This window comes from Triturus cristatus, chromosome 6, assembly GCF_964204655.1.
Source record: "Triturus cristatus chromosome 6, aTriCri1.1, whole genome shotgun sequence".
In the NCBI taxonomy this organism is placed as follows: Eukaryota; Metazoa; Chordata; class Amphibia; order Caudata; family Salamandridae; genus Triturus; species Triturus cristatus.
In genome coordinates, this window is record NC_140589.1 from 184,291,640 (window position 1) to 184,579,997 (window position 288,358).

Below are 288,358 nucleotides of genomic sequence, written 5' to 3' on the forward strand. Positions count from 1 at the left end.
GTCTGGAGCCAGGGTCAAGAAGACAGGACTCCTGTGCACTTCAAAAGCATGCATCTAGTTGTTTCTCCCCACTTCAAACGCACAACTGGGTACAAATATTGGACCTCAGACACCACCTCTTCAGTACACTTCTGCACTTGTGGATACTCTACCAGGAAGAAGGACTATTGTGCTGATGAAAGGACTGCCACACTGCTGGACTGCTGCTCTGAAGGACTGCTGCCCTGAAGGACTGCTGTCTTGCTGTGCTGACCTGCTCTCCTCTTGCCTGTGTGACAAGGACTGGACCAGGACCCCAGGATGACTCCAAGGGTTATTTGGCTGGCGTCCTGATCAGAAACCTCAGAGACATAACAGGCTTCCAGGAACCTTGTACTCAGCATCTGGAGTCTACCCTCTGTGAGTCCTGCCCTTCCAAGTGGTGGCACCCCAGTCCTGCACCCTTGGAAGTGGGCCTGAATGTGCTCTGCCAAGCCCAGCTGTGGTCCCCATCGGAAACAACACAAAGTGGCACTAAGCCTCACAAAGCCCTGCTGCACAGCTGCCAGCCTCATCACACTTAACGCCCAACTATACTAAGCCCCGCAAAATCTAGCCTCACAGCTTCCAGATTCAGCAGAACTGATGCAAACTGATGAAAGGCCTGCCAAGCTTCGCCACCCATCTCCCCAGAACTGACCCAAAGTGACGCAAAGTTCCGCAAACCCTCACTTCACAGCTTCATCGGACCCAACGATGGACATGAAGTATTGAAAAGCAATGCCACACAGACTGCAAACCAGGATTTAAGGTACTTTGTTCACGGACCTAACTTGGTCCCTGTACCCAGGCTGCACTCCATCATAACTGACTTGTAACTTGTGACTTTGTTCCGGATCGGCGGGACGAGATAACCACTGTATATTTTAAATTGCATATCTCCTGTCCTACTGATTGGATGTTTGTCATTTTGGCCTTGTTTTATTCATTAAAAATTACTCTACATTTCTGATCTTGTTTGGGACCCTATTGTGGTGTGTTTTTACTGTGTTATTGTTTGAAGTGTGCCCAAATGCTTACACATTGCCTCTAAGTTAAGCCTGACTTCTCTGTGCCAAGGTACCAGACGGTAGAGCAGAAGTGACTTGTGCCTTACACGAGAAGGATTGTCATTGCTGCTTGACCAGAATTCACACCCAAATCAACCAACAACCCAATTTATTTCATGGACCTTAGCATAAGTAAGCACTTGTTAAATGTGATAAGGCAACCCAATGTTAGTCAATGGTACAGGTAGACCTCACTGTAGTGAAAAACGAATTTAGGTGTTATTCAATACCAGGACATGTAAAAACATAAAAGTATGTCTTCCCTTTTAATTACAATGCACCCTGTCCTGTGGGCTACCTAGGGCCTATGTTAGGGGTGACATATATGGAAGAAAGGGGATTTTAAGACTTAGCACGTGGGTTATATTGGCAAGTCGATCTGGCGGTATAAAACTGCAGTCAGGATGCAATGGCAGGACATGTTTTAAGGTGCTACTTAAGTAGGTAGCAGAATAAGTTCTGCAGGCACACCAGTAGCACTTAATTTAAAGGCCCTGAGTATATTGTATACCACTTTACAAGGGACTTATAAGTGTATTAAATATGCCAATCAGGTTTAACAGAGTGGGCACAAGCATTTTAGCACTGGTCAGCAGCAGTAAAGTGCACAGAGTCCTAAGGCTAAAAAAACAAAGTCAGTAAAAAGGGGAGGGAAAAGGCAATACATTTGGGGGTGACCTTACAGAGAGAGCCAGACCCAACAATAATCCAATTTCTTACAAAGTCCCTCCCAAACACCTCCTTGATATTTACTCATACTAACCCCCTATGGTCTCTCCCACATTTTCTACAAAATAGCATACTTACATGCACAGAAGAGATTGTGAGAGGGGTTGAGTTTGAGAACTCCACCCGCAGGTTTGTGAATTGCAATTGTATTAAGCAAGTAGTACTACTGAAGTAGCATTTTGAGTACTTCAATATGCAGTTTGTGAACCAGATCTGTACTGTCTAAAATATATTTGATGGTAAATTTAGTTTGATATGTGATGAAAGAAATAGAGTAGATACCTTTGTTTTGCTCACTCTATAATTCAGTTCTACACTCAACTCCACCCAAATGGATTATTTCATATTCTTTTTTTATGAAATATGATTTACGGAGTCTCTCAGTAATTAAATTCACTGTTGATCTCCCTGCCAGAGTGAAGATTATCACTGTGTCTTCAGCTGGCAGATCAAATTCCCTGTGAGGAATAGGCCCCAATTCCGGAAGTAACTAAGAGCCTGATTTAAGTTTTGACCAACAGCACTCCGTCCATCAGGCTGGCAGAGGGTATTATATCCTTCATCCAGACGGACTAACGTGGGTCAATTTTAGAGATGACCGCCGGCCCAGATGTCACCTATATGATAAGTGATTTATAATGTGCACAGCTACTCCCAAGAGTGTCCTGGCGCAGACATAGAGAGGTGGGGTAGATGAAAGTTAAGTTTACTCAAAGAGGAGGTTTTTAGTTTCTTCATGAACAGCAATGAGTTACCAACTGAGCGAGGCTCAACCAGGAACAGGTTCCATGCTGAGGCACCAAAAAGGTTAGTGGTCTGCCTCCTAAACTTTGACGCGGGTAGTTGTACATAGAATGTGAAGGAACTACCATCACAGAACTTCATTTTATTGAACAAAATGTTTGGTGGACAGCTGTCATCTATTCTGGAGCCACTCAAAAATGTATTCAAAGATTTTATTTTTCATGGAATTTGCTTGTGAAGAGAAAGATCTCTCCTAAGGTGCGTGGTTATTATTTTTTTTCTGTCCCTCACTGGCAGGTTTTTCTTGGTGGTGACAGACAGAAGAAAAAAGGCATTTTACCATCCACCCTACATTGAGCGAGCAGTGTAATGTCCTTACTCCAATGGCTGCTACACTGTTGGGCCATTGGAGGAAGATTTCCATTAACAAAACTTATGGGAGCTTTGTCAAAGGAATACATAAGGTGTGCCCATCTATGAATAAGGTGTGCAGAATGAAGGTTTGGCAGATAAAGTACTCTGCTGCATTTGGAATATAGTGCCCTGTCCACTAAACTCTAAATAATGCCCTAAATCTGTTTCTGAGGGAATGAGGTGTGGTTTGAATATCCAAGGTTGATGGCAGCATTTCTCTGTTAATTATAACAGCTGATATTACCAGCCTTAATAATGGAGAGAGGGCAGTCTCAGTTCTCTTGCGCGCTTCAGGAGGACTTTTGTAAACAGATAAACAGCCCTCTTTGTATATTTTGTGAAAATTTGATACATCTGAATGAATTAATTCTGATTAATACAAAGTTATACACAAACATTGCTACTCTGATTCTTCCAGATACCGTTAACTGTTGGTCAGGTTTGTTTTCCATGTGTGTTCCACAAAAGAATTTGTGTTTTCTTGTGACTTTGTATGCACAAAGATAAATCATAAACCCGACAGAACCATTTCTTGTTTATATACGTTATACCCAGGTTCTGAGGGACACCGGGTCGCCCCACTTTTGTTTCTGATTCAGGAGCACTTTTGGACATTTGAGAGGGATGGCAACATCATGAGGCTGTGGGGAAATACACCACTGAGCAGATGTGACAATATGTTGAAAGGGTGTGTATGTTCACGGCAGTCATTGGGCTAACCCACACAAGTTGAACCTATACCTGGAGGGATCATATGGCAAGATTTGATTGAATGGGGCTCCCAGCAATAACAGAATTCTCTACCACACTTTTAGCCACCTGTACACATAGAACCAAATCAATTCTAGCAAAAAATGGGACTTGATGACTGCTTTAGACATCAAGGGGGTTGCCTTTACATCCTCTGCCATTTTATTGAAAAGTTGCGTAAGGTGTGGGATGATCTCAGCTGCTAAGGTTTTATAGAAAAGACGTGGTAGACCATCGGGACCTGGTGCTTTGTTAGGTTTGAGCAATTCAATTGCCTTACACACCTCGTCATAAGTTATGGGGGCAGTAAGAGTGTCATTATGGCTCTGAGTAACCTTTGGGAAAGTCAGTGCCTAAAGATAGTTATGTTGTGTTGCGGTGTCCTGGTGTTCCACTGTATATAAGTGCTCATAGAACTTTCTAAATATGTCGGCCTTTTGTGCATCAGTAGACACCAACCCGCCCTCGCTATCTTGTATATTACCAATAAACTCCCTTTCCTGTTTTTCCCTTAATTGCCTCGCCAGGTGTTTGCCTATTTTGTTTCCTTGTGTGTAAGATATCTGACGTAGCCGTAAAAGGGTGTATTCTGCTCTGTTGTTGTAGATCACTTTGAATTTCTCTCTCAGGGTGGTGAGTTTGCATTGTGTTTCTCTAGTAGGCTTTCTCCGTCAAATCCAATTCTGCCTCCAAGCTTACTCTCTCCTTAGTTCTCTGTTTATTGAGGGCATTTACCTCGTTGGACTGTTTTGAATGCATCCCAATTATTGAAGAGTGACGTGTCCTGGGGGGAGTTAAGGGTAAAAGATTCTGCAATCAAACTTCTCAGTTCATCCCGCATCAGCTTATCTCTTGTAAGGGAGGCCGGAAAGTACCATCTAGAGGACTTGGGTGCTGCGTTACTCCAGCTAAGAAAGATCGAAACTGGGCAGTGAACCGAGATAGAGAGCAGAAAGATTTTCACCTGCTGTAGAGATCCCAGCAGACTTTGACTAATAAAAACATAATCTAGCCTGGAGTAAGTGCAGTGGACATGGGAGAAAAAAGTGTAATCTCTAGTTGTGGGGTAGAGTGTGCGCCAAGCATCCCTGAGACCCTGGTCATGTACTGCTTCACTGCTGCGGTAAAGGAGCTCGTCAAGGATCTGTGGGTGGGAGTACTGTCTAGGTCAGCCTGCCATGTGAGGTGAAGACACCCAGGAGAACTGTCGGACCTTCTGCAAATTTTCCAATCCAATTTAAGTGTGTAGTCAGAAATGCTGGTTGGCCTACATTGGGGGCATACGCTGCGACAAAGGTGTATAGTTTCCCCTTCAATTTGCCCTTTACTATGATTAGACGTCCCTCCTTGTCGGAATGGACCGCCTCTGGTTGGAATTTGGTCATTATATGAAAAAGGAGGGCCACCACCCGTTGTTTTGTCCCTGCGGAGGATCTATAGATAAGGGGGTATTGTTCGTGTTGCAGCCTCATCTCCTCATCCCTTTTTAGATAAGTCTCTGGAAGGGCCACAATGTCAAAGTGATGGTCAAGAATATATTTCTAGACCTTTTGACGCTTAAGTGGTGAATTCAACCCCTTAACGTTCCAGGAGGCTACTGTGATCATCATGACCACGTGTCTATCCTCCCCCCGCGCTTAGGCTCTTTCAGTGTCGGAACATCCCTACGGTTCTGGTTGCTAGTGTATACTTTGCCCTGTCCTACTAGTCTCAGTGAAGTCTCACATTTGACAAGTAGATGTATCATGTTATCCACCGCCAAGCGATATCCGAAGGTCTCTGGAAAATGTATTATCATGCTTGTTTTTATTACTGTGCAACAAAAAAAATATTCAATAAACACAAGTTTGAAAAAAAATGGGACTTGAAGCAGAAGCAATGATAATAGACTGAAGAACTGTGAATTCCAAAAAACACAAGATATTTGCTGGTGACTGAGGGTTATTCTGTGATGAGCTTTTCTTACAGAAGCCTCATACAAGGAGGGGACACATATCCCTGAATGGTAACCTAAAGGACATGAGGTTTTGTGTAGCCATTCACAGACACTTAAAAGAACTATGACAGAGGTGAAAGTTTAGACCAGTCTTCCACAGTCACTGAGTGAATTTATTTTCAACAACTTCCTTCCAAACAAAAAAAGGACTTTCAAAATAAGATTATGCTGCGTTCAAATAATTTATGATTTCCTTAAAATAGAGAGGTGTGGTAGAAGTCAAATTTTGAGTTTAATATCCATGGGTCCATTGTGGAAATTTCTGTAGGTTTGGAACAGTGAGAAAACTCAGGGCAAGTGGGGTATCAACTTGAGTTCAGATTTAAGGGCAGCAATATTCCCCTCTGAAAGAACTGCTAAAGCGAGAAAGGCATCTCCTGGCTGTCGCAATTCCCACATGTTAAAATGTAGAAAGATAAGGGAATGTAGCACTGGCTTTGGCTCTGTCCTCCGGAATAATTATGTCTTTGTAACACGTTAAGAAGGAAGTCCTGTGGCTTGTCAGCACCTGACCTCCTGATGCCAGAGCCTTTTCAGAAATATACTCAGAGATAAATGTAGTGTTGGGCTGTTGAAAGTGTTCCCTAGTACAGATAGTTTTCCACACAATGCGCTAAATAAACAATATGTAATCATGATTCATGCAAATTGTGTAAACATTACACAGATAATTACCATAACTACTTATACTATCACTCAACACTGCAGTATAAAGGCTGTTGACAAGCCCTATATTGTACCAGAGATCATGCAACGGAGTCAGAAGTCAGAAGATGGTTGCGCCCGGGTAAACCTCCGGGAGTTGACACGGGATGTGAGCACTTTTACGGCTATCCCTGCGACTTCTGTTAGTCCAGCGTGAGTTACGGCGATGCGGTGAGACCCACCATCGTTTTTTTCATATAGCGACATTTCCTTCTACCGCAAAGCTTTAGTTTTAGATGACGGATCAGCTTACCTCGCGGTGCCAGTCACCATTTTGTCTGCTCAGCTGCTGTTTGAGGGAATGCTCTCCCTCCGAGATGAAGTGAACTATTTCAGATGCCAACAATTATTTTCTCTATATTTTCCCTCACAAACCTGATGGTATTGAAGGTACTTTGCCTTGCTCTGCTCCTGGTTTTTAGTTTATATTTTGTGTACTGTTTCACGTCTTCAAAGATTTGCTTCGCATTTTCATCATGAGAGTGTTTTTTTCTCATAATTTTCGTCTGTATGGGCAGTTCTCTTATATTCTCCTCAAACATAACGCCAAGCTAAGGTGCTGGATTTTGGTGATATCAGAGATTTTGATAGCCATCATCCCATGTTCCAGTACGTATATGGGATGTTTGAAAGTGGCAAACTCCTTACTCCCACCTTCGGCTCATAAGTTCATTAAGTACTCATCATTTTCTCCAAGTTTTCAAATATGGAGGAATCTTTGGTTTCTTTGCATGAAAGTAGCTCTTCATCTGACTCCAAAGGAACCCCTATGTTATCCACTGCCGGGAAGGCTACTACCAAGTGACTGAAAAAGTATCTATGCTGCTCTACAAAATCACCTCCAGTTGTATCCATGGAGCTCTTGTTGGAAGAGATACGTGCCTTATGGCCATTTATGGAGAAAACCAACTCTAAGTTGCAGCATCTTACTGATGAATGCTCTCAAATGGAGGAAAAGCTTAATACGGCAGAGCAGCACTTTGGTTCCACTACCATCAAAACACATTCTCTTTAAACCCAGGTCTTCTCTCTTCAACAACAGGTCAAAAACCTGGAAAACAGGAGCAACAGAAATAATCTCCACCTTGATGGTTTACCTGAGGGATCAAAAGACTCTGATACTATCACTTTCTAAAGTCCTTCCTTCCTAAGCTTTTGAATATGCCTGAGGATACCCATCTTAATATTCAAAGGGCCCATAGGTTAGGTCATCAGTCAACAACTGTTTTCGATGCACGTAATCCAAGAGGAGTTATTATGTACTTTCTTGAATATACTGACCTCCTTAATGTCCTTGCTTCTGTCAAGTCACTGAAATGTATTTCTTGGGTATGGAAATCCTTTATTTTCCTCTCCGGACTACGCTAAAACTACTGCTGACAGGCGTGAAGAATTCCTTAATCTGAGATCTGATCTTCGTTTACTTGTAGCTCGTTTTGGCTTATTTTACCCTTGTCAATTTAAAGTTACATACAAAACCCGACTTCTACATGTGAAGATCCTTTTAAACTGAAGAGCTTCATCAATGCTTGCAAGACTGAACATATGGCCACCTCAGGACCATCTGCTTCTTAAGTGGTGTTCACTTATGTAGCCCAGTTTTTTCTTAGGAATATTTGATTCAGAGTTATGATGGTTATATTAAATCTATGTTATATCTTGATCAATTCTCTGTTGCTTCATGTTGAGCGTTCAGGAGTCTTCTCCTTTAACACTGCTACAGTTAGTATTGAATATTAATATTTATTTACTTAATTTGCAAGTATCTCATTTGTGTCTTCCCCATACTATGTAATATGTGCTGTGCTCCACTTGTGCTCTCCCCATGGACTTTCAACGTACCGTCTGTTCCATGTGGCCTTGTCCCCCCCATCCTTCCTTGGAATACTACTCTTCATAGGTATGTTTTGCTCGTCATCTTTCCTGTCATTACTGTACCCCTTCTTGTTTTATAGATTCTTCTTCCCCTTTCATTATTTCTTTCTCTTACAGCATTATTGCTTCTTTTTTCTCTGTCTTTCATTTCTATTCTTTATAATCTATACTTTATGGTTGTTCAGTATATACGTGTCATTTTACAGTCTACATTTTTTCTTTTCCTTGTTTGGTATGAATTGTTGAATTATTTAATTTTTAAAATGTGTTTATGTCCTTAAAAATCATTCCTTGGAATGTCAGAGGTTTAAAATTCAAACGACAACGTGTCTTGTCCCATTTGTCTCATCTGGGTGCCAATATAGCTTTAATCCAGGAGCCGTACCTTACAGAGCAGGAGTCCATAAAATTGAAGAGGGGATGGGTAAGTGATGTATATTTCTCCACAGGAAATGGTAAAACGAACAGGTTTATTACTTTATGTCATAAATCCTTGTGTGCTAAGCTTATTTCCCAGGAATCTGATGATGTAGGTAGATGGCTCTATACTAACTTACTGATTGGGAAGGTTCCAATCTCTTTGTTAAATATCTGTGCCCCTATTGTCAATGACTCCCATTTTTGGTCTGGCCTGAATCACATTCTTGTAAAGTATCCTGAAGAGAACTTTATTTTGGCTGGTGCCTGTAACCAGATAGTGGATCCCATTACTGATCATAACTCTACAGTTACCTTTAGACCAAATAATACTCACAAATCTTTTGTCCATACTATTAAGGAGCGGAAATTAATAGATGCCTTGTGACTCTGCAACACCACTTTGAGAGAATACACTTACTTCTCTCCTGTTCAACTCAATCTCGTATTGACTACTTTTTTGTATCACACAATATCTCATAATCTCTATGTTCTGCAGATATTGGAGCAATTCTAATATCCGATCATGCCCCTAATTCCTTTCAATTGGATTTACCGTTTTGCTCTCGCACTCCTTGCAGATAGCGTTTTAATAACTCACTCCTTTTAGATCCCAAGTTTGCCTCTTTCTTTGAGTTGTTTTTTCAAAATTATTTCCAACTTTACCAATCTGATAACATGCCTTTTCATGTTATTAGGGATGCTTTTAAAGCAACAGCACGCGATTTTACTATCACATATGTTTCTAAAAAACGGAAGACATCACATATTTATATAAGTGACCTTTTGGCACAGATAAAGGGACTGAAACATTACTTTTATACATCCAAATCAAAAGAATGTTTATCAGAACTTATTTGCACTAAACTCCAATTTAACAAGGAATATACAGATAATGCATCTTTATTTTTGCTAAAGTCTAGGGCAAAGTTCTATGGTGGTTAGAATAAGTCAGGTAAATTATTGACAAATTACCTGAAGGTTAAGAATAATAAATGTAATATTGAATTATATATGGATGCAACTCAGACATCAAGATATATGGATTCTGACATTTTGGATGAATTTGTTCGGTACTACGAATCTTTATATACACCTGACAATGTAACTTCTGACGTAAACATTTCTCAATATATTTCATCTATTTATAGACCTGCAGATAATTCTATTGACCTTTCACGGCTGGAAACGGATGTCTCACAAACTGAATTACACACTGCATTAAATACACTCAAAAAAGACAAAGCCCCTGGCCCTGATGGATTTACTGCAGAATTTTATTCACATTTTGCCAAGTTAACCCTCCCCAAATTGCAAAGTCTCATAAACTCTTTCTCACTCTCTGGTTCTTTCTCTAGTTCCTTTTTGGATGCTTTAATTTGCCTTATCCCTAAGGAAGGTAAAGATCCTAATTTTTGCAAAAATTACAGGCCAATCTCGCTACTCAATGTTGACTATAAAATATTTTCCAAAGCTTTAGCCCTGAGACTTGATTCCTATCTTCCTGATTTACTGGGTAAGGAGCAATCTAGATTTGTCAAAGGCCGCTATCTCTCCAATAATACTCGTTTATTCTTTGAAATTCTTTCTAAATCTTCTCTTAAATCTGAGTCTATTGCGACATTTGCTTTACGTGTGGAGAAAGCTTTCGACTGAGTTTGTTGGCCATTTCTCTTTCACACTGTCCATTAGTTTGGCTTTGGTCCAAAAGGTATTTCCCTAATTTCCCTCCTGTACTCTGCCCCAAAAGCGGCTATTTGTGCCAACGGCCTTAACTCTTCTTATTTCTGTTTTACCCTTTTCTTTTTAATCCAGCACTATAGCCCTTTCTTTACCGGTTGCGAAAGGCTCAAAATATTTGTGGATTTCCCTTTAATGGTTTGCAGATTACATTTGCAGCATTTGCTGATCATGTCTTAATGTTCCTTTCCCAACCCCTTTTGTCACTGCTGGCTTTTTTGCAAGACGTTTCCTCATATAGTAATGTCTCTGGATATAAAGGGGCATATTAGCAAGACAGGCGCTAAAATTATCGCCGTTTTAGCGGCAGGAAACTGCCGCTAAAACGTGATAATGGGCTTGCTAATATGCGTTATGGAATTCCAATAGAAGCCCAGGTTAGATGTCCTGCACATCTAACCTGGGCTTCTATTGGAATTCTATAACGCATATTAGCAAGCCCATTATCGCCGTTTTAGCGGCAGTTTCCTGCTGCTAAAACGGCGATAATTTGATCGCCGGTCTTGCTAATATGCCCCAAATTGAATAATGAGAAATGTGAAACACTACCCTCGACTAAATTTGCTTTAAAGAAAATTTCGCTATGTCCACTTTTGCGTGGAATCATCAGCACATTAAATATCTTGGTTTGGGGATTGCGCCCTCTATTTCCTCTTCAGGTTCCTATATGTAGAAAAATGCATACATAAATTAACTGCCATAACTACTAGATGGCATCCTCAGCTGTTGGGATCATTTAGATACTATTAAAATGATGCTGAGCCCCATTATATTGTTTACTATACCAAATCTCCAGCTGTCCATAGCCCTTAAATGTTTTCAGTAGATTAGCTCTATCCTTATTTCATTCCTTTGGAATCTTAAAAAAATCTTGCATGTCTCTACTTAAATAAACTCGTTGAAAGTCGGAGGGTGGGGTGAAATTCGCAGACTTTCCTAAATATCAAAAGGCATTTTTATTACATTAATCTTCTAGGTGGCTCTCTAATTCCTCATTGTTATGCCCATTATGGGTTGAAGTAGAAAATACTTTCCTCTTCCCCTTCTCTTTTAAGGAATATTTATCCTTCATTCGTAAGCCACAATCTCTCTCTACACCTATTCTTAAGCATTCCTGTAAATTATTAGACTCAATCCTTTAGAATACTTCCACAGACATTGATACCTTTCTTAGTTCTACCATTTGGCATAATAAATCTGTATTAGTTCATAATAAACCCATTTGCTGGAAATCCTGGAGAAATAAAGGTTTCATTTGGGTACGCCAACTTTTTGAGCATAATGCTTTTTTATCCTATTCTAAAGTTTGTCATCAATTTGATCTTCCCTTGGCATTTGAGAGCAAATACAGAATATTGCATAACATCCTTTGTAGCGCTTATGAACAGTGTCAATTATCTCTGTCTTCAACAACTTCACCTACTAATCACTAGTCCACTCTGTTGCATGCTTCTCCCAGAGCGTCTACCATGTATTCCTACTTACTCTCTTCTGAATCTAATAGGGCCAAATCAAAGGTTGAATTATCTTGGGAGTCTGGTTTGGAGGTTAACTCGTCAATCCCTCTCTGGACAAAAATTTGGACCAAAATCAGGAAATCATCTAGAGCGGCAAACACCACGCAGTCCCTTTTCTTTATATATAATAGACTTTTATTGACTCCTGCACTTTTAAATACAATGAATCCGGCTACGTCTGACTCATGATGGACGTGTTCTTTGGCACAGGCGGATTTAAAACATCTACTTTTTTCATGCCCCTTCGTATTACGCTTCTGGAAACAGGTTTGGGTTCAGGTTAACTTAATTTTTCATACTATAGTTCCCTTTTCTTTCGTTAATGTCTTTCTAGGCGGTCTATCTGAAGCTCGGCGCTCATTCTCTCGTGACACACGTATTTTGGATCTGTTGTTGGCGGCTGCTTTTCAACAGATCACCAAGAATTGGAAGGACTTCTCTACATTGTCTTTTCAAGATTGGTGGTATACGAATTGCTATAATCATAGATTGGACACGAGTTACATTTCTCCCATGTCTTTAACCCTGAAGCGCCAGATCTTGTGATCTACTGTTACACAGTTCTTAGATGATAGTGCACAGCGTTCCTTTGCACGTACACTTGCCCAACAATAAGTCCCTCGACCTCCCTGACTTTCCTTTAATTTTCCTTTAATATAATTAGGTACACTGCTTGTTAATATAGTTATGTATGAATATTCATATGTAATACACTTGTTTTCTTCTGCTTGTACAACCAACATTTTCTGATTCCAGACAGTGTATAGTTTTTCTTTTCACAGATGAACTGACCTGTTTAGTTATGTCTTATTTGTTGCATAATTATTTGTACCATTTTGTTTCATATTCATATGCTTTATTATGTCTCAGTAAACTTACTTTATAAACTGAAAAAGAACTGTTCATTTTACTTTCGCTGCAAGCAATATCTCAAAGTAATGATTTAATAATACTCGGTGTGGTTATTACTCGTGTTAAGCAACAGGATGGGACTGTTGCAAAAATACACTTTTAAGTATATGTATAGTGTATTTCTTTACTGCAATGCTTGAGTACGCTATTCTAAAGAACAAAACCAAGTTTGAATTATCGTTGCTTCCCTGAACCCTTAGGGGACTGTTAGTAATCATGAACACCACACCAGCAGGTATGCTCAGTGGGTTGTGTGGGGCTACTATAGTGCATGGACTCTTCCTTGAATCTTGAAACTAGGCTTCCATTGCTACAGACTTATTTTTACACATAGCTTTAAGCAAGGTGGATTTCTTCTCTTTCTGCCAGAAGCATCAGAAGTTGAGTCAAGTGGAGAACATTTTCTACTTCTAATCTCATTTTCTGAGCAGGCTGGAGGGAAGAATTTGTAGATAAGGAGGTAACTGTTGCAGATCATACCTGGCTGTTGTACTGTGTCCTGTGGTCGTGCAAGTTCCTGTGGCGTCATGGTTCAGGTGGGCTTATCTGCACTTGCCTTCGGCATGCTACTCTAATAAGAAGGGGAAGAACAAACCCTTGGCCATGTGGGGTAGAAACTCCAAATTGGAGATCTCTAATGCTGGATTCTGACTAGAAAGCAGAAAAATCACTTACCTTATTGCATTTTATGAGTCCCACAACACAGTTTCCAACACGGGGGCCTTTAACGCTCCAACATAACTAATGCTTTTTCTTGAGTGAACACACTCCTTTTAAAGACAAAGACACAAATAAAAGGAGAAATGTTTTTAAAAAAAGGGCATATCCAAATGGGAGCCAGAGCCTGTACCTACAAATCAGTAGATGAGCTCATGGTACTGCCAATTAAATAAACCACATCTCTTTATATTGACTTTTCCACCTTGTCATTTTGTTTTTGATATGCATCCTTCCTGTCTCCTTAGTTACAGCCTGTTCTGTGCGGGGTATTTGTTTACTGGACCGGTACTGATCGGTCTGGTTTCCATCACCTACCGAGCCCACTGGCCTGTAATTAAAGCAGAAAATGATGGTAAAGAGATACAATAAATAAATGTCTTCCAACTTAAAAACAGCATTCATATTCTAAAAAAAAAAAAACTCTAAACGGGGCATAGCAAAGCCGTGTCTTCAGACGAAACAAACTAAAATCACAATATGGGGGCATATTATCAAGGTCCGACGTTAAAATTATCGCCGCTGTATCGGCAGAAAAGTGCCGCTAAAGCGACGATAATGGGCTTGATAATATGCCGTAGAGAATTCTCATAGAAGCCTGTGTTAACACCAGAACTTGGGCTTCTATGAGAATTCTCTACGGCATATTATCAAGCCCATTATCGCCGCTTTAGCTGCAGTTTTCTGCCGATAAAGCGGCGATAATTTTAACGCCGGACCTTGATAATATGCCCCATAGTTCGGCGGAAGTTGTGCCAAAAGTAAGGCTGTAGTGTAGTGTAGCGTTCTAGTCTTCATGTGTGTGCGATGACGTAGGACGCGGCGGCCATCTTTGAAGATTGGCAGTTAGTGAGGGGCCGCGGAGTGGATCGGACATCTCCCGGCGCTCTCCCATAATTATAGTAATTAATATAATAAATACCTTACATTAAGCAACGACGGTGTGCCTGTGTCATTACCACCTGGTGGGGCAATAACAACGTTACAAATGGCGACGAGACTGGGACCCGGGGAACAGACTAGTACCCAGGCTGAGCCCAGAACCCACGTGAGCAGCTCAACCACGAACCAAGGAAGCATAGATCCACCAAGCAGGCACAAACAGTAAGGAGAGCGCGGCAGAGGGGAAGTGCAAAGACTAAAGGCAGAAAGCACAGTGCACACTTGATAATAATAACTGCAGCTGGTGCACCGGCACGGGCGGAAGGACAGAGATCCACACAGCCACACCCCAAGGCAAGGGTTAGCGGGTAGAGCAACCTCACAGGAAGAACACGGCCCACCAGAAGGGAAACCCAGAAGCCAAGACAGCGACCGGGGAAGCGCGTAGGCCAGCGCTCCTGTTCAAGGAAGACAAACGGACCGCCAAAGGCCCTGGCGGAGCAAGCAGGACACAGACTAGGGTGTGGAGCAGAGGGGCAACAGAGTCCCCCACGCATACCAAGGCAAAGCGCACCAGGTAGCCCAAGGGTTGAAGAAGAGTCACCGGGAAGAAGAGCAGACATGTGCGCCCAACCGTCCTCACTCACGACTCCCATCCCATTCCTGCCGAAACCAGGAGACCCGTCGATGAAGTGGGAAGACTGGAGAGAATACTTTGTGAACTATCTGGAAGCCCTAGAAGATGAAAACGGAGAAGCATTTCCACGTAAGCGAAGGAAGAGAATATTACTTCACAACCTAGGCCCAGAAGGCATCAGAGTGTTCCAGAACATAGTTCCGACGCCATGACAAGCGGCAGATGATGACGTATTCCAACATGCCATTGACGACCTGAACAAGCATTATAGTCTGGCAGTGTGCACGTCCATAGACCGATACAACTTCCAACAAAGGAAACAGGCAGTGGGAGAGTCGGTAGACGAGTATGTGGCCGCGCTGAGGAAGTTAGCGGCCACGTGTAAATTTGGAGCGCTGCACGACGAATTCATAAAGGACCAGATCGTAATGCACACGACGAACGCGACGATCCAAGACAAGCTGTGGGTAAATGGAGAGGCGACCTTGAAGGAAGTTATAGCCATGGTGAAGAAGGTGGAGCTGTCAAAGAGATGCGCGGAGGCGGCAAAGAGAGAGATAACAGTCAGGCCCATGGTGAACAAAGTCACCGAAGTGGAACCACCGGAAAGAAGCAAGGCATCGACGGGGGACGTGAGAGGGCAGGCAAAATGGACGCCCAGGTCAGCACCGGCAAAGAAGCCGAGTAATGAAGGCAAGAACACGTGCTACCGGTGCGGCAGTCTGTCCCATCCAGCCTACGACAAACGTTGTCCTGCATTCCGAGCGAAATGCATGTTTTGCGGTACAGTAGGACATTACGAGAAAGTATGTCACAGAAAACAAAAGAGAACAGCAATAAAGTACATTGCACAGGAAACTGAGGGGGAAGGTGAAGAGGAAGAGGACGACGATGGAGTGTTGTGCATAGAAGAACACATACTGGGAATCGACTGCAAACGTCCCAAGAAACCCCAGTGTGACCTGGTGATAGGAGGGATACCGATAAAGATGGTAGCGGATTCAGGATCTCCGTACACCATAATACAAAAGACGGTATGGGAGGAACTCTTCAAAGGGCAACTAGGGAAGCACCTGGAGCCCCCAGACATTCGCCCAGTCACATTCACGGGAGATCCTATCCCCATGGCGGGGTACAGAAGATTGAAATTCGAATTCAAAGAACGGAACGCGACATGCAAACTGTACGTGGAAGAGAAAGGCCCTTCGGTGCTAGGGTGGATTGACCAAGGAGACCTAGGAATACAATTGAACCCGGGAGGCACAACGCAAGTCTTGATGACTGGTGAAGAACAACGACCAGTTACAGGGAAACTGAAAGAGGAATTCCCCACAGTGTTTGATGGCAAGGTTGGAAAATTAACTAAATTCACACACAAGATAGAACTCAGAGCGGATGCGAAACCGGTGTGTCACAAAGTAAGGAACATTCCGATGGCAATCAGAGAGAAAGTACAACTGGAATTATGCAGATTAGAGGACAATGGCATCATAGAACCGATCACCAGCGCAGAATGGTTAGCTCCATTGGTGGTAGCAATGAAACCGAATGGCAAGGTGCGTCTATGTGTGGACTTGAGAGAATTGAACAAGAACATAATAGTAGAGAAATTCCCACTACCGAGGATAGACGAAATGCTGGCAATGACCAAAGGGGTGAAATGGTTCTCTACCATCGACCTCACATCAGCCTACCACCAGATAGCCCTACACCACACATGCAGAAAACTGACATTGTTCATAACCCCGTTCGGATGCTACCAGTTTCGCAGGATGCCATTCGGGCTAGCCTCGGCTGCGGCGGTATTCCAGAAACTCATGCACAGACTATTTAAAGAAGTAGAGGGAGTTCAGTATTTCCAAGATGACATCTTGGTAATGGGGAAGTGCAAAGCAGACCATGATGCCAAGCTGTCCAAGGTCCTACATGTCTTGGAACGCAATGGACTCACAGCAGAGTGGGACAAATGCCGGTTTGGGATGACAGCAGTTACATACCTAGGGCATGAGATCAGTGACCAAGGTATCACACCTAAACAATCCAATATCAAGGCTGTATGTGATGCGCCATCCCTTAGGACCAAGGAAGAAGTCAGATCATTCCTAGGCATGGCTGAATTCTACAGCAAATTTGTGCCTCACTTTGCTACCAAGACGCACCACCTACGTCAACTCCTACGGGATAAAACAACCTTCAAGTGGACTGAAGAGACTCAGGGAGAGTTCCAGAAGATCAAGACAGACATCAGCACAGCAGTCCCCTTGAGCGGTTATTATCAACAAGCTAGGTCGGTGTTGATGACAGATGCAAGTGAAAGGGGCCTGGGTGCGGTCTTGATGCAAGAGACGAAGGAAGGGGAACTAAACACCCTCAGCTTCACATCCAGATCCTTGTCGCCCACGGAACAAAAGTACAGCGTGATAGAAAAGGAAATGTTGGCAGCAGTATGGGCTATGGAGAAGATCCACCAATTCTTATGGGGCACAAGATTCAGGATCAGAACCGACCACAAACCCCTGGTCAAAGTCCTCACATCATCGGGACATGCCCATGCGACCCCCCGCATAGCAAAAATGACTTTGAAACTACTGGATTACAGGTACGATGTAGAACACATTCCAGGAACCCGGAGCAAAGTAGCAGACTACCTCAGTCGTGCCACAGCCATGGAGGAAGCTCAGAGAGACTCCGAGGAAGAAGACCTTAGAGTGGCATTCACGGAAGATCATGAACGGGTGATAGGCGAACAGGAGTGGAAGGAAGCGTACAAGGCTGACATGGACATCGAGGAGGTCAAAAAGTACACCCTTGAGGGTTGGCCCGAAAAGAGACACATGGGGACATCACTCAGAAAATTCTTCGAAGTGAGAGAGGAGTTATCAGTGGGTGACTGAGGCATCTTCCTGCGGAGAGGTGAAAAAGTAGTTCCACCCCACGCGTTGGTGCCACGTCTACTAGCCATCATACATGAAGGACACCTAGGCATTGTGAAAATGAAGCTTAGGGCGAAGCAGATGTATTGGTGGTCAGCGATGGACAACCAGATAGAGAGGCACGTGCGGGAGTGTGAACAATGCCAAAGAGCAGACAAGTCTCAAAGCTGGATGCGTCCTCCCTTAGGAAAAATTTACAACCCCTCTAACCCTTGGGAAGATTTGTCGATAGACATTTTAGGGCCGATATTGGACAACCAAGGAGTCCAGAAATATGTGGCAGTGATGGTGGACCGGTACTCAAAGTGGCCTGAAGTGGACATACAGGAAGACATGGACACAGACAAAATATTAAAATTTCTAACCACCGTTTTCCTCAGAGAGGGGATTCCACGCTCTCTCCTAAGTGACAATGGGCCTCAGTTCACCTCAGACAAATGGAATGCATACATGGGGAGGAATGGGATAAAAGTCAAACATACCTCCATATACCATCCAGCGGGGAACGGACTAGACGAGAGGTTTAACAGAGTCATCAGCAATAGGATCAGGGAAGGATTGGGAGAAAGAACTCATGTGCATGTTGTCGGCGAATAGGATTACCCAGACAAGCACAGGATACAGTCATTACAGTCCTTTCCAAATTCTCAGAGGCCGAGACCCGTTCACAAGAGACAATGTTGTCTGGAAGGAGCGCACGATTACAAGCAAGTGGTCTCCCGCGGTGGTACAACATAATCTGGAAAAGGCCCAGAGAATATATACCGAACATTATAACAGGAGGAGGAATGTCAAGGAGACCGAGTTGGAGAGAGGTGAATGGGTGCGAGTAAAACTAGCCCAGTTTAGGAGAAAGGGCGACAGCAAGTTCAGCGCGCCCATGCAAGTAGAGGAAGTCTACATCCGAGCAGCTTTATTAAGCGACGGGAAGGTCTGGTCCCAAGATAGGATGTCCAAATGCAACAAGATCTTGGGATGGAGTGAGAAAGAGAGTGGAAAAACAGGAACCCCCCAGATACCAGGATTGGAGAACAATCTGGAGAGAGTTGTATCGGGTGTAAGCCGAGAAAGAGGAGGAGAAGAAGCAGTAGAGGAAAGGAGTGGTCCGAGAGTGGAGGAACAGTCGGGAAGCACTCTCAGCTCGCCGTGCGGAGGAGTTCCCTGGAGTGGAGAAGGAAGGGGAACCAGGAACACCCAAGAAATAGCTGAGCACACTTCCATGACTCCGGTGAGGCAAACCCGCATGGGGAGAGCTGTGGTAAGGCCGTTGAAGTACAAAGACTTTGAGATGGGAGAAGGGAACACGGCGAACAGCAAGTAACCTAGATACATTCGCTTATTGGTAATTGTTGTAACTGTAAAGGGAGGAGATATGTAGTGTAGCGTTCTAGTCTTCGCGTGTGCGCGATGACGTAAGACGCGGCAGCCATCTTAGAAGATTGGCAGTTAGCGCGGGCCGCGGATCAGACGTCTCCCGGCGCTCTCCCATAATTATAGTAATTAATATAATAAATACCTTACATTAAGCAACGACCGTGTGCCTGTGTCATTACCACCTGGTGGGGCAATAACAACGTTACATGTAGCAGATGTGTTTTTTCTTTTTTGAAAGAGTGGGGGCAAGTAATTTGCCTGCATCTTGGACGATGACTACACTAACAACACGAGACTACGAGGAGGAAGGCAGGCGAGGTGTTAATGTATAATAAACAAATACAACATCATTAATCTTTGCTGCATGGCAGCTGTATTTCATTGATATATTCATTTTAGACTTCATTGCTTCTTTGCAGTTTGTAAATCGACCGATCTTCACTTGCTGAAGAGAGCATATTTAAGAAAATGTAATTATGGTTCTATAATCTCCTCAGGTTTCGTCACCCCTATTACTGAAACAATAAGTCAAAACAGACAGCAATTTGGAAATCCTGTGAACGAATTTACGAAGAATAAAAATATGTATACCTTGGCACGCTTCACTTAGTAAACTTGAAATGACAGGTCGAAAATGGAAAACTTTAGAACATGAGCATATATAGAGTGGTCCTGGCAGCGCACACGTCTGTTTATTAATATCTCCATATTCGCCGTCCTCTCTGCGGCTCTCTACTCGTGATGAATACAAGTAAGCAATTTAATCTTATATCTAAGTCATTTAATCTTATTCAATCTTAAATGTGCGTGTCCTCGTTAATTTTCTCTGCCGTCATAATACGAAATAAGAATAAATGACGTGGATATATTTAAAAACAATATTAGAGTAAAACGTATGAGAGTGTGCAGTAGGTTTCAGAAACTATTTAAATAGATGCAAAATGGAAATTTGTTTGACAGGAACAGATGTACAAATCATATCACAAATCAGACTTTTTTCTCACAATTTCTGTAGTGGTATATGAAAATTAATGTTTTGTTCATTTGATATTTACGGTCACTTGTGCTCTTTTTTTGATTTATGTTGTTCATATAATCACATTTTCTTTATTTATCTCTCTCTATATTTTTCTACTTCTTTTTGTGCTTCGTTCTTCCTTTCTTTCTTTCTTTCTTTTTTCTTGATTTCTTTCTTTCTCTTTCTCTTTCTTTTGCTTTCTGATTTTCTTTCATTCAATATAATAAAATTATCTTTTATGGATTCATCCATTTCCCTTTTTTCTTTTTTCATCAATCCCTCATTATTTTTTCCTCATTTTTTTTCCCCAACCTTCACAATAGTAAATAATTATTTCCCAGAAATGCGGTAGGTAGGGTGTATACACAAAAACAATATAGATCACTCATGATCCAACCAATATGAGCTTCTCGCACATTACATTTTGTATATTGGAACACTTTAGAAGCCTACATTTGAACTAGAGTTCCTTAGCTCTTAATTTAATTAATGGAATGTTGTCAAGTAGATATAACATTCCTAGCAGGAGAAACTAACACATTTTTTATTGAAATTTAAAAAACATGACTTTAATCTTTTCTTTTTCTTTCTTTTTGTTTTTTCATTCTTTTAATGTCCTCATTAAACGTGGTAGGTGGTGTCATGAGCTGCTACAAGACCAACCTACTTCTAAATCATAATCTTAGAGCAATAAGAATGTATAGTACATAAGATTCTGCACATTATAACATTGCAAATAGCCATTGTCAGTATGCCTGACTTTGTAATGAGGTAGTGTTTACATCTATTGGAAAGTGGGTTATTAGTAGTGTTAAATATGCATCTACCACTACCATTAAGGCCACTAACACAGTCTAGGGCTCAGTACAGGTTTCAGTAAATTATTCACATGTTCAGCAGGCAGGCTTAACAGAGGAGACAGGTATGGAAGGCATTTAACAATGTCAATTCAGTAAATAATTAAGACACAGCACACGATAAAGATACTGCAGCAATCTAAAACATGGGAAATATTTTTATCTTTAAAGTGACACCAAAACAACAAAAATCCAATGAAGGGAACTTGAGATATGAATTTTTAAAGATTTAACACTATAAAGCACTTAGAAACATATAGAGCCAATATGGGACATCTGGTCCCCCGATGGAGCCCTACTTGGATACCCCTCAGAGTAGGCCTTGGTTGATATTTTTCCTTCAAACTACTGTGGAGCTTTTTATTGCCGGGGTCCCTCAATGCTCTTCACCAATCCGGATTCGGTGGTGGTTAGCCTGCTTGCTTTTCATGGAGCTCCCTGTCAAACTCTGGAACTTTTCAGCAGGACTAACCAGCAGGTCAGGCCTGTTAGCATTTGAAGGCGGCCGGATTGTCTCTCACGGTTGAGTCGGTCCCCTTATGTAGCTTTTTTCCAAAGTTGCTCCAAACTTCTCTAAAATTCTGGAACTTCTACCAAAGTGTCCAAAACGCAATCCAAGGTATATTGTCACATCCTAAAATGAATTGCATTAGACCCTTTGTATGATGGATCTGAGTCGATCTAAAGGTCATTAGCAACAATGTTCTTCTACTAGCGGCAAAATAAAAGCAAGTTATAGGTAAATGCAAGAAGATCATTGGTCCCCTTCGGCAGAAAGGACACTTATCTGTATCTAAACCAGCTTGCCGAACCAGCTTCCATCATATAAAAGCTGGTACCAGCCCCAATCTAACCTTAATTGCACAACTCCTAATATAGGTTCCCCTTTCTATCCCGCAGGTAAGGTTTAATATGCCCCCTACACCGTGCATCCTTTAGATAAAATAGATTGTCTCTTTTACACACATCTTCTAAGTCAATCGTCCTCGAGCCCTCCTTTACTAAATGCTTTGCAGTTGGCCTCTGCTGTGTAACAGACAACCCACAGAGTTCCTCCCCTACTGCAACATCAAGGTATATCTTAATATCCATTAGATTAACCACCCAACTGTAGGCAACCTTATCTTGCAAACAGTTTTTTAAATAATTTGCCTTAAGGAACCCAAATCCGCTCTAAGAAGACAGAGCCAATACATAAAGAGCCATTGCTTGTACTTAAATAATACGTTAGTGAGGCCCAAATTGAGTCTCAGGGCACTATTTACTGTCCCTCTAGCTAGGCCCAGCCATTTCTTCCAAACATTCATTTCTATGGATTGTTTCCTTCTTATGTATTTTATGGGTAGCATCTCACACCCATACAGCAATAGACTTGTAATTCTAGCATTATATGTCTATCTGAGTACTTCTGTGGATTTATGTCACAATTCAGAATCCATCCTACATAATGCACCTACAATGGCATTAACCCCCCCCCCCACTCCTGAATATCAACATGTGGCGTAAAATTACAATTGTATCTAAAAAGAAGGCCAAGATAATGAAATTCGTTTACCTCTTCTAGCCACCACTTAGACCTTCTCTTCTGACTTCTCCCTTTCGTAAAGACCATTACATTAGCCTTCGCCGTATTTTAAAACATTCAAGCATATTTTAACTCTTGAAAGAAAGAGCTTCACTTGGTAAATTTATATTAGAGGATTGGATGTATGTGAATGCAATGACTGACTCTGATCCTTATGAAGAACAGGATTACATGATTTGGAAACTGCAATTTGTCTAGAAAACAAATGTAAGTCATGCAAGTTACAAGAACTAATTTGCCTTACTGTAAAAAGGTTACCTACGAATAGAGGGTGTCATTTTACTTCCCCGCCACGCTTTAGGTAACATGTTCAAATGCGGGCAACTCTGAGACATCTGAATGCAAAGAGCCTTGTGTGTTTTTTAGCAAAACTATTTAATATAAATGCAAAAAGCCTTATGTGTGGTTTAACACTACTATTTAACTACCAAGAGGATGAAATGTTGTATGTTATAGTATTGCATTGTAGTGTATTGTTTCAAACAGAATGCCCAAGGAAAATTCATTTAAGAGAGAATTCTTACACTGCTGTAGAAATAATTTGTAAGAGTGGAAAAGATATGATTGGTCTTTCTATATGTTTCTGAAAACTATGGTATAGAACACAACACTATGCATAATCGTGCAGGTACTAGTAGTTGTTCTTTTCAAAATATGGTATGGATATGTGCAGCCATTCTCAAACCAATGTGGCAAATCCTCTAAATGTAGCAGGCAGTAGCAGTGCATTTCAAAGCTGTTGGTGGCATTAACAACTCTGCGTTTGCCCACTACTGTTAATCCATCTGCCTCCCCAACCTCCTGTTTTGTATCTGTATGTCTATTCAAAGTGACACACATACCTAGATAGGTAAAATGGAAAGGTGTGCGTTTGGTCATTAAAGGTTATTTTCCTTGATCATTTGAGCAGAAAACGGAGAATAAGGGACGTATTTGATTCAACATGTAAGTGCTGACCTAAGACTAGCATTTTTTCCAGGTTCAGAAGGTACCAGGTAATTCGAGAGCGGATGACAGGAGGACTGAGATCCACTGGTAGAACTGAAATAGATGGTGAGATCTAGAAATCTGTCTATGTGGGCTGATGTTTCACAAAACTAGCCCTTTTAAAGAGGAGCGGACCAGGCATAGTGAATTTGCAACCCCCCTCTCAGTTCCCAAGCATCTACTTTGTACTGTTTCCAGTTGAAACCTACAAGGTTTTTCAGAAAGAAAAGGATGCGCCATGAGATTGGCGTATAAGCAGAGCCAATTGGGGATGCCATGTTTGACATTCCTAGGTTTACGTGATAGAACAGTCACACTCTCAAACCATTATTACCACCATTACTATGAGTTCCCTGGTAACTCTAGTGGAGCTGGTAACTAAAGTTACCAACCCAATGTATTTATGATATCCCTTGTAACTCTGGGGATAGGTAGTTTTAGGTGCGAAGACGTCACCTTTTGAAAAAATGAGGGAAATGAAAGAGTTACGAGCTACTGAGGAAATTGTGTGCTGAATTTCTGTTTTCTATGGCACTTCCTAATTTCTGAGTGCCTCCTAATCCTCTGGCCTCCCCTCTTCGTTACTGATTAGCGGATTTAGCTCAGTGGGAGGAAGTACTGAAACAAAAACCTTGGCGTTCGTAATGAGAGTCAGGGACATGTCAATTTACAGTTTCCTGCCGATGCAGTTTGTGGTGCAGCTGTTATTTTACAGGACTGCACCTTGTTCTGCTACTTTTCGCATTTATATGTTCCGTTTGAGAGGGAGTGTGTTGATTGCTCTTGCTGTACATTTTTTGTGTTGCAGGGGTGCTTGCAGTTCCACTGCTTCAGCGCAGCTTGAGAACCATTCACTCTAGAGCAGCCTTGGTCCGTGCAGCCAATAGCAGTGGGCGGTGGGGCCGGATGAGGGGGGACTTTGAGGGATGATGCAAAGGGAAAATTAAATACATAATTCATTTTCCCTCTGCATCATCCCTCGAAATCTCCTTCCCCCCCCCCCCCCCCCACATATCCCACCGCTGTTACCTGCACGGACCGTGGCTGCTCTTGAGAAGCATTCACTCCACATGTCAAATGGTGCTTTTCTGTGCATGTGTGTGTGTGTTAGGTAAGCATGCACTGAATGCCTGTGCAGAGCTGGACCTTCCCATGCTGCAGTGTCATGGTTGCTCTCTAGCTTTTTGAGTATTTAAACAGTGTTTCCTCGTCATGTACTTTTCCTGTATGGTTGAGGCATGTGCTGCACTGTATGTTGTGAAGAGTGCACTGCTGATGCCTGTGCTGCACTGTATGTTGTTAAGAGTGCACTGCTGATGCCTGTGCTGCACTGTATGTTGTTAAGAGTGCACTGCTGATGCCTGTGCTGCACTGTATGTTGTTAAGAGTGCACTGCTGATGCCTGTGCTGCACTGTATGTTGTTAAGAGTGCACTGCTGATGCCTGTGCTGCACTGTATGTTGTTAAGAGTGCACTGCTGATGCCTGTGCTGCACTGTATGTTGTTAAGAGTGCACTGCTGATGCCTGTGCTGCACTGTATGTTGTTAAGAGTGCACTGCTGATGCCTGTGCTGCACTGTATGTTGTTAAGAGTGCACTGCTGATGCCTGTGCTGTACTGTATGTTGTGAAGAGTGCACTGCTGATGCCTGTGCTGCACTGTATGTTGTTAAGAGTGCACTGCTGATGCCTGTGCTGCACTGTATGTTGTTAAGAGTGCACTGCTGATGCCTGCGCTGCACTGTATGTTGTTAAGAGTGCACTGCTGATGCCTGCGCTGCACTGTATGTTGTGAAGATTGCACTGCTGATGCCTGCGCTGCACTGTATGTTGTGAAGATTGCACTGCTGATGCCTGTGCTGCACTGTATGTTGTGAAGAGTGCACTGCTGATGCCTGCGCTGCACTGTATGTTGTGAAGAGTGCACTGCTGATGCCTGTGCTGCACTGTATGTTGTGAAGAGTGCACTGCTGATGCCTGTGCTGCACTGTATGTTGTGAAGAGTGCACTGCTGATGCCTGCGCTGCACTGTATGTTGTGAAGATTGCACTGCTGATGCCTGTGCTGCACTGTATGTTGTTAAGAGTGCACTGCTGATGCCTGCGCTGCACTGTATGTTGTTAAGAGTGCACTGCTGATGCCTGCGCTGCACTGTATGTTGTTAAGAGTGCACTGCTGATGCCTGTGCTGCACTGTATGTTGTTAAGAGTGCACTGCTGATGCCTGTGCTGCACTGTATGTTGTTAAGAGTGCACTGCTGATGCCTGTGCTGCACTGTATGTTGTTAAGAGTGCACTGCTGATGCCTGTGCTGCACTGTATGTTGTTAAGAGTGCACTGCTGATGCCTGTGCTGCACTGTATGTTGTTAAGAGTGCACTGCTGATGCCTGTGCTGCACTGTATGTTGTTAAGAGTGCACTGCTGATGCCTGTGCTGCACTGTATGTTGTTAAGAGTGCACTGCTGATGCCTGTGCTGTACTGTATGTTGTGAAGAGTGCACTGCTGATGCCTGTGCTGCACTGTATGTTGTTAAGAGTGCACTGCTGATGCCTGTGCTGCACTGTATGTTGTTAAGAGTGCACTGCTGATGCCTGCGCTGCACTGTATGTTGTTAAGAGTGCACTGCTGATGCCTGCGCTGCACTGTATGTTGTGAAGATTGCACTGCTGATGCCTGCGCTGCACTGTATGTTGTGAAGATTGCACTGCTGATGCCTGTGCTGCACTGTATGTTGTGAAGAGTGCACTGCTGATGCCTGCGCTGCACTGTATGTTGTGAAGAGTGCACTGCTGATGCCTGTGCTGCACTGTATGTTGTGAAGAGTGCACTGCTGATGCCTGTGCTGCACTGTATGTTGTGAAGAGTGCACTGCTGATGCCTGCGCTGCACTGTATGTTGTGAAGATTGCACTGCTGATGCCTGTGCTGCACTGTATGTTGTTAAGAGTGCACTGCTGATGCCTGCGCTGCACTGTATGTTGTTAAGAGTGCACTGCTGATGCCTGCGCTGCACTGTATGTTGTGAAGATTGCACTGCTGATGCCTGCGCTGCACTGTATGTTGTGAAGATTGCACTGCTGATGCCTGTGCTGCACTGTATGTTGTGAAGAGTGCACTGCTGATGCCTGCGCTGCACTGTATGTTGTGAAGAGTGCACTGCTGATGCCTGTGCTGTACTGTATGTTGTTAAGAGTGCACTGCTGCTGCCTGCGCTGCATTGTTGTCTGTTGTTAGCTCAGTGAAGCTTACAACTGCTCATTCTGTGCATTCTGTGTGTCTGTGTGTTTGAAGGATGCTTGAATGCCCGCCAGGGGAAGCTGATTAGTGATATCAAGCAAACAATCATGAATCATAAAATGTATGACACAAGGCTGAATAAATTGGATAGATTTAATATCAACATTATGTAGATGACAACAGACCGCTATCAATGAATGACTTTTGCCATAACACCTCTATGTTATGTTAAGTTTCACAATCAGAACTGTTACTCAAGTATACCAAAGCAAACAACACAGGAAATTGACACTACTCATCTTTCAACACATATTCAAGTGCAAAATATTGATATATAAGTCCTTAAACATTTGTGTGTGACAAAAGACAAAAAATAATGTTAAGCATTCAACACCACATATTGCAGCCCTACACATTTGAGTGAGATGGGATGGAACACACAGTAAGTTCAAAACAAAATAGAAATATGAATACGAAGAAGGAGAATACGAAGAAGACGAATATGAAGAAGACGAATATGAAGAATAACAAGAATAAGGAGAATATGAATAATAACAATAATAATAAGAAGAAGAACAACAACAATATGAAGAAGAACAATACTAAGTAGAAGAATACAAAGAAGAATACGAAGAAGAATGCAAAGAAGAATACGAAGATGAGTATGCAGAATACAAAGAAAAATACAAAGAAGAAGAAATGTACTGCATGTTTTCCCCTGTTAAGCACTGCAAATACCTTGTGTTACTGTTATCCTTTCTAATACTACTCCGTTTAATGATTTTAGATACTTAACACGCTGATTCAGCCATACCTAGTTTAATAATACTGGTCTGTAGGTATTGGTAACACACACATAGATATCAGTAAAAAGCACTTACCTAAATGATCTTGCTGACATAACTAAGGCACATCCATTTATTTTAAAGTAAGAATGGGATACTCAAAATGAACATTGTACATCAAAATATGCAGATGAATATGGATTGCCTGCAAATGTTGGCCCTCGCAAATACCACAGTTTGGGGATTTGTAGGATGTCACATGGAAAAACTCTGCACCAGAAAACATTAATGACATCTAAGAAAAAAACACAAACTTTGTGTGCCTAGACAGGTGCCCAAACAAGTAATTCAACATAAATGAGTACAAACACACAGGCACCCAGAATAGTGTCCAAAATCATACAGGCACAGAATAGTGGACCCCAGTACTGAGGAGAACAGTTTCCAAAAGCACATCACATTGGTAGTTTTTTAATGTGTTTTTGTAGTGCTCAGCTATCCAATGTTCTATTGCTGCTGACACTGTGATAGATTATCCTGCACAAATGACAACAACAGGTAAAAATATGATTTTAGTTTTCATTCTTATGACAGAAGACTAGTATTTTTCTCAAATCAGCAGGAGCTTCTCCCTCATCTCAGTGTTGCCAGCAGAAAAAGCACTTTCCCCATATTGCAATGAAATAATCACTGTATTCATATGACAACTGACTGTTAACTTTAGCACAGAAAATGGGTTGTGTTTGCCAATAGCTGGGCTACCTGTGTGTTTTTGTGTGTTTCTCCCAATTGTCTTAGTAAGAGCATTCCATAATGGAGCAACACCTGTACTCAAAAAGTAACCTCCGGGAGAAAACATTGCTGCCCTGGGAAACCTTCCTGAGCTAGCTGGATCACAAGCTGAAGGAGAACTATCCCAAGCACAGTTCTGTAAAGCGCAGATGGAGTGCCCCACTCTTGAGTGCCTAAGGTGACAAGCTAAGGCTCAGGCAAATGGCAACCCCTCTGGTGATTACATTATACAATGGGAGAACGATCTCCAGTATAGGGAGCCCAAATTCCCAGCGCCTGGGTCAATCTGTATTTTGATGCTCCCACAGTGCTACAGGGCTTGCTACTGGAACTAAGTCATGGCATTTCCCTGGCAGAACATCTGGACCTGGCGAAAACATTTGAACAGCTTGTCACTTCCATTGCCCCTAAATGAGGAGCCTTGCAGATGAATTCTGCAGGTCCCATAATGCCTGACTCCCTAGTGGCAATTCAGGAGTAAAGCATAAGGCTAGGGTAGGTATTGAAATTGTTAGGCCTCTGGACTCTGGACCTCATGATTCCCCTAGGTAAAAGGTTTATCCTGGTCTTACTGGACCATGATACAAAGTACCCTGAGGAACATATCCCTGAGGTCGGTGACTGCCCCTGTGATGGCCAGGGCACTGGCGGAGATATTTACCCATATGGGTTTCCTCAAGAAGGCTGTGTCTGATAGGGATACAAACTTCATGTCTGCCTACTTGAAGTCCATGTTGGATAAGTGTGTCGGTTAACCTACAAGTTATCTGTCCCACACCACCCTCAGACCAATGGCTTCTTGAGAGATTCAATAAGACCCTAAAAGGCATGATTAGGAGCCTGTCAAAGCCTTTGAGGTGCAAGTGGGACATCATCTTACCATGCATGTTGTTTGATTAAAACAATATACCTCGGAATGGAGTGGGGTTCAGTCCCTTTCAACTTCTGTTTGGTCATCTTGTCAGAGGACCCCTCAGTCTTGTAAAGGAAAGATGAAAGCAAGCTCAGGAAGTCCCCTAAGATGTAGTGAGCTACATTGTGGCTCTCAGATCTCACAAGGAGCACTTCTGGAGATAGGCCAGGGGGAATTGGGAAGCAAGCCAGGTAATAAAGAAACACTTGTATGACCAGAAGGACACTCTGGAGGAGTTTGAACCTGGCCAAAAGGTGTGGGTGTTTGAGTCTGTAAAGGCCCATGCTTTGAAGGACTAGTGAACCGGGTCCTATGAGGAAAAACCCTGAGGGACCTCTGGACTTTTAGGATTACCTGAAGGGTCCTGCATTTAAACTGTCCCCAGACCCATTTTAAAGTCACTACGGTCTAGGGGCTCGATTCACAGAACTAACTTAAGACAAAATCCTAAACTTACTACCATTTTTGTATTCCTAGAAGGCACTTACTCATTTTGCTATTCACAGAAGGCACTTACTCATTTTGGTATTCACAGAAGGCACTTACTTACTCATTTTGAGTAACTTACTCATTTTGAGTAACTTACTCAGGGGCATATTATCAAGCACCGCGTTAAAATTATCGCCGCTTTAGTGGCAGAAAACTGCAGCTAAAGAGGAGATAATAGGCTTGTTAATATGCCCGTGAGAATTCCAATAGAAGCCCATGTTGACACCAGAACACGGCCGTTTCTTGATAATATGCCCCTCATTTTGGTATCCATAGACGGCACTTACTTACTCATTTTGAGTAACTTACTCATTTTGGAATTCACAGAAGGCACTTACTTACTCATTTTGAGTAATTTACTCATTTTGAGTAACTTACTCTTTTTTGTATACACAGAAGGCACTTACTAATTGATGGGTACATGCCTTCTGTGAATACCAAAATGAGTAAGTTACTCAAAATGAGTAAGTTACTCATTTTGGTATTCACAGAAGGCACTTACTCATCAATGAGTAAGTGCCTTCTGGGAATACAAAAAAGAGTAAGTTACTAAAAATTAGTAAGTTACTCAAAATGAGTAAGTAAGTGCCTTCTGTGAATACCAAAATGAGTAAGTGCCTTCTGTGAATACCAAAATGGTAGTAAGTTTAGGATTTTGTCTTAAGTTAGTTCTGTGAATCGGGCCCTAGGTGACTGATGGAGGTGAGGTGGGGGGTATCCTGACATCCTGTCTTCCAATGAGCAAGACTGATCAGTGTAGGGTGTCATCCTCTCCCCAACACACACTGGCTCCAGAATAGGAGAGAGAATGTTTCAAGTTGCCGGGAGGGTTCGCTTAGCTTTTGTCACTAGCCCCAGATCTCACTGACAGCATGCCTTTCAGGAATTAGACCTACAGGCTGTATGAGTAGAAACAAGCATCAAGAATGAGGCTTCCAAAATGTTGTATTTGGGGGTGATTGAGCCCTCATGTGGTCCCAGGTCCAGTCTAGTCATTGTTCTGGTACCCAAGGCTGACTCACCAGGCACCACACGAGAACTGAGGTTCTGTGTGGATTACAGGGGTCTCAATTCAGTCACCATGAGTGATTCTCATCCTATCCCCAGAGCTGATGAGCTCAATAATTAGTTGGGGGTTGTCATGGTCATTAATATATTTGATCTGACATTAGGATACATGCATATTGCCCTAGCTGAAGGGGCCAGGAAGAGGCCAGCATTCTCCATCCCAGAGGGCCATTACCTGTTCCGAGTGATGCCCTTTGGCTCACAGAATATTCAAGCCACTTTCCAGAGACTGATCAACCAGGTCCTCGCTAGGCAAGAAGGCTTCAGTGCAGCCTGTTTGGATGACATTTCTGTTTTCAGATCCAGATGGGATGACCAACTGAACCCTCTCTAAGAGGTACTTAAGGCCCTGCATTGGGAAGGCATGACTATCAAGGCAGGTAAGTGTCAGATCTGTTGCATACGTGGGCCACTAAGTTTGTGGAGGCAGACCCAGGTGAAAGCTTTCTTATGTCTCACTGGGAATTACAGGTGATTTGTTAGGGGCTATGGCACAATTGTTGCCCCCTTAATGCAGGGTCTGATGGCTTAGTGTACTAATGCATCCACTGTAGGAAACTGTGTTTGACCTCGTGGTCACAGATTCAATAAAATGGGTATCATTGAGTTGCATCACAATAAACATCTGTTAATCAGCACCAAGATATCCTTGGGTGAACATGCGCTTTACAAATACACATGTTATAATATTTTATGTAAACTGAGCAGACTTTCAAGAGGTAGCCTAAAAGGTGATCTAGGCAGAGGTGTGCCAGACATTATGTGATACCCTGAAGGAAGCCATTGGGAGCGCACTGGTGCTCAGGGCCCTTGACTTCTTTACAGGATTCCGAGTTCAGATGGATGCTTCAGAGCATGACATTGGGGCTGTGTAGTCCTAGCTAAATAATGAGGACTTGGACCTGTGGTCTTCTTCAGCAGAAAGCGACTTCCCGGGAACGGAAGTGCAGTGCCACTGAAAGGGAAGCCTTTGCTGTGGTCTGGAAACTTAAGAAACTGAGCCATACCAGTTTGGGATTCACTCATGGGTTCAGAAAGACCACACACTCCTCAGATGGCTGATGGAAATGTGGGGTGAGAATCCAAAACTGTTGGGGTGGTTCTCATGCACAGTTTTCTCATCAATAATTTCACTGTAAATGCTGCAGTGATTTGATCAATTATGTCATGGAAGATGTGGTCTAATTAGCAGTGCATGGAGAGGGTGCGAGTTATAGTTACCTTAGGGCACAAAATATAGCTACTTGAGATAACTATAACTGCTGATTTTCTATAGTTGTGTGTGTGTAAAATCTGAATCTCACTATAACATCCCTGGAACCTTTATTTTTTTTGAGAATTTCTGAGGTTTTTTAAAATTCAAATTCCTATCTATAACGATCTTGTAACCATTTTTTCTGTGAAATTCGACTTTTTGTATGGTACTTCCAAACTATAAGGTCCCTGTAACCTTTGTTTTTTAACAGTGAATTTTGTACTCTTTTTTTTTATGCTGTTTCCTAACTATAATGTCTCTGTAACCTAGATGTATGAGTGTTTGGGTATGTGTTTGTGGGGGTGTGTAAGTGTGTGGTGGGTTGTCAGAGCATGTATGACTGGATGTGTTCCTCTGTAGTTAAATCATTAGGTACCTCCTGCTCTGTCTCCATACGCCTTCAGTGGAGCAGAGAAGGTGGCCATGTGGCAGGTGTTGACAAATTGTCAAGGCACTGGTGTTGACTTGCACCAAAAGAGACCTCACTAAAAAGCGTCAGGACAAGAGGAAGGATGTCAAAGAGAAGTTCTCCTGGATACACACTGCAAATGCCCTTTCTAGAGGCAAACCTAGATCCTAGTTGACCTAAAACTCATCTCCATCTCACCTCCCTTGAGAAAGGTTTCCTCTCCACCATGCAACCTGACCTGCTGTGTGGTCCACAATAGAGGGGAATGGAGAGGAAATGTTTAATACGATGCATCACAGAACCTCTCCGGACTGATAAATCACACAAAGAATTAGTGTGCCATTCTGCTCTACAACCAAGGGGTTAACCTAACCTTTGTTATACTAACATCCATAGATCTCAAGGGATCCTTATTTCAAGGGTGCAGTAGCCCTCATCCACCTAGGTGGCATGCTTCATCATCTGGCTAGCTCCTTGCTGGGTGACCGCTGCAATACCTAGAAGGCTCCCAGAAACTGGGACTCTTTGTCGTAGATCATTTTTTCCTCTTACCCTGGGCCGGTTTTTGCCAGACCTCAGGTTGCTGCTTTAATTTGGGTTTTGTTAAGAGTCGGTTGTGGTTTGGGTGAGTGAGTAGTTAGAATTGGCTACAGGCACTCTCTTAGCAGTGTTTATTCCTGGCAAGTGCCCATGTCAAGATTAAAAACAAGACTGAACCAAGCAAGCTTAATCATAAGCCCTTTGTTATGCTCAGTTGGGTCAACATGCATCATGTTGAAAAGTGCAAGAGGGGTCTAAGTTTTTCATCAGGGCTGTAAAAAGACCCTAATTTACCCAGTGATTTTCTCAATAAGAAAGTTCAAAAGGAATAGTCGAGGTTTCATGGTGCCCCTTGACCTGCCAAAAAGAAGGAGACAATAAGACAATAGTAATATAAAGAAGAGTATCAAATTGTAGCGCAGTGTTTCTACACACAAAGGTCATGAACCTGCTAATAAACATACTCATGCAGCACATGTGCCAGGAATCCCCAGCAGGGTCATGCTAAATGTAATTGCATGTAGTCAGAAAAACTCAGGAAAACATACTAATTTAGTCATCTAATGAGGGCCCCTTAGGGAAATCTCGAAGCAGCAGCTCCTCACCAAAACTGTATGACCAAAATGAAAGCTGTTCACTTACATCAGGAGGTATTTCAATGGTTTGACTTTGCAGGAAAATAGTCTGGCATGCACTATGGAGGAGGTGCGGTGGGAATCCTACCCTCCTTTCTGAGGCCCTGATAAGTAGCTGTGGGAAAGAAAAGATCTGTATTTCCAGGTATCTGGTGAATCTCTGCTTGCATATAAATAAAAAGGTATCCCATCTCCGCGTGCGTCAGCATGTTGTGTGCATGCTAGAGTGGGTGGCCACCATCTTGGAATAGTGACTGCGAGTGCTGCTGGTGAATTTTTAAACTGGCGAACTCCTTACTATGAGTTTTGCAACATGGCCCCAAAAAACGTTTTGGGACAACCAAGCATGGATTTCCATTGAAACAAGGCTATGTATCAGATAAAAATAACCTTACCTGGCTAGCAATTTCAAACAGTTACAGGATTTACAGGATAAATGATGAGTAGCTAGGGTATAGCTCTATATAAAGATGTAAAAAAACGGTATTCCGAAAAATCAAGAGAAAATAAAAGAGGAAACTTTGCTTCCTCTCAAACATGTGACATGGAAAGAAATCTAGAGCTTTAATTTTTCTAGGAACATGAGAACAATGTAAATAAGGAGACCATGGTGTCCAGTAAAAATAATTGACCCAAGGTTTGAGATGCCCAAAACAGGTTAGAAAAAGGTTAAGGAAAAAAAAGTATCAATAGGGTGGAAAATAAGCAATGATGGTAAATAGCCCAACCAGTGAGAAAAAAAAGAAGGTGGGAAAGGCAGTGGTTAAAAAAAAAAAAATCAAAAGGGGGGGGGTCCATCATTGTTTCGCCAATCATGTTCCTGTACAATGATACCCTATTTTGCTTTCGATGTACTTTGAGCCTTTCTTTTTCTGGGTGTGTTGTCATTCCTACATATTGCAAGAAACATGGACATTGGCTCAGGTATACACAATCCTTATTTTCACATAGAATATTACTTCCATTGCCATTTCTTAGGAAGACCAAGGTCAATTTCTATTGGTTTGGTTGTGAGGTGACAGACTTTACACACATCACAGAGGAATTGACCCCTTACCCGAGGAAGATTCCAAATGGTGTCAATGTTAATAGTGGGAGAATCAGATTTAATACCATACCTAGTGTGTACTAAAGATTCTCTTAGGATTCTCAATCTCTTGAAGGCAAAGAGTGGTTTCCCAATTGCATTTTGCCAGCATTCAAAATATATCTATCTTCTTCACATCATTTCATAAGGGAGTGTATTTCATTACACACATTAACTTTTCTTCAATGTTCCTTTGACGTGTTTGCAACGGGGTCTCTCTGTTTTTGTTCCTAGCCAATTTGCAAGTGAATAACTTTTGTTTTTTACCTTGGGGTCCTGAGTAACACCATAGACAACTCAAGCTTTGCTCTTATTTTCAATTTGATACCACTTAGAGCACCTTGGTAAAAACCTCCCAGTTAATCACAGGTCCTCATCTATGACTCGATATGTCACATACATGTTCTATATTCAATCACTATCCTCAACTGGAGTTTCAATATACTGTAGCTCATTGCCCTTATGTCACTGAAGTGGGAAACAAAGCATATTTTCCACTGCTGTGAAGTAGCTATGCTCGACATTGGAACTGGTCTAGGTGGAATTATAAACAACTTGAGGTCGATTTTTATTGTCTGTTTGAAGTCCTCCAGAATCCCTGGGTGAAAAACATCCCTGTTCTTCACATTCATCCATCTATATTAACAATTTCTGATGAAAATATTTTTGTATGGTTTAATTGGTAAAGATTTGGCCTTTGTTGTGTATGCTTTATTGTCAATATGTTTAAACTCATTGGGGCATATTTACAACAGAATGGAGAAGCGTGGTGTAATGCCATAATTGGTAATGCTGCGCTCCGTTATTCTGAGAACACAGGGATGCGCCATATTTACAATAATACGGTGCACCCCTGCCTTTCCCTTAGAGCTGGAGCTAAATTTAGCTGCCCAGCGCCAACTCAGGCACCCTTGAACAATAGTGTAACTGTGGCTGCGTTGCAGGGATTGATTGTTCATGTGCACATGAACAATCACTAATGGCAAATTGTAACTTCTATGTGTGCTGCAGGATAGAAGTAGCAACTCATCATTATCTAATGATTGTTCATGTGCAGGAAGGGACAACTTCCTGCACGCGCGAACAATCACTGATGACGATTTGCTCTTTCTATGAGTGCTTCAGAATGCAGAACACATCGAAACATCAAAAACTAGGAGAAATTAATAATTTCTCTTCATTGTGCAAGTTTAAGACCAGGTTTTCCTTGGTCTTATTTTTGGCGCTCCCCCATATTTACGCCAGCCATGTAAATAGAGGACTACGTCAAAAAGCCATGGGTGTTGCAGCGGAACACCCACTGCAACTCCCACTGCCCGCCCCTTTCACGCTAAATGCTACATGAATAGGGGCATTATTTACAAGGAGGCGTTGAGGCACGTTAAGCCGAAGGGGCTATCGCCACAAGAACCAAAAAAAGTGACGTTCTTGTGGTGATAACCCCCTGGAATTATGCCCCATTGTTTCTTAAATGTAATGTTTACTGGAGAAGTATATGTATTTTCATTACACACATGTAAAGAAATCAGGCAATAACGCTGATTTATTTTTCAGGACTTACAATGCTCACACTACTCCTCGCTTCTTTTGCATTTGTACATCTTACTCTGAAGGTATGTATGGATATTATTAACAAACACTACACATGAATAAACCCTGAATACCTTTCTCTTTGCACACACATAATATAACCAAACTTATGTTCCTATTCAAAATGAGCATGCTCATGTATAACATTAATGGGTGATTTCAGGTAAATCTTTGTTTGCTTTTGCTTTGCAGGGAGACCCATTGGAACTTATGTTTCCCCTATCAGGAATCAATAAAGTATTAAACCCTCTTTATCAGTGATATAGTGTTTCCACACCTAAAATTCCTAGGGGCAAGACTCTCGGGCACAACTTTACAAGGTGCAGAAACACATTTGGTAAAACCAGTGGGCAGAGCAGAGTCCTGAGACCAAAGAAGCCTAATATGGCTGCCAACCAAAGCCCTCCATCAGCATGGGTGAACAAGCAACACTCCTCCAAGCAGAATAACCTGCACCTCCTACCTATCACTAACCACAGCAACCAGCTGTAGCCCTCTGCTCACATTTACCAACTACTAATCTAGCTAAAAAGGTTGCAGAAAACTGGGAATAATTTGGACAAGCATTGAAAATGCAATAGGTCTCGCTTTTGGTTAAGTTAAAGCCATTTGCTTTGCTAATGGTATTGTATAGCAAAGCAAATGGCTTTAACTTAATACAAGGCGAGACCTATTGTATTTTTAATGCTTGTTTTATTTAAAGCAAATCTTATTGCAGTAGGGCCCCCGCGGTAGGGAGAACAAAGTTGCAGAAGGGGGTGGTAAGGAAGGACACCAGCTTGCTCCGTCACCATGGAAGGGGATTGGTGTTGAGCAAGACGGTCACGGAGGCCTAAGCGGAGGCAGTGGCTCCTGGAGAGAAGCTAAGGAGAAGGGGACTATCGAGGTACAGGAGGTGCTGAGAACGGAGCCGAGTAACCCACCAATCATGAAGATCCAGGAATGACATCTCGGGAGCTCCCTACCATCTAGGGTATCAGATCCAGTCCTAGAAGTACCCTGAGGCGGAAGAGAACACACTTTGATTCTGGGCAAATGTAACATTATGTGCTTGGATTTTCTTAGCTGCCAAAATAGAAAGTACTACCAAACAGGCAATAGGGCTCCAATACTAACTAGCAATATTAAAAAGTAAGCATTTTACTTCAAAGTACCATGATGCACCAACAACCAATCGACAGCCAAAATCACACGAACGAACAAGAAACAATCCCTCCCCAATGCACAACCACAAGCCTCAGTACTACCACCCCCCCACCTTCAAATATGCGACTATCACATGCGCGCGCCCACCAGCACTGAAATAAAACACCCAAACATACACTCCAGATGCCTTTTGAACCCCACGACACATACTCCACCAGCAAAACAACACATCAGATCAGTTGAGCCTCCCCGAAAACCCAGAAGGGTCCCCAGTACGTGTTTGCGTACTCTGCTCAATCCAAGCCCCCTCAACAGGAGAGCCTCCCTGTGCTCCTAAGCACTGTTCCCCACGGGTTGCACTCACCCAATGCTTTGCTTGCAGTCCGCCCGATGCCGGCTAAGCTGGTCCCAGTACGGGACTCCGGTGCGAGAGGGGCGTGAGCTGGAGCGTAGGCTCATACTCCTGCACGGGGTTGCAGCTCCCTGCCTCCTCTGCCATTCCTGCTCTCAACGCCTCCGGCACATCGGCGAGGCTCCGAGACGGCCACGGGCGTGCGCATGCGCAACTCACAACATGGAGGAGAAGAGGCCGCATGAACAAGGAGGAAGGACTACACCGGGGCTTCATGGATTAGAGCCGAGGGACTTAACACAAGCGACCAAGTGCACTGGGAAAGAGGATGAGCAACAGCACGAAGGGCTTAGAGGAAGGACTAACGGAGCACCCGCAGAAAGGATAAACAGGCAAATTTACTCTGAATCAGAGAAAGGATAAATAAGCGACTCAACTGAACAAGCGCTCGCAATAACGTTGTTTTTCCTCTTTCCTCTTTTAGAGCCGACCCAGTTGGACTGGCTCGCGAGCCGTCCCAGTTTGACTGACTCGCATGACTGATTTCTTATCTTTATGGGGCCATGTGTTTGGCCCCATAAAGATAAGAAAACCTTTTACGCCAGCAGTAAGTCGGGGCAGCCAGTCCAACTGGGACGGCTCTAAAAGCGAAAAGTGTACGTCACGAAACGCTCCTTTCCAATGGCTGGCCACCGTTTAACATAAACGGTGACGCCAGCCAATGGAAAGGAGGGGCGGGGCTTAAAGTCCACTACAGAAATCTAACCTAAAACGTTAAATCTCGCCAGCGAGACTGCGCATGTCTGCGCAGCCTACGCTAGCCGATACCTAATAAAGGACTTCTGATTCCCAGTTCCTACAGTCTACTCCCAATTCTAGACCTGTAATCTCTTAAACTTGTCAGTGCTTGATTTAGGTAGTGGAATACAAGCCTGGATAACTAATTCTAGCACCAGTATCATCCTCGTAAAGTCTGGTTAGCTCATAATGGGGACCAGTGCATAATGCTCCAGCTTTCATTCAATGAGCACGTTGTCCTGACTGTAGCTTACTATATTGCAAATTGAGAGTGAAAGGGCAAAACATTGAACTAATTATATATATAAATACTATTAGGCAGCATCCAAATCATGCAAGGGCTGTGTTTTGCATCCATCTTGCAAAGGTAGCCAGGTGATTCCAGAATCCTTGTTTGCCAAAAGCATTCACTTTTGAAACGTAATAGTGGTACAAATAATGGTAGGATCAAGTATTTAATGTTACAGTGTTGATCGTTCCATTAAACTGGGGCAGGGGGCGTTTTTCTGGGGCAGGGGGGCTCTGAGAACTGGAAAATCTGTATAATACACAGGATTTTAAAACTATTCAATACTATATATTTCGTAGTAATGTTAGGTTATGTCTGAAATTGGAGCCCGTCTCCATAGTCCCTTATCGGTTGGGAAGTAGTGGTGCCGGAACATTTTTAGAGTGGAGGTGATGACCCCTACAATCATCACACTGACAAAATTAAAATGCTGCCTGAATAGTGAGGATATCAAATGAGTCGACCCCATTCAATAGGAGAGTGGGAGGCCTGTAGTGAGTAGGGTGTGATCAAATAAATACATTCTCACAAGAATATAATAAAGCTAGGTTGGGAGGCGAGTTTTGTAGATATTCCTAATAGAAATGCCATCTTTGTAAAGTTAAATCAGCAGAACCCAGAAACACGTGTCTAGAGATAACATCAGTACCTGCACTAACTTTGGTGAAAAACTACACCAACTTTGAAGTAAGCGTACTGCATTTACCAGAATGCAATGGGTGAACTTTGCTGAGATGAGAGGCAATGTTCTCCATCTCCCCATGTGTTTAAAAGGCTCCCTTGAGCCAATGAGGATGTGGTCTGACGGCTAGATTGCCGACTTTGGTGCTGGAAACCAAGGTTTGAGCCTCGGGGTCCCGTCCTCATTTTGTGATTCATAGCAAATCACTTAACCGGTGAGCAGCGCTCCGATACTTTCGGGTCGAGTTCGAGCTATATAAATCAGCATAAAAAAGAAAAAAAAATGAAACCCGAAATTATCCTATGTGCTTGCGGAGTGGTACTATGACCTGTGAATACTTGGGCAACATTTCCGAAACCCCAGATGAACTTTCTCTGATCTTTACTACTTCTACTCTCTACTGCTGAAGGGCTAAACCTAGAAACATGTGTCTAGAGATAACAGCGCTACCTGCACCAACTCAAATTACATCAACTTGGAAGTAAGCAGACTGCATTTACCAGAATGCAATGGAGTGCTGGGACGAGAGGCAGTGTGCTTTATCTCCCCTTGTGTTTAAAATGTGGAGTGGTACTGTGACCTGTGAATACTTGGCCAACACATGAGAAACCCCAGCTGACTTATTCTGATCTTTATTACTTCTACTCTCTACTGAGGAAGGGCTAAACCCAGAAACACAGGCCTAGAGATAACAGCACTACTTGCACCAACGATGGTGAAAAACTACAGCAATTTTTAAGTAAGCATACTGCATTTTTCAGAATGAAATGGGGTGAACTGTGATGTAATGTATGTTTTTTTTCAGTGAATGCTAAGGTTTTTTTAAAATGTAAAGTAAGATATTTGTTGTAGTAGAAAGAGTCCAGGTAGTGGTTCCAGGTTGTAGTCTATTAGATGGTTCAGTTACAGAGGTGATAAAGTAGGTAGCCAAAGGTGGTAGGTAGGCCAGTAAGTAAGTTGGTAAGAAGGCCCCACCAGGAGCAGCTTCCTCCTACTCAGCCTGACATCATAAAACATTCTAAATATACTCAGGATAGACAAAGAGGGAAGACAGGGTGAAAACGGAGGCAGACAAGAAATGACATTACAACAATATTATTACCCTTTCTAACTATAATGTCACTTTGACCTTTGGTTTTTTCAGTGAATTTCTATTTTTTCTTAAACATGAACTACATTTTTATTCACATACTTTATTTTACCTATCCTTCTGCATAGCATGTTGTTGGATGCAGACCCTGCATCCAGTCCCTTGTGGTTGGCCAAACCCATGCCTCACCATTGCCCATGTGCAGAGTAGAGTCAGGGGCAGGGCTTGGCCTCTGGTCAGGCTCTGCTCCCAACCTCACTGTGGGAAGCCAACCCTGCTCTGAGCATGGCCTTGACTGAGAGCTGTATGGGGTTGGGATCAGGGCCTCTGCCCAACTGCATCATGTCCTCCCAACCCTCACACCGATTGCTGAACAATCCAATTGTTGTGCAATACCGCAAGGCCCCCACTATTTGTTTCACCTTGCCATAATACTTCAGTGAATTTTCAAAGGAGGCCACGCTGAGCATCATTATAGTGCCAGAGTACTGTGGCATTGTGAAAAAAATACTACTAATTTGACCCACGGGGCCTAGAAGGTCCGGGTAACTCTACCTTGCCAGTTTATTCTTTATTTTCTGTTTTTGCGATGACACTGGGACCAAGTCCTCAAGTCATTTTTGTCAGATTGCAGCCAGCCACCAGTTCCTGTCCAATGCCTGTCAGACATATTATCCTTGATCTTGGTGGGGATTTCTATTTCAGTTTTGTTTTTGGTAATCACAATGCTTATCGACATAAACAAAGTGCTCTCTGCTAGAGTGCTTCTTGGAAAACGACTTTACACCCTGGATATTCCTTGATTTCACTTTCGTCCCTTGTAGCTACATGTCACTTGTCATTTCAATCTTAATTATTGCACCAGTAGTTGTTTAACTGTTTAATAGATTTTAGCACATTCCAAATCAAAACCACATTGATACCAAAATAGCTTAGGAACTCACTCTTGCACTCACGCCTTTATTGAAAATGTTGGCTACCTGGTAATGTCCATCTTTCTTCTGTATCATCCTGAAATTGTTCAGTATTCTTTTTTCCAGCTAGTGAGTAGTAGTTCTTACATACCTAAGGCTGCAAGGACTTGTTAACACATAGACTACATTTTCAGTGCTACAAGTGATTTTTTTATTCTATATGTGTTGCTACTGAAAAGAAGTTCATATTCTGTTACATTCTGGCTATACGTACAAGCTTTGCATCAATTGCAGTTAAGACAACCTCCCAAGTTTCTTTGTATTTACTATCTTGTGAAGTTTGCGCTCCTCTTCAAATTCTTTTTCTCTGATCTGTTTCTCCTATAAGTTATTTTCCTATTATGCCATCACTCTTGATGACAGCCCAATTCTTTTATATCAGTTATCTGATCTTCCTCTCTTGTTGACTGTAAATTATCTAAAACCTCAAATCATCTTTCATGCTTTTCAATCTCTGTTCTCTTGGAGAAGATTGCCCATTGCCTACCCCAGCTACTTTCTTTTAAGGTTTAATCAAGCGTCCTCTGGCTACCACATTTCCCTACATATTTTAGCATAATGCTCTGCTCCCTGAGAAAAAGGGTCTGTAATGACACAAATCCATTTCTCATAGGAGCGCCACAATATGGATGCTTAGCTTCATCTTTTTGGGATGCCTACTATCGGATCATCTTTTTTCTTTCCTCGATGAAGAATACACAATCCATCAGTAGTTGTTTCACTGAATATTTCCTACCTCTCTTACATGGGCACTGACCATTATTTTTAGCAACTTCTGTTGTTAATCCCTTGATACACTACCCAGGGTCAGTTCCACTTTCAAATGCAAGACTTCATTACGTAATTATATATTTATTATATATATATCTTATATAGGTATGGAAACTGAGCAGTGTCTCCTGTGAGGTTAAGAAAGTAATACCTGAACACTTAATTTTAAGGTAGTGCAAATCCTCTCTCCAACTAGTTTCTAAAGCACTTTGCCTAAGTGTACTCTTTATCTGGCTGATTACAATACTTCCCCTCCTTTGGTGCACATCTGTGGAACATTCAAATGCTTTAACATCATTTTCACTGGGTTCCTTTTACCAGAGAAAATATACGTTATTTCCGGTAAGATTTTCACCAACAATTTGTCACCAGGAACCCCATCTTTCAGAGAAAAATTGAAGCACAGTGCTCTGGCATCCGCCAGGGCACTCTAAGCTGCAATTCTCAGCACCCTCCTTACAGCTTGGATATAGCGTTTTTGGGCAGATCAAGAAGCAATTTTAGGGAATTACCTTCCAGACCTTCCCATTAGACCCGCCTGTCCAAAGACAACACTTCTGCTCCGTAGCAGGCCTGTGGAATTAACTTACCCTGTATAAATTTACTTATCGACTCAAAGGTATAGCTACCAAAATTACAGTCAAACCTTTTCACTCTATTCACTACAGTAGATAGAACAAGTCTCCGGGAAGCCATTTGTTTGTCCCGCCTCAAATCATCTGAAAAGGGAAGGACCAGATACTTGTACTCTGTAACATGCTCAAATCGCATGTTACATAGGAACCACGCACATTTCTTTTCCCTCCTAGCAACAAAGATTTTTTTAGGTCTCGACCTTGCTATCGCGTAAGCGATCGCGAAGCGAGACTATAGAAAGCGGGTTTGAAAAGTGCTCCCAAAAAGCAGATTGCATGGCTAGCACGCGCACAATCACGTGCATCGTGCCGCCATGCAATACGCCTTTTGGGAGCACTTCAAAGGGTCCACTCCCCCGCCTGGAATGCTTTCCCCCGCCCCCAAGCGCGCGCACGCGCCACGCTCCGCCGGGCTTGTCTTGTTTACCATCTGGTTGTTGTCGACACAGTGAGCTTCATCTTTTAACATGGCGGGCGCCAATTCTTTTTAATTCACCCCCTCACTTAGCGCTCCGGTACCAAGGACCAGAGAAAGTTCTGTGTGCTACTGCAATCAGACACACGCCCACAAAAAAGTATTAAAGCTAGCACGTGGACTGTTTTACCTTACAGATGTTAGTTTGTTGTGTTTGGCAGTCAGTGGGTTGCACTGGACTGACAAGTGGAGTTGGCGTCCAACCCTCATAATACGTGCGAGGCACCCTAGATGTTCGAGGTGTTTGCGACGATCGAGACTGTGCAGAGAAGTATGCCCCTTCTTTACTCCAGTCTGTTAAATGTGTGTGATACTATTAGGCGCATGTAAACATTTGTGCTCTTTGCTTTAAATCCTGTAACCACAAAACAACGCATTGCAAATGCTTGTTATTTAAAAGCATATGCGCACTTGGGGTGAAATCACTTTGCACATTGTGTGTGTCTGCATGCACAGATTTCCTGTATAGGCTGGTTCCGGTTTGGTGAGTGCATATGTAGTTACGCTCGCTACAATTAATGTTGCAATGCCTTTAACTTATATGTTTTGTGTAGCTTCTTATTTTGTTTTGAGACCGTGCATCCTGAGGCACAAATGAATGCTAGAGCCACGTATAATTCTATTTGAACACTTAAACACTCACCAAAAGTTAGATGGACTATGGAATGGGATTTACCACACGTGGAAAATACCATTATCACATATCTCTTAATTCCAATCCCTTTTTTTGCCCAGGGACAGGAATTTAACTTTACACTTTAAAGGCGGGTGCAAGTGTAAGACTTGATAGCAATCAACTGTATTGGGCGTCTGGAAATGTATCTCTGTTGAGCTTGGCATGGGATGTTATATCACAGTTACCTTAACTGCCATACTGTGTCTTCCATGATTATGAGTATGTATCACCGAGCAATATAAATAACGCCCTTGCTGCAAAATAATTTGCTCCGATAAAATTAAGTTAAAAAAACTCTCCATTCTGCCCCTAATATTGGTCTAAATCTTGAGAAAACTGTTTATTTTTGCTGTGTATTGTACACCAGGAGATAATTGATTTGAATTGATTTTAAATCCAGTCTATGTTAATGTCTATTTGTCTGGTTTTACCGACCACATCAGAGTTTGTTTCTACACTCCTGTTGCTCTGTCACAGCTTGGCTGGTATCAGAAGGCAGAGAACTGTATTGTTTTTAATTGTTTTCTTTTAGGCCTCTCTCAACCACAACTTTATTGTCTTGCAAGTCTGATGTAATATATGTATTAAAAAATACATACTGCTCCTCCATTGCTTCCTTTAGGCTGTTCTCTGGTCTGCAGGATCAGTCCCCAACATCAGGATATTACTGTGGTTGCTCCCAAGGACCTGGGCGGATGTGGTCATAACTTCCTTGTTGTTTCCATCTAACCTTTTGTAGACTCAGGTTAGCAGGAGTAAGTCCTGGATATAATGCACGCTTCATCAGCAGAAAGATGTAACAGTGCTTGCTCCTAAGGACCTGTGCGAATGTGGTTGTAACTCCTTTGTTGTTTTCAGTTATCTTTTTGTAGACCGAGGTTAGCAGGAGTAAGTCATGAGTATAATGCATGCATCACCAACAGCAAGATGTGATAGTGCTTGCTTCCAAGGACCTGGGCAGATGTGGTCATAACTCTAGTGCGGTTTTCGTTTACCCTTTTCCTTCCAAGAGCTGGAAATATCGACTCACAAGTAGATGGGGGCCTGAGCCGTTCTGCTCTAATCTTTTCCTCACAAACTCACAACCCCCCCTGATTCCCTTTCCGTCTCATATTCCTTCTCCCCTGCCCCATTCTTCTCTAGCCATTCCTTTCTCCCTGTCACTCATGCACACTTGCTCTAAACCCTCTTTCACTCTCTCTGTCTCTCACACACATATCCTGCTCCAATATCACGCTTTCTCCTGTCATTTATGTTATTTTACAGCTCCTCTCCCTCGTAACCTATCGCTATTGTCCTGTTTCTACAGCCCCACAAGAGTATACGAATGGCAACAGTGCTATGAAAATGTGATCACTACACTGCAAACAGAAAAACAAAAGTAAACAAGCATTTGCAATGTAATAGGTCTCGCATTTACGCGAGTTTAAGCTATTGGCATTGTAAATGACGATGCCTTTTATTTATGTTTGAAAAACGAAAACGCAAATAAAAGCCATTGTTATTTGCAATGTGAATAGCTCAAACTCGCGTAAATGCGAGACCTATTGCATTGTAAATGCTTGTTTTTTCTTGTCAACATTTCTTGTTAATTTGTTTTCAAGACAATAAGCATTTAGGGCTTTAAGTTTCCGATGCAGCACTATTGGCATGAGATCCATCACCACCAGATTGTCCGCATACATAAGGCTACTAATATGCCTACCTCTAACCTTCGGAGAATAGCTATGCATATCGCGTAATGTCTGGGGGAGGTCTGCAAGGAACAAACTAAACAGCAGAGGTGCGTTTTAGCATCCCAGTCACAAGCTACTCTCAACCAGAATTTTCCAAGTCAGGCTTCCAAGCCCATCAATGTCAATCTGGACCCAGGTACCATTATGGAGCTTCCTCACCAGGCCCAAAAGGGTGCCAGACATCTTCCACTGCTATAGTTTATGCAAAAGCGCATCTCTGTCCACCCTGTCGAAAGCCACTCTGAAGTGAACAAAACAGCAGCAAAGGCCACCTACTGACATCATTGACTTCCTTGTGACTCCCCAAAGTGTGAAACAGTGGTTTATCATAGAATGTTTCGGCCTAAAGCCTTCTTGTTTCCCTGGGTCAATCCGGTATCAAAACCCCAGGCCGCTAGATATTTTAACAATGTTTGGACATAGAGTTTAAACCGGATTTCAAATAGAGAAATAAGACGATAATTAGCAGGCTGGTGCATTTTGCCCTTTTTAGGTCTCGCCTACGCAGCGCGCATGCGCTGATTAGGCAAAAAGACCTTTTGCAATTGCTTTGGCTTTTCAGCCAAAAAACGTGCACGCGTTCCATTGCCTTCAATGGCAACGCGTGCACTTGTGGGAACGCGCGGCGCCATATGGTAGCAATTATCGCTCCTGGTGCTGCTCGCTCTCGCAAGTGAAATGCTTCCACTCTCCCCCTCCTCTCGGCCCTCCCCCTGCTGCCTCCTTTTAGCGTGAGGAACGCACTTGTTACAAATGAACAAAGTTAGAACACACTGCTCATGGATCATAAAATACGGAAAGGCCCATCGAAAATATAGACCTACCTGGTCCCATAGCATGTTGATAGAACTTCAATTGCTGTCTAGTCATGCAACTCTTTGCTCATTATATAAAACCCTCGCCCTGGATTAAAAAATTATTTTGAAAGTTACAAAACTGTACCATAAAAAGTCACTGACCTCCGGTTTACTCCCCACTCAGCCAAAGCCAAAAAACTAAAGCAAGTGGTTGTGAAAAAAATATTGCATCAAATATTACCCGAGTTAGTTGGTTGCATTTATTTTCATCTTCCTAACCATACCCGTCGCCAATAAGTACCACTTATCAGAGAAATGTTCGGGTAACAAATACTGAAAATGAGCTTTTTCACATCCTGAATGAATTTCACAATCCACCTAAGCCTAGTGATTAGGGGCCCTGTAGTCCACAGACTGTTACCAGAGTAGCATGTTATTTAAAAATAGAATCGACTCGTTCCAAAAGAAGATCAATGGCAAACCTGACTCCCCAATCAAGGAGCTCCAAACTAAGTTAATCTAGCAGGGACAGCCACACACTGACCCATGTGACACAAACACCATCAATAGTCCTCTTTAAGGAGTGCCAAAAAAATACAGCTATCTCGAAGAGCAGTTGATGGCGGAATACAAATCTACTTTAGCCCTACCACAAGTTTCTAATGCTGTGTGTGCTATTCAGACCTCTTTAACACAAAACTTTATTGTAACTCCTCCTTTGCATTAGACAGTAGAAGCTTCTTTACTGTATAAAACTTTCCAGGACCTGTAGACACTTATAATTTTGGGTCTGCACTTCCCATCTGTGTTACAAAAGGGCCAAGTGGTTGGGAAAATTCAGATGAGCATTTAGTCAAACATCATTCTTGATGCTTTCCAAGCTGGTTGTATGCCAGATAAAAGAAGAAAATTAACACTCCACAAAATTCTTGACAACCTATGAAAATTTGTAGAGATAGACCGTGTATTTTCTGATGGAGCTTCGTCAGCACGCAACACTGTTTACCACAACACTATCCTCAACATGTAAAAGTTTGAGAGATTACTTTAGGTACTGATGTTGATCAATACGTTTTTCTCATTCCATCCCAATCTATCTCCCAGCCACTTTTCTTGTTAGACTCTGTTCAAGTCAGTTGTGAGGTTACATGGAAATCTCCCCTTCACCCCTTTTCTTCAGTGTTCACAGTGCTGATGCGCGATTTTGATTTTCAAATCCATTAATTATGCAGATTAAATTCAAATTAACATGGACCATAATAGTCTTAGCACATCTGCTAATTATTCACACTTTATGGATCGTCTGACTGCTTTAGATAATTGGAAGAGTCACAGCTTTTGAAAAATTAAACCCATAAAGAGAACTTTTCATTGTCAGAAAGAACCAGAATATTGAGTGCTTGCAGCTGCTTGGTTAGGGTGCCAGCCCTGCTCCTGTTGCACGAAACCTTATTGTTGACCATGATGCTGGCTTTGCATTGGCTCCCACTGTAACAAGCATTGGCATAGCCAACAGGTCTCGTCCTTATAATTATTTAGTTATGCAGCACAATATCCCTGGTGCAACAACATCAACTGTTGCATGGCTAAACACTTATATGGTCCCAAAGGCGAGACCTATTGGCTATGCCAATGCTTGTTGTGAATAGCCTTCACTATAGCTCCTTTCCAAGACTCTGGGAAGGAACCAGTCAATGTTACCCATTGAAAGAACCCTCTCAAAATGATTCCCCATTTCCTTGGGTCTTTTTTTATAATATCACAGATGGGAGGCAATCTGTGCCATCTGCCCTAGATTCTTCGATGTTGCAAATTATTTCTGACAGGATTACTGCTGTCTGCTTATTCGAAATCGTTTCAGTAACTGCTTCATAAGTGGCAAGCACCACTGAGATATTTTCAGGGCTTCCACCCCAATATAAAAAGAATATAAAAACAAACCATTCTGCCTCAGTTATTTGGGCTCAAGAGAAGATGATGACTCAGTATCATACATCCATTAAGGCGTACCACTAGTTGATTCGGAAGTCCAGGGCTGATTACGTGGCCTCCAAAATTAAAGAGAGCAGTAATCCTTCAAAAATGATCTTATCTTCTCCCTTCTCAATGATATGAAGAACCCGAATTCGGTAGCCGAACCTCCCATCACTTCTTCCAATCCGTGTGATGAGTTGGCCAGCTACTTCATGAGCAAGGTGGAGAATATCTATAAACATTTCTCAATTGTGAATGACAATATGGGTTGTATGGAAGGGACAAGGGATAACATGAACAGTGAAGGAGGGACATTACTCTCCTTCTCTCTATTATCTCTCACATAGGTTGAGTCCCTCATCAATAAAGTAAAATCAGGCTCCCAGCAGACCCTATGAAACTGGACCAATTCCGTAAATTTCAAAAACATCTACTACCAGTCTGTGGTAAGCTGATCAACCTATCCCTGACTTCGGTACCTCTTGCATGGAAGCATGCCAAATTGGCCCTATTATTAAAAAAAACCCTCTTTGGACACATCCAAATCTGAAAATTATTGCCCCATATCCCGGCTCCCATTTTGGGCCAAAGCCACTGAATCCTATGTGTATTCAATCCTCACAAAGTTCGGAGAGTCCAATAGAATATTGGACCCCTCACAAAACGGTTTCAGATCACGCCACAGCATCAAATCTGCCATGTTCACAGTGACGGAGCAACTACGAAGCACTTTAGATGAAAGATACTCCGCGGCTTTGATTTGCTTCTTTCGCTTTTTTCGATACGGTATCTCACAAGATCCTACTGCGCCTCCTGCAGGAGATAGGTATCGGGCGCGGCCATAGCCTGGTTCAGATCTTTTCTGGATGGCAGAACATTCCAGGTCACTGTACCACCTCATTGTTCTCAGGAATACACTGTCCTCTACGGAGTCCCTTGCATTGGTGTAAAAAAATAATGGACTATCATTAGTGTCTTACGCTGATGATACACAACTGGTTATCTCCTTCTCCAAAAACTGCAAGCCTAACCTCACTAAATTTCAGGAAGAGATGCTGACAATTGCAGACTGGATAACAGAAAATTGTCTGCAGTTAAACGCCAGTAAGTCTGAAATTTTGCTGCCAGGCAGAGACAGCCATTTGTGGCCAGAACAATGGTGGGCAGGCGCATTGGGGCCCACACTACTGCCTAAGGAGGCTGTGAAAAATGTAGGCGTATGGGTGGACAGTGGTCGCTCCTTCAAAGCCCAAACTAAAGCGGTTGCGGGGGTATATTTCGGGCTTTTGCATGGACTCAAGCCTCTCTTAGGGTTAATGACCCACAAACTCACCAGACAAATATCCAATCACCGATCTTATCTAGATTGGATTATTGTAACTCTCTTTATTTAGGCGCAAATAAATCTGGGATTCAGCGCTTACAGAGGGTACAAAACACGGCAGCATGCACTCTTTTTGCTCTCCCTAAATTTTGCTCAGCATCAAAGCTCATGCCTAAGTTACCCGGGCTGCCAATTGATAAAATAATTCAGTTAAAGACCTTATACTTTGCCCATAAAATTCTCACCCAACAAGTGCCTCTTATTTTATCTGATCTGCTAGCGCCGTATTCATCACAAGGCTATAAAAACTTGGTTTTTCCTGACCTAATCCACACCTCCAATGTTTCCATCCTGCTATGTTTGATCTGGCTAGTAATGCAACGCCCCGTCGCTGGGGCAGCCATACGCTGTAAACATTTCTTTAACTTAACTTAACTCTGGTAATCCTAGATTCAGGGAGATAGTCCTCTCTCTTTCAAGCTGCAAGACAGGCCTCAAGCAGCACAGCAGTCCTCTTGTATCAGCAGGGCAGTTTTCTGGAGAACCAGGCAGGCCTCAAGAAGCAGAACAGTGCTCTGGAGTACCAGGCAGTACTTTTGAAGTCTTTCACAGGTCAAGGAGTGTACTGAAGAGATGGTTCAGGAGGTCCAATATTTATATCTGGTTCCAGCCTTTGAAGTGGGGGTTACATCCAAGCTACTGCCACATCTGGTTCTAGAAAGTTCTACCCTTCCCTTGCCAAGGCTCCAAGTATCCTGAGGTGCCAGGTTCCTTTGTGTAGGTGTAGGCGGCAGCCCTTTGAAATGTAAATGAGGCTGGGAACAGTTCTGTCCCAACCATCCTGGCAGGATGATCCGTCGTCCTACCAACTCCTAGCTCCCCTTTGTCCCACTGTTTGGGAGGAATACACAAATTTCCTTATTAGTGGCATGGTGGCGTTTTTGTACTGAACGCGTCATCCTCTGGAGGTGGTGGTCGTTGGATATAGCGGGATGCAGTTTCATGAGAAAGAAGATTTTGACTAAGGAGAAGTAGCGCTGTGGGGTATATGACAGTTATGAACGTTTTCTCATGAGTTTCTTCTGCACTCATCGTTTCGTCTCCAGTAGTTTGTGCTGTTCTAGTGGGTCAGCTTGACTCTTTATGTTGAATATCATGACAAGTTACACATCAAGTGAAACTGACATAAGCAGTTACGAGAGGGACCGCAACCTTTTCGTGCGGAGTCCCTGACGGTGGTGTGCAGGTACGAAGGACTACAGCAGCCACTTGGCATGAATGATCAACAAGCAAGGTGTTGCATGGTCCCAAACTAGCCCTGATGATGTTGCCGAAATAATAGTAGACAACAAAACATGTTGGCCTATACTGTTGTGAATGGCCAAGTAGATGCCGTTTTTATGTGAGGACACTTACTGCATTAAATAAATCTCCTACACAAGTAAGCGGTACCTCTTTTTAATTGAGGATTGCATCTCTTCTTTTTGTGTTGTTTGTGGGACCTGGTAGGCACTCAGTAACTCCTGCACTGACAGTGCTGTATTTTTCACTCATTTTTTCATTGATTTCTCAGTCTGGAGGAATCTCTTTACTTTCACCTTTTTTTTCCAATTGGAAAGCTACCGGCGATGATAGTTTGGGCATACTGGTAAACATATGCCAGCAGCCCCGCTTGGTGTTACTAACGTGAGGTGCTTTCCATTCTTTCACACATTTTCTCACAAGGTTGTATATTTTTCTAAATTCTAAAAAGCTTGTTTAAAACTGTGGTACATGATAATGTTTAACATTAATTGTGAACAGTGGGACACACATACAAGTAATAATTGTACTGTCCTGTAAGGGTAATTGCATCCCTGGTTCTTTGAATTATAAAATACTGTAGGTCAGGTCTTTTTGAGATATATTGTTGTTGAGTGAGGGGCGACCTGACTACTTATCCCCTAGGGCTCCTTTTTGTTATTGAGGAATACACAAAGGCCAACAGCTAAGCTCTTGACAGGCATGTGACCCAGAACACAGGCAACAGGCACCAAATGATTAGGACAAAAATTGTCAACTTTCTTAAAGTGGCGTTTTCAGAACTGTGACTTAATATCCGACTTTACCATTAAAGAGAATTTTAAATTACAATTCATTTGAGTCCAAACTTGATTTTCCTATCTGTTTCCAATCAAAAGTTAACACTTATTAAATGTAATAAGATAACACAATGCTATCCAATGGAAGAGATAGTCTTTATACTAGTGAAAAAGAAATTTAGGAGTTTCTCACTTCCGCAACGTGTAAAAATAATAAACACATGTCCTACTTTTTAAATACAATGCACTCGGCCCTAAGGGCTGCTTTAGGTCTCCCTTTGGGGTAACCTATATCTATTAAAAAGGAAGGTTCAGGCCTGGTAAAACCTTTATTTAGCAGGTCAAATTGGCAGTTTAAAACTACACTATTGGTTGTAAAGGCGGGCCTGAGACATGTTTTCAAGTCCTAATTAAGTGGGTGGCAGAATGTGTGCTGTAGCCCTCCGCTATCATTCATAATAGAGGCCCTGGGTGCATGTAATACCATATACTAGAGACAGATAATTCTATTAAATATGTCAATCAGGTGCAAGCCAACTGTACCATGTTTGAGAGAGAGAGAACAAGCTCCTTAGTCATTTGTTAGCAGTGATAACGTGCACAGAGTCCTAATGCCAACACAAATGAATTCAGAAAACAGGAAAGGTGACGGCAAATATTGGGGGGAAGACCACACCAAGAATGTCAGGTCTAACAGGCATAGTCAGGTGATCTCTTGTCTCCCTAATTGCTCTGTACACAACTGATTATCTGTGTAATACCCTCTTTCATCCATGTGTAAAACCTCTAGGCGAGCTGTTATCTAATTTGGCTATTACATTTTGTCCTACAGCCATCTAAGGCTGGATCAAGACTGTGAGTTCAAGATTCTGAAAAACTCTATAAGTTCCCAGGCAGTCTGAGGCCATTTATGACTGAATGCTTGCTAACTTTCTAAATATGAATGGAGGCAGAAAAGAGGTGCTTACCATTAATGATGAGGCCTCTAGCATGTGTCCGGGTTTAAGGACTAAGGCATAAAGTGCAAAGGCTACCTGCGCAGGATGGTTGGAGGAGAGGATTAGTGCTTGGCCTTCAACACAATAAAATGTCGGCATACAATAGTGAATGCTAGAGCATCAGTGAAGGCTCTGTGTATAAAGGGCTGGAGAAGGAGGGCAGAGTTAATGAGAAGGAGGAATTGGTGAGGGGTATCTGGTGGCAGAGGGTAAAATCTAAGCTACATTTGAATGTGTAAAGCACGTGCAATATAGGAGCCTAGTTTGATAGGATCTGTACCTCTTTTTATGAAAAAGGAAATCCCATTATCTTCGATGTGAATATTAAAGTGTACATCACCTACTATACAGGTCGAATCTACTTGGTTTGAGAGATGCAAAGTGGCGCCAATTGTGGATTTTTATGTCAGTTCAGTTGCTTTGTGGGTTGGAGTGCTAACAAACAATGATCAATGTTTGAAAAGCATCCTCAGTCCAATATAATGACTCTGAACATAATACTTTTGAAACCTTTTTCACCCTCACTTAAGGACCCCAGAAGGAGATTCAAGACATGGCTTTTGACTAACCCCAGCCACCCAGCACCTGGATATCCTCATGGGGGTTCAGTCATGCTTTACAAGAACTGATTGATTGATTGAAACAGTTACAACTTTTAAACTTTTCAGCACAGTCATGGTGTCTAGGATTCTACAGTTGCAAACAGGGGACTTTCAAAAGCTCTTAATATCAACAAATCTGCGGAAAATGTTATGAGACGAGTCAGACACTGGAGTGTAACAGAAGTCAAGTACAGAGGTGCAGGTGTAGCCTGATTTGACTGCCGCATTAGAGATTGGTATGAGCAAAAGGAACAGAGATTGAGGTTGCATGCTCTAGGGAGTCTTCACCTATTAAACAGTCCCACATTCCCAAATCCAGACACATGGCTGGGGTTATCTCAATAGGGCAAAGCAGTGTTGGCTGTTGTATTACATGGTTTTTAAAAAAATAAGTCCTATGACACTGTCAACTCTGGCTGCGTCATAGAACTTTTTTGATTGACTTTGTCAATCTGCACAGCAGCACGCGCTGCTATGCAACATGTTTTAAAAACTTTGAGAAGGCTGACATATCTTGTGTAGGTGAGACGTACTAGTTTTACCAATGCTTGCTACTGCAGTAGTTTACAGAGTTAAATAGAAAATTAGCCCCACCTGCAGGTGTCTAAGGAAAAAGCAGCCATTCTTCCAAGCTGCATAGCCAAGACTTCTTTTGTCATATTTTGCAATGACATCACAGCTTGTGTGCCTAAGAATAATTGTTCTATACCAACCTATAGCTTCATGTGGCCTCTTACATTGAACTATACCATACACTTCCATAAATCCAATATAATTGGTATACTCTGCAAGGACTCCATTTAACAGCAGAGACATTAAGTTGTAGATATCTATAGCGTGGCTTATCACATGTAGGGCTATCAACGCGCTGTCCATGGGCACAGGGAGATTAAGTGATTTGCCCAGAATCACAGGATGCTCTGCCGATGCCAAGACTTAAAACCTGGATCCTCAGTTCCAAAGTCGACATCTCTGGCCAGTGTGCCACATCCTCTCCTCAAGGAACCTAAAAGTGATACTCCAACCCTATTCTGCTTGATTTTTTTCTATCGATTAGATTTCTTCAATGCGTTGGAATAGAAAATCGAGGTTTGTCCTGCAGTAGATTGAGATGTCGGCTTTATCGTAGCTCCGAAAGTTTGGCATTCATAAATCAGTCTCTAATGAGCTTGCACTAAGAAAGATACAGAAATTAAAGTAGTAAATAAAGGTAGGCAGTAGTTATCATGAGAATGTAGGAGAAGAGAGTGTATAGAAGAGACCAAGTAGTCATTGCTAGATGATAGTATATAGATGGAGGCAGAAGAAAAAAAATGGATAGCAAAAGAATTTAGTAAGAAACAATACAACTATACCAGTGGAAGTATCAATATTTTTAAACATTACATTCATTTTTTCTCTGGTATCTCAATATGGTGATGATTTTTCTGAGACTACCAATAAAATCATGTTTTACTCACATTGAGGATACTGCAGATTGTTTGAGGCAATTACAGCAAACTGATTTTGCCTCCAACAAATGTATTCTGTTCTCACTAAATATAAAATCTTTATACAACTTGATATCTTACAAGAAGGAGATGGAAATAATGGAGGGAATCTAACTACAACAATCAGATTCAAATGGCAACAAAACATCCTTGGTTAATATATATAATATTATGGCATAGCTCCTTTACATTTGAAAGGAAGTTCCATGACCAGCCAAGGGTTTGAAAATGGCCTCAAATTTTGCAAATATCTGTACATGTCATTTTGAAACAACATAGATTCCAATGAATCTAATACAGTGGATACATTTTCTTCAAATTTGAAAGAAAGTCACAAATTCTATTTTAATTAACATTGTCCATTAATTTGGCCTATATCCTTTGTGTCACCTGACAGGATGCTCATGGCCCTATGTTTGGCATTCATGGTTGATCACACTTCTGCGTTAATTAAAAAGCAGAAATGTAATCATTCAGATCAAGATGTGTTTTTTCAGTGCCTATGTGTTATCTCACAAATTGTTTGTCAACTGTGGCCCCTCTCAAGCTTTGATCCATTGCATAAATGATCTGCCTATAAGAAATGATTTATGTAGACTGCATCCTGTAATCTCAATTGCTCAGTATTAGGGATAATGCAATAAAACGGAAACTTAAAGAGCAAAATACCCTGGGAATGGTGGGAGCGAATGTCCATGAGTAAAATGTTAAACAACCATATGTGATGGGTTAGTTGCACTTTATGGGAAACAATGTTAAGCTATTTTGAACTATTAGAGATTGCACTAGAGAGGTAGAAATATATGCTATTGGAAGCCCATTGCACAATGGTAAAACGAATGTTCCCAACATTAATAGGTTGCTTAAGTAAATGGAGTCAGATTCCAAGTTCATCTTTAAAATAATATTAGAACAGCTTCAGGAGTGGATTGAGAAATGTAAGCTTCATCAGAAAAACAGCAATTTGTGTTTCACAAAAAATCATTTACACTTGTAAAAGTAATCTCTCATATTTCTTAGCCTTGCAGATGTTCAACTGGCATTACTCAAATATTCTGAATAGTTGTTTGTCATTTGAAAATCATGATTAGGAAAAGTTTATAGGAGCACCCCATGGAGGAAGCTAGCAAGGTGGGATATCACTAATCCTCTACTCTAAATCTTGATAGCGCTACATACTGACTCCATACTAACTGTTGATCTATCAATCAATCAAAGCACTACTCACCCGTGAGGGTCTCATGGCACTTGAAAAAAAGGGGGGGGGGGGAGAGTGCTGCTACTGATCGAACAGCCAGGTCTTGAGAAGTCTTCTGAAGGTCAGAAGGTCTTGGGTCTGTCGCAGGTGGGTGAGGAGGGTGTTCCATGTCTTGGAGGCGAGGTGGGAGAATGACCTGCCGCCAGTGGTCTTTCGGTGGATGCATGGGATGGTGGCGAGAGCGAGGTCAGATGAGCAAAGCTGGCGGTTCGGGGTGTAGAAGGTGAGTCATTTGTTGAGGTATGCTGATCCGGTGTTGTGGAGTTCTTTGTGAGCATGGGTGAGGAGCTTGAAGGTGATTCTCATGTTGATGGGGAGTCAGTGCAGGTCTCTCAGGTGGGCAGTGATGTGGCTGTGGCGGGGATGTTGAGGATGAGGGGTGCGGAGGCGTTCTGTATGCGTTGAAGTCTTTTCTGGAGTTTGCCCGTGGTTCCCGTGTAGAGTGCGTTGCCATAGTCCAGCCTGCTGACGACGAGGGCCTGGGTGACCGTCCTTCTGGTTCCGGTGGGGATCCATCTGTAGATCTTGCGAAACATTCAGAGGGTGTTAAAGCAGGAGGAGGAGACAGTGTTGACTAGCTGGGTCATAGAAAGTGTTGAGTCCAGGATCAACCCCAGGTTGCGTGCGTGATTGGTCGGAGTTGGTGCAGCTCCCAGCGCAGCCGGCCACCAGGAGTCGTCCCAGGCAGAGGGGGTGGGGCCGAGGATGAGGAGCTTCGTCTTGTCAGAGTTCAGTTTCAGCCGGCTGGTCTTCATCCATTCTGCGACGGCCTTCATTTCTTCGTGGAGTTTGGTTTCGGCGGTGGTCATGTACTTGGTGAGGGAGAGGATCAGCTGGGTGTCGTCGGCATACGAGACGATGTTGAGGTTGTGCGATCGGACGATGCTGGAGAGCGGTGCCATGTAGGCATTAAAAAGGGTCGGGCTGAGGGATGATCCTTGGGGTACGCCGCAGGTGATCCTGGTGGTTTCGGATCGGGAGGCGGACTCTCTAGGTTCTGCCGGTGAGGAAGGAGGTGACCCAGTCCAGGGTTTTGTTGGGGATCCCTGCGTCGCAGAGGCGTATGCGTAGGGTGTGGTGGTAGACGGTGTTGAAGGTGGCCGAGAGGTCCAGGAGGATGAGGGCTGCGGATTCGCCGTTGTTCAGCAGGGTCCTTATGTCATCGGTGGCGGCAATGAGGACGGTCTCGGTGCTGTGGTTGCTGCAGAAACCGGATTGGGATGAGTTCAGGATGTTGTTCTCCTCTAGGAAGTGTGTCAGTTGTCTGTTGACAGTCTTCTCGATTACTTTTGCCGGGAAAGGGAGCAGGGAGATGGGTCGAAAGTTCTTGAGGTCCTTTGGGCCCGCCTTGGGTTTCTGTAGTAGGGCGTTGATCTCGGAGTTTTTCCAGCTCTCCAGGAAGGTGGCAGTCTCGAAGGAGCAGCTGATGATCTTCCGGAGTTGGGGTGCGATGATGGAGCTCCCTTTGTTGAAGATGTCGTGGGGGCAGGGGTCAGATGGTGAGTCAGAGTGGATGATGTTCATGATTTTGATGGTGTCATTGTCGTTGATGTGGTGCCAGGAGAGAAGGAGGCCGGTGTGCTTGGGGGGCGGTGAGTCTGAAGTTTCGGCGTCTGTCCAGGGGGTCTGGGTGTTGGAGCTGGCGTGGATGTCTGCGATCTTGCAGTAGAAGAAGGTGGCTAGGGAGTCGCAGAGGTCTTGTGACGGTGGGATGTCGTTGGAGCTGGAGCTGGGGTTGGTTAGTTCTTTCACGATGTTGAAGACCTTTTTGATGTTGTGCGTGTTGTTGTTGATGCGTTCCTTGAAGTACTTTGGCGGTTCGGATGAGTTGGTGGTGCTTGCTGCTGGCGTTCTTGAGGGCTGCGTGGTTGTCTGGTGTCTGTTCGTGGTGCCACTTCTTCTCATGTCTTCAGCAAGTCTGCTTGGAAGCCTGTAGCTCGGTGGTGAACCAGATGGCCCTCCTGTTTGAGGGTTTCCTGATCAGGACGAGAGTGTTGGCGCAGTCATCGATCCATTGCCTGAAGTTGCGGGCGGCTGTGTCGGTGTTGGTGGGGTCAGTTGGTGGGTCACGGGCAAGGGTAGTGATTAGCTGCTCTTCGGTGACCTTGTTCCAGCTGAAGTGCAGGATTCGTGGTAGGTGGTTGTGCGTGGTGTGTTTCTTGAAGGAGAAGTGGATGCAGCGGTGGTCAGTCCAATGGAGTTCAGTGGTGTGACTGAAGGTGACCTGGTTGCTGGTGGAGAAGATGGGGTCGAGCGTGTGTCCGGCGGAGTGGGGGGGTGTCGTGACGGGCTGTTTGAGTCTGAGGTTGGTGAGGTTGTCGATCAGGGTGGTGGAGTTGCTGTTGTTGGCGTTCTCGAGGTGGAAGTTCATGTCTCCAAGGAGGATGTAGTCTGTCGAGGCAAGGGAGTGTGTGCTGACGACGTCGGTGAAGAAGTCTCTGAATTGTGGTTGGGGTCTGCGGGGTCTGTAGACGAGGGTTCCTCTGAGGGCGGTGTTGTGATCAATCTGGAAGTGCAGGTGTTCGACTGTGCTGAGGGTGTCTTCGGTGCTGGTTGAGATTCTGAGGGTATTCCTGTGGAGGATGGTGATTCCTCCTCCAGGTTTGTTGGTGCGGTCCCTGCGGGTGATTTTATAGCTGTCCGGGATGGTTATGGCAATGTCGGGCAATGAGGAGAGGTTCATCCAGGTCTCCGTCAAGAAGGCGACGTCCGGGGAGGATGAGTACAGAAGGTCCCAGAGTTCGATGTTGTGCTTGTGGACTGAGCGGGTGTTGAGTAGTATGCATCTGAGATGGTTGTGACCTGCCCTGGTAGGAGGGGCAGGATGTGCGGGTGTTCGTTGGCTGGTGAAGCTGCAGTTTCGGCAGGTGAAGGGTCCGTGGGTGAGCTTCGGGGAGGCCTGGAAGCAGGTGGCTGGTTGGCCGGCGTTGAGTGCGTGGAGGAGGTTTGCGCCGTAGCGGCGCCAGGTGTCGTGGCGTTAGTGGGGGCTAGGGGGTCTGGCACTGGGCATGGTCCAGGCGCTGACGGGCACAGACCGGCTTGCCTTAGGCGCGCCAGCGGCGCGGCGGCACAGCGGCCGCCATTAAGAAGGGGAGGTGGGAGGGAGGAGCAGCTGGGAGGTGGGTATGTGGGCGAATGGGTGAGCGAGGGTGCGGGGCGCAGGGGATGCAGCAACAGGAAGGCGAGCATGAGGAAGAGGTGGGAAAGGCAAGAGGGCGGGAATGAGCTGGGAAAGAAAGGCATAGAAAGGAATGAGAACAGTTGAAAAGTGGCAGTAAAATAATTGACAGAGAACAACAGAGAAGAATAGCAGAACAGTTGAAAAGAAGGCAGAAAAATAATTAACAGAGGACGAGAGGGGAGATGTCCAGAGAGAAGTCCTGGCGGCTCAAACTCGCAGCAGCAGCGGGGCGGGATGCATGGCACAGTTAGGTCGAGCGACCTGCCTGAGAACAGGGTCAAGGGTCGCTCCCTTGAACAAACCTAGTAAAGAGAGTAGTTTACCAGTCAAATGCCATTCAGCAACAGTTCAAAATAGGATTGTCTTGAAGCCTTGATCCTATCATGCTTGTATTTTGCAAACATTTTTCCATATTAGGAGTTTTTTATTTGCATGCCTTCAGAATGTAAAGGCAGCTGTCAAGTGCCTAACCTATGCAGATGATTTGGTACTATTTAACAAAACATCTATTGCCTCACAGGGACTAATAATTAGGGCTGATGTATCTAATCTGTGACATTTTCTACATATTTCTAACAAAACCAAAAAAGGATGGCAAATGTAGGCAACATTCGACATATTAGATGGTTCTCAGGAAGACTTACATTAAGAAAATAGATATATTTGCATAGGTGTCAAATTTGGTAGTATAATGAATTAAGCAGATATATGCACAGTTCATACAAATCTTACACATTTTTAATGCTAGTTTTGAAAGGCAAGTATTGAAACGTGTGCATGCTAACAAAGTGTGGAAAATAAATACCTACTTTTAAGGTGACAGTACAGAATGTGAAACTATTGTTTAATCAACATGGATGTCACAGAATATAATCTGACTTGCAAGTTTGTTATGCGGGGAATGATTCTATGAACAGTAGAAGTAAAGTTGTAAAATAGCAAGTTGTTCAAAGTGGATTTAAACTGACCTCTAGAGAAGTAGTTAAAGAAATACAGACAAGGACAATATTTAGTTATATGATTGTTGGATTTAAAGTGACTCTATTAATAGAGATGTTTTCATAGATTGGCATTATAAAGAGTTTTACCTTTGAGGAGAATTGACAACATGATATCAATGACAACTGTACCTTACAACTCCATTTCAACTATCAAATATTTGTTTTATTCTCTAATTTAAGGCTAAAGAACTGAAGCAGACCCAGATTGTAAGTGTTGTATGTGGGTTTTCCTATTTGATTTTAAGTGTTTGACATTTTGGATTCTGATGCACTCATCTGTGATTTTTAATAACTATTTTCATACTTCTTGAAAGAGAAAATGTAGCCTGGTGCATATAGTAAAATACATTTATAAAATTGAAGAACACACATTTTAACATAAATGTAACACTTCTCTGTTAATTTATACTTAGGCCTATGAAATAAAAAACTGTTCCACAATCAGAACAAATCAACCAGTGAACCAGCAAGAAATTGTTACAGCTCACAATTGCTTCAGGAAGCTGACTGTTCCACCTGCAGCCAACATACTAAAAATGGTAAGCTGATCATTTGGTGTCAAGTAGTTGTATACTAGGGTTCAGTTAGTCAATTTTAATCTAGGTGATTCATTGTAATCAATTACTGCTCACTAAAAATGCCAGTTTCTTTTATTGAAAAGTATTTTCACATACACTTGCAAGTGATAATACTCAACCGAGTGCAAATTTGTTTAAAGTAATCTTAACCAAGTTGACTGTGTTTATACCTGAACGACACATTTTAAGAATAAAAAGCAGTGCTTCAATTGTGACTGTACAGGACCCATTAACTTCTAGTTCCCCAATGATTTATCCAAATAGCTGACAAAAGATCTTTGAACCAACAAAGTGCAGATTGATCAGGGTGGATTTTGCAGCTCCATCAGTTTTCCAGTAATGCATGCAGATGTGCCTACCTGTGGCAATTGCTGCCCCTCTTGTGGCCGCTGAAACACAAAGGTTTTCTAAGACTGGTTGTTCCATCATTGAAAAGGTTGAGGAATAGTCTATAGCCTCCTGCATCTAATCCACAAGAGTTTGAAAGTATTTTAGAGGAGACTGAAAATATAGGTGTCATAGCATTAGCCTTAATTGAAAAAGTATCTGTTGCATAGGCTCTCTTAACAGTCCCTTCTACTCCCTTATCCACTGAGCCAGTAGGCAGGGCATCCTCTGAACAGACTGTGCCTTGTGAAGACATCCCTGCAAGTAGATTGTCAACTTTAACAGACGCCAGGAATTCTATGAAATGTTCCAGAGGATACATTTCCAGAACGTTTGTTTAACGACTTCTCTCCCCTCATGTGTCATGATGCAGTGGACAGCACCGTGCAGAGACAGACCCCGGCTCCAACTGCTGGTATTGGGAGAATCCTCCTTTTGAGCAGCAAACTGGGCAAAACCCAATTTATCTTTCAAGTGCTCTCAGAGTTCAGAAAGCTCAGAGTCCTGCACAAAGAACCCTTTTACTTCCTCATCATCAGGGCCTCCCATAGTCTCAATATTTGCTTCCAGTCTCAGGGTTTGGGCTGGAGGTGGCCCCTCACAAGCCCAAAAAGCAGCATAAATATCTGCTTCGCTCACTTGCTGTGGTGTTTCCAGCGTGGGAACTCCTTTGGAGAGGCCTGTAGTTCTTCTGGCATCCCCTAGCAAGCTGCTCACTCCAGGCTATGTGTCTTCCATCTTGCTAGCTACAGCAAGCAGTAGAGACTTCCACTTTACCCTGGTTGCTACAGCAGCAAGATACTGCGGATCACACAATCTCATGAGAACTGCATCTTTAAACACTGCGTAGCACAAGTAAATATAATACACAATCTTAATTTTAAGTGAGAAAAATGTATCCCTGTGGACTTGTGGGTAGGGCGGACCGGAATAACAGGCAGGGAGGCCGAATATAGTGAGCAATGTCTCTGCTTTAATCAACAGCTGCACAGATATACAACGTCAGAATGGGGGAAGGGACGGTTGACTTGGCTGGTGACCCGGGTCGGCGTGGTGGAGCCGAGGTTGATTCTTGCTTCTCCTTTTTCTCCTACGGTCTCCTCGGAATGGTACTGGAGCTCCACGGAGGCTTGAAAAAGGGAGAGAAGCGAAAGGGCTTTTAATCCGAGCGACACCGTCAGAATCCTTCCACCGACACCTGTGAGTGAGGGTTTACGAAGGAGGGTAGTGAGGGCGGGACGGAAAGGGGCGATGGAAGAGGTAAGTAAGAGAGGGGAGGGGATAGAGGTGCAAGGTGTTGGGTAGTGATCGGAATTTATACAGTGCTCGTGAAAAGGGGAATAAGTATACAGTGTCTTAGTGCGCGTGTCTCCTATGCTATGTACAGTTCTATATTTACAAGAGGGCCACGGAGAAAGGTGACGTGTACTCACGTGCCCCGCCGCAACTCTCATCCGAGTTGCGGCCGCTCTCCAGCCTCCTCCTGAGGATGCCACCAGTCTTCCGTCCAGACGTCCTCGTCCTCTTCCTTGCTTCGGACCAGCCGGGTTATGCCGCTCTCAGTCGGGGGTTCGTCGCTCTCCGTTGTCTCCTGCCACGAGTCGGTTGCTCCGAACGCCTCTCCATCGTTCTCGGGGCCTTTTCTACCTTCCGGGTTGTTGTCTGGCGGGTCCCTTCCGGGGTCAGGGCCGGGTGCTTCCGGGTCGATCGAGGTCGTCCAGTTTCTGCGTCCGGGATGACGGGCGAGTGTTTCCGGTTCACCCAGTCCAGGAGGCGGTACCTGCAGGGAACGAGAAAGAGAGGGTGTCCTGTGTGACCGGGACGTTAATCGACCGGGCGCGGGGGACAGGATCCCCGCGCCCGGACATCGCGGTAACGGGGTACTTGTAGCCTCCTTTTCACATCCCCTTTCCCTAGCTGTCTTTCTAGTAGGGGGGCTGGGGAATGGATACCGGGACAGATAATCAGCGTTGCCCTGTTGTAGTCCTTTCCTGTGTACGGTTTTAAATCTAAAGGGCTGTAGGGATAGAAACCACCGAAGGACTCGGTCATTGTGACCCCTATTACGGGCCATCCATTCTAGAGGGGCATGATCGGTGTATAATATAAATTCACGCCCCTCCAGATAGTACCTAAGGCTTTCCACTGCCCATTTAATGGCTAGGGCCTCTTTCTCTATCACTGCATAATTGACTTCTCGAGGAAAAAGTTTCCTGCTAAGGTATAGTATTGGTCGTTTGATCCCTGTCGAGTCCTTTTGGGAAAGAACAGCCCCTAAACCCTGATCAGAGGCATCAGTCTGCAGGATGAAGGTCTGGGTATAGTCCGGGCTGACTAACACCGGTTCCGAGAGTAGGGACTGTTTCAGTCGTTCAAAGGCGTGGACCACCAGGTTTGAGGGATGTCTGAGTAGGTCTTCAGTTTTCGTGGATTTCTTCAACAAGTCAGTTAAAGGGGCCGTGGTTTGGGAGAAATTCGGGATAAACCTCCTATAGTACCCTAATAAACCCAGAAAGGCACGAAGGTCCTTCCGGGTTTGGGGAAAGGGGATGGCCTGAATGGCTTTGATCTTATTGTTCTGGGGCCGTATGAGCCCTTCCCCCAACAGGTATCCAAGGTATTTCACGCTCTGGGCAGCTAGGGTGGTCTTGGAGGGGTTGATGGTAAAGCCACTGTTTCCCAGAGAGGCTACCACAGAACGTAAGTGGTGTAAGTGCTGCTCCCAACTGTCGCTATAAATGACGATGTCATCTAGGTACGCCCCGGCATACCTTAGGTGGGGTTGGAGTACCAAGTTCATGGCTCTTTGAAAGGTAGCCGGGGCACCGTGAAGCCCAAAAGGCATCACCCTAAACTGAAACAACCCCTCAGGGGTGGAAAAGGCGGTCTTGGGTTTATCCGTTTCTTTGAGGGGGATTTGCCAGTAACCCTTACAAAGGTCCAGGGTGCTTATATACTTGGCTTTACCTATGCGTTCCACCATTTCGTCTACGCGGGGTAAGGGATAGGTGTCGAAGGCCGATATTTTGTTCACTTCTCTAAAATCTATACAGAATCTGGTGGAGCCATCCGGCTTGGGTACTAGCACTATGGGGGAATTCCAGCTGCTATTGGAGGGTTCTATGATGCCCATTTTCAGCATTTGATTTGTCTCCTCTTTGATGATGGCTCTTCGAGCTTCCGGGATGCGGTAGGGCCGTTGTCTCACGGTTTTTCCTGGTTCCGTGTGGATGGCATGTTCGACCACGGTGGAGTGTCCTGGAAGGGAGGAAAAGACCGTTTGCACCGAGGACAGGGTCCGCCTGAGATCCTGTTTGTTAGATTCGGGGAGGTCAGGGTCAATGCACACTTCAAAGGGAGGGGGTATTGTATTAGACAGGACAGGACGGGGTCCCTCCCACTTCTTCAAGAGGTTCACGTGATATATCTGCGTGACACCTCGGGTGGGTTCCGTTTCCACTTCATAGGTAACAGGAGTCACGGCTCTTAGTACAGAAAAGGGACCCTGCCACTGTCCTAGTAACTTGTGGTCGGAAGAAGGCAATAGTAACAGCACTAGATCGCCAGGGCTAAACTTCCGGACTTTGGTTCCTTTGTCGTACTGGTGTTTTTGGGTGTCTTGAGCGGCTACCAGGTTTTGCCTCACAATGACCCTTATCTGTTCCAAGTGTGTCTTTAGGTTGTCGACGTACTCAGGTAAGGGTCGGGTTCTGTCGGGCTCGGCTTCCCACGCTTCCTTAGCCATATCTAAGAGTGTCCGTGGGGCTCTTCCATACAATAATTCGTAGGGGGAGTATCCTGTGCTGCTTTGAGGCTTACACCTAATGGCAAACAGTGCCAGGGGAAGCATCTCCTCCCATCTTTTACTTTCGAGGCCCAAAAGCTTTTTAAGGGTTGTCTTAAGGGTGGCATTGTATCGCTCTACTAGCCCATCAGTCTGAGGGTGGTAGGCAGCTGTTCGTATTTGTTTGATGCCTAGCTGGGAGCAGACTTGGCGCATCAGGGAAGACACAAAGGGGGTCCCCTGGTCAGTCAATATCTTGCGTGGAAAACCAACCCTCGAAAAAATGGATAGGAGAGCTTTGGCAATGTTTTGAGTGGTGGGGTGGCGTAAGGGTACCGCTTCCGGGAAGCGGGTGGCATAGTCCACCAGTACGAGAGCATATCTACATCCGGACCTCGAGGGAAGCAATGGGCCTATAATGTCCATGCCCACTCTTGTGAAAGGGACATCAATGATGGGGAGGGGTTGGAGAGGAACCTTGGGGGGCCGATACCGACTATTCCGTTGGCAGACCGGGCACTCCCGGCAATACTGTTTGATCTGTCCGTGTACCCCTGGCCAGTAAAACTTATCTAGGATGGTATGACCGGTTTTTTCATCACTGAAATGCCCTCCCAGCAAATGGCTGTGTGCTAGGAACAGTACTTTCTCACGAAATAACCCAGGGATAACCAGCTGGGGAGGCTGTTGGGGTCCTCCCTTTCTGTAGAGGAGTCCGTTTTTCCGGAAGAAATAAGGACCTACATGTAGGGGATCTTCAGCATCCAGCGCACGCGCCCATGCTTCTTGCAACACCGGGTCTTCTTGTTGCGTGGCGCGGAATTCCCTGTCGGTTTCCCATGGGTGGATATCAACTTGGGCAGGAAAGGCCATAGCGAAGTCCTTCCTTTCGTTCCTCTTCTGTCTTTTGGTCTTGGATAGTTTGACCGCTGGACGCCCCGGAGGGGAGTCACGGGAGAACGGAGCTTCGGCCCACCATTTCCTCAGAGATTCGGTGGTGTCTTGAAGGAGAGGGGGTAGACCACTATAATCACTTCCCAATATCGCTTGTTCTGGGAGGTTAGGTATAAGGCCCACCGTCAACAGACTACCCATGTCTGTGGGGTTTTGGACATGGACCTGTGTGGTCGGATAGTGCTTGGTGTCGCCATGGACACATTTAATAGCCACGGTACCGGTCACTGGACCGACCGGGTGAGGTAGTTCTTGGGGTCTTAGAACGCTTTGTCTGCAGCCGGTGTCGGCCAGGGCCATCATTCTGTGTCCTTCAATCCGCACTGGGCATCGGAACGGAGGAGGGGTGGTGTCGGCGGTGAGACATACATAGTTTTTAGCCATCCCTATGTCCATGGGCTCCTCCTTTTGAGGACAAACGCGAGCAATATGTCCGTACCCACCACAATGAAAACATTGGGGTCCAGGTGGATGGGGGCGAGGCAAGACAGGATAAGGCATGAGGGCAACAGGGTCGGGTTTCCTGACCACCTGAGGGGGTCGTGTGATCCGGGGTTGGCTCCCCGGAGGGTTGCGGGAATGGTGTTCCTCCTTGGGTCGCTGGGACTCCTGGGCTCTGCTGTAGGCGCTTGCTATTTCCACCGCACTGTCGAGCGTTAGCCGTGAATGTTGGCGTACCCACTTCTGGGTGGCAGGATATAAGGAAGCCAGGAATTGCTCCAAGTATATTTTGGCTAGAATGTCTTCCTTAGTGGCTGTAGCCGACTTCAACCACCGATTGGCCAGATCTTGAATACGGAAAGCCAGAGCCCTAGGAGTTTCTTGGGGTCCTTCCTTTGCTTGACGGAGCCGGACCCTATATGTCTCGTCGTCTATCCCTAATCGTTCCAGGATGCAGGTCTTGATGTCGGCGTATGGTGTTTGTCCCTGGATATTAGCCTGCTGGTAGGCGGCCTGTAGTTCTCCGGTCAATAGGGGACCTAAGTAGTGGCCCCACCGGTTTTCGGGCCAGGCAGCTGCCTGGGCTAGGCGCTCAAAGTTCGTGAAGAAGTAGTCGGGATCCTCTCCAGGTACATACTTCTGTACCACGACTGAGGGCAGGGAGGTGACGGGTCTTTGTTGCCCCATGACAGTGGTGAGTTTCTCGAGGGCTTGGTCCTGCGCGGTACCCTGGCCTTTCAGCACGTCATGCAGCTGCCCCCTATCGTCTTCCGCTGTCTTGAGGAATCTCTCCATCATCTTCCCCAGTTGCTCCTGGCATTCTGCCAATTGTTTGACTGCGGCCTCCATGCCTCCGGACGATCCCACTTCTGACACCACTTGTGGACTTGTGGGTAGGGCGGACCGGAATAACAGGCAGGGAGGCCGAATATAGTGAGCAATGTCTCTGCTTTAATCAACAGCTGCACAGATATACAACGTCAGAATGGGGGAAGGGACGGTTGACTTGGCTGGTGACCCGGGTCGGCGTGGTGGAGCCGAGGTTGATTCTTGCTTCTCCTTTTTCTCCTACGGTCTCCTCGGAATGGTACTGGAGCTCCACGGAGGCTTGAAAAAGGGAGAGAAGCGAAAGGGCTTTTAATCCGAGCGACACCGTCAGAATCCTTCCACCGACACCTGTGAGTGAGGGTTTACGAAGGAGGGTAGTGAGGGCGGGACGGAAAGGGGCGATGGAAGAGGTAAGTAAGAGAGGGGAGGGGATAGAGGTGCAAGGTGTTGGGTAGTGATCGGAATTTATACAGTGCTCGTGAAAAGGGGAATAAGTATACAGTGTCTTAGTGCGCGTGTCTCCTATGCTATGTACAGTTCTATATTTACAAGAGGGCCACGGAGAAAGGTGACGTGTACTCCCGTGCCCCGCCGCAACTCTCATCCGAGTTGCGGCCGCTCTCCAGCCTCCTCCTGAGGATGCCACCAGTCTTCCGTCCAGACGTCCTCGTCCTCTTCCTTGCTTCGGACCAGCCGGGTTATGCCGCTCTCAGTCGGGGGTTCGTCGCTCTCCGTTGTCTCCTGCCACGAGTCGGTTGCTCCGAACGCCTCTCCATCGTTCTCGGGGCCTTTTCTACCTTCCGGGTTGTTGTCTGGCGGGTCCCTTCCGGGGTCAGGGCCGGGTGCTTCCGGGTCGATCGAGGTCGTCCAGTTTCTGCGTCCGGGATGACGGGCGAGTGTTTCCGGTTCACCCAGTCCAGGAGGCGGTACCTGCAGGGAACGAGAAAGAGAGGGTGTCCTGTGTGACCGGGACGTTAATCGACCGGGCGCGGGGGACAGGATCCCCGCGCCCGGACATCGCGGTAACGGGGTACTTGTAGCCTCCTTTTCACAATCCCCTTGTAATGGGCTTTGCTAAGTTAACGTTGCAGGTAACCCATATATATATAATATGATTTAATGGGTGAGACATTATTTTATTTTATTTTTTTCTTTTTTGGTCAATGTTCCTGAACATGACTTTGATGTGTACAAACCTAAACAAATCATTCAGGCAGAGTTTTGCTCAGCAAGATGGAAGAAGACCGAACACTAGAGGAATAGACGCTGCTATAGATGGTCTCAGAAGGAGATTAAAAATATTAAAAAGAAACAAAATAACAATACAAATAAATAAACCTCACCTGAATGCCTGGAAGGTAAACTTACTGTTTATTCAGACATAAAAGAACAGGAATCACATACAGGAAGTTCCTTATTTTAGTGCTTCTGGGTAATAAGAGCCATTAATTTGGGCTAAGTAAAAAATGTCTGTGGCGATGTCTTGTGCCCCTAGCCTTAGACTCCAAGGACTACATCTTCCTTGGCAACCCAAAGTTTCACATCGACAACCCAAATGACAAAAATACTGCACACCTCCTCGACAGTATGATCAGCCTCGGGTTGACCCAGATTACTCACGACCCTACACACACCGCATGACAGACTCTGGACCCAATTTTCACCTTCAGCAACTGCATCAAATTCAGCCATGTCACAGAACTCACATGGACCGATCACTCCATCATCCACTTCAGCATCTGCAGCCCCTGCACTACAACCCCCAAAATGACCAACACCTCCCACCGGAGGTGGAGCAAAATCTCAGGGTGAACACCTCTAACCCTGCTACTGCCACCAACCTTCAACAGGGAGTGAGACTGTAGCTGATCCTCCCCTACGGTGAACGAGCGTTGCCCCACTGCTTTTAAGCAATGCCAAGTAGAAACATAAAATTATAATAACTTAGAGTTATTATTGTTTTATGCTTCATATCCTGCTGCTTTGTGGGTGGGTGGGCGGAGCTGATCTGCTCTCGCAGCAGGGGAGGAGTGGTTTGACCACTCTTAAGTGTGCAATGATTGTTTGGTCAGCCCTCTCGGACTTTCCAAACCAGTCATGCGTACTTTCCTCATTCTCCATGCAGGCTGCATTACAACCTGCATGGAGAACATGCCCACCCCTCCTGCCCCTGGCTAAGCGCTGTGTTAGAGGCACTCAGAGCAATCACAACGCTGCATTGCAGCATTGTATTTGGCTTAGGGGAGGGAGCCTGGCTGCCTGCTTCCTGTTCCTGGAGTTGGAGGCAGGAGAGCAGGAGCAGAGACGTGGGACCCGGCCTCAAGTAAATTATATTCTTTTTATTCCCCCTGCAAGACCTTCCTTTACACCTTTCCCGTGACCCCACACCCGCCCTGACACCCGTGAGCCATGCCGGCTGCCATTAGAGTGAAAATATTCAATGCCTGGGTCACCAATTGGTGGATGTCCGCCCAGAATTTCTGAACCTATGTACATTCCCACAGTACATGTATAAATGTGCCTCCCTGGCCACATCGCCTCCTACACTCCCAATTGTCTGTTCTACCCATCTTAGCCAGGGTTGACCTCGTAACATACACTCTATGAAGGATCTTAATGTGCACCAATAGCAATCGAGCAGAGATCGCCACCTCTTTCGGAGAGGCCAATGCCTCCTGTCTCTCATCCTCGTCCAACTCCGAAATGTCCACCTCCCAGCCCCGCCGAAGCGTCATGAGGGAGTCTGGGGCATTATTGACCAGTTTTTTATACGTTAGAGACACCGCTTTTGTTTACAAGTATCTGTCGAGGAGTCTATCCTCCAAAGGAGAAGCCTCTGGGAGAGATTCCCCCTTTGGTATCTGCGACGTCAGTGCGTGTCTCATCTGTAGATTTCGAACTTGTTCTGTGTCCGCCATTTCATTTTCCTGTTGGAGAGTATCAAATGGTATGACTCGCCCCCCTTTCCATAGGTCGCCTATTTTAGAGATCCCTATCATATCCCATTTATCGAATCCCTTTGTGTTCTTCAGGGTGCCCAGCTGTTTGATGTCCCACAAGGTAGTGGCCTGTGTGAGTTTTGTCCCCCAACCCATGCTGCAAGTGGCAGCATGCCACACTTTCACTGAGTGTCCAGTCGGTCCTGCTAGGCAAAATTTGGTGGGTTTTGAATAAAGGCCCATATTAAAATTGCCACCAGGTAGTAGCCATTTATCCATCCTATATCCCAGGTCATCCCAATGGCGGTATATACAATGATTGGTCGCCACTAAGTGGGCCGCCAAGTAGTATTTTTTATGTCAGGGAGCCCGATTCCCCTGTCATACCAACGTCTCACTCGTTTTGAGAAGGAAATGCGGGGGTGTCCATCCCAAAGCAGTTCTCTCTGAATTTTTTCCACTTCTTTACTGCATCAGGACCGGGTTTGGAAAGTTTTGGAGGGAATATAAAAAGCGTGGTAGTGACAACATTTTATACAATGCTACTCAACCCAACAATGACAGTGGAAGACTCTTCTAGTGTGCCACGTCATTCTTCAGTCATTGTAGTGGGGGGAGTAGATTATACTTGTAACTAGCACTGGGATCTGCAGTGATGTTGACCCCAAGGTATCGAAAACCGTCTTTCGCTTCCTGAATGGGGCAGTCTCTGGGTAGGGATGGAGACCCACCATGAAGGACATATAATAGGGATTTGTTCCAATTAATAGTGTATCCAGAATATTTGCAGAAATTCGTGAATATATTGAGAACTCTGTGGATTGATGCTTTAGGAGCTGCAAGGTATAGCAGAAAATAATCCACGTAAAGAGAGATACGATCCTCCCAACCTTCTGTCCATTTCAGCCCCCAAGTGATGGGATCTCTACGGATCCATGGCACCAGAGGTTCCAGAGACAACGCAAAGAGCAAGGGGGGCAGTGGGCACCCCTGTCTAGTCCCATGTCTGAGTTTAAAGACTGTCGATTTTTTATTATTAACTACCACCTGTGCCAGTGGTTCTGAGTATAATAGACTTACCCATTTAATAAACTCTGAATCATCATTGACAACAAGCTCAATATGAAATTACAGATCAAACCCATCTCTGCTGTCTACTTCCACACTCTGCGCATGCTACATAAGATTTTTCAAGTGACTACTCCTACACACAAGATGCACTGTGACACAGGCCCTCATTACCAGCCGACTGGACTACAGCAATGCCTTCTATGTAGGAATCAGTGCACACCTCCTACAGGGACTTCAGACCACACAGTACACCGAAATCAGACTCATCCTTGGCCTTCCCTGATGAAAACACATCACAGCACACCTTAGGCAATTCCACTGTCTCCCCATATAGAAGGGATGCCAATTCAAGCTGCTGACCCACGCACACAATGCTCTACACAACTAAGGACCTGCATACAATAACCACCACCTGAACTCCCACCAACTGTCGAGAAGACTACGCTCCACCTCCCTTTCACTTGCCCATACTCTTCGCATCTACTGAAGCAAAAGTGGAGGACGCTCCTTCTCCAACAGTGCAGCAAAGACCTGGAACAGCCTCCCCATGCACCTCCGGACCATCACCTCATTTCCAGAATTCCAAATGGCTCTCAAGACCTGGCTGTTCACATAAGCTTCTGGGACCTGCAAGCGTCTGGATACCATATTGGGTGATTAGATGCGCTCTATGAATCCTGATTGATTGATTGAAGGGAATTCTAAGTCAAATTGTTTTGTAAATCAGGACTCATGGCTCCTCCTGATGCTATCCTTTTATTTAATGTCTTTTTGGTAAAATCTGTCTTCTTATGTTCACAAACATCAAATTCATGTTCAGGAATATCGAATAAAAAAGGTAAAATCAAATAGTATTTCATCTACTTTTAATTATGTAGTAAACCAAGAGAAAAGACCTTAGAAAGGGTGATGGGAAATGGACAAAATACAGTGCATGGCAACACCAAAGAGAATCGTATTACTGTATAAGTATCAGTACGATTATGAAACACCATTCTTTGCTGCACCGCAGATGAGTAGGTGAATGTCCACTGCAATTCCAAAACAGACAGCAAGAGTACCAATGACTCTTGCTCCCCCTTGGTACTGTTATTAAATATTAAGAAGTGAGGGTTCTGGTACTGTATATGCATTACATCCAACCATAGACACTGTAGGATCAGGTATGGGGAAATTATCTTACTTTTTAGAGTCAATGCTAAAAAGACATCAACTCTGGTAATAAATATTACTAAGTTCTCTTGAGCAAAACCTCACCCAACTACTTCACCTTTGACCTCGCTCTTCATGTAAACTCAGATGAATTTAACTGTGCTGGTCTCCTTACAGATGCAGAACTCTTTAGAGCTTCTTTTGTTTGATCCGAACACTACAATGGCACAGATAGTCTTACCTGCAGATTGAGTAGGTGTTTCAAATGCACCAACCTTATACCTCAAAGGCTGAAAAGGAGGTTTGCGGGAGACACTAAGGAAATATTGTCTCAAGGTGGACTAACCCTATGTTATTGTGTAACAAGGTTAAAACCAGGAAGGTTGACTTAAGGAGTTACATGAACATGCTGTAAACAGGTCCCTGGCATGTTTTTGCATAATCTGAGGCCGTGGCTTCATCAGGACAATAGTCCCCAATGCCTACCCACTGGATATCTGCCTAGGAGTCTGTGTGTGCATTTACTGCATGTGCCTGTGAAGGGTGTGCACAGATTATTTCACCCATCATGGTACAGCTGATAGTCAATCAATTTTGCATAGCACAGCTACTCACCCGGGAGGGTCTCAAGGCCCTACTGTCTTGGGATTCACGAGTGTATTGGACCCTTGTAAGGGTTTTGCTTCCTACCGGAAGGGACCTTACCCAGCCCTGCTCCGCAAAACTCACTAAGAGGTTATAGGATGTGAAAAGCGAATGGCGTACCTACTCTACATACATTATACTCTAGCTTCTTTGACCTATTAAAAAATACAAGGAATTGTACTTACTCCAGCAGGCAATGTTGGGTGCTTTCTGTACTCCTCTGTAGATATGTAAATTGACACGGCCCTGAAATTGTGTTGACAAGACCTTCAGGTATTTAATCCTGGTTACTAATAATGATTTACCCTTTAATTACTCATCAAGCAATGGGATGATGGTCTTGCAGCTCGTTCACAAGAATTTGCAGATAATTGTAGCTGCAGCCACAGCCTTCCATCATTTCGAGTATCAAATGGTAAGTGTGTGTGTTTTTATTACTATTTGTCTTGACAAATTGCACCTGCAATTGCAATTGATTTACCACCTTACACTTAGTGGGGCTTATTTATGAGAGGCTTGTGCTGCCGTAGAGTCACATCTATGAGGTGACGCAAAAGCCACTTTACATGGCCTCATAGATATGGAGTAAGATAAAGTAGCTCAAGTCACTGCCTTGCCCTGCTCTGCATCATTGAGCCGTTCCACCATATTTCATAAATACAGTGCATTCCTGCCTTTTCACATTGGCTTAGGAGAGCGCATTAAGAAGACATGCAGCACCGCCCTATGCCAATCCCTCATAAATGAGGCCCATAGTAATTACAGTGCTTTGCAGGAAAATTATGCATCCCCCCTCTGGAGAGAGCTGTGAATATTATCTAATAATTATATTCATTCCTCCATGGGTTTATAGTTAACCCCTAGGTCCCTGCAAAAATCTAGGCACAAATCTAGTTTTAAATGCGAACAGGAGTGCACCCACTGAAAGACAATGTGATGAATTTGCTCACCAGGGCCTAGATTTATGGGCTTTTGGTGCAGGGCAGTACAGCAAGACACCTTGCTGTGCTGTGATGCCCTGCGTCAAGAGGAAAAGGCAGGAATGCACTGTATCTATGCAATACGGTGCATTCCTGTCCTTTCCCACTGCGTTGGTGCCAGTTTGGCTGCATAGCACCAACATAGGCACCCTTGCACCATGGCGCAAGAGTGTCTGAGTTGTAGGCACAATTGTATTTGTGCAGGAAGTGGCACCTTCCTGCACAAAAACAATCCTGGGAAGCTTTTACTTCTTTCTATGTGTGCTGCCGAAAGCAGCACACACAGAAAGAGGAAAAACGAGGAGAAATACAAATATTTCTCCTCGTTGCACCTACCCTGGGAGGCATACGGTTTAGGGCGCTTCCCCAGGTTTACAGGTTCTTGTAAGTCTTGGGATGCATCAAAATCTGTGGGTGTTGTGTGGAAACACCCACCGCAACATCCTTGGACTGCTCCAGAGTAAGGCAATGCATCAATTTGCGCTGCCTTGGCTTACTCCTTTTTATGAGGCCATTCAAAGCCATGCAAAGTCTGTAAATATGTCCTCAAGTCTTTGCCAAGTAAAACATGTCAAATATCCAGTGCCCTTACAGCGTAAAAAGCACGTTTTTGGACCACAATAGGGAAGGTAATTTGCAAGTCATACCCCCCTTGTACATTTTGAAATTCAGAACCTCGTGAAAATTACCTTACTCAGGAAATACGCATGTGTTTACAAGATGAGAAATCTGGACCCTTGAATGCACCCATATTGGAAACGGAGCCTTTGCCTGCTAAGGTTTTTATACCCAGAATATGAAAAAACCCACATAGCGTCAGACAGAATATTTACTTTGTCGCGTCCACAAAACACAATGGGGCATATTTACAAGCCCCTTGCGTCATTTTTGCGCCGCAGTTGCGTCACTTTTTGTGACGCAGCAGCAGCGTAAAAATGCGGCCCATTTACAATGTGACGCATGTAGGGAGATGCGTCACGTTGTATAGCCCTGCGTCACATTATACCTGTGTCAGGTATAATGCATGCAGGGTGGGTGTTCCCACGCAAAAAAGCCTTGTAGAAGTGACGCAGTGAAATCTACAATCTACACTTCTAGGATGTCACTGCGTCAAATTCTTACGCCTGCTTAAAGCAGGTGTAAGCAGTGATGCAGCACAATAAGGATAGGCCTCCCCCTGCATTGCTGGAGTTGCATCGTGCTTGCGACACGACTCCAGCAATGCGTGCCTTTTGCGTCAACAGATACGTCAGAATTTGACGCATCTGTCAATTCTTGTGCCATGGTGCGCCGTATTGTAAATACGGCGCATCCATAGTGGCGCAAGGGTTTCTCATGGTGGCGCAGGGAAAGTGACGCATCTTTACAGATGCGTCACTTTCTTGTAAATCTGCCCCAATGTGCATCCCACACTTGTTAGTTCCAGGTGGGGGTAAATGCCCATACCCAGGGGACAAGAGATGTGGCAGAAGGAGTGCCATGTAATAAGACACATCCTGCGGAAAATCGAAGTAGGTGCAACCCGGTGACAGACCTTTGATTGTATGATTCACCGACCACAGGTAAGGTCCTGCAGCTAGCACCTGAAGGGCACAGCCACTGCAGGAATTAAATGACGCAGGGGAAGGTCACAGGGTCTGATCATAGAAAAGGCCGTGTGACAAACCCCTATTCCACAAAGCTGAGGTCGTGAACAGCAGGGGGTGGTGGCTGATGGCTGATGGCAGAGGGCTGGGCAGAGGGCTTGGCCACAGCCCTGACCCTGCGACCAGCACATGCTGTCCATGGCCAGTGTGAGTGGAGCAGGCTGGCCACTCTGTGTAGGTTGGATGTAGGGCTTGGCTGCAAGTCAGGCCATGCACAGCCAGGGTTTGAAATGAAGTAGTTTGTTAAATTTACTGAAAAAAACTGTGAATAGCTGAGTTAAGGTGCCGACTCAAACGAGCCAAATCAAAGAAAGGTGCTAGTTACTGTCACTAATATACACGCCAAGCACTATGACTTGCGGCGAGGGCCTTGCTAAAATACCAATTTGCAAACAGCCCGGAAACAAAGGGAAAAACAGGAAAGAGAAGATGGCAAGTGAAACAAGTAATGTCCTCTTGTGTAGGTTTGCCAGAAATGTGCTTATGCCTAAAGATGGGAAATGCAAATTTGGCATTTTGCGCTATATTTAAGCACAAAATTAATCTTCGCCTCAGTTTTTGGAATGAGGATGCATTAGAGCAAATGGACCTCAAATGCCAGCTGCTCAGGTTCTGTTTTAAAAAAAAAATATTTTTATTAAGTAGTTATCCAGCACCTGGCTGTACATTGAACACATATAATACCATACTTTTACAATATTGCCATCTCTACACCCCATCCCTTGTTGCGTACAGTATAATTCATATCATACCGAGCTGTCTTGGCGCAATACATTTGTAACCAAATATTTCCATCTCATAGTCCCCTTGACTCGTGGCTCCCCCCCACTAATTCACAGGGCTCTATATTGCGCCCATTTCCCCCAGATTTTGTCCCTTTTTTTGGGCATCCCCTTCCTTGGAACACCACCTTCTCAGCACTGCAGCACAAGTCCATATCTTCTTTCCATTTTGCGACACTTGGCGGCTGGACAGCCCCCCCCTTCCCTTGTTTAGACACAATGTCCACTGTCATGAGCTATGTCTTCTCATGTCTTCTCATGTTTTGGTCATTTCTCTTCCCCCGACACACAGGTAGTATGCCATTTGGCTTTGCTAGGCACCTCCCCCCCCATTACTTCCGACATAATTCGAACTACTTTCTTCCAGAAGTGTTGTATCCTTGGACATGCCCACGGAATATGGAAGAAGGTGCCTATTTTTCCACAACCACGTGTACATTGGTCAGTGTCGCTACATCCTATCCGGTGTAGGAATACTCTGGAAGCATACGATCTGGGGAGCGCGCGTAGCTGTAACAATCTGAACGGCGCCCTAATCGCCACCTCCCTTGGGCTCTGTATCTCCTCTGTCCAGTCAGGGTCGGGAGAATTGTAATTTTTTTTTTTTATTTACCAATGAAACACATTTTTTGGGCATGGGGTCTATGAGTAATCTGTCTCCCAGTGGAGTATATTCTGGTATTTGCTCCCTCTCTGGGACCTGTCTAAGCTGTAAGTATCAGAGGAATTCTTTGTTGGACATTTGATATTCCTCTTTCAGGTCCGCAACGCTCATCATTTTACGCTCCCTTCATATATCGCCCAAATAATCAATCCCAAATACTTGCCATTGTAGAAGCCATTTAGGTGCCCCACCTCCCTCAGATGTTCGGAGTGCCAGAGTGGCGTTCACCCTGTCGCTTTATCTTTCCACCCCAAGAATGTGTTGGCTTCCCTCCACACCTGTAGTGTCGTTTGAGTAGATGTAGGTAGTTCAGCGCTCAATATCCGGTGATACAGCACCGAGAGGTGTCCTCCCTCCCCCATATAGTGATGGTCGGCTCTGTACGCTGATTTCTCTCTCCCCGCAAATACCCACTCATTAATGGTCATGAGTTGCGCTGGCCAGTAATATTTTTTAATATCTGAAATTGCCAGTCCTCCCTCATAGATGCTGCACTGTAGCTTTGGTAAGGCTATCCTAGCCTGTCCGCTGTCCCACAATAGCAGCCTGAGCTCAGGGTCAATCTGTTTAAAGAAACTAGGGGATATCTTACATGGAGTATTTTGCAGCGCATACAGGAATCTGGGCAGTGACATCATTTTTAATAGGGCTGCGTGTCCCATCCATGTCAGTGGCAGCTTTCTCCAGTGTTGCACGTCCCTGCGCAGTCTCTCCAATTGGGGGTGCAGGTTATCCTCAATGAATTTATTTTCTCCCTTTGATATTATAATGCTCAGACTTTTAAATGTGTATCGAATTGCTAGGGAGCTTGCACTACTCTGCAAGTGTCCTGCCGCTCACCTCTATTCAGGCTTCAGGCCCGATGCTAATTGGCCTCGCCGTTGATCAATTGTGCCGATTTTACTCTGAGGTCAGAGGGCCTTCCGCCTTATCAGCCCTGGTCGCGTCCCACGAGGGAAACAGTCATTAAGTCACATGCGTTACAACGCATGCGATTACAACGTGGTCGTTACAACGATCGCGTTGTTACAGCGCAGTACATTACAACGCAAGTTGTTACATCGACTTGCTGTAGGGGGAGCGCTAACCTAAGGAATAGTATAATTTCCTATTCCAACACCTTTCCTACTGTTGCGCACACTGGAGTTTGAATAGTAAATTATACTATTCCTGAGTCCATTGCGCCCCCTACAGCAAGTCGATGTAACGACTTGCGCTGTAATGTACTGTGATGTAACAACCCGGTCGGTGCTATATTCGGCCCACATAGTCCGATCAACCACTCTCGGAGCCAACAAGCCCACAGCAATTATTCTCAGCCCAGTCCTCTTGGCAGTGTGCTGCTCACTTTGGCATTCCAGGGCTCGCGCGAGGGGAGAGGTGCTCTGTCTATCTGCATCCCCGTCTGCCGAGTCCCATGCTCCCTCACTGCTACTCAAGCCGGGGGTCAGCAGACTCCTGCAGGCCCAACTCCGCACTGCCTCCACGGCAGGTCTGATGCTGTCTTCCTGGGCAGGACTTGCCCTTCAAGCACTGCGGCGGTCGTGGAGGTTTCTTTCACGTCATTTTCTCGGATCTGTGTAGGGATTAATGGGGAGAATAGGGTCGGTTCGATGGAGCCGCTCGATCAAGCAGCCACTCCTCTCCGTGGCAAGCTTCCCCCCAGGTTCTGTTGTTCTTGTGTGTTTGCAGTACAGTTTTACAGTGAAATATGCGATCCCCCCAATTTTCTTTCATGCAAATGCCACACAGTTATGCAAAGTGGCATAATTGCATAATTTCATGCAATATGTGTAGTGCGAAAATCCTGAAATCATGTTGGCATAATTTAAATTTTGCTTAATCATAGTGTTGTGTGCATTGATTACCATCACTGATGAAGTTCAGTGGTTTGACGTGTTATAGCCAGAACCTGTACTCAATTTTTAACTGTTTCGGTGAGTATAGGATATATTTCCGATCACACTTGGTAGGTACAGTTAGGTCAGCATTTCCACAGAAAATACATTGTTTGGTTTACTGATAACCTTGGCCCTGTTCGACGAACCCCCATGAAACTTTTCAAAAAGGAGCTACTTTTTAACTAGTTTGTGATAAGAAAGTTTTGGGGTGATGTGTCAAGTTAGGGGAGAAAAGGGAAGATCCCAAAATGCAGCATCCCCTGCATTTTCCATAGGTTTGTTTAGGAGCACTACCGCAAAAACTGCTCAACGGAATTACACAAAAATGTCAGGAAGCTAGATCTTGGTCCACAGATGGTGCTTTTTGTGATTTGGTGTAAATCCATTCAGTAGTTTTGAGAAATTAAGTTTAAAAAATATTTGAATGGTTGGGTCCGCGAGAGTCTCTTGAGAGTCTTGCGTGAACAGCAATTTGAAAATAGAGCATTCTGAGTGGCCCAGGGGGCTTATTTTCCTTTAGGGCAATTTACTCCTACAGGAGTCAGACTCCCGTGGGAGCAAGTGCTCTAACTGGCTGCCAGCAACATCAGAAAAACTTTGCTGGCAGTCATTACAGGGCTCAGGAATTTAGTCCCCTGTCCTGAACATTAAAAAAAAAAAGATATAAGGTAGCAGTGTAGGGACAGCCTGTCCCTCTAGGCCCAGACCCAGAAGGACCGCCCCACCCTCCCGATACCAAAATTGAAAAAAACCCAGCAGTTTTTGCCATGATCCCACATTATCAAAACAAAAGATAGCAGCCTGGGGCTCATACCCCGGGCCATTTTTGGTCTCATCCCCCAGGGGTCCAATTTATTATTTTAGAGGAGGGGGCATGTGGTCCCTCTCCCCGAGCCGCATTTGTCCATTGCGACCCCATCCCCAGTGGCCCTCAGAATATAGTAAGGGGAGGGGGCCAGCTGCCCTCCCTGGATCCTTTAATGGCCCCAGGAAGCCCATCCCCCAGGGCTGACTCACCTACTCTGTCCCATGGAGCCCACCCCTGGGACACAGTGGGTTCCCTGCCTGCACCTGCACAGGCAGGTGTTTGCTCCCACCTGGCGGGAGCATTTTTTAATCTCCTGCCAAACGGGAGCAAACACAAAGTCTAATTCTAGCAGACAGAAGCTTTAAAAATGCTCCCACCAGCAGGGAGCAGATTTAGGACTTATTTCCCTGCCCGCACTGATGGGAGAGACAGATCGATACATTGCTCCCACCGGAGGGAACAGCATTAATATCTGCTAGCTGTGGTTGGGTGCAATGCGGGCTCCTGCACCATGTAGGAAGCCTGTTGGGGCCACAGGGCCCTGGGGCTCCCCAGCGCCCTCCAACATATGTTTGGTGGGTGCTCTGGGTGGGCACCAGGGCGACCACCTTTAATTGATGCAGGACCTAGGGGATAGGGTCCTTGGGGCCGAGAACAGCTCAGGAACGGGGACTGTGCATCCCCTCCACTCCCCTTTGAAATAAGGTGCAGAGCTGGGAGATGGGGTCTGCAGGGTTGTATAAGCTCGGGAGATGGGGGACATGCGACCGCCTTCCATTTTAATATATACATATATCGAGCCCTGGAGATCAGGTCTGAGAAGGCTTGAGGAGGAGAGCCACAAGTCCCCCGTTCCCTTTAAAGAAAACCCAGGGCTCAGCTGGATTTGGTCCCCGGGGTATAATAAGGCTTTAGGGGAGGGGCTACTCATCCTCCTCCCTTTATTTATTACTCTGCCATAGGGGATAAGGTCCCCCTGGCCTAGTAAGGCTCGTGGAAGGGGCGGAAGCCACCTCCCCCTTTTTATTAAATTTGGCCCTGGAGATTGAGGTCCCCTGGGCCCTAAAAAGGCTGAGGGAGAGGGGCTGCACGCCCCCTCCCATTTTAATTGGCTTTGCCCCCAGGGAATGGAGTCCCCTAGATCTAGTAAGGCTCTGGGAGGAGTGCTGTTCCCTCTCCCCTTTTAAACAAAAAATGGAACTGGTGTATAGGATTCCAGGGGTCTATGAAGGCTCAGGAGTGGGTCCCCTCCCCTTTTTAATATGTTTGCCACCAGAGGATAGTGTCCCCGGGGCCAATTAAGGCTCAGGGAGGGATTCCCTCCGGGCCCGCTCCTTAAATTTGGGCCCAAGGGGTGGGGCCGGAAGAGGCTTGGGGAGGTGGGCAGGCTGCCCCCCTCCTATTTTCTATTGTATTTGGCCCCAGGAGGATGGGGTCATGCCACACCGTGAATGAGCAAACGCCATGTTTGGAGTCGGGTGGGCTGTCTCTGGGTAGCTGCCTGTAGGGAGTTGGACGCAGGTCCTGGCTGCAAGCCAGGCCCTGCTGCGAATCCCACGCTGCATGAGATGGAAGGCCGTGCACAGTGTGCGGTTGGTTGCCTGTGGGGGTTTGCTGCAGGCTAGACCACATGGCCAGCCTCCCTGTGACACACAACCAAAGGCTGTGTAATGCAGGGGGTGGTCTTTACGTATGGCAAATAAATATTACTTTATGTGAAAAAAAACTAGAAATTCACTGAAAATACCAAAGGTTAAAGTAACATTATACTTATGTGTTACACCAAAAACTTAGAAATTCACTAAAAAAAACAAGTTCAAACTAACATTATAGTTAGGTGAGTATGTCAAGCAACATTAACATTCTGAACAAAAAAACACAGAAATGTATCAGTTATAGCTAGGAGAGCTTACTATAATGTGCGCCACCGCAATGCACAGCTTATGACCCCACATATTACATCACTCATGACATGTTCTATGACATTATTTACATCACTGATGACATTGCAAAATTATGATTTGTTTTATGAAACCCTAACGCCCAGGGTGGGCCAGGGCTCAGGGGTGTGACCCATGGTTTTCTTTTTGAGGAGGCAGAGTAAAATATTATGGGAGGGTGTGCACTACCCCCTTCCTGAGCCTAGTGAAGCCCCAGAGACGAAATGTAAATATATGGTGATACGTTTATATATATTTATATTTATCACTGACAAAACCAAAGGTTAAATTAGCATAATCAATCAATCAGCATTTGTATAATGCAGCACTCTTACCCCTAGCGGTATCTTGACACTGAGGTGGCTATGTATACATTGAAAAGCCAGGTCTAGAGTTTCTTTCTGAAGTGCACCAGGGAGGGTGCTGTTCGGGGGAGGAGTGGTAGGTCTTGGCGGCGATGTAGGAGATGGAGTGCCCCCACTGCGGCTGCAACGTATGCAGGGGGAGTGTGCGTGGGCAAGTGAGGGGAGAGCAGGTGTCTTGTGAGAAGATGGAAGCTCAGTCGACGGTTGATGTAGGACGGTCATTGATCATCTAGGGCTTTGTAGATGTGCACGAGGATCTTGAACTACCATCTCTTCTGAATAGGGATCCAGTGGAGGTTTCTGAGGTGGGGGTGATGTGGGTCCATTTGTTGAGCTCCAGGATGAGTCTGACTGCAGCGTTCTCTATGGTCTGAAGAGCTGGGGGGAGATGCCGGCATAGAGAGCATTTTGGTTAGGTAGAAATGACTGTTGAAAAAAACACTGAAATTCACCACTTCTAGTTAGACTTTATAGTTCAGCACTGTAAATAGTACAAAATAAAGCAAAAGGACAGAAATCCAAGTAACTATTTCGAAATAACGTATCCCATCTTTTTTATACTTCTCTCCAACGATGGCATGCTAGAATAAGAGATGGTTCACAACTTAGTTTACGGTAAGTCCTTTGTTTGTAATTCCATTTATTAAACAAGCTCGCTTGTGGTCAAAACAGTCAACAATGACAAAAGCTGACATGTTTTGTTCCTTTCACTACTTCAGGGCTGCGATTGAATACACCCAATTAATATATTTAAAACCAAGTTATATGCAGATTAGAACCATCACAAGAGATTTTAGCAATAAACCTCGTAAAAGCATAAATATGTGCTTAACCTTTTTCCATTGATCTGGTATCTTGCATTAAACATTTCCACACCGGGCCATCATAACAAACAACCGAACAACCTAAGTATATCTGACCACTGGTTGCCCATCATGTGCCATGTAGTGACAAGATTTTCATGAATAATACCTTTTAATTCACAGACATGCCTCTTTACCCCTATGTACAAAGTAGTGAGCGCATCCTTCTCATGCTTCTAAAATCAAATTTTGCCTTTTTCAGACAAAACCATATATTTATGTGACAGACTGGAATCCGAGTTACTTCGTTGTTAAAAACAAATGAGCTATACATATCAGGCGTTGCGTTTGCACTCTTATATGTACTAAGGGCAGCATACTTATAATAAAGCATCCTTATAACCCATCAATTATTTGAATACAATCCTTCAATACCACAATAAGTCTCATAAAAGCATCCAAGGCATCTGCTCTTTACATTCTTCACAGTGCCCCCAATGGTAAGGAGAAAACCAAGACATTATAAAGTGAAATTAGCATTTTATCCTAATGGCATCACAATATAAGATCCATGTATTAATTAAAAAAAAGGGAACAACGACAATCTGAACAAAAATAGAAATTCAGGATTGGTGAAAACCAATGTCACATATGCAAACCAACAAATGTGACGGTCTCAAACAAGCCAATTGGGACTCCTAATAAATAGATGAATTAAATATATCAAATATCCTGTTCTCCGCATTAGCCAAAAGCGCTACTTTGAAATCCCATCTTTTGTTAGCTTTTGGCCAATATACATTGGAGAGCAGTTGGCCTAATGGCTAGGGTGGTCGACCTCGAATCTGGGGAATTGGGTTCGAGTCTTGGCAATGACGCTGAACATCCTGTGATTCTAGGCAAATCACTTAATCTCCCTGTGCCTACCAAAAATGAATGTGTACTTATGTAATGCAACTGGTGCTATGTAAAGCGCTCTTATATCCGATTCAGGTCAAGTTCGCACTTCATAAAACTCTTTAAAAAAATACATTGATCAATAGATGTGGTCACCGCTCACACATTTAGATGAGTAGGAGATCTGATTGTAACTGGTGAGGTAACAACGGCGTTAACCCCAAGTGCCATCTTGCTTTTTGTTATATTCTATTCAACAGATCAAGATAGACATCATTGAGATCTTTTACTTATAAAGTGCCATATTGGCCATTAAAACATGCAAAGTCCCACAATTGTATTCCTAAAGAGTGGGGGTGGGGGGGGTACAGATTTTAAATTCTAATCCGAGGAGGCATAAAACTCCCTACAGAAAACACTTCCAGTGCATTTCTGCAATAAAGTTAGTTGCAAGCGGATCACATTGGCATGGGCTGCCAGTGCATCATTTTGTGTATAGCACACATACCACTCGACGTGCATGATATAATGTGATACAAAAGAAATCACTGAGCTGCATAGTTCAGAATTATTTTACACAGGCCTGCAATCCTTACCTATCATGTCTGTCCAGGTGGTCATATCAAATGGCGTACACTCTGGGGTATATTCACAAGAATGTGTGCTAAACATCACCAAAAACTGTTAACACAACTTTACACATTGCAGCCTCATGCGGGAAAATAACCCCGTGGCAACGTGGAATTCACAACAAGGCGGTACCATGCGATAGTCTGCCGAAACCTCAGACAATGTCCGCGATACAACCACCTCGATGGAGATTAAAACACAAACCACACCACCAAAAAACATGCGATGGGCCAAAGCGCAATGAGGAAATCAGCGATAAGCAGCGCCAGACCTGCAACACACACCTGGCCGGCAAAAAAATCACCATAAAAGTAGAAAACACACCCAAACACAAACTGACCAACACCCAAGCACCATGGAGGCATCTGGAGCAGGCGCAGAGGACGAGCGCAACCCCACAAGCACCCCGGATGACCAGCCCGGGACCTCAGAGACAGTGAAGGGCAAGGACAAGAAGTAGAGGAAGACGAAGTTCAGTCCACAGGCGCACAGGCTCATAGTCACGGAGGTGATGGAACACCATCAACAACTGTTCATCACCTCCAACGTGTCATTGGGCACCAATAATGGAATATGGCGGGACATCGTAGACAAGGCGAATGCCGTCGGAGAGCAGAAGAGGACAATGGACGAAGTCAAGAAGCGATGGAATGACATCAAGCGGAAGACCAAGGAGAAACTCGCAGCTAACCAGAAGGCAGCAATGCAGATTGGAGGTGAGGGCCCAGTACCACAGCTCGAGCTGGATGACATGGAGGAGCTGGTGTCGACAGTCATCAGTGTGGATACTGTGGCCGGAGTCGGGTGACCGGACACTGCTTGACAGGACACAACACAACCGCAGCAGGGTGAGTGACCACCAGGTACTGGGGGGACGGGTGGAGATGGCCACAATGGCACACATGCACAATCAAGCAGAGCACAGTGCACACCCTCAATGACTCTGGGTCATCACCCAGATCCATAGACTGTCACAATGTACAATGCCATGCTGTCTGAATGTCAACATGTCCCACGCGGCTACATACATGTGGACACATTGCAATACACCATCCCCTCTTCACATTGCATGTCCAGTGTCAACACCCCCTGCAGAGCAGTCCCAGCCACTCTTCATTGATGAGGAGGAGGACAACCCCAGCATCGACACCCAAGCCCTCCTAGACATCATTGACATCATCCGTGACTCACCTCCAGGATCAGGGCTGGACAGCTGCATCGAGGAGACCCCACCCACCACCCAAACCACCCAGCATGAGGCACTCATGGCCCCTCCAGTCTCCCAAGACCCCCAGGAACAAAACATGGCCTTCCAACGCCGTGCGCTGGAGGCCCAGAGGGAGACGGCTGAGCAGGTGCGGGTGGGGTTCGACCTCATGGCTACCAAACTGGACGCCATCCATGGGTGTCTAGACCCGCTCAATGTCCTCCAATGAGCCCTGACTGACATCGCGGAGAGAAGAACACCTGTTCACTAAGAGGGGCTCCAGCGATAGCAGCCGTGAGCTGGCACACATGAGGAGGCTTCTGGAGGACATGGTGCATATGAAGACAGAAAGGATGGCAGCCACCGCTGCACACCAGCAAAATGTAGTTGGGATCTACCATGCCCTGCAAATCATCATCATGGCATTGCTGCCACAAGGCTTGGCGCAGATGAATGCTGCTGACCCCACACCATCCACATCTCTGCCCCCTGGTGTGTCAGTGCCCCACAGTGCAGCAGGCGTACCTACTCTTGCACCTGATGTGTCACTATCACACAGTGCGGCCGACAACCCTCCTCCGGTCTCTGATGTGTCAGTGGCACACAGTGCCCCAGCCAGTACTGCAACACCCACAGGTGGGGCAGAGCACACATCAGAGGACGAGGACGTGGATGGGTTTGTGATCAGGAGGAACTAGCATTCATTTCCGCCACCTGGCCTGTTTCTGCTTGGTGCCGCACATGGCCTCATGACCTTCCACTGACCCCTGATACACTCTGATGCACTCACCTTGGACAGCGACATAGACTGCCATATCCTGTTTGATGACCAATGATACGGCGAAAAGACTGCGGACTTAACCCTTTCTCTTCCGCAGTACTTGCAATCCCCGGATGGACTCTGGCTGACCCTTCACAGGCCCATATTGTGTAGTGTGCTCGGCATTGCCCTGTACTGCTCCAGCTGCAGGACTGCACTTGATGTGCAATAAACATCCAGTGACGCACTGCTGTGTTATGTCTTCCATCATTCATGTATGAATATGTGGGTGAATGTAGGGACAATGATATCCCTTGAGTCAATGATGCTCATCCTGTGGGATGCCAGTCAGAGGGTGCTACATTGCATATTGTGTACCGGATCCCGTGAACACTATAACAGGGACACACTCATCAGTCACTTCCATGTCCGGACATGGACTGAACAACGCCCAGATCCCACGAGTCATTGTTGCAAGCCCTCCGCTGGTCTGGCGTATGGCAGGCAAGACCACTCCTCTTACGCTCCGAGGGGGACCCTCATTGCAACCCATCGCAGGCGTGCTCGCTCGTGGTGTGCAGGTCACTGGTCTAGTTGTCAGCATGTCACAGCCACTCCCTAAGGGCAGGTTTGCACGCACACCACACCCATCCGGCACAGGCGTCACAGGCCATGAGACATCGCCAACATAAGGGGCCAACGACATCACATTCCCCTCTTCCAGTGGTGACTGGATGACGGACGCTCCACGGTTCTCAATCATAAAGGGCCCATGAGTTGTTGCGCACAGGGTTAGTGGCACCCAATGCCTTGCAGCCATCACGGGCCTACCACCACGTGGCAGGCTGACTGGAGTTGCACAGGGTTAGTGGCACCTGGAGCATTGCAGCCAGCACAGGCGCCCCACCACGGGACGGTGACTTTGGGTGCACTGAGTTAGGGGCACCTTGAGCTGTGAGCGGGTGTGCAGCCTGCGATGATGCCCATCCCAGCGGTCCGGACAGCTCAGGTTTTGTGTGCCCTGCTGGACCGCAGTGTAGGCCAGAGCCAGCGGGCAGCACGGGCCTACCGCCACGTGGCGTCGCTTCCGGGATCACAGAGTTGGTGGCACCTATTGGGCTGAGCGGGTGTGCAGCCTGCAATGAGGCCGGGTGCACTGGTATGTCCTCTGCCATGGAGTAATCAAGACTCAGCACCAAACGTGGGACCGGGTGGCCTGTGGAGCTGGGCGACATGGTGTGAAGTGTGCCATGTCTGCGGGCCCCGGGCTTGTGGCTTGCAGCGGCACGTGATGGGACCTTCTGTCTGCATGTCGGTGGCGGAAGGTGAGCAGTGCGGCCTGGCAGTGCATGGGCAGGCATGCTCCGATGGGTGGTGGGAGGGGCTAGGGTGCCTCTGTCGGGGTGTGCATGGGCGGGCAGGCAATGTTGTCTTGTGCAATTGTGTGTACTGTGCCAATCATGTATCTGGACTCTGTTTCAGATGATGGGTCTGTCTCAGATGTGTGACCTAATGAACTGCACTACATGCCGGCAAGTGGTTGGAGACACACCGGTGGCAGCAGGAGAGCAGTGTGGCCTGGGCGCGCAGGGGTGGCGCTCTCTCTCTATCTCTCTCCCTCTCATTTACACTCTCTCTCTCTCTCCCCCTCTCTTCTTCTCTCCCTCTCTCTCTCTCTTTCCCCCACTCTTCTTCTTACTCTCTCTCTCCCCCTCTCTTCTCTCTCTCTCTCTCTCTCTCTCTCTCTCTCTCTCTCTCTCCCCCTCTCTTCTTCTCACACTCTCTCTTCCCCTCTCTTCTACTCTCTCTCTCTCCCTCTCTTCCTCTCTCTCCCCTTTGCTCTCTCTCTGTCATTTGATGTGCGCAGGACACACCTTCTCATCATGATTTTTGTCTTGCAGGCTGCGACCTACGGATTGGCCAGAGGGGAGCCGCAATGTGGCTTCATTTCATTTCAGTGTTCATTTTAACAAAGTTTGATTTGTTGCTTCGGAAATGAATGTGGGTTGCTCATTGTACATGATTGGGTGGAGCTGATGTGGCATGTCTTTGGTCGGGGGTGCTGGGGAGATGGGGTCCTGGGGTGGTTGCGGTGGGTTTTGTTTCCCTTTCGGCCCTCCGGGCTGCATGTTCAGTTGGCCGGGAGCATCTGTTGTTCTTCAGATGTGGCTCTGGGCTGGTCTCCCTTTTGTGGTCCAGGCTGTGGTCCGACTTAGCACCAGGTCGGAGCAGGTGTTATTTTACTGGTGCTAATGCGCCTTATCGTCTGTTTCGTGTCCTTATCGCAGTTCTGGCTGTTCGTTGTGAATGTTGTGGAGTGATGTTGTCACAGCTTTTGGCATGGGAACGCCTACTCTGCATCTCATTAGCGATAGTTGCGGGGGTCACCCGCTGCGATGTTTTTTGCGGCTGCTATTGCGGGTACCTGGTGCTCTGGGCTGTTAACACCAGCTTGTGATTGGGGCGATAAGTTTATAAGATAAAGTGCTGCAGGCTCGGCGACAGATCCTTGTGAATATGGCCCTCTGTGTTTTCACTTGTGCGTCATCCTGAAGTCCTTTTTAGGTCTAGCTTAGTCAGCACATGTGCTGTCTCTTCCAGACACTTTATTTACAGTTAGGGGGCTACAGCTTGCCCATAATCTTACCATTGGCTTGTTTCACCGTCGTTTGTGTTTGCTTCTTTTCTCTTTGGCACTGCATGTTTGCATCATATTGTCTCTCCTCCCCTGGAGCAAGGACTTGGGGGCATATCAGCAACAACCGGCGATAATTATCGCTAAGCGCTAGGATAATTATCGCCGGCTAGCGTGGATTTTTATCGCTGAGATAGCGTGCTATTAGCAACGCTTACCTCAAAAGAGATAAAAATGCTAGCGCTAACTGTCTAACGTGAGATTATCGCTGGAAACCCAGCGATAATCTCACGAAATGTCACGTTAGCTTGTTGATAGGGACTCACAAACTAGTAGTAGTGATAACAGGGGTTATCGCTACTTTTCTTGCCGCTATGCTTCATAGCGTGGGGCTTGATGAAAGGAGAAATGTCGCTTAGCGACATTTCTCCTGTCATGTCAGGTCAGGAACGCCCACGTTAAGAATTTGGGCGTTAGGAATTTGTGCGCTAATGCAAGGTTTTATGCGTTAGTGTGACCTTGCTAATTAGGCGATAAAATTATCGCCGCTTTTCGGCCGAAAACGGCCGCAAAAGTGGCGATAATTTTCTATTGCCGCTTTGTAGATATGCCCCTAAATACTTGTGGCCTTCCTCTGCTCACAATTTTGGAGCTAATTTTTTCTTTCTTTTAAAGCACTCCACACGAGTGCTTGCGTTTTCAGGCACTCCGGTTTCCCCGTTCTTCCTGCTTATTTTTCCTCCCAACCCTCTTGCCTTGTCATTACTTCTCTCAACTTACCCTGTTTCATCTTAACTCTCACCTGCCCCATCCAAAATCCATCCATCCACCCTTGTGTCTTTTTCATCTCCCGAATCTGCATGTCCCTGCTTCTTTTCGCTTATTACCTTTCCCTGCCTTTTGCTTTGCTTGTGTGTTCTTGTCCCAGGATCTCAGTCTGGGGTTTTTGATGTGTGAACAGGTCTGACAAGTCCCAACAGGCAGCCGTTTTGGGTGCCTCCGTTTTCAGATCTCTTCCAAGCAGTACCGCCCGCAGGACGGGGGCAGTGGTCCCTGGCAAGAGAGAGAGAAAGTTCATCTGCACCACACAGACCTTTTCTTTGTTTCCATATTTAGCATATTTAGTCAGCCTCCATGGTACATCCCCATCTGTTGCATCACCACACAGTCACTCTATGCGCACCCACCACCTTATGGTCTGTGTCTCCTTCATTGTCTTGAGCAGAAAAGCACATATTTAACAATACGCTCCACCCCCTCTCACAGATCCTTTCCTTGGGAAAAATTCATATTTAGCATTTACATGAAATATAGGTGTTGTTTATTTGGCACAGCTGCTGTTACATCTATTTATGTGTGTCTAATGGTACCCAAGTGGTCAATTGGAAGGCTGACCAGGGCTCTCTGCTGATTGTTTCCCTTTTTTGTTTCTTGCATTCCATATCATGCAATATTTCAGAGCCCCCCCCAAAAATGACATTTTGTTTTTCAGGTGCTCCCTTTCCCCTTGCAAAAAAGCATTTCTGGCATTCTCTTTTGTCCATTTGTGGCTGCTCCAGAAATCCCCCTGGCAATAAAGCCTTTCTGATGTTCTCATTTGTCCATTTGAGGCTTCTCCAGAAACCAGTCACTTTCAGTGGCTTTATACGGTCTGGGCAAAAATGTCCCCTCATTAGTACCAGATTCACAACGAAACACAGTAATAAGCTACTTGCAGATAACAGTCAAGCTTTGCAAATGGACAAACAGGAACTTCCAATCCCACGTTTTTAGTAGTGTTTGATCCATTTTGGCTAGAAAATGTAGCCGAGTTGAACCTACATTTGTTCTCACCACAAAATATAAACATGATACCCCAAGCACAGTCTTGACACATTATTATTAATGTTGCCAATTATTTAAACTTGCATTTTGAGCAATCCCCACAGTAATGGGAGGTGATTTCTCGTTGTGACCTGGAAAGTTAAAACAAATACACATATCCTTGACTCACTCTGGAAAAAAGGCATCGCTCTTTCAATCTGTCTGGTTTTGTTTTGGTCTTTGTTTCTCAAGATTTCTGATTGAAATTATACAAAAAATGGTGACGTGGTTGGCCCTAATCATAATCAACCTCTTCACCACCACCGTTTTTCTCTGGGTTTTTTGGTATTAGGACTTAGTGCTTGTGCTCACTCCCTTAAACATGGTATAAATGTCTTACCCCAGATTGTCATATTTAATTAATTTACAGGGCCTTAGTATATGGTACTACATTTAATCAGGTCATGTAAATTAAATGCTACTAGTGGGCATGTATCACTCATTGTGCCACCCACTTAAATAACACTTTAAAACATGCCATTGCAGCCCATAATGCAGTTTTACAATTGCCAATTCGACCTGGAAAAATAATACATTTGCCAGGCCTAAACCTTACTTTTAATGCATATACGTTACTCTAAAGCAGGCCATAAAAAGCCCATAGGGCAGGTTGCATTGTGTTTGAGGACAAGTGTTTTCAACTTTAACATGTCCTGGCAGTGAAAATATCCTACATTAATTTTCCATTTCTGTAAGGCCTATCTCTGGCATTGGATACCATTGGGTTACCTTAGTACATTTTAAAAGTGCTATATTTTGATTAGGAGCAGGTAAAAATGTCATGTCATATTTGGACTCAAACTATGATTTAAAATACTCTATAATGGTAAAATTGGATTTTAAGTTATAATTAAGGGTGGGCGTAATGTGCGTAAGGGACCTATACGGAGAGGCACGGAGATTAAACCAATCTCCGCACTCTACGCATAGTTCCCTTATGCACATCCTGAAGTTCCCAGAAGAAGATGTGCTGGAGAAGGATCAGAGCCCGGGGACGCCTCCGATAAGGTAAGGTTACTCTTAACAATTGTTATTCTAATGTTTTTAAGGCGGGCGGGAGGCGGGCGGACAACTTCCGTTATGCCCCGAGTGTGCGGAGATTTGCCCTGGTTCTCCGCCTATTATCGTGGAAGGCGGAAGGGCAAATCTCCGCACATTCCGTGGGCAGAACGGAGTTGTCCGCCCACCCTTAGTTATAATTTAGAAGCTGTCACTTTGAGAGAGTGTTACAACAAACAAATGATGGACGGAATGCTGACAATGCATACATTCTCCCCCAGTCAAGAGATCTGGGTTAAATCCATCGTTCTTTTGCCCACTACACCACCCCAGTTTAGACATGGCCATATGCAAATCAGTCTTGACCCTGTGCCTCATGGGAACAGTCCAGCCCGAACTGCCAAGCCATGTCTTCCCTGGACCGGAATCTAGCATCCTAGGACCGGTTTCTGGCTATCAGCCGTCATCAGCCAGGATAGCTTGACTCCAGTGGCGTAGTGAGCACGGGTTGACTTTGAGAGAGTGGACATTTTCTTGCCCTAACCATTAGGTGTCTACTGCCAGTGATCTGGGTCACATGACTAAAAGTAGCTTAGCTGTTGGGTCTTGTGTATTCCTCGCAGACTGCGAGACAAAGGGGGGCTAAGTGTTAGCAAGATGAGCTATCCTGCCCGGATGCTTGGGAGCAGAAAATGTTCCTGCCCTGCTTATATTTCAAAGGGCTCACCTCTAGAACACACACAGGAACTTGGCACCAGCCTTTTTTAAACCTAGACTTCTTGTAGACTTGGCATTATGACAGGATGCCTCGATTGTAGTATACTTTAAGGTAAGTTGCGTGTCAGCAGTGTATCAAAACATTTTGATTGAATTCTACTGCTCATATCACAGTAAGGTATATTTAAAAAACTCTGGGATTTGCTGACAAAAATCAAACTTAAAATACAGTTAGGATTACGAAATAAAACAAAAAAATAACTGAAATTGGCAAATGCATTCTACAACCAATTAAATTGAGACCACAAAATTAGAAACACTTACTAAATAACAAAGCCCAACATTAAGGGAGATATTTATCATAGGATTTGCGTTGCCCTTGTTAGACCTGACATCTTTAGGGTTGTCTTCCACAGGGCTTTTTGCCTTTTCCCTCAACATTTTGCTGATTGTTTTTTGTTGGCCTTATGACTCTGAGCACTTTACCACTGCTAACCAATTCTAAAGTGCATGGGCTTTTCCTGTAAACGTGATGCCATTGGTGTATACCTGATTGGCATATTTGTTGTACTGGTAAGTTTCTTGTAAAGTGGCATAGCATATGCCCAGGGCCTGTACTTCAAATGCTTCAAAAGCTGCAACACTGATTGTATCACTCACAGAAGTAGCTTTTCAAACCTGACTCAGGCCTGCCACTGCAGTGCCTATGTGTGTACTGCGGCTTGGCATTGAAAACTATGTGCTAAACCTCAAACTCCCCTTTATTTACATATGTCACCCCAAAGGTAGTCCCTAAATAACCGTAACGGCAGAGAGCTATGTGAGCAAAAGGTAGGAAATGTACTTTTATGTTTTGCATGTCCAAGTAGTGACCAACAGCCTACTTCATTTTTCACTGCTGTGAGGCCTACCCCTCTCATAGACTAGCACTGGGAATTCCTTAATACACATTTAAACTGTAATTCCTGATCAGAGAGGAGTTGCGTTTTCATAATTCATATGTTTGGAATGGTAATGATAAAACCTCCTTACTGGTGAGGTTTGTTATAGTAACTGTTTCAGAAATGCCACTTGTTGTAGGTAAGCATTTTTAGAAAGTGGGTATTTCTCTGCACTCATTGTTCTATGTGCCTGACAACCTGTTTGCAATACATGTTTGGGGTGGGTGACAGCTACACTTTGTGCATTCCCTCTAGACAGCCACAAACACAAGAAGGTGAGGCTCATCTGCATTATGAGGAATCATCTGCATTCATCTGTATTCTGATGGATCTTCCTGGGCAGGGAGGAATGGGAGGGACTCAGCGGCGGCTGGCAAAGATCAGGGGTGGGGGCATATGGTAGGGGAGCTGGGAGTAAAAAATAGCAAAGCTTACCTCCTTGCCTCCTTGCTGTGTCTTGCTGCTCTCCCCATCATCGTCTCTGAACAGAGCACCCAGGAAGCACCCAGCATTGTGATTGGTGAACACCCAGGCTCCCCTGAGCCAATGAAAGTGCTGCAATGCAGCATTGTGATTGGTCTGAGCGCCGTAGTTGGGCGCTGAGTCAGGAAATCGGGGCCTGGGCATGTTCTCCATCCAGGCTGTAATGCAGCCTGAGTGGAGAACATGCAAAGTGCACATGAATGTTTGGCTGGCCCTAGAGGGCGGGCTAAACATTCTTGCGCACTTTAGGAAGTGCAAACCACTCCTTCCCTCCCCTGCTCTGTCATCAGAGCAGCCCTACCCATCCCACCCACAAAGCTTCTGCAAAAAGGGAAAATAAAATGATAAAAACTTAGAGGTATTATCATTTTATTTTTTCTTTAGTGACACTGCTTAAAAGCAGTAGGGCACTTCAATAGGTAGCATCCTGTCCACACACAAAGCATTGATTTACCCACCACAGATAGTCTGGCAGACAGGACTGGGTTGAAAGGGGTTGCTGTGCACTTCAGAGAACTGCTTTCAAGTCACCCCCTATATCAAAGGGACTTTTGAGTATAAGTCCTGGGTCTCTGACCCCCTGCAGTCAGACACTTATGGGTCTTGAACTGTACCTGCTGTGCTGCTTAAAGGACTCAACTAGACTGCTTTTATGGAAGGACTGCTTTTCTGTTTGTTGCCCTGCTGTCTAGTGCTTCCTCACTCTGCTGAAAGATAGCTGGACTCTGCCTTCCCTCCAAGTGATCTCTAAGGGCTTTCTGGCTTGCCTCCTGTTGTCTGAAGTCTCAGGGAGACAACATACTTCCTACAATTCTGCTTGTGATGCTGAACTTTGCTTTCAGTGAGTCCTACTCTTGCCTGGGGTGACCTCTCCAAGTTCTGGACCTCAGAAGTGGGCACTGTGACAGTCAGATCAGATGCAGCACCCTTCGACTCAGAGGTTGTTCGACAACAGTGGTTCTACAGCCTGCATGGCCCGATGAGGACATTTCACGTGATTCAACGCTGGCGCTTTGTTTTCACTCCAGTGAAGCTCAATGATGATGCAGGGACCCAACTGCGAGGAATAGATCACACATCGTGCCCTCAGTGTCGACTCTTTGTTCCATCCAATGTTCTTTCTCAGTGGGCCCTGTGTGGGTCTTGTAACCAGCCTGCCCTCAATCACGCTCGGCCTGAACTTTAGATTCGCACTTGTCCCTTGCGACCTCAAGTAACCTTTCAACCACTAGTGACTTCAAAGCACTATTTTTGCATTTAAACTTTAAAAATTCATACCTCGACTTTCTACTGATTGGATTTTGGTGGTTTTGGTTTTATTTTGCTCAGATAAATATTCACTATTTTTCTAAACCTGTGTTGAGTCTTGTTGAAGTGTATTCATTGTGTTACTGTGTGTGTGTGTTGCAGAAATACTTTACACATTGCCTCTTTAGATAAGCTTGACTGGTCTGAGCTAACCTACAAGCGGGTGATGTTTTAGTGTGTATCTAGCTTACCCTGACTAGAGTCGTGGTTCCCGCCCAGACTGGGTGCATACCTCAGCCAACCAGGAATCCCAATTCTAATACCCTGCACACGCAAGGCCTACAATGAGATTTATCAAACCATGCAAGGTCACCCTGCATGGCTTAGTAAATCTAGTGTAAAGCAAGGCACCAAGTCTCTGCCTTGTGTTACACTGCAAGGGTGGAGTGTGGGAATTCATTTGAATTGTATGTCTTCCCACCAGAGGCTTAACAAAAAGAAATATCTTTATTTCTCCTCATTGTTTCTTCTTTCTAAGTGTGTTGCATTCTGCAACACACATAGAAAGAGAAAAATGCCTCCGAGCATATTTTATGTGTAGGAAGGTGCTCCTTCCTGCTCAACAACAATCCTGCCTACTACGCAGGCTCCCTTGCAACATCATGTAAGTGTGCATGTGTTGGTGCTAGTCAGTACATTGTGTGCCAGTGCTAGGAAATGATAGGAAAGTGCAGTACAATGTTAAGTAGGATACAGAACAGCTCAGCAAGGTGAATTGTTGCATTGCGCTATGTCATTTGTTAATAAATTTACCCCGGAGTGTCAATCAGGTAATGTTGGGCTGCATGAAAAGTTATTTACTGTGTTGTGTGAAGAACAGGAAAAAGTGCATCATTTGATTTACTAGGAGTCATCTTGTTATGATGTTAATTAGGGGAGATTGCACTAAATCTATCTGATCCACTTGACGTTCATCCTCGCACTGTGGTTTAAAGGCAAGACAGTGGTTTTAAGTAAGAACTTTTACAACTCTCAATACAAATTCCAATATATAGATAATTCCACAGGGATAAGACACATAAAATATGTGTTTTACTGAAAGCATAAGTTACACATTAGCGTATAAGGTGATATACTACTTGATTGTTCTTGAATACTCTAAGGTTTAGCACAAAACCATATAACGCTACTTTCTACGTTCTGCCTTTGTGCCTAAACCTTTGCTTTTTGCTCTCGCCCACCAAAGATATGCATGCTTGTATAAATTAACAGCGGGTTGGTGCAAAGACAGTGTCAATTGTCAGCACAAAATAGCTTCTGCATGTCAAAGTTGATCCTTTGCTGCTGGTTGCTCTTCTTTGGATCACTTTTGGATGTTTTTTATTGTGCAAGAGTCAATGCAAATCTTAAGTAAGTTTGAGCCAGAAAATGTACTTTCTTTGCTTCTATTCTAATTGGAAACCCGCTTCTTTGTGAGCTCAAGTAGAGAGTACATAATGCCATTCATGTATTTACTTCCTTTTATTTATTTTCTTGCAATTCATCATGGAATTTTATGAGTAGTATCTTTACGACTTCAGAGTCTCTGCACATGTGGCAGAGAATCTGCACATGAAGAGATATGTGGCCTGATTCATCAAGGTAAATGTACACATTGTTGTAATTTTACGTTTCTTTTGGTATTCACAATCTACGAGTTAATAGTAAGTTTAAGGCTGAAGAGACTCCGCAGTCAGGGGGAGAACTCTGACATAAAAATGTAGGACAGCTCTATCTTGTTATGTGTAGAGTTCTCTGTCCCGACTGCGAAGTCTCTGCAGCTGTAAACGTACTCTTAACTGGTAGTTTGTGAGTAGTAAAAAGAATAAAAGGTGTAAGTTCACTTTTGTGTATCAGGACCAGGCAGTCATAAGCATAGTACTCTTATAATTGCTTCTTGAATTGCAGAAAAACATAAACTTACACAAATGTGTGAGATTATCTTTGTGAATCAAGCACAAGGTGTACTGTATCCAACTTGGATTGTCAGCTCAGTAATGTGTAGCTCATTTCATTTCAGGTTATCCCTCTGGTGAAAATATATTATTGTCCCCATATTGCGTGTCATGGACGAATGCAGTTAAAGTATGGGAAAATGAGTCTCAAGTTTTTACATTTGGTCACGGTCCAAAGGCTCGAGGACTTGTAGTCGGGCATTACACTCAGGTAAAAACAATTAGATAAGACCATATTCATTGTCTTATTTTGTTTGCAAATGAGGTATTTTGTCCATGATCAGTGATATTATTGTTTGAATTCTCATCAACTTCCCTGAAGACTCGCTATTGTGCCCTCTACTCTTCTCATTGTACACTTCCATCCTCCACCTGTATGTTAATTACATATTATTTGCATTCCTCTCTTTTCAAGCTCATTGGCACACTTACATCTCAAAGGCCTCTTTCATACAAGATATGGATGCCTTTAGTTCCATTAAAAAATAAATCATATCTTGATCTACCTCCTTTAACCCATCAATCCTGAATCTTTCCCTCTTCCCTTCTCTCACCTGTCATGAGTACTGTTTCACACAAAAACACACCAGCATCACTTCTTTGCTTAGCTACTTCACTTAGGGGCCCATTAGCATGGCGGGCGGATCGCCACCGCCGGACTGGTGGTTGCGATCTGCCCGCCAAAACACCCTGCCAGATGGCCTTTTACCCCCACCACATTAGCATGGCGGGGGGTACCGCAGCGGACGGAAAGACGGTCTGCTGCTTTTCCACCGGTAGGCAATCGTCAAGATTGCCTACTGGGCGTAAAAGGCCTGCAATATGGTGGCGGCACCTTGCAGGCACCGCCATCCATACTATGATGTTGGCGGATTAATGCCTTTCCATGGCAGAGACTCCGCCATGGAAATGCATGCGGGAATCACTTTGGGGGCTCGTTGTGGCCCCCCGTGGGTGTGGGGGGGTGGGGGATGCACTTGGGGGGTACCCATGGTACCCCCCTACATTGGCAAACACAAGGTGGCAGGCACCACGCGGTGCCTGTCGCGTTGTGCATGTCAATGCACAACATGCATTTAATACATTGTGGCGGGTGCTGCTCACAGCACCGCCCGCCACAATGTTGTATATGTGGGATAATTAGGATGCGACCGCCACGGTGGCGGTCGCATCCTAATTGGCGGTGCCGGACTGCCGAACCACTGGCGGCCGGTCTCCGCACCGCTAGGGTGGTGGGTGGACTGTAGTCCGCCCACCATCCTAATGGACCCCTTAGACTTTGGATAGTGAAAATCAGAACAATATTCTTCTACCTCCAATTCCATAACTCCAGGTTATTTTAAGAAATCTAATGAGCATACTTGGCTGCTAAGATTTCCTATTTGTGAGTCTCCCAAAGTATGCCCTCACCACTCGACAACGGGATCAATATTTCTTCCATATTTCTGGCCACCAGACCTCCTCATTCCACTGACAAGAGAACATTCAGCTTTCCTCCAGCAGCAATGCTTATAACATGATATTTTTCATAGTTTTGAAGGTGATTCATGGACACTACTTCACTACCTTGTTTGAACTCTCTCTGACATTCCTGTCTAATGCTGTCTGTACCTAGTGTTTGTGTGGAAAAGCTAGCAGAGATTTGTGAGATTAAGTTATCATGTGAAATTCCAGAATACCTTTGGTGAGCAGTGCAGTAGCTAGACACTTTGCTCCCTGTGGCAGTCCCTGCCTTTGCCACCCGGCTTCCACATGGAAGAGTGGGGAGGCAGGGTGCTGGGGTGTCAATTATTGTGTTTGTTGCCCTGCTGCAAATGCATGTAAGAGTGGGGAAGGCTGCAGCCCCAAAAACTCGTACGCCACTGTTGGTGAGACGTGAAGAACATTCAACATGGGGTGTCGGATGAGGCTCCAGGATGCAGGCTGCTGGATGGTAATATCCCCTACATGGTAAACTGAGATGCACCCCTGCACTGGGGGCTGGTGTCTACACGACAGCTGGTCTTCTGGAGGTGATGAATATTAGCTGAAGCATGCATTTCTTGGTGGAGAATCTGACGGTCTGCTGAGCACGTAGACACCTGTCTGCCTCTCAGAGAGGTTAGGAAACCTTGCAATGCAAGAGAGACTCTCCGTTTGGAGTAGCTCCCTATGTTTCTGGCATGAGCAGCACCCAAACTGCCAGAGGGAGTGATGCAAGAAGCGCATGTCATTTTCCCAGTGTACTACTCATTGTAAACAACAGCATTGTGTCATCTACATTCATACCATGGGCTGAAAGACTGGTGCTGCTGCCAGATGCTGGGAAAACAGAAACTGACATTGCCACCAATGCGAAAACACTGACCCAGGCTGGGTGGCTACTATTGCTGAAGACACACACCCACTGGAAAACCGGTCAGTAACTGTAAATGCAAAGTCCGAGGAACCTTCTGCATCTTGCATGGAAGAATGTAACTACTGAAGATGACCAGCTGCCATTCCGGCCTGCAAGTTGAGCCCCTACCGGTAGCACCTCTGTTCATTGAGGTGGCAGCTAAAGTCCTGAATCAGCACAGCTGCTGCTGCAAGAGTAGGTTCATAGAATGCACCTGCCAGCAAAACAGGAGCCACACCTTCATTAAGCAGATAAAACTTGACTAGCCAATAAAAGTCTGAAAGTCTGGTTAATTAGAGATTACAATAAAGGAGACCCGGTTTCCCAGACCTGTGAGATGCACTGCCCTTGTCCTGTGTGGTTTCAACAATTTAAATGATTTTTATCTGAATCTATATTCTAAATTAATCGGACTTTATAAAAAACACTTAACATGCAGTTTCTGAATATGGTTATATTTTCATGTTTTGTAGAAGTAAATCAAATACATTCAAAAAATTGCCTCTGTGTAGCTTCCACAGTAAGTAAATCAAATAACAAATATTGTATATTACAATTATTGATCTAAAACAATTTGATTATTGTGTCTCATGGAAACAACAATACGATGCAATTCCCAATGCATTTCGGGTTCACCGGCCCTTCTTCAGGGAAACATCATAATAGATGGTAAACTGATCACAAGGTTTCCGCGTATCGCTACAACAAAAACACAGGACAAAACAATCTTTGTTACATTTGCCCTTCTCAAGGAATAATACATGAACATGTCGAGATAGGATTTGCATATATCATGCATAGTATGAAGAGTCGATGAGAAGAAGACAAAAAGAAGAGAAACCACCCGTGCAGGGTATTGCTATGATTACTTACCGGTAATCCCCATTACTCTTAGTCCTACTCGTCCTCAACCCAGTCATTACTAATGAGGTATTCCACAAGACAAGAAACAAAACAGGAAACGCTTTTTAGGCTCCACCCACCCTCCCGTCAGGGGCTATAAGAACCCAGCCAACCAAAAGCACATCCTGACATACCAAGCAACAAAGGCCTGATCAGGGAGGGCGGGCGGGAAGTATGACTGGGTCGAGGACGAGTAGGACTAAGAGTAATGGGGATTACCGGTAAGTAATCATAGCATTACCTCTACGTCCCTCGTCCTCGACCCAGTCATCACTAATGAGGCATACCAAAGCACCCCCAACAACAGGCCTTTGGCAAACCACACAGAAAACAGAGACCGAACACAAAGAGGCGTGCAGCAAAAAATAGTTTAATGAAAAAAACACAGAATCAGGGAGGCGGAACAACCTCCACAGCACGCAACACACCACTACCGAAATTGGGTCGGTCAGACAGAGCACAATTCAAGCGATAGTGCCTCACAAAAGTAGACTCAGAGGCCCACGTCCCAGCCCGACAGATTTCATCAAGGGAAACCCCATGAAAAGCAGCCCAGGAAGCAGAAACACCCCTAGTGGAACGGGCCTGAACACCAGAAGGGCAAGGCAAACCAGATCCCTGATTAGCCAAAGAAATAACAGACTTGATCCAGCGACCAAGAGTAAGCCGAGACGCAGCTTTACCCTGACCAGCCAAACCAAAAGTCACAAAAAGGGAGTCCGAGGAACGGAACCCCGCAGACCGTGCAACATAAAGGGATAAAGCACGCCGCACATCCAAAGAGTGAAGCAACAACTCAGCAGGGGAAGCAGGAGAAGGACAGAAAGAAGGAAGAATCAACTCCTGAGAGCAATGAAACCTAGAACGAATCTTGGGAACAAAACCAGGATCCAAAGAAAGGACCACCGCGTCATCCAAGAAACGCAAAAAGGGAGGAGAACAACGCAAAGCAGTGAGTTCACCCAACCGCCTGGCAGAAGTCACAGCAACCAAAAACGCCACCTTAAAAGAGAGAAACTTAAGGTCCACCGACTCCAACGGCTCAAAAGGAGCAGACTGCAGAGCACCCAAGACCAAAGAGAGATCCCAAGGAGGAACCGGAGAGCGTGAAGAAGGAGATGACAGAGAGAAACTCCAGAACAAACGGGAAACCAACAAACCATCCGCAGGAGGAAGAGAAGCCGGATCCCGGAAAGCCCGAAGAGCAGCCCACTGGCCCCTCAGAGTAGACAAGGCATATTTCTTCTGAAACCCATCCAAGAAAAACTGCAGAATGGAAGCGATAGGACAAGAGACAGGAGAGAGACCAAGCCCCGCACACCAAGAGGAGAAAGAAGCCCAATGTTTAGAGTAGGAGGACAAAGTGGAACCCCTACGAGACCCTTGCATCACAGTGATGAGGTGATCAGGCAAACCCCGGACCCCAAGCGACAACCGTTCAACCTCCAAACCGCCAAGGTGAGAGGGACCAGGAGGGAAGGGGAGGGGGACCTCAGGGGAGACGGATAACGTGGCAGAATCCAAGGAGGGCCCACCGCCAGGCTCAACAACAAAGGGAACCAGGACCTCCGCGGCCAGTGAGGTAAGACCGCTACCACCTGGGCACCCAACCTCTGGACCTTCAGCAAGAAGGCAGGAATCAGGGGGAAGGGGGGGAAGGTGTACAGCAACCAAGGGGGCCACCGAAGAGACAACGCCTCCACCCCCCAAGCACCCAACTCCGGGGCCCGAGAACAAAACAGGGGGAGTTGAGCATCCGCCCGGGAGGCAAACAAGTCCAGCAGGGGAGTCCCGAACCTCCGACAGATCAACCGGAACACCCTGGGGGAGAGACACAGGGAGAGGAAAGATGGAAACCTGCGACTCAAGGCGTCCGCCACCACATTGTCTACCCCCCGGATATGCTGAGCCGAGAGAGCCAGAAGATGACGCTCCGCCCAACCTGCAATCGCACAAGCCACCAAATTCAAGGAAGGGCTGCGAGTACTGCCCTGGTGGTTGATGTAAGCCACAGTCACGGTGTTGTCCGACCTCACCAGGACATTGCACCCCAGCAGACGGGAATGGAAGAAACGAAGAGCCCTGGCCACAGCAGACAGTTCCCTCCAATTGGACGAGCGACGGGACTCCATCCGGAGCCAGCGAGCCTGAACAGACCACTGTCCCAACGTGGCCCCCCAACCGGCCGCACTGGCATCCGTCGTCAACACCAAAGGGGGCGGCAGGTGAATCCACATCCCCTTCGAGAGATTCGTGGAATCCAGCCACCACTGGAGATCCGACACCACCCCCAAGGACACAGGCACAGACAGAGCATAGTCCCGAACTGGAAACGGCACCCAACGCTGAACATGCCACAGCAGAGGCCGCAGATGAACCCTGGCCCAGGGCACCGTGAAGACAGTAGCGGCCATATGACCCTGAAGCTCGAGCCACTGAAGAAGGGGGGCCGCAGCCTGGGACAACAAGATCCGCAACAGGGACTGAAGACGCCGAATCCGAGAATCCGGCAGGAACACCTTGCCCAGGACGGAGTCGAAGATGGCCCCAATGAAAGTCCGTCGAGTGGCAGGAAGAAGCTGGCACTTTGGAAAGTTCACCAGAAAACCATGACTTTCTAGCATAAGGATGGTCAAAGAAAGGTGCTGAGTCATGACTTCCGGGGAAGGAGCCTGGAGCAGCCAATCGTCCAGGTAGGGGAACACCGACACCCCCTGGAGGTGAAGAAGGGCCACCAACGGAGCAACCACCTTGGTGAACACCCGGGGAGCGGACCGGAGACCAAACGGAAGGACACAGAACTGCCAATGATGACCCTCCAGGCAGAAACGCAGGTACATCTGATCCTCCCGGGCCACCGGCACATGAAGGTAGGCGTCCTGGAGATCCAGAGTAGCAAACACCCAACCTGCTTGAATCAGGGGAACCACCCGCTGCAAAGTCTCCATCTTGAACGGGATCTTCCTCACAAACAGGTTCAGGCCCCGGAGATTGATGACAATCCGGAACCCCCCGGTGACCTTCGGAACCAGGAAGACAATCGAATAGGTCCCCAGACCCCACTCCAACCGGGGAACGGGAACAATAGCGTTCTTGAAAAACAGGGCCTGAACACCGTCCCGCAAGGATTGGCGACGGGAGCGGCACAAGGGAGTCGGAGTCCGCACCACACCCGAGGGAGGCGGAGGGGACAGGAACTCGATCCGATACCCCCGGTCCAGGACATCCAGCACCCACTGATCCGAGGTTGACAGACGCCAGGCTGGAAGGAACAACCTCAATCTCCCACCAACCATGGGCGTCACTCCAGCGGGACCCACGAACGGAGGGGCATAGTCAGGAACGCTGCGGCCCAGGACCAGCATCACGAGGAGGCTTCTTCTGGAACTTCCGAGGGAAACCACGACCAGCTCCACGAGAACCTGTAAAGGAGGACTGCTGAAACCGGGAAGGTTGACGAAAAGACTTGGCCTGCGAAGAGGAAAAATCCTTACGTGAAGGTTGCCTCCGGAAGGAAAAGGAATGTTTACGCTCCTTAAACACTTTATGCAGTCTGTCTTCCAAGGCATCCCCAAAGAGACGAGGGCCGGTAAAGGGCAAATGCAAGGCCATGGACCTCTGGGCGGCATCAGTATTCCAACCTTTCAGCAACAGATTCCTACGAGCTGCGATAGAGGAACCACAAGACAGAGCAGAAGCACGCACAGAATCAAAGGCAATATCCGAAAGGAACTCAGCCTGTCTCTCCATCGACTCCAGCAAGTCCGGACAGCAACCACCCTCCTGCATAGACAAAAACAAAGACTTAAAGTCAGTCAAGAGTGATTGAGCCACATAAGCACCGTAGATACCAGAACGGATGGCGAGGTGAGAACCAGCATAGGATTTGCGCAAAGCAGTGTCAATCTTCCTATCCACACCATCGCGAAGAATGTTATCATCAGCCATGGAAGGACGATCAACCAAACTAGCGACAATGGAGTCCACACGCACAGACTCAGGAAAGGACTCCTCCATGTCCTGCAAAGGGTAGAGCTTCGACATGAAGCGCGGCAACATAATATGATCAGGGTCCTTCCACTCATTCAAGAGTACATCCATCACAAACGGATGAATAGGAAACGAAGACGTAACAGGCTTCCTAAATTGCGGTAGAACTGCATCCGAAGAAGTACTGGCCACAGCGTCATCCGGGAACCCCATGTTCTCACGCACATGAGAAAGTAAGTCCGGCAACAGTTCCCTGGAGACATACTTTCCCTTCAGATCCACCGCACCCAAAGAAGCATCATCAGAGGATCCCGAAGAGGAAATGTCAGCGTAAAGGGCCGCGTTCCCACCAGAACGACCCCCAGCAGTCTTCTTGGAGGACTTCAGGTCAGACAAGGTCTCCAAAATAAGACGTTTCAAACGGTCATCATCCAGCTTGGGACGCTTCCCAGGGGGAACAGGATCCGCACTGTCCAGAGGAGAAGAGGAAGAAGACACAGGAGACACATGCCTCCTCTTCCTATGATGCTTCCCCATCAAAGCAGCAGCCAAAAGTAACTAGAAGAGCAAAACAGCAAGACCAACACGGAGCAGCGAAGACAGAGAACAGACAACCAACCTCCTTTTCAAGAAAAGGAACCTAGAAAAACCCCGCCCCCAACAACCCGGCAGAAATCAGAAACCAAGGCAAAAGAAGGCGTGGCCAAAATTGGAACCAGAAAACAAGGCAGCGCGCGGGCGCCGAAGGCAGACAATCCACGAACTGAAGCAGCGCAACCGGAGCCCACCCGGGCGCTGCAAAGCCAGGAAAAAACAGCGAAACCGGAGCCCACCCGGGCGCTGTCAAAACTGCCGGAAAACGAAGGAGCACTCGGCCCCCAACCCGAGTGCTCCCAGGACCAAGGTGAGCAGCGCAACAGGAGCCCACCCGGGCGTAGCCAGCACCGCCACAGAAAATCGGAGCACTCGGCACCCCAACCCGAGTGCTCCAGAAATGCAGCGGAGAATGGAGCGCCCGGACCCCACCCCGGGCGCTCCACACAGAAGGCAGGGAAGGAAAGCAGAAGGAGCGCCCGGCCCCACAAACCCGGGTGCTCCAAACCAACCGCCACAACTGACAGAACAGAGCAGAGGACAGAGCTCCAAACCTGGGAAGAAAAAACAGAACACACAGAGACACCCAGGCGCTCCTCAAAGGCAAGGAGAAACTCACGTGACCAGCGGAACAGGCACCCAGGAAGCCAGCACAGCCCAGCAGGACCAGCAACCAGGAACCTGCAGAGTCCAGGAAGCCCCGCAGCCCGACTCAACGAAGTCCCACGGAGGTCCAGCAGCGCCGCTAAAAGCCCAGCAGAGAAGGACACCACAAGACACCACGAAGCAGGTAAGTGCCCGGCACCTACCCCAGCGTCCCCGTCAGGTCCACCGACAGGAAACAAAACAGGATGTGCTTTTGGTTGGCTGGGTTCTTATAGCCCCTGACGGGAGGGTGGGTGGAGCCTACAAAGCGTTTCCTGTTTTGTTTCCTGTCTTGTGGAATACCTCATTAGTGATGACTGGGTCGAGGACGAGGGACGTAGAGGTAATAGTGGTTTAAGCTATCTGGAATTGTGAAACAAAGCGATTATGAACTTTTAAACCCCATGCTGGGTTAGAGTGTGCACGCGTTCGGGTGACGTGAATGTGTTCAAACATGCGGCAATGTGTGTGCTTCCAAGTGTGTAATCAAATACTATCCGTGACATTAAAAAGTTGCTCACCTATCTCCTAAAAAGCTGAAATACCAGCATGTCACGGGGCGCGTCTAGGAGGTTACGTATGCCGCAGCAACCTTTCATGAGGACACGTACGGTCGCCTGTCACAAGTCTGAGGGTACAAACCCAAGCTGTTACAAAGGATGTGGGTCTATGTAAACCGCCCAAAAAATATTTAGTTAAGTAGCCCACAAACCCAGTGGCTTACCGCTTGTTTCCGGGGAAGAGCTTGTAACTGTAGTAAGATAAATGTAATCAAATATCAAGCTGAGTCATCGTACGGACTCTAACGTTGTTCTGAAAAGTTAATCAAGCATGCTTCCATGAAGTTCAATGTGGCAATCTTACCGGGTGTAACTTGAAGTAAACTGATTCAGTACCGAAGCCGCGAGGTGCTTGCTGCTACGGGTATGAGGCGTCTGACGTAAAAGCGTCAACACGTGTGAAAGAAGAGACCTGTCGATATTTAAAGCGCCCGCATTTAAGCGGTTTCCCGTGTGTGATAAAACAATATTGAGTGCTCGTATATGAACAGAAGCCAATTAGAGATTACATCAGTCATAAGAACAGTAGACTTTGGAATGGAACTTTAATGCCATGAACTAATAAAGTGATCTATACTTTAGACAGTGTGGTTAGCTAGAGTGAACTTCATCAGTGTCTGATCAATACATATGTCTATAGTGCCTATGAAGGACAATACATATTAGAACTTCTAGAGAAAGAAGAGTGTATGTAGAGGTGCAGCACTCCACTGAGATTGGTAGATGAGATTATCACCCTGTAACTGCTTCCAAATTGCAACTGTGTAGCATTTCATTTTGCTGTAAGATTAAGGTACTTTCTTTGCTACTGATATAAGCACTAGTATGTTGATTGTCTGGAGAATTTTGAGTTCTTGCTCCCCACACTTCCCACCTCAGAAGTCTTTGACTTTTCCTCTCTACCCTGAGAGACAGGTTCAGTAGCATGTCTATGGGACAGCTTGCAGAGCCATAGCAGGACGGACACATGAACACCAATGGTAAACAACCGATACCCCTATGATTGTCGTCCAGTGGCCCATGTGCACCCTGTGGCCCAATAGAACGGGATCTGACACAGGCCAAAAGAGTTTTTCCAACAGCAAGGTGAAATCAGCCGAGCACTGGATAACTGTTCTTAAGTTTGTGGAGCAGGATCAATTGATCCTAGTTTGTCTTCTGTATTATGTCAAGTCAAGTTAAGATTGGTTTTGACGTCGAATCCTAAAGATGTAATGCTTTTTGCAAGTAATGGTCTAAAAAAACCCATGTTCATTTCATCTAGCTGTTCACAACCTGATGTTGCCAACTGTTGTTAGTGATTAGGACCATTGTTAATAACCAGAACATGGTCAGATCTAGCTTGGTATTGGTCTCTTTTCAATCATGAATTGTTGCTAAGGTGTAGTGGGCAGAAGAGAGCCAATTTTGATTGACATCGAAATGTCCAAAACATTACTCCCTCCAAGGCAGGACAAACTCCACTTTCAGGATGGGAATGTAGAGCATTCATGCCAGCAGAAGTGATTCAGGTGGGAGACTTTTGATATTTAAAGTCAAAAATAGCTTTATTTTAGTGGTCTTCATCCTAAAATGGCCTCTGTTTCAATATGATTTAATGACGAAAATACATTCCCTCAATTTTTTTTCCGAAATCTCCCACATGCGTGCTCTATGCTGGATGTAACACACCCACATTTTTGGGGCAAAGTAGAGGGATTTCTCGATGAGTTTAATGTTTTCCCTGAGGAGATAAAAATGTAAAGCATGTTTGCACAGCTGGCTTTATTTCCCAATAGAAGAATTTTACACTAGTTGATTCACATAAACTGTGTACTGTCAGCACCTATTTAATGCTCAGTATCGGCCACTATATAGGGTTGACAGATGTCCTAAATAGTGAAAGAGCAGGCTCAGTGCAATTTATATATTTTGACAGTGGTAAATTGTTGCCTCTCATGGCGGGTGTGAAGGCATGTGCCGATTTTACCTGGAACTATAGAAGCATTTATTGACATATCTAAGGTAAACTTCATGACATAACGCAATAATGTAGACAATCGATGCAGGACAATAGGCAGAGTACAACACAGCAACATGACGTTGCAATACTGCAGGAAAAAAGTGCAGCCCAAAAAACAACAGAGCAGATCACCACCACAACAAAATGGTTTGCAACAAATATGCATTAACATTCTTGTCCCATATTTCCTTTTCCAGAAATCTACTGTCATAATAGGATAGAAAAGGCTGTGTGCACCAAAAACTGCCTTAACTTACTATGAAGAACATGAAACAGAGACGCCAGTCAACATTTTTTTGTTTTCCAACCCTTACTATCGAATGCGTTAATTGTAACATGCATCACCACATTTGTCGCTATTCACCTTTTCTAGGTGTAGATTTATTTTAAGTCCAGACTTGTAAGTCTCCACCTCCTCAGTTCATGGGGTTGAGACATCCAAGACTGACTTGACAAATTATGTACTGTCATTACAAGTAGCTTTTCAAAATATAGGCTCAGATATCAGCCACTGGGGAGGTTGTCTTGATATTGTAAGGTACAGGGGAAACAAATAAAGATCATAAATCTTAAAGAATTACACATATATCAATTATAAATGGAAATTAATTAACAATATTTTAATAAACTGGAATCAATAAAATACAATATTACATCACATTAACGAGTCACATTAGGTGTTCAATAAATACATATTTTAAGTTCATTTTAAAAATACTAGTTTAATAGAAAAAACTCACAAGTATTTTAATATTTAATTATTGTTTATTAAATGCAAATAATAGATAAGCCCCTTCCAATTAGGAGTAAGTATTTCCCTTTTTCCAGCCACTACCACTGTCCCTCTCAAATTTATTACCAAGATGTATACATATGTGTGCTAATATCTCCTCACACATGGGGAAACTCTCTGTGCATATAAGTTTGTGAATTGCATTTTTTGGTAGGTGAGTCTTACTACTGTAGTACTACTCAACATACCACAAAATGCAGTTTGTGAATCAGTCCCTTTTTCTGTGGGTCAATAATAAATGTAAAATGTTTATTGTTGTCACTGCTCAATGCTTGTGCTCAGAGAACCCTTGCATGTTAATTTCTGATAGAGAGTTCTAGAAGCAGATCCCTCAACTTTTGAATACTCCCCAGAAGTCAGACTGGCTTAACACCAACATCTTTACACCACTGAAATGATGTGTGGTTCATATATTGGTGCCGCCCCTGTGCACTGTCATCAGTTCCTTTTGTTCCACACTACCAGATGTTGATCCGGAGCTCCTCATATCTCTGAGACTTACCTCGATTTTATCAAATTTTCTCAGTGAGCATGGGATGTCACCCCTAAAAACGATCAGGTTGTAAGCCCTATAGAGACTTGCAAACAAATGTGTGTGGCAAATCCCCATCAGGTGTGCCTGTGGTACTTGGGGTCGAGCCACAACTCCAAGGACTATGGAGACTGCTCTGCGATGAATCCAAAGGTTATCAGGGAACACAAGGGAGGAACTCTATGTTGTCAAGCACAAGCAAACTCCTAGTCAGGACCGCTTCAAGTTGCAGTCCATATCCAAGGTTCATTCTCGATCCCTCTCTTGTTCCCGCAGTCCATGGAGCCGCTCCAGAGGATGTTCTTCGACTTTCCATTAAATCATTCAATCGATGAATCAATCTGAATTTGTATCGCATAGTTTATCTCCCATGAAGGTATTCAGGTGCTAGAGGAGCTGCTGCTGGGCAGAGGAGTCTACTGAGAGAGAGAGGATGAGATGAGTATCATCAGCATAGGATATAATGACCAGTCCGTACGATCTGATAATGTTGGCCAGGGGGTCATGTAGGTGTTGAACAGGGTAGGGCTGAGGGTTGGTCCTTGAAGGACACTGCAGATGGTGTTCTTGGGTTCTGAGGTGAAGGTAAGAAAGCATATTCTCTGAGTTCTTCCGATGAGGAAGGAGGTGATCCACTTGAGGGCATCTTCATGGATTCCAATCGTGTGAAGCCTTCTGATCAGGGTGTGAGGTGATAATGTGTTGAAGCTGGAGAGAGGTCAAGGAGGATCAGTGCTGCTGTTTTTCCTTAGTCAAGGAGGGATCTGATGTCATCTGTGGCTGCAATAAGGGCAGGTTTGGTGCTGTGGTTGGTGCGGAATCCAACCGCATGGAGGACGCTCTTTCTCTCACCTTGCCGCCAAAGCCTGGAACACCCTCCCTCTCCACCTCCGCACCTCACCCTCCCATCCACTTCAGAAAGGGACTCGAGAGCTGGCTCTTTGAATGAGACCTGAAGCACAACACCCGGATACCCCGGGAGATAAGTTGCACTATAGAAATACTATTTTTGATAGGGATTTGATTGGGAGTACTCTAGCAGATTGTTGTTCTCCAGGTGTTCTGTGAGTTGGCAGTTGATAGCCTTCTCAAGACTTTGGCGGGAAAGAGTAGCAGTGAGTTGGGGTAGTAGTTCTTGGGTGTTTTGGGGTCAGCAGATGGTTTCTTGAGTAGGGGCTTGACTTCTGGGTGTTTCCATTCTTTAGGAAGGTGGCTGTGTTGATGGATGCATTGAGGATGGCAGTGAGCTTGCTACTGATTGTATTGCTTCAGAGGGTGAAGAAATGGTAGTGGAATGTGTCCATGGGTGCTCCTGAGTGGACGGAGTTCATGATGTCTCTTGTGTCTTGTGTGGTGAGTTTTTCCCAGGTGGTGAGCAGTTGGTTGTATTTCTTGTTACTAGGGGGGAGTGGGTTGCGGTCAAAGATTCTGTAGATGGCATAGATCTTGTCATTAAAGAAGTCTGCCATAGAGTTGCATGGTTCCTGTGGAGGGGTGATGGCCAATTTGATGGCTGCGAGGCTGGAAAACTCTGATAATGTAGGGGAGTTCCTCACTGTGGTTCGAGCTTGCTTTGATGCTGTCAGCCCGGATGCTTCTTTTTGTCTTTTTCAAGAGTTGGTGGTATAGGTTTAGAGCTGTTTTGAATGTTGTTCGGTCCATGGGCTTCCTGCTGGGGCGGCATTTCTTTTCGAATTGTTTGACGGTGGGCTTCATGGTTCTTAGTTCCGCAGTGTACCAGTTGGTTTCCTTTGCAGACCTCTTGGGTTTGGTGGGTTTTCTGTGATGCATGCAGAGAAGTTATTGACTGCCTGTTCTAAGTTGGTTGTGGTGAGAGGGCGGAAGGTGTTGAGGGCTTCAGTCATTTAGCTTCCTGAGATGTTTGTCCAACTATGGTGTAAGGTGCTGGGTGGCTTGGTGGCAGTGCTGGGAGTGCTGTGATGGTGAAGTGGATGATGGTTTGGTCAGTCCAGGTGATCTCGGTGACATGGCTGCACTTGTTTCTGTCACTGGCCATGAAGATGGGATGAAGTGTGTGTCCTGAGATGTACGTGGGGTTGGTGACCAGTTGGGTGAGGCTAATTTTGCCCTTGTTCAATAGGGGATTTGAATATTTAGTGTTGTTGGGGTTGTTGAGGTGAAAATTGAGGTAGCAGAGGAAGATATAGTTTTCAGAGTAGATTGTGAGTGGAATGATGAAGTGAGGAATGGCGTTGCAGAAACTTGCACGCAGTCCTGGAGGTCTCTAGGCAAGAGTGCCTCTGATGGTGGTTTTGCTGTTGGTTTGGAGTTGGAAATTGAAGTGTTCCATGATCAGGGTGATGTTGTCTGTGGTGCTGGTGCTGTCGATGATGATGATTCCCCTCCATGCTTGTTAATGTGCTCTCAGTGTACAAATTGTTGCTGTCAGGTGTGGCTGTGGCGATGTCAAGTGCAGATGGGGGTTTAGCCAGATCTCTGTGAGGAAGATGACATTGAGAGTGAAGGAGGTAATGGTGTCCCAGATTTTGGTTGCGTGCTTGCAGAGGGATCGTGCATTGAGTGGGAGGCATTGGAGCTGGTCTGGCATGGGGTGGGGTGGGGTGGTTTCCTTGCATGCTGAAGCATTGTTGTTGCAGGAGAAGGGGCAGCGCTGACAGGAAAAATGTCTTACCATGGAGAGTGAAGAGGTGCAGCATCAGTTTTTGTGTCCTGGGTCCAGAGCTTGGAGCTCGGAAGGCAGAGTATCTTCGGTGGTGGCAGGACCAGAGTTCCGGGCACTGGGCGTGGTCCAGGCACAGACGGGTGCAGATGGGCTTGCCTTTAGCCACTGCGGCCTCCATTAGTAGTCCTGGGACTAATTTTGGAAGGGTTTTTGGGGAGGAAAGGAGTGGGAAAAATGGTGAGGATTGGTGCAGAAAATAACAGTTGTGGATGAAACCAACTGGAAATGAACAGAAGTTTGCCAGCAATTAGGCAGACCATGTCGTTGAGGGCAGCTTAATGGAGCCACCCGCGGCCTCCATAAGTGGTGCTGGGAGATGGGAGGGGCTGTTGGAAGGCAGAAGGGAAAGGAGCGAGAAAACCAGCAGTGATCATCACAGAAAACAGAAAACAACAGCAATGGCTGAAACCAGCTGCAAATGAAGCAGAAGGTTACAAGAAATTAGGCAGACTGAAGCAAATCTTGAAGAACGACCACCTCTGCACAGGGGAGCTCCTGCGCTGATGGTAATGAGACAGAATATCGAGGGTAAAAAATTTGACTTATCATAATATCGAGTTAAAGATATCGTGGAATGGAAATATCAAGTGCAAGAATATCGTTGTCAAGAATATCGATTTAAAATATATAGAAATTATTATTATCATTTGCAAAAATATAATTATACAGCCTAAGTCCCGTGCACGAGCTTCACTGTGATTGTCTGTCAACACTCCAAACCAGGGAGTGTTGGAGGCCATCTTGTGGCGAGTCTCTAGAAAACAAAGGTAGAAAAGAAGAGAAGGGGGCAGGGTAGAAACACCCTGACCCCCTAGGCCTGCTCAGGGAGTCCCAGAAGGACCCCCCAGGGAACAAAAAACATTTAAAAAAAAATAAATTGGCGCAACTCGCGCTGGGGTCACGGGTGCCCGTGTTTTATTTTATTGAGACCCCGGGGTGGGCTAGGTCCCGGGGGCATTTCTTAAAAAATACTAGCGGAGGCTCACTGGAGCTGCGGGGGCCTGCTGGGGTCCCCACAGCGAGGTCCAGGATGGGGGTTGCGCGGCTCCACTCCTGGAGCCCTCCATCTGCTTATAACTTTGGTGTCGTTTGACGATTCTTTACGAAATTTTTCAAAAAGTTTCTCTTTTTTGATCAGCTCCTATCTTGAAATTTTCGGGGTGATTGGCCAAGGAGGGGCTGAGAAAAAAGGGGGGGTCAAAATGTGTTTTTCTCAAAGCATTTTCTATAGGAAACTTTAGACAAGGCTACAGGTCAAACTGCTGAATGGAATTACGCCAAATTTGGCGAGAGAAAGGTCTTGGTCCAGAAAGCACGGTTTTGTAGAAATGGTGTAAATCCGTTCAGTAGTTTTTGAGAGATTAAAGGAAAAAAATATATATATATCTGGTCGGTGCCTAACTCCTGAGCATGAGCTTGCCTCTGATTGGCTGCTAACACATCAAAGCAGGAAGTGTCCTCTGATTGGCTGCTAACACTTCAACCCAGTAACTGTTAGCAGCCATCTTGTGCCTCGTATCGAGTGAAAATATAAAAGAAAGGTTCCGGGGGCAATTTAATATAGCGGAGCTCTGTGTAATGATGATTTGGATGCAGTGAAGGTTTAAGATTTATTAACAATAAAGGAGAAACAGGTGAGCGCCAGGCAGCACGACTTCCACTCCATGACACCAGTAGGAAGATAACCCTTTCATGCGCACTGTGCCCAACATCACCACTTCGCAGCTATGTCTTTAGAAGCCAGTCCGTCAGCTCGCAGCTGTCTACCTTTGCGAGCTAGTAAGCTGCTGTGCCTCTACCTCTGCGGGCTACTACGCTGCTGTTTCTTTGGGCATTAAGAGTAATGGGGTAACCCAGTGACCCTCAGAACCTGGGTGTGTATATAAAGCAAAAATATTGGTTCTGTTGGGAATACGCTCAGTTTAAATGACATTAAATGTTTTAAATAAATATTGAATTTTTCACTTTCCTACACACACATATAGAGATGATTAATTTGAAAAAACTGAGAAATCAATTTCCTTTTTAAACTGTATTTAAATCCACATATATATTAATACTGTACAGGACTGACCAAAAAACATATAAATCACAACGTATATAATGACCAACAGTGCATAATGACATAACAATTGACATACATTACATTAAACTGAATAAACATAAAGTTCAACAAATATATGTTTTGAATGAAGTTGATCCAAAATGAATTGCATATGACACCACAGTATATATCTTCTGTTTTTGAAATGATGAAATTGCATGGACCAATCTGTTTCTTTGGGAGCGGACGGCTCGTAGTTCGGCTTCTGTGAGTCGAGTGGACGGGTCGCGGTTGTCTCTCTGCGAGCCTGGGTACGAACTGTTTATAAGTCACACTATATGAGCATTGAAAAGCCATTTTGTGATTCACTCCCTCAGCTGGCATCTATCCGAGGCATTTCTGAAAACATATCGGAGCTCTTTCTGTGAGAGATACCCCTTTCGCGCTGCGTCTCCCCACATTAGCAGGTAAAGCACCCTCTTCCCACATCACCAGCATACCCCCAACAACCTTCTTGGGCCCGGAAGTGTCCCTCTACGAACTATGACGCTTGACGCTGTCCCTGCACCTTCTTCCATAAAGTAGCAATATTGGGTTACTTTGGGCTACTTTTTGGTTGTCTTTGGGCTATAGAAAGCTTTAAAAATCTGACAACACTGGATGCGGGTGTCCGTGTTGGAGTGCCACCGTCACCCGGGTTGCAAAAGCCAAAGTGTCAATGTGCGAGCCAAGTCCAACAATATGGCCAACATGGAAGGTACGGGTAATTACTGACCCTATATTCATCCATAGTTCCACACATGAAAGATGGTGGGCATGAGACATCTGTGTGGATATGAATGTTTATTGCACATTCAGTGGAGTGTTAAAGCTGTAGCAATACAGGGACATGGAAAGTTAAAGTTTTTGGTGCATGGAGGGCAGTCAATTAGAGACAAGCTCGTTGTCGGAGTTAGGCTGCACCAACATGTGTACTTATACAATCACTGCGATAATCCTCACTCACTTATAAATTCACTATACACTCTGCTTGCAGTACTCTAATGATGCAGTCTCTACGTACGTACTTGTACAGTGACCGAGACAACGTTACATAACTAAAGTTTTCCCCCACTGTCAAAGGTAAGATGGTTGCATACGCTGTCCAGAGCACTATGTAATGTGGTAGGGCCTAGGGGCAGCATGTTGCATTCATAATGAACACACAGACACAGGTAGATAGTGTAACTGGGTACGGGTACGTGCGCTAGACTCCTTTTTATTACCAGGGTCACGTGTCCAGTGACGTCTGTGGTGGATGCATGTGGGGTGATTTTAAGCCAACCCTCCAGGAATGGTTGGTGCTGGCAACAAGTACAACAGTAATCATTGGATTAGACACAGAGATTCAATCATAAAGGGTCAATAATTTGTGCTGCACTAAGGTACGGGTACCAGATATGAAATCATACAGAAAAGATTCAATCATAAAGGGTTCATGACTTGTGATACACTGAGGTAGGACAGCAGATGTGAAATTATACACAAAATATTGTATCAGAAAGGGTGCATGAGTTGTGCTGCACTGAGATAGGGGTATCAGAAGCATTTAGCGTCTGCGCAACCAGCGATGATGCGTGGTGCGGGCGAGTCACAGAATCGCAACTTGATGTGAATTGTGAGCCCTGCTATCGTTAGTGTACATCGAAGGCAGTAGTCAGCACAGACATCGAGGAATGTTTTTAGTCACTTCCTCTTGACAAAGTTTGAGGACAGAGAGTACAATTCTCTCTGATAACTAAATCAGGTTTCAATTTAAATTGTGAGCTCTGCTGACCGCAGTGTAGATGTATGGAACAAAAGATGAAACATTTATGGAATACACTGAGGAAATCCTGGTTGTTTTGAGTACAGTTGTAAAGTATGGTATTCTGAAGCTAGAATTTGAACTGGTCGTTCATCATATCGTCTACCTTTTTCAGTAGGGAAGAGCTGTGGAAAACAACGAGCTTCCAAATTTGTTTCCCACACACTCATGGGAGTTCGTTTTGCTTTTTTCAATTAGAACAATTCAATAGTATATCCTATCAGTTCTTTTGAATGTAGAGGATGAATAGTATAATGATCATACATTTCTTCTTTTCTTGAATTGTCCACTTGAAATATGTGTTTCATCTTCTTTTTTTTTTTTTTTAATTTTTTTTTATTAATTTTCGCTTGACTTAACAAAGAAAGAACAGAAGGACACAAAGCTTAGGCAATCATGGTTCACAGTACCGAATATAAAATCACTGTCCGGAACATTACAACAAGCAGTCTCAACAAAAAAAAGGGGAGAGAGAAAAAATATAACACTTGGCCCAACCAATTTACTTGCTATACCAAATCGAAAAAGGGGCCCAAATCTTTAGGCCCTTATCCCGCCTTCTTCTCCCGCTTTTTAAAATGACTGCTGATTCCAAATTATAGAGGGCCAGCATTCTCGCTCTCCAATTCAAAAAAGACGGGGCTAAGTGGCTGATCCATTCAGAAGTTATGCATAAGCGAACTACAGACATTGCAATACAGAGAAAGGCAGATTCAAAAAATGGTCTCTCCATGCTAGGATCTGTCATGTAGCCCATAATTAATTTGTTTCCCACACACTCATGGGAGTTCGTTTTGCTTTTTTCAATTAGAACAATTCAATAGTATATCCTATCAGTTCTTTTGAATGTAGAGGATGAATAGTATAATGATCATACATTTCTTCTTTTCTTGAATTGTCCACTTGAAATATGTGTTTCATCTTCTAAAGTCATTTCTTCTCCTTCTACATTTACAATTTATAGTAAATATTGTTTTGCACCAGATATATGTAGCATTTTGGACTTTCGTGACATGTATTAACTCTTGCCATATTTTCTGACTCTTTGTGGGTACACCATTAACAAGAATGACTACAGGTTCAGTATCGTCTCCTTCTACACTAACAGTTTCAACATTTTTCTTAAAATCTAAAGGTAAATACACAACTTTTCCTTTTAAACCTCTTTATAGATCTGTTGAAGGCAGCTTACCTGTTTTAGGCTGCATACGAATTATAGCCTGAAAAGGGTGCACAGATTGTATAAGGATGGCCTTATATGTATTTAAATCTGTAAGTTTAGGAGGTAAAGCAAGTAATTCTAAGTCATTATGGACAGCTCTAGCTGGCATTTTATTTTCTTCTAATTCATTGTAATAATATTTACAAATACATTGTACAGTACCTAACTCAAAACGAACTTCCACAAACAGATAAGCAGCAAATTCTTTCCATTTGTGAACTTTCTCTAGCAATTTCAACTGTAATAGGTTTTTCTTGATTAATCTCTTCATTCAACATTTGGAGATAATTTGGAAAAATTGAACATTCAATGCTATCTTTACATGCATTGAATGAATCTTCATAGCAGTCAAAATCTCCAAGTAATTCCATTTCAGTCCCCCAAGGTTTGAAGAGTTGAAGAAGAGCTAAATAGAAAAACTCTCTCTTATCTGGAGTATCAAAACTTAATTTCATGTGATTAATCAAATTTCCTTTGGCATGCTTTACCAGACATCCATCAGATCCAATTACAGCATATTTTCCTTCATTTATTTTTTCTGTAACATTTTTTTAAAAACTATAATTTTGCAGTATTTCATATAGACATATGTTTTCCAGGTATGAACTTCTATTTGGATAGTATGCGAGGAACAGCAATTGAGTTATCTGCAACATATTGTATGTCCATATTTGCATTCCACATCTTCAAAATCACTGGATTGTAATCATTAATGTACTTCGATTCTTCTGTTCTTTTTCTATTATCAGTATTTTTGGGTGATTTTGGAGGGATAGTATGCCTCACTGTTGACATAAAACTGTTCACTCTTCCTTGCGATGACTTATGGTGCACTGAGTTAGTAGTACCTTTGGTGCTCAGCGTGTACGTAACCTGCGATTATGCGTGGTCCGGGAGGGCCACACTCGGACCAATGTCTTTTGTCTATTGAATTCTGCCTCAATAAGGCCACGTGGCGATGACTTATGGTGCACTGAGTTAGTAGTACCTTTGGCACCGAGGGTGTACGTACCCTGTAATGATGCATGGTCCGGGGGGCTGCACTCGGAGCAATGTCGTTTGTCTATTGAATTCTGCCTCAGAAAGGTCACGTGGCGATGACTCATGGTGCACTGAGTTAGTAGTACTTTTGGCACTGAGCGTGTATGTACCCCGCGATGATGCATGATCCGGGGGGGCCGCACTCGGAGCAATGTCTTTTGTCTATTGAATTCTGCCTCAATAAGGCCACGTGGCAATGACTTGTGGTGCACTGAGTTAGTGGCACCTGAAGCAGTCAGCGTGTGCGCGCCCTGCAAAGATGCGTGGTCCGAGAGGGCCGCACTGGGAGCAATGTATCTTGCGTACTAGACTGCGTCATCTGCAATCGCTACTCCATCTGAATTGTGATGCCTGCTGTCTGCAGTGTAGATCGAAGGCAATAGTCTGTACAGACATCGAGGAATGTTTTTAGTCACTTCCTCTTGACAAAGTTCGAGGACATAGAGTACAATTCTCTCTAATAAATAAATCAGGTTTCAATTTAAATTGTGAGCTCTGCTGACCGCAGTGTAGGTGTATGGAACAAAAGATGAAACATTTATGGAATAGACTGAGGAAATCCTGGTTGTTTTGAGTACAGTTGTAAAGTATGGTATTCTGAAGCCTGAATCTAAACTGGTCGTTCATCATATCGTCTACCTTTTTCAGTAGGGAAGAGCTGTGGAAAACAACAAGCTTCCAAATTTGTTTCCCACACACTCATGGGAGTTCGTTTTGCTTTTTTCATTTAGAAAAATTCAATAGTATATCCTATCAGTTCTTTTGAATGTAGAGGAATGTATAGTATAATAATCATACATTTCTTCTTTTCTTGAATTGTCCACTTGAAATATGTGTTTCATCTTCTAAAGTCATTTCTTTTAGTTCTACATTTACAATTTATAGTAAATATTGTTTTGCACCAGATATAATGTAGCCTTTTGGACTTTCGTGACATGTACTAACTCTTGCCATATTTTCCGACTCTTTGTGGGTACACTATTAACAAGAATGACTACAGGTTCAGTATCGTCTCCTTCTACACTAACAGTTTCAACATTTTTCTTAAAATCTAAAGGTAAATACACAACTTTTCCTTTTAAACCTCTTTATAGATCTGTTGAAGGCAGCTTACCTGTTTTAGGCTGCATACGAATTATAGCTTGAAAAGGGTGCACAGATTGTATAAGGATGGCCTTATATGTATTTAAATCTGTGCGTTTAGGAGGTATAGCAACTAATTCTAAGTCATTATGGACAGCTCTAGCTGCCATTTTATTTTCTTCTAATTCATTGTAATAATATTTACAAATACATTCTACAGTACCTAACTCAAAACGAACTTCCACAAACAGATAAGCAGCAAATTCTTTCCATTTGTGAACTTTCTCTAGCAATTTCAACTGTAATAGGTTTTTCTTGATTAATCTCTTCATTCAACATTTGGAGATAATTTGGAAAAATTGAACATTCAATGCTATCTTTACATGCATTGAAAGAATCTTCATAGCAGTCAAAATCTCCAAGTAATTCCATTTCAGTCCCCCAAGGTTTGAAGAGTTGAAGAAGAGCTAAATAGAAAAACTCTCTCTTATCTGGAGTATCAAAACTTAATTTCATGTGATTAATCAAATTTCCTTTGGCATGCTTTACCAGACATCCATCAGATCCAATTACAGCATATTTTCCTTCATTTATTTTTTCTGTAACATTTTTTTAAAAACTATAATTTTGCAGTATTTCATATAGACATATGTTTTCCAGGTATGAACTTCTATTTGGATAGTATGCGAGGAACAGCAATTGAGTTATCTGCAACATATTGTATGTCCATATTTGCATTCCACATCTTCAAAATCACTGGATTGTAATCATTAATGTACTTCGATTCTTCTGTTCTTTTTCTATTATCAGTATTTTTGGGTGATTTTGGAGGGATAGTATGCCTCACTGTTGACATAAAACTGTTCACTCTTCCTTGCGATGACTTATGGTGCACTGAGTTAGTAGTACCTTTGGTGCTCAGCGTGTACGTAACCTGCGATTATGCGTGGTCCGGGAGGGCCACACTCGGACCAATGTCTTTTGTCTATTGAATTCTGCCTCAATAAGGCCACGTGGCGATGACTTATGGTGCACTGAGTTAGTAGTACCTTTGGCACTGAGCGTGTATGTACCCTGTTATGATGCGTGGTCCAGGGGGCTGCACTCGGAGCAATGTCGTTTGTCTATTGAATTCTGCCTCATTAAGGTCACGTAGCGATGACTTATGGTGCATTGAGTTAGTAGTACCTTTGGCACTGAGCGTGTACGTACCCTGCGATGATGCGTGATCCGGGGGGCCGCACTCGGAGCAATGTCTTTTGTCTAGTGAATTCTGCCTCAGTAAGGCCACGTGGCGATGATTTATGGTGCACTGAATTAGTAGTACCTTTGGCACTGAGCGTGTACATACCCTGCGATGATGGGTGGTCCGGGGGGCGCACTCGGAGCAATGTCTTTTGAATTCTACCTAATAAGGCCACGTGGCGATGAATTGTGGTGCACTGAGTTAGTGGCACCTGAAGCACTCAGTGTGTGCGAACCCTGCAATGATGCGTGGTCCGAGAGGGCCGCACTGGGAGCAATGTATCTTGCGTACTGGACTGCGTCATCTGCAATCGCTACTCCACTGAATTGTGATGCCTGCTGTCTGCAGTGTAGATCGAAGGCAGTAGTCTGTACAGACATAAGTCTGGGGTGCTGTGCCGCTGGGTTCACAGGGGGGCTGTGCCGCGGTCATGGTGGCAGCCACGTCGCAGGGTGAGGCCCGCCACTTCGGCAGACTCGTTGGTCTTCACAGTTCACAAGTGAACCGCACCCAGAGCCCTGGCTTATTTATTCCTACTCCTACGCTGGAGTGGCGTACGTTGGACCAGCCCACTGCGCTTCCGCTTCCAGGGGAGGACAATACAGCTACATGTCCGTAATCTTCCCCACTACCTGAGGTAACATGGTTGCGTCTATTGTGCACAACACTACATGCATCAGCAGTATATATACAGATCGAGAGGTTTATGATCTGTATAGTGAGGTCTGTCCAGCACATTACCGCTACACTTGGTATTGTGTGCAATATTATTATTGATGGATGAGTTGCGTCCTTCACACATATTTGCTTGCCATATCTGCCAACATTCAAGTATTGTGTGGCTGAGGGAGCATGCCATTTTTGGAAGGTCCTCTGACCTGTTCTGCGCTGCCTCGGTGGTAGTAGGGAGGGGGGTGATCCAGGGGGGACATCCTGAGGCTGGTGGCAGTGAGTGTTGTGGCCTTCATGGGTGTTTGAGCTGCGTGATCAGTAACTCTATGACATATGTTGCGCTTCAGATGTGATTCTGGGCTGCATTCCCTTTCACATTGTAGGTAGTCGTCCTGGTTTACACCAGTAAAATGCAGAGGTTAGATACCTACTGCAAACATGGCTTATTCCCTGTTTTTGGATTGCACCCCAGATTTGGCTGCTCGTTGAAAATATCGGGAACTGGTGCTTTTGTGTTAATGTTTGCACGGGTACGTCTACTCTGTATATTATTACCGTTAGTTGTTGTTCTCATTTGTGACCAATTTTTTTTTGTGGAAGCTATTGCTAGGAAAACTGGGGATATTGGCTGTTTTCACTAGGTTGACAATGAAGTGATAATTTAAAATCACTCAAAAAAACTATAGGTTTAAAGAAGAAAATAATTAGAAATTAGCAATTAAAAAACCTTTGAAATTCACTGAAAAAAACATAACTTTCAGTTACGTTATAGTTACAAATTAGCATTTAAAAAACCTTTGAAATTCACTGAAAAAAACATAGGTTTCAGGGACGTTATAGTTACAAATCAGCATTTAAAAAACCTTTGAAATTCACTGAAAAAACCATAGGTTTCAGGGATGCTATAGTTAGTTGGAAATTTCACTCATACAACACCATAGAAATTCCACTGTTATAGTTAGTGAATAACCCTGCACTAATCCAGACAACCCTTATGGTGATTTTAGTGGTCTTAAACAACCATAGAAAGCTCTCTAAGTGGTAGCTGAGGAGAGCAGCCTTCAGGCTTAGTCCAGAAGGAGTATAAAGCAGTACTAATCATATAGTGTAGGTTAAGTGAAATAGAACCGCACAGTGTATTTATAAAAATATGTATTTCTTATAAACACTCACTAACAGATTGCAATATCTCCTACCCGGAGATATAATCACTATACACACAAAACTTCAACAATAGAACAGATAAGTAGCACAAATATACAGTGGTCTCCAGGGGGAGGCCAAACCATATACTAACAGTGGAATGCGAACCGCAACCGAAGACTAGACAAGGAAGACTTAGAAGAGCCGGGGAACCAAAGAACCACCCAAGGTAAGTACTCAGGAACCCCACAGAGGCCGTGCAGAGTGGAAACACATCACCGTGCTCAATACAAGTCAATGGGGAAGTCGCTGTTGTAGTTTTGAAGAAGAAGGACCCTTCCCAGAGGACCCTGAAGAAACCAAGTGAAAGATGGAAGGTTTGAGAGTCACCTCACCCGTGGATACTTCACAAACCAGGATACCGACACAAGGGAAGCCGGGTGCATAGGTGTGAATTGACGTTGGAAACCGCTGTAGACCACAATGGAGGACTTCAGTGAAGATGCCGCTGGCAAAGAAGGTGAAAGTGTCCGGTGGTATTCAAGGGTGGATTCTTGATGAGGCATACCTGCAAACAGATGGGCGAGAGTCTATGCTACTCGGAAGTGACCAGGAAGCATGGAAGACCAATGACCACCGATGACGGAAGATGCAGGAGAGTTTACTCAAGCAACAGGCGAGCTGCTGCATTTTGGAGGACCTGCATTTTATTGAGGAAGTGTGCTTGTATGTCAAGGAACAGCCCACTGCAATAATCTATTCTAGACAGAATAAGAGCTGTTACCACAGCTTTCTGGAGTTCTAGCGGGATGAAAGCAAGCACCTCGGTTTTCCCTGTGTTTAGCTTCAGGCAGTTTTGGGACATCCAATGTCCAATTTCGTGCAAGCAATCATGGAATCTCAGTGCAGTGTCTATTGAGTCCCCTGAAAAGGACGCCATGATTTGCGTGTCGTCGGCATATGAAACTCTCTTGAAGGCTAAGGGTGTTATGAGAGAGCAGAGGGGGGTGACACAAAGGTTGAAAGGTGTCGGGCTCAACAAGGAGCCTTGTGGCACCCCGCAGGGAAAGGTGAACCAGGACGACGTGTGACCACCAAGCTCCACCAGTTGCCTTCTGTCACAAAGAAAGGACTTCAGAAGAGCCAGAGCTTTGCTCCTGATCCCTACAGAAAAGAGTCGGCTTATGAGAAGATCGGGTTCGACCGTGTTGACAGCACCGAGAGGTCCAGAAGGATCAGGGCTGTCTATCCACCTTTGTCCAGAACCGCTCTTCCAACAAATTGATCAGGGCCAGCTTAGTGCTGTGTTGACTTCTAAAGCCATATTGAGCACAGTCTAATAGCTTGCTATCGTTCATAAACTGGGTAAGTTCTATATTCATGGCCTTCTCTACGATCTTGGCTGGAAGAGGCAGATGGGGATGGGCCTGTAGCTGTTCGGATCTGTATTATCCAGGTTTGTTTTTTTCAGCACCCGTAAAATAGATGTCCTCTTCCAAGGTATCGGAAAATAGCCATTGGAGAACATCCGGTTCAAAATATCTGGAAGGTAGTTTGCCGTAGCCTCCGGGCCATGTGGAGAAACTTAGGGGGACAGGGGTCCCAGGGTGAGCCTGATCTCATCTGACTGAGAATCGTCATGACCTGGGTTACCGAGATGGTGTTAAAGTTATAGTAGCAGGGCATAGTGTCTGCTGGAATGCCTTCACCACTTGAGACCTCTATCATAGTGGGAGAGGGTCATTTAGGTTGCCCTCCAGCCACCCAACAGATGGAGAGAAATGAGTCCGAGACTGCTTTGACTTTTGCCTGGAAGGAGTCTGCTAGCTGATTGCAGAAGTCTTGATTTACACCTGCATTTTTCTGAGCGGGGAGTTTACTCAGTTTCTGAACTGTGGAAAAGAGTTCTTTGGTGGAATTAAGGGAAGCGCTTATTTTGGCAGAGTAATTTTGTTATTTAGTGGTTAAGATTTTGTTTTATAATCCGCTGTGGCTTTTTTTGCACACAATCTTGTTGTCAGTGTCATTGTGCGAGCGCCACTTCCTTTCCAGCCTTTGACAAGCTTGCTTCTGTTGTCTCAGGCTATTGTCAAACCATGGCTCGGAGGGGGAAAGCATTTTAATGGTTGTGGTTTTTAGGGGCGCTATGGAGTCAAGATTATCGGTGATCCAGTTATGGCAAGCGTTTGTGGCTTCGTCCAAGTCCACAGGGAGACCCGGTTTGGAGTGGTCCATGTGGGGCGTGAAAATTCCTGGGGTGACTTTGTGAAAAGGGCTTTTTGCTAGTTTGGTCGGGACGGGGGTCCCAGCTCAATTGCTGCTTCTGGGCAAATGCTGAACATCCCGGCTGAGTGTTCAGACCATGTTAAAGGGATGATAGAGGAGAATTTAGGATAGGGATTGTCCGAGAAAATGCAATCCAAAGCATGGCCAGCCATATGGGTAGTGCTGTCCACTAGCTGCCCAAGACCCACACTTCCCATAAGGTCAGTGAAGGCGACCTAGTCTTTGGAGGCTACATTTTCGAAGTGAAGGTTAAGGTCCCCTAAGATGGTGACATCATAAAAAAGGACTTTAATGTCCTGCAGCTGACTGCTGTTGTGTAGAAAGGTTGCACTAGGACCTGGGGGTCTGAAGGGTAGCACTCCAATAAAGGAATACCGGCTGGTCAAGGTAATCTTGAAGACCAGTGCTTCTCAGTTAGGGGCGGCTTGTAGGGGCTTGAAGGAGACTTTCAGATGTTCCTGGGTGATAATTGCTAAATCCCCGCCCTTTTTTTGGGTACGGTCTAGTCTAGAGATGGCAAAGCCCAGGGGTGTGTCCATGATGAGATTTGGGTCCGACCCGGCGTCTGCCCAGGTTTCTGTGACAAACGGCAGGTTCAGATCGTGAGATTCTATAAATTCAGCGAAGGACAATGAGTTTATTATCAGTGACCTTACGTTGACAAGTCCTGCTTTAATTCGTCTTGCGCCTATGATCCCGATCTTTCAGCGTGGGACCTGGATTTCAATATGGTCAAGTCTTAAGCTGCTGGGACTGAAAGTCTTCTGCAACCTGTTGGTCGCGCATGCCTCATGGCATCTGTGGGCTCTGCAGTGGGATCTAAAGTCTCAGTGTGCCCAACATCAAGGGGACTTCTCGGGGCACATTAAGATTTCGGAGCAGACTGCAAGAGACTCTCAGTGGTGACTGACTGGACTATGATTGAGTCAGCAGCAGACCCCTCTCCTTTCCTCACACAAAGCTGACAGTGGGAACTGATGCACAGCTTCTGGGTTGGGGCGGCCATCTAGGAGAGGTGGAGATCAGAGGCCTCTGGGCTCCCGTGGAGTTCCTGCTCCACATCAACTTTCTGGAGGTTCAGACCATCTGCATGATGTTGAAAGCCTTCCTTCTACCCATTAATGGGAGGCTGGTACAGGTGCTCATGGACAATACCATTGCCAAGTGGTACTACAAAAAACAGGGTGCGGTGAGGTCAGGGACTCTGGGCCAAGAGGTCTTGCAACTCTAGATGTGGCTGTTCAGTCTCATTTTGGGAAAAGTTAAAGGTTATATTTTGACCCTTTTTGCCTTCTTAAGGTTGCCAGATCAGTTTTTGTTGTTTGAGTATCCAGTTGAGATGCAATTTTTTAATGGGCTGAAGCACATGTTTTCTCTTTCTTTTATAATGACCCAAAGGGGCCTTAATCAGATCCTGACTTATCTGATGTGCACATCATTCGAGCTGCTCCACAGCTGTCCTTTGCAGCTCCTTTCTATCAAGACTGTGTCACCATCACCTAGGCATGACATGTGAGTGAGCTTCAGGCTTTTTGTGTTAATCTACTATACACCTCCTTCTTCCCAGACAAGCTGGTTCTGCAGACTCGGGCCTCCTTTCTGCTGACAATCATGACACCATTCTAGGTTGGTCAAATCATCACTCTGCTGGGTTTGATGCTTCTCCTCACCCCTTTAAGGTGAAGGAGAGGCTCCATCGCTGGGATCCCAAGGGAATGCTCAGTATTTACATTGATACTACCAAAGACCATAAGGTAGATGATCGGCCCTTTGTGGGGTTCACAGAAGAGAAAAAGGTAAGGCAATGCATAAGAGAACCATCTACCACCAGATCTAGTTCTGCATTTAGATCTACTATGTGTTAGCCAAGAAGGAGAATGCAGAGTTCCTGTCCTTGATATCTGCCATGCAGCTATGTGGGCATCACTCACATTCACAAAGCACAATTGTCTGGATGGTCAGCTTTGCCATTAGGGGCACTTTGCCCTCTCTGTCCTGCAGGGGTTTCTGGTTCAAGCCCACTCACAGATCCACCTTCAAATATGTACTTCTTTTGTATCTATTAAAAAGGTAAGTAATCTGAGACTAGAAGTCACGTCACTTCCTGTGCAGATGGATGATGGGAAATGCAGTGATATCGCATTCTGTGTGGATGAATGATAGGGAATGCAGGCCTTTTGCCTGGCTTCTACTTTTAAAGATTGACTTTGAGGGAAACCAGAGATGTCTCATCCTGTTCAAATGGGTGAGGAGAAATGAAGACCTCTTCCCTAGCTTCTTCTTATAAAATATGGTTTTGGCAGGATGCTAGTGATGTCACATCCTGGGCCGATGGACAATGGGAAATTGATAGAAATGGGATTTCTGGTTGGCTGAGGCTTGCGCCAAAGTCAGGCAGAAACCACCACTCTAGTCAGGGTAAGGGGGAAACACACTGTAGATAACCCCTGCTCACCCCCTTGGTAGCTTGGCACTAGCAGACAGGCTTATCCCCAAGGCAATGTGTAAAGTATTTGCACTAACATGCACAGTAACACAGTGAAACACCACTCAGGTTGTTTATAAAAATATCAATATCTTTATATATATAGTTTAGATCAGATCAAAAACGTGGGCAAAATGCACATACATATAAATAAATGTTTCTTTGTCTTTGAAAATTGTTCCTTGTTATGTTTCTAGCCAAAAGCTCACATCATGAATGTTTCTGGTGCTCACACTGTTCCCCCTTGCAATACAGTCCACCTTTGTAACCTTTGGGCTCACACAGTTCACGCCTCAATGAGGAAGAAAGATGTCTCACACCCAGCAATGCCCCCGTCCCTGTTAAGCGATGCGGTGTTCTCAAGGATGTCCCCACTGCTGTCTACTTTCCCCTCCTAGAGCATGAGCAGGCTCCAGTTATCACCAAGTGTATGAATGTATCCAATGTCCCCGCCGTAGCACGGGACGTGCTGACTTCAGAAATTACCCCCTACTAAGAAATGTGGTCGGCAGCAGCTTTAAATTATCCCCGTGGCGCCACTGCACATGTTACCTTTGTTGCGGCGGAAGAGAGAGGGTTTGGCAGTCCATGTGGCTGCAGAGGCAGCTTCCTTCTTGCGCGGCTCCCCTGGCTTCCGAGGCCGTCCTGCCGATGCCAGAGGAGCGGGGAAGCCTCGTTGCTAGGAGATGCCCCGCGCCTCTTCCAGTGCCTTCGCAGCTCTTCCCAGTTGAGCTACTTGGTTGCTAGGGGACGCCCAACGCTGCGGCCAATCCCAGCGCGGCGATCTCCTGGCGTAGGAAACGGGGGGGGGGGAGGGGCACTCACGAAGCTCCCGGGCCGCTGGCAGTGATACCTGATGCGGCGATCTTGTGCCTCCCGGGCGGCGGCAGTGAATGTAGCCCCCACAATGCAGCAACGCCAGTGGGCGGGGGCCGCTTCAGAGCTCCCGGCCCCACGGCAAACTAGGTCACGACACCTCAGACCAGACGGGGGCCGGCGAGGACAAAGTGCAGGTCCTCCGATAATCACACTGGCCAAAATAATTACCGTGCACGTCAGGCAGTGGTACGAATAACCTCAGCAGCATTCCGGGGGCACACAGGTCAGCCCAGAGTCAGCAGGGATAGTGGAACACAATGTAGGGCGAGCTTGACGGAAGTCCTTAGGGTAACTTTTATGTTCCTGAGTTGAAACAGGAGGCCAGCTCTCTTCTGGCCCTTGGAGACTCTCAGGACACAGCACACAGCAAAGTCCTTGGTTTTAAAAGCAGGGGTGAGACACAGCACACAGTAAAGTCCCTTGTCCTCACCCTTAGTAGATTCAGCAAACTGCAGGTCAGCCCCAGAACACACAGCAAGGGCAGTCTTCCTTTCCAGTCTCTTCAGTTGATTTCCTTGGGCAGAGGTTCCTCTTGTTTGTAGAAGTCTAATTTTACTGGGGTTTCAGTTCTTACTTTTATACCCCAAAAGTCTTTGTTCTTGTGAGGGGTCCAGGATCCAGTCCAAACCAGTTCTAGGTGCCCTCTGCCAGGGCATGTCGTCTTCCTTTGTGAGTGTGGGCCAGGGCTATCAGACACACCGCAGGAGGTGGAGCCAGCATTGTGGGAGGCAGGCAGGCACAGCCCTATTCAGATCCGGGTGCTACTCCTCCCCACCACTCTACATGTAGATGGGTCTATTCAGCCTAGTGCTGACTCACCCACCCTCCTGGAGCCACCCCTAGCCCCTGTCACTCACAAACCAGACAGTCAATACACAAACAGGCAGAGGCACACAGAAATGTTGAACAGGAAAATAGCCACTTTCTAAAAGTGCTATTTTCAAACACGGAATTTAAAAACCATCTTTCCTAAAAGATGTGTTATCAAATTCTGATTTCAGGGATACCAGACTTCAGCTTCCCATCTTGCTCCTATAGGGGGCAGGTACACATGGGACACAGCATTCCCCATTCTATCCTATGGGCAAGATGGCCGTTCAATAGTGAAAAACTAAATTGGTAGTATTTCACTATCAGGACATGTCACCCACGCTAGTACATGTCCTACCTTTCACATACACTGCACCCTGCCCAGGGGGGTACCTTGAGCCTACCCTGGGGTGTCTAATGTGCAAGAAAAGGGAAGGGCCAGGCCTGGTCAGTGTGTGCACTGGCCAGGACAACATGGCAGTTCACAGACTGAGCACAGTCACTACGGTGGCAGGCCTGAGACACCATTTTAGGTCTACTCGTGTGGGTGGCACAACCAGTGCTGCAGGTCCTCTAGTAGCATTCGAATTACCAGCCCGAGCACACTCAGTACACTTTACTAGGGACCTACTGGCAAAACAAATATGCCAATCATGGATAATCAATCACAAAAACAATTTACAGAGAGAGCATATGCACTTTAGCACTGATCAGCAGTGGTAAAGTGCCCAGAGTCCTATTGCCAACCACAGGTCAGGAAAAACAAGGGAGGAAGAAGCAAAACGTTTGGGAATAACCCTGCAAAAAGGGCCATTTCCAACAGAAATGCAAACACATCTTTACTTCAGGCAATTCCTCAGGGCATCCCTTCTCCCAGGCATTCTTAGAAAAGTGTGGGCTCAGACGAGTGCAGTGTCTGTTTGTTAGACTACCTATTACTCTGCAGGGATCTCTGGGCTTCAATTCTGCGCTTTATAACTCACCATGTACTCTAACGGGGATAAAAAGTAATTTCTGAAAGAAGAGAGGTGGGTAATGGCAATAGGGAATATACACACGTTACTGCATAGTTGCCATTTTTGGACCTGGTATGGTTTTATCTCAAGCACTGAAGCCCTGAACAGAGTATGAAGTCTCCTGAAATGAACTATCCAATTTGCTGTGTATAATATATCTTTTAGAGTTGGGTAATGCAGCTACATGTGCTTGTGAATACAAATGGCTCAGTTGCAACAAATAATGTAAAATGTTGGTCTAAAGTTTAACTACTAACACCCTTATGCATCAAGCCAAAATCCAGTCGGTAAAATACCGATTCCTTATTAGCTCCCGGTATTAAGTAAAAAATACCCAATCCCAATGCATCAACCCAAAAGCAGAAATCGGTATTTAAGGAATCCTTAAATAGCGATTCTTTAAATAGGGATTCCTTAAATACCGATTCCTTAAATAGCGCTTGCATTTAAGGAATCCCAAAGTGAGATTCCTTGAATGCAATGCATCAAAGTTAAAAAATTAGCGATTTCGCTAATAAGGGGAGCAAATTACCATGAAGATGAACTGCATGGTAATTTGCAAAAACTTTGAAAAATGCACTTTTGTGCATTTTTCAAAGTGTCATGTTGCGCACACACATGCCCTTAGAGCATGTGTGTGTGCAACATATGTGCACATATCATTTTCAGGGGTGCAACAGGGTGTCCTTTTGACACCCTGGCACCCTTGAAAGTGCTCCAGCTATTAGCGATTCGGTAATACCGAATCGCTAATACAGAATGGCTTTACATTCATTCCTATGGGCCTCCAAGCCCATAGGAATGAATGGGTAGGTATTCCTTATTACCGATTCGGTATTACCGATTCGGTAATAAGGAATGTTAAGGAATCGCTATTTGAATAGCGATTCCTACATGCATAGCCTTTTGCTATTCCTTATTAGCGATTCCTTATTTTTCGCTAATAAGGAATCGCAAATGCTAATGTTGATGCATATGCCCCTATGTGGTGCAATGATATATGCATACTAAAACTATTCTTTCAACTACCTTGAATATTATTGAATGCAGTTTACAATATGTTCAACAAGGCAAATCGAATACATATTTCAATGTCTTAGGAAGGAATAGAAGATTGTCAGTTCAGAGACTTGAATTCAATAGAAACAGTGATAAAAGTCACTCCACAGACTTAAGATAAGTAGAATCAGTAATGGAAAAAATCCATCTTTAAAGAAAATGTCCAAGTTCATATAAACTCTGATAGCAGCCCTGCTGTTCATACAACAGTGGCATTTCTAATGATGATCATAGCATAATTCAGTTTTCATACTGAGCCAGATGTGAGCAGAGACAAACCATCCAATTGGAAGAAAGGCTCTTCAGTACACTCAGTTTATAGATGGCCACCATGTTTAGTTTCACATTTGTCCTGGTTTGGAATGAGGGCTTCACTATGTCATCTTGATTTGGGCAAAACACATTGCACTATTCAGCATCCATCTTGGAGGTATAGAATGCTACTTAAATCAGCATTTAATATCAAATACTTGAATTCAATATTCAAGAGATAATAATCCGAATGACTGAATGTAAGATACCATAAATTTACCTAATGACTATGTCCATGTACCTTGATTGGCCCCCATAACAAATCTGCTCCTACTCTGACCGCAAATAATGCATACCAAACCATATTGATGTCTCTGACCCTGTTTGGGTCTTTTAGTGTAAGGAAGGGCTTTGATTAAGAATCCTTGCCCCACTGAAACGAACAAGGTAATATATAATTGTGGTATCATCGGTAGGAAAACTGGGGTATGTAACCTTGTAGCATTCTCTTAGGTGGTGATGTATAGTTAGTGAAGTGTTACAAGGGCAGTTGATGTTGGGACTGTTGGAGGTCTAGCTGTGGTTATTGTTTTAATATAGAGTAAGCTACTACCAACAAGACAACCTCCACTACTTCTCTTTTATTGGAATAACACCAAATTTTGGTGATGAGGAAAGTTTCTTCTGAATTACTCTTTACTGTTCAACACCGCTTATTCTCATTTACCCTCCTTGCTACCTTCAGCGAGCATGTACTACAAGGAGAATACATGACAGAGCAGGTGAGACTGGAGTGAGGGTCTGATGACTGGTACCTGCTGTTTTATCAGATTTGGGGATTTATTTACACCCCGGGATACTCCATCAGGTGAGAGCCATTGGTGTCAATGTTCCACCCCAAGATACCACAATAATCATGCTGCCAATCCCCCAATCATACTCAGACAAAGACGACACAAACACTCATATAGCATCCGCACAACAGAGATCCAACCTCGTAAATATCCCACACACCCTCAAACTACAGAAGGTATATTCCATTCATGCTCATTTCGGCTCACTCTGAAGTACTCTATGCACCAGACATGGCAGACCTCATCACCTATTACAAGCTTGGCACCCTCTTCATGACAGAAACTTGGCTCAACCCCGCATCTTCACACATCCTAGTCTACCTTCTTCCCATAACCTACAACATGACATTATTATTTAAAAAAGATGTATATTTGCATTGGCAAAGAGTGCACATAATTTGTTATTAATGCAAAACACAAGAGATAAAACAATGAATTATTTCTGCACATAAATAATACTGAGACGCTAACTGAGGCGGAGTTTGCCTTACAAAGTTACAATATCAGAACATCCCGTCCTAAAGAAGCTAATGTAACATTATTTTGTGAAAATAAAGATCACAGTTTGCAGCTAAACTTAAAATGGCTTTCTGAAACAGAATAAAAACACGAACATGCAGGGCTTGTGCACAGAAATAAACAAGCACTCCATTAAATGCGACTGCCTAATCTGCGCTAATCATGTTAAGCAAAGCCAACCTACAGTAAAAACTATATTTTTAATATGTAAATTATCTTTCAAACTGATGATTCACAACTCTGCCTGAAAGTCTCCTGTTTTCCAGACATCCAAAGACACAAACACTGCTTTTACCTTATCCCTGGATGGCCAGTGACTACCTGAAGTTCAGCCAAATGAAAACAGAATTCCTCTTTTATTTTCAAGAACAGCAAGCAAGAAATAGTACATATTTGGCTCAATCCCATAAACCTTGATGGCTTCAAACCCCAACATTTACCAAATGCCAAGTCACTTTACTTCACCTTGGAAAACAACCTCATCATCAAGGAACATTGCTTTAAAAAAAAGCCTGGTAACAGGTTTCTCTAAACAAAGTCATTTTGTTTCTTCTAGGAAGCAACTTCAGAACTACTGCTCAAGCACGCAAGGGCTTCCACCAACCCGAAGTATAAATAATTCGGAACCGGAAAAAATATAATCACATCATCACTCTCCTAATGGAACTCCATTGGCTCCCCTCTTCAAAACCAGCTGCACCTTTACAAAGCCAACATGACTGGCACTGCTGCCATCTCTGGTGCCTATCTACACACCAGCAGCTAAGCTGCCATCAGATTGTAGACTAAGAAATGTAAAATAGAAAACACCAATAACATCCCTTTATCCAAAAGGACAATCACACCACTGCTCCTATTTAGAAAAGAGCTGAGGAGACTCTTCTTTAAAGAACATCACGTGACAGTCACATTCGAATAACCTGCAACTTCTAGGATCACTTGTTGATAGTATGTCAGATCACAAAAGTCACTCTGCAGCTCTTAAAGACTTATGTGACTTAATATTGCTGCATATTACCATGTGCCTCCTGAATTTTCAGTTGCAGATAATGTGACCACTCAGGGTTCTCCCTTTTCATTAGTATGAGACCCAAGAGCTGGTCCCTGAGTCCCAGGGGGCATTCAAAAAGCACCTATTTTTAGGTCGAGCATTCGAGACTTCTTGTATATACTTTAGTATATACTGATGTACTTTAGTATATACTTATATGTGTATGTACTTTGTGGGCTCTGGAGATCAGCCCCAGGACTTGTCTGCTTCCGCTTAGGGACTTTGTTTTCTGTTCAACTGCCTCTATTTAACTGTCTTGATAGAAAACGACCAGCAGAGGTCAGCAAAATACCAGAATTGATTTCTGCTGAGGGACTTTCTTTTTTCTATTTTTCTGGCAACTACCTGTATTTAACTTTATTGATGGAAAACGACCAGCAAAGGTCAGTAAAATACCAGAATCACTTTAACATTCTAGATTCCAGTCCATAGAAATTGTCTTCGCCGAGCATGCGTAGACAATAATATTTTTTTCAAATCTTGTATTTTCAGTGATATGACCACCGAAGGCCCTGATTTTATGTTAAAAACAGAGCTTTGGACTATACCATTTCCCGCTGAAAGGCAATATTTCTCTCCATGTGTTCCCTTTACCAAATGGCGTGTCACACAGTTTGGTGCTTACTTTCCCTCCATGTTCAAGAACAGTAGATGTTTCAGCACCCAGGCTAATGTGCTGCATAGCTAAATACATATAAGGTCCCAAAAGCGAAACCGATTGCATTGCAAATGCTTGTTTTAGAGAATGACTACTGCCTTGTGTGCGCTGCCCCTGAAAGCCTGGCAGTAGTGGCAGCTTAAATATGGCTAACAAACATGCTGTTTTACCTGTGATGATCCCACCATTCCTGCCTCAATCTGCATGTCTTTTTCAGGTGAAGCTACAGCATCTCCAGCGGTCATGTTCTGTCCCCTTATAATTGTAGCAGCACCCCAGGATTCGAAATTTTAACTTGATTGGACCTACAAGGGCTGACCACAGGTACTCGCTTTCTTGGGCAGTACAATGTTATAGTACAATGTTATATGGTTTCTCTATGTGTGCGGGGCAGCTACAAATCTGTGTAAAAAGATTGTGAGCTATCAATAGGGTCTTGCTGGTTGGTATGGCCACCAAGTATATGAGAGAGGATGTAGATTAACTGCTAGAGTGGCCAACCTTGAAGGTGGGGAACCAGGCGGGAGGCTCAAGCATCCTGCGATTCTAGGCAAATCACATAATCTGTTTCTGTTGGCCATGTACTGGTGGGGCTCCCTGCTACTGTAATTTGTGGTTGTGACAGGTGAGGTCATATAAGAATGTGATGCGCTGGAACCTCTATGCCATCTGAGTGAGTACTATGGTGTATAAAATCTGGACTCAGATACTCAGACAACTGAAGTAGTCCAATGCCTAGTGTTCAGTTACCGGTTTTGGAACATTGTATCACGTTCTGAAGCGGGGTAAGATGGCAGAGGGAAGGGAGTTCTGTACTGAGCTCTGATCAAAAACCATCCAGTAGCCCATCCGCTCCCTGCTGTGCCGCAAATATAGCACCAAGTGCTGTTTTTCAATATGACCTATGTAAGCGTAATTTATTACGCAAAAGCAAATTGCACTAATCTAGCACACTACTGCTCTCCATCAACCTCACACATGCCCAGCACATATACCACTCAATGTTCAACCTCTTTGTCCATCTTGCTACTGATCAGCAATTCCCTTGAGAGCATCAGCTGAAGTTCAATATGCAATGCCTCACTGGACAATAAGTCTGCTGTCTCAGGATTTACCCGTCTGGATGCCTCAGCAACACCTAGTACAGTTTGTGCATGTGGTAACATCTCTAGTGATGTGCTGCACAATTCTTTCTTTATTACCTTTCTTTACTCTCCTCGATGCTTGGCTACTTTGAAAAAATATCACTTATTTATTTTATTTATTTATTTTATTTGAAAACTTTTATATAGTGCCGGCTAGACCCGGAGGTATCAGAGCGCTTTACATGAGGACGAGCATTGTTTCAGAGCATAGTTACAAGTTACATAGTTACAAGTTACACAGTTACAGAGCATAGTTACAAGTTGCTGGAGCGTAGTTACATGCGTTAAAAACATACGTAAGGGAAAAGCAGGTAAGGGGAGAGATTCAGGGGAGAGGGGATAAGAGCAGGGGAGGTAGACAAAGAATGGGAGAGGGAAAGAGGTGGGGGAGGGTGAAAGAAACACAACTGGGACACGAGGAACAACAGTGTCCAACGTCCGTTGTGCTGTGATCGCAGAGGAAATGGTGTCATTCCCACACATCCGCTGTGTGTGGCTCCATTTACACTGTGGACTCTCTCAGAGGGGTCTCTGAGAATCCAGGGCATACAAACTAGATCCCTCCCCAACAAGGGGAGAGGAAGTGCTTTGGCAAGGGGTGCCATTCCCACACCTCCGCTGTGTGTGGCTCCCTTGACGCTGTGGACTCTCTCAGAGGGGTCTCTGAGACTCCAGGGTTTAAATGCTGGATCTCTCCCCAACAAGGGGAGAAGGAGTGCTTTGGTAAAGGGCACATGGTTACAACAGTTAGAGTTACAAAAGTACTATGCAGAAGAAACAAGTCCCCAGGAGAGGAAAGATGGAAGGGTGGGCAGAGGGCTGGGAAGCGGGTCAGATCTGGCAGATCAGCAGTGGTAGTTGCGTAGTCAAACACAGAAGAACAAGTCCCCAAAAGAGGAATAGAGGGAATGGGGGAGGGGAGTGGGAAGCAGATCAGTTCTGGCAGACCGGCAGTGGGAGAAAAGTACCTTATGGGGCCCAAGAGGTAAGAGTAAGCGGGCCCATAACCCAGATGGTGTCACATAGTCACTAAGTCCAAAATTCAATCACCTTGTTAGGTCATCAGCACTGACTACTGTATGCCCTCCTATGAACTGCCATGGGGCAGAAGTCCACTGTAAGGGAATAAAAGTCTGCTGTAGGGAACAAAGTGCCCCTTACTCCTTAGGGCCGTTTTCTTAAGCCCCACAGACGCAGGACTGGTCCTGCAGGCCTCGGTTATTTCCATAGGCTCCATTGTCTAGAGCCTCCAGTCGGGTTGTAGCAATCCCTGGAGCTCAAGGATACTCAAGCGATCACCGCACTGCCGCCTTCCCTTCACTTATACTACCGTGTCCAATTATTGTGACTCTACAAGCCCTTCAACGGATCATTTTACATCACATGTATGCCAGTACTGAAGAACTGGCAACATTTCCTCAAATGTAGCTGCCTGAAATCTCCTCCCAGCCATATTATGTCACCCCTGTTTTCTCCTGGTGCACTCACTGAGTAAAGAGCTTAAAAGGATTAGGATATTGATCATCCATAGAGTCCAGTGTCGCTGTGGCCACAAGACAGCAATAGTAAATACATGTATTGTCTCAGCGCCCAGTAACCCCTGACTGCCCAGGGCTCGTAGAACCATGTCTTCCAGCTTGTAATTCAGATTCTGGCACAAACTGGAGTTTTCGCATGAGTAAGGATCACCAGTAGTGTGAAGATATTACATTGCAGAATGTCTGCATGGAAGAAATCTTAATATTCCACAGTTCCAGGATGAGAATGGGGGAAAATGTGCAAGATTAGCCTATTTTTCTCAGTTTGCGGTGGAGCATTCAAAATGAGGAGGTAGTGATAGAGGGCGGGTCACCAGCTCGGGTTAAACATACACATACCTAAATACTCACCTGGGTCCAAACCATTCACACAAATGAGCTAGCAAACCCCGCTGATATCAATTTTTGAGTTTTACCTGAAATTTTAATTCACCTTTACCAAGTATTACCAATTTTATCTCCTTAATGATTCCTTTCTCGATGAATCAGGTTTCTGAGATAGTTTAAGGTAAAAAATGACATTTATCTTAGACTTGAAATAACCACAACCTCAGAAAGTTTGGAAAACCTTTATCTAAATTAATAATTTTGTGAGTCAAACACATTATTACAAGAGGCAAAATTAAGTCAAACAAAACATAGTCATAATAATGATCAATGAAGACGGTACCTGAAAAGGAAAAGAGAGAGAGCAGGTACAATGACAGTCTTCACTGATTTATATTTACCTAAGGTGGCAGATGAACCCAACTCTTTGAAGATAAGCCAGATAAATTCTGTCAGGACAGGATGCACACAGGGAATTGGACAGATTTGGATCTGAGAAGGTGACCTCTTCTAAGTGCAACGCCCGCGTCGCACCCCTCTCTGATACTACTCTCCTCGGGTGTCCCTCCTCTGAAATCCCCTTCTAGATGATTAGATTAGCGATCAGTATCTCAATATCTCAAGCAGAGTTTCTGGCAGCAGCAGAGTCTGAGACAGCGTCTCAGACAGAGTCGCAGCATACACGTTGGGTCGGTGACGAGTCGAAATGGCGGATCTGACAAGTCTGACAAAGTCTCTAGCTAACTTACCTCAATTATACTATTCTATATCCATGCACCTCCGCGCAGAATTGCAATTTTTGTGTTTTTCCTTATTCTGATTGGTCAGGGCGAGGAGGTGAGTTCATCATACCGTATTCAAAGTAATAATTTTACTGTGGACCATTGTTCTATGTTTCCGCCCCTTAATTTACTTTCCCATAGCTTTATTCCCACCCGCATTTCACATTATGATCAATACATTTTTGCAACAATATTTTCTTTTCTTCCTGTGTTCATGTCAACAGTTCCCTTTCCCAGGCGTCTCAGTTCAATGTGTCCTTGGCTGGGTCTCAAGTGGTGCTGTCACAGGGTTTTCAGTAGGTTCTTGTGCACCTGCGTGAACATCAAGTGGGTAGGAAATTTCAGTTACCCGCCGAGGCCCAATCGTGAACTAATAATAAAGTCAGGAAAAGACACGTTAGAATGTGACAATAAAGGATGTCACTGTATACCACTTATCTCTCCTCTATCCCCATTTACTTATTTAACTCTTTTGCATTAGTGTTTAGTAGAACTTACGAGTTTTAGTTCAAGCAGTAGCATATGCATTAATATGTGAGTTTCAAGCGGCCATATTTATAGCTATTGCGCAGCTGCAAAGTATTCCCACCAAGCGACAGAATACGTCATACTACGTAGATGCAGTAGACGCATGCGCAATGAACTTCCCGTGTTTTTTGGCAGCCATATTAAGACACTCGAGTTACTTGTTAGTAACACACATAGGAAAGCTTCCTCTGGATACTGTATGTCGTGTTTAATGCAATGTTAGTATTTACAAAACGTTTTGGTTACGTGGTTACATGTTATTTGAGAGGATTGCATACAAGCAAGTTTCTTTATGTACGAAACCTTGCTCCATCAATCCCCTCTCTGATGGCATTTAATACCATCACTAATTTCTACTAAATCAGATGCCAACTTTAGCACATCTCAATTTCTTCTTCAACATTTTCATTCCTTTCTTTTTCCCCCTTACACTGTAATCCTCTCATTCTTTTGTAAAAATCTCCTTTTAATTCTTCTAGTTATATTTCCTCAAATTTTCTTTTCTTACCTCTTTCATTCAATTCATATTTCTTTCTCCCTTTGCAACATTTATGCCAGAACATTATTGCTAATTCTAAGAGTGTTATTCCCATTATGGGCTGTATTATAAGGCCTAGAATACCATTACCTATGTTAGAAAACCAACTACCTAAACCAGTAAAGCTATTTGTCAACTTCGTCCAAACATTTTTAACTTTCATTGGTTTCAACTCTTCTTCTAATTTCGTAATATTTTTAATCTATTTCCCAATTCCAACGCTTTTGTCTGGAATATACGTGCAACAATGTTGTGCTTTCAATAATTTACAGACTCCACCCTCTTTTGCCAATAGTATGTCAAGAGCAAGTCGATTTTGCATAACCATAGATCTGACTGCAACTAATTCAGTGTTGATCATTAAGAATCGGCCAGCAGTGTCAGTAGATAACCGATCAACTACTGTAGATAACTGACAAATTTTCTGTGAATTCAGAAGAACTCCCATTGAAGGTATCAATGCTCCAAAAATATCACCTACTATTTCTGAAAAACTAGCTCTTTTTACACATGTTAGTTCATTATTGCCTTCGTTGCTTCCAGTGATTCTTTTTACATGATAAACTTTAGGGAATGCTATTCCAAAATAGCAACTCCCATACCAGTGTCAGGCGGCCTAAAATAGGCTTTATTGCCACACGCATAATAGATTCCAGAAAATACTGGATCCATCCCTCCTTTTAGTCCCCATCCCCCAATTACTAAGAAATTATGTTCACATTCACTAGAACCAATAAACATATGGTTATATTCAGTCTTTAACCCATGGAGACAGATTTTCCCTTCTTTTACAGATCCAAAGACATTGCAGCATGAGTCTTTCCATTTTCATAATGCTCTTCCTCCTCAGTCCATTTAGGTATCTGAGGTTTAGGTTCAGAAGCTTTTCTTTTGAAAATCCTGTCTCCTTCCCTCAACTAAATTCAAAAATATTTTTTCTTCTGCATGCAATTTACAAGTTAAATTGTGCTTGTGTGCTTCGGCTATATCTATTGCTTTCATTGTTAGAAAATATTCACCCATAAATTGTGAGTCTCTTGTACTAAGGACAGGGTTCATGCTTTTTCGCATAGGAACCTCAGAAAAAATCACATCTACATTGGAATAATAATACTGCAATGTTCCTGTTCTATAAAATAAACTAGCTAAACGCTACACGAAATACCATATGTCAATGGTAAATGATGATATGTTACTCCTTTTGCAACAGATGCGGGTAATTTCATACATACATAACAATCACTAACCTCCATGGTTTCTACATATTGTACTAACAAGTTGGTAAAAACATTCAAATCTGTATCATTTTTATTAACAGTGTGACGTAAATCTAACTCATCTGGTGCGTCTAATTCTACTTTGTCTCATTTGATGGTATCTACCTTTCCATGTGTATTAGTACTATTTTGGACATTAGTAACCATCAAATAAGGAATGGCCACTGTTAGTACTAACCATATTATGAGTACTGAAAATATACCTATATATATTCTACAACATTTCTTTACACAATTCGGTTTTCCAGCAGCTCTATTGTCAGCCATTTATCAATTGGGATAAGAAGATTTCTCTTCTTTACTTTGGTATTTAATTTTGTGACAGAATATAAAGGGAACTTCTTTTCAGGTTGGTCTCACTTCTTCATCAATTGGTTCAGCGTTTAAGCTTTCATCATCTTCTCCAATTATCTCCAAATTTTCGAAATCTTCAATAATAACATATGTCCATTCAGGACCCTTGAATTTGTTATTTATTATTTTGAATCTTGGACTTCTTCGTTTTGGCACTTCAGTTGATAGTCCAGATTGACTAGATACTTCGTCTACTTGTTCTGGTTCCTCTGTTACGGGTTTAAGATGGTACTTCACTCTCTTGATGACACTATGCCAATTATCGCCTCTCCTGATTCTTTTAGCTTGCACTGCGCTTTCACTTTCTTCAAGTGTTCTTTTATTTTCACTAAGTTGTGGCACAACTTTGGTATTTTTGTTTTCCGAATTCCTCTCTACCTGACCTTGTCCATGGCTTCTTAATTTGATGTATTCTGCCTGGATGCGTTCTTCTTCCCTAATCTGACCCTGTTCAGGTTCAGTTTTAGTTGGCTTTTCTTCTTTCTTTATCTGAACTTGTTTGACTTCGCCTGTCTGGTCCTGCTCAGGTCTTTCTGTTTCTTATTTTTCTTCTGCATGCCAAGACCGATCTGTCCCTCCTCAGACACGGGTGCTGTAACTTCAATTTCCTCTGTCTGAGTAGATTGCTCTTTCCTTATCTGATCCTGCTCAGGTTCCCTAGCAGGCGTGGTTTCACTTACCTGAGCGCGTTCTTCTCTTCCTACCTGGTCCTCACTCTTTTCCTGACTAGCTAATCTAGTTTGGCTCCTTGTCCTTTTAATTTCTTCAGGTATCACAACTATTGGGATCCAATCATCTTGACTGGTGCTTGGTTGTTCCTTCTCAGCTACTTCAGGATTTATTATTCGTGATCCTTCAGCTGTACAACCTTCCACCCCTTTTCCTGCTTGAGTCTGTTGAGATTCTTCTTTGTCTGGTGCTGGTTCTCTTTTAGTATGGCTTGCATGAATCCAATTAGGCAAACCTGCACGTTTTACTGCTGTTGTTGTAATAAATATAACCTGATGTGGTTTTTCCCACCTTGGTGCTAGGCACGATTCTCGAGTATGATTCTTCACTGCAACCCAGTCACCGGGATTCAGATCATGCGCTTGGTTCGACTGCCTGGGGACTGCGACTTCTCCAACCTGGTGAGATTAGAACACACTTGGTCAGCCAACTCTTTGCAATACTCTAGTACCAAATCATCAGTTATATTTAGCAGCTTGTGTCCTGGTATACATACCTGCCTCATTGTTCTTCCCATGATTATTTCATGAGGACTCAATCCGGTATTCTTGTCTGGAATACTTCTAAGTCCCATCAGAACAAGAGGTAAAGCATCAGGCCAATCCAGTGGAGTGAATGCACACACCTTTCCCAGTCTTGACTTAATTGTGACATTCAATTGTTCTACCACTCCAGATGCCTCTGGGCGGTAAGCACAGTGCAGCTTTTGTTCAATTTTGAAGGCTTCGCAAATTAATCGAATTATTTCATTATTAAAATGAGACCCTCGATCTGAATCAATAGTTACTGGAAAACCAAAACACGGTATGAACTCTCTTAATTAGAGTTTGGCCACTGTCAAGCTGTCATTTCTCCTGGTGGGGTATGCCTCCACCCACTTTGAAAATCGGCAAACGATGACAAGTACATATTTTAATCCTCAACAAACAGGCAACTGAATGAAATCAAGTTGAAGTCTTATAAAGGGACCTTCAGCTTTTCCAATTTTCCCTGTATAGACTATTGTTCTCTTGCCAGGATTCATTTGCTGACATGTCAAGCATCTTTGGCAAAGGCTCTCTGCAATGTTCCTGATCCTTGGATTAAACCAATCCCGTCTAAAGTGTCTAATCATTGCATCTCTACCTATTTGGGTGTCTCCATGTTACATTCTAGCCATGGGTGCAAGCATACAGTCTGGCAATACAGGTCTGTCATCTAAGTAAACCCATACACCATCTTCTGCCCTTCTCTGACAACCAATTTTCTCCCACTCTTCACTTTCTTTTGTCTCTGCTTTATCTTGGAGTTCTCTTATCTCTCTCCATGTTTGTAATCCTGACAATAGCATAAGTTGGCAGCTGATTCCACAATTTTCAACTTTCCTGTTTACTGCCATTTGAAACTTAGCACAGTGTTGGGCAACCTGGTCAGCATATCGATTGCCTGCAGTCACTCGGTCATTTCCTGATTTGTGTGCGGCACATTTTACGACTGCCACCTCTTTTGGTAATTGTATTCCTTCAAGCAACTCTTTAACAAAATTTCTGTTTTTAATGGGAGACCCTGAAGAAGTCAGGAAGTCCCGCTGCATCCAGAGCTGGCCAAAGTCATGGACAACCCCGTAACCATACTGATTATCAGTGTAAATGGTTACTCTCCAATATTTCCCTTTTTTGCAGGCTTTAATTAAAGGTATCAATTCGACTACTTGTGCAGACTTGACTCCTGGTAAATAGGATGCTTCGACTATTCCAGCCAATGCACATACAGCATAAGCAGCACTTAACCCTCCTTCCTCATGGCGCATGCATGAGCCATCTATAAAATGTTCGTGCTCAGCATCTTTCAAAGGTTCATCCTGTATGTCTGGTCGGGGTTTGGTACTGAGTTCTGTTACATCAAGACATTTGTGTTCAGCTTCATCTTTCACTTCCTCATTGTATGGGTCTGGCAACAATGTAGCTGGGTTAAGAATTGTACATCTGATTATGGTCACATTTTCTGCTTCCAAAATGATCCTTTCATATTTGGTTAATCTGCTCGGGGTGAGATACTGAGTTTGTGTTCTTGTTCGCAGAATTTAAACTGCATGAGGGACATATACCTTAACAGGATGCCCCATTACAATTGACTCACTTTGTTCTATACTTACACACGTTGCAGCCACAGCTTTTAAGCATCCTGGCAATGCAGATGCTACAGGATCTAGGGTAGCAGAAAATATGCCACTGGACGTCGCATCAGACCATGTCTCTGTGTTAAAACTGAGAGGGCACAGTTTTCTCTCTCACAACAGAACAATGCGAATTCTTTTGAATAATCTGGCATACCTAGAGCAGGTGCTTCACGTAAACAATTTCGCAATTTTATGAAAGATTACATGTTCAGATCATTCCACTCTACGGGGTCTTTTGCTCGTTTCTTAGTCATTTTATCAAGGGTTTTGCCAGTAGAGAAAACCCTACAATCCATTGCCTGCAGTATCCCACAACACCAAGAAACATTCTTATTTCCTTTTGTGTCTGTGGTAGTTTCATTTGCTTTATATTATCTTTATTCTCTCAGTGGTCACTCTTCTTGATCCTCGTTCTATTTGGTGTCCTAAATACTTTACTTCGCTTCGGCAGAATTGCAATTTTTCAGGGGACACTTTATGTTCACCCTTTGCTAGATGGTTCAATAGGGCAATGGAATCAGTTACACAATCACTTCTTGTTTAAGACGCGACCAATAGGTTATCAATATACTGCACCAAAACTGATTCCTGAGGCAGCACCAACGTCGCAAGGTATTTTTTCAAAATTTGGTTAAAATTTGAAGGACTCTCTGTGTACCCTTCAGGAACGCGATTCCAAACATAGATACAATCTTCAAATTTAAAGGAAAATAAAAACTGACTATCAGGATGTAATGATATGGATAAAAAAGCATGGCATAAATCAATTACAGTGAACCATCTTGCGTTCCAAGGTATTTGGTACAAAATCACTGCAGGGTTGGGTACTATGGGGCAACATGGCACAACAACCTTGTTTATCTTTCTTTAATCTTGGTTTCTTAATGGCAATTATAGGTGAATAACAGGGACTACTCATGATTTCCTTTAAAATGCCCTGTTCAACCATTCGATCAATTTCTGCAGCAACACCTGCCTTTACTTCGGGACTCATCTTGTATTGTTGAGTATTTGGATAGACTGCACCTTCCTTCACAGTCCCTTTAACAGGGTCTACGTCTGTCATTAACCCTACTTCTTTTCTTGAAAAATCCCATACTTCAGAATTCACTGTTGTTTTGACTTCATCGGGTAAGTTGTCTTTGGTCATCACTGAATATAATTCATCTACCCCTGTTCCTTGCTTGGCTAACATAATTTTATATAGTTTATCTTCATCAGGGGTCTGAATGGCAACACTGTCCAGTGTGCAAAATATGGTGCAATTCATTTTGCACAACAAGTCCCTTCCCAATAAATTTACAGGACTAGAATCGCACACTACACATTTGTGCATTTCTTTAAAGTTTCCAATACACACTTTCATTGGTTTTGTAATAGGGGTCCTAATCTGATTATTATAAACGCCCACTACTTGGATCGTTTCTCCCGAGAGGGGTAGGTTTGGGATGTCTGCTGTTCTCACAGTAGAACGGGTTGCACCAGTGTCCAACAAAATGGTAATGTCATTTCCTTCTACCTTTCCGTCAATGTACGGACCTGACTGATCTACCGGTAAGGATGCGCCAAGTACGCACTCCTCTCCCCCCCCCCTCTCAGGCGCCGTCATTGATCTTGAACTCCAAAATATGTATCCTGCAAAAGAAACTGCGATGTCACATAGTTTTTCTTACCACTTCTGTCTTGGAATCCTGTGTCCGCACTGTACTTGGCTTGACTCCCAAAATTTGGCAAAGGGCAGGTGGCAATTGCCTCTGTAGGTTTACAACCTGCTGGGGTTGATTCGTTAGCACCTCATTCTGCGTCTGTGGATTTAAATTTTGATTTGGGCCATTATTATTTTGTATGCTTTTACACTCGTTCTTCCAATGCTCCAATTTTCCGCACCCATGACAGGGAAACCTCTTTTTGGCCTCTTCCCTACTTAACCGCCCTTTCGGTTTAACCCCATTATTTTCCCCCTGACTTTTCCCCCTTTCAGGATTTCCTGCCTGATTCTGTAACTGGAGTTCTTGCTGTTCTGCCAATTTCACTTGAGCCCACATCACTTTTTCTTCTAAATTCTTTTGTCTATTGTCAATTTCATCTCCACAATATTTTGCATATTTAAAAATCTCGTCTATTGGCTTTGCTTGCCAGCACAAATTATGCTGCTTAATCATTTCAGATATTTCTTTTCTTAACCCAGACACAAATCAATACACAAAATGTATCACATCCTTGTCCCCAATACTCTCAAATTCACAATACTGCTTAAACACCTGTAGGAGGCGCTCATAATACGCATGTACAGACTCATCTTTTCCTGAGTTGTTCTATCTATTTTTATCCAATCTGTTTCTTTTGGGGGAATTTTACCTTTTAAGAAAGTTATTACTTGGTTATATTTCTTCATGACCTCCTCTGAGGGAGATCCTGTTTTCTCATTTCTCAGGTACTCATCATTAGGCCAATCAACTGTGATTTTACATTCAGTCCACAAATCAGCAGGCACCACTATATCAAAGAGACCATCTAAATCTTTCAACAAAACTTTTGATACTTTCACAAACCTTTCAACTTGCCTCTACCATTCCACTGGTTTTTCTCTCAACTTTGGAAAATCATTTGTAAATGATAATATATCCTGTCGGGTCCATAGGACAAGTACATATCCCCCTCCTGGAACCTCTCTCATTGGGTGCAACTTTTCTGTTTCTTTATCTAAATATTCAGATGTGACCCGATTTACCTGGGCTTCCTCTTTCTTCTTTGACCACCGAACTCTCCACCTGTCCAAATCTACCCATTTCTGGAATATCGTCATTAATTCTTTAACCTGTAATTTTCTTCCTGACACATTCATATTTTCTAAATTTGTATCAGAAAATTCTGCTCAGTAAGGTTTTTGCAATACTTTGGATCGCCCTATTTCTTTTACCATTTCAGAGGTCAAATTTACCAATTTTTCATGAAATGTTTTTGTATTTTGGGTTATGCTTCTGCAAATGAATAGCAATTCTTCCTCGTTATAGGTATTTAACCTATCTAATCCTACATTCCCAGCTATCATTTTTTCTTATTCAACTTTCAGTTTGAATATGTCTAATATTTTCGGTGGTGAATTTGGTTTCTCTATTTCTTGTGCCCATCTTTCTATTTCTTCTGGGGTTACAATTGTAGCATTTTTCGATCCGGTGGCTATCTCGAATCGTACCTCATTTGAGCACCTTGGGGTGACTCTTCTGGGGGTGTCATTTATTTGCCCTCTTATCGGTAAGTCCATTAATGTACTCGCAATCACTAGCTTGGGGGCATATCAACAAGCAGGCGATATAAAATTATCGCCGCTTTTGCGGCCGTTTTCAGCCGATAAGCGGCGATAATTTTATCGCCTAATCAGCAAGGTCACGCTAACGCGTGAAACATTGCGCTAGCGTCAGGATTCCTAACGCCCAGGTTTGCATCTCTAATGAGATGCAAAGTGGGCGTTCCTGACCTGGCATGACAGGAGAAATGTCGCTAAGCGACATTTGTCCTATCAGCAAGCCTAACGCTATGAAGCATAGCGTCAGGAAAAGTAGCGATAACCCCTGTTATCACTACTTTCCTTACGCCTGCTTCAGGACTGACTTAGCCACGATATCCTATGAAAGGTGGATATCATGGCTAAGTTTGTGAGTCCCTATCAACAAGCAAACGTGAGATTATCGCTGGTTTTCCAGCGATAATCTCACGTTAGCCAGTTAGCGCTAGGATTTTTATCGCTGATGAGATAAGCGTTGCTAATAGCACGCTATCTCAGCAATAAAAATCGGCGCTAGCCGGCGATAATTATCCGAGCGCTAAGTGCGCTCAGCGATAATTATCGCCGGTTGTTGTTGATATGCCCCCATGTCATTAATTACTAACTTCTCTTTTCTTGGCTCAATAATAGGTGTTGTCATGACAGGTGTTTTAGGACAATTCGATTTATCCCTGTACAGTGGAACTACAGGACCTATGGTCACTCGTATAGTCAGAGCTGCAGGATGTGCGTTTAACTGTGTTATTTTCTGTATTAATTTCTCTCTTTTTTTATTTATCGCTTCTCTTTCCTTTTCCTGAAGCGCCCTTTCCATTGTTCTTTCATGTACTATTTGTGGCACTAAGGGTGTGTCTAGAATTGGAGCACTCGGGGTAGTTCTATTAGGTCCTTCTTGATAAGGTGGAGGATTTTTCATTAAAATATCTTCTAAATAATCATTTTCTGATTCCCCGCAACCAGGTAACGTCAATGCTTTTTCTTTTCTGTGCACTTGCCTCCTGTTGGTTCTTCTGTCACCAATACAGGATATAACCCTTCAGTTAACATGGCCTGTCTCCATTATATCATCTGCTTATCTTGAGTTTCACGTGGAAAGTTTGGATAATATCTGCTCAAATTTCTGTCACTCCTAAGTCTATCTCGCTCAAATGCCTCAGTTTCCCATTATTCTAGGGCTTCATACTGAGTTAATCTGGGTCTTGGTTCTAACTCATTCATTCTTGTGCATAAATTATGCAAAATTCTTACATTAAATGTTCCGTTCTCTGGGAACGCCAATATTCCATCATCTTTTGTATATTCTATCCCGTGTTCTATCCATACACAAGTATGATAACCTCTTTCTACCATCATATAGGATGCAGGAGTTTTCGAAGGAGGAGTAAGAATTCCCTCTAAAGTCTTAATGGGTTTATCCTTTTTAAAATAATTCTTAATTCTCTGCATAAATGACATTTCTCTTTTCTCTCCGTACATTTTACGTGATCATACTTTTATATACTGTTCGTAGGCAAAACCTAAATACTTTCTGTCTGGGCGATTCCCTATTAATGTAGGATCGTGTCTCCACATGCAAGACCCACTATCAATTATTTTTATGGTTTTTATTTTCAACTAATTAAATGATCGCTTTTATTTTAAAAACTGACCAATACCAGCACGGCTTTTTTTTTCTTCTTACCAATCAGATTCTGTTTTGCTATGCGTTTAGCCAATACTAGCGCGGCTCTCAGTGATGTCAGTATCACTCCTCACCACTGACCCCTCCTTTACAATTCTTCACGACAGACACACGCCTGCTGTTTCAACCAATCCTGCGCATGCTACGTAAGATCTTCTGGTGGATCCCCACCGAGACCAGGAAGACGGTCACCCAGGCCCTCGTCACCAGCCGTCTGGACTACGGCAACTCCCTCTACGCCGGAACCACCGCCAAACTCCAGAAGAGACTCCAGCGAATCCAGAACGCCTCAGCACGACTCATCCTGGACATCCCCCGCTGCAGCCACATCTCCGGACACCTGAGAGACCTGCACTGGCTCCCGGTCAACAAGAGAATCACCTTCCGACTCCTCACCCACGCACACAAAGCCCTACACAACCAAGGCCCAGGATACCTCAACAGCCGCCTCAACTTCTACGCTCCCAAACGCCAGCTTCGATCGAACGGCCACGCCCTTGCCGCCGTCCCCCGCATCCAAAGAGCCACCACAGGGGGACGGTCCTTCTCCTACCTCGCCGCCAAGACATGGAACTCCCTCCCGACCCACCTCCGCCTGACCCAGGACCACCTCGCCTTCAGGAAGCAACTCAAGACCGGGCTGTTCGAGCAGTAGCGGACCCCCCTCCCCCAGCGCCTTGAGACCCTCTGGGTGAGTAGTGCGCTATATAAATGCTTTGATTGATTGATTGATTGATCCCAGCGCGGCCCTCTGTGACGTCAGTGCAGAGCCCACAACTGACCCCTCCTTTGCAAGGTAATACGATTTTCATATAATTTTCATTAATCAACAACATAGAAACATTCGCGACTGTGTCTGATCTTCTAAATTCAAAGAATAGTCAACTTTTTACTACGAGCTTTTCTGCTTACTGCTTACTGTTCACACACTACGAGTACAGCCCTTCCGCTTACTCTTCATACACTACAAGTTAAACTGTCCGCTTACTCTTCACGCAAGTATCAGAGAACCTGCTACTCCTTCAGTATTACCCTTTCTAGGTGATATAAGACCAAAATGTCACCAGCGTACTCCTTTGCTACCAATTACTCTCACTTTTATACGAAAGAAAATTATCCATAAATCAGTGCTTCTAGTCCAGCGTAACTTTCAGCACTTTCCTGATCCGGACAAGCAATCTCACTGCGGTATGGTTTACATTCGCCACCCACTATTCAATATTCCCATGAATTTCTAGACAACATGAAATAATACATAACATTTAATGAATAGTGGTTGTTAATGTATAAATCAAAATAATTCAATCCACAATATTTTCTACCTAACTAACTAGAACCTAACCATGCCTCTGCTACCAAAGAAAAACTGATAGAGCGCGGGTCACCAGCTCGGGTTAAACACACACATACCTAAATACTCACCTGGGCCCAAACCATTCACACAAATGAGATAGCAAACCCCAATGATATCACTTTTTGAGTTCTACCTGAAATTTTAATTTCAACTTTACCAAGTCTAACCAATTTTATCTCCTTAATGATTCCTTTCTCGATGAATCAGGTTTCTGAGATAGTTTAAGGTAGAAAATGACATTTATCTTATACTTGAAATAACCACAACCTCAGAAAGTTTGGAAAACCTTTATCTAAATTAATAATTTTGTGAGTCAAAATCAATCACAGCTTAAACACATTAATACAAGAGGCAAACTTAAGTCAAACAAAACATAGTCATAATAATGATCAATGAAGACGGTACCTGAAAAGGAAAAGAGAGAGAGCAGGTACAATGACAGTCTTCACAGATTTATATTTACCTAAGGTGATAGATGAACCCAACTCTTTGAAGATGAGAAAGATAGAATCTGCCAGGACAGGATGCAGACAGGAAATTGGACAGATTCGGATCTGAGATGGTGACCTCTTCTAAATGCAATGCCAGCATCGCACCCCTCTCTGATACTACTCCCCTCGGGGGTCCCTCTTCCGAAATCCCCTTCTAGATGATTAGATTAGCGATCAGTATCTCAATTTCTCAAGCAGAGTTTCTGGCAGCAGCAGGGTCTGAGACAGCGTCTCAGACAGAGTAGCAGCATACACGTTGGGTCAGTGACGAGTCGAAATGGCGTATCTGACAAGTCTGACAAAGTCTCTAGCTAACTTACCTCAATTATACTATTCTATATTCATGTACCTCCCCCCAGAATTGCAATTTTTGTGTTTTCCCTTATTCTGATTGGTCAGGGCGAGGAGGTGAGTTCATCATACCGTATTCAAAGTAATAATTTTACTGTGGACCATTGTTCTATGTTTCCGCCCCTTAATTTCCCATAGCTTTATTTCCACCCACATTTCACATTATGATCAATACATTTTTGCAACAATATTTAATTTTCTTCCTGTGTTCGTCAACAGTTCCCTTTCCCAGGCATCTCAGTTTAATGTGGCCTTGGCTGGGTTTCAAGTGGTGCTGTCACAGGGCTTTCAGTAGGTTCTTGTGCACCTGTGTGAACATCAAGTGGGTAGGGATTTTCAGTTACCCTCCGAGGCCCAATCGTGAACTAATAATAAAGTCAGGAAAAGGCACGTTAGAATGTGACAATAAATGATTTCACTGTATACCACTTATCTCTACTTTATCCCCATTCACTTATTTAAATCTTTTGCATTAGTGTTTGGTAGAACTTACGAGTTTTAGTTCAAGCAGTAGCATATGCGTTAATATGTGAGTTTCAAGCGGCCATATCTAAAGCTACTGCGCAGCTGCAAAGTTTTTCCACCAAGCGACAGAATACGTCATACTCCGTAGATGCAGTACACGCATGTGCAATGAAGTTCCCGTGTTTTTTGGCGGCCATATTAAGACACTCGGGTTACTTGTTAGTAATACACATAGGAAAGCTTCCCCTGGATACTCTATCTCGTGTTTAATGCAATGTTAGTATTTACAAAACGTTTTGGTTATGTGGTTACATGTTATTTGAGAGGATTGCATATAAGCAAGTTTCTTTAATTTCGAAACCTTGCTCCATCAGTAGCACAGCATCTGGTAAATTTAGCATCTTGTTGGTTTTGGTATCTAGGAGGTGCTGTATTATCTCCCATCAAAATGAGCCTCTCATAACAAAGTCCGTAGTATTTAAATTTGTATGGCATGCCTTGACAGCACAGCTGTTACCAGACAATTATGTGAGCATCACTAGAAAGGGGCTTTGGCTCTGTCCATGTGTTGGGAGCCTGGAATCCCTGTTTTGATTGGACAGGAGATGTGCACTTCCACAAAAAACGTGCTTGCCCTCCACTCAGCTATGATCATTTTGTTAATTTTCCAGCTGCCTGAGCCTAATCTTTTAGGGGCACACACATGACATTGTAAAGCTATTAAAGTGTCTTTGATAACTAGATACTTTATGGTGTTTTTCTGTGTCAACAGCGGGTCATTAACCTACAGAGATGTTTAGATCTGACTTACCAGTTCATCGTTTACCTGACCTTTCAACCTACACCAATATTACTCTACAGTTATGTGCATTCACACAAATACATCTCCATCCTCATACTATTTACCGATAATGCTACAAATTACCATAAAACATACCTTTAAAGCCAGACCTATTGGCATTGCCTATGCTTGTTATCATATTAAGAACTATCCTGTCTTGATGCTCACAAGACCTCTTGCAAGGCAACGACAACTGTCTAATAAGATAATCTGAACTTTAGTTCGGAGTCACCCAGTCTTCCGTGCCCAGGACCACCCCAGTTCTCCACAAGTCCCCCCAAATCTTTAATATTATTGTTGAACAAAGCCGGGGACCGGGTCGACTCTCGGACATCTCACATCACGTGGAAGGTGGCTGGGGAAAAGAAGCAACACACCTCTTAATGGTTAGCATGGCAACACTCTTTGAAAAGTCAGAAGATTGGGAAATTGTGCAATTGTGCATCTGTGTGTATGTGTGGCCTGTCTCTCCCTACACGCACACACTGATATGTGCACACCAACGGGTTTCTAACGACAGTCATTTGCAACAGTCTAGTTCCCTTTGACCATTTTGTGGGTAAAGGTGCCCACTTGGTCCTGCACAACAAAGAATAGGGCTTGCCTTGAATAAAATGTTAAAATTTGACAAATAATGTTCGTTTAAAGAAACTACAGAGGAAATAATGCAATCCCGTAAGCGCACTCGCCATACATACTAACAGTTTTTTGCAGGTCGAAAAATGCCATTTAAAGACGTTTGCATGCATAATTAATCGTAATCACAATTTTTTGTGTTCTCAGGTTGTTTCATTCAACAGTCACAAAGTTGGATGTGGAATGGCGCTATGTCCTAGAAGCAAGTGTAAGGTGTTTTACGTTTGTCAATACTCCTTTGCGTAAGTATTGACTAATTTCTCACCTCTTTTAGTTTCCCCTGCCCTGCGTTCTCGCCTTCAGTCCTTCCCAGGTGGCCACACAGAGATGCCTGTCTCCTTAAATCTCGGGTGTTACAGTGGGCAAGCTCTGGTATAGAAGCATGGGCCCCGATTAGTGGAAGAGAGGGAGTGCAACTAGTGTGGGGCGAAGGGTCTTAGTACTTGAGAGATGAGTTCAAGTTCTTCAGAAAATATCTGAAGATTTTTTTGGTATCTAGATCTATGCGGCTAGAATCTGGAACTCGCTTCCTCCAAGCCTGCAAACCACCACCTCTATCCGCACTATCAAAACAGGTCTTAAATCTCTTCTCTTCCAAAGACTCTTCCAGGATTAATTCACCCCTTTTCATGACCCTCAAGCCGCTTGGCATTTACTTGAGCTTAAGGTTGTAAATATGTATTCTATACCTTAATTAACCTAATTTTGCCACCTCTTACTTTGTTTTTACTTTTTTAATTATCCTGATTGTATTTGTAAGTTGTTAGTTTTAAATCTCCTTATGTAACGTACTTGGTTCTATTGTATAGTGTTCTGACACCTTTTGGGTATAGTCCGCACTATATAAAATTTCATTAAATAAAATAAATAGATATAAAGAGGGAGGGCCAAGAGATCTTTTTGGGGAGATATATTGCGCTGAAGTAGCATCCTTATAAATAGGAAAATAAATAGTTCTGAAATTCAAGATGTCACCGGGAAAACAGTAAAAAAAAATCTCAGCGAAATCTAGTTGTACTATGTACACTTAAAAAGGAGTAGCAGTTTCCCCGAAGGTGCTTAGTTCAAGTTTTCCCGGGGTTTCATTAGTGGCTGGTCAATCCGGAAAACACTTCAAATGTGCTCCTTGGATTATTGTCTGCCCTATTTCTGGGGCTCAGATTGAATTTGCAAGATTGCTGCAATATTGAAGTGTATTATAGGAGCTATACCACTGAGTCCTGTTTGTGGACTGGCAAGAGGAGATCTCATTCGGGAGTGATCATGCACTTTATGTGGTGGACCGACACTGGGCAGTTTGAGGTGAAGCACATCAGAAAAGAGAACACAAATGTTAAGAGTGCTTCATCTAAAGGTTCTAAACCACTGGCAAGCCAGAGGTTGACTCACAGTGCTAGAATTGAGAGGACTGGGTATGTGGGTCAAACATGCACCGCTCTAGCAAGGCTGCTCAAATGTTCGTAGGTTCTATTCTTGAGACTGCAGCTTGGACTACAGTACTTCATTTGCGAATAAATATTAAGGGGAGGGACCCAAAGCGTTTTTGTAGGAGAGTGTTGTTGCATTCCAGAATGCTGTGTTGCTGAATACCAGGCTCCCTATTGTTGAATCCATCGAATTGACCTTATCATACGAAGTAAGAACTTAAAATTGTCCAATTAAAGACTAGCTCCTGCTACTTATTTGGGGACTGGTTTGTGTTTTAGATAGCTGAACAGCTGGAGCAGTGCTATTGTTAACACCGTAACAACAAACAATTGATGGACGGAATGCTGACAATGCAAACATTCTCCCCCAGTCAAGAGATCTGGGTTAAATCCATCGTTCTTTTGCCCACTACACCACCCCAGTTTAGACATGGCCATATGCAAATCAGTCTTGACCCTGTGCCTCATGGGAACAGTCCAGCCCGAACTGCCAAGCCATGTCTTCCCTGGACCGGAATCAAGCATCCTAGGACCGGTTTCTGGCTATCAGCCGTCATCAGCCAGGATAGCTTGACTCCAGTGGCGTAGTGAGCACGGGTCCCACGTCTGGGAATACCCATCCCACTTAGGGCGAAAAGCGTTACAACAAACAATTGATGGACGGAATGCTGACAATGCAAACATTCTCCCCCAGTCAAGAGATCTGGGTTAAATCCATCCAAAATTGTTAACACCGTAGGCAACAGCACATGGCTGCTTATCAATGGAGCTTTAAAAGCACCTGCTGCAATTGGCTGAAAACATGGCTGTACTATTTTGATATGTCTACATTAAAAATAGAACCAAGCAATAACATACACAAAGTAGTATAGCAACACAAACCATAAAGGGGAACAATGCAATAACCCAGTGAAAACACAAGGCAACATAACTATAGTGCAACACATCAAAACATTCTAATATTGGAGCACAGAAAAAGCAGCACAAAGAGCCAAAGAATGCATCAGCACTCCACCACATTCTTGTCACACATCACCACCTCCTGAAACTTGTTTTAATACTGTAGTGTGAAGGTGTCCTACGTCTAGCACCAGCTTATCTAACCACAAAGGACATGAAATAGGACTGGATCAAAATGGACAAAAATGTTTTGCGATTTAACCACAAGCCTTTATCTACCACCATTCTACACTTTGTGTCTCTTACCTCGCTCTTGCAGGTTAGTTTTCATCCATTGTTTTGCTGTGTCACTGTTTTTCTTTCTTTCTCTTCCAGGTTCCAAGTTCTACTTGGAACCTGTCCTATGCTCTCCTGTGGAGGCCATAATCAATCAATAAATCGATAAATCAGCATTTGCAGAGCACAGCAACTGTCACTCCTGGGGGTATCTGGGTGCTGGGATGCAAGGTCTCCATCGAAAAGCCAGGTCTTAAGGAAATGGCAGGAAGAGGGAAGAAATGAGCAGAAAAGGCAAAAATGAGGGCAGAAAAACGAGCAGAAAAACAAAACAGATGGTAGAAAAATGAGCAAAAAAGGCAAAACAGAGCAGAGGAGGGCAAAACAAAGGGCAGAAATATGAGTAGAAAAGGCAAAACGGAGGGCAGAAAAATGAGCAGATAAGGCAAAATAGAGGACAGAACAATGAGCAGAAAAGGCAAAACAGAGGGCAGAAAAACAAGCAGAAAAGGCAAAACAGATCAAGCAACGAGGAGAGGAGGCACAAACAGTCGGCAGCAGGTAGACAGCAGAGGGTAACAGACTGCGGGCAAGCTGGACAGGAGAACTGTCACAAGGCGAGCTGGCACAATAAACTGATGCATGAAATACCTTGAGAAAATGATTTGTTCAAATATCTGAGTGCTATTGCAACTCCACAAACCATTGCAATCGTGTACACATACATACACGGTTTTATATCTGAATATACAGTACAAAAGTGCTAGAAATTGTTTTCCCAGTTGACTAGTGTATGAGACCTTGTCAAGCAGTAACCACATCCTAGTAAAAGTAAGGCACAAGTACACCCTAATTAACCTGTGCTCAGCCTCTGGTAGCTTTGACCAGAGCAGTCAGGCTTAACCTTAGAGGTAATATGTGGAGTATTTGTGCAACACTTTAAACAAGAAATCAGTAAAAACACCACACAAAAACATTCCACACCAAGTTCTAAAAATAGCTCTTAATTTAATAAATAAATCAAGACCACAAGACAAAAATCCAATAAGTAGATTTCAGATTTTGAATTTGAAAGTTTATAGTGAATAGTAGAGCTCAGAAGCAAAAAGAGCTATTCAGGATATCTGGTCACGCCAGACTTGGACAAAGTCAAACGTTCAGGGCGACTGTGATGGAGTGCAGGTTGCTACAGGGACCCAACTAGGCCTTTTGAACCAAAGTATCTTAATCCTTGTAGCGGAGCGCTTATGTGGATCCATGACGAAGAAGCGGCGCGCAGCAGAGGCAATGCTTCAGATATGAACTGCAATGAGGCTGTGGTATGAGGTCCTGATGGGTTGAGAATCCTGTCAACGGGGCTTGCGATACAAAGGCTGGTGGCAAGGATGTGAGGTGCAGTTTCAACAAGCGGTGAAGCTACAATGCGAAGGTTCGGTTTTGTTGTCGAGACTGCCTTTGACGAGAGATGTGAGGAGCTTGCGCTAGAAGAAGCTTCATGCCGTATCGGTTCCAAAGGTGATGTGGCGGTCCCAGATGTGGAATGTGGCAGCGATGCAAGTCTTTTGCGATGGTTCCAATACAAGCAACAGTGCTATGCATCAGTTCTGCTACTAGATGCGCCACTCAGCCAAGGAGATGCATCAGTACTGCTCTCGTATGCGTCGCTCAGCAGAGGATGTGCCCGTTTTGCTGGAGAAACACCTAACGTCCACTTTCAAGGGTCCCGGACCAGGATGGCACCACTTGGCAAGGTAGACTCACAGATGGCAGTGTATTAAGTGCAGAAGGAGGGATGTTGGAAGTCTTTTATGCCCCTGAGACTTCAGATCAGGAGGCCAGCCAGCTAGCCCTTGGAATCGCTCTGGGTTCAAGTGATGCAGGCCCAGTCCCCTCACCCAGGCAATAAAGCAGCAGGCAGCAAAGCAAGGCAAGAGTACAGCAAAACAGCAGTCCAGGAGAGTGGCAGTCCTTTCAGCAGCACAGCAGTCCTTCTTCCTGGCAGAGTCTTCACAGGTTCAGAAGAGTACTGAAGTGGTGGTGTCAGAGGTCCAGAACTTATACCCAGTTGTATCTTTTAAGAAAGACGTGCATTTGAAGTGCAAAGATGTCCTCTCTTCCTGCTCTGGCTCCAGACTGACTACAGGGGGTATGCAGCCCTTTGTGTGGGGACAGGGCACAGCCTATTCAGGTGTAAGTGAGCCTTGGTCCAGCGCCTCAATTTCATCCTGACAGGATGAACTATCAAGTCAAACCTAAGCTCCCATTGTGTGTGGCTGTCTAGGGTGAATACAGAAATCCCAACTGTCACCCAACCCAGACATGTGATCAGAGACAGGCAGCAGGCAATAAATAGCTAAAGTAAGACAATGCTAACTTTCTAAAAGTCACAAAGCTTGCAATTGTCCCTAGCTGAAATTATTAAATCCTCACTTTTTCATAAAATAAAATGATATTGTTTTCTTACACTAACAAAGTGCAATATATAACCCCTGTTTTTGGACTTGAAAAAGAGGGCACATAGGAGATTAACAATAGAGATCTCACTATCGATAAAATCAATTGGCCTGCTATAAATGTAATATGGATAGGTGAAACTATGCTCATGTTGGATAAATATTTTAAGTTCTTGTATGTTTTGACCCAGAGTTTTGGGCATAAATTACTTATTATTCGTTCTAAGAGAGTTGTTTTGGAAATGTAATGTGCAGCCAGAGAGTGCTGCTGAAATGGGCCTCACACAAAAATGAGGTCTAATTAATATGAAGATGTTTTTCTTTAATGTATTACAAAAATATAAAGTGACAAGAAAAATCATAAAAATATTAAGAAAATGTAATTACTTGATCTTATGAAAAAGTGTTGATTGAATAATCCCAGCTAGGGAGCATTGCAAGTTTTTTGATTGTATAGTGGCTCACCCAAGTGGATTCAAAGGCACAACTATTATCTATGAACTTTATAAAAGTGGCATTTACAGAATTGTAATTTAAATCCAAGCTCACCATAAATTAGCATTTTGAATTAGAATTCCAGAGACACTGACTCTAAAAGTACTCAGCACTCTGTTAATCTGGCCCAGGGCCAGTGCTCTGTCCTCTAAAGGCTTGTGGCGCTTTTTATAATTATCATTGGCAATGATAAACTACCTGTAACTCGTACATGAAATGAAATACCAGCAATTTTAAAGCACACAGCTACGTCTGGAGAGGTGTTGTGCTGGGGGCTGTCGGGAAGATTAAGCGAGTTATTGCCCACAGGGTGCTGAGCTAACCTGGCGCCGTGGATTGAACCATGAACCTGGTGGTCCAGAGTCAGGCACCCTGGCTGTTGCGCCACACCTCTTCCACAAGGGCCTATTCCTAAAGGGCATGTAGGTTTAGAGACCCCAGTGGACTTAATGTATATACGTGTGCACTGCTGTGGTGTCTTGTGTCATTTTAAAGCCAGGCCTGCTCTGATGCCTGTTTTAAAATACAAGTGTGTCCAAATTCAACATTGGAATTAAAAGCACTTACAAAGTCCAAATTGTTTTTTTCAGTAGTTATAAGTCACCATTGAGATCTGCCCTAGGTGCTCCAAGGGTAGGGTGAATTGCTATAAAACGCAGGGACAATATAATAGATGTTTTATATGCCCTGGTAAGGAAAAACAGCCAAAGTCGAGTTCCTTTGTTGTAGAGCCGCTAGCCCCATAGGCTAACATAGGAATTTTAATTAAGTCTAATTTAGGATTGGAGCTAGCTTTACATCTCTTTCAAAGTCTCAAAAGAATGGTTAAAATAAATCCAACAACTTAACAAGATTGGATTTATTCTAACTATTATAACTATTACAGGAAAATTGTTTTAGAATTTACTATCATGAAGTTATCAAAAGCAGGGCTGTAGCAGGCCTTTACAGACTCAGCCAAGCTACTAACCGAGTAGGTGTGAAGAGGCTTGGGGCTGCTACAATACAGCTATTTGGTCAGAGGTGATTTGTATCCAGGAGAAGCCAGGGAGATGAAGGGTGCTTGGGGAACAAGCTGGACTTCAAAGGCAGGGGAACAGATGTCAAAGTGCCCAGGCCGGCCCCCACTTCCTGAATCCCCAGCCAGATGGGGAGATAGAAAATGCATTCTAGTTAAAAATATTACACACTACAAAAGAAGTGGTCATATCAGAGGGAGGTAGCTTTACCCCTATTGGCCCCCCTGTCACCCCAGAATGGAGAGTAAATATGGGAGAGCTGCAGGAATGCCTCTGATCACTGATTTCAAAATCAGAAGAAGATGTACTGCCCTGCTGATCCTTTACACTGCACTACAGTAGGCTTCTTTCTCTCAGAAGGACTGCACCTGCTGCATTCAGAAGTCTCCATAAAGGAAGAACTGTGCCTGACGGAAAGGAAATGGAGCTGACTCCCAGATCAGCAACAGGTACAACAGAGCTGGAAGAAGTCCCTTGCCAAGCCAAAGAGAGGATCACCCCAGCTGACTTGCAATTGGAATTTTCCTTGACTTAGAAGGCGCATTGTGGGAAATCGAATCCCAGCCCCCAAGAGGCAATCCAGAGTCGCTGAACCCTTGGCAGGTGCTTCTGGGTCATTGTTTCCCCCAAAGAAACCATGAAACTTCAAGAACTTAAAGTTGGAAACTTTCTGCAAAGTTTTGCATTAAAGCTCTAGGAGGAAACTGGCTCAATGTACAGAGTCAAGCCACTGCCGTCGACTCACAAATCAGCCAGGCCCCTCTGGTTTGTCCCACTGAAAGCTCCAGGACTCCGAAAACATTGACATTGAGGACAAAGACATCCAGAGTCTCACTGAGTCATCATTCTGCAGCAGGCCGCTGTCGTCGAATCAGAAACGAAATCCGAGGAACCCGAGGACTCGTCGTCGAGAGAACAGCGCTAATAAAAAGGGTAAGTCCGAAAGTAAACTTTTGACCTGGACTTAGCCCTTAGTCTGTCCGACCCACACTCCATTGTGGTCGACCTAAAACTTTGGCTTTGTTCCAGGCCAGGTTGACCAGATAGCCGCAAGTGGCGCCCTATGCTTTTTGGCGCTAGAATGCAATTTGTGTTATTTCATCTATAAAAATACATAACTCTGGTTCCCAACATTGGATTGTTGTCATTTTGAAGTTACAAATATTTGGTATTTTTATAAATTGGTGATGGATTTTTATTCTATGTGTCTTTTACTTATTTGCTGTTTTGGTGATATTAAATGCTTTACACATACCTTTCTCATAAGTTTAGCCTGACTGCTCATTTGCTAAGCTGCCAAGAGTTGACCAAGGATTAATTCACGGAGACTTGAGTAGACCTATTAGTGAGTGTGGTATTATTACCAGCTGAAGGTGAAACCCCCCCACTAATAACACACTTTCCTACACTGACATGATTGTTTTGTCTTAAATTTCGTTTACAAAGATATATTGGCTCATTCCATGTTGATTATCTAATATTAACCTATAAAGCAGATACTTATAGAAACAATATTCATGTCAGAAGACATTCTGACCAAGATATTCCTCTATCATGCAATACAGACACACTCAGACATGTTGTTGTAGGTTGCAAGAGCTCACAAATGACTGCTGACATGAGTAAGTTGCCTCCTAAGCACCCATGCCACACAGTGGAGTTCATTGTTATGTTATGTGAAGGCGATTTGTAGCACACAAACTCACCCAAAAAGGGCATCTTATCATGGCAATAGGAACCAACTGTTGACTGGAGTCAAGAAGCGAACAAATCAGAATAACTGGGTTTTCATATTATACTAAATATCAATAGGGAGTTGATCATAGGAAGAAACAAGCATTTGCAATGCAATAGGTCTTGCATTGAAGCGAGTTTGAGCTATTGGCATTGTAAATGACAATGCCTTTTATTTATGTTTTGGGTTTTAAAACGTAAATAAAAGGCATTGTCATTTACAATATTAATAGCTTAAACTCTCGCAAATGTGATACCAATTGCGTTGCAATAAAGGGCCTTCACCACCACTTGTTAGACTGTAAATATCAGTGCAAGAAAATGACCGGTGACGTCTTCGAAGTAGTGACAAATAGTGCAGTGAAGAAGATGTGTAAGTGTTGTAAATTACACAGACACAAAGTGTGAAGTGAGAGCTACATATGATCGGAGCTATAAACACTAACAAAGCACTCCAACACCTTTCGCTCTGTGATTACACTGTTCCTGCTCAGGAGGAAGAGTGGGGGGTGTCTATTTCCTGGCCTCTCCGTGATTTCAGTGTGCAGTGTGGCATTGTGTAATGTCATTGCTATCTTTGGCCTAATAAAAATCACTCCAGCTGTAGTAGGGCCTGGGCTTCACCTCCTGGTGCAGGGTGGGCTGTGCTTTATGGCATGCATGGAGGGAGGGAGGGATGACCTTGGCTGCAGCTCCGGACTCGTACAGTGCCCCTGCTATTATTAGTGAGTGAGAGGCAGTGTGCTGGTGGTATTGGTATTGGTGGTGTTGGTATTGGTATTGGTGGTCTAAGCCTAAACTACGCACATACTATTACAATTTAGTATTCGTTAAAAGATCAGTACAATATCCACAAATATATCTTGAGCTCTTTCAAACAAATATAATTGTTGTTCTGTAATGTTCTTTGATCCTTTAATTATGGATAATGCCAGTCATTGCCCAGCCAACACTTGTTTCGTTGTGGGGAGTAGCCCCACTTGACTTATTCAGGGCTACAAAAGAACAATCAAATAGAAGGAATCAGTCCTTCCCCTCTTGCTCTCCAATCATTGACATTTAAACAAGAATTCTTTTTTTTCAAATAAATAATCCAACATAATGTGATTGGTCATATACAGATAAAGAAGCCCAAGACCCTATTACCAGCTAAGTAGTATCCTGAATTAAAGAATAAAAGTCGATCACCTCATAGCGTGATTATAACAATGGGATAGAATCTACATGTAATCTCATGTAATAATTTGAACATATCGTTTGAGTATCCCACTTAAATGCATATCCTCGACTTGGAATATAATTAGACATCTCATAAGTCAAAGTAGAAAAAACCAGAAGGTGCATGTTTATTTGTATTATGTCACCCGTATTTGCCCATAATAGCCCAATTGTGGTAAGGATTCATGATTATATTTATAATCCAGTATGTCAAAGTGACATACATTAGATCAAAAGACCATGTGTTACCTGTCCGCAAAGCCATGAGTCTTGTGTGCTCTGATCAAGCAATTATTTGGAGTGTACACTCAATCCAGAAAACCAGAGACGACGGTCTAGTGAGTAAAACACTAACCTCCCTGTCGGTTCACTTCCGTCTTGGCTACTGTATATTAATTTCTTCTCACATTAAACTTCAAAGAATTTTCTTGTTATGACGAATCTGCATTAAATAGAAAGCATCATATTCCATATCAGTCCTAACAGATTACGCTGTTGAAAGCTGAGAAAAAAACTTATCATGCGCAGAGGCAAGCTCTTACCTCTATTGGATATTCTATGTGTCGAACAAAGCGTTTCCTAAGTCTGTACTTCTTTGAATAATCGATATCTATGTGAATTAAGAAATACGAATCCTGTCACAAACAATGAAAGATATTGTGCGAATTTAATCTTATGCCCCTTTATAACTCCGTCCTCAATTCCATATGCTAAAACCCTCAATGTATAATGGGAGTTCTTACTGAAGCGAGTACGCTTCCAACATAGTGCCGTCTTCTCAAACACCGTTCTGACCCGGAAGTAGCTCGCTAAGACCTTCCGGTGTATAAAAACAAATTTCAATCTCAAGACTAGACCGCCAACTCACCACGCATGTGGGTTAGTGAAACACCACCATTAAGCACCATATTAAAACACCTTCGACTTTCTCCCTTATCGATCAGAAAACTCAATATTATAGTAAGCTGGTGTGCTTATCTCGCGGTTACCTACTAATTATTTAGCGACTATCATCATAATTGCTATTACTATGAAACTGCAATGTCACCTTAGACAATAGACTCAAACAAACCATTATAGAAATAATTTGAATTCTCTCCACCTATTAATTTATCGATTCCAACATTGAATTAGGAAGATAAAGACCATTACTCTGGATATAATCATGAATACCACCAGTGGGCTATATGGGGGAGTCTTAATCCGTGTGCTATAAATTGCATGATTAGAGTAATTCGCATTGGGATAAAAATAATAAGAGGTGACTGAGCTAGTGCTCCCTACCATATGTGTATACATAACATCATTCTTAGCGTCTCAGAATATATTACATCTGTATAAGGCAATATAGACAAATAAGATCATAATGACAGTCTGTATAAAACATCACATAAATTGATCATTGAAATCTTGACATCATATACAAATATTAAATTCAATGTATCTCCATATTGTTGATCACTCATATCATTTTCTTTATAGACAACCAGAGCTTGTTAGTGGTTGCTAAGCATTTGGTTTCTTACAATGTTGCAAACATAAAATACAATGCATATTAATGAAAATATTGACATAAATTTCTTTATGTACACTGCCAATTCGGTTAGTCCTTCTTAAAGGACTAAATACTTGGTTAATTTTACTCTCAGTCTAAACCATTCTTAGAAATGTATTAATTTCCCAAGAAATATTCCATCTCATGGTCAGAATTAAGACCCCTTTCAACCGTTCTAAGACGCATGATCCAAAGTACCTCAGTACGTCTCAGTTTTAATTCTCTGTTGCCACCTCTAGGAAACTGTAGCACCTGATCAATACCAAAAAAGGAAAATTGTTTATAAGGTCCCTGCGCTGTACAAGTTGTTACATGTACAGCCAAAGGGTATCTCTCATCCCCCTGTTTCATTGCCCTGCATGTTCACTTATTCTTTCTCTTAAAGTTCTGATTGTACTTCCTACGTACATTCTGCCGCACTTGCATTCAATAACATATATCACAAATTTAGAATTGCAATTCATGTTAAACCGTATAGTGTAATTACGTCCGTCAAGTCCAGTAAAGTTCTTTTTATTATTGACCGCCCACCTGCACACAGCACAATACCCACATTTGTGGAAGTCTATCAATTGTTGTGTGAGCCAATTTTTTTTAGGTTTATTTAGAGAAAAACTAGGGCTGAGAATGATTTTCAGAGTTCTACCCCTTCTATAGGTTATTTGTGGTCTAATTGTTATGTGATCCTTTAAAGTTTCATCTGACCTTAAACTATTCCAATGTTTATTCAAAATTTTAGTTAAAGTTTTAGTCCAACCATTAAAATCTGTGATGAGTCTTAAGGTTGTGCCAATCTACTGTTCTTCTTTTTATCCTTGAGAGTATCAGTCCTGACCACATTCCTTATTCTGTGCTCAGCTATTTTGACAATCCCAAGATTATAACCCCGCTTTCTGAACCTGTTACTCATCTCAGTTAGGCACAAAGTAAATTCAGACTCTTCACAGCAATTTCTTCTTGCTCTACAAAATTCCCCATAAGGTATGGCCTGAGATATTTATGATACACATTTATTATTGTCAATTGTTTAAACTGAACAATCTCCAATTGATATGGAGAGACTACTTTGTGACTTGTATATCAAAACAGATTATAGTAATGCAAGCGGTCTCAGAATTAAGTGCAAATGGACCCCTGTTTTGACAGGGGGAAATACTAATGATACTTTTCATAAATTGGTAACGGATGATTTGGATCGGGTTTGGGATAAATACCATGGCAAAAAACAGAGATACATGGATATCTTAACTAGAGGGGAACGTACTGCCATGGATGAATTAGTTTCAGAAGACCAGATTATAATTAAACAGGCCGATAAAGGAGGCAACGTAGTAATTATGAATAAAATAGACTATGATAACGAGATTTTTTCACAATTGAAGGATGCGGCTTGTTATGAACAATTGTCTATGAATCCTATAGGTCCACTGACACTTAGAATTAATAGACATTTAAAAGATTGGTACGAAGAAGGATTGTTGGATAGAGATGAACATATGTATCATCAAGTATTTAGGCCCACTTACCCCTGTATTTATACCTTACCTAAAATTCAGAATGATCTCCCATTACCTCCTGGGAGACCTATACTCTCCAGCATGGGAGGTTCAACCGAAAGATTAGCAGAATATGTTGATTTATTTCTTCAGCCCATGGAACAAATCTTCCTTCCCATATAAGGGATATTAAACACATATTAAGTATTCTATCAGATGTAACATGGAAGGACCACATGTATATGGTAACTCTTGATGTGGTGTCATTATACACCAGTATTGCACCAGATATAGGACGTACAGCGGTAAACATCAGCTTGAAAAGAGGCCTGCACCACATTGGAGACATACCATCATTTTACTTACCATGATAGATCTGATTCTGCAGCATAACTTTTTTTTAAATTTAACGGCAAAAACAGGGTGTGGCGATGGGTTCAAAATGTTCTACATCGTTCGCTAACCTCTTTATGGGGTATTTGGAGGACATTTGGATCTGGGGTGCAAAAGGCAGTACTTGGAATGACCATATTAAATGTTGGAGTCGATATATTGACGACTGCCTGTTACTGTGGTCAGGTACAGAAGAGACACTCATTCAATTTTGTCATTATTTGAATTCCAATACGTTGGGTATCAAGTTTACATCCAAATACAGTAAGACTCACATTGAGTTTTTGGATATTGAATTTTATGTCAGAGACAATACATTACAGAGCAGGTTACACCGGAAACCAACCGCTTGCAACTCTATTCTTCATGCTACCAGTGCACACCCCCCCACACGAAATTCAGGCCATACCTTATGGGGAATTTTGTAGAGCAAGAAGAAAGTGCAGTGAAGAGTCAGAATTTACTTCGTGCCTAACTGAGATGAGTAACAGGTTTAGAAAGCGGGGTTATAATCGTGGGATTATCAAGAAAACTGAGCACAGAATAAGGAATATGGTCAGGACTGATACTCTCAAGGATAAAAAGAAGAACAGTAATTTGGCAAAACCTGTAAGACTAAAACTTTAACTAAAATTTTGAAAAAACACTGGAATATTTTAAGGTCAGATGAAGCTTTAAAGGATCACATAACAATTAGACCACAAATAACCTATAGAAGGGTAGAACTCTGAAAACCATTCTCAGCCCTAGTTTTCCTCGAAATAAACCTAACAAACATTGGCTCACACAATAATTGATGGGCTTCCACAAATGTGGGTGTTGTGGTGTGTGCAGGTGGGCGGTCAATAATAAAAAGAACTTTACTGGACATGACGGACTTAATTACACTATACGGTTTAACATGAATTGCAATTCTAAATTTGTGATATATGTTATTGAATGCAAGTGCGGCAGAATGTACGTAGGAAGTACAATCAGAACTCTAGGGGAAAGAATAAGTGAACATGCACGGGCCATGAAACAGGGGGATGAGAGATACCCTATGGCTGTACATGTAACAACTTGTACAGCACAGGGACCTTTTAAACAATTTTCCTTTTTTGGCATTGATGAGGTGCTACAGAATCCTAGAGGTGGCAACAGAGAATTAAAACTGAGACGTACTGAGGCACTTTGGATCATGCGTCTTAGAACGGTTGAAAGGGGTCTTAATTCTTACCAAGAGATGGAATATTACTTGAGAAATTAATAATTTTCTAAGAATGGTTTAGACTGAGAATAAAATGAACCAAGTATTTAGTCATTTAAGTAGGACTAACCGAATTGGCAGTATACATAAAGAAATTTATGTCAATATTTTCATTAATAAGCATTGTATTTGATGTTTGCAACATTGTATGAAACCAAATGCTTAGCAACCACTAACAAGCTCTGGTTGTCTATAAAGAAAATGATATGAGTGATCAACAATATGGAGATACATTGGATTTAATATTTGTATATGATGTCATGATTTCAATAATCAATTTATGTGACGTTTTATACAGACTGTCAGTATGATCTTATTTGTATATATTACCTTAAACAGATGTATCATATTCTGAGACGCTAAGAATGATGTTATGTATACACATATGGTAGGGAGCACTAGCTCAGTCAACTCTTATTAATTTTATCCAAATGCGAATTACTCTAATCATGCAATTTATAGCACACGGATTAAGACTCCCACATTTAGCCCACTGGTGGTATTCATGATTATATCCAGAGTAATGGTCTTTATCTTCCTAATTCAATGTTGGAATCGATAAATTAATAGGTGGAGAGAATTCAAATTATTTCTATAATGGTTTGTTTGAGTCTATTGTCTAAGGTGGCATCGCGAGTTCATAGTAATAGCAATTATGATGATAGTCGCTTAATAATTAATAGGTAACCGCGAGATAAGCGCACCAGCTCACTATAATATTGAGTTTTATGATCGATAAGGGAGAAAGTCAAAGGTGTTTTAATATGGTACTCAAAGGTGGTATTTCACTAACCCACATGCGTGGTGAGTTGGCGGTCTAGTCTTGAGATCGAAATTTGTTTTTATACACCGGAAGTTCTTAGCGAGCTACTTCCGGGTCAGAACGGCATTTGAGAAGACGGCACTATGTTGGAAGCGTACTCGCTTCGGTAAGAACTTCCGTTATACTATGAGGGTTTTATCATATGGAATTGAGGACGGAGTTATAACGGGGCATAAGATTAAATTCACACAATATCTTTCATTGTTTGTAACAGGATTCGTAATTCTTAATTCAAGTGGATATCGATTATTGAAAGAAGTACAGACTAAGGAAACGCTTTGTTCGACACATAGAGTATCTAATAGAGGTGAGAGCTTGCCTCTTCGCATGATAAGTTTTTTTCTCAGCTTTCGACAGCGTAATCTGTTAGGACTGATATGGAATATGATGCTTTCTATTTAATGCAGATTCGTCATAACAAGAAAATTCTTTAAAGTTTAATGTGAGAAGCAATTAATATACAGTAGCCAAGACGGAAGTGAACCGACAGGGAGGTTAGTGTTTTACTCACTAGACCGTCTTCTCTGGTTTTCTGGATTGAGAGTATACTCCTAATAATTGCTTGATATGGTGTAAGAATTATCATTTTATTTTATTTCCTTTTATCAGAGCACACAAGACTCGTGGCTTTACGGACAGGTAACACATGGTCTGTTGATCTAATGTATGTCACTTTGACATACTGGATTATAAATATAATCATGAATCCTTACCACAATTGGGCTATTATGGGCAAATACGTGAGACATAATAAAAATAAACATGCACCTTCTGGTTTTTTCTACTTTGACTTATGAGATGTCTAATTATATTCCAAGTCGAGGATATGCAATTAAGTGGGATACTCAAACGATATGTTGAAATTATAACATGAGATTACATGTAGATTCTATCCCATTGTTATAATCACGCTATGAGGTGATAGACTTTTATTGTTTAATTCAGGATACTATTTAGCTGGTAATAGGGTCTTGGGGTTCTTTATCTGTATATGACCAATCACAATATGTTTATTATTTATTTGAAAAAAAAAATTCTTGTTTAAATGTCAATGATTGGAGAGCATGATTCCTTCTATTTGATTGTTCTTTTGTATCCCTGAAGAAGTAAAGTGGGGGTACTCCCCACGACGAAACATGTGTTGGCTGGGCAATGACTGGCATTATCCATAAATAAAGGAACAAAGAATATTACAGAACAACAATTGTATTTGTTTGAAAGAGCTCAAGATATATTTGTGGATATTGTACTGATCTTTAAATGCATACTAAATTGCGATAGCCTGTGCGTAGTGTAGGCTTAGTTCTCTAGTAGGATCATTTGTGGTCGACGACGAGGTTTTAGGGTGCAGTCCCTCATCTACTGCACTGCTTTGAACTGAGACTTTATTTATTTATGCTTACTGAGAGGTGCCGGTTCCCATAGCTCAAGCATCCCAAGTGTAGATTGGTATTGGTGGTGCTGGTTTTGATATTGATGGTGGTGGTATTGGTGGTTGAGGTATTGCTGGTATTGGTTCTGGTAGTATTGCTGCTGGTGGTATTGGTGGTGGTGGTGGTGCTGGTATTGGGTATTGGTGGTGGTGGTATTGGTGATATTAGTGGTGCTAGTATTGGCGGTATTGGTGATGGTGGTATTGGTGCCGATATTGATATTGATATTGCTGGTGGTGGTATTGGTATTGGTGGTAGTATTGGTGGTGGTGGTACTGGTATTAGAGGTGGTGGTGGTATTGGTGGTGGTGGCACTGGTGGTGGTACTGGTGGTATTGTTGGTATTGGTGGTGGTGCTTGTATTGGTGGTGGTGGTTGTATTGGTGGTGGTGTCGGTATTGGTGGTATGGTATTGGCAGTGGTGGTGGTATTGGTGGTGGTGTTATTGGTGGTGGTATTGGTGATGGTATTGGCGGTGGTATTGGTGGTGCTGGTGATGGTATTGGTGGTGGTATTGGTATTGGTGGTGGTATTGATATTGGTGGTGGTGGTATTGGTGGTCATGGTGGTATTGGTTGTGGTATTGGTATTGGTGGTGGTGGTATTGGTTGTGGTATTTGTATTGGTGGTATTGGTGGTGGTGGTGGTGGTGGTGGTATTGGTATTGGCTGTGGTATTGTGGTGGTTGGTATTGGTGGTGGTATTGGTGGTGATGGTATTGCTGGTGGTGGTGGTGGTATTGGTGGTGGTGGTGGAATTGGTGGTGGTAGTATTGGTGGTGCTGGTGGTATTGGTGGTGATGGTGTTGGGGGTGGTGGTTTTGGTGGTGGTGCTGGTATTGTTGGTGGTGGTGGTATTGGTGGTATTAGTGGTGGTGGAGGTGGTGGTTTTGATTGTGGTGGTGGTTGTGGTATTGCTGGTGGTGGTATTGTGGTGATATTGGTGGTGGTGGTATGGATGGTGGTGGTATTGTTGGTGGTGGATTTGTGTTGGTATTGGTGGTGGTTTTGGTGGTGGTGGAGGTGGTGGTATTGGTGGTGGTGGCATTGGTGGTGGTATTGGTGGGTGTGGTATTGATGGTGGTAGTATTGGGGGTGGTGCTGTTGTTGTAAATAAAACAGACTTTTCAAAACAATCCGTCAGGTGGCTTTAGTACAGATGACATGTAACACAGATGTGCTGTTGTCAGCTTCTGCACATTACCACAGGATTATGTGATACCTGGAATTCACATGACTTAATTCGCTAATCATTTCTCAATCCATTTTACTTGGGGAAGGAGGGTTGAAACAGACACGAGATAATGCTGGGTCAAAATGATTGAAAGCAGGCTACCGTGTTACGGGGTGGCTGTGCTGTTTAAAAAAACACCAGCGGTTGCAGCTGAAGCAGCGCATGTCTCAATAAAGTAAATAGTGCTTACAGACTTAATAAGGGGGCATTTGGGGCTCGCGAGAAATATAAATGAGCTGCCAAAGACAGAATACTGAAAAATATTTTGCTTATGTAATGGACATTTCTGCTGGAGGTTAAGGTACATGCAGCGCTCTCTTTCAACCCAACACACTCCTATTTTATCTTATAGAGCGGAGTTTATTTATTTATGTAGGTTCAAATAAAAACAATTACGCCCATTTATTTATTAAATAAAAATGATGACGATCCTTCTGTAAAACAGATTTAAGCACCACAATGAAGCCGATCAGCAACAAAAATGTCAACCTCTGAGGACCCCAAGGTGATATAAAGCACTTCTGGCAGAAAATGAAAATGTCTGCATTTTGAGTGTGTGGGTGGCGTAAAAGTGTGTGGTTTGGGTTGGAGGCGGGGGTGTCAAAGGTGAATTTTAATTTTGACATACCAAGGGCATTAAAAATTAAATCCTGAAACGCAAACAGGGCAGCAGTCTACATGCAACGGAAGCCGGGGCTCCTTTGCTCAGAGACAGGCAGTGCTGTGTGAAGGGGGCACCGACTGGCTCCCAGAACAACTCTCATTTCGGAGAGGTTTTTTTTTCCACACCTCAGATTTCTGCCTAAAGCTCTGTGTCAAGCTTTGCTCTGCCATGTGGGAAGCTGTAGAGGTGTGTGTAAGGAGCACTCCTAGTTTTGGACAGGACTGAACTGAATTTTTAGAAGCAATTGAATCAAAATGTTTAAATTACGGGTGCTGAGGTACTGCATCCGTTGTCACTACGGATGTCGAACTGTAAGGAAAGAAAGTGGGAGAACCCACTTGGTACCTCGCACTGTTCACTGGGTGGGAAAGAATACCCAAACCTAACTTTATCAAAATATTTTTATATAAAAAAGGCAAGATAGATTCTTGGTGTAGAACACAATAAAGAGGTTTGTTGGATTGAACAATTTTTGCAACAAATAACAACGGTTATTTAATTATCACATTAGCATTGTTCATTTCACAATACATTTCACAATACATATGTACATCATATTAGATGTAAGTAAATATGCAATAGACTTGAACTTGTGTTCTTGCAAAAGAGTGGATAATCAAGTTGTCTTTTTCATCTTTGTCGTAGGAGCCCAATGCATTTCGGGATTGTGGAATCCCTTCGTCAGGGGCCAATCTAAAAAATTAAACAAACATGCAATAAAAGAACCTTATTGGTTATTACTGAGTTAGACTGATGCTCGAATGGTGGAACTGCATACATGTAAAAACACAATATCTATTGATTATGATATCAACGAAAGTGTGTATGTTGAAGACAATAGAATTAATGTGGGAAAATATAGAAAGAATCTAGAAAGCAGAGACGGGGGTGTCAAGCAAAGTAGAAGACCGTGATGAAGCACGAAATACTGAAGTAACTGAAGTGGCTTAGAAACGTGATCGGTGGATTGTAAAAATCATGGCTGTGATGAAAGTATAAACACACCACAAGTGTAGAAGTGATGAAAGTTCATGCGCTCACCTCAATGTAACGTTGTAAATGAGGAATCGAAAGGTGACCAGTCAATCGGTCACGTTAAAAATACTCTGTATTTCAAGAAAATGGAATGAAAGTAATAAAAATTGTGGACAAAGCATGAGTAAGCAAGAAAAGTGAGCGTTTCAAAAAGGTAAACGCTTACCTAGAGTCACGAGAGGACTGTGGTAGAAACTGTGCTTCCAGAAGATGGTGTATTGGCGTAGAGCAGTACACTGTACGAGGACGCGTACTGACAGGAGACACGTGAGCAAGTGGGACAATCTGTGGGTAATAAGCAGTGGTGAAACCCTCCAGAGTGGTGACATGCGGAATAATTTATCAAAAGGAACACGCTGTAAGGAGCAAGCTGCCCTGAGCAGGCTTACCTAGAATCCGTGAGATCGTTCTCGTGAACGTTGTGACGCTGTCGGGAACCGGAACAGGTCTTGGAAACAACGCGGTGATAGGTTAGGGAGTCTCGACCGGGTTAAATGGTCACAAAAATAGAAAAAGGACTGAGGAAAATGAAAAAAACTAGAACCGTTACGGGGGAGAGACTGTAACCGGAAAAAATGCAGAATGAGGATGGAAAGTGATGAATAATAAATTGGTAGAAAATAAAAAATAAATAAAGAATAATGGCGGTGAGAGAGTGTGAACGGTAACAATAAAGTTTTCAAGAAAAGATTGACAATAAAAAACGAATGATGTGGAACAATGGAATGGTCTTGCGTGAAGGAAGGACAAATGGGAGGCAAACATGAAAAAGTGAAAGCGCCATTAAGAGAAAGTTAATGTGCATATTTACATTGTGTGTGCAGATAGTGTCAGACAGCGAAAATTCATTCTAAAATAATGAATATAACTTAAACAATTTTTACAATAATGAATGGACATACGAGCAAGCGGTACATGAAATAATCAGTTATTACATACAAGAATGCAATAAAACCAGAGGAGTACACAAAAAATAACCACAGTATTCATGTGTAAAAAGAAGTAAACCTAGTATGGTGAAAAATGTTTACATTGATGCGTGAACATACGAACAAGCGGAACATGAAATAATCAGTTATTGCATACATGAATGCAATAGAACCAGATGAGTACACAAAAAAATAACCACAGTTTTCATATGTGAAAAAAAGTTAACCTAGTGTAGTGAAAGGAATATGGAGTGGAAAAGAAATAAATTGTGGTTGAATGTGGAAAAAACTAGATTCAAGCAGGAAGTTTAAAGGAAACAACTCATATCAATCCGATCATTTAGGCCATGCGGAGTCAAAGTATTGAGGAATTTGATCCAATGAATTTCTCTTTGGAGAAGCTTTTGCATGGTATCTACTCCCGGTGTGGGTTTGACAGATTCAATTATCTGAAATCTAAGTTGAGAGATGGTGTGGTGTGTTTCATTCCAATGAGTCGATAATGGCGAAGTAGTGCTTTGATTCCTGATTTTGCTTTTATGTTCTGTGATTCTGACTTTAATCTTTCTTTCCATTTTTCCTACATAGCCTTTCCCGCAGGGACATTTGATGCAATATATAACATTAGTGGAATTACAATCGCATGAATGCTTTAGATATATCGGTTTGCCAGAAGTAGGATGCTTTAGGACGTTGCCGAAGATGACGTTATTGCAGTGAATGCAATTATTACATTTACTGGTGCCTTTAAATTTGATGATGGGTAATGTCAAGGAAGATGTTGATAATAACGACTTTAGATTTTTACCCCTTGTGTATACAAATAATGGTTTGGAAGAAAAGATGGTTTTAAAATCATCTTCAGTTGATAGCATCTCCCATCTAGCGTTGATGATGTCTCGTATGGGTTTAGAAACAGTGGAAAACTTAGATACAAAAACTGTACGTTCTTGCAGTTGCTTATTTTGTGGTTGAAGTAATGTAGCTCTATCTAATTGTTGGGCTCTTGTTAGGCAATCTTTAAGCACGTTTTCAGGGTAACCTCGTTCTTTGAACCGTTGAATGTATTCATGTTCTTTGATTTGACTGGTATCAGGGTTGGAACAAATGCGTCGGACTCTGAGTAGCTGGGAATATGGAAGGTTCCTAAGTAGACTGTTGGGGTGGAAACTGGTAAAGGCTAATGTACTATTGCGATCCGTGGGTTTTTGGAACACAGATGTTTCAAAATTGCGGTTGTCTGGGGACTTAGAGATGAGAACATCAAGGAAATGAATTTGTTGTTGTTGGATATTGTAAATTGGATCCTGGGGTTGATGGTGTTGAGAGTGGTAATCATAGTTTCAAGGTGGGTGTTGGTATCTGTCCATAATATGAAAATGTCATCGATGTAGCGGCAGTACATCAGTATATGGTTCCACCAATCGGGGTTGGACATGATGTTTGCAGATTCGAAAAGTGACATGAAGTTGTTGGCGTAAGCTGGTGCTCCTGAAAAGCCCATAGAAGTGCCAGTTAATTGTGCATAGTAATTCCCTTCCCATTCAAAATAACTGTGGTGAAGACAAAAGTGAAGAATTTTTAAAATGAATAATCTGACGGTTTCAATATCCGGTGTTTGGAGGAGTGCCCACCCTCTGGCTTCCAGACCTGCTTCATGTGGTATAGACGTATATAAGGACGTGACATCGATGGTGCATAAAAGAACATTTGTGAGGTCCCTGTCCTTAATCATGTTTAGTTGCTGTAAGAAATGCGTGGTATCTTTGATGTAAGAGGGCCATTGTTGGACAAATAGTTGTAGATAGTAATCAACAAATTTGCCAAGGGGTTCAAAAATTGATCCGCAGCCTGAAACTATAGGACGGAAAGGTGGATCCAGATGATTTTTGTGAATCTTAGGAATCATATATAGCTTCAGCCTTCTAGCATTATTGATGGTCAAATAATTTTTGGTTTGCTCAGATATCCACTCCTGCTCAGTTGCTTCTTGAAGGATTTCAGAAAGAATGTTTTCCAATTGTGTAGTAGGATCTCGGGGAAGTTGCATGTAGGTGTTGGAATCTTGGACATGGTTGTTGACGTAGTAATGAGTGTCCATGAGAACAATTGCTCCTCCCTTGTCTGCAGGTTTCATAATAATATCTGGATTATTAGCCAATTTTTTGATGAGAGCTCTTTCCTGTTGAGAAAGATTGTTATGTTTCATGGATTGGTAGTTGATAAGTGCCACATCTTTATGTACCAGACGTTCAAAGGAGTCAAGGATTTTGTGTGAAACAGGTGGAAACAATTTGCTGCGTGGTTTAAACTGGTTTAGTGGTGCCATGATTTCTTGGTCATCAGACTGAATAACATTGGAAAATAAATGTTTTAGTCGTAATTGTCTCATTCCACACCTCAGATTTCTGCCTAAAGCTCTGTATCAAGCTTTGCTCTGCCATGTGGGAAGCTGTGCCTGAAGACGATGATCTGCCCTCTCCGCACACCCTTCCTACCTTTGAAATGATGTAGCGCCCCACAGATGACACCATGTCACCGTGTTGCAGCTTCCCCGGCACTCTGAGGAGCGGAGAGAAGGAATATCTCGCTGGGAGCCTCCTGCCTTCACGTTCCTTTACTTTCTGCACTAAAGACGTTTAAACAAATAAATATTTGCAATGCCATAGGTCTCAGATTTAAATGTGAGACCTATGGCATTGCAAACAAATGGCTGCCATTGTTCCTGCTTCGAAAGTGACAGCCGGCATGGCGCGCTGAATGGAAGCAAAGCACGTCGTTGTGCCTAATGTAGGAGAAGCTCAATAAAGAAAAAAAGGACACGTAATGTGTTTAACAATCAAGTAAAGGGGCCAGTAGCCATGGGAGCATACAAATGACCAAATGGCCATACTAAGAAGTGACTAACAAGCCTATTAAGGAATCAAATGCCAGCATTTACGAAGGACAAAGACACAAGCCAATGAAAAATATGGGCGGGGCTTCTCCTCCACACTCAACCTACAACAGATCGCCAGAGCAGTGCTTGTGCACTGGCTCAGGCCCGACCTAAAAAGGAGAGTTTGTTCGAGTTGAATGCAGCCAACTCTGATGCTGGGAAAAGAGGCCAGCTTCAGAGGGCATAAGCATAGGAGACAGGAACATTGTTAAACAGTAAGCCTAAAGGTTAAGTATTGTGGTCTAGAGCCATAATGTTCTTAATAAGCATGACAAAGTTGTTTGAAAAGGGTCTTTTGGAGATTAGTAGCCAATGTACAGATTTGGGAAGAGATGCAATGGGTAAGTGCGGGTGGTTGAACGCAAGTTGGGCAGCAGTGCTCCGAGTAATTTGGAGTCTCCTAATGAGATAAGTAGGAATACCGACATAGGGAACATTGCCGTAGTCCAGATGGCTATTTATTAGAACTAGGATTACTAATTTATGAGTTCACTTTGTGACGTATTTTGCGAATGCCTAACCAGGAGGTTGCTATAGAGGTAACCTGGTTGGCCAATTACAGATTGAAGTGTAGAAAAATGATCAAATGTTTTGACTTCTTGGTAGGCGAGGGGTTCATCAGCTGTCTGACACTAGGAGGTGTTATTGTCAAATAATATGACTTCCGTTTTATCGCTGTTGAGCTTTAGGAAGTGGCTACTTATCCACACTGCAATATTTGTCATGCATTTGAAAAGGTGGTACAGTTGCAGTCATTTTCTTAGAGATGGAGTTAATGAGCTAGTGTATCAGTGCAAGAGGAAATCTCAAAGCCATTGCTCCTGACAATGACTGCAAGTTGTCCCATATATAAAGGGTGAGGCTGGGGAAAGATACTTGGGAAAAGCCACAGTCCACCCGAGACAAATTGGAGGCAAATGCGTTGAGGCCCAACGATTGGGTGAGTGCAAGAAGGCAGATACTACGGTTGTGATCGCTTTTTAGAAGGATGGCATGTAAGACCATATCGAAGAATGTTCACAGGTCGAGAAGGATTAGGGCAGTAAAGGCTCCCTGATCCACAAGGCATATAGTGGCCACAAAAGAGACTATAATGGTTAAAGAATGGAATTATATTTCTTCATTTAAAAAAGCGGTGTTGGTACCTTCATTTAAAAAAGAGTAAAAATTGAACTATGTAACATGGCAGAAAGGTTTTGGTGTGAACATGGGCTTCTATTGGAATTCCCTGCGGCATATTATCAAGCCCATTATCACCGCTTTAGCAGCAGTTTCCTGCCACTAAAGCGGCGATAATTCTAATACCGTCCTTGATAATATGCCCCGAAGTTTCAACTTTTGTCACAAAAAGCCAGCAACCTCCCTATATGCACATCTCTTACTGAAATAAAGAATTCAATAAAACCAGCTATCTCATGCTTAATCTCCATAATGCTCCAGCATCAACACACGCTTAATATAACAGCAGATGTTCGCAGACGCCATGATTCCGGTGTTGAAAATGGACCTAAAAAGCCCGAAATCGACAGCTCAGTCAACAGTCACAAACACTCCTCAGACACAAGGAACCGTTGATCCTTCAAATAAAAATATGGCATCAAACTCCTCAGTGGAACAGGATGCCATCTCAAAGAACAAACGGAAAAAGATTCAAAAGTAAAACAAGAAAAAGTTGAAGATCGAAAGGGCAAAAAAATTAAAAGAAACAACTGCGAGATTTTTTCCAATATTTAATCAAAAAAAGGAAACTCGCCTCAGACACAGGTCAACAAATTAGTCCATCTCCCCTTTCTGGCAAAGAACAGTGGAGCCCTAAATGTTCACTACATGGGTCCAAACAGGATAAATTGACAATTAACTCTACACAGGATCTAAGCGGAGTGGATTCTCCTTCAAATAATTTAACCACAAATTACATCTTCACAAAAAGGAGCACATTAATACTACTCCGAACACATCTAGATGACATTTTTCATCTCCCATTCAAAATAACCCTCAGAGTTCTAAACTTTAACATGTATTTTCATATAAATCTTTACAGAACACGGCTGATTAACAAACTCACACATATTATAGTCCAAATGAGTCTACCGTAGATAGCGAAATGCACCGAAACCAACTCTTCTCTAAAAAAGTTCAATCCGCTGGAGCCACATTACAAACAAGGGCAACTCTGAAAAGAAACCTCCACTCGCCTCTATCCCAAAGCAAAACAAGAAATGTTGCATCGCCGCAACAAGTCAGCTTTGCCGGCATTGTTAATGCAGGAAAGCTCCCTCAACAGAAGACGTACCAAAGGGAAAAGACACAAACAATTTTTTACCCCTTTTATAAATCACGTGGCAACAATGACATCTTAAACAGAAGACATATTCTGACACTATTGGCGGCTCAGGAAGATCTAAGACATTTACCTCCCACATGTATTGAGGCAATAGATAGATTCAAGTGCGGCAATCCACACCGAAGCCAATCTGGTAAATTGGGCCTCTCCTAAAATTGCAGATCTGATTTTAACAAAACACAGCCTCTTCTCTGAGTGTGGATTCATCAAATCAAAGCCTCCGGAGGAGAAATATCCAGCAGTGCTACTAAAGAAAGATCATATAGAACAATCATAAAAAAGGTAGCACCCAACTAACACAAGGACAGGGAAAGTCCATCTCCCTTTTAAGAAACTCAATAGGGGAAGGTTTTGATTCCTACCCTCCCTTAACAATATTAATACATCAAACACAAAAACGTATCTACTATCTTCCAAACAGTGCTCAAAATGAAAAAGCAGATTGGAACTGGCTCTCCCTTACCATCAATCAGAAAAAAACTGATTGACAGGAACAAAAATGCTACAAAAATTCAACTTCATATGTATCCATGCGACATGGAAAGAGGAGGAACAACCATTGGGAGGATACGCAGAAATCTTTACGCCAGCACATAGGTCAAGGAAGCATGGTCATCCTAAATGGGGCCTATCCACTAAACAAAAACTTCTCCTTTTCCAGTCTCTCAAGCAAGGAATCATTTATACAAGGTATACAAATAAACAATTGGAATCACGATAAGGCCCCTAGATCTGTCATCATTTTTAAATATTTACATCCACCCTAAGTCAACTCAAAAATGGAGTAATGCAAAAATAATACCAAATTACTTTCTGTCTTTAGAAACCCTGTACCAAGGAATCCCTTGCATAGTTGCAGTAGATTTTAATATAAACAAGGCTAACCACCAAGGGAGAACAGGAAACTTAAAAAGAATGGACAGACACTGGGGCATCTCAATCCAAATTGCAAAATTTGGTTCTATCAACAAATCAGATCATGAATTATTACAAACAATGCAAGCCTTGGGCCTTCGAGCATTAAATGGCTGCACTCAAGGAGACATTCCAATGAGCGCCACAAGGAAAGCTGATAAATCTAATGTGTTTCTGGATTATACTTTTATATCCCTTAATCTTTATCACAAAATATCATGTTTCAAAATTTGCGAGAGGTGTGGAAGTGACAACCGGCCACAAACCTTTAGCATTATAAACTATAACATGAAGAGTCAAATTTATAAATCTATTGGCACACAAACTGGAAAAAAATCGGATGGAATGTGTTGTCATCTTTCCGGTGTGAGTCCTGGAAGAAGCCTGGCTCAACACTTACCTGTGATCTTAAAAATCCGATCTTGGCGTGGAGCCAATCACAAGAAGAACTCAAGGCCGCTCTGGCAACACCTAACAATACTACAGCCCCTTATCGTTAACATAAGCGTGACACCTGGTACCCCAGCTCACTTAGATATCATCGCAAAACCTTGGATAGAGAAAAGAAAGCTATTAATCTCTAGTTAAATCCACAGGGCCAAACAAAGCTTAGAGAACTACGGGGTAAATTATCTAGGACGGCGTTACAATGATTGCTGGTTTAGCGACAGAAAACTTCCGCTAAAGCGGCGATAATTGGCTTGATAATATGCCCTGGAGAATTCCAATAGAAGCCCATGGTCACACCAGAACATGGGTGTTATAATAAGAATGAGCTCTGAGGCAAGGTAAGTTCAAGCGTCTTTATTCTGTCATCCACTCTCCGTAACTGACAGCCTGTCCAACATTCCATGGTGAACTCTGGAGGAACGTTCCAAGAGGAAGGAGGGGGCGGGGGAAAGAGAGGGAGGTACCACCAGGGAAAAAGAAGAGGAAACCAACAAGGAGGAAAGTACCAGGGGAAAAAAGAGGGAGATTACAACACTTCTCTCTACAGAGGGAAAGGGAAAGCAAAGGAAAAAGGCTGAAATAAAAGGAAGAGGTGAGAGGGTACAAGGACCCTGTGAAGGAACAAAGCTTAAACGTATCAGTAACATAGAAACCCCTAGACCTGGAAGGCGGAGAGCCCCCAGCAGTCAAAGGAAGGAGAAAAGACGGCCGGGTTACATTATGATGAAAACAAATAGCGTGAAGGACAAATCAAGGGGGATAGAATTGGCAATCGGATCTCTTCCCCTGATGGAAGCAAAAGGGGTAACTCCCGTTCTCAAATCAGAAGAGGTGTGATATGCCCAAATGCTTTCTCTTAACATCTTGTCTACATCCATATTGTTGGTACAAGCTAGATGAGTGAGATTTTTGATCCAGAGCATTGCCATCCGAATGGGGTCATTGTCTCCCTGGCAATATTCAGTAGAATCCTCATGCTTGATGCCCAGCTCACAAAGGAATGTCTTCATTTGCATAGATGAGAATTTGATATCATTGTTGGTGACTATGCAAGCTGGCACACCTTTGCATGCAAATGAGTCTCTTAAGAAGTCGATAAGGACTTTTGTCGAGACACGTGAGACACACTTGTATTTGATCCAGTGTGATGTGTAATCCATGAGAACAATCAAAAATCTCTTTGGGACTCCTGATTGTCCCGTGGGACAGATTATCTCCAATGCCAACTTAGTCCATGGAGTCTTAGGAACTGCTGTGGGATTATCAGACATATTACAAATATTCACTGCATGCCAACTTTTAACAACATCAGTTCCTGATACAGCATGAACCAACTCTGGCACCCCCCCTTCTACAGGGGTTTTGGCACTTTGTTTAGAATTGATGTACACTCCCGTGGGAGGTACGTCGCAGGCAATGCTATATACTCTTTGGCCTATTCCAGTGAACAACTCAGAACAAATGTATACATCCCTGCTGGTTTCCTCCACCTCCTCAGCTACTAGAACTTGATCTTTACTGTTCGGGTCGAGTACAATCCCTAGCTCTCTTTGATGATGCCAACCCAACAGATTTGACCCTTTGCTTACCATGTATACTTTGCCCCATGTGGATCTTCCTTTGAATTTAATACACACACTCATCATCCCTACTAAAGGAATGTTCTCATCGGCATACCCTACAGCTGAAATGTCAGGATCCAGCATTTTGAGACTGGAGGTATCAAAAATGTCATTTATGACATCAATATTGAATAAGGTAACCGGGGCACACGAATCGGCCAACACATCTATGGGCTTACTATTCACAAAGATGGTACATTTAGGATGTTCAATAGGCCTGTGGTCACTGAATTGTCCTTGAGAACTTGGGGAAGCTTGACAGTCCCTAGCTTTTACTTGGAAAACATACATGGGGCCAAGTCCCCTTCACTGTGTACTACTTTCACTCTGTCGTTTTCACTGTTGTTGCACACTCTACCCAGGTGCCCCTTCTTGTTACATTTTACACACGTGACATTTCGGGCAGTACAACGTACATCATTAGCAAGGTGATTGCTGCTGCCACATCTATAGCATTTCAACCTTCCCTTTTCACCGACAGAATGGTTATTTTTGACTTCTCCGGGTCTAACTTTGAATACCTCATTATCAAAGGAATTGGCCTGTGCATCACTGCTATTGCGAACAAGCTCATTGGGAGTCTTCATCTCTTTGATACACTTAGCAGTGTGTTCCACAGAGACTGCTATACTAACCGCTTCTTTTAAGGTGGGGTTTTTTGCCAGGAGCTTTTCTTGGATACGACTATTCTTTGTGCACCTGACAAGTTGGTCTCTGATGAGTGAATCGGTGAGTTCACCAAATTCACATAGTTGTGTCAGGCCTCTATGTGCTGATATGTAATTGATGACAGATTCCTGTTTACCTTGGATGCTGGTAAAGAACTTATGTCGCTCCAAAACTACGTTTACTCTGTTACCAAAACGTGTCTCTAACTTTAACAGTGTGACTTTAAACTCATCCATATTATCCTCATCCTCTTCTAGTTCTGGTTCAGGTAAGGTGTCATAAATCTTCCTACCTTGTATGCCTAGGTTATGCAACAATATGTGTTGTTTGCGAACTGCTTTATACCTTTCGCCGCCATGGCAATGAGGTGTGAGGCCAATAAATGTATCCATTCCTTCCAGTGAATTTCCGGCTCCCCGATTTCATTGAGGAACGGAGGAGGTTGGCTCATAGCTTGTCCAGCCATGGTGGGAGGGGTAAGCTATCCAGGCAGGCTGAAACAGAATTTCCACTGGACGGAAGGTGGCTACACAATACCTAGTTACAACAGGTGTAGAAGTGCAGGGAACTTACTCAAAGGACCAGGAGTGGGATAACTGAATGACTAACCTCAATGCGTAAAAAATACAAGTAAGTAAAGTACAATCTGAACGATTCAAAGCATGGACTGTAGAGGTTACACTATTATACTCTAATTACACTGTAAAAATGAAGCATGCAGGAAGACTTTGCTTGTAAGGCAGTACTCAGTAAGCCTAATACTTTGTATACACACTAAATAAATGAAACATGCAGGAAGCTTTGCTATTTAAGCAGTACCCAGTAAGCATAATATGACCTCAGAGACTCAACACATACATGGTAGTATTTTCACTTTTGGACACTCTAAATAAAAGAAGCATGCAAGAAAATTTAGCTTGAGAAGTAGTGCGATCCAGCAATATGCACCACCTCTGGGAAGTAATTCTAAATAACTCGAGTAATGAGAGGATGCGAATATGAAAAGGGGAATTCAGAGAGACAGGGAGGGGAGGAGGTTATACATTAAAATGTGAGATGTCCAATGGTCCAATGATGAAGGTGTGCGCGTCACCGTGTACTGGTGCACACACAGTGCTTAGACCGAGGTGGAAAGTGTATATAGGCAGAAAGAGGGTAGGGCACAGTTGTACCATACTTGAAGTTCTCCACAAGCTGTGACGGATCTCGCCCTAGGGAAAACGTAACTGGGAGAAGTGGTACTCTTCAGTGTGTCTCAGCCGTGGATAAGGAACCTTTGGTATGCAGAGCAAGGTTGGTGTGTGTATTACCGCAGAGGACACACAAGGATGGACAGGAAAATGGCCAAAAATGGTGAGTGTGTCACTTTATAACTGCTGTGCACCGAGGCTAAAGGAGAAAAAGATCTTACTTGGTAGGAGGAGGCTTCGCATAAATCATAATAAACTTGCCCGGAGCAGCTGTCCCCTGGGTTAGACGATCGCAGGTATAGGCAGACCTGTAGTGGAAGAAATGCCGGATGACATGGCCGGTTCCACAGCTGCTGGTGCGCCGGGAAACTGACGTGCTGCGCTCTGAGAGGTAACTGACTTGCACTTCTGAAGGGGAAAGTGTCTCCACACTGCGCCTGCCTCAGCACGACTTCTGCTGACAGGATTTATTTTGGCAGAGCTGCTGCTGCGCAGGCTTAATGAGACTGACCGAGGAAAAAGTGTCTCCACACGGTGCTTGCCTCAGCGTGTCCTCTGCTGAGAGGTATTTTCACTTGGAAAGCTTCAACTGCGCAGGTTCGAGGAACGCACACAGCCTACAGACACCACAGGGAAGGGTTACCTATGTGGCGCAGGGTTACCGCTACCTCCCGCTGACTCTTGAGGGTGAGTGTAAGACGGCAGCGCACCTCACGGGGATGTGGCCCACAATCTTTTGCCTGATACTTCACTAAAAGGATTCACCCTTTCTCCCCAGTCACAGTGACGAAACAGGAGTGCAGGAAAACAAAGTCAAAGCATGGCCTGAGGATGCGGCGGTTTACGGTATTAGTTGGCACTGATGAAGGGGAACGGTCGCTGGGTTATGCAGAGGGCTGTGACAGAAAAATTAGGAGTCAGCCAAAAGCAAGCAGACCACAGCGCAAGGTAAGAACGGACAGGTAAAAACACCGCAAGTGTCCACTCGTGAAGCTTACTCACGACTTCTGGTGGTCCGACGCACAGAAATACCCAGCAACAGTTCTAGACACCAACGGAGATGGAGAAGAGGGGGCACTCAGGCTTGTAGGATCCACGATGGTCAAGAACTCAACGCAGGGAACTTCCACGAACTTCGTCAAGGAGCTGGGACGTGCACCAACTCTGCGTCCACAGGCACTGAACCGAGGAATCACCAAGCCGACATGCAGAAAGGAGAGAGTACTGAAAGGGGAGATGACAGGAATGGCCCGCCAAATTGTTGCCAGTGTTATAATAAGAATGAACTCTGAGGCAAGGTAAGTTCAAGTGTCTTTATTCTGTCATCCACTCTCCGTAACTGACGGCCTGTCCAACATTTCATGGTGAACTCTGGAGGAACGTTCCAAGAGGAAGAAGGGGGCGGGGGAAAGAGAGGGAGGTACCACCAGGGAAAGAGAAGAGGAAAACAACAAAGAGGAAAGTACCAGGGGAAAAAAGAGGGAGATTACAACAATGGGCTGCTATTGGAATTCTCTAGGGCATATTATCAAGCCCATTATCGCCGCTTTAGCGGCAGTTTCCTGTTAATTTTTAACGCCGTCCTTGATAATATAAGACGAAAGTCTTATAAAAAGGCATTTTGGGAAGCAAAGAGAATAAAATCCGAACAAGACTGGATTGATATAGTTCAAGCGGGTAAAACCAACTCAAAGTCACTATGGTTAATAATAAACCATTTAGATAGTCACTGCTTGGGATCAGCAGGAAATAATGACACCAAAGAAGCTTGGAAATCTTATATGTCTGCCATTTATGACAGGAAAGATGATCGGCCAATAAACGTAATGAATATGGCATGTGACCTGGTGATGTACGGATGGGATAAAAGTGTGGTATTTGTATGCATGTTCTTCTGATGCGGGAGCCAACTCACACTTGCACCTGAATGGATATTACAGACTTCTCTTAACGAGACCCTTAGCTGGAGCACCCAGAGTTTGAATCACACAATGTTTACCATTCCTCTTAGACTCCCCATTATTCTTGTTGAAATAGGGCATGCTCTTAAACTGTTTTGTCGCATGCACGTGCAATGATAACGTGCGTCATACTTACGTATCTGAAAATATTCAAACTTCATGCAACTGTCATTCCGACATTTCTAGCGTTACGAATCTGCATATTATTTGCCATTTTTCTTAACAGAGTTTCATTCACCCAGAGACAAGCATGAGGAATTTTTACAAAGTGTCTAATTTCCAGAAAACAACAGGAAAAGAGCTAAAAAAAACGAGAATAAAGCAGTGGTTGACTGTCGTCAGCAATTATGATGCTGGGAATTTCAAAGCCGGTTATGGACCATGGCTTTTCAAATTTCCATTAATTTCTATAGGAAGATGTAATCGCATAATAATAACTTGCCCTATTAAATATTTTGCTGTTATTAATTTACATTTAACAACCAGATTCCAAGAAAGAGAACATGTGGGACTTTGCAAACTCAAATTGCATGTTTAATGGTGGTAAAACACTTTAGTATTGCAAATGTTCAATCACTGTGAGAGTGGTGGGAATAAGAGATGCTCTCGTGAACAAGTAGGCATGATCCCAATGACAGATGTCTCCTACACCTACAACATTGCAACTTGCGAAACATTTATGATGGGTTTTCCATCATATTTACCCCCTCCCACCATAGTTACTACAGTTACTCCAAATACGAGCTATAGAAAGTAAATATAAATGGAGTGGTAAATTCCCCCAAAGTAAGTCATATTTACGGGACGTGTAGTGAATGGTGCTTTCCATCGGAGAATGTATTTGACTTAATGTGCTTTATAAATTATACAGGGCGTGCGTTCTAGGATATCTGTGATTCGAATAGAGTTTGTACATCTACTCAGCTCCTGACAGGAAACCGACCAGGAGTAAATGTATCTCTTCAACACATGCTCGTGATTCACTCAAATTCTTACCGTTTGTCTATTTTTATTCAGCATGGCAGGTGTGTCGTTATTCACTTTCAGAATTACACTCCATGTCCGTTCTTTTAAACGTCATTACTGTACTTTTTTTCATTCATAGGGGGAATCGAGAGAAAACCTTGTATACACCGTACACGCCAGGGGAAAGATGTAGTCTTTGTAGGAATGACTGTGAAGATGGACTGTGCAGTAAGTTTTTAAGTCAAGTTACCTATTACAGAAGTAATAGTGTTTTCCTCTAGTGCAATAATATTGACAATATTTATGCAACGTGTTTTTGCATTTTTTTTATCTTCATTTGCATTTTTGATAACCTTATAAACAGATAAAGTATTAAAGTCGAGTGGCAATGATCCGGCACTTGTAATATGTTGTTGATACAAATAGCGTTAAGGCGGCTTTCATGGAAGTTACATGCAGCATGGAATTCTACGTAAAAGATACACAAAATCGTTCTGCATCCATATTGGCTGCACACATTTTAAAAAACAAAAAATGTAAAATCATGAGCATGGCGGCTCAGCCATGATTGGGATGTGAGCAGGGATAGGGACAAAGATGATTAGGTAAATTCTCAGGGGACAGAGTCCCCTCTGACGAGAGAGTGATTGGAATGTGCGTCAACCTAAAGAGAGACTGTGGTACAGTATTTATGTGTAGGGGCGGGTGAAGGGGGTAAGGATAGGAGTGTAATTTGAGCTCGGATGGACAACCAGCACCTATCCTATATCTTATCCTATATATTGTCATACTACGGACAATGTCTCCACTTTTGCCCATAATAGAGGGACTTGAATGGCCTTAGGGGAAGGTAGGACAAGGCATGTACGGAGGTAACGTGTCATCTTCAGGCACCTCCTTCAGACTCTTCAACATGTTGTCCCACTCACATGCTGTCTGGTCCTTCCGAAGGCCCCTCACTTCCTCCCTATGCAAGGCTTTGGTCCCAGCCTCAGGTCATTTATTAGCAACCTGGCGCCATGTCGCATACGTGGGAGGAACACATTTTAATATTTCATAGTAGCAGCATTTTTCTCTATCAACAAAGCAAGATCTAAGAAGCGAGCTGCCACCCTATTCTTTGTAGTTGTCATATATAGATAGACCCAAGATGCAGGTCTCCCAAAAAAGTTAAGAATTCCAATGGTGGTTATTAGCTGACCCAATATTTCAGACTAAGATTGTCAAAGAGGGGCAATCTCAAAACATACAGTGGAAACCAACGCAGGCAGCATAGAACGAGCAGATTGAGGTTGGGAAAAAGTTTGCTAATTGTAGCAGGAGTTAGATAGGACCTATGTAAGATATTGAATCGTATGATTTTGAATTTGATGTTGTTCCTATTTCATTAATGGACTGTTTAGTCCTGAGAAAGTGAATTAGAACTCAGAATGTCTGGAACTGTCAAACTGTTCTCTAAGCGAGTTAAAGGGTAGGAGATGACCATTCTGAAATAGATGTACCAGGACTGAGATACCTGTGTCTTCCCAATGTCTCACCTCACCAGTGGCCCCCATTGTTTAGGAAGACTAAGAAAAGGTTAGGGCATAATGAGTGATGTGTTTAGCAATCAATACGGTTCTTGAGAAGTTTAAAGTACACAAGGTTGCCCTTGTCTGAGTTTGACCCCTTGAAGCAAATGTTTAAGGTGCAAGGGTTGTCTGTCAGAACCAGGTTCCTCCAGCAAGAGACCAGAAAGTCAACAGCAAAGCCACTGAATTTGGGCAGGCAAATATTCATCTTTAAAATGCAGAGCTCCCTGCCTTTCTGGCTCCACCAGTAGGCACAGTTTAGCCAGTGCGACTCTGCACTGGCCATTATGCCAGATGAGATTCCGGTGTAATGTGTCTACCTTGCTAAAAACTTTCTTGTGAGAATGACAGGTAAATTGGTGAAATAGTACAGAAGGCAGGGCAGAAACACAATTTTAGATAGGTCAGTGCATCCTATGACCATCACATAGAGTCTTCTCCAGAAAGCTATTTGTGTCGTAGAGGTGGACATCTCTTTCATGCTGTTTTCTTCAAAAATGTCCCCATCAGCATAATATACTGTGAGACCTAAATAACACAACAAGATCCCCTCCTGTTTGATGGAATTGCCTCCAAATCCAGACAGGTCAGTGTGGTGTTAGGGTGCTGAACAAGAAAGCACAATTTCAGCCAGTTGATGTGTAGCCTTGAGGCTTTGCCGGACTTCTTGAAGATCTGGCCTATACTAGTGTGGTCTCACACAAAATCCATGATCTAAATTATGATGTCTTTGGCGTCCAAGGACACTTCTTACGTTTTTTTTGCAATGGAGATACCCCATTGCCTTCCCTCCTGTCTTGGTCTAATAGCTAATGGCTATGTGGCAAGATAAAAGAGCAACAAAGACAAAGGGTTTCCTTGATGGCAAACGGGGGTTAGATTAATTGACCTAATTGGACCCTATCACAAGGTTCTACATAAAGCAATTTCACAAGCAGTATGATGCACTTCTTGTGAGAAATTGGATTGTTGGTTGACTGGGCTGAGAGTTCTGGTCACGCAACATCCACAGTCCATGTCAGGTTAAGGCACAAGCAAACCCCAAATTAACCTGTACTCAACTTGCTGGCAGCTTAGCACAGAGAAGTCAGGCTTAATTTAGAGGCAAGTATTTGTGCAAGACTTCAAACAGTAATACAGTGAAAACACCACACAAAAAGGATACCATACCATGCTAGAGTAATAGAGCTGAACCTAGTTAATAAAACAAGAACAAACTGACAAAAATCCAATCAGTAGGACTGGAGTTATGAAATTTGAAAGAATAAAGTGTAATAGAGCACCTAAAAGCATAGAGTGCCAACCGCAGCTATCTGGTTGTGCTGGACCGGGTCCAGCTACAGCTGGGTACAGGAACTGGTTGAGGAGCCTTTTATATCCCTGAGGTTTAGATCAGGAGGACATCAGACTAGCACTTTGAGTCACTCTGAGGTCCTGGGTTCAAGATGAAGTCCAGGTCTAGTTCATCTTCTCCAGGCAAGAGGGCAGCAGGCTAGCACAGCAGGGCAGAATTTCCTTTAGAGGAGCAATTCAGCAGAGAAGCAGTCCTTGCAGCAGCACTTCTTCCTGGCAGAGAATCCAAAGGTCCAGAAATGTACTGAAGTGGAGGTGTCTAAGGTCCAGTATTCATAACCGGGTGTGCCTCTGAAGTAGGTGATAAGTTTCTGGAGGTTTTGCTATGAAGTCACTAGGAGTAATGTCTTCCTTGCCCTGGCCCCAGACTAACTGCAGGGGATATGCAGCCCTTTGTGTGGATTGCAAAAACAACAATTGACGGACAGAATGCAGAACAATGTCATACATTCACCCCAGTACAGAGATCTGGGCCTAAATCCATCGTTTTTTTGCTCACCATGCCATTCCAGTTTGAACTCAGCCATATGCAAATCAGTCTTGACCCTGTGCCCCATGGGAACAGTCCAGCCCGAACTGCCAAGCCAGGTCCTCCCTGGACTGGAAACAAGCATCCTAGGACCGGTTTCGGGCTTTCAGCCCTCGTCAGCCAGGATAGCTTGATTCCAGTGGCATGGAGAGCAAGGGACTCACGTCTGAGCATACCCTTCCCACTCGGGGTGACAAATGCAAAAACAACAATTGACAGACAGAATGCAGAACAATGTCATACATTCACCCCAGTACAGAGATCTGGGCCTAAATCCATCGTTTTTTTGCTCACCATGCCATTCCAGTTTGAACCCAGCCATATGCAAATCAGTCTTGACCCTGTGCCCCATGGGAACAGTCCAGCCCGAACTGCCAAGCCAGGTCCTCCCTGGACTGGAAACAAGCATCCTAGGACCGGTTTCGGGCTTTCAGCCCTCGTCAGCCAGGATAGCTTGATTCCAGTGGCATGGAGAGCAAGGGACTCACGTCTGAGCATACCCTTCCCACTCGGGGTGACAAATGCAAAAACAACAATTGACAGACAGAATGCAGAACAATGTCATACATTCACCCCAGTACAGAGATCTGGGCCTAAATCCATCGTTTTTTTGCTCACCATGCCATTCCAGTTTGAACCCAGCCATATGCAAATCAGTCTTGACCCTGTGCCCCATGGGAACAGTCCAGCCCGAACTGCCAAGCCAGGTCCTCCCTGGACTGGAAACAAGCATCCTAGGACCGGTTTCGGGCTTTCAGCCCTCGTCAGCCAGGATAGCTTGATTCCAGTGGCATGGAGAGCAAGGGACTCACGTCTGAGCATACCCTTCCCACTCGGGGTGACAAATGCAAAAACAACAATTGACGGACAGAAAAAAGAACGATGGATTTAACCCAGATCGGTTGACTGGGGGAGAATGTCTGCATTGTCAGCATTCCGTCCATCATTTGTTTGTTGTAACGCTTTTCGCCCTAAGTGGGATGGGTATTCCCAGACGTGGGACCCGTGCTCACTACGCCACTGGAGTCAAGCTATCCTGGCTGATGACGGCTGATAGCCAGAAACCGGTCCTAGGATGCTTGATTCCGGTCCAGGGAAGACATGGCTTGGCAGTTCGGGCTGGACTGTTCCCATGAGGCACAGGGTCAAGACTGATTTGCATATGGCCATGTCTGAACTGGGGTGGCGCAGTGGGCAAAAGAATGATGGATTTAACCCAGATCGGTTGACTGGGGGAGAATGTCTGCATTGTCAGCATTCCGTCCATCATTTGTTTGTTGTAACGCTTTTCGCCCTAAGTGGGATGGGTATTCCCAGACGTGGGACCCGTGCTCACTACGCCACTGGAGTCAAGCTATCCTGGCTGATGACGGCTGATAGCCAGAAACCGGTCCTAGGATGCTTGATTCCGGTCCAGGGAAGACATGGCTTGGCAGTTCGGGCTGGACTGTTCCCATGAGGCACAGGGTCAAGACTGATTTGCATATGGCCATGTCTGAACTGGGGTGGCGCAGTGGGCAAAAGAACGATGGATTTAACCCAGATCGGTTGACTGGGGGAGAATGTCTGCATTGTCAGCATTCCGTCCATCATTTGTTTGTTGTAACGCCCTTTGTGTGGAGGCAGGACACAGCCTATTCAAGTGTAGTGGGGCGGTGCCCAGCTCCTCCTTTCAATCCTGCCAGTGACGGCCCATCAAGGTACACCTAAGCTCCCTAGTGTGTGTGGTTCGCTACGAAGAATACACAAAGCTCATATGTCAGCTACACCCAGTCATGTGACTGGAGACAGGCTACAGGTACTAAATGGCTAAGGCAAGAAAATGCCAACATTCTAAAAGTGGCATTTTCAGAATTGCAATTTAAGAAACAACTTTACCATAAATTAGGATTTTAGAGTAACATTTCAGAGACGCCAAACATGAGCTGGTTACCTTTTCCCATTTGGAAATTACACTTATAACATTTATTAAGGTAATTCCAACTACTGGCTGTAGTGAAAAAAGATTTTAAGACTTGTAAAACTTAAAAGTACATGTCCTAGTTTTTAAATACAATGCACCCTGCTCTCTGGACTGTCCATTGCTTACCTTAGGAGTGAGTTGTCTGTATAACAAAAAGGATGGTTTGGGCCTGACAAAAGGTTTATTTTGCCAGGTTGACATGGCAGTGTAAAGTGCACAGTCAGGGTGCAATGGCAGGCCCGATTAATGTATAAAGGGCTTCTTAAGTATGTGGCACAATCCGTGCTGCAGGCCACTAGTAGTATTTAATATACAGGTCCTGGGTACATGTAGTACCACTTTACTAGGGACTTATAGTAAATTACATATGCCAATTGGGACTACGCCAATATTACCATGTTTTAACGAGTGAGCACATGCACTTTAGCACTGGTTAGCAGTGGTAAAGTGTGCAGAGTCCTAAGGCCAGCAAAACTGAGATCAGTAACAATGTAGGAGGAAGGCATAAAGTTTGGAGGAAGACCACCCTAAGGCTGACAGGTCGAACACCTCCCAGAGCAGAACTTAACGAGTACTTTGAAAAGGCATTTTCATACTAAAGTATGAAAAGCCTTTTCAAGGTCTAGGACTAGGTAGGCGAATTGGGCTCTGCCGATAGAATTGCCTCCATGATTTTGTACAGCCTCCGTATAGTCAAAGATGTAGTTCTCCGAGGTGCAAAGCCATTCTGATCTGGATGGCAGTGCCCAGAGTATGCAGGCCATCAAAACGTTGCCAAGAATTTTATAGTCAGAATTGAAGATGGCTATTGACCTGTATAAAACTAGGTCAGCAGAGACACGCCTTAGCTTGATTATCAAGACTATCAGGGACTTCCTGCGTGATGGTGGCAATAAACCTTCAGTCACTACCGTCCAATAGATGAGGGCTAACTTAGGCACTACGATGTTGGAATAGCTTTGATACAGCTTTGCCAGGAAGACATCAGAACCCCAGGGACTTTCCAGAAGCTGCAGGGAATCTCAAAGGCTGAGGTCCCCCACTAATTGTCTTACAGTTTGATGCAAGAGTCCTCCAAAGTTTTGATTCCAAGGTCATCCATGTTCCCACCACAATATGTATTCAGTGACCATGATTCACTACCTTAAAGGCCACCTACTAATTTTCTGGAGAGAAGGAAGAATCAACTAATCTCAAAGTATTCACTCATTCTCTCCCTGAGCGTACCACGGAAAAATGTATCATGCAAGGTTCAGCCCCAGGCTAAATGTATCTGAAGAAGGTTAGGATCAAAAATCATCCTGCCACGTTATTTAGAGGAGGAGATCATCTGACATATTAGGACAGAAAAGATGACACGATTAAGCTGCACATACAGGTCATGTGGAGGGGAGCAAAAGTAATAGAGCCTAACAGTAGGGTAATGCAGCCTCTATACATCTACAATAGACCATTGTTTAAGCCAAGGTGACAACATATTTGTATTATGAACAGTCTGGGTCTGTGTGTGATCTCTCTAGTTGAAAATCCAGGATGCAATTTAAGTCCTCCTCTAGAATCCATGACATGTGCACTCGCTTCGATTACTGTCCCAATAGTCAACGAAGGAAAACTTGCAGGTCTACGTGTTGGGCCTTAAATACTTTCTATTATGACCTTGGAGCCACCTATTTTGGCCTCCATCAGGACAAATCTGCCCTTCTGATCCACTGTGATCAAACCCAGTTCATTCTAGACAACCACCGTTACAGAGATAAGGGTCCTCCAGGCATAGCAGAGAAATTAGTAGCAAAACCTGACTCACCAGTGCTTCTGGAGGTTGATACCTTCCATCAGTATTGTATGGGACTCTTGGAGCAAAGCTATATGGCCCCTCTTGTACTTAAGAAAGGAGTGAATTCAGGATCCCTGTTCACACTGATGTTCCATGTTATTATGGAGGAAGGCTCTGAATGTGCCCTGTGGGTGGTGGAAGTATGTGTGCCTGTACTGCATGGTGACTCAAGTCCCCATCTCCACCACATAGATGTTTTGTAATGTCCCTTTCTTGACAATTGTAAAACAAATGTGTAGACGTTCACAGTCTCTGATCATAGGAACCAAAACCAAGGTAATAAGAACAATGTTAGAGAGGACAGTGGGCAAACAAATGACTGTTCAGTGGAAAATCAGAAAAATTAGTGGCTATCGTGGGGTGTGTTGAGTGGCTTTATTTAGTCTGAGATCTTGCCTGGGCCCACCCATGTATTACAACCAATAAGGCTAGTAGCCCGTGGCAGGGAGGGAACGGAATCAGCACTGGTGAACCGCTAGGATGCTGACCACCATCCACCAGCAGCCTACAAAAGAGCAAAGCCACCCACAAAGGATCGGCAGAGGGTGTCCAGATGTGCGAGATTAATTAAGGAAGTGCTCTACAGGCGGGCCTATTATGAGAATTGTTGGAAATTTGGTTATTGGTTAAAGGGGTAAAATCCTTCTCAAGCAGCAGTCACAATTTCTGTCAGGGTGAAGTCACAAGCAAACCCCAAATTAACCTGAGCTTAACACTCTGGTAGCTTTGCACAAAGCAGTCAGGCTTAATTTAAAGGTAATGAGTAAAACATTTATGCAGCACAAAAACAGCAACAAAGTGAAAGTACAAAAACAAGTGAAATCCCACACCCCTTTAGAAAAAAATGAGTACATTTTAATAAATTATTTGACACTTAAATGACAATATTCCAACCAGTAGAACTGGAGTTATGACTTTATAAAATGTTAGGCAAAAACTAGTGCCTAAAAGAACAAAGAGTCAATTGTAGACATCTAGGTGCCGATTACGATCCGGTAAAAACCGGGTACGAACCGTCGGTCGGAGCGTATTCTCCGTCCGACTCGTACCCGGTCGTAAAACATTACAAACATGGAATTACGATTCGCACAGAAACACCATTTCCGTACGAATCGTAAAAAACACCGACTGACTAAAATATGCATACGAATGTGATCCGGGAATGCTGCGACGTGATGTCGGGACACTTCCAGGCAGCGTTTCACGACCCAGGAATTACGATTCGAACCGACAGCAGTCCGGATGGCAATATTTTTACGGCACCCAAAAAGTGTCGGAAATGCGAAGTACGGCGCGAAACGACCAGAGTAGGTGGCCCGGTAAGCGCCGTACCCCCCCCAGCCCCCGCATGTACGTGCCGTACCCCCCCCCAGCCCCTGCATGTATGCGCCGTACCCCCCCAGCCCCCGCATGTACGCGCCGTATCCCCCGTGTACGTACACCCGAGTACGTGTCGAACCCCCCCGTGTACGTACACCCGAGTACGTGTCGAACCCCCCGTGTATGTACACCCGAGTACGTGTCGAACCCCCCCGTGTACGTACACCCGAGTACGTGTCGCACCCCCCGTGTATGTACACCCGAGTACGTGTCGAACCCCCCCGTGTACGTACACCCGAGTACGTGTCGAACCCCCCCGTGTATGTACACCCGTGTACGTTCGAGTCGTACCCCCCCCCCGTGTATGTACGGTGCGTACCCCCAGTGCGTCGCGCTGGGGGTACGCACCGTACATACACAGGTGGGGGTACGACTCGAACGTACATGGGTGTACGTACACGGGGGGTTCGACACGTACTCGGGTGTACATACACGGGGGGATCGACACGTACTCGGTTGTACGTACACGGGGGGGGTTCGACACGTACTCGGGTGTACATACACGGGGGGTTCGACACGTACTCGGGTGTACGTACACGGGGGGTATGGCGCGTACATGCGGGGGCTGGGGGGGGTACGGCGCGTACATGCAGGGGCTGGGGGGGTACGGTGCGTACATGCGGGGGCTGGGGGGGTACAGTGCGTACATGCGGGGGCTGGGGGGGGTACGGCGCGTACATGCGGGGGCTGTGGGGGGGTACGGCGCGTACATGCGGGGGCTGGGGGGGGTGCGGCGCGTACCGGGCACCTGTTTGGACGTCTCCATGGTTGCTATTGGAGTTCGGTGCGGACGGTCTTTTCACCATACGGTTGTGCTATCTGACGCCCGGGACGGATCGTGATTCCCCAGTCGGACTTCGCTTTTCACGTTTGTATGGTAACTCGTCCGAGGACGTGTCGGACACTTTTTACGACCCGAGGACGTGTGGGGAATTATTCCCAATGCGACTCGTATGGGCTTTTTACCGTGCGAATCGTGATTGCCAGTTTGTACGGCACTTGTACGATTCGTACGGTAAAAAGACCGGATACGAGTCGTACGGGAATTTTTTTTACCGGATCGTAATTGCCACCTTAGTTGTGCCCAGAAACAACAGTTCTTATAGATTTTCAGCAACAGAGAATCAGACCCTAAAAATGGTGTGAAGTGGCACCATGGGTTATACTCCTAATGTTGCATTAAAAATAAACAATCATCATTAGGAGTATTTATTACGTATCATAAGCTCACCATAGAAACCCTCCCAAATGAATAAACAAGTAGAACCTATAGCCAACGTACAAAAGGAAGTGACATTGCATTACTAAACAATAGTTGCTTGATAATATGAATAAAAAACTATTCTATTAGCAAAGGCATCAACCTTGAAACATTATGTGCGTGTTTCTCCGGGCGCAGGTAGGAGCTAGTGTACTTTTACCTTGAAAATAAACATTGTCACAGAACAGGGAGTTCTATCTATTTTATAAAGAAAGAAAAAACATTGTACAAACAAAAACATGAACGCAGAGCACAGCACAACTTTTTAAAGCCATGTTTTCAGTGCAACCATGCTAAGGCCCAATAAATTAGTTTTACGGCCTACTTAAGCTAACTTAAACACATAATTTTATTAATTCTAATTCCACCCTCTCATCTGCCTCACCACGAAATGTGACTTGTGCAGGGGAAACAGAGATAGAGGAAGAGGCTGTGGAATAGGGTATGCAAATATACCATCCCCCTCCCTTCGTCCATGGCGCGATTGACAGTGAGCTACAGAATAAGGCTATTTGTGTACCTCGTCCACACCCTCTTCCTCTTCCTCTCTTTCCCATGCAAAGTCCACATATCTTGGAGGGCAGAATGTTCTAATTTGTAAAACAAAGGCCTGATAGAGCCCGATGGGGTTGAAATCCCCTCGGGCTCAGGGAGACTTTTGTTCACAAACATTGGAATGTTGATGCTCCTGGCTTCTCACGGCTAATAGAAGCCCGGAGAACTCCATTGTTTTCACAGGAGCTCTCGACATTCCAGTGTTGTAATTTAGCTTTATAGTTATACCAGCCATTAAAGGCCCTCTCCAGCGTTAAACAAGGAAGCTGGCTTCATTGACAGGTATAGCCAAGGGGCTATAAATCTATTAGAACATTCCGTCCATGAGGGCAGAATGTTCTAATTAGTAAAACAAAGGCCTCACTGAGTCCATGAGGCCTTTGTTCACAGCTGTTTTTGTGAAATTTCAAAAGCTAACAGCATGTGCAGCGCCGCGGCTTTTGAACATTCTCAGCAAAAGCTGTGAAAAGGAGCTGAAGCCAGTTCCCAGTTCTCACCGGCTTAGCTGAACTGCTTTTTGTAGTTCAGCCAAGCCAGGGAGACCCATGAGCTGAGCAGCATCCCTCTCCCTCCCATGCTCAAGTGACTCTCAGCTAGGGAGCATGGAGGGGGAATGCTCTAGTGTGCATGGTAACAAAGCCTCTATTTTCACTTTTCTCTGCCCACCCCATGTATTTTGGCGAGGCAGGGAAAGAGAAAGGCTGAGGATGTGAATTAGGACATTGAAATGTTGAGAGCAGCGGGCCTATACCAGTTCAAATAGGCCACTGCTGCTCCATTGTCTTTAATTGAGCTGTCAACATTACAATTCTCAAATAAATGTTACACTTTTCCTATGCATAGTGGCCTAAGGTTTTTTCACTTAAAGTTAGTCTTATTGGAGGAAATGGCCCTGAATGGGGACAACTAATGGAGGTGGAACCAGAAGATCACAATTGGATGTGTCAACACCTCACGTTAACTTTCGTGTCTTTTGTATGTATCTCCAATAAAATATGTCAGTCCCATAAAGTCTACAGTATTGTGTGTGAGGTACGTGTGCTGTGCATTTCGTGAAGTTCCCTTAAAAGAAAGTATACACAATAAACAAACAATATACAATTCTTACCATGTTCCTTCTCATTTCAGCAAACCCATGCAAGTATGAAGATAAATTTGGAAACTGCATGGAAGCGAAAAGGAGGGGTCTGTGTGACGATTATGCTGCCATAAAGAGTGCATGCATGGTGACCTGTGGCATGTGCGATGGGAAAATATGTTGATAGCCTCCTACACCGATTTAAACCATTCTCAGAATATTGCTGAGTGAAGAACTTGCTTTATTTATTTTTATGACTTGCTAAACAGTTACATGCACTGGAATATGGGAACTCATTTTAGGTGTGAAACAATAGGAAACAGTTCTGATGGTCTGGGTGAATTTTAGTATAGTGTGATTATAAAATTTAGTGCACAGTTCAGTTCGGATTAACGTATGCCATTACATTTATATCAACAGAAAGGGTCACCGTGGGACAGCATTAAAATGTATGCCTTGCTTATATTGACATATACAATTTTCTAGATGTGTTTTGTGTGAAATCTCTTTATCTAAAGTCACTATTTGTTAATGATTTTGGGGTAACCTGGGAACACAGTGATGGATATTTTCCTGATGCTACCTATAGTAGTTGTCATGTAAAGTTAAATAATTAATAAAGGCTGAAACCAGTACAATACCTATTCACGGTTGTTTGTTATATCCAGGAATGATTCTTATTTTCAGAGGACGCTCGTCTTGCTAACAACTACAATTTAAATCACGCTCATTTTGCACAGGACTCGAAGGAGGTGAGTAGTCTACCTTTAAAAATGTTTGTGTTAAAATACTTGTCCTCATTCATGAAAAGTTTTGCATCGCTGCGTGAAAACAGCAATGCAACACTTTTCAGTCCTCCATCCACGCGACACCATGGATGCGCTGGGTTTTCTGTATGGCACTCCTTGTCACAAGGATTTACAGATACACCAGTATTCCTGACGTATCTGTAGGCGCAAAAGTGGCGCTTCGCTGGTGTGTGTCTGAAAACAGACGCAAATCCAGCAATGTGTCCTTTCAATTGGGGAAAGCCCCATGTGAAAGGGCCTGCGTCAATCTATACACCTGCTGTGAAGCAGGCGTAAGGATGTGACGCAGTGGCAGCCTAAAAGTGGCGTAGTGAAATCTCATAGATTTCCCTAAGCCACTATTATGAGCCTTTATTTTTTTTACAGAAGAACGCCCACCCTGCATACATTATACCTGTTGCAGGTATAATGTAGCGCAGCGGTTTACAAAGTGACACATTTGCCTAGATGCGTCACTTTGTAAATATGGCGCAGTGTGGCACATGTTTTACCCCGCCACAGCATCACAAAAAGTGACTCAACAGCGACGTAAAGGGCTCATAAATATGGCCCTCAGTCCCTCATTATGAGGTAGCTAAACATATCAATTGGTGTGTAAAAAGGCTTTCCCACTCAACTTGGTATTTTGAGGAATGCAGTCCTTCCACGTGGGGTATAACTGCATGAAAGATTATTATACGTAATGTGGAGAAGTCATTTTCCCCCTCAAACCTGGTGGAATTTGTTGCAGCAAAAAGGTCCAGAATTTGGGAATCACATGCAGAAATTGGTGTTTTTAACTGATTTATGGTGTTATTCCCCATTCCACAAGCCATATATATAAATATGAAAAGAGTTGTTATACTGCAGTCATTCTGAATCACATTGCCAATGTCCACGGTATCAGTAATTGTAGGTGCAAAATGACTGCATCATAAGTACTGCAGTACTTGTAATGTAGGCCTTACTGATTAAGTCATGCAAACACGTGCATGAGACAGAACATGTAATACAATGTTTGACAGTTGTACATGGTGTAATGAAATGAATGTGCTGTACTGTGACTTCAATCGATGGGGTCACATGATTTTGACACAACCAATGATAAACGTTCATGGGAAGGCTAGTGTGGGTTTAAACCTGGTGAAAAAACTGTATTTCTCTCAAGTCCAAAATAGTGCTGTACGTGTTGCCATTGTTGAATTTGCCCAATCTACTTCCCCGTCCTCAATATCATCCACTGAGATGCAATGCATCAAAGTCTGGTCAGTAGTAAAGCTTCGAGGAGCGGAGAACATCTCTGGACAGTGGAGTGATTTGTGGTTCACAACTTTTTGTGTTGCTTGCAGGACTTAGGATATGGTTCTCACTTACCCACTGCAACCGTACAAATGAGACTCCTTCACTGCGGTGATATAACGCTTATAATGCAAGCGTTACCACTATGTTACGCCTACAACACAAGTGTTACCACCAAGTTACGCCTAAAACGCAAGTGTTACCACCACATTACGCCTACAACGCAAGTGTTACCTCCACGTTACACCTACAACGGAAGCATTACCTCCATGTCACTCCTGCAATGCAGGCATTACCACAATGTAACGTCTACAATGCAAGCGTTGCCACAGTGGATGTTACCATGTCAGGCTTTATCACACAGGTAAGACTTTTTATTAAATAACATAATTCTTATATCACCTAATAAAGAGGGGTTTAAGGGTTAAGAGATGGGGTATTTGGGGGTCAGGGTGTGTAGTAGTAATGGTGGTTATGGCGTTTATTGACTAGAAAGTCCTCACTGTATAAATATGATAGAAGTTGTTCTTTTGCCCAAACATACATCAAATATAGCCTACCAGGAGCTCCATTGCTCAGACAAATAACTAAGGGGAACTTGGGCAGGCTTGTGGGCAACCTTTGAATAAGTGAATATACTCCAAACTGGTGCTCTGCAAGGGCATCGTGATACTAAAAGAGACAAAATAGAAAAGAAGGAAGCAACAAACAAGGAAGAATGTTACAGGAAAGAAAAGACCTCATCTTTTTCCAAATATAAAGAGAAGGTTATTTTCACTGCACAGCTATGTCAGCTGAATTTGAGTCTATCGACCTCTTGATGCTGCATACACGTGCTCTCATGAAACAAGTGGTGAATACATGTTCTCTAATAAAGCAAGTGGTGATACGTTGGCATTTCTCTATACTGTTTCCATAGCCCATGAATGAGTCTTGTCTAATTTATCCAATTTCTCTTTTGTATTGTTGTGATTCTCTTTTCAGTCCTTAACTAGAAATTTTCACATTTTTGTCCCCCAGGTGTCAGGCTTGGGCTTACTGCTTTACGCAATAAAAACCTCTTAACCAGTACTAATATATTCTCTTTCAGCTTTGCTTACCACCTTTAAATTGGTGATACCGAAATCTTACTTTCATGCTCCTCCCTCATGGAGAATATTCCCAATCAGATTTCATATCTAATCTGAAATATTCTATTTCCGAAAGTTCTTTGCTTAAAAACATAGTACAATATAAAACAATTCAATTGACGTACACATTTTAAAAAACCCTATTAATTGATTTTTAGATTCTTGCCGTAAGAGCATAATACAATATAAAACAATTCCATCAACATACAATTTTAGAAAACCAATTTGTTTATCATTCGATTGCATGGTGGTATAGAGAAGTTGTAATAAAAGAACAGGTTGTTCATCATATCATTTGGTCTTGGTCTAAAACACCCTATTAGTTACTAGATGGGAGGGTCCACTAGATATCATGAAATGCTCCTTTCCACGCAAAATTCCTGATGCAGATTATTTAGCCATGTTTCCTGACTGTAGTAGCGAACACTTAATTGAACGCATAGAATCCTCAAAAATCATGTTATAAACTATACAGAAACAGATTCCTTTGATACATATGATCAAAAAACCTTGTGCAACATACAAAAGTCCATTGAGTTATCTTCTTTTGCATACACAGCAATGGATGCCAATTACTAAGTAACGTTCAAGACTAAAGAGAATAAAGTACGAGCACTTTCTCTAAACCATCAAGTTGTATCTGTGCCATTTTAGAGCTAATGTAAAGGCAGATAAATATCTACTTTCTAAAAGTGGCATTTATAAAATAGTAATGTTAAACTCATCTTTACCACTAAAGAGGATTTCTCATTACTATCCTAAAGATATGAATCATGATGCAGCTACTCCTTTCTAATCAGGAATTACAGCTTTAAAGTATATTAAAAAATTGCCAATGCTTGCCTATGAGAGGAGTAGGCTTCATAGTAGTGGAAAATGAATTTAGCTGTTTGTCACTACCAGAACACTTACAACTTAAAAGTACACACGCTGCCTATTAGCTACAAAGCACCCTGCCATTAGGACTACCTAGGGCCCACTTAAGGCGTGATTTGTGTATAATAAAAGGGGAGTTTAAGGTTTGGCAAGTGGTTTTAAGTGCCAAGCCGAAGTTGGGGTAAACTGCACACACAGGCCTTGCAATGACAGTCTTGAGACATGTTTGAAAGTCTACTTGTGTGGGTGGCACAACCAGTGCTGCAGCCCCACTAGTAGCATTTAGCTTACAGACCTTGGGTATATGGTATACCACTCTACAGTAGAATTAAACGTAAACTAAATATGTCAATTGTGTATACACTAATGTTACCATGTCTAAGGGAGAAGCACGTGCACTTTGGCACAGGTCAGCAGTGGTATAGAGAAAGGCAAAATGTTTGGGGGTAACCTTACAGAGAGGGCCATTTTCCAAAATCTTATTTACAACCCCTTTGAATGAACAAATGAATGACAAAAACATATAAAGAACACTATGCACTCAATAGCCATCCTGACTCTGATGATAAATTGAGCAGAGGAAAGAAAGGATAGTGAAAGAGAGTTCTAGTATCTACTTGCCAAAATTGAGGAGAGGCCACCTAATTGAGGGGCATATTATCAAGTACGGCGTTAAAATTATCGCCGCTTTAGCGGCAGAAAACTGCCGCTAAAGAGGCGATAATGGGCTTGATAATATGCCGCAGAGAATTCCAATAGAAGCCCATGTTGACACCAGAACATGGGCTTCTATGGGAATTCTCTACAGCATATTATCAAGCACATTCTCGCCACTTTAGCGGCGGTTTTCTGCCACTAAAGCGGCGATAATTTTAACGCCGTTTCCTGATAATATGCCCCTGAGATCTTTTGATGACAGGGATTTTCAGTGCATGGTAGAAGATAGAATGGAGGTGATAATGGTTTCAGTGTTCAGTCTTCCCTATGTGCAGCTCCATGTAAATATGCCCCTGCGTAAGGTGTGCCATGTTCATAGTGCACATACCCAAGTTAGTGAGACGTGAACATTCACCATTCACTAACTTTACTGACACATCTTGCTCTATGCGCAATTTGCTCATGATGGTCAGGTCATGGAAGTATGTGTGGTCTATGACATAATTATATTTTTGCCACAAGCATAACCTGATAGTGGCACATCCTACTTGCTTTTCTTACCTTTTTTAATCTGCCTCATGCCCTTCATATTAGGAAGGGTGATCATATTTTGAAATCCAAAGACTGGAAGGTTCCACAAACAAAGGAGGTGGACTACAATTTTGCATTGACAGAGGGGCACATTCTGCATTAGTAGTGAGCGCTAGAGTCTGCTGGGTACTTTTTACACTCACTATGTTCTATTGTTCTCAGGCTGCTATGTAATTACAACAAGAAAGATAGCATAATTTGAACCTCAGAGACTTTAATTAAATGAGCACTTTCCAGCAATAGCTTTTGGAAAATCCACACTGACAGCACTCACAGTGGCAGCTGGTGATATTTGAAAGTGGTGAGGCGCAAAAAATCCAGATGATGAGTGACCTGAGGTGAGCGAGTGAACCGTACCATCATAAATTTTGAAGAAAGAGTGGATAAATGGTGCATTTTCAAGCAAATTTGAGAGAGCAATAAAGTTAATAAGGCAGCTGTGAAAGTGTAGTTATGGCATCAATAAAAAGATTTCATATGTTAATGATGTAGGTAGCTGCTTATTCAGTATAACCAGAGTACTTCATCACAGACTTTGAGATAACACTGCTGAGTACCACACAGACTTTCTTATTTATCGATATACCTTTACAAATGAAATCTACTGATGAAATATAAGTTATTGAGATTTGTCAGATTGGACACAATGAGAAAACAAGTAATACACACTAAAAGGCAGTAGGCCGCCCTACAAGGTACTTTGCCACATTATTCTGCATAATTTGCCTTTCCTTGCTGAAAAATTTAATAGGTCATATAATACGAAAACCCAGAGCACTCAAAATGGTATTGGAACAATAAGTACAATGTCCAAACAGTAAGGATTTGTTTTACAGAGCACAGTTCTTGTTTATTGCACAGCGTAGACAGTCAAATATTTTCCAAATACATATTATACACATTTATTTTTTATTCAGAGATGTATAGCGAAAACGTATTGCATCACTAAGGGGCCTATTACGATTTGTCCGCCTGCCAACAGAGGTGCGGCGGTCCCGCTGTGGCCATTAGAATGCCACCGCGGCGGTGGCATCTCCCTTCCACAACATTGTGGCGGGCTCACAGCACCGCCCGCCACAATGCTGTGGATGCACGTTGTGCATTGACATGCACAAGGTGACAGGCACCGCGAGGTGCCTGTCACCTTGTCCATGCCAATGTAGGGGGTACCATAGGTACCCCCCATGTGCACCACCCACCCCCAACACTCTGGGGACCCGCAATGGGCCCCCAAAAGCAGAAACCGCATGCCTTTCCATGGCGACAACATCATGATATGGATGGCGGTGTCTTGCAGACATGCCACCATATCATGCCTTTTTTACGCCCGGTTGACGAGTCGACCGGCGGAAAAGCGGCGGACGGTCTTTCCATCCACCGCGGACCCCCAAGCCATACTAATATGGCGGGGGGTCAATCAGGCAAGGATGGCGGGCGGATCGCCCCCGCCGGGCCAGCGGTGGCTACCGCTGGTCCGGCGGGGGCGATCCGCCGGCCATCCTAATGGGCCCCCAAGGGACTTTTTCAAGGCTGTGAAATATTTACAACAAGATACATATAAGGTACTGTACATCAATATAAATGTTGTAAAAAGAGACAAGAGAAAAAGAGATGACCAGATACAAGCGAAATGAACCCATAATAAAAAATAAAAGTAAAAATGATACGCTAGGAAAGTAGGTCGGTAATGTTAAGGAAAGATGCGATATCCATAGAGAGCTCCAGTGCTGAAAGGGAAAAAGAATGTGTGAAAATAAATATATTGTTTAAAACGTGATCGGATGTTATTGAGCAGTGTAAGATTTAAAAAGAAAATTATAAGGACATACTGTATCAGAATGGATAGTAAGGAAATGACTGTGTCTCCACCAGAAATGTGCAAAGATATTCTTCAGCGTGAAACAAAGTACATAAATAAATCAATCTTGGAAAATTATAAGTGGTTAATCACTCTACTGGGAGCAGCAAAATCCAAGAATAACACGTTGATTTATTTAGTCGTTCCTAAGGGGGTTGCACCTCCGTGAAATAAAGTGATAAACCAGAGCTGACTGGAAGAGAATGGAAACATGAAAGAAAAAAAGAAAAATCGAAGTCTAAATGGAAGAGTAGTCAGCGGAAAATGGATGTAACAAAGAAACATAACTCTGCCAGAGAAAGAAAATTCAGGATGACGTACTTATAAGCAGTATAAGAATGCTGACAATATTGTAGAGGAAACAGTATAATAGGGTGAGAAGAACTGCTGGTCCTGGGTACAAACATGAAAAAGGTCGCTACAAGTAAAGTCACAAATGTTCGATAAGTAAAGTGCAGAGTACAGTGCAAAGAGTAACAAATAAAAATAAAATGTGATCAAATAAAAAAAAAACAGGTGGCGAAGAAAGAAGAAAAGCCAAAAAAAGGTAAAAAGAAGAAAATATGTGTCACTGTGTCAAAGGAAGAAAGCACACTCTACACAGTAAATAGGACTTAAGCAAAGTATACACAGGGACAATGATTGGATGTGCGTGAAAGAAAGATTTCCGTGCATAACAGGGTAAGCAGTTAGAAATATGTTATGCCATACACATAAAGAGTTGCGTGAGAAACAAGAAAATTGAGCAAGACCCTCAGAACATAGGGACTAATTACGATGGCAGGTGGACTTACGTTCGTCCGCCACCGTATCTGAAAAGGGACCACCCGACATGCTGTCCGCAGTCCCGTAAGAGGCATTACAATGCGACCACCACCATTGTGGTCGCACTACCTATCTTTTGCATTGTGGTGGGTGCTGCTGGCTGCAGCGCCTGCCGCAATGCAAAAAGGGGTCACTTTACATATCCCTGCGCTACGTGGCTGGCACCATGCCCCTAGTGCGCCATATCAGAGGGCCATGGGGTAAGAGGGGCCCGCCAGGGGCCCCCAAACTCCCTTTCCATCTGCATTTTCATGACGGGTTACCGACCATGAAAAAGGCAGGTGGAAAGGGACATCATAATCCCTACGGCGGTGCCTGGTAGGCACAGCCACCGTTGTAGGGATATGATTCTCCTCCGACGGTCCGACGGACTCCTTGTGCCCATTGGAACCGTTGAGGTCGCTCTTTCCGACCGCCAGACAACCACCGCCATTGTAATATGGCGGGCGTGAAACCTGCTTACAATTGCTTTGAGACAGGCTGTCGGTGATGGTCTCACCATCATCGTAATCAGGCCCATATGTGAGTGAAAGCTATCAACCAAGACCCACATGCTCATGTGCAGCAGGAGAGTATCATAAAAAGGCCCTTAGTCTTTAATATGTGAAAAGAAAACAGTGAGTGAAAGCCATCAACCAAGATCCACGTGCTCATGTGTAGCAGGAGAGCAGTCTAGATGCTTATCCAAGTAGGTATGGAATTACTAATAAGTAATTCAGGTACCGGCAAGAAAAGCGTCAAGGAACCACATATTTTTCAATCACGGGTTTGTGAAGCATGACTACTCACCCGATATGGGTCTCAATGCGCTGTGGGGGGAAAGGCGTGTTGCTCCAGGGTGTTACGGTGCTTCGTTGAAGAGCCAGGACTTGATTCCCTTCAATAACTTGTCAAGTGAAGGTGCCTGTCGGAAGTGGAGAGGGAGGGTGTTCCATCCCTTGCCTGCAAGGAAGGAGAAGGAGCGTCCTCCTGTTCTGGTCTTCTTGGTGCAGAGTTCTATCACAAGGGAGAGCTGGGCTGAGGGGAGGGATCTTTGGGGTGCTTGAAGCGAGAGGCGGTGGTTCATGTTGGCTGGTGCACTGTTGTGGAGGGCTTTGTGGGCATGGGAGAGGAGCTTGAGGGTGATTCTCTTTTTGCCATTTGCGGGTGAGTCTCTTGTTAATGACGGCATAGAGTGCAATACAGTAGTCCAGTCTGTTGCAGATGAGGTTGTGGGTGACTGTTTTCATGCGTTCGAGGGGAATCCATTTGAAGGTCTTTTGGAGGAGGCAGACAGAGTGGTAGCAGGAAGAGGTGACAGTGTTGATCTGGCGGTCCATTTTGAGTTCGGAGTCCAGGATGATTCTGAGGTTGTGCTTATGGTCCGTAGGGAGGGTCGGTTCCCGAGGGCGGGGGGCCACCAGGTGTTGTTCCAGGCATTGGGGTGTGGGGCCATTATGAGTACTTTGGTCTTGTCCATGTTTAGTTGTAGGCAGCTGTTCTTTATCCACTTGGCGACTTGACATCCCTTCTTGAAAGTTATGTTTGGAGATTTTGCATTCGTTAGATAGGGAGAGGATGAGTTGGGTGTCGCCAGCGTACATTTTGATTTTGTGTCCGTGTGATCTGTCCATGGATGCGAGCGGGCCATGTAGACGTTGAACAGGGTGGGGCTGATGGAGGATCCTTGCGGGACTCCGCAGGAGGTCGCTGTGGGTTCCAAGAGGAAAAGGGGAAGTCTGAACCGCTGCGTTCAGCCAGAGAGGAATGAGCAGATCCAGTCGAGGGATCCAGTCATTCCGGATACCTGCTTCGTGGAGGCTGCAGGCTCGGGTGCAGTGTGAGACTGTGTCGAAGGCAGCAGAGAGGTCCAGGAGGATGAGGACCACAGTCTCTCCTCTGTCGAGGAGGGAGCGGATGTCGTCTGTCGTGGCGAGAAGGGTGAGTTGACTGTTAATGGATTTTTCCATGACTTTTTTCTGGGGACGGGAGTAAGGAGATGATCAGTCTGTAGTTCTTGAGGACAGTGGGGTCCGCCAAGGTTTTTTTCAGGAGAGGGTTGATCTCAGCGTGTTTCCAGTCATCAGGGAAGTGTTATATTTCATATGGGTACCCTAATATAGGTTTAGAGAACATCGTACTCTTTCCCTACATCATCTCCCCTTCATTTCATATGAACGAGCCTTATAAGGACATAACTCCAAATATGGACTGAATGCCTTATAGGGACTGAACGCTTTATAAGGACTGATGCCTTTTAAGGACTAAACCTTTCACCTAGTTCCATGATGAGGGTGGGTTCTGCCTGATCGATATTGCTAAGACGTCATACTTGGCACATATGAATAATTTATGATGATGAAAATTATTGAGAACACTCTCCAGGGGGCATACTTCACCTCTCCTATCTATGCACAAAGGTTTAATCCCCAAAGTTATCCTCATACTGAACAATGGGTAACATACGCACATAGACTGTTTAAATACAGCACCTCTTGCTATCAGTAGTAAGGAGTGACCAGAGACGTTGCAGCTCCGGCATGCCATCGCTCCAGCTGACAGTAGTCTAACTATCACTGACGGGTTGTCCAACTCAAGTTCAGGACGAAGTCCCACGCTCTCACTATTCAGGTATGGGGTTCGATTAAATCCTAGCGGGATTTTTGGCTCTTAGATTTTAGGCTATTACGCTCTTAGGCTCATTATCTCTTTTGCACCTACTCACATGCTATATACACTCAGGTACATCTAGACAGGCATCTTAGGAGTACGCACTTTATTGTATAAATGCATTTTATGTTCATGTATGTGTTCATGACTATTGCAAAATGGTAGAACAATACACTTCGTTCTTATTCACTGTACTGCTGGTTCTATATCTCTGCTACTGTGTCACAGTTGTAGCAGCACATTTGTTTTACATGAGAAGAACAACGGTACAATAAATTCATATTGTAAACACGCCCAACAGTTTCATCTGTGTATCTTTCCGAGAGAAAACAAGCAAGCACCAGTAACTGGGTGAAAAGCAGTATATTGTTTACACAAGTCTGAGGAATCAGGGTTTGTTGTGTTCTGAGGTTGCCAAAAACTAATCTCTCTGATAGAAGGAGATTCTAGTGGCACTACGAGCTAGCTAATGCGAAAACATAGGCTAACATATTCGGTGGGGGTTTACAGAGTCAGTCTACCACCAGACCCATAGTTTATGTTATCCGTAAACAGCACAGGTCCTGCATGAAGGGTACAATAGGAACTACACTACAAGGAGCGGTTGATGATTCCTCAGAGCTCGTGCGATGATGTCAGCGACTCTGTGATAGATGTGCGGGGGGCAGGGGTCCGCGGGGGCCCCGGAGTGGGTTGACTTCATAGTCTTCAGGGTGTCTTCAATGCTGAGGGCGGTCCAGCTGTCAAGTGTCGGCTGCGTGTTGTGGGGAATGGTGGGTGAGGGTTCCGTGTGGAGTTTGTTGTCGTCAAAATTGTTGTAGATGGTCTTGATTTTGAGATGGAAGAAAGTGCTGAGTCTGTCGAGGTGGTCCTGGGAGAGTGGGATGTTGGTAGTCTCACTGTTGGGTTGGGTGAACTCTTTGGTGATGCCAAAGAATTCCTTGCTGTTGTGTGTGTGGGTGGAGATTCTGTCCTGCAGTGCTTTCTTCCTTGAGTGTCTGATGAGTTTGTGGTGGCCGGTTGTGGCTGCTTTAAACCTGTTGAAGTTTGCTGTGGTTTTGTAGTTCCTCCATAGCTATTCGAGGTGGTTGCATGTTCATCTAGATACTCGGACTTCAGTGGAGAACCAGCTGGCTTTCTTTGTGTGGGGGTTGGATGTTTTGCTGAGGGGGCGATGGTGTTGGTGCAGTCAGTGATCCGGTTGTGTAGGATACGGGCGGTGGTGTTTGGGTCATCGTCTGTAGCGGTGGGAGCAAGCTGATGAGGAAGGCAGTGAGCTGGTCATTGGAGATCTTGTTCCAATTCCTGTGCTGCTGCTGGTGAGGACATTTGCAGGTGATGTTTGTTTTGAAGGTGAAGTAAACACAATGATGGTCTGTCCAAGGGAGTTCGGAGGTGTGGCTGAAGGTGAGTTTCCTGTTGTGAGGATGGGGTCGAGGGTGTGTCCTGCTGAGAGTGTTGGTTCTGGTACGATCTGTTCAAGTCCGATGTTGTGAAGGTTGTCCAGGAGGGAGGCAGAGTAGTGTTCTTGGAGGTTGTTGAGGTGGAAGTTGAGGTCTCCCAGCAGGGTATAGTCAGTGGAGGTGATGGCTTGCAGGGTAATGATGTCGGTGATGGAGTCAGAGAAAGGTGCACAGGGTCTGGGGAGGTCTGTAAATGAGGGTGCCTCAGAAGGTGGTGGATGGGTTGGTCTGCATCTTGAAGTGGAGGTGTTCCAGCAGGTCTGTGGGCCCGTCGGTGTGGGTGATCAGGCAAAGGTTGGACTTGTGAGTGATGGTGATGCCACCTCAGGGGCGGTTGGGGTGGTCCTTCCAGGTGATCTTTTAGCCCTCAGGGATGGCGATCGCAAAGTCAGGTCCTGAGGCAGTGTTCGTTCAGGTTTCGGTGAGGAAGGTGATGTCAGGGGTGGTACTGTCGAGGAGGTCCCAGATTTCCGCAGTGTGCCTGTGGAGCAAGCAGACGTTGAGGAGAATGCATTACAGGGTTTGGGGAGCAACAGGGTTGTTGCTGGAGGGAGGAGGTGGGTCATGGGTCTCGGCAAAGGTGGAGTGTCGGCAGTGTCGGCAGGTAAAGGGTCGTGGGTGTCGAGAGGTGAAGAAAGCTTGAAGTAGGGGTCGGGAGGGTGGGACAGCTGGGAGGCAGGAGTGGGAAATTGCGGGTTCAGGAGGGGCCACGGAGGCAGCAACGGCAGGCAAAAACAGAGGCAGTAGCAGGGGAAGAAAAATTAAAGTAAAGAAGGGAAAAGAAAGTAAAAAAAGGAAAAGAAAGTAAAAATGAGGAAGAGGAAGGGTGAAAATCAAGTAAGAAAGGGCAACAAAAACAGGGCACCGGGCTGCAGAGGATGAGAGCAGACGGAAGAGACAGAATAGGGGTGAGACACAGGCTTCAAACCGCGGTCAGCCGGGATGCAGGGAAGAGGCTACACACCGTGGAGCTGTGTGCAGGGAGAGCAGTATTCTGACCAGAAGGTCAGGGGTCTTGTTCCAGACTAGGATCATTTACTCAACCCTGCCGCATAATTTGCCCCTCTCCTGCTGCATAATTTCAGTGGCTCTGCTTATGTTATACAGACAAGAGACAACAATGTATGTATTTATTGGTTGTATGATGGAACAACGCGTGAGATTAGATCGCATGCCTTAACAACGCGGTCTTTACCATGACCGCATCTTTACCACACATGCATTTACCACACATGCATTTACAACAAATTTTATTGTAATGGCATGATTGGTAAAGGCATATAGGTGGTAAAGGTTACACCCACGCCCCCCCAATAAGCCCTAACGCCCAGTCTGCTGCCCTGAAAACAACCCCAGCCCTAAAAACACCCCTGCCCCACTGCCCTGAGCCCCTTAACAGGCCCCCAGCCCTATAAACAACCTAGACCCCAACCCTAAAAACACCCCATCCCCCCACCATGAGCCCTAAAACTGGCCCTTAGCCCTAAAAACGGACCTGACCCCAGCCCTAAAAACACCCCAGTCCCCCGCTCTGAGCTCTAAATACGGGTCCTAGCCCTGGAAACTACCCCGACCCCATCCCTAAAAACAGAAAGCTACTCACCCATCCATGTCCCGATCCTTCCCGTTCCTCCTAATCTCATCTGGGCAGGAAGTGCCTCTCCAACACCAACCCATTCCTCTTTCATGTAGAGAGCTGACTGCCTTTACCACGCATATGCCTTTACTGCCTTTACCACAGAAATCGTTGTAAAGGCATGCGTGGTAAAGTAATATGCGTGGTAAAGGCATATACGTTGTAAAGGTATATGCGTGGTAAAGGCAAGCGTGAAAACGCATTGTTAATGCCGTTTCCAGTATTTATTCTGTCACATTACAGTCAGTGTCAGTGTGTGCTGCAGCTCAAGCACTGCAAACTCAAAGCTGCTGTGACACTGACACAGCGTACATACACACACCTGCTAACTCCCTGATGCCATCCCATGGAATCTGTTGACAGGCCCTGTGGATTGGTTTATGACCTGACAAATGGCTTGAATGTTATTGCTTGCATTCCAAAGTGCGCCTGCTTGTGGGCTGCAAGCCATTTGTCAGGTCATAAAACACACTGACAGCGAGGACACATTGGGCCAAGAAGGACTGGTGTAAAGAGAGTTCCTCTACCAGTTTGTGTAACTTTCTGTGTTTTCTGGCACAATCACTGTAAGATGCTGTAATCCCTTTGTATGTGATTTTCATGACCCAAATACAACAATGTTTTCCTGTATGGACTTTCCAATAGAGATCACCATTGCTCACTTAGTGGGGCGCAAGGGCAGGGCGGATGTAACCAGATGTGATGTAGCCTGCCGTATTCAGTAGCCGGGCTAGCAGTAACTACTCCTCACAATATTTGGCAGTGGCACCAGCAGGGATTATATTTCTGCAGCAAAATAACAATTATGCTGCATAACGTATATGTTCCCACTGTAACTTTTGTAAATTTGGGCCAATGTATTTTTAGCTGCTCATTTAAACAGCAATAACTTCTTTGTTGAAATCAATGCTTTTTGTAACATAAACAACTGCTGCAAGCATTGCTTACTCTCCACCAGGCAGGAAGAACTCTTCAGTCAGTGGCCAGAAATGAAAACAAACCAAATTAGGCAGCCAAGCAGTTTATCTCGCCTCCTTGACAAAACTGTCTGAAGCGGATGGGCAGTTTATCAGGGGACCTCAGAAATTCTTATTTTGTTTAATATTAAGAGGGGGCTATAGGGTTTCTTTGCATGCAATTTGCACCGGCATCCTACAGCGTCCGTGCATGTCCACTCAAATGTAGGAAGCTGGCTCTTTATATACTATACCAAAGTAAGGTATAGCGTGCACAGATTTCAGTGGAACCCCAAAGGTAGGCAGAGGTAAAAGTAGATAATACCTTACTCTCTATTTGTGATAGTGTGGGTGAGCAGTAAGGCTTTATCAGAGGGTAGTGTTAAGCATTTATTGTACACACTCAGTCAAGAAATGGTGTCACACGCTCAAAGCCTGAACTCAAACCAATTTTCTTTGTATAAAAATATTATTTTGTTATTTTATTCCTAGAACCAAGCCAGGCCTGTTGCAGGTAAGTGAAATAACACTTTGCAAGATTTGTGCAGTGAATTACAGTTGAATGCAGGCTCAAATGCAGTTGATTGATTTATAGGTAAGTCAACAGTCAATATTGCTGTTCAGTTACTTTGTAGATCACTGTACACGTTACTTCTTGGATTACTTTTTAAAAGGTACTTTTGCTAATCAGTGTGATATGCCTAGATATCACACTGGGACACTTCCTAGACAAAAGGTAAGTGACTCAGTTTTTGTAAATTTGCAGTTTTTAAAGGTTTTATACAAAAAAAAATCCACACTTTGAGAAGCAGTCAATGTAATCATATGAGAGAAATGAAGTTATTGGTTTACAGGTAAGTACTTGGTTGTGGGAGCTGGGTTTCTGGGGTTAGAACCAGGGTTCCCCCAGGGTCAAGGATGCACTCTCAAAGCACCCTCAGCAGCACTAGTGCGGCCGGCTGCAGAGTGCTGAGGCCCAATGTTATCCAAAGGGTGATAGGGGGCCTCCGGTTGGTGGCTGCTCAGGGGCAGGCCACGAGGTTGTGGGAGCAAAGGTCCTGGTGTTAACCTCAGGGCATAGGGGGGTCCGATTTAGCATACAAAGTGCATCCACAGTGGCACAGGGGCGGACGGGTGCAGGGTGCTGGTTTGGAGTCAGATGCCCTGTTGTTTTCAATGGGGATTGGAGGTTTTGGTATTTTAGCTGCAGACACGGTCCATGAAGTCTTGCAGGAGGAACCAACAGCTGGGCAGGATGCAGGGGTGTCTTTTGAGGTCCGATTTCACCTTACTTGGCTACTCGCAGTTGTTGGGATCTCCTTGCAGAGGCTGTAGGCAATGTCGGGGAGTCCTGGAGGGGTCAACCCACAGTGGACTCGAATTCTGGAGAACTAGGGGACCTCGCTGGGACCGGTGGGCCACTCAGACCAGGGACGTAGGCGTCGGGTGCAGTGGTGGATCCAGGCGTTGGATTTCTTTGTCCTCAGCAGGCTTGGAGTCTTTCTTGGTTGTTTCTTTTGAACAGAGCTGCTGTTCACAGGAGATCCGTTCTTTGTTGAAGGCAGTCAGTCCTCCCAGGGGTTCTTGAGGTCGCTGGCTGCAGGACAAGGTGACTTTTAGCTCTTTAGTGCCTTTACCCCATCTTTTTAGTTTGGGTACAGAGGTGCCTACCTCTGCAAATTCCATCATAGCTAGAGCAAAAACCAGCTTACCCACAGAGGTTACCCACAGCTTGAGTAACCCCACCATGACCAATAGGGTTAGGGAGCCTAACTTGCTATGTGGGATGGGACTAAGCCACCATGCTAAGGACAGTGCTGCAATGTAGACTAACACCCAGCAGAGGCTAATGACAGCTGTCAGTGCCCAGAGCCACACCTTTCAGCTCATTACTGGTAGGTGAAGTGGCTAACGTACAGGCTTCTTTGGGTTCTTGTCGTCTGTCTGCTGTGTTAGGGTAGGAGGCCACTACACTTTGTAGTGAACACCCTTCTTCCACCTTCTTTTCTGTCAGCTGAGGAGCCACCATCTCAGACTGAACAGTTGCCTGACTAGTCTGGTCTTTTTGTGGTCTAGGGAGGACTTCACCAGTCCCAATTTTGTAGTTCTTCCTTACTGAGATAGAATCTCCCTGGTCCACTGGAACTGTGGCTAACAGTTGTCCACCTTTCCTTCACAGTCTCTTCTTTTTCTTTTGGGGCTTATCTACACTAACTGCAGGTACAGCCCCCCCAAGTTCCTTGGCTGAGGTGTGGCACTGGACCAGTACCTCTGGGTGGTTATTCCCAAGGAGATAATCAAGGGGGAGGTCTTTATCGACTACCACCTTTCTCCAACTAAGGGACCCAGCTATTTCTAGGGACACTACAGTCACAGGCCTAACAGTGACTCCCCTGGGATAGCCCTTACTCTTTTTGATTTCCCACTGGTTTGAGAGTACCAACCTGTCATGCACCACAGTCTGACTGGCACAGGTATCTCTCAGGGCAATGGCTGGAATTCCATTCAACAGTAGGTGGTGGAAGTGTCTATTCCCCTCTGGAATCTCCAACTCACCTTTGGGCCCAATTTCCAGTTGAAGGCTAGGAGGACTTCCTCATCTGAGGAACCACCCTCCAAACCCTTGATGCTACACTAGGGGCTGTATTTTTAGGAAAGCTAGGGTCCTTGGTGTGGTGTCCTGTCTTTTGACAGTTGTGACACCATACCTTGTTGGGATCCCAATTCTTACCCTGGTACCCAGTTGTAGTTTGTGAGGTGTTTTTGGGCTCACCCTCCTGGGCAGGTTCTTGGGGGGCTACCTGGGACTCCTTACTTTTATCTTTAAGAGGCGCACTGTCTTTCCTCTGGGGAGGTTTGTAACCCCTTTCTTTTGGTCACACCCCTTGGACGTCCTGGTCACCCTTGCCTTGACCCAGTGGTCCGCCTTCTTTCCCAAATCTTGGGGAGAAATTGGACCTATATCTACCAGATACTGGTGCAACTTTTCATCAATACAAATACTTAATATGTGTTCTTATATAAACAAATAATAAAGACCATCATAATCTTGCACTTTACTTCCAGTCAACCAGCCACCTAATTTTTTCATTGAGTAGTCTACAAATTCCACCCAGGGCTGACTCTGGGTTTTCTGAGCCCCCCTGAATCACATTTTAAACTTCTCAGCAGTGAGTCCAAATCCATCAATCGGGTGCCCTTCATGAGTTCATAGGACTCTACTTCTGCCCCACTACGGGTCAGAAGTCTGTCTCTGCACTTACCAGAGAACAGTTCCCAAAGCAGAACCCCTCCAGTGAGATTTCTTCACTTTTTTCGCTTCACAAGCCCTCTCAAAGGCTGTGAACCACTTGGTTATATTATCACCATCCTCAAATTTAGGTACAATCCCTTTGGGGATTTTGGGATCATAAGATTGCTCTCTGAACTGATTTATTAAGTTAGTTGCTGCCACCATTGATGGGTGCTAGGACCATCTCTGGTCTTTCTTTTTCTAGAGCCAGGAGTCTGGTCTCTAGGACTAATCTTTTAGCCAACCTTACTAAACGATTGGTCTCTTCATTGAGGCTGCCCACAATGGACTCAGAAGCACCTGACCCACCTGTGTGGGATCTAGGTGCTGTGAGTTGTATTCTTGGAGTCAGAGGAACAGGGACCCTCTTCTCCCTAGGAAGTGATGGGGAGTTGGAAGTTATCCTCATCCTCTCTTCCATGTTCCTCCTCTGAGAGATCTTCACCTTGCTCAGAGGGAAGGTCCTTTGCATTCCCTGCCAATAGCTCCTGGATAACTCTCTAAGATGCCCTATGAGTGCATTGTATAATAAATCCCACACTGGCATCAGTGTGAGTTTATTATTGAGCTTGGTTGGAATTCGCAGAGTTCCGCTACGTGGAACTCTGCCAAGTGCAAAAAAAACTGCAAGTGGCGGAGTGCCTTAGATAAATGCTGTTTGTGGAGATTTTCAGTGCCAGGTGCTTGTCCGCACTGTGCAATCATCGGGAACGTCACCATGCAAAGCGCAAGCGGTCGCTGCTTCCTTTCTGCCGCTCGAGTAGATTTTAACTCGAGCGGCAGCTTTCTCAACGCGAACAGGCAGTTTCTCATCACGAGCACACGCGACCACTCGCAATGAGAAATCTGACCGCCCACATTGAGAAATATCACTGGGAGGTGGATTTTCCAATCCCGCTAACTTGATGTTGATGATCTCGAATGTGGAAAATCTCACCGGGAGGTGGATTTTCCTCGCTTGCTCTCACCAACTTGACGTTGACAAGCGCGAGCGAGGAAAAACTCTTCTCCGTAGCGCGGAGTGTGGAAAACTCCACAAACTCCCCAAGCAGGGAGGAGTTCACCGCCCAGGCATATTTAATATGCTGAGAAGCTTGATAGCAAACTTCCCAGACTTCAGTAAAGCCATAATGGTTCTATGGAGTTTGTAATGTCAAACTCCCAGACCATATACTCTTTATGGCTTTACTGCACTTACAATATCTAAGAATGGACTTAGACACTGTAGGGGTGCAGTGCTCATGCAACTGTACCCTTACCAGTGCTATAGTGCACCAAGCTAGAGGGGTGTCTTACCTATACCATAGGCATTGGGTTGCAGGTATGGCACACAGATATGTGCGCCATTTCGACTCTTTTTCTGTGCACCAAAACACGCAGCCTACAATGACAGTGTGTGTGTGTTAAGTTACAGGACCTCTAGGGTTGGCACAATATGTGCTGCAGCCGTTAGAGGCCTTCCGTGGTCACAGTGCCCTTGGTACCCATGGTACCTTTTACAATGGACTGATATGTGTCCAGAGAGGTGCTAACTGGGGGTAAAAGGTACAGTTTTGGGAAAGCACACAGGACCTGGGAACTTGATTGGCAGGGACCTGGGCTACATCAAGTCAAAGTGCATCAGAAATCTGGCAAAAGGGGTGGGGGGTTAGTGCAACAGAAGCAAAGCTTCCTACACACTCTCATTGCTTAGCTTATCTATACCAGTCCGTCAGTTGAGTTCATACATTTCTACAGGGAAAACCTGACTGTGCAGGTGGTGAAGTATAAGCCAAAAATGTGAATATATGTCGCTAATAGCGGCACTATGACGCGGTCCAGACTTTCCAAGAGAGATCATCATTGCTCAATTAATGGAGCATGAGGGCTGCAGCTTGCTGCAGAGTGATTTTACAAGCGATTACTGTTAGCAACAATAATTCTTAGAGAGTAAGAATATTTTTACAGAACTTACAGGTAAACTTAGTGTTTACAGTTTTGATCCCATCCCATCTCCATTAATGGTGCTCATCTTTTAATCAGCAAAAAAGGTGACAAATTCCCAGGTAATGAGAAACATATCTCTCAAAAATCGGTTATATATCCGCTATATACCAGTCATAAAGTCAGGGGCTCTGTTTTACTACAGGAATTATTAGGAGGAAGGAGTTTATAAAGATCATTAAAGCATCATTACAAGTGGCAAGATGGCGTCTACCAGGTTGGATGTGTAAGCTGCAGCTCTCAGACCCCCCCTTTGCGTAGCGATGTATGTGGACAAGTTGTGATAGGGCCCGTGCCTAATCCAGCACGTAACACGCTAATATGGGGAGAACTTGGTGGTGATCGAGTCTGGCTCCTCATGACTACCTCTTCCTACCACGTACCTTGGAAATTGCATGCTTGCCTTGCTGCAGGTGTGTGCCGCCTCTCGGGTTTGTTCCTGCTCAAGCTGGGTTGGGTGCCGGCTTCTGGCTCTGTTCTCCCCACTGCAAGACTGTGAGCAGTGGTGCTCTTGCACTGGTTGCGTCCTCTCTCACTATGCCACCAAAGACAGCCAGAGGAGGAAAATCTTGTGCTACTGCTGATGTCACTGGGACAGCAAGGGGAGGTCTCGGTCTTGGTCTACAGTGAAGTGGTACCAAGACAAAAAAGAGACACTGTTCCAAGGGCAGAGTGCACACAATTACAGGACCGGGATTAAAAATGTGGTGAAGTGCACATAATAATAAAAGTAAGAATAAATACCCATAATGCATGTCAGGGCGGACGAGGGGTTAATGAAGGCATCAAAACCTAACCAGGCATTATCGGCTGGCGGTTGGACAGGTTAGGTGTAAGAGTTGAGGCACCTGAGAAATACTCCCGGCAAGGTGCGGGCGCCCAACTTGTACAGTCATTTGGAGCTACTTTCCTTCTATTAGGAGGTCTTGTTCAGGAGCTGCATAATGGCCCGCCCTGACATGCATTATGGGTATTTATTCTTACTTTTATTATTATGTGCACTTCACCACATTTTTAATCCCGGTCCTGAAGAAATGCCAACGACCTTTAGGGCAACACAGGCGTGAAACATGTTGACCTTTTTACGTTATTTAGGCACATTGAGCCTTTTTGGGATTACACCTTAGTCTTGGTTTTTTTATTTTGTGAAGGTTGTTACCTCGTTGAATTATCTTTTTGAGGTCACCCCTCACCAGTTATTAATATGCACACACTTGTTGACCCTCATTAGGACCTAACCCCCCACACACCCGCATGCACCATCCGGCATACCTCAAAAGAACTCCGATAAAGTGACCCTTCGGGGGCCCCGTTGGGAATTGCAGCGCTGGCCCAACGAGGAGCAAAACGCCCGATGATGAAGCATGACACCTTTTGGGTGTGTGAGGGCAACAGGAGGTAACTTGTGTCCCTCCCCCTGATTTATGTGTCCATCTCACCTAGGATCACCCTTTTTCTTTTTCTTTCTTCTTCTTGAAAGCGCAAGTGTAATTGTGTGCACTCTGCCCTTGGAACAGTGTCTCTTTTTTGTCTTGGTATAATTATTTGGAGCATAGACACTGGACCTTTAACTGGCTCTCAGATCCCCCCCCCCCTTTTTTGATATACTACAGTGAAGTGGTGTCAGCTCACTGGAAGGGGCAGCAGAGAAGCATGACAAACTTCATGGAGGTGAGCAAGGGAGGAGGAAAAAGCTACCTGCCTTTTTCATGTCAGCTAACCTAATCGTTGCCACCTCGAGAAAATTGTGCGCACCCAGAAACTCTCCCACATTGCCAGGAGGCTGACCTGTCTGCTACAGGTGATCAGCCACTGCTGCAATTGGTGTTGCCCAGTGTGATCAAGGAACCCTAGAGAAATGTGGTTGGAGCTCTAAAGAGGGATGAGATGCAGGTATTAATGTGGCGGTGGGGGAACCAAAGTGCAGTATCCCCCTCTGCTCTGAATGATGATGGTATCTCTAAAGGGAATATTGAACCCAGCACAACGGCTCAACACAGATCTACAACGGGGGAATCTAAGGCAGCATGAACACCGGTGGCCAGAAGGCAGGGGTCCAAAAATGCCTGTGGCACGCAGGACAACGCGAAGGAAATTGACTCAGGGGATAAATTCTTCTCTATGTCGGATCCGTCTGACTCATTGAAAGATGAAATGGCGTCTATTCTTAGGCCACGCTCTGGAGGAGACTAACCTGGCAGCGGTGGAAGTGAACTTAGCAGCACTCACTTTGAAGAAAACAGTGACACCACTGATTGGGCATGATGACAGTGCGTAAGCCAGGCATTGTTGGAGCAAGTGGCACAACCAGATGATACAGGCACACTACTTTGGGATTATTCATTCTTGGCTGGGATTGCATTTGACGGGAGTCCGCAACCAAACATACGGAGGAGGACCTCCCTAAACAAACGGAGAAGATTTCGCTGGCCGTGATCTATCAAAGCATAATGGCTCACAGAGAGGAGACACGCATGGAGAGCCAAAAGACGCAGGGTGCCTGTCGTAAACTCCAGAATACTATCAGATGGATCGCAAAATCCTGCACAGAATTCGCAGAAAGGATCAACGATGCAGAGGCTCAGATTTCCACCATAGAAGCTGAGCTTGCGAGCCCAGAGATCCAAAACCCAGGCCATGCATGCACAAAAAAGATGATACACAATGGAAACTAAATGATCTAGAAAATTGCTTGCGGCGGAACAACTTGAGAATCTTAAGCATTTCAGCATGAGCTGAAGGACAGGATGTGAATGGACTTTGAAAGCAATCTACTGTTTGTGCACAGTACAATACTGGAAAGGGTACACCAACTGCACCTGGCCACTCTCCACCACCACACAGACCTTTTGAAAGCCTCCAACTAGACTTCATCGATATGCCTCCCACACAGATGTACAAACACGTGCTGGTAATTGTGTGCATGTTCAGCAAATGGACTGAGGCTTACCCAACAAAGAACTGTGATGCACATACTATTGCTAAATGCCTGTTGAAAGATCTCATCCCAAGATTTGGAATTCCAGCACTTCTGAGCTCAGACAATCGACCTGCGTTCATTTCCCATGTGATAGGGGGAATATGCAATGGGCTCGAGGTCACACAAAAACTGCACTATGCCTATCATCCACCAGCAGCAGGTGCTGTTGAGAGGAAGAATGGGGTGTTGAAGAACAAAATTGGCAACATTTGTGCATCAACTGAGCTATCATGGGTAGACGTGCTGCCACTAGCCCTGTTGGCTATGAGAAGCACACCAGATAGGGTGACCAAGCTAAGCCCTCAGGAAATTCTGTTTCGCCGCCCCATTAACATTGCACTCCACTGTCAATAGCAGACGATTTTCTTTTGTGCAATTGTAAAAAACTAACAGAGACATTGTGTTATCTTCATCGCCAGGTCCTCCTGGCTCTTCCAGAAGCAGCAACTCCACCGTCACACCACCAGAAGCCAGGTGAATGGGTCTGGGTCAAAGCTCACACCAGACAACACTGCCTCCAGCCAAGGTAGAAAGGCCCTTACCAGGTTCTCCTGACAACTGCAACAGCCATCAAGTGTGAGGGGCTGACATCCTGGATCCAAGAAAGCAGCAGGGCAGATCAAGGAGGGCAAGCTCCACCAGCACCACCAGTGGCATCTGAGGAACCTCACAGGTACAATCTTTGCTTCAGCAGACCAGCACCAGAAACAGAGGATTAAAAAGAGGCAGATCCCTGCTCAGCCCAGGCCAGGCCTCCAACAAAAATCACAAACTTCACAGAGCCAGTTTCCTGCTGCATCTAGCAGGCCAGGCCTCCGGATATCATCTCTCCAAGGATCCCTACTTTTACTTCAAGTGCTAGTGACGTCATGTGCTGGTAAACCTCTGACGGTACACAGCAAGAGCACCAACGGTTTCTTTTAAAGTGTTGCTGGCGCCTGCACCAATACATCAATAGGGGTGCAGGACCTCCTAGTTAGATACATAAGACAAACAGCTTCACACAGAGACTACTAAACTTTTTAACTCCAAAGGTACATTGCCTGGGGTACGCCAAAACAGCAATAGACATATCTGATTTCAAATGCCAGGAACTCTAAAGTCCAGGAGTCTGAGATCTGTACGAGTGGCTTACAGAGAATCATAACTGGTAATTCAGGTCAACCTGTTAGTCCCTGTAGTAGAAATATTTGGACCATTGATATTGACTGTACCAAACCCCCCAACATTGAGTGGCTTGCGAAGTTTGATTTTGCGAGATCTGTCATTCACGGCATTTGGATATCAACCACCAGCCCAAGACATTGCACAAACTCGTCTTGACATTTTACAGTGCATCACTGACAAGATTAGCTATGTTCTTGTAAGAGACGTCTGTTATAGGCGGCAGGAACTTATCATTACTCTCCTAAAATATTATGGTAATTCTTCCAATTAATCATGTACTTATTCAGGAAATCATGTATTTATTTCACTTCTTATTTCTTGTAATAATTGTTATTATTATGTATCTCGTGATTTATATTGTTTCTAAGTATTAGCTGTGCATAATATAACTTACATACAGTACATTCTTGAAGCTTGCTGAATAATTCAGCTCACATGCTCTTTGACACATGCAAGGAGAAAAGCAACCGGCGTTATGAAAACACGTGTCAACTGGCAGATACGTGCACACATGGTTTAAGAGAGAAGTGGAGTGCGAGTCTATTTAAACCACACCCGCTAACAAGAAAGCGCTTAGCCTCATTGATTTCCCAGCACTTACCTGCACTCGGCCAAGTCTCTGGTGCTTCCCCAGCTCGTCCTTCCGCCCAGCTGCTTCCTGCTTCTCCGCAACGATTTCCAGTCTTCTCTTCGGGGCTCCTGTGTTCGGCTCCAACGGCCTTCCGGCAATTGGAGCGACCTGACAACAAAAGAAAGAAATTAGCAGTGCAAACGTTGCTAGGCAACGACTCGAGTTTTACGGTGAAACTTTTTCTCGATTCCTGGAAAAGGCGGTAAGGATTATTATCATCAAATTAGACTCATTATTGCTTTCAACTTTGAAACAAGACGTTTCATGCATGGATATTTATGATCTTTAAAAACCTATGTGACAATTGACAACTGTCGATAAGACTTATTATCGCTCTCTGTCATAACTCAAGACATTTCATACAAGGACAATTACGATTTCTCTTAAAGGCGTAACAACTGACAATTAGTCTCTTATTGAAACTGATGTTAGTATTTTGAGTATACGTGAATTGTTTTTTCCTTTTTGATGCCTTCATTAACCCCTCGTAGTTCATACTAGAACTCTTGCTATGACACATTATTTGAAGGAAATTCATGCAAAATTAAAAAGTGTTGTCAGGTTGCAATCTAAATCAAAAGATGGACAGTAATGTTGCTTAATATTTGTGTTGGCTATTGTTATGCTATTTACTTTCAGAAGAGCAACATATATATATATTTTTTAATATATTTATTAATTTTATACAAATCGAACAAGAGACACATACATCATTATCGTTGTTACAGTGGTAATTCGCATCTAAACAGTTCAGCATTATACAGAAATCAATAAAGAGCTGTACAGATCGTATGGTTGTACTTTTACATCTTGGTGGCACAAATTATTCCATACGCAGTATCGTCACTGCTTGCGTGAACAGTTTTACAACATGTAATACAAACAGGGCTGCTAGTTGCTGTGAGGGTGAGAGGGTGTGGAATCATGCACTATAGTACCGGCGCTCTTCTCAGAAACATCTTTGTTCGCTACAAAGAACTTATACAAAGCCCAGAAGTTTTTGGGCCTATTATGAGGCGGTAAGAAGAGCAACATATTTAATGTCAAAGAAAGAGCACAATCAGCTATGAGAATGTCATGTTCATTAGATTAAAGCAATGAGATAAACCAATTGTTGATTTAGTCTGAAACAGAATGTTTTATACTTTGTAGATAGAATTCTATGCTGTATAACTCAGATTTATGTTCTTTGAAAGTTCTACATTTCAATTGAATCCATGCCTGCGCAAAATTAATCTTGATAGGACATTATCAATAGTTACCTATTACGCTTTAAAAAGGAATAACAAGTGCAGTAAGATAAATATATTGAAAGTAATTGAATGTTGAATTGTTTTGTTTAGCAAACCTCATCCTGCACTCAATCACGATCAAAGGTGAAGACCCAATGTGTCCTGATGCCTATGACCCCCAGAGACAAGACTCCTGCTTAGGAGAGATTCGCCAGAATCTGGTTCTTTATTTCACTTGTCTCTCAATCCAATTCCCCCTTCCCCTGGAGGGTTATTGGATTGGCATCTGTGTGTTTAACTCTCTTACCATGTTTGTAACCTTTAGGGGGATTGGGGAAAAAGTCGGTATAAGAAGAGGAACAACCTGTAGCACATGTGAGTGGATGGCGTAACAACGTCAACTGAACTGTGAGATGTCTATAGGTGTTTCATAAATGATAGCATAGTTCCAAGTGGAAGAAGAATTAAATTAGAGACAGTTCAAAAGAAGAAGAGAAAGGGTTAAGGAAATAATATTGGACATAAAAACATTTGCATAAACACCTACCAAGATGCCAAGAACAAAGAAAGAAGAAAAAAGTTGCCAGCCGTGCTGACAGAGATATTATCCCCGGTTCCAGGAATAATAGTGACAGCAGTGATAATAATATATGAAAAAGATCTTGAAATACCGTTCCTTAATAGTCGGGTGGGGGACGGGAGCGCTTCAAAGGTAACATAAGGAGAGAAAAAAATGAACATGACATTTTAGGGGGAGGTTGACATTGAAGGAGAATGGGAACTGAAATTATGGGACAAATACCAATAAAATTTATATGTTGAAATGCTAAAAATGTATGTACACATTATGAGCATATCTGGATGTTATTTTTGCACACACTTACCAACAGACACTGAACAGAGCATGAGTTACAATCTGATATCCTTTTCTAAGTATGTGGGGTGTGTCCTAATGCGAGACATGCTCTTCAGGCAGCACAACATTTCCATAGCTGTTGCACCTCCTGGGAAGTGCCAGATAGTTACAGCACAGGCAACAGCAAGGCCTACGACACAGAGAGTGCAATGCATGAACATGAAACAGACAAAAAGGGATCAGACAATGCTAGGCACATTTGACAAAACTTCTAGGAATGAGGAATAGAAAGATATGGCTGGTTGGGAACGAGCCGAAAAGACAAAAGGAAGTGAGATAAAGATACCAAGATTTAGGATAAGACAACAGTTTACTGCACCATCATGCATTCAGAATGACAAACAAATGGCCCCTAAGCAGCAAGCTGTGCAGATGCGCCCACCTAAACAACCATGCACAATATCACAACTAGTCAAAGGAAACGAAGAATGGAAGAAATGCAGTTTCATGTGGACCATTGCAGAATAAGCAAAGGGTGAGTAAGGATTAAGGGAATGTGAGAAAAGGACAGACACCAATTTTCGTTGGTGAAAGCAACTGCACCCACATAACGAGACTATCATGAATTAGGAAAAGTGACCAGCGGTCCTCACCCAGACTAGTGGGTTACAAGGGACTGTTCTTTGTCTGTGGCCAATGGGCATACTTCTATTTACCCCCGGGATGGTATGGCAGTTGCTACCTTGCCTCCATCCTACCTCAAATGACCAACTTCACTGACCTAGTGCAGGTTGAGCACCAAGTGCATCGGCCCGGAAGAGTTAGGAGGACAGCAGAATGGGAGGATGGCCTAATAACAGGATTCGGTGTAATGGTGCCTGGTGCAGGAATAATATACACTACAATAAGGATACACCAGCTAGCAAGGATGATTGAGGATCTAGCAGATTCAACAGCAGCAACCCTAGGAAACATCACTAAATAACTAACAGCCATGAGGGCTGTTGTGATACAGAACAGGGTTGCGTTAGACATCATCCTGGCCAAGGAAGGTGGAGTATGCCATGTCATCCACCAGGTGTGCTGTTCATACATACCTGACAACAGCCGCAATATAGACAATGCAATACATAAAATAAATAAAAATAAAGATGAAGCACAGGACATATACACAGGAAGCATGTGGGAAAACTTGATACTATGGCTAGGAAGCTGGGAGCATGGATATTGGAGGTGATCATTATAGTAATAACAACATTGGCCAACATGTGCATAATGATCCAAGTTTGTCCTGCATGCTGTGCAGCTTTCGTCTCCAGCTCTGCACATTCTATGTCAAATTATAGACGGCATGAACGTCATGAACACAGGGATGACCCAAGCTATGAAGGAGAAGAGATGATACTAAGACAGCATCCGAATTCATGATTTGGTATCAGATGGGGTAATGTGGAAAGCATCTTTGTGTATTGATACCAAATGCCTAAGGCCCTGTTAAGTTGACATGAGAGTCAACACATAGATGCTTGTACTTTTTCATGATACTTAAGTAAAGCTGCTTTTGTAACATAAGGCGTGCCCAAGAAAGATACAAGAACAGAGCAGGATGCTAGCTTAGCCGCATGTATTTCAGCATATCACATTTAGAAATATTTCTGGTACGTGCTATGATGTTGCAAATTAATACAAGGAAAAGTACCAAGGCTAATGCATTGCATTACAGTGGAAAGTCTCATGGATGCCACGTACTCAAAACACGTGGTCAGTAACAGTATATCTCGGACCATAAATGGTGTAACGCAGTCTAGGCCTTTCTTGATTAGACAAATATTCATATGCTTAATTTGTGCTACGTGCATTATGATGCTGTTTCCTTTGTGGTTTTGGTCAATAAAAGCTGTCACGTCTTCGGAACACTCAGTGGCTATGCTGTCTCCGTGCTGCATGTATTTGCATTATTTTGTCTTGTAGGTCTCCAATAAATTCTGTTCATATTATGTGCTGACAGAGAGTTGGATTTGTGGTATTATTTCTATATTCTTTATTTCAGCTCCCACATTCCCATGCTACTCGGTTCTACCCGCCCTTCATCATTGTCTTGCCTACCTAACCCAGCAGATCTCCCTAACACAGCCCTTAAACCTTAAAGCTGAAAGAAGGGAATACGTGTGAAAACAATGAGAAAAGATTAAAATAAAAGACATACAGAATCAGGGGCCCCTTGCTAAAGTGACTGTAAATATTCCTTAGCCTGCACATCCGATGAAAAAAAGCGAGTTCGCTCCTTAAAAATTATCTTCAGCTTTGCCGGATTCCAATGGAACCCCTGTGCCCCCTTGCCTTGAAATGGTGAAATTATTTGGAGAAGTTGACACCGCTTTGCCACAGCTTGGTGGCAAAAGTCAGGTCTAACAAAAAGCTCAGACCCCTTCCTATCGGGTCGTGCTAGGTCATACACTGCCTGGCGGGCCAGAAAGTTGTTTAGGCAAATTAAAATAGCCTTGGGTCTGGGAGGGGACTGCCCTGATCTTAACTGTGGATGTTTGAAAGGAAATCGGTGTGCCCTCTGAATTTCTTGGTCCCAGTTCCATTGTGACAGCTCAGGGAAGAGATCTACCACAAATTTAAATACTAACATCAGTTTCAATAAGAGACTAATTGTCAGTTGTTACGCCTTTAAGAGAAATCGTAATTGTCCTTGTATGAAATGTCTTGAGTTATGACAGAGAGAGATAATAAGTCTTATCGATAGTTGTCAATTGTCACATAGGTTTTTAAAGATCATAAATATCCATGCATGAAACGTCTTGTTTCAAAGTTGAAAGCAATAATGAGTCTAATTTGATGATAATAATCCTTACCGCCTTTTCCAGGAATCGAGAAAAAGTTTCACCATAGAACTCGAGTCGTTGCCTAGCAACGTTTGCACTGCTTGTTTCTTTCTTTTGTTGTCAGGTCGCTCCAATTGCCGGAAGGCCATTGGAGCCGAACACAGGAGCCCCGAAGAGAAGACTGGAACTCGTTGCGGAGAAGCAGGAAGCAGCTGGGCCGAAGGACGAGCTGGGGAAGCACCAGAGACTTGGCCGAGTACAGGTAAGTGCTGGGAAATCAACGAGGCTAAGCGCTTTCTTGTTAGCGGGTGTGGTTTAAATAGACCCGCACTCCACTTCTCTCTTAAGCCACGTGTGCACGTATCTGCCAGTTGACACGTGTTTTCATAACGCCGGTTGCTTTTCTCCTTGCATGTGTCAAAGAGCATGTGAGCTGAATTATTCAGCAAGCTTCAAGAATGTACTGTATGTAAGTTATGTTATGCACAGCTAATACTTAGAAACAATATAAATCACGAGATACATAATGATAACAATTATTACAAGAAATAAGAAGTGAAATAAATACATGATTTCCTGAATAAGTACATGATTAATTGGAAGAATTACCATAATATTTTAGGAGGGTAATGATAAGTTCCTGCCGCCTATAACAGACGTCTCTTACAAGAACATAGCTAATCTTGCCAGTGATGCACTGTAAAATGTCAAGACGAGTTTGTGCAATGTCTTGGGCTGGTGGTTGATATCCAAATACCGTGAATGACAGATCTCGCAAAATCAAACTTCGCAAGCCACTCAATATTGGGGGGTTTGGTACAGTCAATATGAATGGTCCAAATATTTCTACTACAGGGACTAACAGGTTGACCTGAATTACCAGTTATGATTCTCTGTAAGCCACTTGTACAGATCTCAGACTCCTGGACTTTAGAGTTCCTGGCATTTGTAATCAGATATGTCTATTGCTGTTTTGGCGTACCCCAGGCAATGTACCTTTGGAGTTAAAAAGTTTAGTAGTCTCTGTACGAAGCTGTTTGTCTTATGTATCTAACTAGGAGGTCCTGCACCCCTATTGATGTATTGGTGCAGGCGCCAGAAACACTTTAAAAGAAACCGTTGGTGCTCTTGCTGTGTACCGTCAGAGGTTTACCAGCACATGACGTCACTAGCACTTGAAGTAAAAGTAGGGATCCTTGGCGAGATGATATCCGGAGGCCTGGCCTGCTGGATGCAGCAGGAAACTGGCTCTGTGAAGTTTGTGATTTCTGTTGGAGGCCTGGCCTGGGCTGAGCAGGGATATGCCTCTTTTTAATCCTCTGTTTCTGGTGCTGGTCTGCTGAAGCAAAGATTGTACCTGTGAGGTTCCTCAGATGCCACTGGTGGTGCTGGTGGAGCTTGCCCTCCTTGGTCTGCCCTGCTGCTTTCTTGGATCCAGGATGTCACCCCCTCACACTTGATGGCTGTTGCAGTCGTCAGGAGAACCTGGCTGGAGGCAGTGTTGTCTGGTGTGAGCTTTGACCCAGACCCAGTCGCCTGGCTGCTGGTAGTGTGACGGTGGAGTTGCTGCTTCTGGAAGAGCCAGGAGAACCTGGCGATGAAGATAACACAATGTCTCTGTTAGTTTTTTACAATTGCACAAAAGCAAATCGTCTGCTATTGACAGTGGAGTGGTAGGCATGTGGCCTGCAATGTTAATGGGGCGGCGAAACAGAATTTCCTGAGGGCTTAGCTTGGTCACCCTATCTGGTGTGCTTCTCATAGCCAATAGGGCTAGTGGCAGCGCGTCTACCCATGATAGCTCAGTTGATGCACAAATGTTGCCAATTCTGTTCTTCAACACCCCGTTCTTCCTCTCCACAGCACCTGCTGCTGGTGGGTGATAGGCACAGTGCAGTTTTTGTGTGACCTCGAGCCCCTTGCATATTCCCCCTATCACATGGGAAATTAACGCAGGTCCATTGTCTGAGCTCAGAAGTGCTGGAATTCCAAATCTTGGGATGAGATCTTTCAACAGGCATTTAGCAATAGTATGTGCATCACAGTTCTTTGTTGGGTAAGCCTCAGTCCATTTGCTGAACATGCACACAATTACCAGCACGTGTTTGTACATCTGTGTGGGAGGCATATCGATGAAGTCTAGTTGGAGGCTTTCATAAGGTCTGTGTGGTGGTGGAGAGTGGCCAGGTGCAGTTGGTGTACCCTTTCCAGTATTGTACTGTGCACAAACAGTAGATTGCTTTCAAAGTCTCTCTGCTATTTGACGGAGCTTGCAGTTGTACCAACATTGTGAGAACAGTCTAATCATGCCATCGCGGCCAACATTTGAGGGACCATGAAAGAGGCGTGCCATAGAGGAAAGCATTGATGAAGGTAAGCATATTTTTTCATTTGGCCCTGTCCATAACCCCTCCTTTGTTTCCACACACCCTCCCTTGGCCCACTCCTCCTTTTCATGTTCCTCAACCTTTTCCTGAATGAGTATAGGATCAAAATGTAGTGAGTCATTCTTCAAATGAATCTCTTTGTTCTTGCCAATCATTTGTACCATTGTTAACTGGCATTTAGTTAGTGCTATTCTCTTTGCTTTACTATAGATAAAGGTGTTGCCTTTTGACACATAGTCTTTTATTGAGGTGTGCTCTGCACATTTGATCATGGCTACTTTTAGTGGTAGTAGCAATGCTTGGAGAAGGTCACTTATCAGTTCTGCATGCTGTATTTGCTAGCCTGCTGACGTGAGGAATCCCCTCATTGACCATAGCTGGCCAAAATCATGTACTACCCCGAAGGCATATTTGGCTATTTGCATATACATTTAGTCTTTTTCCCTTAGCCAATGCCCATGCCCTCGTAAGTGCCACGAGTTATGCTGCTTGTCCACATTTGGCAGTTGCTAACCCTCCCCCTTCCAACAATTTGTTAGCACTGCCCCCTGCATAGGAGGCCTGCAGTGTTCCATTGTCGTCCCTGACACATGACCCATCCACAAACAGGTCCCCTTGAGCATCTGGTAGTGGTGTGTCTTTCAGGTCTGGGTGCACCTTTGAATGCCTGTCTATAGCCAGTGCACAATCATGAAATGCATCATCTGAGGTCAGATCATCTAGGTCATGCTCTGCGGGCAAAAGGCATGCTGGATTCAGAGTGGTGAACCTTTTGAAGACAATGTGTGGTGCTAGTAGTGTCAATTTGAATCTGGTAAGATGTGCATTTGTCAGATGCTGGGTTTTGGTGGATGTAAGAACTGTGTCCACTGCGTGGGGAACGTGCAAGACCATAGTGTGTGCCAGTACTATATTTTCTGACTGTTCTATTGCTAGTGCTGTCCAGCAACTGTTTGGAGTCAAGGCAGAAGCACTGAAGCTACTGGGTCTAATGTTGCAGAATAGTATGCCACTGGGCGGTGGAAAGATCCATGCTTTTGTGTCAGGGCCCCCAGTGAGCATCTCCCCTTCTCATGGCAGAACAGTTGGAAATCCTTGCTGCAATCTGGGAGGCGTAATGTTGGTGCCCCGCTGAGTTCATTTTTCAACTTGTGGAATGCCTTGTCACAGTCCTGTGACCAAGGCACAATGTATGGGACATCTTTGTGTGTTAGGGCTTGCAAGGGCTTCACAATCAGGGAGAAATTTGGGATCCAGTGCGGACAGTATCCCGCCACCCTCAGGAAAGCCTGAACCTCTTTTTGTGCATGTGGTCGGGTAAAGTGGATGATGGTGAATATTCTGTCAGGCAGTAATTTTCTTGTCTCGTTAGACAATTTATGGTCCAAATACTTCACAGCAGTGATGCAGAACTGTAATTTCTTTGGGGAAACTTTGTAACCCTTCAGCGCTAGATGGCGCAGGAGGGTAACAGTGTCCTTTGCACAAGCGACCCTTGAAGGTGAAGCCAGTAGCTAGTTGTCTTTGTACTTGATAAGTGTGGAACCCTCCTTTAGTACTAGGGAGTCGAAGTCTTTTTTTAATGCATTTGTGAAGATGGAGGGGGATTCTGTGTACCCCTGAACCAGACAACACTGTGAAGTGTGTGGCTGTTACTGGAATATTTAACATTATTTTGGCAGGGTTTGGGACCACTGGAAAGGAAGGCACCACTATTTTATTCAATGCTCTTAAGTCTTGGGTAAAACAATATACAGGGGCCCCGTCCGGGCCCTTGGAAGCTTTCTGTACAAGAAGTATCGGTGTGTTGCATGGGCTAGAGCATATTTCTTTTTTTATTCCCTGTTGGAGAAGGTCCTTTATCACTGGTTCTATGCCCTCCTCCCCCTCATTTGAAATCTTGTATTGTGGTACTCTTGGGTGGGGAGCTCCTGGCTTGAATTTTATCTGCACTGGTGAGTAGTTTAAGACCTATCCCACGTCATTGTTACTTCGGACCCAGACCTGAGGTGGCACACAATCACGCAATTCTGGCAGTAAATCAGAGTCTGTGCATGTCATGAAGGCCTGCAACATCAAACCTGTTGCCCTGCTTTCTAGGAAAATACCTGCTGGTGAACAGTGTATGCTGCATTGTAGTTTGCAAAGCAGACCCTTACCCAGTAAGTTAACAGGGCAGAATCTGCTGAGGATGAACTGGTGGTAGACAGTGATGGTGCCTACTACTAGTTTTAGTGGCTTTGTGAGATATTCGTCTATTTGTTGTCCTGTCATTCTGACTGCCTTAACATGTATTCCCGAAAGTGGTGCCTCCGGTATCTGAGAGGTCTTCAGCATAGATCTTTGAGCTCCTGTGTCTACTAGGAATGGAACAATTTTCCCCAAAACTGTTCACTCCACATATGGGTGTCAAAACTGCGCCTTAAGGAAAGACGTCCTCACAATAGCACTCAGGAAGCAGATGTCCGCTTTTCAAAAAGGTACAAACGTTGTCGTAGAATTTATAACATTGTTTAATGCGTTTGGCTGGTTAGCGGTATGATAATTCTCATACTTTAGCAGCTTAATTCAAATGTAGATAGGATTCGCATTTACATTAACATTAGTTTAGCAAACACTTGTTCTTCAGATGTCCCCGATGCATTTCGGGACTCGCCCTTCGTCAGGGGGATATTTCTACAAAAAGAAAAAAGGGACAATAGGCATCGATCCAGGATGTGGGACTATTGAATCATACTGAAAGTGGGTTAGCATGTGAAAAAAAAACTAATCTTCATGCTATAGAAAAATTACCGGTGGTACTCATAATCAAAGCGGCTGTGTTGCGGTTGTGGATGTTAATAAAGAAATAAAGAAATAAAGGCATTACAAAACCGGATGAAAGCATGAGAATGTAATCAAGTGCTCAGAAGTGAAACAGTGGGTAAAAGACGTACGTGTGTTTGCTTAAAAGTTCACGGTAACAATGCAGTTTGGTGAAAAATGAATCCCAATTGGTGAGAGAATACGAGTGTTCGCGTCTTAAAAAATAAATAAAGTTGGGTCATACTGGTGAACAAACGAACAAAGTATACAGATCGAAATAAAGACACCCAAGAGAAGAAGTATAACAGAAATCCATAATGTATAGTACCTGAAGAGTGCCAAACTCGTCGTGTACGAAGCCTCATCGAAATGGTTGTGGAACTTACAAGATAGGACCCGACGCTATATCCCAAAGAACCCGGAAGTAGTAGAAACAATTATGCTCGGGGGTGTGTCATGTGACTGAGAGAGTGTGAAGAAAGACTGCGGTCTATGATTTGTAGCCATGGTAACCACAGGTACACAAAATGGAGATGCTTGAAGCATTGCTCGATCGAAAATCACAGTACAATGAAAAAAGACATTACATGGTGCAAGACTATGCTCAACTCTTACTATGTACCATAGACGTCAAGTCTTTGTACACTTACATCCCTCATGATCTAGGCATGCAAGCCATTGAATCTTTCCTGATTAACACTGACAAGGATGATGACATGAAAGATTTTTTACTTGAACTCATGCATTTTTCGTTATACCACAGTTATTTTCTTTGGGATGACAAGTACTACATCCAACTGTCTGGAACATCTATGGGCAACTGTGCTGCTCCAGCGTATGCCAATCTTTTTATGCATCGCTTTGAGTTAGATCACATCCTATCACAAGAAGCATGGTCAAAAAATTTGTTGTTGTTCTATAGATACATAGATGACATCTTTTTAATTTGGAAAGGTACTCAGATGGAATTAGTGGCACAGATAACACAATTGAACACCATCAATGAACGCATTCAATTCACCCATGAAATCAACCACAACCATATTACATTTCTGGATGTTGACATTTCCATACACAACAATGAGTTAATCCCTTCAGTATTTACCAAAACCACTGACCGCAATAATTTATTGCATTTCTCAAGCTTCCACCAAAAATCTTTGAAGAAACACCTTCCTTATTCTCAACTATTGAGGATCAAACGGATTTCGTCTACTGAAGGGATTTTCCAAGAACAAAGTTGTGTTCTCATTGACAAATTCACGAAGAGAGCATACCCTGTTTCCATTTTACAAGAAGCTGTAAACAGAGTGGAAACCAAGAACCGGATGGATTTACTGCATAAACCTACTCCTAAGACTTCCAATAATTCACGATCAGTCTTTGTATCAAAATTCTCCAAACAAAGTCAAAGAATTAAGAAAACCATCCGGAAATATTGACCGTTATTACAGTCTGAACCTGATTTCAAAGGGATTTTCGACCAGTTGCCTATTTTTGCCTACCAAAGAACACCTAACTTGCAACAACTGTTGAACAAGAGCCCTCCTGAATCTGACAAAGCATACAAAGGAACGATCCACTGTCACAATTGTGGTGTCTGTAACAACATCATCAAGGGTACTACTCTCATGCATCCTTCTAAAGGCACACGCATCAATCTCAAAGTTACGGCTACTTGCGACTCAAGTAACATAGTATACCTACTAAAATGCCCATGTGGACTTCCATATGTGGGCAAAACTGAAAGAAAAATGAAAACTCGACTTATCGAGCACAAAAGCAACATTCGGACTCTCAACTCCAAATCTACTGTTGCTAAACACTTTTCTGAAAATAAACACAATTGCAGTCAATTGAGGTTTTTGATTTTAGAACAAGTCACGATACAACGAGGGAGAGACAACAGCGCCTTCCTGTTACAACGCGAACTGTTCTGGATCAATAGACTGAATTCTGTCCACCCTTTTGGACTTAACGAACGTCTTGAATATAGTTGTTATTTATAATATGTTACCCATGTTCTCAGTTTTCATTTTCACAGGTCATTTACTTTACCGTTTTTTGCCCGTTTCTGCATATGTGATTGCTTACATCTTTTAGTTATATACTACAGTACATGTTGTAGTTGTTAACGTTACCCTATTTCTATCACGTCACTATTATTACACTTTAAGCATGTAATGTCTTTTTTCATTGTACTGTGATTTTCGATCGAGCAATGCTTCAAGCATCTCCATTTTGTGTACCTGTGGTTACCGTGGCTACAAATCATACACCGCAGTCTTTCTTTACACTCTCTCAGTCACATGACACACCCCCGTGCGTAATTGTTTCTACTACTTCCGGGTTCTTTGGGATATAGCGTCGGGTCCTATCTTGTAAGTTCCACAACCATTTCGATGAGGCTTCGTACACGACGAGTTTGGCACTCTTCAGGTACTATACATTATGGATTTCTGTTATACTTCTTCTCTTGGGTGTCTTTATTTCGATCTGTATACTTCGTTCGTTTGTTCACCAGTATCACGCAACTTTATTTATTTTTTAAGACTCGAACACTCGTATTCTCTCACCCATTGGGATTCATTTTTCACCAAACTGCATTGTTACCGTGAACTTTTAAGCAAACCCACGTACGTCTTTTACCCACTGTTTCACTTCTGAGCACTTGATTACATTCTCATGCTTTCATCCGGTTTTGTAATGCCTTTATTTCTTTATTTCTTTATTAACATCCACAACCGCAACACAGCCGCTTTGATTATGAGTACCACCGGTAATTTTTCTATAGCATGAAGATTAGTTTTTTTTCACATGCTAACCCACTTTCAGTATAATTCAATAGTCCCACATCCTGGATCGATGCCTATTGTCCCTTTTTTCTTTTTGTAGAAATATCCCCCTGACGAAGGGCGAGTCACGAAATGCATCGGGGACATCTGAAGAACAAGTGTTTGCTAAACTAATGTTAATGTAAATGCGAATCCTATCTACATTTGAATTAAGCTGCTAAAGTCTGAGAATTATCATACCGCTAACCAGCCATACGCATTAAACAATGTTATAAATTCTACGACAACGTTTGTACCTTTTTGAAAAGCGGACATCTGCTTCCTGAGTGCTATTGTGAGGACGTCTTTCCTTAAGGCGCAGTTTTGACACTTATTGATTTACACCTCTATGGTTAGGAGGTGGTCTCACCAGCACCAAAGATTTTCTACTAAGAATACCACATAATTACAATTTCCTTTACTTGTGAGTGCAACCAATCACTGACTTCCCTCCACATATGGGCCATATTGATCCACTGCTATTGCTGGAGCTATTAGGCAGTCTTCCACTCTCAGGCATCCCTAGAATGTGCCTTGAGGCGGTGGTGGGAAAGCATCATCCTCTTACAGCCACTCAACCCTTCCTGTCCAATCATCCATGTTCCTTCGATTCTGTTGCGGGGGCCGAGGTGGAGGCATGTCATTTGATCCGTACCCTTGCTGAGCATTATTTCTGTAGTCTGTATGCTGGGTGTTATATTGGTATTGCTGTTGGGCCTGTACTCTATTCCGTTTTGGCCTATTTTCCTGATTTTTATTTTTTTATATTTAGCAGTCTGCCTTCCAGTGGTTGCAGTCTTTACAGTAAAAGCATGCTGTTCCTGGTGGTGGTAGAGAAGTTGACCTGCCATTTTGTGGTCATCCTGTACACTTTCCTCTCCCTCTCCCCCTTCCTCTACTTTGCTGGCTTGTGTAAAACCTCTCTTGAGCTACCATCAATCTCACTTTTTCTTTCTTTATTTTCTCTGCCTCCATTGTTTGTGCATGTGACTGGTAATCAGAGCAGTATATGGCTGCTGTCAATACCCTTTTCATTTGGTTCCTGTTGCCAGCAAACAAATGATGTTTGCAGGTGTGCCTTAATAGGTGGCCTCAGCCCTTGAGCAAAAGTAGTAACAAATGCAGGCATGTCATCTCCCATTGGATTCTTTAATCGCTGTTCTGCTGGTAGACTTGCAGAAGGCGGTCACAATACGAGTTCACACTCTCATCTTGTTCCTGTTTTGTATGTGTTATTTTGTTACAGTCTACCTTATCTTCTGGAATTTTTTCCTTCAAATATTTCACTACTTCTTTTTATTTTTCGTCTACCTCTGCCCCTGGAATCCCTCCTTTTCCCTTGTCCGGCTCGCTATTTAGCCAATCTATTTTCCTTTTGCAGTCTTCCCATAAGTCCTTTGGCACAATTATATTGAATAGGACATCAAAATCCCTCCATAACAGTCCCTCCAGAACTGCCATTTTGTCTAACTCTGTGTACGACCTCCTTGGTTCTTTTCTTAATTTAGGAAAATCTTTAGTGAACTACATAATGTCTTGTCTGGACCATGGGATATGTACATATGCTAATTCATCGTCTTGCTTCCTGGTGGAGGAGGCACCTCTCGCAGGGACATAATCAATGCAGGTGCTGCTGGGGCAGGGTCACTATGTGGGGTAAGTGTGTGGACTAACTCTAGGACTGCCATTGTGCTTATTAATTGTTTCCACTGTTGTAACTTGTCTACTGTGAATTGTAATGTATTTGATAGCTTGTCATCGTCCCATTGTTGTGCCCAACATGGAGCACTACTAGCTAGCGGTGCAGTTACAGTGGGTAGGTAAGTGGGCTAGTGGACTGAACCTCAAGGATGTGGTCATGCTCTTGCCAGTATGGGCACTGAAAGATGCCATTTAAAATAGCAATTTCGCTATTAGGGTCCGCTATTTACAGAAAAATAATGCCAGATATTAAATAGCGAAAACTTAGCTAAAGTGCAATTTCATGTGTGTGCGCAACATGTGTGCACATTTCAATATCAGGGGTGCAACAGGGTGTCCTTTTGGCACCCTTGAAATTGCATGCGCAATATGCAAGTACCTATTGTGTACTCGCAAATTGCACATGCATTTTCTATTCATTCCTATGGGCCTGATGGCCCATAGGAATGAATGGGAAGCCATTCCTTAATTGGGAATCACTATTTTTTAAGCGATTCCTACATACATAGGCTTTTGTGATTCCCTAATTGCGATTCCTTAATAATCTCAATTAAGGAATCACAAAAGCCTGCATTGATGCATCTGCTTCCTTTCTATAACTTCAATCAAACTGAAAACAAATGTTTGCCTGTTAATTTAACAACTTTTTAATGTTAGGACTGATTCGAGTTAACAGTAGCCCAGTGCTGCTGTTGACGAGGGGGCCCCATGAAAAAGGTCAGGAGCGCTGCAGGTGGCCCCTGGGCTGTACTTTGAGTATCAATGCTTAGAGTGATTGGATCCGAGTCTCACTTTCCGTCTGTGAGGAGCGTGGTATATGCAAAAATTGGAGCACATTCGCTCACTGGGTTACGCTCCTTGTATCTGAAATAAGGATGCAATGCAGTTTATCTCAACCCCTTGACAAGACTATCTGAAGTGGAGGGGCAGTTTATCAGGGGACCTCAGTATTTCTTATTTTGTTTTAACATTAACAGCAGGGTTATATATTGTTTCTTCAAATGCAATTTGCAGCGTCCGTGCTCCAATTGCTTTTCTTACCTATACTGGTCCATCGGTTGAGATCCATACATTTCTGCAGGAAAAACTTGACTATGCAGGTGGTGAAGCACAAACCAAAATGTGAAATATATGTTACTATTAGAGGCACTCTACGGCTAAACCAGACTTTCTAAGAGAGATTGTCTTTGCTCAATTAATGAAGTGAGAGGGCTGTAGCTCGCTGCAGAGTGATTTCACAAGCGATTACCGAGTGCTGTTGGCAGCATCAATTCTTAGAGGGTAAGAATATTTTTACTGAACTTACAGGAAAAGTCACTGTTTCCAGCTTTGATCCCATCCCAACTCCATTCAAGGTGCTCATCTTCTAACCAGCAAAAAATCCCATGTAATGAGAAACACATCTCCAACAAATCGGTTGCATACCTGCTACCTACCCATCATAAAGTCAGGGACTTTGTTTTTCCACAGGGATGATTAGGAGAAAGAAGTTTATAAAGATTCTTAAAGCATCCTTACAGCATTATAAAGCACTGTTAGAAAGTCATTATTTGGCCCTGTTCACCCACATTGTTTGCTGACTGGTACTGGTGGCAACGGACTCTGACTGTGCCCTGGGCTCTGCTACCCAGGCCCAGGGCCAGTGCTCTGATTAAAAAGGTACGTGTAATCGGGTACACTTACCACTGTCAATGAAAGTCCTCTGTATGTCCCTAGTATATGATAGGGCCCCCGGGATTCAATCTACCTATAAGTCCCTAGTAGATAACAGGGCATGGAGGTTTAGGTGCTCAGCAGATTTCCTGCATTTGCAAGTGTGCACTGCTGTGTGCCTGCTCTCCTTTTAAAGACAGCCTGTTTTTAAAAGTAAATTCTCACAACTGCTACTGACAGACCACATAAGTTCCTAGTATATAATAGGGCTAGGAGATTCTAACTACCTACAACTCCCTAGTATATGACAGGCCATGAAAGTTAAGGGGCTGCACTTGCATGTGTGCACTGCTTGGTGTCTGCTGTCTTTTTAAAGGCAGCTTTGCTTTGCAGACTGTCTTTGAAAGTAAATTCAATGCAAATTCAACTTTGGTGGTATGGGCACTCTAAAAGTGAGAATCTACCTTATTTTCACATATTTTTCACCCCTAAGGTCTCCCCTAGGTTTCCCAGGGGTGGGGTGCAGTGTAACTATAAGCAGGGACTTTATAAAATATGTTTTATGAGCACTGGTGAGGGAAAAACTGCCAATTCAATTCTTCCCCATTGTAGATGATTTGATCCACAGGCTAACATGAGAATGTTATTAAATTATAACTATTGCTAGGAAGGGGTTCAAAATATGATTCAAAGCCACAAAAGATAGGCAATAATAAATCCAACTGCTTGCCAATGTTGAGTATATCATAACTAGTACAGAAAATAATTATAACACTTTCTTTTCTTTGAGCCAAAATTCAGCATTCTAGCAATTTTCCCTTGATTGGTCAGCTCAAACAGGCTTAGGTTATAAGTGGCTTGACTGGGGCAGAGGTTATCTGATGGTGGGAGTTCGGCAGCTGCAAAGACCAGGCACAGCAGGGGGATGAGTAACAAAACATGAACTTCAAAGAGAGCAAGGAATGCCAGCCAGACCTACACCCTCATCCTGCCAGATGGCAGGGCCAAGAATCGAATTTGCAAGGGTCTGGAGGGGGAAGGCTCAGGTAAATGAGCCACACCCTTAGGTTGCTTTAGTCAGCTCTTACTCCTCTGGAGAGAAACCACCCATGTTGGATTTTGGATGTGCAGTGCTTTGTGGTACAAGAAGATGCCATATTTTGGAGGAAGCAGTCATGTTTTTGGATGCCATCCTGCACCTCATTTTACAGGGGTGCCCCCCTGCTTATCACCCCAAAACATTGGATAAAGATGTGACCACTGCATAGTCTCTCAGATCTGTTGCCTGAAACTAAAAGGAGAAGAAGGACTGCCCTGCTGGAATCTGGATCTGCACCCAAAGGCCTGCACTCTTACTGACTGCGCCTGCTGCATAATCTGGTACTACAGCTGGGGACTGTACCTTGCTTCAAGAAGGATTAAGGAGTGGAACTCCTGCAAGCTACAGGTTAACAGAGCCCTCCTGCATCATCACCGCCAAGAGTCCCCATCCTGGAGTGCATCCAGTGGACTTTTAAGGATTTGGCCTGGGGCATTGTGGGATTTGTAGTCCAGACATCTCAGAGACTATCTAGGAGATGCCAGGCCCTTGGATTGGTTTTCTGGACACTTCGAACCTACACGGAGACCTTCAGGAAGCACCTCCTGAAGTTTGGAGAACTTTGGTGAACTTTTGTGAAAAAGCTCCATAGGAGACCGACCCGACATTGACAGTCAAGCTGACTACCTTCGACTGCAACCTGGCCAGGATTTAAGGTTTGTCCTGCTGAAAGCTCCAGAGCCTCTGACTTCTAGGATTTCAATGCCGCCTCGCAGAAAGTAAATCCGGCATGCTCCCACTGAATCCGGCCTGCTGTGGAGGTCCAATTGACGTTGAGAGAAAATCCTCCAGAAAAGTTTCTAAGTGTGAATGTAAAATTTTGACAGAGGCCTCCCACTTAGTGTATCCGACCAGGGCTCCATCACGGTGAGCCTCATACTTTGACTTTGTCCCTGTTAAGCACGACCAGATATCTCAAAGTGGCGCTTTAGAATTTTAGGCACTAGAAAGTTTTAATTCTTTACAAATTCATATCTCCAGTTCCCTACATTGGATTTTTGTCATTTTGTTCTCTATTTGTTCATAAACATACAATCTATTCTTATAAATTGGTGTGGCATTGTTATTGTGTTTGGTGTACTACTTATTTAACGTTTTAATGTTTTTAAATGCTTACAATCCTGTTTACATAGGCCTGACTGCTTGCTGCCAACTCCCAAGGGTTAAGCAACGGACTCATTTATTGAGACCTTTACTAGACCTTACACTGTGTTAGTGGTGCAAACTTACCCCTACCAATAACCCACTTTGCAACAAGCACTCATTATTACAATATTCCTCATAGACCCCCTAAAACCTCAAAGGTATTTGCTGATTATAAGTAATTTATCGCCAACGACGCAATGTTATTTTTGGGGTTCCCACTACACAATGTGCTGTATCTTTCTGGTCTTTCAAGGGTGGGCAGTAAGTAGCTTTGGTTTTGTTTTACTCGTTAAAACTGTTCATGTTTCTTCAGCCAACTATTGGAATATTATCTTGGCCATAACTTGCAACTTGCTTTATATAGGGCCAAAACTTGTGTTTCCGGGTAATGTTATTGTTAACGTAGTTCACCTTTTTTCAGCCAGAGTTAACAGTTATGCTGCTGCCACATGACCGTACCAGTGCCTTGCTGGTGGCGGGTGTAACCAAAATGCTAAGTAGCTAGCCTGCTTAGATAAATCTCAACTGACCATACGAGTGGGAATGCTGGTCAGGCGGGGGTCCTAACAGTAATGCAAAATAGGCCAAGTACAGTGAAAAGCTGAAGACTGCATAAAGTAAATATAGCTATATCAGTTGATTTAAGGAAACAGTAATGCAGAGAATAGCTATGGGCTATATTAGTAGAAATATACATTTTGGGTGACATGCGATATACACTAAGAAAAATGTCAAAATTCCCATCCACCTTTCTTCCTTTTCCCCTTAGAGAATGCAGGGGCATATCTACAAGGTGGCGATATAAAATTATTGCCGCTTTTGCAGCCGTTTTCGGCCGAAAAGCGGTGATAATTTTATCACTATATCATCAAGGTCACGCTATCTCGTGAAACCTTGACTTAGCGCCTGAATTCCTAACGCCCATCTTTGCATCTCTAATGAGATGCAAAGTGGGCATTCCTTCCCAGGATAACGGGAGAAATGTCGCTTAGCGACATTTCTCCTATTATCAAGCCTCACGAAAAGCAGCATAGCGACAAGAAACGCAGCGATAACCTCAGTTATCGCAACTTTCCTTATGCCTGCTTTGAAACTGACTTAGCCATGATATCCTATGGAAGGTGGATATCATGGCTAAGTATGTGAGGCCCTATCAGCAAGCTATCGCCAAACTTTGTGGGATCATCGCTGGGTTTCCAGCGATAATCTCCCGTTTCGCAGTTAGCGCTAGAATTTGTATCGCTTTTGAGGTAAGCGTTGCTAATAGCACGCTATCTCAGCGATAAAAATCCACGCTAGCCAGCGATAACTATCCCAGCGCTAAGTGCGGTTAGAGATAATTATTGCCAGCTGTTGCTGATATGCCCCGCAGTTTTTTCCTATGGTGGAGCCGTCACTGGCCTGGCATCATGGGTACCATTACAGCTAACCAGACCTGGACACAGTGGCATCTAAGGTGGGAAAAATATATTCATAGAAATGTCTTCATTTTCTGTGCCATTTCCACTGATGGCCTTTTTGTCCAAGATCTCCATATAAACACTCAGGGCCTCATTTACTAGATTCTGATGCATAGCAGGCCTTCCTGCTGCGCTGTCATGTGTCAAAATAAAAGGGCAGGAATGCGCTGTATCTATACAATACGGCACATTCTTGTCCTCCCCTACACTGGCGCACAAACTGCAGCCATGCGCCAACGCAGACATCCTTGCGTTATGTTGCAAGGGTGCCTGCTTTGCAGAGGTGATTGTTTTTGTGCAGCAAAGGCCACCTTCCTGCAACAAAACAATAATTGATGGCATTTCCCTCTTTCTATGCATCCTGGAGAATGCAGCACGCATAGAAAGAGGAAAACACGAGGAGAAATAAAAGTATTTCTCCTTGTTGCGCCACTCCTATGCTTCTCCATGGGAGGTGTAAGATTCTGACGCATTCCCAACTTTACAAAACCTTGTAAATCTGGGAATGTGTCAGGTTACATGGATGTTGTGTGGTAACACCCACAGCAACACACATGAAACTCCGCTTTCACGCAGAGTAATGCGTGAAAGGGGCCCATATTTACAAGGCCATGATAAGCCGAGCGGAGTAACTTTATGTGGCCTGGTAAATATGTGCAAGGCCATTGCACCGACGGTGAGCCAAAAAAAGTGATGCACCGGCGGCGCAATGGGCTTCTAAATGTGGCCCTGAAAGTCCCGATGGAAAAGGTGCTGAAAAGTCCACCTCATGGTTGGAGAAACCCATCATCACATGTGGATCGTGACTTTTTATTCTTGAAGAAGGCCCCCGTTATGAGTGTCTATTTTAAAGAGTTACATGCTAGGCGGCGTGTCTACCTTTCCAGCATGTCACAGCAGACCTGCCACAACGTTTTTATTTCCTGACAAGAATCTACGGTCATGTGCATCCTCTGTGTTCCACAGAAAAGGCACTTGCAGAGAAGATGAGCACCAACGGACTAGAGGGCTCAGTGGCTGCCAGCACAGCACAGGCTTTGCCACCACAACAGCAATTTAGTAACACGCCCTCCTGGCTCAAAATCAAGTTGCGAGCCGAACCTTTTAAAAACCCTCCGCGGTTTGGCCATCTGCTCTTTCATGTATGCACACTTTTAACAGTATAAATTAGTTTTGTCTTTTTTTTGTTTTATTGATTCTATATTTTTTTTTCAAAAATGAACTCAGTTCAAATGTTGGGCGTAGCAGTGCATATTCTAATCCTTTGAGCTCTTTTGAAAGTCTTCAGCAAACCTCACCTAGGAGACCAAGGACATCACATTAAGAAATTTGCCGATAGCAAAAAAAGTTTCTATTTGCTGGAGATTAGTAACGTATAAGAGCATTGGAGACAATAGTCTATATATGTAGGGAAGGGAAGTGCAACAGCCAAAGGGTAAATATGTTAATAGAACATTCCACAATGTCTGACAACCATACATCAAATGGATGCTATATAAGATGCATAATCTGAGCTGGGCATCATTTGGCTGGAGTTCCTATCTTCAAATCTGGAGGCAGTACATGCTGAGCTGTAAGGTAAGTGATACAGTGCGCGTACTTCAACCACTGAGTAAAAATGCCTTTTTCCTCATGTACTAACATTATCACTGGGTGTATAGCTGTTTTCTTGTAGATCAAGATGCATTCTTCTTCCATAAAATCAAACATTTTGAAATCCTTCTTTCTTACCGAATTTCGAAAATATAACTCTGTTTATAATGTATAATGAGAAGAATATTTTTCAAATATGTATCGATAAATGAATACATTGCAGCACAGTGTCTCGAGTTTGGAAAAATGACAATGTATGCAGAAATTGACAAGAATAATAGAATGCTTACCTTCATAATTAATGTATCACACCACTAAACCTTATTGATAAAGTAGTTAAAGTTGTATAACGGGTAATTTAGTTAATTGCGTGTTATGAGGGGTGTAGTTAAATCCTAAAATGGAAAAAAAACTGACAAAGAAGGGCGGCATTGCATCGGATAGGATTGCACTCGGATTACTGAGGGCAGAAGGACAGCAGAGGGTGGTTGGGCCTTCACTGCTGGGTAACAGTGTTGTTAAAGGAAACACCTTAGACTGCTAATCTTATTTTTCAATTCTTTATTGTCAAAATGATTTATGGCTGTCAGCAAAGACCCCTGGAGGGGTATAGGACAAGCAGATCCCCTGAGCCAATGCCTTGGTCTGTGAGGTGCACACCTGTTATTTATTGAGTCTGAAAGACATTTTACATTCTTATGAATTTATATGGGAGGTGTCAATCTAATGTGTTATACTGCAAATGATAAATACATTTTGAGGCCCTATACAGCATCAAATTGAAGAGTAGAGCCCATGTGGTGTGATGAGCGGCCCAGTTGAGATATAAAACAGACATCGAAACTGAAGCTTGATAAAAAAGTGTTCATACCTTCACATTCTTGCTAAGCTCCATGAAACAAAAGCTTGCACATGATATGAAAAACATTTGCAAGCATGAACAGAGAGTGCAAGCAGAAGCAACGTTGATTGATGGTAAATATAAAAAACAATGCTTATTGATGGTTTAGCAGACCAAAGCAATTAGCCCGAAACGTTTTCCAGCGTTCCTTTATTAACCTATCCACGATGGCGGCCATCACTTCTGAAGCGAAGGTGTACGGCTGATGCTGGCCTCGCACTGTTACTCATTCATGGAGAGCCTCAGAACTTGGCACCAGTTTCAAGAAAGAAGACAATTTAGAATTCAATCGCTTCGGGGTGATAGCAAAGCTGAGCCAAGGTGGGAAGGTGCTAGTTTAAGCTTAGAACCCTTATTTAGCAGGCAGCGGCGCCTTTGAGTGAAACATTACGAAGAACCAATCAGGATATCGCAGCGCAGAACAGCAAATTCTGCAGCACTGAAAAAGAAGCTTTTGCAGTGCACAGATCCATTTGCCTCGTCTTACAGCACTTTAACACCCCTCAAAGGGGTTTGAACACACTTCTCCATATGCCCAAATATTCCCCTCTAACAGTTTTCCTCTCCCGATAAAATAAAGTTACTCAGTGCCCTTTCAAAATGCATTGTAGCTAGGGTCCAGTCTAGATTGTGGGTGATGGGTGGTGCTGAATATCAGAGACATGCTACAATCCCTGGCCATATACTGGGAGCTGCAGCTAAGCAAGCGGTGTTTCAGAAATGATGTGGTTGGGCATGCGTACACGTTCTATTTTTTAGGAGTAGTCAGTTTTTTAAGAATTGTCACTTTTTTAAGAGTGGTCTGTATCATACTAAAATGTGTGGCAAGAGTGAGGTTTTCTACACTCTCTGGAGTTATTGGCTCCGAGTCTCACTCACCAGGAGTGAGGAGCGTGGTGTGTACACATTGGAGCACATTCGCTAGCTGGGTTACGCTCCTTGGAGCACAGTGCGACTCCCAATGTGATTTTAACTCCTTGAAGCTTAGTCTCACTCACTGAGCCTGAGTCTCACACCCTGAAGCTCATTCCCATTCACTGGGTGTAAGTCTCACTCCTTGGAACTCAGAGATGTAATTATCTCTCTTTGTACAGTAATGTCACTCACTGGATATAGGTCTCACTTATTCCAGTGGGGTCTGAGGCTCACTTCTTCAAATGCAATCTCCTTTATCGGTTCAACTCTCGCTTCTTGCAGCTCATGAGATTGTAAGTGTCATTCTTTCCAGCACAGTCCCACTTACTCCGTCTGAGTCTCACTCCTCAGGCATGCATCTGAGTCTCACTCCTCAGGCATGCATCTGAGTCTCACTCCTCAGGCATGCATCTGAGTCTCACTCCTCAGGCATGCATCTGAGTCTCACTCCTCAGGCATGCATCTGAGTCTCACTCCTCAGGCATGCGTCTGAGTCTCACTCCTCAGGCATGCGTCTGAGTCTCACTCCTCAGGCATGCATCTGAGTCTCACTCCTAAGGCATGCATCTGAGTCTCACTCCTCAGGCATGCATCTGAGTCTCACTCCTTGAAGTTCCTTCTCACTCACTAGGTCTCAGTTTAAATCCTTGGAGTCTAGGGTATGAGTGTCACTCCTGGGAGCACGGCATCACACACTGGGTCTGAGACTCAATCCTTGCAGGTTCTCAGCCTCACTCTTTAAGTCTTCAACTCATTCCTTGAAACACAATGTCACTCACTGCATCTTCCAGTCCTTGGAGCCCTGGTTTGTGTGTTCGTCCTTGGAGCACCCTCTCACGTACTTGGTCTTGGAGCTCAGATGCCCCCGGTCTTTAATCAGGCCCGCATCATGAAATATTATTATTAACTATAGGACTCTCAGTCATGTGTGAGAAATACTTACCGCCAATGACTCACTCCAAGATTAACATCACCGCCAGGGCGATCAGAGGATAGATAGACCATCCTTCCTTCCCCCAACCCCAAAAAGGGACTTCTTCTTCGAGCTTCCCTGCAGGCAAACACCACTTTCCACCTCAGAGGGCCCTGGACACCAGGTGGCGTGGCCTGATTCTATTGCTTGGTCTGTGAAGGTGTTTCTAGTGAATTTAACTTTGCTGTGACAATGTGGGAGGGTCACTCAAGTCCTTTTGAAGTTGTCACACACAGCAGGCAGGAAGGAAGGTAAACCCCTATGCGGCTTGGAGCACCCTACCTTTTTATTCCAGCTTGGTGCAGCACGCCTGGGTCAGTGAAAGGAGGTACTAGGGGAGCCTCGTGCCAGTTTCGCAAGGGTTTTTGTAAAAAGAGCGGTCTGACTTATTAATAATATATTGATTTCTTTGCCCACATACCCTTTGCCCTGCTGTGGTATAGTACATCTAGCAGCTTATTTTCTAAACGTTTGCATGAGCTTGCATGGTGCCAAGATGCCAAAGGCATTGCATTGGTTGGCTAGCTATTATAAAAGCCCACGGGTGCAATACGAAATTGTTGTTTTTGAGTTGATTATCTTTTTTCCTTTAATAAATTGACCTTACACAAACAAAAGAGCCATGTTTGCTCCATAACACCTCTAGGGAGCATTTTAAGCGATAACCAACCATCTTTAAACCACAATTAGATTATCAATGACAGGCACCTCTAAATAGTGATCAGGATCTATCCAAACATTATAACGGCAAGAAATACATATTAACAGCCATCTTTGAATTGTCCAAGTATGAATTTTCAGGAGCGCTACACGATAAGACATGATATCCCTCAGGTTGTGGCATGCCCTCCACACTCTAAATCAGGCCTTTAATGACTGTCTAATATTTACAGCAAGATATCTGCAAATATGTTATGACCTTGTTGCAAAAAGAAAGCACCAAAGTCTTCAAAGAGTGCGGATGAAGAACAAACAAGCGAGTTCAGAGCCTCCCATGATGCGTTCATTGGGTATGATGACAATGAATTTATAGAAATGGACCCACGTGAGCTAAGTCTCCCACCGTAACCGTTCCAATCAAGGTTAACCCCAATTTAGCTCCAATCATTCACAATATGCAACAGGCGCATCCTTAAGGGCAGGGGTCCCCATCCCCACCTTTTTCGAAACATGGAGTGTCTGTCAGGCTGAGCAAAGAGCAGAAACTCTTAATGTTCAGGTCAGGCAGGCAGGCACTATACATGTGCTAAATGTGCAGGTGCCTGGCTCCCTGAGCTGTACTTTGCGCAACTGAGGATTTCAGAGACCTGTGGGCGTGACCTCCTCAGCCTGGCCAAGCGCTTGGAGGTCCGTCCCCTTGTGATGGAGCGGGGCATCACTGATAGCGTTGGACCAGGGCAATTCAGTTTTCAGCCCTGAAATGCCCAGGCTGAGTGTCTATCAGTGACACTCTGGTGCAGATCAGAACTTCCGAATCCCCTCTACTTCCACGGACGGAGCGGTCTCACAGTCACACACGCACACACACATCACACGCTGGTGGGGCCCATTACACCAACATTCATCCTACCACTCTTATCCGTGCCATGTATAAGGGGAAACACACCTTTTAATACCTATCCGATCTGCCTGTACTTTGAGGTCAATGGCATCTACTTAGTTGCTTATAAATCTAATTCCAATTCCAAAAATTCTTTATTTCGGTCATATAGACCATAAAAGATGCAATGAAAACATTACAGACATTAAAACATTATTAAAATACATTTGAATAAAAACGACTCTCCCAGCGAGGAATGGGTTAAAATTGCATTTAGAAAGTTCTTTAAAAAGTTCAAGGAGCTCAGACGATTTTTTTCCTTCTAATCAGCCATATAGCCATAAGAAATTTGGAAACAGCAAACACAATGTGGCCCAAGGTACTAGTTTTCAAAATCCTGTATGCTTGTGCATACTCTCTGAACCCCAGGTTCTTACAGAGTGGCGCTATCCAATATTTTCTGGGCCTTTGGTATGCAGGGCACACAAACAAGATATGGGGGTCGTCTTCCACATGGTTGTTACAGCAGGGACATATTTTGTCGCCCCCATTTGTCCACTTCGAAGTGTATGAATTGATAGGTAGTGTGCTATACCTCCATTGAACATACAATTTCCTTGCCAGGATGGGAAAAATAAAATCCATAAAAGGTTCAAAAACATAAGAATTTTTGGATTCTAAAAATTGCAAGGTTAAGGTGCCACTATTTTGAGCAGCCGTCAAATGTGCAAGGGACCTGGCTTTGTAGATTTGTGCCAGAGCCTTGCGCGAGATTGCACGGCAGCCTCGTGCAGGTTCCTCCCACAGGACACGGATATTAATGGCAGACAGTTCGTTTTCCACAAAGGTGAGCCAGGGGATTTTACCGCTGGAGTTTAAACTCATGACATGGGTGAGATCCTCCCTATAATGATGGAGTTCGTCCGTAGACCAGAGCCTGTGCCAGAACTTCACTGGCTTTGACACAAGCTCCTCTGCAATAGGGGGGAGACCCATGTCCATTCTCAGAGGCTGGAGTGGCGTGGCACTTGGAAGGGCTAGAAGGCGCCTTAGAAAGCTATTTTCCACTATTGATAGGCCCTTCACCGTTTTATGTCCCCATAGCTCACTGCCATACATGGCCGCAGCCTTGGCCTGGGTCTTGTAGGTTTCAAGGGCCGGGCTTATGGGCTTGAAGGAAGAAGTGTTAGCCACTTTCAGGATTGCACCCGAGAGTTGGGATAGTTTGGCCTTGGATCGTACTATCTGTCGATCCCATGCCAAGTTTTCCTGCAGTGTAACCCCCAGATATATGAAGGTGGACACCCTCTCAAGGCTAGCGGTCCCCAGGGTAGGATTAGGCCTAGTTTTAGTTGGTGGGTTGAAGATCATAAACTTGCTCTTTTCTGTATTCACCTCCAACCCATGCTGATGGCAGAAGAGACCAAAACCATCCAGGATCCTCTGGATCCCCATTGGGGATTTTGAAAGGAGGAGGGTATCATCGGCGAACATGATTGCCGGTACCCTCCTACCTGCCAAACAGGGGGCGTCGTTATCCTTGACGTTTTCCAGATGTGAGATGACATTATTGATGAATAAACAAAACAGGGTCGGTGCCAAGACACAACCCTGCCTCACACCTCGGCGCACAGGAAACCTGGATGAAAGTCTACCGTCCTTCCCACACCTAACTTGCGCATAGTTGTTCTCATGCAGCCTGGCCAAGATGTTAAGTAGCTGGGGGGGAATTCCTAACTTTTCCAATACCTCCCAGAGTTTCCTGCGCGGGACTAAGTCAAAGGCTGACCTCAGATCCACGAAGACCATGTACAATCTCCCGCCCTCGATCCTCACCGTCTTCCAGTAGAGGAGAACTAGGCGGAAGATCTGGTCCATGGTCGATGTGTTTCTCCTGAAGCCAGCCTGCAGGGGACTCAAGATGTCATTTTCCTCCACCCAGTCTAATAGATGGTTCAAGATGAGGCGCGCAAAAAGCTTTTGGGGAACATCTATCAGGCTGATAGGCCTATAATTTGCAGGACTCAAGGGGGACCCTTTCTTATAAATCGGAACTATTTCAGCCCCTAACCAAGAGGAAGGGATCGCCATACCTCCCAAAATGGCATTAAAAAGGACAAGAAAGTACGGGGCCCAAATGTCAGGGTGATATCTGAACAAATCACCGGGTAGCTTGTCCAGACCCGGTGCCTTCCCCAGCGCTAAGCCCTCCAGTGCCAGCTTCACCTCCCCCAAAGAAAATTCCAAGGCCACATCTGGCAGGCAGGGGGACTCTACCACCATCCCTTCCGGCCAGAGAGTGGATTCTTGATATAGTGACCCAAAGTGAGCCTCCCAAACAGAGGGGGCAATGTTGGGTTCTACTGCAGACAACAGATCCCCTGTTCCATTGTTTACCAGAGCCCAAAATTTTCTAAAATCTTTAGATTTAAGGGCTCCAGACAAGTCATGCCAGTGGTTCCAATCCCACTCTGCCCTTGCGTTGGCCAGTGCTACCTTGTACCCCCTCCTAAGGGCAGCGATCTTCACCTTATCACTACCCTCTTTAATTGCAGAAAGAAGCTCAGACTTAGTTTTCCTACAAGTGGAGGTGTACCAAGTCGGAGCACGAGTCTTTTTCCTTCTAATAGGCAGGGCCGGATTGAAAACATCTGCAAGGTCCCTTACTAGGGCCTGGTGAATGCCAGATAGTCTCTCATTGTAATCTGAGGGTCTAGATTGGTTGATGAGGGCATCCACCTCCTGGAACCTAGGGAGTGCTATACCATAGAGGTTTTTTAAAGCTTCTTCTTTCTCAACTAGCTTCCCCCATTTCACTCGGCGCCTGCTTGTGGTGAGTAATATGTCTCCCTGGTCGGTTACAAAATCGGTAGTTGGCGTCCCTAAGGCAGGGGCTGGGTGCTGGATCTCCAGGGAAAGGGCATTGTGGTCACTGTCTATCCTCGGGATCACTCTAAAATCTAGAACTTTGGGCCACAGGGAAATATCTATAAAAATGTAGTCCAGCCTTGACTCATGGCCCTTTTTGTTAAAGGTGCACACCGAAGGAGTGTCAGAAGGGGTGCGCCCATTACACGCCCTCAGTGCAAAATTCAGGGTGAGAGAAGTAAGTTGTACTGCCAACGGGGACCAAGCTTTGGGGTGAGGTGATGAAGAAGGAGGGACTTCCCAATGGTCATCCTCGGCAGTAAAAGCACCCTCCATTAGGCCCTCCAGGGGTTCAAAGTGGCAGTTAAAATCTCCTCCCATCACTATTTTCAGATTACGTGTCAATTGCCCTAGAAAAGATGAGAGATCAGCTAGGGTGGGAGATTCTTTACCCATAGCGACTGGTCGAGAGTAGACATTAACAATAGCCCACGTACTTTTGTCAGGCCATCTGAGGAGCACACACTGAATGTCCGGTGAAAGTGTATCCATACCAACCACCTGACACCCAATGTGGCTCGCCACCCAGATTGCCAAACCTCCCGAGGGTCTCCCTCTCCCATTCGACTTTGCCGAGATTTCAAAAATGTCATATCCCCTCCTGACCTGTGGTGCCCTAGCCCATGTCTCTTGAAAGAGGAGTATGTCACTTTTGCTAACCAAAGTTTCCCACTCTGGGGTATCCACCTTACTTGAAATGCCAGCTACATTCCAGGACAGGATGGTCAAACCTGAACCTTGGAATTGGGGACCAACTTCACTTGGTGCAGACGGGATGTCATATGCAGAATTACCCAAGTCACCCAAGCCAGTGGTAATGGGCGTCCGAGTGGGTAATTCAACAAGCTCCACCAATTGCGTTGCAGCAGCAGTTAATGTATTTGGTGGATCCTCATCTAACGCTTGAGTGCTTCCCAATGTCGTCCCTCCGTCTTTTGCAGGGGCCAGGGACCTTTTTTTGTTTACGGGAACGGATGTACCTTCCCCCCTGAATGTAGACCCATAGGCAGAATTTATCAGGTGTTGCGGAATGACCCCCCTTATTGGTCAATCTACTAGGTCCAGACAGGAGTATCTATTCTGAAGGACAAGATTACCATGGACAGGCAATGAATTATACTTGGGTCTGTATCGTGAACCGTCTACGGCAAAGCCCACTCTAGTCCAACTCTGTTCCCTCCCCACTCCTAAATTGGGAACATTTGGATAGAAATGCGAGAGAGAGACTACGTCTATGTTGGATTTATCCGGCCTTACCAGCCAGTTGCAAATGTAAGGGGCAACTAGTGGGCTTTTAAAGCTAATTATGATACAGTCCCCTGCCCTATTTTTGGGGGTAGTTCCAATCCATGGGATCCTTCTGACCATCAGCACATCACCTTTGATGTTAGAAGGGAGGGGCCTATTAATATTAAGCCAACTAATTACTTTATTACGAAGTGAGTCCTGTGGCTCTCTGATGTCACCAGTGAGCTCAGGGACTCCCACCATAATCGCTGTGTAAGGCACAGCCTCGGGGGGCAAATTAACCACCCTACGCCTGCTGTTAGGACTCATGGGGCGATCAGTATATTCATTATTGGCTCGCCCCCCACTCATTGGGAGGGGTGGTGTTGGTTGTTTAGATCTTCTGGGTGCCGGGACAGGGGGCCTAGACATTTGTAAAGGGGGCAGTGGGGGAGCATGACTACCTGTAACACTATCTTGTGCCCCAACCGGGACCTGTATGCTTGTTCCAGCAGTAGACGGTCTAAACCCTGCAGAATCCCGGGGAGCCGTCTGTGCACCTGGACCCAACCCCCTGCTAGGACTATTCCTATTATGTGCATCTTCTATAGCCTTAAGTCTAGCAACTATGGAATCCAATTTTGCAGACAGAGGCTCCAACAGGCTCCTAAGGATATCCCTAAAAGAGCCCATCAGAGCCTCTGTTGCATTTAGAGGATTTCCACCAAATACAAACGGGCCAGAACACCCAGGTACCACTTTGGCTAATGGCAAGTCTGAGTGATCAGAGCCAATTCCCGGGGAGGAAACCACGGGAGAAGCCGGAATGCCAGTGCTAGCATCTAATGTTGGATTGATTTTATCCACTTTGGCCCTTTTTGCCCCTCTTAGTTTCCTTAACCTTTTCCTTTTCGAAGGGTGGTAGACTCTCCTGCCTACGGGATCTGTTGGCGCTGCAACCTGCCCTTCATCCTGCACCTTAGACATTTCCGCACAGTTGATATACGGAGTGGTCTCCACCACCCCCGAGGGGCACAGAGACTCACTATCCCTCAATAGATTGGACGGGGTCCTAAGTTGTTGGAGGACTGTCTCGATTGTCTGATCGATACTATCCATGAGAGATAGATGGGTGGCGTCAAATGGTGTTGGAGTACTAATATCAATGGATGAAGAGTCCGAGGGGACCATTGAGACTGACACATTTTCCAAATTTACCTCAGGGAGAGTGACTGATGGTGTGCGGCCTTTACTAGCCGCGGCACTAGTCTTAGGAAAGAATTTGTCCAGTGTGCTAGAGCACTGTTGGGCAGCCTTACTCCTGGATACTCTAGTGGCCATGGCGGGCGGGACAGTCAAAGCCACAGGCTGATGGAGTAAGGAAATGAGCCTTGGGACAAAGACAACGTTAGAGAGGGGGCCCGGTCCGGTCTCTGCCGGCCTCTAACGGCCTAAAACGGCCCGCTCTTAGCCCGGTCTTCGCCCCGGTGCGCGTCCCGCTAGCGCGGGTGGGAAAGTGTCTATATGGGAGTGTCAGTGTCAATCAATGAGGGAGGCGGGGCCGAGAAGAGCTTCCAGGTGCGCCCAGCGATGTCCGCCGACTGCACCCTGGTCCTCGCAGTCCCGGCAAACTGTCTCCCTGGGCATTCAGCGCCCCAGCACGTACAACAGCAGCGACTTCCCCACGGGTCAGTGGGCTCCAAATAAGCAAGACTCCTTAGCGGGTGGGTAGAGTGTCTGGACCCACGAGCGGCACCCGCGAAGCGGGGGCCGCGAGGAGTTATGAAGTGGAGGGAGGGAGGCGGGGCCGAGAAGAGCTTCCAGGTGCGCCCAGCGATGTCCGCCGACTGCACCCTGGTCCTCGTAGTCCCGGCAAACTGTCTCCCTGGGCGTTCAGCGCCCCAGCACGTACAACAGCAGCGACTTCCCCACGGGTCAGTGGGCTCCAAATAAGCAAGACTCCTTAGCGGGTGGGTAGAGTGTCTGGACCCACGAGCGGCTCCCGCGAAGCGGGGGCCGCGAGGAGTTATGAAGTGGAGGGAGGGAGGCGGGGCCGAGAAGAGCTTCCAGGTGCGCCCAGCGATGTCCGCCGACTGCACCCTGGTCCTCGCAGTCCCGGCAAACTGTCTCCCTGGGCGTTCAGCGCCCCAGCACGTACGACAGCAGCGACTTCCCCACGGGTCAGTGGGCTCCAAATAAGCAAGACTTCCACGGACGGAGCGGTCTCACAGTCACACACGCACACACACATCACACGCTGGTGGGGCCCATTGCACCAACATTCATCCTACAACTCTTATCCGTGCCATGTATAAGGGGAAACACACCTTTAATACCTATCCGATCTGCCTGTACTTTGAGGTCAATGGCATCTACTTAGTTGCTTATAAATCTAGCGAGAACATTTCAAACAATATGCAATAAATTCAATAAACATGACCAGAAATAATCACCCGACACAGAGATTCAAACAGAATTATTTGTTTATCTAAAATTGTAAGAAAAGCCAATTAAATGCAAATTAATTTCTCTCATATTTACCTATTCTGTCTAAATGTCAGATCCTAAGTCAGAACCGGTCCTCTGTAGAAGAATTAGAGTTTCCTGCCGTCATGTAGAGTCATCGTCCTCTCCGTCAGCATAGGGACCTCGGATCACAAGTTCGGGAAGAAGTGGCGCTAGACCTCTCTAGTCTTCTAATATTTATACTAAAATTTGCATTCTGTAAAGTTACAATTTATTGTTCAGAACGGATGAATGGCGGAAATAATGTCATCTTGGTACATTTACGCTACTGTGCGAGATTTTCTCACACTTAGATTGTCCCAAATAATGAATAGGAAAATTGAATGTTCATGACTACTTCTATACATCCACGGATGTTTTATAAGATAATTTGTATCCCAATGGTGGGATCAACATGTCATAAGTTCAGTTTTCACTTTTTGTAACAATCTTCATGTTCAGGGGCTCTTGGCAACCATCCTGGATTTGTCGTCATGATCATCGCTTTTCAGTTTTGTCGAGTGGGCAAGGTCACAGGCAGCGCAAAGCTTCCTTGCAAAAGTTTCCATCAACTCAAATGCAGGCTGCGGGTGGTAGCCATTTTCTGGTAGGCCACATTAGTCAACTTAAGTGAAAATAAACATAAAACAGAATTACTGCACGGAAATGATTAAACAGTGTTATTCCCCTGCTAATACCCTTATGTGTATGTATTTATCTAGCCATTTGCAACATCAAAAAGCCATTAATGCATATTAATTTAAGCGCAAACACAATAACATCACATAAGCAACATCGATTTCTGTCAGTTTGCTCACCAACTTAGTTCACTTATTATTATAGCCATGCAATAGCTTTCCCACGTGTGATTCTCTTGTTAATAAGGTTGGTTAGACAACATTTGAAAACCTTTTAATGATTAATAATTAATCAGTAGTACTTTTAGTTATAACATGCGAAAATGAAACAGGTATTTGGATTTAAAGAAAAAACCCTGCTCCATCAAAGCCCCTTTGGTGATAACTAATCACCACCAAAATCAAAACCCCAAAAATCAATTTAGTTTCCCCTTTTTGGAAGAATTCAAAATATCTTCTTGTTCATTTCTTTCAAACCCTTGTTTCCCTCTCATCTATATACATGCTTTCTCTTAGCTTTTCTAATTCTATTTCTTGTGGATCTCTTTCTGGTTTCTTTTGTCTCCTTTAAACATTTTCTTTTGTGATTTTCTTTTTATTTCTTCTATATCTACAACACATACACCCTAATCTAAGGATCAATAATGCAACAATTACACAGGTTAATGGAAATAATATCTTACCAAAAATGGTACTACCTATTTTAGCTATAAAATTCTTAATAGCAATCATCTTATTAGCCATTTTAGTCCAGATACTTTCAGCTTCCAGTGGTACTAATTCTTCATGTAAATCAGTAATATTTTTGATATAAACTTTTAGATCTTTGCTTTCGTCAGGAATGTAAGTGCAACAATGTTGAACCTTCAGCATTCCACAGACTCCACCCTCTTTTGCCAAAAGAATGTCAAGGGCATGTCGATTTTGCATTGCCATAGCACGCAAAGCAACCATTTCTGTATTAACCAAAAGAAAGCCTCCAGCGGTGCTTGTTGACAAGCGATCCACCACTGTTGACAGCTTCCGAATGCGAAATGCATTCAAAGAAATTCCCACTGCTGGAATTAAAGCTCCAAAAATATCTCCTACAATTTCTGTCCATGTTTCTCTTCTATAGCGGGTTAATGGATTAGTTTGTTCAACATTATCTACTCTATTCATGTGAAAAATCTTTGGAAAGACCAGGCCAACATAACATGTACCAAACCAATGATCAGGCAAACGGTAATAAGCCTTATTCTCACAAATATAATACACTCCCGGGAAAACTGGATCTTCTCCTCCTCTAAATCCCCATCCGGTTGCAATAAAGTATGTATCATGGCACTCACTCGTCCCTATGAAATAATAATCATACTGGGATCTCTTCCTTGTAATGCACAGTTTGCCTTTCTGTGGGGCATCTATAGCCATAGTTGGACTGGCTCCATTTTTCAACTCCTTTTCTTTCTCAATATCCCACATTGTGTCACTCATTTTATGCCCTTCTGCTTTCTTGTGCATGTTCAACCTTCTTCTCTCAACCATGTCTAGAAAATTCTTCTCTTCTCCTTTCAAACTGCAAGTTAAATTGTTTCTAAAAACATATTCTAAGGTTAATTCTTTTGTTTCTAAAAAAATCTCACCTAAAGTGTTAGCTTCTTTTGCAGGATTCAGTGCTTTATTCATAGGCAGTTGCCCAAGAATATTATCTACATTAGACATATTATAATCTAATTTCCCTAACTGGTAAAATATACTAATCAACACACTACAGGAAATTCCAAACGTAGCCGGAAGATGATGATAAGTCACTCCTTCTGAAACAGAGGCAGGTAATTGCATGCAGACGTAGCAATCCCTTACTTCCATTGTCTTTACGTACTCATACAACAATTTAGAAAAAACATTACTAGAAAAATCATTAATTGACCTATCCTTATGTATATGTATATTGCTAGTTCTAGTCGGTACTATTTTCTGTGAACTTTTCCCTATATTAGTTTTGTTCTCAGTATGACCTTCTAAAGTGTCTATAGTGACTCTAAATGAAATCAATAGAGCAAGCACGCTCCAAAGCAACATTAATAAACCTGTACAGCAGCAGCACATCTTGCACCATCTTTTCAGAAAGGTACATCTACTTTTATTATTCTCAGTGTTAGCCATTTTGTTAATTTGACCGTAGCTTTTGACTTATCCTCTTCTAATCCTCTACTGAACTTTAAGGGCAGCAAGTACCCAACAGATTTTTACAATCTACTAGTTTTTAATATTGCTTTTTTTCATTTCTTCTCCAAGTGATTTTCCTTGGATTTACTCAATTTGGATTTTCATCACTTTTCACTGCTTCTTCATCATCATCAAATTGTATCAGGACCTGAACATCCGTCTCTTCTCCAATGTCGGACAAGATAACTCTCAGGATTCCCACAGCTTCTTCTTCGGCAACCTCTTTCAGTAAAGCCTCCTCTGGACTTCCTTGACTGTCTGCCTCTTCTCCTTGTTCAGGCAGTGCCACATATGTCCATTCCGGTGACTTATACCTCTGGTTTGGTTTTCTTGTTCTTTTAGTTCTTTCAGGTATCTTTGTTTCTTCTTCTCTGGTTGGATTTTGACTTGACACTTCGTTCACTTGTTCAGCTTTCAAAGAGTTAACTCGTGTCAGTCTGTACCTTAGTCTCTTTATCTTATTTGGCCAAAGATCTCCTTAAGCATTTCTCTTTTGTTTTCCTTCTTTATTGTTTCTTTCTCCAAGCCAAGTTCTCTTTCTCAGAACTCGTCCTCCATGTATCTCATTGTCACTTTCATCAGACTCTGTTTCAATTACCTCTTGTACATCAACAGCTTTCTTTTCTCCAACAACTTCCTTTTCTCCAACAGTCTCTTTTTCCACCAATTGAGATTTCCCTACTTCTGTCCCTCCTCGGGTCTCCGACACACAATCTTCTTGCTGTCTACTTGTCCCTTCACCTAGCTTGTTGTTGATGTTCCCTACACCTCCTCTGGGTTTTTCCGCAATCTGTCCCTCTCTGTCTTCGTCTGTCCCTTCTTCTTCAACATTTATTTCAGGTGGAACTTGTCCAATTTCCTCATTTGATTCAGGTGTCACTTCTGTTGGAAGGTTCTTTTCTTTTCTTTCTTTCTTTTTGTGTTGAACACTGTCAGTTAGAACCTCAGGCACTTCTTCAGAATCTGAACTTGCCTCTGCAGTTTGTACTGTTCTTTTCAGAACCTCTTTTGGTGGGATGAAAATTTCCCTTGACTCACTTTCCCCACTTTCAGGATTTTTTTTTCTTCTTACTGTCTCACTGTCTGCATCATCACTGGAATCAGATCCTTCAAAGTATTCTTTTCCAGTGCCGTCTCTTGGATTTGGAACTCTCAGTGTGTGACTTGCATTTATCCAATTTTTCACTCCAGCACACTTCACAGCAGTTGTTGTGGTCAAGATGACTTGTCTTGGCCTTCCCCACCTTGGAACCAGGCAATTCCTTCTTCTGGGGACTTTTATCCTTACCCAGTCCCCTGGGCTCAGATCATGGGCTGGTTTCTTTTCAAGTGTGGTGGCGTCTTCTCCAACCTTGTGAAACACAGAATGAACTGCGTCAGCCAGGCCTTTACAGTAATCCAAAATCATGTCATCAGTTATTGTCATCAACTTGTTGACTGGTACAAATGCATGTCTCATTGCACGTCCCATGATAATTTCATGTGGACTCAAACCTGTCGTTCTGTCTGGAGTAGACCTAATGGTCATCAGGACTAGAGGCAAGACATCGGGCCATTTCATTCCTGTGGCTAAGCACATTTTGTCGATTCTATTTTTGATGGTACCATTCATTTGTTCAACCACACCAGAAGCCTCTGGTCGGTAAGCACAATGTAGCTTCTGCTGTACACTCAATGCTTCACAGATTAGACCCATGATTTCATTATAAAAATGTCCTCCTCTGTCTGATTCAATGGTTACTGGGAACCCGTACCTTGGGATGAACTCTCTTAACAGTAATTTGGCCACTGTTATCCCATCATTTCTTCTTGTTGGATATGCCTCCACACACCTGAAGAACAAACAGACCACCACCAGGACATACCTCAATCTGTTGACTGGGGGCATTTCAATGAAATCTATCTGCATTCTTGTGAAGGGTCCTCCCTCCCTGCCTATTGTTCCTAGGCTCACCACTGTTTTCTTTCCAGGATTGAATTGCTGACATATCAGACATCTCTGGCAGAGACTTTCTGCTATCAGTCTAAACTTTGGACTGTACCAGGTTTGCTTAAAGGCTCTTATCATAGCATCCCTCCCCAGGTGTCCTTGGCCATGATACATCCTTGCCATTGTTGATAGCATGCTATTTGGCATGACTGGTCTTCCATCCCTATAGACCCACACATGATCCTTCTCTCTAGGTGCACAACCTGCTTTCACCCAATCTCTCATTTCTTCATCTCCTGCCTCATCCTGCAGCTGTTTTACTTCCTCCCATGTTCCCACCTCATTAGTAAACATTAAGGAACAAGAAGATATTTCTCGCTCTTTACTCCGGTTAATGGAATGATTGTTTCTTGCACAGTATTGTGCTATGTCATTGGCAAACTTATTTCCCACAGTTACAAAATCATCACCATGACCATGAGCAGCACATTTTACAACTGCTAGTTATTTAGGCAGCTGTATCGCCTCTAGCAGTTTTCCAACCACTTCGTCATTCTTTATGGGAGTTCTACTTGAGGTGAGGAAACCTCTTTGTAGCCTAGGCTGGCCAAAATCATGGACAACTCCGAAGCCATACTGGCTGTCAGTCATCACAGTCACTCTCACACTCCTCCCAATCTTGCATGCTTTTGTCAGTGCCACCAATTCTGCCACCTGAGCGGATTTAACTCCTTTCAAGGGTGATGCTTCCACAACTTCCGAGACTTTACACGCAGCATATGCAGCACTCAACACTCCTTCATCTGTTCTCAGACAAGATCCATCCACAAACAACACATGATCACTTTCAGGCAGTGGCAGATCTCTTATGTCTGGCCTTGGCTTTGTACAGTAATCAAGTACATTCAGGCAGTCATGATCAACGTCATTTCTCACTCCCACACATTCAGCATCAGGCAACAGTGTAGCTGGATTCACATTCACACATCTCTCCAGGCTTACATTGGTTGCACTAAGATTGTCTTTCTCATATTTAGTCAGCCGACTATGAGACATGAACTGTGTCCGGCTCCTTGTCAAAAGGATTGCTACATCATGAGGTACAAATACCCGTACAGGGTATCCCATTATGATTCCCTCACTTTGTTCCAGACTTTTGCAGGTAGCAGCTACTGCTTTCAGGCAACCTGGTAAACCCACAGCTACTGGGTCAAGAGTTGCTGAGAAATAGGCAATTGGCCTCCTCAGACGTCCATGTTTCTGGATTAACACTGAAAGTGCACATCCATTTCTCTCACTACAATACAGCTCAAATTCCTTTTCATAATCAGGCATTCCTAGGGCAGGAGCTTCACATAGCCTGTCTTTTAACTCTCTGAATGCAGCCATTTCTTCTGGGTTTAGTTCTAATGGGTCTTTCACCTCACTTTTGGTCAATTTAATCAATGGTTTGGCAATCAGGGAAAAGTTACTTATCCACTGACGACAGTAACCCACCATTCCCAGGAACATTCTCACTTCTCTTTGTGTCATTGGGGCTCTCATTCCTCTAATGATTTTAATCCTGTCAATGGTCACTTTTCTCAGGCCTTTCTCAATGTTATGTCCCAAATACTGGACTTCTTTCTTACAGAATTGCAATTTGGCTGGAGATACTTTTAATCCTCCATCTGCCAAGTGATTCAGTAAAGCAATGGTGTCTACTTCACAGGCTTCACGTGTTTTTGATGCCACCAGTAGGTCATCAATATACTGGACCAAGACTGAATTTTCAGGCATTGTCAGACTTTCCAGAGATTTCTTTAACAATTGATTAAATATTGAAGGGCTTTCTGTATACCCCTGTGGAATTCGGCACCATGCCAAAATCCGTTCTCCAAATCTAAAAGAAAATATTGGCTGGCTGTCATGATGCAAAGGAATTGAAAAGAAAGTATGACACAAATCAATGACAGTATACCATTCTGCATCATGGGGAATCTGATACAATATTACTGATGGATTTGGCACAATGGGACAACATGACACAACAATCTTGTTAATTTTTCTCAAATCCTGTACTATTCTGAATTTTCCATTAGGTTTCTTCAGTCCCATTCTTGGTGAATTACATCGGCTGCTCAATATTTCTCTTAACACCCCCTGCTGAATCTTTTTAATTATGGGTGTTATTCCTTCAATTATTTCAGGTGTCAATCTGTATTGCGGTATGTTTGGGTAAACCACTCCCTCTTTTACAGTAATCTTTACTGGATCTACATTTCTCATCAGACCCACATCTTCTCCAGTAAATTCCCAAACTGCTGCTTTCACTGTCTGTTTTAATTCTGGGGGCAATGCATCTGGATTAAATATTGCATATGTTCCCAAAGCCTCACATTCTCTGTTATACATGGTCATTCTGTATAGAACATCCTCATCAGGTGTCTCAAAGGTTATTCCATCTGGAGTACAGAAAATAGTGCAATTCATCTTGCATAGCAGATCCCTGCCTAGCAAGTTCACAGGACTTGTGTCACACACCACGAATCGGTGCATGTCTGAAAATTTCCCTATTCTAACCCTTACTGGTTCAGTAAGTAGAGTTTTAATCTGTGTGTTGGACACACCAACCACTTGGATTGCTTCGTCCGAGATAGGAAGATTCTTTATATCGGCTGACCTGACAGTTGATCTCGTGGCCCCTGAGTCAACTAGGAAAGTGACACTTTCACCATTAATTTTCCCATCTACAAAAGGCCCTGCCTGGTCTATTTCTAGAGTTGCGCCAAGTACGCACTCCTCTTCCTCTCTTCGGCAACGTCAGAAGTCTCCCTCGGAGTCGCTTCCCTCATTTTTCAGCCAGTACTGAGAAACTGCGCTTGCGCGTTTTGGTTTGATTACCTGCTCTTCATCGTAGAATCCCGACTCTTGGCTGTACTTCTGAGATCCTCTTCTCTGTGGCAAGGGTGGTTTTGGCACCTGATTCTGCTGCTTATCAGCCTTCTGCTGTTGCCGATGCTGACCACACCCCTCACTCTGCACCTGTGAATTCAATGATGGATTATCATCATTAGTAGACGGTGGATTCTTACACTCAGATTTCCAGTGCCCCAATTTTCCACAGTTGTGGCATGGGAACTTTTTCTTGGCTTCCTCGATGTTTCCCTTTCCTTTTCCTGGACCAAACCTGGGTTTATTTCCTGGGTTATTTGCCTGTTCAACCAACTGAGCTTCCTGTCTTTCTGCAACTTTCACCTGTGCCCACATTGCTTTTTCTTTTAGCTTCCTCTGCTTTGCCTCAATCTCATCACTGAAGTATTTTACATGTCTCAGAATCTCATCAATCTTCTTACTCTGCCAGTCTAAGGTGTGCTGCCGTATCATTTCACTGATTTCAGGTCGCAAACCATACACAAATCTATACACAAAATGGCTCAGATCCTTGTCACTCAGGTGTTCATCTCCACTGAACTGCTTAAAAGCTAGTATCAGTCTTTCATAGTAAGCATGGACTGATTCTTTCAATTCTTGGTGTGTTCGATCTATTTTAACCCAGTCTGTTTACTTGGGGGGTACTTTATTTTTCAAGAAGGCCATAACCTGCTCATATTTCTTCATTACCTCCGGATCTGGAGCTCCTGTTTTTGGATCTCTTGGGTATTCCTTAGTGGGCCAGTCTATGACTATTTTGCATTCTGCCCACAGGCCTGCTGGTACAATTATATCAAATAGACTATTCAGGTCAATCCACAGTACTTTTGACAGCTTTACAAATCTGTCGACCTGTCTGTACCACTCAACGGGCTTTTCCCTTAATCGAGGGAAATCATTTGTAAATGATAAAATATCCTGTCTGGTCCATGGGACATGTACGTACCCACCTCCTAGAATCTCTCTCATGGGGTAAGCTGTCACTGCCTTCTCTTTTTCTTTCAGGGGGAATGCCGAGTAAGTTCTATCTGCCCCATCCTCTCGCTTTCGGTACCATCTGTCTTTCCATCTTTCTACATCTCCCCATTTCTTCAGCAAAGCAATCATTTACTTAATCTTTCCTGTTCGGCCTGCATTGTTCAGATTCTCAATATCTTTATCTGTAAAATCCACTCGGTAAGGCTTTTGTAAAGCTTTTACCTTGTCCATGTCAATTCCCAATTCACTGGCTATTCCTTTCAACCTGTCATGTATGTTCTTTGCTCTCCATGTGACACTCTTGCACAGGAAGAGGATCTCCCCTTCCTGATAATTCTTCAGCGTTTCTGTAGGGAGTGTTCCTACTATCATCTCTTCCATCTCCAAACGTAGCCTAGCTACATCAATTCCCTGTGATTCCTTTTCTTTTCTATGTAAATTTTTCAGCCAATCATTCAAATCTTCAGCAGTTATCACAGATTTTTCTGCACCCCCTGGTTCTGTCACTCTTTGCGGTTCTAAAATTGATCCTCTGTTCCCTTCCACACATCCAGAATTCTAACTTGAGTTAGTCTGCACACTCAATTCTCCTCCACATATGGTATGTCTCCACTGATTTTCTCCTGTTCTCCACTGGGTTTCTCCTGCTCTCATTTCTGCCTGCTCCGGAGGAACAATCAATCTATTGCCCACATATGGTACCGTCAAACCACTTTCGCCCGTCCTCTGCTTGTCAAAAATTGGCATAACTGGGCCTATTGTCACGGGCACTGTAACTGCTTCAAGATTTTTAGTCAGTTCTCTGATTTTCTCTGTCAATTCAAAAGTAGTTCTTGCTAGTTCTCTTGCTAGTTCTCTGGTCTTTTCATCCTCAAGTTCATTCTCTCTTTCTATCTCTCTTTCTCTCTCTCTCTCTCTCTCTCTCTCTCTCTTTCTCTCTCTCTCTTTCTCTTTCTCTTTCCGTCAGAGAACAACTGCTTTTCAACCCAGGGGTGGTACCCTCTGTCGTAATAATCCACAGGGTGTCTCTCATCGGGGTCACTGCTGTTCCTACCTCTGGTTCTCGTCTATACGGAGGTGGTCTTTTATAGAGCATGTCCTCCAAGACATCATCATCAGACTCATTTGCCCCATATCTCCTGGGTTCTACATTATGTTCTTTCTCTGTACACTTTCTCCCTACTGATTCCTCTGTCGTTCTTACAGGATATAACCCCTCGGTCATACTGGCATCACGCCACCTTCTTATCCGGTCATGATGGGCTTCGCGATCATACTTTCGCCCAAACGTGTACCTGTAGCTACCCCCACCCCTCTGCTTTTCTCGTTCATGCATTTCATCTTCCCATTCAGTCAATGCCTCAAACTGCGTTGGCCTAGGCCGAGGCTCTAGATTCATCATCTGCTCCCGTAAGTTCCTCAGTATGGCCAGATTGAATGAACCATGTTCCGGGAACGCTAACACTCCATCATCCTTTGTATGCTTCACCCAGTTATCTAACCAAATACAGGTATGATAACCATATTTCGCAACCATGAAGGATGCCGGGGTTCTTATCGGGGGCCATAACTGTCCTTCCCTAGTCACTATATCTTTATCCTTGTCGAACCAGTTCTTTACTTTACTAAGCAAGGATTTCTTTTTCTTTTCTTCAGCGTTGTAATACATTTTTCTTATTCTCCACAAGCTGTTTATGCTTTCTACAACTGTACGATCTTCTGTCCAATTGCAGCGCGACTCACACTAACGCACCAATCCTGGAGTGTCTACGTCACTGACTCAGTCCGCGAATCCCAGCGCGACTCACACTAACGCACCAATCCTGGAGCGTCTACGTCACCCTGTATGTCTCCCAATCCTAGCGCGGCGTACACTAGCACACCAATCACCGTGCTTCCCTTGTTCTAACCCACTGTCCAATCACAGCGTGGTCTCCCTGACGTCAGCAGTTGCTGCAGTCGCTTCTGCTCCTGTCTCCTTCTCGTCTACCCCTCCTTTACAAGACTACTCGGTAGACTTTGTTTCAACTTCTACGAGTCTGTTAGTTACAACATACAAACATCTCAATTGTCTGCTTCGCTAGCCACAGAACAGCAAAGACCTTTCCCACGAGAATTCTGCCTTTCCCGAGAGCAGCGCTTACCTCTGCCCTACTACAGAATCGTTACTTCCGTTGATAAAGTAGCACATCCCTCTACTCTACCCTTCTAACAAGCACCAATTAACTGTTTTCCTCCGGAATGCTCCTAAGAGTTTCACAATTAGCCAGAATGCCTTCTCATTCCTGCACTTTCATACCAGAAAATTTAATACATTCACACAGAATTCTGTCTTTCCCGAGAACAGCGAACAGTCTGTCCTACTACAGAATTATATCACACGTTAACAAAGCAGCGCTTACCTCTGCCCTGTCCTTCTAACAAGCTCCGAGAATACCTATTACCTCTCCAGTGGTAAGCTTTAACGGAAACCATACGGATCCCTGAGACCTAAGACCAGAGCTTCACAGATAACCTTCGCTATCATACACACTTCTTTCACACCAAAAATATGTTTCTAATGGCAACACACGGCGATGCTACCTCATCGAACCCAGACAATGCGACGCACAACTTCAATTGTCACACGTTTTCCCCTGTCTGCATACAGGGTCAACAATCCCGCCTTTTCCCGAGAGCAACACTCCCTCTGCTCTACTACGGAACTGTCACCGACTCCCTACATCCCAGAAGCCGTTCACAATACATAAAACTCAACATGACTCCAACATATAGTGTTAGTACAAATTGCGATCAATAATCAACTAGCCTATATACACGCAATCTCACCAGACCAAGACAATAGTAAACCATCAGTCTGCTACCAAGAAACTGGTGCAGATCAGAACTTCCGAATCCCCTCTACTTCCACGGACGGAGCGGTCTCACAGTCACACACGCACACACACATCACACGCTGGTGGGGCACATTGCACCAACATTCATCCTACAACTCTTATCCGTGCCATGTATAAGGGGAAACACACCTTTTAATACCTATCCGATCTGCCTGTACTTTGAGGTCAATGGCATCTACTTAGTTGCTTATAAATCTAGCGAGAACATTTCAAACAATATGCAATAAATTCAATAAACATGACCAGAAATAATCACCCGACACAGAGATTCAAACAGAATTATTTGTTTATCTAAAATTGTAAGAAAAGCCAATTAAATGCAAATTAATTTCTCTCATAATTACCTATTCTGTCTAAATGTCAGATCCTAAGTCAGAACCGGTCCTCTGTAGAAAAATTAGAGTTTCCTGCCATCATGTAGAGTCATCGTCCTCTCCGTCAGCATAGGGACCTCGGATCATCAGTTCGGGAAGAAGTGGCGCTAGACCTCTCTATATTTATACTAAAATTTGCATTCTGTAAAGTTACAATTTATTGTTCAGAACGGATGAATGGCGGAAATAATGTCATCTTGGTACATTTACGCTACTGTGCGAGATATTCTCACACTTAGATTGTCCCAAATAATGAATAGGAAAATTGAATGTTCATGACTAATTCGATACATCCACGGATGTTTTATAAGATAATTTGTATCCCAATGGTGGGATCAACAGTTCATAAGTTCAGTTTTCACTTTTTGTAACAATCTTCATGTTCAGGGGCTCTTGGCAACCATCCTGGATTTGTCATCATGATCATCGCTTTTCAGTTTTGTCGAGTGGGCAAGGTCACAGGCAGCGCGAAGCTTCCTTGCAAAAGTTTCCATCAACTCAAATGCAGGCTGCGGGTGGTAGCTATTTTCTGGTAGGCCACATTAGTCAACTTAAGTGAAAATAAACATAAAACAGAATTACTGCACGGAAATGATTAAACAGTGTTATTCCCCTGCTAATACCCTTATGTGTATGTATTTATCTAGCCATTTGCGACATCAAAAAGCCATTAATGCATATTAATTTAAGCGCAAACACAATAACATCACATAAGCAACTTCGATTTCTGTCAGTTTGCTCATCAACTTAGTTCACTTATTATTATAGCCATGCAATAGCTTTCCCACGTGTGATTCTCTTGTTAATAAGGTTGGTTAGACAACATTTGACAAACTTTTAATGATTAATAATTAATCAGTAGTACTTTTAGTTATAACATGAGAAAATGAAACAGGTATTTGGTTTTAAAGAAAAAACCCTGCTCCATCAACTCTTCCCAGAGTGGGGTGGAGTCAGCAGTCTAACTGACTGCATTCCACTCTGTGAAGAGTAAGGGGCTGCCGCCTCCTCTCATTGACTGACCCCTAACACGGTCAGCCAACGAGAGGATGCAGCATTACCAATCATCAGGCAACACTGAGTCTTCCCTCGCACCACCCGAGATCATCACTGTGGCCCGGTATGTGTTTTTAAAAAGTTTGGTTTGTGCTTGCGTGTATGTGTGAATTTATGTATATTATTGTGTGTGTGCTGTGCCTGTACTTGTGAATGGTATGTGTACTGCTTGTGACTGTAAGGGTGTGGGTGACTGTGCATGTAGATGGGTGAGTTTGAGTATTACTCAGTAACTTTGATCTGAGTCTCGATGCTTCCGGAATCATCAACTTCAAGGGCTTGGCCAGGGAATCTGTAGGAACCATGATATTGGTTTACACTGGAGTTTATTGAGAATTATTTTGTGTACAAAATTAAAATATTGAAGAATGATATTATTGATTGGTTAAGCAGTTAATATGTCCAATAATTTTGGAACAACATATGCCAAATGGCCTGTATACCATATCAAACCATACTTATATCCCCACAGTATCTGTGATTGATTACTTACAATTGCTGGCTTACTTTTCAGAAACTCAGAATGCTGGCATTTGTGCTTCTGCTTGTGGCTGCTGCTCTGCAGTCCGTGGATGGGGTATGTAACTATTTTGTATTTGTAATTGAAGATGTGAACAAACTTCATGAGCGTTTTACAATAGGACTACATGCCTTCTGGGTTCTCTAATATTGCTAAAGTTTGAGAGCAGAGTGCAATACACATTTTGTCAATAGCACCCTAACTTAAAACAAAACACATCGGACAATTAAATTAGATGAGGAATAGGTATTGAAGTGACCAGTACTGTCCACACATGTGAAGCTGGGAAGACAAAACGAATATTTGACTTATCCAAAGGTACAACGCGGTTCATTTTACCTAAGGTTCCCAGGGTCGTAACCTACTTCTGCGTCCTCTTTCGGCACCCTGGGGTACTTTAGTATTGCAGAAGGGACTACAAATGCTTTCATGGCCTCCTTTGCAACGCAGTTATCCCCTGCTTGATCATAAAATGTAATTCCCCCATTGATATGCGGGTGTGGGCCCATGCATATAAGGGAATCCCTTTTCCTCCATGCCCTTGCCGTATTTTGGACATGGACAACGACACAGTGAGGAAGTGCCCTACCTATGCGCCATGAACAGATGGCATACAGACAGTGTGTCCCCCAGAAGCTTCCCCTGCAAGGGGAAAAAGAGGTCCGATAGACCCCCCCAGATTTTCCCCTACAGGCGGGTGCAGGTATTCATTGCACCTGGCTCCAGACAAAAAAAAATCTTTTTTCCCTTTTGCAGAGCAGGTCGAATGCCTCTTGCACTGAGATGGAGCAGCTCCTTGGAACATCTTCTTTGCCTTTTACTAATGCACTGCCTTCACGGCAGCTGCAGCTTGGTGGCTGCCAGGGGCGGCTGGTGGATTTTGAAAGTGGCGGGGCGAAAAATTGAAGTGTAGCGAGCGAGCGAGCGAAGCGAGCAAGCCTGAACTGTAAAAGGAGGGTGTGGGTGGGTTTCCCCCCGCTAGACATTTTTTCAAATGGCGGCTTTTACACCACATATTTACTGCAAGTTGTTGCAAACTCCCTCTCTCTCTCTCTCTGTCTCCCTCCCTCTCTCTCTGTATCCCTCCCTCTTTCTGTCTCCCTCTCCCTCTGTCTGTCTCCCTCCCTCTGTCTCCCTCTCCCTCTGTCTGTCGCTCTGTCTGTTGCCCTCTGTTTCCTTCCCTGTCTCCCTCTCTCCGTCTCCCTCTGTCTCCCTCTCTCTCTGTCTCCCTCTCTCTCTGTCTCCCTCTCTCTCTGTCTCCCTCTCTCTCTGTCTCCCTTCCTCTGTCTCCCTTCCTCTGTCTCCCTTCCTCTGTCTCCCTTCCTCTGTCCGTCTCACTCTGTCTGTCTCTGTCTCCCTCCCTGTCTCCCTGTCTCCCTCTCCCCCTGACTCCCTCCCTCTGTCTCCCTCTCCCTCTGTCTCCCTCTCTCTGTGTCTCCCCACCTCTGTCTCTCACCCTCCTCCCTCGGTCTGTCGCCCTACTCCCTGTCTGTCTCCCTTCCTCTGTCGCCCTCTGTCTCCCTCTGTCTGTCACCCTCTATCTAGCTCCCTGTCTCCCTCTCTCTGTCTCCCTCCCTCTGTCTCTCCCTCCCTCTCTCTGTCTCCCTCCCTCTGTCTCCCTCCCTCTGTCTCCCTCCCTCTGTCTTCCTCCCTCTGTCTCCCTACCTCTCTCTCTCTGTCTCCCTCTCTGTCTCCCTCCCTCTGTCTCTGTCTGTCTCCCTCCCTGTGTGTCCCTCCCTCTACCTCCCTCTGTCTGTCTCCCTCCCTCTGTCTCCTTGTGTCTCCCTCTTGTCTGTCTCCCTGTCTCTCTGTCTCCCTCCCTCTGTCTCTCCCTCTCTCTGTCTCCCTCCCTCTCCCTCCCTCTCTCTGTCTCCCTCTCTCGCTCTGTCTCCCTCTCTCGCTCTGTCTCCCTCTCTGTCTCCCTCCCTCTGTCTCCCTCTGTCTGTCTCCCTCCCTCTGTCTTTCTCCCTGTGTCTCCCTCTTGTCTGTCTCCCTGTCTCCCTCCCTCTGTATATCTCCCTCTGTCTCCCTCCCTCTGTCTCCCTCTGTCTGTCACCCTCCTCCCTCTGTCTCCTTCTCTCTCGGTCTCCCTGTCTCTGTCTCCCTGTCTCTGTCTCCCTATATCTGTCTCCCTCTGTCTGGCCCTCTGTCTCCCTCTCTCTCTCCCTCCCTGTTTCCCTCCCTCTGTCTCCCTCTCTCTCTGTCTCCCTCTGTCTCCCCACCTGTCTCTCACCCTCCTCCCTCTGTCTGTCTCCCGCTGTCTGTCTCCCTCCCTCTGTCTCCCTCTGTCTGCCCCTCTGTCTCCCTCTCTCTCTCCCTCTGTCTGTCTGTCTCCCTCCCGCTGTTTCCCTCCCTCTGTCTCCCTCTCTCTCTGTCTCCCTCTGTCTCCCCACCTGTCTCTCACCCTCCTCCCTGTCTCCCTCTGTCTGTCACCCTCCTCCCTCTGTCTGTCTCCCTCTGTCTGTCTCCCTTCCTCTGTTGCCCTCTGTCTGTCGCCCTCTATCTCCCTACCTTTGTCTCCCTCTCTCTGTCTCCGTCCCTCTGTCTCTCCCTCTGTCTGTCTCCCTCCCTCTGTCTCCCTCTCTGTCTCCCTCCCACTGTCTCTCTCTCTCTCCCTCCCTGTATCCCTCTCTGTCTCCCTCCCACTGTCTCTCTCTCTCTCCCTCCCTGTCTCCCTCCCTCTGTGTCCCTGCCTCTGTCTCCCTCGGTCTCCCTCTGTCTGTCACCCTCTGTCTCCCTCCCTCTGTCTGTCTCCCTGTCTCCCTCCCTCTGTCTGTCTCCTTCTCCCCTGTCTCCCTCCCTCTGTGTCCCTGCCTCTACCTCCCTCTGTCTGTCTCCCTCGGTCTCCCTCTGTCTGTCACCTTCTGTCTGTCACCCTCTGTTTCCCTCCCTCTGTCTGTCTCCCTGTCTCCCTCCCTCTGTCTGTCTCCTTCTCCCCCTGACTCCCTCCCTGTCTCCCTCCGTCTCCCTCTCTATCTGTCTCCCTCCCTCTGTTTGTTGCCCCCCTCCCTCTGTCTGTCTCCCTCTGTCTCCCTCTATCCCTGTCTCACTCTGTCTGTCTCGGTCTCCCTCCCTCTATGTATGTACGTATAAAATATTTGTAGAGCGCACTGCAACCCTACGGGCATCCTGGCGCTAGCGACACAGTGAAGGGAAGGAGGACAGGGGACTATGCTCTAGGGAAGAGCCAGGTCTTGAGCTGCTTACGGAATGATGTCAATTCCTGGATCTGTCTTAACTCCATGGGGAGATTGTTCCACAGACGAGCGGCCGCAGCGCTAAAGGCTCGTCCCCCCAAAGTGGATCTCTTCGTTTTAGGGATTTTGGCCAGCCTAGCTGCCGAAGAGCGCAGGCTACGCGTGGGAACATACCAACTAAATAGATTTTGCATCGGCCCAGGGCCAAGGCCATGAAGAGCTGTAAAAACTATGCACAGAGATTTAAACAGGATTCTCTGTTGCACGGGAAGCCAGTGGAGATCAGACAAAGCCTTAGTGCTAGAGGTTATGCGCGGTCTCAGAAGGGCAAGTTTTGCAGCAGCTGACTGAATACGTTGAAGTCGCTGGATCAAATATCCTGGGGACTCAAGCATCAAGGCGTTGCAGTAATCCAAACGGCTGAGAATAGTGCAGCAAACCACTGTTCCTCTAACATAGAGGGGAAGCAGTGGTAAAAGTCTACGTAGGCCCCTCTTGATCATGTGGCAATTCGAGACCACTTTTTTGACATGCGACTCTAGACTCAGCTTCTCATTGAAACAGACCCCCAAATTGCACACGGTTTTCACAGGAACCAAGGGTGTGTCCAAGGGAAGGGGCCAAAAATTAGCAGGCAAGGCTTGTGGCACTTTGCCTACTGAACAGTGTAGAATCTCAGTCTTGGCACTGTTAAACTGCAGTGCATTAGTTTTCAACCACGACGTCATATCCAACATACAGTTGTGGAAGGAAGTTAAAGAGTCCACCTGGTCACCTTCCAGGGAAATAATCAACTGCGTGTCATCAGCATAGTTGACTGCCATGATGTTGCTAGATTTCATAATTTTGACTAATCGTCGCATATATACGTTGGACAAAATCGGGCTTATTGAAGAGCCCTGAGGGACACCATGTTTATTAGGCAAGAAATCTGATTGATACGGAGGCAGAGATACTGCTAGGCCTGGGCAAAAATTTTGTTCCGTTCGCGGAAATTGCGATAATTTGACATTTTTGCGTTCCGCGGAGAGCGCGAAAATGTCAAAAATTCCGGTTTCCGCAGCTTGGCGATAATTTGTTTCTTGCTCGCGCTGTAAAATAATACATTCTCGCGCGCGCGCGATCGCCTTACCTGAATCCCTGCGTTCGCCGACAAGTTTTCTTGATCCGGTCGCGTTCTCCATGAGATGTTGTATTGTTTTTAGCCATTTGCGCTGTCTCGCGACAGTTCGCGCCCGCAGTGACGTCATGCGTCGCGCGATCACGTCTTTCTTCTCGCGATCATGCACCGCGAGAACAACTCAAAACAAGATGGCCGCGCCCGCAAGCAACCACATGGGTAAGTTGGCGACCCGCAACCATGCAGAAAATCTCGCGAACATGCCGGAAAAAAACTTCCGCATCTTCGCGATATTTCTGCTTGTTTGCGATAATTTTAAACATTCTCGCGATAATTTGCGAAGGTTAATTCCGCAAATTCCGCCCACCCCTAGATACTGCCTGCCGTCTGTCCGAAAGATAGGAGCAAAGCCACTTCAGAGCCAGATCAGTAACCCCCACCTCCTCAAGCCTATGCAGGAGGATGTTGTGGTTAACCGTATCGAATGCGGCGGATAAGTCTAACAAAATCAAGGTTGCGGAATGCCCCTTATCCGCACGCATCCGAAGGTCATCCAAGGCAGTAATCAGTGCAGTTTCGGTTCCGTGCCCTGGGCGGAAACCGAATTGATTCTCCTCCAGCTTACAATTGCTCTCCAGGAACCCCGAAAGCTCCTGGCTGACCAGGCACTCAACTATCTTAACCGGGAAGGGCAGCAGGGAAATAGGACGATAATTCCCGTAACAAGCGGGGTCCAGCGAAGGTTTTTTCAAAAGAGGAGAGACCAATGCATCCTTCCAACAAGCCGGGACCACACCACAAGTTAGTGACTGATTAATAATCTGGTAAAGGTGCGGGAAAGTTTCCGACCCTAGTTCCTTCCAGAGTTTCTGCGGCATGGGGTCCAACGGAGAGCCCTAACAAACTTTCTTGGCCATGTTGGAAAACTCCTCCATGGAAGGGCAGGTCCAACGATCCAAGCCAGGCCCTACCAAGGACTCTGGCTTTATCATAGGGTCTGCGCCACCGGGCGGATCGGCTCTCAGTAGGTCCGCTCCAGCCTTAGTACTAATCACAGGGTCAAGTTGCAGACCCTCTACGATTCCCTTTATTTTATTATGAAAAAAGGCTGCCAGCCCATCGCAAAGATCCTGAGAAGGGGTGATCTTATTACCCAGGCACTCTGGGTTGATAAGGCCTCTAAGGATATTAAAGACACATTTAACACTGTTAGGGGCTTTCAGAATAAGGTCCGCAAAATACGACGCCTTGGTAGCTACTATGGCTTGTTTGTACCTGACTAACAGTTCCCGCCAGGCAATCATGTCACTGGTTAAGTACTGACTGTGCCACTGCCTCTCAGCGTGTTTGCACTGAATCTTGAAGGCCCGGAGTTCCTCCGAGAACCATGGTGCGGAGGGAGATCCTCGTTTCCTGAGCCGTTTCAGAGGGGCAGACAGTTTAATGGTGTTAGCTATATAACTGCATAGCTCCCCATAATTAGCGTCAACCGATTTCCCTGGGTCCGGGAGGGGAGCCGCGTCAAAAAGAGGTGCAGATTGAGCTATCCTCATAAGGGCTTTCCAGTCCCTAATCTGGACACTATTTTCCTTGATAGGGGGGGACCTATATCTAGGGATTGTAAGCAATCGAAAGGTGATCAAATGGTGGTCAGACCAATCCACCGGTAAGATATTGTCTATAGTCACTACTTTTTCTCCTGCGAATATCAGATCTAGTACATGTCCTGCCATATGGGTGGGCTCCAGCACTCGTCGTGGTACATTGAAATTAGCACATGACTGTAAAATATTGTTAAATGCTGTTTTCAGCATTGCATTAGGCCAGAGATTGAAATCTCCCAGAATCATCAATCTATGATGAGTAAGTGCCAAATTGCTAATCACATCCAAGAATTGCTGTTGTGACTGTTCACTTACAGTTCCCGGGGGTCTGTAACAAAGTATCCCAGTCACAACATGACCGGACCTGTCTTTTAAAGAAAAGCCCAGAGTTTCGAACTACATAATCTCATCAATGTCCAGTTGCGAGAGATCCCATATTTCTTTGTAGATGATCCCAATTCCTCCACCCTACCACTAGATCTAGGCTTGTGAAAAGCTTTAAAGCCAGAGGGGCATACAGCGCCCAGTTCTAAATCTAGACCAGGCGCTAGCCAGGTTTCCGTCATGAACAGTATGTCTAAATTGTGTTCATCGATTAACAATTGAATTTCTGTGGAGTGCCTAGGGAGAGACCTAATATTAAGGAGTCCACATTGCAATCCAACCTCAAGGGATGAGGATACATTCCTCAGTGGAAGCTCTATCTCTGGCGCTTCTAAATGCAAGCTGCCCCTATCAAGCTCATACAGCTCAGTCCGAGAGTAACAAAGCCGCTCGGTAGTCAGAGTCTCACCTGGCAAGGAAGTAGATGCGACGTCATAGGTTGCGACCGGCGCGACCAAGGCGCGGACGGGCGCAGACGGGCTTGCCTTTGGCGCGCCTTCAGCGCGCCGCCGGCGTGCCCGTTGCGCGCGTCCGCTGTGCGGTCGCTCCAGAGCGACGTTAAGTAGGCGCCAACTGCAAAAAGACTAGAGTGCTGACCTCCTAGCGAGGCAACGCTAGTTCCGGTCGGACTCGGATATGCAAATTCCGATAAGAGCGTTACAATTTTATGTGCAAAATAGCAGAATAGCAAGCAGCAGCAAAATGTTTTGTTTAAAAATGTGCAAGGTCACAATTTTATGTGCAAAATCGCAGAATAACAAGCAGCAGCAGGATGTTTTATTTAAAAATGTGCAAGGTCACATATAAAAATTCAATTCCTAAGTTCAGCGTTCTACACCCCAAGCGTCACTCCCTCCAAATGTCTAGTCTGTCTGTCTCCCTCCCTCTGCCCCCCTCTCTCTCTCTTGTCTGTCTCCCTCTGTCTGTCTCCCTCTGTCTGTCTCCCTCTCCCTCTGTCTCCCTCCTTCTGTCTCCCTCTCTCTGTCTCTCTCTCTCTCTGTCTCCCTCTCTTCAGGTACTCCACTGTCCTATAACCCATGTGAGGCAACTGCCAACATGGCGGGTGTCCTAGAGGCCAGCTCTAGATTCACCATCAAACCACGGGCTCAAACCTGACGGGGCAGGCTCAGCCTGTTATCCCTACTGGGTCGGTAAAAATAGTGCCACTGCTACTGAGTTTGTTATTGATGACTCGTGCCATCTAAAGGACCACGAGAGACTATTTGGTTCGCGATGTGAGCTTTAGACGGCGCTATAAAAACCTGGCACCCACATACACATTATGTGTCACAAATAACACCTCCAACACACACAAGTGTTTCCATGATGCATGCACATGTGCACAATAGCTCGACCTCTCATGCAAAAACCTTCACTGTGCATTCACATAGAACAGACAGGACACACATTCGCACACACACTCATGCCACAGCCCCACTAATGATAAAAAATAGTCAGGGCCACTGTAATTATGCGACAGGGAAGGGTCGAGTTATGGGGCAAGGTAACAGTTGAGTATTTTATGCGGCAATAAAAGACAAATTATAAAGCATTATGCGGCACATTTTACTCACATAGAAAGAGAGTCAAACCCAACAGGCTCCCGAGAAACAACAGCACATTCTCAGCAAGCACACTGACTGCAAGAACTGACTTGTATGTATGCATGTCTAAGAGCAACCTCTCAAACACACGTGGCAGTGCACAAATAAACACCCCTCAGCTTGACACTCACATACAGGCAGCACAATAACACCATAGGCCTGTAAATGCAAATGCTCCTGCATTCACGGATTGTACACACCCACACCCACCCTTCTTAACCCCCCACCCCTGCCCCGGGCCAGATCGAAGGAAGCAGATTAAGTCACATTCCCAATCGCTGCAGTGACTTTTATTACTAGTATTGACACTGTTCAAAGTTCTACATTTGAGCACTATTACATTATTTCACCCCTGTTGCATAATGCATTTTAAAACTGTGACTTGGAGCATTTTAATTTCTTATACATTTCAATTTAATTGGGAGACCATTTATAACTGCATCCAGTCTGCGGGTCCACATATGTCACCGTGGGAGTTCATCAATACAGCAGAAATCTATAATCACAACTCTTCGCAGATGTTACTGGTGTGTGTTTTACTATCATGTCCAGGGCGTCCTTATTTTTAAACGCCAGCCAGTGACAACAGACCGATGTTTATTGTGAATGGTCGGCGCTACCTTAAAACACTGTATTGATTTTAAATAATCGACGTACAATAAAACTGGATTGTGATGTGGACCCAGCATGGGCCCTTGGGAGCACACGAGCACCGGCAGGTATTGCACAGCACAGGGTGGGGGGAGCTGGTTGGAAGATCATAGCAAACTGTACCAGGCATCGCGTCTGCCTGCTGGGCGCCTCAATGAAAGCGTGCACAGTGTTTAGAAGGAACACGGGCCGGGCCTTTCACTGGCTGCTGGCAGTCTGCCTGTGAAAGGCCCGACCTGTGTTCCTTCTAAATTTGTCATCAAGTCGCGACACTCGGCTCGGCTGTGTTCATTATTTAAATTAATACAATATACTTACTTAGTCAGTCAGTGGCAAAGAGTGCTCGCCTCTACCACCTCAATTCCAGACACCTGGAGCTCGACATGTTCTCTTGCGCTGGCCTCCGACTCGTGACTACAGGAAAACAGCCTGGCAATAAGGAACATCCCAAACGAACTGGAAAATTATGGATTGACCCCTCCCCCAGACTCCAGCACACCAATCACTGTTCTAAACAACTGTTACTGGGTCTCTCTCTCAGAAGAGGCAGAGGCCACAGCCACACCCCACAACTTTATTAAAGCTGCACTGGCCTGCCCCCAGCCATTGGAATTAATGGGGAGCTTCTGACTCCTCCCTGGGCTAAACAAAATTCGCCCAAATGAAAAGCTGTATTCTGGCAGTGATACACAGATCCTGCTCACCTGTGTGTCGTCACTGCTCTGCTTTCTGGCTTCAGGTCGAAGAAATCTTCGCCCAGCCAAAAGCATGCACAGCAGAGAGAGAGCCAAGAGCCAATGTCATCATCCTCCACCCCCTCAAAGGAAAACCCGGATTTGCCCATGTTTGTTCACCGAGCAGCCAGCACAATTTATTGCTAGCTGCTCAGTGTTTCAGCTCATATTTTTTTAATCCCCCAAGTGGCAGGGCGGCGCCCATCTCACCCATGAACACCAGCCGCCCCTGCTTGTTCGCTTGACTCATATCCAAGCAGATGCGTATAGTTCCTTCAGTGTCCTTTTTGGGAACTACGGTTATGAGAGAAACCCATGGAGTTGGACCAGTGGAACGCTCAATGAAATTATGTTTGAGTAAAGATTCAAGTTCTTTTCAACCGCTTCCTGTTCATCTATGTCTTTGAACAATAGGACAAACATTCACATTAATGTGTAATTGGACTTTTATAGCTTTGAGTTTCCCCAACCCAGTAACCAACAAAAGAACTTGACTTACTATCTCGTGATGAGCATTCATGGAATAGTTTATGAATATCAGTCCCATAGCACTTGAGCTGAAGCTGAGTAAACAGGCATATCCTAATGCTATGTGTGAGAAGTTGGCCTGGTATATGCTGTCCACTAGTTATAGTGGGCACCCTGTACCAGTCTAAACAACTCCTTATTGGTTATAGGTTAAAGACAACCTTTACTGAAAGCTATCCTAGTGGTAGCTATGGAGATCAGCCTTCAGGCTAAGTCTTGAAGGAATGTAAAGTAGCTTGTTTTACCAGTCTATAATCTCTTGAGTGCCTAAATGAAAGATAACCACACCAGGTATATATATAAAATATATGTATTTATTTCTAAACACACCCTCCTATACTCTTTATGAGACTAGAGGTCAAAACACATAAGTTACACTTCAAATATCACAGTAAAAAGCACAAATACACGTCAGGCCCTAGGGGAGAGCCAAACCATATACTAAAATAGTGGTATAAGAGCCACGACTTAACTAGACACAAGGCCTAGAGCAATTAGAATCGCTGGGACCCCAAGGAGCCACCCAAGGTAGTGACACAGGGGACCCACTGGGGCCGTGTGCAGTGTGTGAACACAGCCGCGAGCTCCCGTTAGCTTCTATGTGGAAAGTCGCGGTTAGATTTTTAAAGATTAGGGACACTTAGAATTGAGTCGGAGCAAACCCTTTAGGACTTAGGAAGTTCTAGGGTCAACACCCACAGGAGCACTGGAGTACTCGTGTTACCTCACCCAGGGAAGCCAGGTGCATAGATGTCTTCTGGTGTCGGGTCGCGTCTTCGATTTCAATGGGAGCTGGCGAAGAATTGCTGCTGCCGGGAAGATGCAAAGTGTCAAAAGAGATCCAAGCCTGGATTGAAGATGAGAAGAACCTGAAAGCAGAGCCAGTGACCAGGAAGGAGATAGGCAGATGCCCACCGATGTCGGGTGATTTCAGGTGAAGAAGGTGAAGCTTGACTCTTCAGCCACGAGGACCAGGAGGCATCGAGGACAACCGGGAGCTGGATTCAAGCTGTCGCACTAAGGATGTCGAGTGCTGCAGCATCGGTGCCCGGATTGGACACAACAAGCCCTGGCAATAGCAACCCACCCAGAAACAAGAAAGATGTTTCGGTGCAGACCAGCAAGGTCTGTGGGACTCACCACTTGGCAGGGAGCCGGGGCAATCTGGAGCAATCGGGGAAGCCCAAGAAAATTCAAAATTACCCCCTCAGGGACCCATCAGTCGACAAACTAGGGATCGCGAAGGGACCTCGAGATGAAACACAAAATGGCGGCCCACGGGTCACTCAGGGTTATTAGGCCAACAATCTTCAGTGGATTCTGTGCTCGAGTGAGGGGCTACAAGTCAGCCCAAGCACGACTTCAGGGGACATCGAGAAGTCAATGCACTTGCAAAAGTGCACGGTGACCAGGAGTTCCGGTTCGACGCTACTCACGAGGGCTGCGGGTCTCAGCTTTGCTGGGGACTCGGGTCGGCCTGTGAGATGTCTGGAAATCCTCTTCCTGGGCTGCAAATATTTCAGAGTCCAGCGGGAGCTTCGGAAATGCAGACCGGCAAAATGCTTAGTTGGTGCCTGCCAAGCACAGGAGTCACTCCTTAACCCCATGGGAAATTTCTTCAGTCCTCTAGTCTTGAGTAGAGCGTCAAAGTTCCAGGATTCAGCTTCAGAGTTTCATCCAGGGATATCTAAAGTTCTGGTTACAGAGGTTCCTTACTTTTACCTAAGGAAGGGGTTGGACTAGCTCTGGGGACCCGCCTATGGGAGGGTTTGGAAAGAGGGGTGGCTACACCCATTTCCTTTGTCCAGTTTCGCACCAGAGCAGGGGCTGAAAGCCCCTGAATCGGTTTGAGCTGGACTATGCACTGGGACACCAAATGTGCCCACAGTGCAGTACTTCAAAGCACTGTGAGAGTGCTCCCACCCGGCCTCAATACACATAAGGCTGTCTGGGAGGTGGTTACACCTCCCTGTGACAGGAAACCTATTGTCCAGGCCTCCCCTGCCGGAGTTTCGGTCAGCAGCAGGAGGCCAGACCCGTGTCTGTGGCTTCAGCATCCATTTTGTGATGCCAGGGCTCCATTAAGTTTCGACCGGGAATACCAGTGCTACCATGTCTCTCCCTCTAGAAGGGTGGGATCATACTCTCACACCAGTTATGGGTGTGGCAGTATGATTCCAAGGTGTTTTACACCAAACACAACATGTTTCCGTGCAGCCAGTCCGAAGTTAGCATTTACCGTTGGGTTATAATGCACTTAAGAGTATATGGTCAGGCTGCACTACAAACAGCATCAGAGAAGGGACTCTGAACGCTGCAGAGGGGCTCATGCAGGGGCACCCTCTCACATAAGAACCAAGCACTCTGCCTTCAGGATTGAGAAGGCCTGCCATAGGAGTGACTTATAGGTTTATATGTGTGTACATACATAGTGATATAGGTAACCTATATCACAGTAAGGGGTGCATGCACCACCTTACCCAGGCTGCAGTAGCAGACCTGTGGTGTCATTTTGGGTGGCTTTCCAGGGGTGGCATAATACATGCTTCAGCCCCTGGTAGGCCTCTGGGATACCTATGCCCTGGGTACATAGTGTACCATATACTAGGGACTCACAAGGGTACCTCAGGATCCAATCTGTGGTGTACCTAAAGTACATGGAATCAATTTATTAGAGAAAACAGATAGACTGGGGACCTGAATAGCAGGTTCCCAGCCAAACTAAGTCAAAAACCATCAAAACGCCAGGAAAAAAGTGGGGGCAACCATGGTGTCAGATTCCACCTTCCTACACTATGCCTTTAAGTACATGAATGGGTGCTTGTACCTTTGTTTCCGTATGCTTCATCGTTGCTATAAATGAACCTTGACTTTTTAACGGCATCGATGCAACCCAGGTATACACTTTAGTTTTCAATGGCGTAAGTCGGGTCAATTGGGATAGTTCATCATATTTCTCCTCAGGCATAATATTAATTGACACACCACTATCGGGAATGAAAGGTATTGAGCAACCATTGAACTTTAGTGTAATTTTCAGACAATGCTTGAATGACTTTGGTGCTTCGTCAATGTCGACTTCTCTTGGACTGGTATGTTCCCTCACAGGCACCCATTCCAACATCTGCATGCTTCTCTGACCCCTAGTTTAGTAGGAATCAGGGTGTAGTATCTCAGGTTGCAGTGTCTCGCAAATACGCAGATGTCATGAAGGAGGCATTGACAGGTCCTCACACATCCCGTCAATGCCGGAGGGTCTGTCTGGATCTGTCTGGCCCTGGGTCTCCTCTGAGGGGTCGGAGGTCAACTAAGAGATGTTAGGTTCAGGAGAGAAGAGTGGGGTTGTGACGATTGTCATCAGCTCCTTTGAAAACAAACTTAGTGCAATGGCAATTATTTCAGACATCCTTGATGTAGAGGGTTGTGGAGAGTGAATTGTATTTAAAATGGATGCTTGCCATTGTGTTAGCACAACATATTTAGACAATAGCCCACCTTTACCAAAACTAGGGGTGGGCAGTGGAGCAAACTGCCACGCAGCGGAATCAGAGGTTTTTGCCCAACTCCACAATCCGAGTGGAGCGCATATATAGAAAAACTATGAAAACTCCACTGGCGAAGTGGAGTTTACCGCCCACTCCTATCTATGACCATATTTGGTATGAATAGGAACAGAAGAGATCATAAAAAAATGCACTGCAAGTTGACTGCATTATTTGGGACCAGCGATGGATGTTACCCATGAAACTCTTTCAACCCCAAGAATTTCACAGGGAAATCCAGGGGTATGGCTTCAACCACACTTCCAGATGATAAAATAGTGTCCCATTAAGTAGGCCTGGGCGGTAAATTCCGTTCCGTTCGCGGAATTTGCGGAATTAGGGTAATTTCGCGTTCCGCGGAGAACGCGAAATTGCCCAAAAATCTGCGTTCCGCGACTTCGCGAAATTTTTTGCTTGTTCGCGTTCTCAATATGCGTGTTCGCGAGATATTTCACCCCGAGCACGCAAACAGCGATCGCGAACAGGAAAAAAGTATCGCAAACAAGCAATTCCGCGTGTTCGCGGAATTTCTGCGTGTTCGCGGAGATTTTTTACCGTTTCGCGGAGATTTGCGTAACGCGATTACGCAAATTCCGCCCACCCCTACCATTAAGCATCCTCCCCTACCCGCTAGCATGCAACGGACCATGCCACAAACTAAGCTCTGGTTCATATGTCTTAATACAACTGCGTGCAGCTTTTAACTAAACACACTGGGGCCGATTCTGATCCTGGAAAAACCGGGTACGATTCGTCGGACGGAGCGTTTTCTCCGTCCGACTCGTACCCGGGAAAAATACCTTACAAACATGCAAGTACGATTCGTACGGAAACACCATTTCCGTACGAATCGCAAAAACCACCGACCGACAAAACACACACCCACAATTCTGATCTGGGACACCGCGGACGTGACGTCCGGACGGAGTCAGGCAGCGTTTCACGAACCAGCAAGTACGATCCGTTCCCACGTCACTCTGCACGGATTATATTTTACGGCAGCCAAAAACTGTCGGGAAATCAGGACAACGCTCCTGCGTGGAGGAGTGTGGCTCAATGGTTAGAGCGGCAGACCCTGAAGCAGAGTTCTGGCCAGGGACCAGGGTTCGATTCCCGCCTCGGCGGGGCTCGTGCTCAACTTCCTCGGACCTGTCTATTCTCGCCTCGGTGCCTATTCTAATCACGGGCCCCACGCTGCAACTCTGGGCAATAGCTTGCTTAGCCTCCACACCGGCCCCAACAGCGCTAAGGATGCCTGGCTTCACCCTGGGGGTGCCCAGGAGTGGACACTTCACAGGGAAAGCCAGGAGGGGTTCCACAGCGGTATGAGTATCAGCGCCAGGAAACCGCAAAGGCGACACCGCAAGGTGGCCGTCTGGTGACAGTGCGCTCTATAAGTACCTTGACATTTACATTTACAGAAGGAGCACCTGTACGCGCCGTACCCCCAGCCCCCCATATGTACGCGCCATACCCCCACCCCTCCGTACCTACGGGGTGGGGTGGGGGTATGCTCCGTACCTACGGGGGTGGGGGTACGCTCCGTACATAAGGGGGTGGGGGCATGCTCCGTACCTACGGGGGTGGGGGTACGCTCCATGCCTGCGGGGTGGGGTGGGGGTACGGTGCATACATGGGGGGCTGGGGGTATGGCGCGTACTTGGGGGGGGTGGGCTGGGAGGGTGTTCGGCGCGTATGCGGGCACATGTTTGGACGTCTCCATGGTTGCTATGGGAGTTCGCTCCGTACAGTGTTTTTTCCATACGGTTGTGCATTCGGACGGATCGTACTTGCGCGCTCGGACTTCAGTTTACCGATTCGTACGTAAAACTGTCCGGGGACGTGTCGGACACTTTTTCCGACCCGAGGACGTGTTGGGGAATTTTCCCAATGCGATTCGTTTGGATTTTTTAATATACGAATCGTACTCGCCAGTTTGTACGGGACTTGTACGATTCGTACGTAAAAAAATCCGGATACGATTCGTACGGGGAATATTTTTAACGGATCGGAATCGGCACCACTGTGTCGTGAACTTTATTGGCCACACCCAGATACCTCCTAGTTCAATTAGTAATGCTTGTAAGGAGTCTGCCGAGGATCACTAGAGTCCTTGTGCACATAAGCACATGACACGACATCTCCCTCTTTGTTATAGAAAAAGTACTGAAAATATGCATACATTAGATTTCTTCTATGAGTCATCCAGTTGCTCGCACTAGTCTTCCAGATCAAGCTGTATGAGGTACAGGAGGGGCACACTCATCTGGCATCTCAGATGATGAACCAGATGCTTTACTTGGGACCTCAGGTGGAATTGCCTCACTTGTGAGGTCTGGAGCTGACAAGCATTGAGAAGATGCTTAAAGTGCGACAAATCTCTGGTTATGATCTTTCCAGGTCACTGAGCAGTTACCCATGTAATTTACTAGCCACAGCTTTCAGTGGCTCAGCGTCAAATGGACAATCAGTTTTACTGTCAGATTTTGCTTGACCAGGACCCAGTCTACATTTTCGAAAACCACATACCGAGCGCATCACCGATTGTTGGCTTACACCTTCCTCTTTCTCTTGTTAGAAGTGTCACTGACATTATCCTCTTCAGGGACGATCGACCGGCTATTGGTCCATTGTGGAAGATTAGTTCCAAGGGCTCTCCCAAATAACAAGCTGGCAGGACTTGCTGTAGAATGGAGATTAGATCTGTAAACATGGAGGGCTGGACACAGCACTGACTTGAGATCAATCCCTTCTAGCGCAGCACGCTGAGTCACTCTCTTTAAGGTACCCATAAATCGATCTACTGTGCCATTTGCCTGGGGCCAAAGAAAGAGGCATGCTTTTCTGATGCTTAATGTTCAAACAACCAAGAAAGGGTGGGCCATTGTCAGATTTAAGAATGTAAGGAACACTCCATGCTGGGAAAATATCATCCAGCCTCAAGCTAAAGGCAGTTACACAGACGACTTGATTTCAGTCTCTTTCAACTCGTTCATCAAGGTGCGGAAACCACACTGGATCCCTGAGGGCTATCTTGGTGGCAGCAATACCATGGTGTCCTTTGTGTGCTAGTTCAATTACTTGTTGCCTCAGGCTCTCAGGTATGACTATTCTCGACCATCTCAGTATGATAACATCTTGCGTGATGGTAAGTTCTTCCCAAATTTCTTAAACTTTTGATATTTAACATCACCTGTGAGAGGTCAAGTATGCTTTCTCCATGACTGCGTTGCATAATGTCTTTAAGAGTGAGCATGTTTTGATGATCAGCATTTGTGGCAGTGGTGATTTGTTCAATAGAACAATCTGTAGGTGTGCTAGACTGTGCTATGACGTTAACATATGCTTCTGCTACCTTAGATGTTGTGCTGTGACATTGTAATGGCACCTGTGAAAAGTAGTCTTCAGGCTTTTGAGCCTTCCATGGCTTATGCACAATGGTGTAGTTGCACTCCTGCAGTCGCAACCCCCACCTCTCAATGCTAGGGGGCATCTTGTCCTTCAGATTCCAAAAAATAGTGAGCAACGACTGGTGGTCTGTGATAAGGATCAAATCCTCTCCATGCAGAAGCGCATGAAAGTGTACAAAAGTCCATACTACTGCTAACTCTCCTTTTTAGGTTGAGAGTGAGCATGTTCAGTCTGAGATAGACTTCTGTTAACATAGGCCACAATCTGCCTCTGTGCATCTGGCTTTCCATTGTGTTGGGTAAACATCACACCCAACCACACTGAACTAGCATCTACTACAATCTCTTTGTGTAGTTTAGGATCAAAATAGGCCATTTCAGTCGCATTTTCTTAAAGCTTTGGTCACACTCAGAATACCACTTAAACAGAACATACCATGTTGTTAAGTCTCTCAGCGGGGCCCTCATGGTGGAAAAATCACAAATTTATCTGGAACAGTAACTGGCCATGTCTGAAAAGGATCGCAGCATAGACACATCTTCTGTGGGACAAGTGGATGGCAATGTTTATAGTTTTTCAGGGTCAGGTGTCCTTTTTTGTCCAAAAAGTAGTATTGTACCTACAGTTTCTTTCCAGCTCAGGTTGATGGTAACCTTTGTTCAAATCAAAATGGGAAAAGACTTTGATGTCTCTCTCTGTCTAACAATTTCTGTCTAACAATTGCTTTGTTAGCCTGCTGCAAATTAACACAAATGCACATTGAACTTTCACTGTCCTTTTTAGGCACAGCTATAATGGGTAAGACATATGGGGCCATATGTAGGTGGGCTAATACTGGTCGGTAACGGCCCAAAATCGGTAAATTTCCCATTACCAACCGGTATTTAGCCCTTTGATATGTAGGAGACTGGATTTTAGGATTCCGTAAATTACTGAATCCTTAAATCCTATGTAGGGAGCACTCAAGTGAGTGCATTTGTGGTTTAAGGATTCGTTATTTACCACCAACTACAAGTTGGTGGTAAATACCAAATACCTTTCCAAAAGCAATTTTGTGCTTTGGTAAAAGTGCCATGTGGCAGACATACATGCCCTTAGGGCATGTATGTGCACCACATGTGCACACATGCACGATTCAGGGGTGCAACAGGGTGTCAATGTGACCCCTGCCACCCTTGAATATGCTCCCCCTATTACCGATTCGGTATTTACCGAATCGGTAATAGTGAATGGCTTCCCATTCATACCTATGAGCCTCCAGGCCCATAGGAATTAATGTGAAGGTATTCCTTATTACCGATTCGGTAAATACTGAATCGGTAATAACGAATATTACCGAATCAGTAAAATTTACCGATTGTTTACCTACATTCTACATCTAAATACCGAATCGGTAAAATTCGGTATTTAGCAATCGGTAAATAGAAATTACCTACATATGGCCAATGGTGTAGGACTAGTTAGGAGTTTGATGATGTCATGCTTTGACACTGCTTTGAGTTCCTTCTCAACGACTACCTGTAAGTGGAAAGCAATGCAGCCATGTCGCTGGGCAACAGGGTGAATGTCTTCATCGATGTGAGGCTGCACCTTCATTGTCTTTAGTTTCCCAAGTCCATGAAACAATGAGGGGAATTGACTCACTATTTCAGGGTGTGCATTTAGGTTGTAGTTAACAGAGATCAGCCCCATGTCTGCAGCAATACTGAAGCTGAGTAAGCATGCACTCAACGGAGTACCTTTTAGGACATAAATTGTCACGTGTACTGTCATTTTCTAATGTCGCACAGTTGGCACAAATAATCCTTGACTCCTCAGTGGCATAGAAGCTGCCCACATGTACACCTTTATTTTCAATAGTGTAAAACGTGGTATCAGGGACAGTTTGCTGTATTTTTCTACCTGCATGATTTTTATCAATGCGCCACTGTCTATAATAAATGTGATAGTGTACCCATTCACTTTGAGCGTGACATTAGGGCAATGTCCATGT

The 288,358-nt window shown here is 44.3% G+C and overlaps 1 protein-coding gene across 1 annotated transcript; it reads left to right on the top strand.

Annotated features, from left to right (window-relative positions):
• The first annotated feature begins 59,959 nt into the window (after positions 1–59,959).
• On the top strand, positions 59,960–198,890 carry LOC146816603 (cysteine-rich venom protein-like). Its single transcript, XM_085609533.1, has 8 exons — positions 59,960–60,031; positions 61,187–61,213; positions 61,420–61,545; positions 74,110–74,200; positions 98,114–98,259; positions 153,943–154,037; positions 187,322–187,410; positions 198,757–198,890. Exons 1-8 carry the CDS (start codon positions 59,960–59,962, stop codon positions 198,888–198,890), a joined length of 780 nt encoding a protein of 259 aa, XP_085465659.1.
• The last annotated feature ends 89,468 nt before the right edge of the window (positions 198,891–288,358 follow it).

Bases quoted from the DNA above. Each gene is read 5' to 3' on its own strand.
- LOC146816603 (XM_085609533.1), top strand. From the start codon at position 59,960: ATGGGTGAGCGAGGGTGCGGGGCGCAGGGGATGCAGCAACAGGAAGGC. The intron at 60,032-61,186 runs GCAAGAGGGCGG...CTCTAATTTAAG, and splicing joins ATGAGGAAGAGGTGGGAAAG to GCTAAAGAACTGAAGCAGAC. The intron at 61,546-74,109 runs GTAAGCTGATCA...TTACTCATCAAG, and splicing joins CAGCCAACATACTAAAAATG to CAATGGGATGATGGTCTTGC.